At 42.1% G+C, this 288,358-nt stretch overlaps 1 protein-coding gene across 8 annotated transcripts; it reads right to left on the minus strand.

The window, feature by feature from the left end:
* Window positions 1-77,633: 77,633 nt before the first annotated feature.
* Window positions 77,634-200,830, minus strand: RAD18 (RAD18 E3 ubiquitin protein ligase). Of its 8 annotated transcripts, none has more exons than XR_012159772.1 (15): window positions 200,682-200,830; window positions 199,572-199,653; window positions 194,856-194,917; window positions 193,049-193,119; window positions 174,665-175,023; window positions 172,369-172,468; window positions 164,316-164,500; window positions 153,254-153,330; window positions 152,275-152,335; window positions 141,187-141,321; window positions 139,198-139,360; window positions 115,315-115,377; window positions 101,871-102,030; window positions 98,312-98,418; window positions 80,491-80,579 (listed from the first exon to the last, which is right to left on the minus strand). XR_012159772.1 is itself a non-coding variant. In XM_073351211.1 (13 exons), exons 1-13 carry the CDS (start codon window positions 200,727-200,729, stop codon window positions 80,480-80,482), a joined length of 1,503 nt encoding a protein of 500 aa, XP_073207312.1. In that variant the 5' UTR covers window positions 200,730-200,830; the 3' UTR covers window positions 77,634-80,479. The 8 variants fall into 8 exon arrangements, 4 of the variants coding, with proteins under 4 accessions (XP_073207312.1, XP_073207311.1, XP_073207310.1 ...); XR_012159773.1 differs by lacking the exon at window positions 80,491-80,579 and adding an exon at window positions 95,365-96,133; XR_012159775.1 differs by lacking the exon at window positions 101,871-102,030.
* Window positions 200,831-288,358: the final 87,528 nt, after the last annotated feature.

A 288,358-nucleotide genomic window follows, 5' to 3' on the forward strand; every position in this document is an offset into this window, starting at 1 on the left:
GACTGAGGAGTCCAGAGTCATCTCTGAACCTGAGGATCATTCATGGAGTTTGTGAGTGCACCATCTTTTAGTCAGTCAAGGAAATCATTTTGGGGACCTCCTACTCCCTGAACTGTGTCCTTAAGCCAGGGAGTAAGAGTTTGGGGATTTTATCACCTGCTGCGTATTACGAGTGGGAGAAGGTGGTAAGTCCCTCCACAGGTTTGAGTCCTTTGGGCTGTACTGAACCCAGTCAGCCACCCTGCTAAACCACTGTAGAGTAGATATTGTGGTCATAGGTCATCAAGGGCCCCAACAAAGTATGCGTACCAATGGGACGCTGACCTTACATTTGCTACATCAGGTCACGTGACTGTGGAAAGTCATGGGTATTATCAGCATGGGCACCAGTGACCCTAAGAATAGTGTTTTACCCTGTTACGTTATATTTATCTCCCGTTTAATATAATTACTGTGTTGAATATATTGTATGTGTCTGTGTTTATTTCTTAGGAGTCTCCAACTATCTGGCAAGTAAGTGGGGGTTACCCTGTGGTTAGAATTTTCCTCCCAAGCGGCCCTGGTGACCCTGCCAGGAAGGAGCAACGGGGGTGGAGGCACCGCCAAATAAATTCATAGGGAAAAATAAAGAAGATACACCCTGCTGAGTGGGTGGCGGGATCCAGAAGAACCCAGACCTGTCCATCAAAACCTGTAAGCAGATTGGCATTAAGGAAGGTAACTGGGTGGAGAAGGGGCGCTATATTGAATTAAAAGAGTTTTCTTGTCAAGGCTAAATTCTACCTTCCTATCAGAGGGAACTGATCAAATTAATATTCCATAATGTCTCTTTACTATAATATTCATCAGAAGTCAAAGACTTGCCTGATTCTCAGGGGCACTGGAGCAGCACACCTAAAGGCACAAATCAGGCTTTCCACCACTTTTCCATACGCCCCCCAATGCACCTGCTCTAAGCTCTGACACATTGTAACAGTGGCCCTTTTAGCTATTTAGGTACTTAGATGGCCCCCATCACCATGATATCTGAGCATCTCACAGTCTTCAAGGTGTTTGTCCTCTCCACATGCTTTGTGAGGTGGAAGTACCATTACTATCTTTGCATAAAGAGACTTAGGCCTGGTCTACACTGTGGAGGGGGAATCTATCTAAGTTACGCAACTGCAGCTACGTGAATAACCTAGCTGAAGTTGACGTACTTACGTCTACTTACCGCGGTGTCTTCACTGCGCTCGGTGATCGTGGTAGAGGGCGCTCGGTGAGAGAGCGCTCGGTGGTCGTTTTATCACGTCTTCACTAGACGCGACAAATCGACCCTCACTGGATCGATCGCTCCGGAGGTAAGTGTAGACATGTCCTAAGGCCCAAATCCTCTCAGGTAACTAGGTGGCTAATTGTGGGCCTAAGTGATTTGCCCAGGAAATCTCTCGTTTCTCAAGTCCCCAGCCACCGAACCATCCTCCCTCTCCTTTAATATCAAAAGCAATAACAGATGGTGTAAAATGGCTCAGCCTGCAAGACATCCTTATTGCACTGATAACATTTTCTTAGTGAGGAATTTGCATGCTGTGGCTGCTTTATGTATCATAGAATCATAAAATATCAGGGTTGGAAGGGACCTCAGGAGGTCATCTAGTCCAACCCCCTATTCAAAGCAGGACCGATCCCCAATTAAATCATCCCAGCCAGGGCTTTGTCAAGCCTGACCTTAAAAACGTCTAAGGAAGGAGATTCCACCACCTCCCTAGGTAACGCATTCCAGTGTTTCACCACCCTCTTAGTGAAAAAGTTTTTCCTAATATCCACCCTAAACCTCCCCCACTGCAACTTGAGACCATTACTCCTTGTCCTGTCATCCTCTACCACTGAGAATAGTCTAAATCCATCCTCTTTGGAACCAACTTTCAGGTAGTTGAAAGCAGCTATCAAATCCCCCCTCATTCTTCTCTTCCATAGACTAAACAATCCCAGTTCCCTCAGCCTCTCCTTGTAAGTCATGTGTTCCAGTCCCCTAATCATTTTTGTTGCCCTCCGCTGGACTCTTTCCAATTTTTCCACATCCTTCTTGTAGTGTGGGGCCCAAAACTGGACACAGTACTCCAGATGAGGCCTCATCAATGTTGAATAGAGGGAACGATCACGTCCCTCGATCTGCTGGCAATGCCCCTACTTATACATCCCAAAATGCCATTGGCCTTCTTGGCAACAAGGGCACACTGTTGATTCATATCCAGCTTCTCGTCCACTGTAACCCCTAGATCCTTTTCTGCAGAACTGCTGCCGAGCCATTCGGTCCCTAGTCTGTAGCGGTGCATTGGATTCTTCCGTCCTAAGTGCAGGACTCTGCACTTGTCCTTGTTGAACCGCATCAGATTTCTTTTGGCCCAATCCTCCAATTTGTCTAGGTCCCTCTGTATCCTATCCCTACCCTCCAGCATATCTACCACTCCTCCCAGTTTAGTGTCGTCTGCAAACTTGCTGAGGATGCAATCCACACCATCCTCCAGATCATTAATGAAGATATTGAACAAAACCAGCCCCAGGACCTACCCTTGGGGCACTCCACTTGATACTGGCTGCCAGCTAGACATGGAGCCATTGATCGCTACCCGTTGAGCCCGACAATCTAGCCAATTTTCTACCCACCTTATAGTGCATTCATCCAGCCCATACTTCCTTAACTTGCTGACAAGAATACTGTGGGAGACAGTGTCAAAAGCTTTGCTAAAATCAAGGAACACCACGTCCACTGCTTTCCCTTCATCCACAGAACCAGTTATCTCGTCATAGAAGGCAATTAGATTAGTCAGGCATGACTTGCCCTTGGTGAATCCATGCTGACTGTTCCTGATCACTTTCCTCTCATCTAAGTGCTTCAGAATTGATTCCTTGAGGACCTGCTCCATGATTTTTCCGGGGACTGAGGTGAGGCTGACTGGCCTGTATTTCCCAGGATCCTCCTTCTTCCCTTTTTTAAAGATGGGCACTACATTAGCGTTTTTCCAGTCGTCCGGGACTTCCCCAGATCACCATGAATTTTCAAAGATAATGGACAATGGCTCTGCAATCACATCCACCAACTCCTTTAGCACTCTCGGATGCAACGCATCTGGCCCCATGGACTTGTGCACGTCCAGCTTTTCTAAATAGTCCCGAACCACTTCTTTCTCCACAGAGGGCTGGTCACCTCCTCCCCTTGCTGTGCTGCCCGGTGCAGTAGTCTGGGAGCTGACCTTGTTCGTGAAGACAGAGGCAAAAAAAGCATTGAGTACATTAGCTTTTTCCACATCCTCTGTCACTAGGTTGCTTCCCTCATTCAGTAAGGGGCCCACACTTTCCTTGACTTTCTTCTTGTTGCCAACATACCTGAAGAAACCCTTCTTGTTACTCTTAACATCTAGGTTTTTCTTTTCTCCTGGTGGTTCAAAAATCAAGTTTGTTAACAGTTTTGATCAATGTATAATGCAGATTTCTGAATATTGGTACTGATAATTCATTGATTTTTTTGGTGAGTGTTTGGTTTGTATCCTGGATTTCAGTTTAAAATCCTGGTGTATTTTATCATATGTTAAAATCTACCCAAATCAGTAGCTCCATTGGCATTTTTACTTCGGGCTGACTGAAGCCTATATAATTTGATCACATGTGGATGTTTTAGTCAGGTCAGAGGAGGGAGAGGCCGTATTTCCTTTTGTGGAATTTCTGTTCCCTTTGTATGTACGGCTAGTCCACTTCCCTCTGGAAGGATATTGCTTTTGTTTCATTGCTGCTTTCAGGAAAGATCCCTCCCTTCCCAAGACAACAGCTGAGTGTTTTGAATTTTTATCCCTGAATCTAATTGGTATAGTTAATAGAAGAACCCTGCGTTCCATCCAGGACTCAACCCTGAGCCAATGGAATGAAGAATTAAAAACATTAATTGGCTGATTGTTTAGTAAAAGCATGAAAACGTACCAGAAAGTGAGGTTCACAATTGCTGCAAAGTTGGAAATGGGATGATAAGGATGACAAAATGTCCATCACATTATGTAGCAGTACATTGTGTATATAATAATAGTTCATATTCTCCTCTTGGCTGGCTTTTCCCATATAAGAAGTTAAGTTTCAACTTGCAAAATGTCCAACTTACTGGCCCACCAGAGCCCCAAAGCAGCAGAACTCATGAGATCTACATATGTTTTCACATAGCCACCCTGCTTCACTACCTTCCTGCTGCACCCTCCCCTTGTGGCTACAGAGTAGCCTTTGTGGAGAGGACACAGGGGAATTAATGCTCTTTAAAGAGCATTGTTACCCAACTACATATCTGGTCAGAAAGCCCCAAGGCGTAGTAAGTGGCTGAGCCCCATTCTACCATTTCTCATGTTGGTCATGACCCCCTGAAGCCCAAAAGGCCAAGTTCCAGCAGATGGATTCTAAGGAGGGAGAGCTCCATTCTTTCCTACTTCCATGCTGCTAGGCTGAGTGTCACTGGATTTTTTTACCCTCAGGAAGACTATTGCCCAGTGAATTTATGAACCAGAGTGAGGAGCCAATCATAGAGCAAGAACATTAAGAAGCAAGTCCTATAGCTTGTTGGCCATGCTGCACATTGTATGTGAAACATCTGGATTCCAGAATGACCCCACATGCACAAAAGAGGAACTAAATACAAACACCCTTGTATACATAGGGTAGTATCCTGCCAAGAGATTCATTTAGACCAACAAGACAATATCATCAGAGGTGTGAAGGGAGGTGTAAAGAATGAATATATGTGATCTCAACCAGCCCTAAGGAAGGTTGTGAATGTGACTAGCCATGCAGCCGCACTTAACGGTAAAAAGAAAGAATCCAATGAAGACTGAAAATTTTAATATTATCAGGTGAGCCTTGTGTGATGTGATTTCACCTCCACTGTGTTGTTATTGGTCTGATTGACACTGAGAGCTATTTAGGAAAAAAGTAGCAGCAGCAGAATAATTTTTACAAATGGAATATTGTTCAAAACCATGCAAACTCAAATTACATTTCTTGAGAAATACATGTACCGCCAGACACTTTATCATGAAAGAAACAGCTCAATCAGATGCACTCTTTGAGAAACTCAAGGAACAAAGCTGAAGCCTACTATAACAAGAAAGTAACATACCACCCAGCAGTTACATACCACTTTTATTCTTGGCTCTCAAAGCACTTCACAAAAGAGGGGAAGCCTTCCACAGATGAGGAAAGATAGGCACAGACAGGTGAAGTGACGTGACCAAGGGCCAGTTTCAAAGGCAAAGATGGGAACAGAACTCAAGTCTCCTGACTCCCCGCCCACTGCCCCAACTACTGCAGCACGCTGCCTCCAGGACTAGATTACACTCTTGCATCGGTGGTTTTTTTGCTTCTTTTCCCAGTCCTTGTGATTTAATTAGGCTGTAAGTGAAATAAACTTCAGAAGCTCTCTCTAACTAATTGAGAATGATCCTACAACTGGCAGAACTAAATGATATTGTCGTGCCAGGATTCCAAAATTTGGTAATATCAAATATCAAAATGTGCAATAACTTGTGATGCTCTCATTGCCCCCTGGCAGCTGCTGCTCTTGTTATTACTGCTCTAGGAGAAGTTCTTCATTCAAAAAATGTTCTACCACTCCCAAGACCACACCCTCAAGGTTGTATGAAATCCTAAAGACAGCCTTGCATTCTTCTTCCTTCCCAAGATAGCGAAGCAATAATGCAAAAGGCCAACAAAAAACTGTTTCTGGGAAGAGAGCTTTGAAAAGGCACTTTCCAGACCAGGGACACGAAGAGCCCAACCCTGATCTGGTCCTAGTGCAACTCCATTGATTTTCATGAGACCCTTGGAATTTAGCATGGCTCTTAATTGGTCATCTTTCCCAGTCCCATTTGTATCCTTCCTTCCATGTCATGCACATTTAGTGCAGTAGCCAAAAGTCTCATATTCTTTACACCTATAGATGTAGCTCTGTAATGTGCATAAAGTTCTCAGGTAAGAGTAACAGAGTTCCCATCCAGACTAAGTTCCCCTTCTTTACTGATCTTACAGGAGACGTGGATTGCCCAGACATTAGGCAGCAAATGTCTTCTCTCATCCTCTAAATTCATTTTTCTGTGAATCATTCCTAATCAGATCCCTCCTGCAACAATCTCACCAAACCCTACCCTGTGTTCAAAGGTCAAATCCGAGCTGAGACCATGGGCTCAATCCTGTTCCTTCTAAAATTAATGGGAGCTTTGCCATTAACTCCAGTGGGAGCAGGAATGGGCCCCACATCATATCCTATGTTTTTGAAAGTACACTGAATATTTACAGTGCTTTACAAATGCTTAACAATTTATCATGATTATACTTGATTGAATGATATTCCAACACTTTGAGGGAGAAAGCAACATAGATTTGACTGTACATTCTCCTATCAAAAGAAACCCCCTATTATTGATAGTGTCATGCAATACTTCTCTCTCAGGAGTCCTTGTTCACACTCCTACTAGAAGGCCATTCCTGATAGGCTCAAGATACTGGAATGGTCTTTAGCTACCACAATCTATTGTACTGGGAAGATGAAGGGTGAAATCCTGGTCCCATTGACTTCAGGGGAGCAAAGTTTTCACCCAGAGTGCCTTTTTTTGGACTAATTTTACATTACACCTTTGTGTTGCTAACATATGTTGCATTCTAACATGCCAAAACCTTAGGGCTTGATTCTGCATCACTGAGGTCAGTGGGAGTTTTACAATTGACTTCAACACATTAGAATCTGACCTTTGGATCTTCCAACATTTCTAGGCAGTCAAAAACCAAACCTGATGCAGCCACTGTTTTTACTAGCTTTAAAGTGATTCTTCATTCTGAGCAATATTAGCCTAACATGAAAATCAAGTACCTTTTTAACCAATGCATAGTCTACATTTCATCTGAAGACTGCTCCGAGGGGTATCACTCACCACAGCTGAACTCCCTTTATCAGGTCAGAGCATTCTATTCTAATGTGTTTTCTGCTATTCTGACTCCTTCTTTCTGTCTGCATTAGAAAAAGATCATGCTAGAGGTGCAAAAATGCACCTGGTAGCATGAAATTATCTATGAAATTTGGGAGAAAATACTCAGTGCTATAAAAGAGATTATAGGGTAGGATTCATGGCAATCCCGGTACCTCTGTGCATTAAACAACACATAAGTGATATCTGGAGCTTTCTCTACAATCTGGAATTAAAGCAGCATTAATGACAGCTAAAAATATACGAAGACATTGGAACAATGAGAAAAATCCCTCTATTACAGAATGGATATTTCCCCATAAATATGTCAGCACCACAAGCATTTAAGAAGGTATCTTACCAGTTTGAGACTAGGATGGGCCACATCCTCACAAAACTGGTTGAAGTGGGATCCTGATCTGGTGTCTGTCTGAGAATAGGGGTCAACTAACTCCTGGATAGCAAGTGGCAAGGCAAGATGCTGTGGGATTGCACACAGCAAAAACCCTGACTGAAGTCTCCCAAAACCTGGCCTCAGATACTGATTATGTGAAAAGACACCTAGTTTTGGCACAGATTGCAATTCAGCCTCATATCAAAGTTGTGTTAGGATGTGATTTATATTGAGGCCCATTAGAGCTCATCAGAGGGGTTTTTTCCCACAGAATATGTTGACTTTTGGTTAAAAAAATAATGTAAACCACCAAAAATTGAATTTTTGGCCAGTTGAAAATTCTTGGGTTTCCAGTTACAAGTCAAACTTTTTTTTGAGAAAAGCATACACTTCCATTAACATTTTCATTTAGTCAAAACCCCAATTTTCTGTCAAAAAAAATTTGATTGAAATTTTCAATCCGCCTTACCATACACCGATTTTCTGAAAATTTGAGGAAATTAAACCATTTTCAGCCGTTCAAAATCTGAACCAACCATGAAACATGACTGCTATTGTATAGCACTGGTTTAAGGTTCCATTGTTCCACTGCGGGAATGTTTTAGTAGAACATCAAAACAAAAACAACAATTTGATAGTCAATGAGGTTCCATTTCAAAAAGAAACCCTTTAGAAAAATAAACTTCAATCCAGCTATTCAACTGCAAACACACCTTCCTCCCTGTTGGAAAAATAGCTAACTGTGGCAAAATAAAAGCGAATTCCTGATTATTTCTTTCAAAACACTAACATTTATAAAGGTCAAAAACAAGATTAAAATGATAGCAGGCAACTCTCATCAGTCTTTTAATCACACAAAGTACATCTACTACATTGTATGATCCCCATATCAGATGGCTTTAGAATAAAACCTACTTTCTTGGGATGACCGGTTCTCTCACTGAGGACCTGTTGTCCAAATGGAACCTCACAAAAGGTACAGAAACAAGCTAATGGTGGCATTTGCTATTGCTTCCAATTAGATGCCTTTGCCTTTTGACGAAGACTCTAACAGAAGTTCCCTCCAACACTTTTATACAAATCTCTGGAAGCTGCATTTCAACAAACATGATATTGTTATGGGAAGAAGTACAAACTGTTTGCCCCATCCTGCATTATTTCTATTATTCCTGTTCCACTACTCCCAGGACAGTATCTCCTTTCTTCTCACATGGCACCAGCCTAGGGTCTTGGGAATTTGTTTTTGTATTTTGTTTATAATTGCTCATTTCGTTTTAATTTATGCCTCCAAGCCCTTGCCTGCTGGGCCATTCCATGGCTAAATTAATTATGGCATGACAAGATTTTTCTTCCTGCAGATGGATAAAAAGGAAATAATTTAAAGTAGGCCTGAGGCAGGTGTATAAAGATTATAGAAGACAAAGGGCACAAAGCTGGAGGCAGCTGATGGAAGGTCATTGCGCTAAGACATAGGGCCCCAGGTAGGACCTAAGTCCATTTATGTTAAAAGAGCTATGGAAAAGAATTTGCAACTTGCCTTATAGAAGCAAGCCATGTGAGTGTAAATCAGGAGTAACTCCACTGAAGTCAGAGCAGTTATACTGGTATAAATGAGAAAACAAGGCATCCCATTTTGCAGCCAAGTAACATCACTCGCAAAAGACCACTTTGTGCTTTGTATATCTCTACAAACCTCTAGAGGGTAATTCTAATACTCTAATACTAACACTCTTCCTCATGCTTAGTAGTAGCTCTTCTCAAGTAGTCCCACTGATATCAATGGGCTATTCATGAAGAAAGATACTTCTCAGATCTCAGTGAAAGTAAGGGAATTGCAGTCTGGCCCTAGAAGAGCACTTTTAAGAGCTGTCTTTGCTTTTGGTTTGTTCCAAGCCCAGCTGGGAATATCTGACACTTTTTAGGTGGGGGGCAGGCGGTTTCCTTCTTTCTTGCTACCCTAATTATTTCTCAAATTACATATTGACTCAGTCGTGACGGAATGGAGCTCACCAGTCAGCTCCAAGCATGTTCTAGAGGAATTGTCTCTAGGAGTGAATAGTTAAGTGAGTCTCTATTCTCACCGATTCATTGGTGTCCTACTGGGCTTGCCAATAAGGCAGATATTGCCAGCTGGAGCTAATGGGGGTGATAGTTTTTGTAATAAAAATACTATCTTAGAAACAGGAACGAGGTCCACCAACTCATTTTACATCTGCCATCAAAACCACACAGCCTTTTTCTAAGCCTTTGTCCTTCTAGGACCAGATGCTCAGCAGAGCTGAGGAGTGGGGATGAGGGAAAATGGCACTAAGTCACCTTGGGCTGCTGAAGGCCTAAACAGCCCGATGTTATTCATAGCAGCCTAAGGGGTGCTCTAGATTCTGCTGTTGAAACAATCCCACAGGGACCTTTGTGCTGGCAAAGTATCAGCTATCTAGCTGTGCCCTACCTCTTACCTGCCCCTAGCATAGCCCCTATGCCAGAGAGGGTTTCTGTGGTGTAAAATTGATTGCAGCTCTATCTCAGCTGAAAATTCCACTCCCTGGGAGAAACCTTCAGCAACACTGTCACTGATTTAAGGTTCTATGGATCCATTCCAGGGCCACACAGGAAACCACAGTAAGGGACAAGGATCAAGCCCCAGTTTTAACACATTAATGTTCCTGATACTTGGAATCATAGAATATCAGGGTTAGAAGGGACCTTAGGAGGTCATCTAGTCCAACCCCCTGCTCAAAGCAAGGCCAAGCTCCCAATTTTTGCCCCAGATCCCTAAATGGCCCCCTCAGGGATTGAACTCACAACCCTGGGTTTAGCAGGCCAATGCTCAAACCACTGTGCTATCTGTCCCCTATATGCAGTGGGCTCCAATTCAAATCCTGTCCCATTCATTCACGTTCAAGCTAAATTGCTCTAGCTCTGATTCACTGCCCTTAGGAGAAAAAAAATCTGGTACTAAATCTTAGTAAGTAGAAGCCCTGGTATGTTTATCTGTGCTCATTAAACTCACTTATGGCTCAGAATAGTCAGCCCCCAGTGTCCCATTTTAAATGTAGCTCTCACTCCAACACACACCACATGTTTCAGTCATGCTTAAAACACGAATTCTGAATGTCTTCAATAGTTTTCCACTGTATTTTAAGCCATTATGAATGGGAGGAGGTGACATCTATCAATCTCAAGCCTTCACAAGACATCTGAAGCGAGCACAGACCTGTTAAATATGAGCAGCCACCTAACACTACTAGATGAGTAATTTCATAATTATTAGAACAAACACCCATTAACACCTGTGGCAGGGCAGGGGTAAAACCCCTTGAATGCCCTGCTAAAATGTAGGCTAAAACCCCACTTTCTGGCAGAGGGGCCAGGTGCAGTGGTTCAAAGCAGTCAGCAAGGTGCCCAGCTGTGGGCCGTGACGAAGGCTGGCTCACTGCAATAGGCTGAGCTGGGCTGAAGACTGGGAGGGCTATAAAAGCCCTGAACAAAACTCAGTTAGGAGGCTACAGGAGCTCTGTCTCCTCACCACAGGAAGGGAGCCTCACAGGCCAGGAGACCCTGGAATGGGTTGGAAAGGAGATAACTGTTGGGGGATAAAGGGGACTACACTGTGGCACTGTAAATAAAAGTACAAGGGTGAAACACTGGAAGAAGGCATGAGGACTCTTATTTTGCCAGCCTAATCACAGGGGAGACAAGGAGGAAACCTGTGCAGACCCTGTGACAACACCCCAAAGTGCTTTTTTAACACAGTGCTTCGTAGATATGAGAGAGGCAGCTCATAGCAGATGAGCTGAATTAATGCACAGTCTTCATCGCCAATAAAGATAACAATATTTTGGGCTTTGAACTGTGATTTCACGAATATGCAGTGTGAAAAATGAACCTACTGAGCATGTCCACAAAGCACATTGATTTATGTCTCTATTTAATGTTGTATAGTTGGTCCTGTCTCTGTTCTATTACACTGAGTAATCACTTTATGCTCCAATCACGGCATTAACATGGCTCTTGAGCTTGTTTTCATCTAAATTTTAATTCTCCATAACCAAGCAGACTCCTCCCAATCAGAGATGTTAGAGAATGGATATCCTAACTTCATTTTTTCATGCAAATTTGTTTCTGGGACCACCAAACATTAGCAATCTGACGTATTTGCCTTTGGAATATAATTGATTTTCTGAAACAAAAGGCTCAAGAGCTTGTTTCATGATGTATGTCGGCATTATAATGTTTGAGTTTTCATTAAAAGGTCATTCATAACATACTGGCAGCTGAAGAATGCCAGGCTTGATTTGTACAGTTGAATGCACAAGGCGTGTTGTACAGTAGGGAGGAGCTCTCCAAGGGGGAAGCTTCCTTCTCTGGAAGAGTTGTTACTCACTGGCCCTGGGTACATCCTATTAGATACCATGCAACTCCTGGGAGCCAAGGTTGCTCAGCTCTTTGCAGGTCTGGATCCAATTTGAATGGCAGCTATGATAATGTGCAATGCATTTGCCCCATAGTCACTGAGTCCCTGGTGAAATGGGGCAATGCCAATTGGCAAGATCCACTCAGGCTCTGATCACCACCAATCAGAGGGCACAAGGCCAACTACTTAGCTTTGCCCCAGACTGAATAACAAATAAAATACAATATTTTTAGCCTTTGATGCAAATATATCCCCTCTTGACTACAAATCCAGGAACCAGGTTGACAGGACACTTCTCAAGGTTGTTGCAATGTTCATGGTTCAGCTATCTATGAAGCCATGTGTCCAAAAGGCAGTGCTTGTTTGGGATAAAAGCAAGAATCATGACCACGTGCTTGTACCACAGTTACTAGACATTGCAAAATGCCAGGTTGATGTACCAAATGACAGTAACACAACAGACTCTTGGTAAATTGTTTCAATAATAAATACTTAGATAGATACTTCTCATTCCAGGATTCAAAGCATTTTGAAAAGCTGGTTAAGTATTTGCATTTCATAGATGAGGACACTAGGCATGGAGGGTGAAATTCTGTGCTGTACCTCTGATAGATCCTGAACTTTGTCTCCATGCAAAGACATTTTTACATCCATAGATAAGACCTGGACTTCATGCAGGAAGAGGCAAGACCTCTGGTTTCCTATGACTATTTGAACTCTGCTTGCAGCCTAGGTAGATGAACTCATCAACGCTCTTCATGGTACTTGATCCTACCTGCACTAGGGGCTCTGGTGGTCCAGTTCCAAAGTTCTGGACCTTGGTCTTCTGCCATGAGATATTCAAGCCCATAGTACAGGAGACCTCTTGGAGACCTTCTGAAGGGGGAGGGCTGAAATTCTCTGACTTCTCCACAAGTAAGGTGGTATGATCAGCAAACACTTCTTGACCAACCCCGGTTCTGGCATGTGGAGCATCTATTGGATAGCTCAACAGACCAGTGCCAGGGCAAGAATGCATCCCTACGGCACACCTGAGGTTGTGCAGAATCCATCCCGGAGACAGGAAATGGCTTTTCAAATGTCACACAGTGAGACAGTGTCAGAGAAAGGAATAGAATCCATGATACCTGCTTCCCAATCCTCTGTTCTAACCACCAGACCATGCGTCCTTAAATGCCTCATTATTCTCTGCTGCCTCCTGTATACTGAAAATCTGTGATCATTCGTGGTGATGGGTAAACAGAAAAGAGTTGGGAGCTTAGTTAGATATTTCTCTGAACTTCCCTCATCTGAAAGACAGCTAAATCTCAAACCTCAGAGATGAGAAATTCTTCCATGTAAAGAACACCCATCACAAACAGGCTGATCAGCTCAGCCTAAAAGGTGCCCAGCCCTCATACTCACATGTAGATGCTCCTTAGGGGAATGGAAACTTGAAGGGCACTAATTTAAAAAATGAATGTGAAGAAACACCCTGTGACTAGCTCAATGAATAGTGCAAGTTCTAAACTCGATGGCTTGGTGGATGTGACTCAGCATCACCTCTACTTATGGGATAAAGTAGTGTCATGGATTAGAAACTAGCTAAAAGATAGACAGTAAAAAGTAGGAATAAGTGCCAAATTTTCTGCAATGTAACAGCTCAACTATGGTGCCTTAAATTTCTGTACCCAGTCCTAGAGTAGGATATGAACTGATAGTCTTCTCAGCTTAGAGGCAGGATTGCTAAGTACCAACCCTTGCCGATACTACCGTTTTATAATGGCTGACTGTAGCATCTATAGCTATGTAACCATTGTGATTTTATTTCATACACTGCAATTTTATATTACTAGAGGTTAGTTGTTTGGCTGGAAGCAGCTGCCATTTTGCAATCAGCTCCATGAAGACTGTTGAAGGCACGCACATTGCGTGTGCTCTCTCAGAGGTCCCCTTCTACCTTGTTTTGCTGTTGTCAGTCTCAAACAGAAGTTGTTAAGGCTGAAAGGTATTGGCTTGCTATTTGCCTACAGAGTGCTGAAGCAAAAAGTGAATTTAAAGTGATCGGTAGGCCAATCCTATCAAGGGACTACAGAGCTTGTTTGCCATTACATAATTCACCTCATTGCGCCATATGAACAAATAATCTTTAAAGCCAACACAGAAGCTGCCATAAATCCATGGTAGAGAGCTGGCAATATTTATTCAAACAGGAGAACATAATGGCACAGATAAGGCAGCCAGTTCCTGCCCCTAAGGCTTCTGATTTGTCCCCATATCTGCAATCAGCTCGAGCCAGCTGATAGAAACGGTATGCCTTCAAAAGCGACATCTCAGCAACGTGTCTACTGGGTTTACGAAGAGCCAGCCAAGGAGTGCTCTGAGGTGGAGCAGCGAGAGAAAAAAAAAACCAGAAGGCCTTGCTTATGCATCAGGGCAAAGAGTGCTCCCTTGGGAGTTGAGAAGTAGGGAATGTCCTGTTCACTTCCTTTCTGCTCATAATGCACTGAGCGGGAGCTACAGTGGGGCGGCAGAGTGAGGGACAGCAGTGGGCAGGCTGAACTGCTTCACAGCCACTCTTATAAATGTTTTCCCCCTTCTATTCCATTCTACCTAGGTTCTTACACTGTCCTCATCACGACAGTACCAGAGCACCTTTGTGTCGTGCATTAAAAAGCAATGTGACTAGCAGCTGTTCCATGTAGACCTAGACAAAAGATTGATTTTTCAGTTTGGTGGCTGTCCCAAATAATTGCAAAAAGAATTTGGTTTGGGTCAAACTGAATCTGAATTTTTTCAGAATTTTCAGGGACTCGAAAAAGTCGATTTCGGGTCTATCCTAGAGTGGAGATTTGAACCTCGGTCCACTTCCTCCCAAGTGAATGCCATAATCACTGGGGAAACGGGGGAGGAGGAAGCAGCAGGAGTGCCATCTCCTCCTCTTCTGGCCATTTTATGAATGATCAAAAGTAATCGTGTCAATTTCGGGAACAGTCTGAGGTTGACCCAAACTGCATTTTTCATCAGATAAACAATTAGTCCAAAAAATGTCCCCCAGCTCTAGTTACATGTGGTTCATTCTCTCTCATCCCGGGGGACAGAATCAGAGAGTGAATACCACATGTGAGTGACAGTGGCAGGACAGTCACATGTCATATTGGGGCCCAATCCTAAAAGGTACTGAACAATTCCTGGGTGATGGAAGGGGCTTGCCACCTCAACTATGCACCGCGGGTTTCAGACAGGTTTATACACATGGACTAGCCTGTCCCACCATTTATGTCGCCGCAGCTACGCTTCTGCTTTTAGCTCCCTAACTCAACTGGAGCTAGCATGTGGATGGCTGCCTGAGCTGAAAGTTAGACATACCTGCTGAGTATACGCTGCTGCAGCATGGGGCAGATCTTTCCTAAACTCTCTTGTTACCCTCCTGAGTATGTGTGTATTGATAAACTTCCCCAATCCCGCAGCCACACCACAGCCCATAATTCAACAGGCTACCAGCCCATCTGTAACCGAAAGAATTCAAGGGCATGTCAAGAAATTTAACGTGGGCTTTTGGGATAAAACCTATTTCATTTGCTTAAATCCTTACGGCCTGACACTCAGTCACTCTGCTGGCCACGTGGAAGTGATCTTGTTGGAAAATGCAGAGTAAACTGTATAGATCCTTCTCTGAAGATAAGTCCAGAGATGGATAAATCCAGTGAAGGAGCCCTGGATAGATTATTCTCATTCCACTGAAATCCAGACCTCTCCCAAGGCTGGCAGTACATCCACCCCAAACACTGTTCATCTCCAACATTCCCAAACCCAGCTTGCTAAAGCTCCCGCACGCTTCCCTCTTTCACAATCCTCCTCTTCTTCAAAACCCCTTCCTTCTGCACAGTCCCCACCATCCTCTCCTGCCCATAGGCTTCCTCCTTTTCCTTACTTACACGCACGGTGGTCATCAAGATGCCAAGTTACCAAATGCAAGTCTAGAACTACTCGGAACCAAAAGAGCATTAGGAAGGCAATAGCAGATCTAGCCCCTGGTGAAACCCCTTCAGAAAGGGATTTACTGGACATTGTTTTATAAAAATCTGAGAAATTCTTACAGTTAAATTGTTAATGGTATCCTGGGAAATGGAAATCTGAAATAAACTGCTCAGGACAAGATGTGAGCTGTGATAATCTATAAACCAAACAGGAGATCTGAAGATGAGCTCTCTAGGCCTAACTCACTGCTAATAGAGTGGAATACATTGGCAACATGGTTTTAAAACTTTTCTTACAGAAATGATTTATTGAAGCTACACCAGCTGCCAGGTTTACAATATATACATTCGGTCCTTCCCCAATCTCTTTAATTGACTAGATATTTAAACAAGAGAGGAGAAAACAGGCAATTGGAAAGTTCCCCTCTGTGTTCTTGATCATGGTTTTGCCATGAACAAAATGAAACCCACATGCTAAAGAACAGGTTTTACATAAGATTTCGTTCAGGTCAGGATTGATACTTTAGTGGGGTTGAGTCAGTACTATGCAGCTATCCAGACAGTCAGGATTCAGCCAATAAATCTCTGAATGATTTCACTTATACCATGCCAGGCTCTTTGTGCCCCATTAAAACTGCCAGGGGAAGTGTTATGAAAAAATGAAATGTTTTGATAACATCAACAATTTTTCACCCAAAAAATTACTTTACAAAAAGGCCATTATTTTTGCCAAATAAACCAACAAACGATGTCCTGCGAAACACGTCTATCTGCTCTACTTTTGAAGATCTAGCCTTGATTGTGGGTGGTGAGCACTGGAGCTCGTTTGAAAATCTTACCGTATCTTTGTAAGCCTTTTGTCTGGCTGAGATTTTGATGGCTCAAATATTGAGACTTCCACCGCTTCTCCTAGAAGACTATGATGTGGCATTCGCTGTTGAAAGGATAGCAGAATAGCTACTCCTCAGAGGAATAAATATTGCACTGATAGAGACTGATGATCTCAATGAGGTATACTAAAGAGGTTGGAGGTGGGGAAATCAGCAAATGTCAGGGTCTCAGTGAGCTTAGCTAATGGGTTTAAGCGTATGCTGGGGAAGAACCAAATGAGTTGTTTTTAAATTAATAAATAACACCTAGCTCTTTTATAGTCCTTGTTATCCATAGCTCTCAAAGCACTTTGCAAAAGAAGGGGGTATCCTTATCCCCATTTTACAGATGGGGAAACTGAGTCACTGAGGGAGAAACTGACTTACCCAAGGCCATTTGGCAGCAGAGCCAGGAATGGAACCCATATCTCCTGAGTCCCAGACCAGTGGTCTATGTATTGGAACACATTGCCTCCCCAAAATTCTACCAGCAGTTAGGTGAACTATGACTCAAAACCATATCCCTCTAATAAACTTGCCCCGGCATTATTTTGGAGGGGAAGGGATGAACATGAGTTTGCCAGCCATGTTGAAAATGTTGCTGATGTGGTTTACAAACATCCCTGCTTGCCATTTCCCCTTCATGCAGAGTCAGCTACAGCAAAGCGCAGTCCTCTGTTTGCAGGATTCCATTGTGTTGTATGGCTAAATCACCAGGATTATGATTAGCACAAAAGGAAGTGGAAGAGAATAGAAGGAAACTTTATAAGAGGTAAAAAAGAGGTTGTTGGTCCTTGATGTTCTAAGAAGCTCCCTGCTATAGAGTCCAACCAACCTGTTTTGGTTTTCCTAAATTAGAGGATCACTGGAAATCTTTTTTCCCCTCTTATTCTTTTCAAAAACATAATCCTTCTGCTAGGTGCCAATGATCACAACCAGGGCAGGGGGCAAAATTTCTAGGACTGCCTCTTGAAAATGAATAAAATGATGACTCAAGCCCCCACCCAGAGCCGTGCTCCTATTTGTGCCTCTGGGGCACTTCTCTGGTCCCACTTAGAAGCCTCAGGTCCTTTGGGAACATGGGGCACAGGAAAACTTCTATTTGGGGAAAAAGGGGAACACGGGCAAAGGAAACATGAAAATCCCCTATCTAAATATATATTCATATTCAAACTGGAGCAACCCAAAATTAACACATTAGGAGTTTGATCAATCCTTCCCTCTCTGCAGCAATAAATATTGAGATGATGGAGAAGCCCGTGTTACCAGAAACTCCACCCACCAAAAACCCCACTCACAGGTCAAGTCATGCTGAGTGGCATCTATGTGACATCCAGGAGGGGTTCTCCTCTGCTAGTCTGCTCTGGTCCTGAGAAAACTGCTCAGCCACATCCCACTCTGGGATGCAGCCGTCTGCTCCGATGTGCAGTTCAGTGGTTCAACTCTGCTTGCACTAGCTGCGTGAATCGGGGCACTGTGAAATCAGCGCAAACTCCACCAATGACAGATCAATTGATCTTCACCAGGAAGTCAGCTCTGCTCTTTCATTACTGATCTAATCCGGTCTCTGTGAAGTCATCTCTGCTCCATTGCCGGTCCAGTCAGGCCTCTCCATAGAGTCATTGCTGCTTTACTGTTACGGCTGGTTTGGTCTTGGAGAAAACTATATCACTACTGGCACCTCCTCTCTCAGATTCCTCCACATAGGAATGTGGATCTCCATACTGGGAACTCCAGGACAAGAACAGAACAGAGTACTTTCTGCCTCCCTCTTTCTGCTGGATCCAAGCTTCATTACCCACCTAAATGCCATTTCTAGTCCACCCATGGTGACCCCTTACCAAGGCAAATCCTGCACAGTTCTTGTGCCCTTTCATTAGACCAGTGGTTCTCAACCCTGGTCCACCGCTTGTGCAGGGAAAGCCCCTGGCGGGCCGGGCCAGTTTGTTTACCTGCCGTGTCCGCAGGTTCGGCCAATCGCAGCTCCCCTTGGCCGCGGTTCACCGCTCCAGGCCAATGGGGGCTGCGGGAAGCAGCATTGGCCAAGGGATGTGCTGGCTGCCCTTCCCGCAGCCCCCATTGGCCTGGAGTGGCGAACCACAGCCAGTGGGAGCCATGATCAGCCAAACCTGTGGACGTGGCAGGTAAACAAACCGGCCCGGCCCGCCAGGGGCTTTCCCTGAACAAGCGATGGACCAGAGTTGAGAACCACTGTATTAGACAGTAAGAATAATTATTTATTATCTACTTTACAAATCAAAACTTAAGCAAACACCAACCAAAACAACCAAACTTAGAAGGTGGAATTGTGAGTAAACAAGATGTAAATGAAGCTGGCTGAGCTGGCTTTTTCCCTAATAGAGGGAACAGAGTTCCGTTCTTCAGCTCCTCTGGGCATGGGTCTTACAAGAACATGGAAGCGAATTTAGTGGTCATGAAAGTGGAAAACAAACAGCCCCACTTGTAGCATAGTCCAAGCTGTGTAAGCATCACACACACAGTTTAGCTTTACTCCTGACCTGCTTTACTCCTGACCTTTACTCCTGACCCTTGAGTCCAAGCAGCATAGAGATCCCAAGTTCTTTTTTGTTTGGGGTTTTTATCCTCCTCCTGCCATGTGCTCTGATCTGCAAACTCAGCTGATGGGAGGAATTCACTTGCATGACTCATCTTCATGGGTGAGTGAGGGGGAGAGCAGAATAAACAAGCTTTTTTGTCTTCTTTAACATCCCACAATAGTCCATCTGGTGTCCTATTGGGAAAAGCATAACATTTTCTGCTGGAGATCAGCCCTTCACACTAGTTAATGTCTCTCTCCTGTCTGGCGATTTACAGTCACAGAAGTTCACAATATAACTGCTCAAATATTACCTTGCAATATGGGATATAGATGTTATGATATTAATGCATGCAGCAACCCACAAGCATTCAACAAAGTCTAAATACTAATACTTCTTTTTAACAATACTAACACACAGGTGAGCCCAACTGATTCCAGCTATGTATTTATCAATGTTCAAATGACACATGGGGACCTTGGCAAGAGCTGGCACCTGGTCTGCCAGCTTCACACAGGCATCTGTGTCCAGAAGTCAGCTGAAGCAAGCCCAGAAATTCCATCAAGAGGGTGCTGGTAACAAATCACTTGTGGTTTTCGAAACAGCAGAACATAAGGAAGGAGTTTTGCTCTTTATTGTAAATTGACCCTTTGGTGCAACAGAAATAACACATTCTTCACAGGACTGCAGAATGGGAAACTTGCTGCTTTATTTAACTGCCTCACAGCAAACTGAGTGGAGGAAAATTCACCCTAACAAAACAGCAAGTAAGGGAGGGTTAGAACATGGCTCTGTCCACTAGTACTCTGGTAACCCTGGTAACTCCATGACTGGTAACTACAGTCTTGAATTATATAAACATACGTTTTCAATTACATGGTTGCTTATAGGGGAGGAAGGATGATTGTGCTTAAGACACATGACTAGGGTGTCAGGGATTGTCTAATTATTCCTGCCTTGGACTGTCTATGTAAGTCACTTAGGCCAAGATTTAGAAAGTTGGGTGCCTAAATTTAGGCATCCAAATTCCTGTTTAGATACCTCATGTAATGGTCTGATTTAATGGGAGCCAGATGCTCAGAACCTCTGAAGATGAGGGTAATAATATTTCCCAACCATTCAAGGGCATTGTGAGCTCTAAATTCATGAATGTTTACAAAGAACTTTAAGAGCCATGTTTGGAAGGCTGAACAGAAATGCAAAGCATGGCTATAGTTTCGTCAGTTTAGAATACTACATATTGTGCATTGTCATAGTGACATGAATGTTGGCTATAAATATTGGATAACCATAATTATAGAGAGAGAGATGTGCTCCTACTGGTCTCCAGAGATGTTAACCAAGCTCTGTCACTGCATTACCTCTCTGGTCTAGAGGAAATTTTGTATCTACCCTGCCTCAATTTCCCTATCTGTAAAATGAGGTTCATAATTAATAATGTTGCAAGGATTAGTTAACGTTACTACAGCACTTCATTGATTAAAAGAGTTGTGAGAGTATTCTGATTATTCCATTTATTCTACACACTTATCAGATCCATAATAGATAGAAATGAAACATTTACAAGCAGTCTTTGGAAAATACGTGCCTACCAAGTTAGAGGACATGTTGAATACGAGTTAATGCTGAACTCTGCACCATTCTTTTACTCCAGGGGTGGCCAACCTGTGGCTCCGGAGCCACATGTGGCTCTTCAGAAGTTAACATGCGGCTCCTTGTATAGACACCAACTCCAGGGCTGGAGCTAGAGGCACCAACTTTCCAGCGTGCCGGGGGGTGCTCATTGCTCAACCCCTGCATTTGCCACAGGCCCTGCCCCCACTACACCCCTTCCCACCCCCTCCCTTGAGCCTGTCATGCCCTCGCTCCGCCCAGAGCCTCCTGCATGCCACGAAACAGCTGATGGGGAAGGAGGGGGAGGCACTGGTTGGCAGGGCTGCTGGTGGTGGGTGGGAGGTGCTGGGAGCTGATGGGGGGGCTGCTGATGTATTACTGTGGCTCTTCGGCAATGTACATTGGTAAATTCTGGCTCCTTCTCAGGCTCCAGTTGGCCGCCCCTGTTCTAGTCCTACAGGCCATGAAAGGCAGGTTCTAAATCACATGCTGCAACCTCAGGTAATGTGGCCAGATGCAGGAATCTAATAAAACCTGCAGGAGAAAAGAAGCCGTTCTTTGGGGACACACCTTCAAGGATGGTGGGTTTGCCATTGCGGAGGCATCCTTAGTAACAACCTGCAGAAATTTTCACTTTAAAGTGTAATTCCGGGGTGAGACCCAAGGTCATAAACTACAAACTGGCCTCTTTCCAGCTCTCCTCTTTCTTCCTTCTGTAGAGCCAAATCCCCATGCCAGTACATACAGTGAGTAACCAGGCTGTAAGCAGAGGAGTTTTGTGAGGGAAAGCAATCCTACACCTTGCTTGTAGAGCTACTCTGGGCCCTCTACTTAGAAGATTTCATCCTGCAACTCAGTACCACGCCTCCCATCACAGCAGATATCCACCTTTCTCCCGTAGTGGATTTACCCCATCTCCCTGGGTAAAGCATGCCCTGCCCCTAAAATCCCCCACCCTGCTGAAGGGGTGTAAGAGGGGAAAAGAAAAAGAGAGAGAATGTGGACTCCCTGAACATGCTCCCTAAACCTTTTCCCCTTGCACAGAGCAAACCATGCAGAAGTTGAAGCAGCTGGAGTTTTCTATCCCTGAGCTGTCTATCCCAACTGCTGCTGTTTTGCTTTGCACAGGCACAGAGCAAGAAAGCACAGTAATTAGCCATTTGTTCCAAAATGCTGATTTCTTTTGATACAGTCTCTTACTAGATGAAAGCAAAGGTGCCAGGCACTTTCTTGCAACTCAGGGTCTGTGCATCTGCTGGGCAATGCTGCAAACAGCATCCCCCAAAGCCAAAGATGGAAGCTTCACGCCATGCAGAAGTCCCAGCGTGGCACTCAAGCTAAGGTTCAAAGTGATAAGGCTGCTGTGAGAAGGCCCATTTAATTAACACATAAGCCTCAAAGGAATTCTCTGTCCAGGACAAGATGGTTCTCAAGATTAGAAGAGCCAAAGGGAAAGCCAAGGATGGAATTATTTTGCTGTTCCAAATGAGAGGAATACAGAGAGAGTTGTTTCAGAGTAACAGCCGTGTTAGTCTGTATTCGCAAAAAGAAAAGGAGGACTTGTGGCACCTTAGAGACTAACCAATTTATTAGAGCATAAGCTTTCGTGAGCTACAGCATCTGAGGAAGTGAGCTGTAGCTCACGAAAGCTTATGCTCTAATAGAGAGAGTTGTGAAAGTTAAAGACAAAACATGAGATACCCAGCAAACCCGCTGTTCTACCCCCAATCCTGCAAGAATTTTGAAGTAACTCATCCCACCCCAATCAAATCGAAGTTTTTCATTTATTCAGTAAATAATAATCACTGTAAAGGGAAAGAGGAAGGTGGCTTTATCATTGCTAAGATTATAAATTCCTATAGGATATGTGCTGCCATGTCAACATGAACAAATACACAGATACCAAATGACAGGTTTCAGAGGAACAGCCGTGTTAGTCTGTATTCGCAAAAAGAAAAGGAGTACTTGTGGCACCTTAGAGACTAACCAATTTATTTGAGCATGAGCTTTCGTGAGCTACAGCTCACTTCATCAGATGTTTACCGTGGAAACTGCAGCAGACTTTATATACACACAGAAATCATGAAACAATACCTCCTCCCACCCCACTGTCCTGCTGGTAATAGCTTATCTAAAGTGATCAACAGGTGGGCCATTTCCAGCACAAATCCAGGTTTTCTCACCCTCCACCCCCCCACACAAATTCACTCTCCTGCTGGTGCTAGCCCATCCAAAGTGACAACTCTTTACATAATCAAGTCGGGCTATTTCCTGCATAGATCAAGGTTTTCTCACATCCCCCCCACCCCCATACACACACAAACTCACTCTCCTGCTGGTAATAGCTCATCTAAACTGACCATTCTCCAGGTTTAAATCCAAGTTAAACCAGAACATCTGGGGGGGGGTAGGAAAAAACAAGAGGAAACAGGCTACCTTGCAACTCCACCCCCACGAACATGATACAGTTCTGTGGTGACCTAGAATCCTATTTTCGACGTCTCCGTCTCAAGGAATATTTCCAAAATACCTCTGAACAACATACTAATCCACAGAGGTCTCCCTGCCAACACTACAGAAAGAGGGATTCTAGATGGACTCCTCCTGAAGGTCGAAACAGCAGACTGGACTTCTACATAGAGTGCTTCCGCCGACGTGCACGGGCTGAAATTGTGGAAAAGCAGCATCACTTGCCCCATAACCTCAGCCATGCGGAACGCAATGCCATCCACAGCCTCAGAAACAACTCTGACATCATAATCAAAAAGGCTGACAAAGGAGGTGCTGTTGTCATCATGAATAGGTCGGAATATGAACAAGAGGCTGCTCGGCAGCTCTCCAACACGAGTTTCTACAAGCCATTACCCTATGATCCCACTGAGAGTTACCAAAAGCAACTACAGCATTTGCTCAAGAAACTTCCTGAAAAAGCACAAGATCAAATCCGCACAGACACACCCCTGGAACCCCGACCTGGGATATTCTATCTACTACCCAAGATCCATAAACCTGGAAATCCTGGGCGCCCCATCATCTCAGGCATTGGCACCCTGACAGCAGGATTGTCTGGCTATGTAGACTCCCTCCTCAGGCCCTACGCTACCAGCACTCCCAGCTACCTTCGAGACACCACTGACTTCCTGAGGAAACTTCAATCCATCGGTGATCTTCCTGATAACACCATCCTGGCTACTATGGATGTAGAAGCCCTCTACACCAACATTCCACACAAAGATGGACTACAAGCCGTCAAGAACACTATCCCCGATAATGTCACGGCTAACCTGGTGGCTGAACTTTGTGACTTTGTCCTTACCCATAACTATTTCACATTTGGGGACAATGTATACCTTCAGATCAGCGGCACTGCTATGGGTACCCGCATGGCCCCACAGTATGCCAACATTTTTATGGCTGATTTAGAACAACGCTTCCTCAGCTCTCGTCCCCTAAAGCCCCTACTCTACTTGCGCTATATTGATGACATCTTCATCATCTGGACCCATGGAAAAGAAGCCCTTGAGGAATTCCACCATGATTTCAACAATTTCCATCCCACCACCAACCTCAGCCTGGTCCAGTCCACACAAGAGATCCACTTCCTGGACACTACAGTGCTAATAAACAATGGCCACATAAACACCACCCTATACCGTAAACCTACTGACCGCTATTCCTACCTGCATGCCTCCAGCTTTCACCCTGACCACACCACACGATCCATCGTCTACAGCCAAGCTCTGCGATACAACCGCATTTGCTCCAACCCCTCAGACAGAGACAAACACCTACAAGATCTCTGTCAAGCTTTCTTACAACTACAATACCCACCTGCAGAAGTAAAGAAACAGATTGATAGAGCCAGAAGAGTTCCCAGAAGTTACCTACTACAGGACAGGCCTAACAAAGAAAATAACAGAACGCCACTAGCCGTCACCTTCAGCCCCCAACTAAAACCCCTCCAACGCATTATTAAGGATCTACAACCTATCCTAAAGGATGACCCAACACTCTCACAAGTCTTGGGAGACAGGCCAGTCCTTGCCTACAGACAGCCCCGCAACCTGAAGCAAATACTCACCAACAACCACATACCACACAACAGAACCACTAACCCAGGAACTTATCCTTGCAACAAAGCCCGTTGCCAATTGTGCCCACATATCTATTCAGGGGACACCATCACAGGGCCTAATAACATCAGCCACACTATCAGAGGCTCGTTCACCTGCACATCCACCAATGTGATCTATGCCATCATGTGCCAGCAATGCCCCTCTGCCATGTACATTGGTCAAACTGGACAGTCTCTACGTAAAAGAATAAATGGACACAAATCAGATGTCAAGAATTATAACATTCATAAACCAGTCGGAGAACACTTCAATCTCTCTGGTCACGCAATCACAGACATGAAGGTCGCTATCTTAAAACAAAAAAACTTCAAATCCAGACTCCAGCGAGAAACTGCTGAATTGGAATTCATTTGCAAATTGGATACTATTAATTTAGGCTTAAATAGAGACTGGGAGTGGCTAAGTCATTATGCAAGGTAGCCTGTTTCCTCTTGTTTTTTCCTACCCCCCCCCCCCAGATGTTCTGGTTTAACTTGGATTTAAACCTGGAGAATGGTCAGTTTAGATGAGCTATTACCAGCAGGAGAGTGAGTTTGTGTGTGTATGGGGGTGGGGGGGATGTGAGAAAACCTTGATCTATGCAGGAAATAGCCCGACTTGATTATGTAAAGAGTTGTCACTTTGGATGGGCTAGCACCAGCAGGAGAGTGAATTTGTGTGGGGGGGTGGAGGGTGAGAAAACCTGGATTTGTGCTGGAAATGGCCCACCTGTTGATCACTTTAGATAAGCTATTACCAGCAGGACAGTGGGGTGGGAGGAGGTATTGTTTCATGATTTCTGTGTGTATATAAAGTCTGCTGCAGTTTCCACGGTAAACATCTGATGAAGTGAGCTGTAGCTCACGAAAGCTCATGCTCAAATAAATTGGTTAGTCTCTAAGGTGCCACAAGTACTCCTTTTCTTTTTACAGATACCAAAGTGAGACTCTTTAACTGGTGGAATTGAGCAATGCCTAGTATGTAATCCACTGTTCTATTATTATTGATTATTTTATTCATGTTACCTTCCTTTGCTCTTCACCACCAATGTTTTTGGTTTTCTAATAGCCATCGTTACCAAATGGGAGGTTGTGATAACCTTAGAAATACTGCAATACAAAGAGTCAGGAAAGAATCTTAAGGTTCGTTACTATCTGCCCATACATATGCAGAAGAAACATGTTACCTTTAATCTTGACAATATAATTCACAGCATACACCTAAGTGATTGTCAAGTATCAGGGGGTAGCCGTGTTAGCTGTATCCACAAAAACAACAAGGAGTCCGGAGGCACCTTAAAGACTAACACATTTATTTGAGCATAATCTTCATGGGTAAAAACCTCACTCCTTCAGATGCATGGAGTGAAAGTTACAGATGCAGACATAAATATACTGACCCATGAAGAGAAGGGAGTTACCTCACAAGTGGAGAGCCAGTGCTGACAGGGCCAATTTGATCAGGGTGGATGTAGTCCACTCCCAACAATAGATGAGGAAGTATCAATTCCAGGAGAGGCAAAGCTGCTTCTGTAATGAGCCAGCCACTTCCAGTCCCTATTCAAGCCCAAATTAATGGTGTTAAATTTGCAAATGAATTTTAGTTCTGCTGTTTGTCTTTGAAGTCTGTTTCTAAAGTTTTTTTGTTTAAGTAGAGCTACTTTCAAATCTGTTACAGAATGTCCAGGAAGATTGAAGTGTACTCTTACTGGCTGTTGTGTGTTACCGTTCCTGGTGTCCGATTTGTATTTTCCAGCAGTGTTTCCCTGATTCCACTTGAAGTGGCCTGACTCTACATAAATCATTTTCTTGGGTCATGTTGAGAGATTAGTCTGTAGTACAACCATCTTTGATGCAAAGAAATGCAGGGTGATTTGCTTATACACAAGTATCTTCAGTACAGGACTGCTTTTAAAAAAAATAGATCTACTCCCAAAAGACAAATGTCCAGAACTGTTTTTATTTAAACTATATAGAACTTCTACAGCTAATCTCGGATTATCATTTTTACAGCACTTTGCAAATATAAAGGGTTATGTCTGTGCTAAGTCACACTATTAATCTTGATTCATAATTCATACCCACACAACACAAATCATTTTCATTGCTTTTCTCTGTACTTTTGTAGTCTCCTTACAATGGTGGTGGGAATTCTGCTAATTCAAATAAGTAGATAAAGCAACTGCATGTGGATCATGAGGATCCACTTTGTTACTGTACCAAATGTACACCGGGAAGTGCGAGATTGTTGCACTGCATTGCAGCTTTGAGCAGAGTCTATGCATCAGTGGAAGAAAGGATAAGGGCCTTAGCACCAGGCTGTCCTAAGTCTGACACCTCTCGCATATTCACTCCCCTACTCTCAAAAGCTCAAGATAAAAATCAGTCAGGTTGGGGTGGCAAATGAAGACCCATTGATTTATGTGCTATCCTCAACGTTCAGATGAGCTGCTTGGTTACATGCTCCTTTCCTTGAGTTTATTGCTGTTATTAGGCAGACATACATTAGTAGCCCAGTCTCAGCTCTCATTAATGCAGGATGGGATTCCCTGTGGTCCTTGCTTTCTGCTCAGTCCTTTTTGCTTATGTGAGTCACACTCCATGTCTGCACTATGCAGGATAAAGCCCAGCGAACGTGCTGTATCACTGCAGAAAATTTATTTCTGCCCTGCTCATTTCAAAACCTTACTTTGCCGTCTGTTCTTAAGCAGAAAGTACTTGCTTACAAAGTAGTGCTAATAGGGTGTATCGTGTCAAACAGCATTGCCATGAGTCATGGCTATGTGCAAGCAATTAAAGTGTGTGTGGGGGGGGGGCGGGGTCTGGGCCTGGGCCTGGGTCCCTGGGATACTGTTAGCTATTTCTAAGCACACTGACTCCACCAAGTATTTGTAAAAGAGCCCAATTGTAATTCTGAACATTCTTTGCCCAAGAAAAGGAGAAGAGAGGCAAGAAATCGGCTTTCCATAAAGTTCCCTGAAGGGCTAAGTGGAGTTATCTGTTGTTGACGGAGAGAATAAAAATGTAGCTGCCTCCCTGAGGAGCAATTTACTGTCAAGAGAAGCAATCCAGGTGCTGTTCAAATGAATTATGTCAGGTTGGAATATCTCAGACACACTGAGAGCATGTCATAGACTATGTCAACCGGGGTGGGGGGGCTGGAAGGGGAGGAAGGTGTGTTTTTAACTCAGGTTAGCTATCCCCCATTAGCTAATTTGGGTTAAAATAGCAGTGAAGGCCAGCAATTCAGCTTTTAATCTGGGTTAGCGGCTTCAATTAAAGCCCACAGAGGAGCCTGGGGCTGAACTCAGGCAGCTAACCTGCATTGAAAGCGGAGTTGCTGCATCTTCACAGCTATTTTAACTCAGTTCGCTAACAGACATTAGCCAAACTGAATTAAGAACATGCTTCTCTTTGCAGTGGGTTTGCCCCTCACACAATGGAAGCTCAGGAGAGGAAACTGAAAACAAGAATTTGAATTATGAGCAAGCCCTTTGCCAACAGAAAGAGTCCCAACAATCCCTTTGCTGCGTTTAATGATAGAATTGCCAGTATTTATCTAAAAGAAGCTGAAGTTAGAAAGGCCCAGCCTACAGATCTGTCTGCAGCATCACGCCAAGTTACAGCAGCAAAGGTGTCTTTCTGCTAGCAAGAAACTATGAAATCCCTGTTTATCCCATGGTAGAGTCCATGGGTCTTCAAAACAGAGATGACTCAGAAGGCTGATTTTAGAAGGGGTGAACCAGACACAACTTGGATGGAAATATCCAAATTGGGGAAAAAGTTACATACATAATGGGACCCCAACTGTCCTATTCCCAAGCAACAGCTCCTGCAGGTGAAATGAGACATTCAGAGGGTTGAGCTATCTAACATTCTCTTTCCACTAGTCTCTTCGTTTACTTCTAATCAGTCTCTTTCCTGCCACATTTTTTCATCTCGTTTCCTCCCCATCCACCCACCTTTGGTTCTTTTCAAAGTGTGAAAGTAGAATGAATTATATTGAAATTATAATTCATTAAAGAAATGCTGCTTGAAGAGTTTGTTGAAATATAGTTGTCAGGAAGAGAAACATTAAGGAGTGTGAGACAATGGGTCCTCAAAATAATTAACTTAGAGCTCCTACTGAGCTAGGAGATTGGTAAACGTTAGTATGCAAATAAGATATGTATGTATATTTATCAGTTTCTGCTTCCTTTTGTCTCCTATGTTAAATTGGCTTTGGCTTCTGTATAAATAAGTTAGCTTGAGCTTTCGCAGGGGGCTCACATATATCTGGGTGCATTGGCAAAGCGCTTTGCTAATAAACGGAGTGGTCTGACAAATTATGTGAGTCCTGAATCTGACTTTGACACAAGTATGGTGATATAAGCACAGAGCCAAAAACTACAGGGCTCTTATCCAGGCTCTGACACTAACTCCTTTCAGTAACTTTGGCCAAGTCACTGAACTCTCTGTCTCATTCTATAAAATATTTTTATAGTACCTCACAAGGCACTCAGATACCTTGAAGACACTCAGCTATCACAGTGATCGACATAGTGCGAAAAGCTGCATGGAACAGAACAGACAGGTATGTTGAAAGAAAAATGGTTGCAAGATACTTTGAAAATCAAAAGTGCTATATGCAGTTAGTGAGCGGTACTATTATTAGCAATAACCAATAATGAGGGCTAAATAGTGTCTCTAGCCCAAACAAAATGAAGTCAAGGAGGATGGCCAAATGTAATTTATGTAGTTGGTCTAGATATCATCAATGTTTATCACTGCCACAGAATTATAATCTCCTACAACCCTTGGTTAGGGTTATACCAAATTGCAAGGCAATTAAGAATACAGATTTCACTGATTTGAGAATTCTACTTATGAAGATACTCTGTGTAGCATAGAGTAACACTTTGAGACAGAAGGAGGTCACATGGCTCATCTAGTTCATCCATTTACCACACCATCTAAGAAAACTTTAAAACAGTTTATTCACCAACATGCAAAACTGTATTGATGTAGCTGCTATAATTCTGGATTACAGATGCTTCACTGGAACCACTCCTACCACTGATTGGCAGATGAGCCTGACAACTGAAGGTGCTCTCTGCATCAGAAGGCTGTGGAATTTAATTAAAATTAGGCTTGAATTTGAATCCAGTTCTGATAGCATATTCCAATGGCAATGGAGGATTAAATAACTTATGGTCTGAACAATCAAACCCAAGAGCAATCTCCCCTTATCTACTGATTACTTCAGATATGAAAGATGATCTCATGGATGCTTTTCAGAAGAGGGTACAACATGTCTCTAGCATCTTAGCTAACTCATTTCTTACATTTAATAATTTTATTAAGATGATTTTAAAATAAAAGAAATGGTACAGAGTTTAAGCATAGACGTTTCTGGTTATCAGGGAATAAGGTACAGATTATCAAGGGGGGAAAAGTTTGGTTTAGGAACGGGTGGCATAAGGAATACATAATCTGCAATATCCCTGATTGGGGGTAAAAGATTAACGGGTCAAAGTACATTGAGATATGAGGGTATGTTGTTCATATAATGGTTATGTTCAGGTTTAGAGTATAATGAATGGATACGATGATGAGGATGGATTTACCCTCATTTGGTGAGATTTAATGTTCAGTGAGTTTATGGTTCCAGTTCATATGGTCCAATGGAAAAAGTCTCTCGGTCCCTTTCTCATAGTTGGTGCATGATGTCGTTCTGGCTCACATCTCCTGGTACTGTCGGTGGCTGGTGACGTGTTCGATGTAGATGTCCCTGGACCATCGGATGGTGTCTGAGACCATGAGGCACCGTATGAGCCATGCGTAGCATCGACCGATCCCACATGTCTGCAGCACACGCTCGTTGCAGGGGTCCCAGGAGCCCAGGACTCCGACGATTAGGGCATCCATCTGCACCTCATAGCCCTTCGCTCTCATACTACTACAAGCTCTCTGATAACACCAGTCTTTACACGGGATCTCAGCAGGAAGTATGCAGGTATTCAGGCCTGTATTCAAAATGTTGCTCAGCCAGTAGGTATGAGTTGCCTACCTAACATTAGTGCACAGATAAGTACATTTAGTCTTCTGGGAAACAGTCCTATAATAATACAATGAAATACAGTTTCACTTTTGGTAATTGTGCTTCGACACAACATGTTGCTGTGAGACAACTGCGTTTGTTTAGACTAGTACAGTTCCGAACTTATGCTACATAAATCATCTGTGTTTTGTAAGGCAATGTCCAACAGGAATTGCAAACAACTCCTAGACTGAAGGGCTACTTTGGCTAGGGATTTAGGAACAACATACATCACAGTCTTCTACTAGAGATTGTAACGTGATAGTCAAATTGATTTTGATTAAGACTAGCAAAGAATGACTATTTTCCTTTCTGGGAAACAAAGTTTCCCCAAATGCTGGTAGTTAAAGGGAACTCACAAGAAGAGAGGGACTCAAATGGTAGTCCATTTATCTATAATAAAGAAAAAAGAACTGATGTATTTAGCAAGGATGATGAAACTTAGGAGTTTCACAAGAAACATGGCAGAGAAAAACCTCATACAGAGCATACAAGATTCCTTATTTGGCAATGACATTAGGGACACTTTGCAACAATTTCTCACCATTGCTAACATGGGTTCACTCCATCTGCTTTTAGCAACGCTGGGATCCCTAGTGGAGGGGCTCTGCCATAGGCAGGCAGCAACCAATCTCTACTCCCCACGTTGCTGTTGCTGACACCAGTAGAGCCAAACTAGGTTTAGTACAGTGGAAAATTTTTCCCTAGTGCAGATAAGGCTTTTGAGGTTGAGTATCTCTACTGTATTCAACATAGCCCATACTAGCTACAATTTTTCTGGAACATGAAGAAAAATAAGGTTGCACCAGTCTCATGAAGCTGATTTCTATTATAATGTTTATTAAGATAAATGCCTAGGCAAGGTCAGATTCCAAGAGGCCGATCAGGATTCAAAAGGCTAGATTCGCCTACATGTGTAACAAAACCAAACTGCTGCCAGACCAAATCAGCAGCTGTTTAAGCCTCCCCAAACCACTAGGTTTAACCCCTTCCCTAACCCAAACCAAAACAAAAAACAAATCGGAATAAACATTCATTATTCCCCTGCAGGCAGGTAGGGTTTTCAGGGATAAAAGTCACAATTAGCGCCTGGAGAATCCAAGTGCCCTGATATACCTTAGTCTACAATTGGCTTTTTCAAACCACTTATGGGAGATAAGGGTGATGCCCAGTGCATACTGAAATCCACTAATTGCAAGGCTGAATGATTTTCATGCTTAATTCAGAGGTAACAAGCCTGTGTTCACATATTCATCTTAATGTCAGGTTTGCAGAGAGCTTTAAAGGTCACTCCATCATTGTCAATACCTATCTCCCTGGGCTATGTAGAAAAGAAATGGAATTCACTGCACTTTTAATGAGGTACTTAAGTATTTACATGGGAAGATTCACCTTGAGTTTTAGCAGTTCTCTTCTCATTCATGTGCAGGGTTATGCTTCAGTGGGGGGGAAAAAAATCACAAAAGGGATTTTCCTATTTACAAACTTTATGATGCTTCATTTAGCACCATAAACAAAGCTCTTAGCTGTCACCTGGGCAAAGGAACAAGATAGGAGCTTATATAAAAACAAGGTGAAGAATACAGAACAGAACAGAAGTGCAAAAGAACACAACTCTGCATTAATGAAAATGTTGCTATATGCACACCAAATTACTCCTTGCCCAGTAGCAGGGGTAAGGTCAAAGACAGAAGCAAATAGCTAGGTGTTTCACTGAGGATCACACTTCAATCCATGAGAACTCAGACAGGCCTATTCACTAATCACAACTTTTGTTTTTTAACCTGAAGCTCTTGAGAGTAAAAAAGAGTGGACCTACAATACGCTTGAGAATTATTGCTGCCCAGGGTGAGGAAGTACACCTAGCACTCAGTGCTACAAGCACCATGCACACGTACACCATTGTGCATGTCCCAGAGAACTGCAGGATGCAGGCCATTGTCCAAGGCAACATGGTGCAGAACATAAATCCCAGGATTTATGCATTAGGTGATCTGGGATTCATTCCCAATAACCAGGGCTCAATTACCCAATAACCAGACTAAGCACATGCTTAGGGCACCAGGAAAGCAGGGGGCACCAAAAAAAGACATTTTTTTTTTGAAAAAATTTGATATTTGATATTTCAAAAAAAGCATCGAAATAGTCATCACGGGAAAAATCAGAACTTAGTTAGACTTCCTTACATTCCCCATTTTTCTGTTCTCTTTTTATTACTTATCCCCACCTAAACCAAGGGGGACATCCTACTAACATAGATCAAAATAATGCGAGGAAATCAGATCCTGTCATGTATTGCAATACATTTATGTTTTATTATTGATATATTCTTCTGAGTTATACGTACTTGATTCATTTTTTTTCTTTCTTTTATATATATATATATATATATATATATATTATAGATACATAAAAATAATGTTCATTCTGTAATTTGTTTTTTTTTAAGGGGCAGGATGAAATTTAACCAACTGAGTGGAGCACAGAAACGTAAACTGGCAGAAGAAAAGAAACTAGTGAAATTTTCCAAAATCTTCCAAAGCTGACATCATTTTTCAAAGCGAATCCATCAGAAGCAACATCTTCTCTCAGTAGCACAGACATCGTTCCAAAACCTGTAGGTGTTTCAGAGACTGACCCTTCTTCTATTGATGAAACAAACACCATTCCAGAACATGTGGATGTGTCAGAGACTGTAACTGATCATCCTACTCCTGGTGGTAAAACAGATATTGTTCTAGAAGGTGTGGATGTGTCAGAGGCTGAACCTGCTCATGCTGTAAATATTAGGAGAAAAGATCCTGGTATGTGGGTTGATTTCAGTACTGATGATGTAGCCTACTGGATAGATCGTGGACCAAATAACTGTCGTCACCACACTGAGCCATTTGAGAAATCACATCAGACTTTTACCAATGGCAAACAAACAAGATATTGTCCACAAAAAATATTTTTTGGCATGAAAGCGAATGGTGAGAAATACACTTGAGAATGGCTACTGTATTCACCATCAGCAGGGTCTGTGTACTGTTTTGTTTGCAAACTTTTTGCATAGAAACCTTCAACATCCCGGTTTGCTGCAGATGGATGTAGTGACTGGTGGAATACTGTTTTAATTGAACAACATGAAAATGGCACTACTCAAAGAGATTCAATGTTGACATATTTAAATCGAAGACAGGGCTTTGGATTGACACAAAAATTGGAAGAACAAATTAAAGGGGAGTGTGAATACTGGCAACATATCTTGCAGCGTGTTATAGCTGTTATTCAAACATTAGCTGAACGTGGTCTGCCTTTCCGGGGATCAAATGACACATTTGGATCATTGCAGAATGGAAATTTCTTGGGATTGTTGGAGCTTGTGGCTCAATTTGACCCATTTTTAGCAGGCCATATCTCAAAATATGGGAATGCTGGCAAAGGTAACCCATCATACTTATCCAAGGCAATATGTGATGAACTCATTGGTTTAATGAGTGACAAAGTTCGTTCAGCTATTGTGGATGAAATAAGTACTGCTGGGTACTTCAGTTTATCTGTCAACTCTACACCTGATATTTCTCATATTGATCAATTGAGTATTGTACTAAGATATGTGTCTCCCACAGATGGAAAACCAGTTGAACGTTTTATAACATTCCTCAATTTGAAAAGCCACACTGGTGAAGAAATGGCAAATCAAGTACTGCATTATCTGTGCCAACTTTGCAAAATAGATTTCTCAAAGTGCAGAGGTCAATCTTATGACAACGCTGCCAACATGTCAGGGCATTATCAAGGAATGCAGAAGAAGCTTTTAGAATAGAACAAATATGCCATATTCATATCATGTGCTGCACACTCTCTCAATCTTGTTGGCCACAGTGCTGTTGATTGTTGTCCGGTGGCAGTGTTTTTTCTCAACAGTCCAGTTACTTTATACATTTTTCTCTGCCTCAACACACTGATGGGCAGTTCTTAAAACATATTTGGGCAATGATCATGTGTTGAAATCTCTTTCTAATACTTGCTGGGAGGCACATGCAGTGGCAACAAGTGCAATTCTGGAGTCCTACTCAAAGATTGTGGTTGCACTAGAAAGTATAGCTGAAGACCAATCACAAAAGGGAGAAACTATATGAGAGGCAGAAAACATTGCAAACAAGATGCGAGAACTAGAGTTTGTATTCATGTTGACCACGTGGAATGAAATTTTACAACACTTTTACCACACAAGTCGAGCTCTCCAAGAAAAAGAATTTGATTTGAAAACTTGTGCAGACCTCTGTCAATCATTAGCAGACCACTTACACACTTTGAGGAATGATTTAGAAAGATTTGAAGACATATCAAAAGATATCTTGCCTGATACTAACTACAGAGAAGCCCAGTCCCGCAAGTGAATCAGGAAAAAACAAGCAAATGATAGCAGTGCAACAGAAACAGCATTGAATCCTAGAGGCAAATTTCGTGTATCTACTTACTATGCTATAATTGATACACTTGAAGCTCCTATGAAGAGGAGAGGTGAAGTGTACAAGTGGATTTTGTTTTCTAAACAATATGGATTTATCTGATGAACAATATTCACAAGGTTCCCAAAAGCTAGTTGACTCATACCCTGTTGACTTGAACATGAATCTCTGTGGAGAAGTACAGCAGTTCCACTCTTATATGCGCACAAAGTTTAATGAAACAGGAAAAATGAAATTCAGTCACATTGATCTTCATGACACAAAATTGAAAGACAGAATGCAATGTGTATTTCCAAATGTAGAGATCACACGACCTATTTTTCTAACACTGATGATTACTAACTGCTCCGCAGAACACTCTTTTTCTCAGCTGAAAAGAATAAAAAACCCTCAGAGAACAACAATGCATCAGAACAGACTTGATTCACTTTCCCTATTGTGTATGGAAGCAGACATGCTTTGTCAAGTCAGCTTTGATGAACTTATCCAGAATTTTGCAATCAGATTTTGCAAACAGAAAATCTAGAAAGAAACTATTTTAATTTCAGCATACATGTAAGTTTTGTGTCATTTCAAAAAATAAAATTGTATTTTACGGTATAGTATTGTTTTTATTTTGAATTACATATGCGGGGCACCATAATCTTTTCAGTGTTTAGGGCCGCTAAAGGTCTTAATCCGGCCCTGTTAATAACCCACTGTTTGCTCTTGGATAAATTGCTTATTTCCTCAGTTCTTTAGATGTCCCATCTAGAAAAATGAGTTAATGATATTTATCGATCTTTGTGAAGCACATTGAGAACCGTAGATGAAAAGTACCACTCTGGTCAGATTAAACACAGAGCTGATCACCAGAGTCTAAAATGTCCTTTACCATTTTTTTCCTTTGGGAGAGGGGAAGGGAGGGGAGCAGAGTGGCACTTTGTACCCAAAAAAATCAGAATGGAAAGAGAGAGAACTCAAGGGCAAGGAACCAAAATGAATTGGCCAGGAACTTCACAATGGCATACCAGCTCTCGCAAGCTATTTCTGTCTCGTTGGGAGCCCCACAGACAAAGCTGATGATGTAACCTGAGGCCACAATACTGCCAAATGAAAGCTAATTGTGAATGATGACCGCTGGCCAAGCACTTGATATTTTCCCCCAGCCACTATATTTCATCACACAATTTTTAATATCCCGGTATCCTGCTAACACAGATGTTGACATTTTCCTTAGGTGCAATTAAATTCTCCTGGAAAGAGCAAATCTACCATGCAGACAGCAATTTGAACTGGAGCTTTGAGCTGGTACAGGTGAAGTATTTTTCTTTAACAGCAAAATTTGCTTGCTTTAAGTTTCATTGCTTTTGTATCAAACAATAGTAGCCCTCCCACACACACACACACACACACACACACACACACACACACCTTGACTGTGTGACATGGCATGCCGAATGCAGTTCCTGTTTTTAACTTAAAGCCATACATCGTATTTATCCTTTCCCCTTTCATTTGAATAAATAAGAATTTAGACACCCAACCAGATTTTGGATATTTATCATACAAAATTGAAGGGAAAGGATATGAAACCGCATGCTTTAGGCCAATCCCTGACAAGTAGAGATCAAGATGAGACCTGCATAGGGGCCAGATTATCCCACATCTGCATACTGTGGGGTTTCCTGAATCTTTTTTGAAGCATCCAGGATGCTGGCCACTAGCAGAAGCAGGTGACTGGACTGGATGGACCTTGGGACTGATCTAATATAACAATTTTTATGCTTCTTTGGAGGTAGTGGGTGTATGAAGCCAATTTAATACAAAGAAAATAAAGTACCATTTCCCTAATACATCACAGCTAGACTACTAGTTATTGTGAGTGAAGCGTTAAACCAGGCACAGTTCAGAATTAGGACCTGGGAAACAAAGCAACACCTCCTGAGCACAACACTGGGCCTGGATTTAGAGCCTTATAAGCCATCCCGAACCCAATGGGACCTAACTACAAGTGTCAAGTTCGGGTCTGGTCTGAAAACAACCCAAGCCCTCAGGCATGGGTCGGGTCTGGTCAGCTCTGATCACCTCCTCCTGCTCACAGGGTCAGCAGGGCAGTGGCTGCATGCCCCGTTCCTGCCAGCTGCTGCCCCCTCGCTGCGCTTGGTGCACTCTGGCGTGAATGTGCCAATGAGTCGCAGCACCTCTCATCCTGCAGCCCACACCGTGCAGCAAGGCAGCAGTGCCCAGCGGGAGCGGGACATGCAGCTGCTGCCATGCCAACCCCAAAGGCAGGAGGTGGCTGGAGATGGATCCCGGGCACAGGATGTGGGAAGCGGGAAGGCCCCCGGCAGGCTGAGCCCCAAAGACAAGGCAGTAGCACTGACATAGGTTCAAGGGGAAGGTCAGGTCTGAAAACAACTCAGCACTCTTGGGTCAGGGTCATGTCTGGGTCCCGCTTTAAAATTAGGCCCGAGCAGACCTCTGCCTGTGAGCGTGTGCAATGGTCTGAGAAGCGGACATAGACGGAGCACTTTCCATGAAGCTGACTTTTACAGAGGGAATTGCAGCGCAAAGCGTGAAATCGGCAGGAAGCCACTTGCTCAGAGCAGCCTCTCCAGTGACAACCAGCCCTTTGAGGTGGAGCGAACTATAAAAAGGGCCATGTAACGCTGATAAACTTTGTTCCAACAAAGGATCCGACTGCTGAAAGACATGAGTTGCAATATCCGAGTTCCCTACGTTTTCAAGACATACGGCCGCACCGATAGCAGGTGTTTTGTGCATTCCTGCTTCACTCTCATTCGCACTCCTCACCAGCCATGGCTTGAGGTCAAGGTTCATCACTCTGCAGTAAGAGTCCGATGAGCCAAAGACCCTCTCTAGGCAGTGCAAAACCCCTGCTCTGGCACCCCAGGTCACTGGATGCAGAGGTGGGTACATCATGGTCTCTGACTGCTGCGTCTTCCTCTTCATGTTGGAGTACCACTTTTTAGCCCAGTGTGGTAGGAGCTGTACAATGCCACAGTGAGAGACAGGTGCCATCGCAAACAAACAGTCTAAATAGACAAAACAGTCGAAGGATGGGAGGAGAAACAGGTTGAGAGAGGCAAAGTGACTTGTCCAAGGTCACACAGCAGGTCAGTGGCAGAGACAGGAGACTCCTGACTATAACTAGGCAATTTGTTTTGTTTTTTTTTTGTAAAACCTTTTTTCACTGAAAAATGTAGGATTTGTGCTGGTTGAAACATTCTGAAAATTTGGCTAATTGTTTTGCTTGGGGGAAAAAAATGGAAATGTCAAAATGATTCATTTCAGCATTTCCAAGACTGAATATTTTGACATTTCCTTTTAGAAAGATGTTTCATTGCAGAATTTCCCCTTTATTTTATTACCTCAAACTCTAAATGAAGCGTTTGGTTTCAGGGCCACCAAAAATGTATCAGTGAACCTGAATTGACACTTTTTTGGGGGTTCACCAAAATTTTAAAAACATTTTCATTTTGGATTGACCCAAAACTACTTTTATTTATTCATTTTATTTTGGACATGCCCAGGAACCAAATATGCAGTTATTTGCATTGCCCTACTCATGACTTGACCGGTGCCCTCCCAACTGGACCATTTCGCTTCCAATTCAGGCTTGCTACCTTGCCAGAACCATACAGAGGAGGAAAGCAAGGAATAAACAGGGCCAAGGAGAAGAGGCAGATCTCAACCTTTCTTTGATCTACTTTGCAATAGTCTAGGTGACTCTTTTCTAGCCCAGGCTGAGCAGACCAGACAAAGAAGTCAGGACTCAGGGCACCTGAGTGTCATACAAACCCCAAATTATGCTGCTAAAAAAAGTGTCTTGATTTGTTATTTTGAAAATAAAATCATGCTGGGGCGAAGGGGTAAATTGGGCCTTAGAACGTGAACACCTTCTCAGTCTGTAGCTGCCTGGTCAGTGTTGAGAAACATTGACAGAGGGCAGTGGAGGAAAGCTTGCATTTGCCATAGCTCCTCTTGTATGCAGACTCCCCAGCTGGTACTTCTGATTACTGCAGGGGAAAAAAAGATCAGTGCACATATCAACTTTAGGGCACAGTTCTGTAGGCTGCTGAGTCCCTCCCAGGAGATCCGTGGGAGGTGAGAGCACTCTCAGGAATGCTCAGAACCTTGCAGGATCAGGTTCACAAGGTGCAATACTTAGGGCCTGAGATCAAAAATGTTTGGTCAATTTTATGAGCTGATTCCCACGCTAATCCTTCTCTTTGTCTCTTCAGAGCCAAGATGCCAACCACTTCCCAGACCAGAATAGCAAGCCAGAGGCCTAATGAGTCTCTGCTATATGTGTTCAAGTCAAGTTTTGTTTGTTTATTCTAACTGAAATGTAACACAAGATGGAGAATACGTCTGAAAACCAAACTTCCTGGGGCTTTGATTATGTTTGTTCACGATGCATTAAAAATTGAAAAGAGGGGCCACCCAGAGGCTCTTGTACTCTTTGCAGCTCTATGTAGGTAATTCAAAAGTGGATATAGAAGAAGTGGATATGTACCCGTTCATACAAACATGCAAAGCTCGAGATGCACAGCAATGCCTGAAGAAAGGATTACAACATACTTAGAACTGTTTATAAAATGTCCCCTTCTCCTCTCATCCCACATGTGGAATAAACTTAGAACTCCACCGATCTCCTTTTGTGGGATTTGGGCATGTAGTTTTTGTATGATATTCACTATATCAGTTTAGAAACCCAACCTAAGTAAATAGACTGACATTGAGTCTCATGTCTAGAGAAATAATGAACCTATTTAAGAAATCCTGATCTTCACCTGGTGATAAGCAACAGAGCCCCACTGAAGTCACCAAGCTACACTGACACCAGCTGAGGAACTGCTCTATTGTCTTTTGAAAGCACACCTCCTACAAGGTGAGTCTTCACAGCCCGGGTCTGCACTTAAAAATGACATTGGCCTGGCTACATCAGTTAGGGCTGTGAAAAATGTTGTGCCCTGAGCACTGTAGTTATGTCATCCTAATTCTTCCTTCAGCCTGGCTGCCACCTCTTGGCAAGGTGGATTAACTACATCAGGGATCGGCAACCTTTGGCACGCGGCCCGTCAGAGAAATCCGCTGGCGGGCCAGGCCAGTTTGTTTACCTGCAGCGACCGCAGGTTCGGCCGATCGCAGCTCCCACTAGCCGCAGTTCGCCATTCCAGGCCAATGGGGGCTGCGGGAAGCGGTGCGGGCTGAGGGATGTGCTGGCCGCCGCTTCCCGCAGCCCCCATTGGCGTGCAACGGCGAAGCGCAGCCAGTGGGAGCTGCGATCTGCCAAACCTACAGATGCTGCAGGTAAACAAACCAGCCCGGGCCACCAGCAGATTTCCCTGACGGACCACGGGCCAAAGTTTGCCGATCCCCGAGCTACATCAACAGAACAAAACCATCTGTCGACGTAGGAAGAGCATATGCCACAGCGGCAGCACTGTAGCTGCACCGCTGTCGTGGAGGCCTGGCCTCAGCTGTCTTTACCGAGTTTCTTCCTGGCTTTTCAGGCCTTTCAGTTTTAGTCAACTTTCATTTGTCCGTTTGTTTGTTTTTTCACCCAGCTTCATTTTGCTTCACTTCATTTGGTCCATTTGCATGCATAGTTTCATATGTGGGGTCTTTTCAGATACTTTTGTTCTTGCTTTTGGAAGTAACCAGTCATTTACATTACACTCCCTATTGTTTCCTTTTGCTGTGTTAGTTGTCTGTATTCCTGGATGAGACGTAAAAAGGGGTTCTGACATATTGCTGTTATCTTTGAAGTTCCCACAGCACTTTATGCAAGAGTTAACCCTGGTGTCCTTGCCAAATTCTAGCTTGGGTAATTGCAGTCTGCCAAACTAAATTCTGTTTGTAGTTTCAACTGTATAGGGTTCAACTTCACTTCCCATCAAACTGTAACATAGCAATGATGCAAGCTATTGAATAGCTGCCAATCTGCACCCAAGAAGTGGCTGCATTTCATTTGCAGGTGAAGGGGCTGAAGTCAAAATGGGTTGTACTACTTATGCAAGAGCTGAACTTGACCCAAGCTTTGTAAAGCACTTTGTGAGGAAAGGTTACATATAGAGCTAAGATTATGATTAAATCACTTTTTATTTTCCATTTCTTTGCATTTTTTTCAGGAGAGAGACTGCCTCCAGAGCAAACACCACAGACCTGCTGTGAAGAATTCTAGTCTATGCCTGTAGACATCCTGCGTCAGTAAAAGTTTAATTTTTATAACACCTGAACTAAATTTGACTTGACAGTGTCCCTTTCATATATGGTAATACTTATTATCAATTATTATATTATAATCTCAAAAAGTGTGGTAGGCTTTTGATATTAAATATGTCAAGAGGCATTTTTCAAGCAGAAATGGCATGTTTAGACTTCTGTTAAGCCTGTCAAAGCAAGCTCTGGTTTGCATAAAATGAGCTCTTCCAAACAACAATTAAAAACCAGAAACAGTCACTTTTTTCAAAACAGACCAACTGTTAATGGCGCACTCACCTCACACCAGCACCCCTTGGTCACATGTGTGCATACCTGCAGTTTTTTTCTTCTCACAGTGCCCCCCGCTGGGTGCTGTGTTTGTCAGGTAGGTCTTTGGTGACTCAGCCCTCCAGCCGATTTACACACAGTCCCTGTGAGAAACAAAACAAACCCCTTCCAGGGCATACAGCCCAACCAGGCCTATCTCAACAGTCCTTGTGGTAGGACCACAAGGCTTCCAGCAGGAAGCCTCGGGGCCTAATACACCCCATCACAGAGTCCCCAAAACTTAAAAAATGCCCAGGATATTTATTATTGGGGGTGGGATAAGGGAAGGGAATGTCACATTTCATATTTATTTTTCTATTTAATAGATTATCATAATCTGCAGTGGGAGTGGCACTATGACATGGAAACATTTATTCTGAGAAAGATCATTGATTTCTTTATTACTCCAATTCCCCTCCTCTGTCAATAAACTTTCCGGCTTTTTTCCAAAGTTAAATTAGTGCAGATGTGGTTACTGAACCAACCACTCATTTAAATCATAATTAGGTCAGATCATTAGCTGGTGTAAATCAGCATAGTTCCACTGATGTCAATGGAGTTACTTTAGATCAAATAAGAATTCTGGCCGGTTCATCTGAATTCAAGAGATGCCCTCATCTCTTACTAGCTACTATTGCAGCATTTCTAAATGGGGCACGCATGGGTTCCAGAATCAGATCCATTACTTGAAAGCTTTAATTTCTTGCAGCTAATGTAAGTCAGTTCTGTAATGTTTCTTTTTTATCAGTATCATTTCCAAAAATCCACCATTAGGCTTTCAGGAGATTTTGTCAAGTCATTGCCTAGGCAGCCATCTCAGTGAGCTAGAACATACAAAGTCAGAGACAGAAAACAGGAATTTAGCTAAAGGGATTAAAATGGTAGTAAACAACTTAATGACAATGTTATGAGTTCTTGATTGCCCATCTCTAGCATCAAATATTAATAAGCCACCACTACCATCAGGTGGTAAGTTACCAAAAGTATAAATAAGAGCAATTTGTAACTGTGATTGATTTATCAAAAGGTTTGGAATAAGCTATTTCAAATTTACCAAATGTCTACCATAAAGATCAAGAACCTGATGCAGCTCTCATAGAAATCAATGGGAATTTTGCTACTGATTTCAGCTGGAATAAAACCAGGGCCTCTCATGGTGATAAACTGGTGGTTATGCTTTTAGGGTGAAATTAATTCCTATGCAGACTGCTTGCACAAAGAGAAACCACCTCCATCCCACTTAAACCCTCATAAAATGAGTTGTTTAGCAGAGCTCACTAGAATAGACAGCTTACGGGACTTGAGTGGTATATCGGCAACATGTGGGTCTTTTGCATGGCGGTGAATTTCACAGTTAAAGAATCTTTCTGTTAAATGGTAAAGCACAATGATGACTATGGCAAAGACATTTCAATGGAAAAAAACTCTAAGCATTAAAATAATGAGTAAATATTGTGCATTTAGCTTTACTTCTATTCAAACAGCAGTAAAATTACTTGTAATTTGTTTCCCTTCTAATCAGCGGGAGCTATACTCAAATATCTTTATTTCAGCTATTCCTGTGAATGGTAGCAAATAAGCACTCAGCAACATTATTTCCCACTAGAGTTCCCAAAATAATGTAAACCACCAGAAACGCAGCAAATTGGTGTTGAGTATAGACTAGCTTCCCCTATAAATAATAAAGATATAAAACATGAATCCATATCTCAACCCCCAGAACGGGTCAGAGATAACAATGAACAAATATTATATAAGAACATAAGAATGGCCCTACTGGGTCAGAGCAAAGGTCTATCTAGCCCCGTATCCTGTCTTCCGACTGTGCCCAGTGCCAGGTGCCCCAGAGGTAATCATCAAGTGATCCATCCCCTGTCTTTCATTCACAGCTTCTGGCAAACAGAGGCTAGGGACACCATTCCTGCCCCTCCTGGCTAATAGCCATTGATGGACCTATCCTCCATGAATTTATCTAGTTCTTTTTTGAACCCTGTTATGGTCTTGGCCTTCACAACATCCTCAGATTATTAATGATAATGCATTTTAATATACAATCAAGGCATCTAGGAACCTTAACAAAAATCTGAACTCAGTCACCAACCGACAATTTGTCCAAATAGCACCCACTAACACAACACTAACACTGCAGTAAGCATCAGAGCCTAGAAAGGATATTTTTTTAAAACAATCTTTAGCTGTGCTCAGAAGAATGCGATAGATTTATTCCAGTGAATAATTAGTGTGAGAGCATTCCAGATTCCTGGGCTATCAATGGAGAAAACCCCAACTGAGAGCCTCCGCTGGACCTAAGGACAGTCAGTCATTTTGTTAGTCATTTGGTTGTTGCTGTAGCAGAGCATAGAAGAAAGACTTATGTCACACAGCATGAAATGTCACCCTGTGAAAGGTCCCATCTTGTGAGCCTAACCTGGCTAAGATACTGTAATCAATCAGGCCTTTGATGAAGGGTTACCTAACTCTCAATTATGTGGAAGGAAAATTCATGAGTTATCAATGAGAAAACAGACTCTGTGGGCAATGGATCTAATTCTCCACTGCACCTTGGGTCTCCATTTAGACTACACAGTGAGTACAGAATGGACATCAAATGCAACCATATGATTTTATAACAATTTACACCCATTTTGCACAGGTGTAATGACTACATGAGGTGCCAGGCAAAAGAGACTCAGGCCCAGTATGATTACATCCTTCATGTTCATGGGTAAGTCCAGATGGTTTCCTCCATGTTTAAATAACCTGATTCTCATGGCACACAACTATTCTTGAAACTCAAATGTCAGGATGTCACCAACTGGGAAAGATGGTGTGTTCCCTGATGTCAACCAGTGAGGGATTGTGCTTTTAAAATTTTAATGCATCTTGATTAACATTTCAGATAACAGTTCCATTTAAACACGTACAGTTATGGCATTTTTTTTTAATGAGAATCCGATTTAGTGGGCCTTAGTCCAATTCTCAGTGGACAGCTGTTCACATCACAAACACCCCCACTGATGTCATTTGGCATACTCAGAGGTTAAAAGCCTGCTATTAATATTTAAGCCTCAATGACTCAGTCCCCACTTATTTGCAGAGTTTTTGATTGTGTATATACCTCCGTGCCTAGCTGAACTTCACCCTTTCGTGCAGGCTCAGCACAAGGTCTATGTACCCAAAAAAGTCCCCTGGATGCCCTCAAAATAAGGCCTAAGTGGGTTATCCGTGGTACACCTTCTCCTGCAGGAGTGAAAGCAGCACTGCCAGTTCCCTTGGTTATTCCAAATCCTGATTTACTGCAAAATGCTTTTATCCTCATTATATTTTTCTTTCTGTAGAGCTGTTCTGTTATCAGCTGATAGGTGCACCACTATGCTGCTGGTGTGGACATTGGAAAGCCCATAGATACATGTTAAAGGTGTTCTACAAAATAAATCAAGGACAATTCATCAGAATTCCCACAGACGTAGCTAAACCAAAGTGTGTACCAAGTTCAGCACATGCTTTCCGGTGGTCACAAAAGAGGATAGAAAATGCCTTATTAAAGAAATGTCACTGGCACCAAGACAACAGTGCCATTTTGCTAATGCAGTGACAAAGCCAAATGGGGCATTTTTAAAGCAATGGACAGAGTTCCTCTGCCAACCCTCTCTTCCACTGATGTTTTCATTATGTTGAATGTCTGATACTTAATGAAATCATTTTGTCCCAGGAATGCTGGTAGAGTGCAACAACTTCCCCATTCGAATTCTTATTTATATTACCATAGCATGTAGAAGCATTAGTCATAGATCAAGACCTCATTGTGCTAGGCAGGGACTGTTCTTTTGCTCTAACTATAAGAAAAGTCACAACAGATGAGCACAGACAGGCAGGAGAGTACAAAGAAACAAGAAGAGAATATTGGTCCTCATGACAGGCTGTGGTCTCAGTACACCAGCAGCCTGTCACGTTTTGTGTGGGCTTCACTGCAAAACAGGGATTTGAAAGGGGATAATGAGTTAGTTTTGTAGATTTTTACAGGGAGCTTCTCCCAAGTGTGAATGGCAGCATGAGAGAAAGCATAAAAGTGCTTGCTTGAAAATGGAGGCTGGCATCATGGGCCAGTTGGAGGTGGGAGTTGACCTCTCAATAGTGGATGAGAGATAGGCTGGGGATTGACTGTGAAAGGCCTTGGAGACAAGTAGCTTATGTCTGATGTGATAAATAAAGGGAAGGCAGGGGAGGTTATTGTGATTGCTTTAGTTCTAAATATGAAAGCAATGTATCGCGATAAAACCCAGCCAAGGATCCTTTATGCCATAACTTCTAAAATGAGTCATAGCAACAAATTAATATCACAGCAGAGCCAGAGCAGTCAGAGTGAATGTGAGTTGGCTGGTGTGACTAGTGATCTGAAGCAATGCTAAGAGGGAGGAAGGGAGCAAGAGGATGTTTGATCACTTGAAGGCCTTAAAAATGCAGAGTGAAAGGGTATGTTCTTGCCAAGATCCAGACTTTGGAATCTGTGCTAGTCACACTTCATGCAAAGCACTGTTCCTCATATGCTTCGGGGGGACGTCTTCAGCTCTTGTAGAGTATGTACAAATAGCCTGTTCCTTTGCAGAGTACCTGCAAGCAGCGTTCACCAAGCTCATGGCCCTAAACTCAGATCCTACCAGAGCAGAGGTGGGCAAACTACGGCCTCTGGCCCCTCCCACACTGTCCCCCCTCTCCTGCAACCACGCCGCCGTGCGGGCAGCGCGGCTTGCGCCCGCCCACCTCCCAGGCTTTCCAATAAGCCTGTCCTGCCGCTCTGAGCGGCATGGTAAGGGGGTGTGGGGGGGTGGATAAGGGGCAGGAAGTCCTGGGGTGCAGTCAGGGGACAGGAGGAGGTTGGATGAGGTGGAGATTCGGGGCGGGGGGTCGGTCAGGAGACAGGGAGCGGGGGGGTTGGATAGGGGTAGAGTCCTGAGGGGGCGGTTAGGGATGGGGATCCCGGGAGGGGGCGGTCAGGGGACAAAGAGTAGGGGGGCTCAGATGGGTCGGGGGTCCCGGGAGCCTTTCAGGGGATGGGGGTGTGGATAGGGGTCAGGGCAGTCGGGGATGGGGGTGGGGTCCCGGGAGGGGTGGTCAGGGGACGAGGAGCAGGGAGGGTTGGATGGGTCAGGGTTTCTGAGGAGGGCAGTCAGGCAGTGGGAAGTGGGAGGGGGCAGATAGGGGGCAGGGGCCAGGCTGTTTGGAGAGGCACAACCTTCCCTACCTGGCCCTCCATACAGTTTTGCAACCCCGATGTGGGCCCTCAGGCCAAAAAGTTTGCCCACCCCTGTATCAGAGAAACTAAGGAACAACTAGCTTTCAAATATTTTGTTTAAATTTATCTGCAGATAAATTTAGTCTACCCATCTATTTGGTAACGCCATATGAAACTCAGTTTCCATTTGCAAGGGTGTATTCTAATTGAACATACTAGGTACATTTAGGAGAATTATCAGGTGCCTTCAATCTGAGTGTACAGCAGCTCAACAGATGCACTCTACCTGGAGAATGTGAGTTTTCACCAAGGGTTTTCTACCTGCCCGGACCTGGAACATTTGCAGCAGAGCACGCGCATTCTATCTGAGGGGACCACCTGGAACATTCCGCATCAGTCATGCAGGGGGAATGGATCACAAGCTTTGATTCCTGGGATGTAAATGTGAGGGAAAATTGAAGAGGAGAAAGGTCTGCACAATAACCTGTGCACTGAAAACTAGTGCAAACAAACACCAAAAAAAATTAGCACATACCATTTCCAGTTCCCAAAACTCGCCAGAGTTTTGCTGGTTACCTCTCTGTGCATCATAGAAAGGAAGCCAGACAGTCCCCAAAGGAACCCAATGTGACAAGAAATGCAATGTCAACATTTAAAATATACCTTTTTTTACATACAACAGGTTGAGATCCAATGCTTCTTTGTATATTGCATTAGGAAGGGATGTGTTCGTTACACTTTAGTTGTATTGTTTGCAAGCATATATGGTTATTAGAAGGAGCTGTTCTTCCTCTTTTGGCTGCTTGTAGGTTGATGCTGTGGCTATGGTGAGGGACCAAGCCTGGGAAGGTTTTCCTGTAAGACTGGTCTTTTGACTGTAGTCCGAAATGTGCATACTGCCACCACTGCAGTACCTGTGTGCCAGTGGTGTTTCACCTGGCATTTCTTTGCATGTTGTACTGTTGTGAAACTAAGTACGGCCAGGGGATTAACAACTACCCCAAAGACTGCAGCAGCGATAAATTCTAAGGGCCTGAGGCTCAGAGATGTTAAGCAGCTGTCACCCCATTAACTTCAGCTGGAACCATGTGCACGCCATACCTCTAGAAATCAGGCCCCAGGGACCTAAACCAAATCCTATTGAATTCAGCAGAAAGACTCCCACTGATTTCACTGAGTTTTGAATCAAACCCCAAATCAGGTCCTTGGAGTGTTAAGTACCTGTTCTCAGTTATTAATCAAACAAGTGGAACTTATTAAGTAGGGGGAAGTTTCTGAAAAAAATCCAGATTTTAAGGAAAGTGGGAAATTCTTCCTTCTTTCCCCATGGTGAATCCACAGCTGTGCCATATCCTTCACTCTCTTCTGAGGGCAGGCTTGGCACAATGCACTGTAGCCCTGAGGCACTGGGTGGGTCTGTGCACACTTCAGAGGCACGGGATCCTTCTCTTCTGCCACACGATCCTGATTGAGAGAAATATCCCAGCCATGGCTATTGCAATGTGCCTGCCATACCAGAGAGATGTTTCCCTCTGCTCCCCAAAAGTCAGGCCCATGGTTCTGCCTAAGGCCTAGCCCACCCAAGACCTAGTTCTGCCATGACGACAGATTTTTCTCTGTATAAAAACATCATCAGTGCAAAGTCTGACAGCTCATGACCCCGCAGTGTGAGAAATCAGCAAATTATACCGTTTGAGGGGGAAGATTCTCAGAGTGACCCAACCCTTGAGTCTAACTCTGGAATCCTGAGAAAGGAGACTTTAAAGTGGTGACATTTTGAAGTACAGAAGAGCTATTTTAGGTGTTTTTAGAGGCTTTAATGTTTCCCTCTGAGTTCTGTACTTTTGGACTTGGGGCAACTAAGACCCTGGCTGTACAGTTGGAAGGATACTAAAATGGACCTAGTATGACTTATATTCCTACAGTACATAAGGCTATCCATGATCCACACTACATGATCAAGAACTCATTTGGGATGATTTGCAAAACTCCCTGTTCCACCCAGGAGCCAAACTCATGTCAATAAAGCTTTACGTCACAACACCACACCATCATGTACACTCTTGTATATTTATACACACAAACACACATAACACAAGCACACACTATATGAATGCACAGTATATTTGTTAGCTTTTCCCTGGATTTTTAAAGCAATACCATAGCTTCCACCCTGCAATTTGACTGGTGATTTTAAATCTTCCCTTCAGATCACTCTCTGCCATCTTGTGGTACTGCTTTAGGCCAACAGCTAGCAAATTTGATGTTGTTTCTACATCAGCCATGCTGCTGGCATCTCATGTTACTTTGTTTATCCCCTAAAAGGGTTTATTTTCTTCACCTATGCAAGCTTATTCTTATTTGCAGCTATTGTACTTGTTCTACTCTAAAATGGACATTTCCTGGAAGATTCTGAATCTCTTCATGGCTTTGTTTTTTTAGAGGTGTTAGAACTCCACGGGACTTTAGCTTTACATACTAACTATAATATAGACAGACGGATGTTGATGGATGCCATCAGGCATCAGTCTTTAATCCAAAGTTAATCACAGACCCAGTTAAGTCAGAGAGAGAGAGAGAGAAACACTCTTTCAGACTCAGTGGAAAGAACTATTAAACCCCTTTTGGTAGGGGATAGAGTTATAGACAATCGGAGGGTCTGCCCAAGGCACATGGTAGGTTAGAGCGAAGCTGTATGTGTTGAGGGGTTCCCCTGACTGCAAACACCAGGGGCAGGGATATTAGGTTTGCTGCCTGTGTGTATTTAGAGGCCGAAAAGCCAGCGGAAAACCTGGAGAAGCAGTTGCGAGTGAGACCCTGAGAGGAAGCAGAAAGACAGAGCTTCTTGGGCACAGAACTCACTTGAATGGAATAGCTGGGGGACTTTTGATGAAGAAAACTGACTGTTGCTGGTTGTTTTTACTATGTTCAGGGAAACAGGACTTTGTGTACATATTTTACGAATAAACACAATTACACCAGACAATAGACACCTGGATTCATATAATCCATTTCTCACCCTAACAAAAACAACCCTGCAAGGTCCCAAATATTGGCTAACTGCTCAGGTCAGAGGGGCAACAATACATGTGCATGCACACCCACCCTTCATTTGCTCTCTCTCTCTCTCTCGAACACACACACAGAGAGAGAGAGAGAGAGGTTGGACTGAATCTAGGATCAAAACTTCATGATTATTTCTCACGTGCTGAACCACCAGTCAGAGCCGACACTATTCAAGCCCTTTCGCATTCACAAAACTGGTCAGAGCGCCAGCAGCAGACACATATTCAACACTGCCTGCCTTTGTTAGACCCACCAGGGATTTTGGTGACCACATTTGAATCTCCAGCACCTATGCCCACATCCTGAAAGGAAGGGAGAAACAAATCCTGTCCAGATGCCAGCACCACAAGAGCCAGACATGCAGCTACTCAGCCACAAGGTCAAGCAGCCCACCCCATGCTCCCCTGAAGAACTCTGCTCGGAATGGCTGGCATTTAGTTCTGAAGGGGAAAGATGCCAATTCAATCCTAGCTTTGTGGCCATTTCACTTCATTTTAATTTCCTACTGTGGCAGCCTATCCAGAGAAGACTGACAGAAAGCAGTAAAAGTTAACTGAACATTGCAAGACTTTTAATCTTCTACCTAAACATAGGTTTCAGAGTAACAGCCGTGTTAGTCTGTATTCGCAAAAAGAAAAGGAGTACTTGTGGCACCTTAGAGACTAACCAATTTATTTGAGCATGAGCTTTCATGAGCTACAGCTCACTTCATCGGATTCATCGGATGTAGCTCACGAAAGCTCATGCTCAAATAAATTGGTTAGTCTCTAAGGTGCCACAAGTACTCCTTTTCTTTTTACCTAAACATACAGATTTGGGAATTAGAAGAGCTTGCTGCAGAGAGCTTGGAAGAAATGTTAATGCAAAAGGGCCTCTGGTCTATTATCCAATCTCTTAAAAAAAAAAAAAAACCACTAGCTACAGGAGCACACAGATACCCTGGCAGATAGAAGATGAGTGAATTCATCCATTTAAATCGGCCATCTATGGACACAAGAGCAGATTTCACTCAGAGGGAAAGTTATGCTTTGATGGCTTCATAAAATCCATAACATCTACTGCAGTGGGAAAAAACTAATAATTCTGTCTACATATGCAGTTTTGACTTTGGAGATAACAAAATGCAGCCCACTTCTCCAATCACAAAATAATTTAATCTTGGCACAAGCTGCAAACCTGAAAGGATCCAGATACATAGATTATTCTGATCTCACGTAGATGGGAACTCTTGTATCCATGGAGTTAATCAGGAACAGCTGTTGCAGAATAACTCCCTGTTAGACCTGCCCTTCGCACTTCTGTAGAGGGTTTTCTTCCCTAGATCTCAAAGCTCTTTATAAAGAAGTTAAGTATCAATATCCCCATTTTACAGAGAGATGAAGGGACTTGCCCAGGGTCACAAAGAACAGGCCTATGGGAGAGCCCAGAATAGAACTAAGGTCTCCTGAGTCCTGGTCCAGGGTTCCATCCACTGAGTTGCACAGCGCAGTACAGGGTCAGATCTCACACTACGGCAGGGGCGGGCAAACATTTTGGCCTGAGGGCCACATCGGGTTTCCAAAATTGTATGGAGGACCAGTTAGGGGAGGCTGTATCTCCCCAAACAGCCAGGGGTGGCCCTTCCCTATCTGACCCCCTGCTTCTCGCCCCCGCCCCCCGGGACTCCTGCCCCATCCACCACCCCCTGCTCCCTGTCCCCTGACTGCTCCCTACCGCCCCATCTAACCCCTCCTCCCTTCCTGACTGCCCTCCTGGGACCCCTGCCCCCATTTAACACCCCTGTTTCCCACCCTCTGACCGCCCCAACCTCTATCCACAGCGGCCCCTGACCACCTCCTTGAACTCCCCTGCTCTCTCTCCAACCCCCCCGCTCCCTGCCCCCTTACCGCGCTGCCTGGAGCACCACTGGCTGGGGGTGCTACAGCTGCCCCCCCGCCCAGAGCACTGCACCGGGTCAGGCTGGGCTCTGCAGCTGTGCTGCCCTGGGAGCTCGCAGCCCCCCCACCCGGAGCACTGCACCAGCAACGCAGTGAGCTTAGGCTGCAGGGGAGGGGGAACAGCAGGGGAGGGGCCATGGGTGAGCCTCCTGGGCCAGGAGTTCAGGGCCGGGCCAGAGGGTCCCACGGGCCGCATGTGGCCCGTGGGCCGTAGTTTGCCCACCTCTGACCTGCAGTCTAGTCCACAAAGAGCTCAAAGACTTTCTGCTCGTAAAACACTTCATGCAGTTTATTTACAGTGTTCTTTTCCACCACCTTTACCAACTGCGCCCCCTCATCTCAACCATAGCAGGGAGCCCTCAACTCCGGAGCCCAGCAAGGAAGGGCTCTCTCGTGGTTCTGACTCCCTCTCTCTTCCCCTCTTTTTGGGCTTCCTTCCTGTGCCTTCTGGGCTAATGAGTTAATTAGCCTTTCAACTCTCTCCAGCCCAGCCCAATCTAACAAGTGGGCACTATCCCCAGAGTGAGGTGTGCTCTGGGGCAACTGACTGGAGTTCGGTGATCAGGGCTAGCTCAGCTACCACTGCCCAGCCCTCAGTCACTGCAAGAGAAGAATCAGGTCCACTGTATGATGGTTGAGCACCTGCCGCTCCCATCGAGAGGAGGACCAGAGCATTATTTCATATTTAAAATCATTAAATAAAATAAATAATACTATAGAAAAAGCAGAAAAAAAGCAGATTCTCCTGGGATCAGAGCTGTTTTTATTGCCAAACCTCTAGCTCGAGATGCAAGGTCTGTAGCAGATAATTTCTACCATTATTCTCTGTTGCACTGCAGTGAATCGGAGCTGCTGAATAGGCTTTAATGGGAAAGGGATCTTTCTTTATGAAAAAAATACAATGGTCCAGATCTGTATAATTTGCCCATATAATTACATAATTACCCCGATGGCACATGCTACCATGCCAGCTTTGAGCACATTTTTGTGTCCATAGGCCCCAATCCTAGAAAGACATATGTACCTTTATAACAATTGTAAATAGTCCCATTAACTTCAAAGGGACTACACACCATGCATAAAGTTAAGCATGCGGGCGCAAGTCTTTGCAAGATTGGGTCCCTGTTCAGCAAAATGCGGGCCATAGTCTAATACTTTGATAGTCTCTCTATGTGGGATGTAAAAACTTGTAAATGTTTGGGCAAAACATTTACTGGTTTTTATATCCCCAATAATAATTTCACAAAGCATTAGAGTAAAATATCCATCAGTTCCACATATGGCAGATGAGTGTACAACTGGGCATACTTCACACCCATTAGAAGGATATACTTGATCCAAAACAATTAATTCTAAGATAATAAAAAAGATGATTCAACAGCTGTTTTCATTCACTATAGGAAGACTCACTTGAAAGCGGCAAAGAGTCCTGTGGCACTTTATAGCCTAACAGACGTATTGGAGCATACGCTTTCGTGGGTGAATACCCACTTCGTCAGATGCACGTGACATGCATCTGACGAAGTGGGTATTCACCCACGAAAGCTTATGCTCCAATATGTCTGTTAGTCTATAAGGTGCCACAGGACTCTTTGCTGCTTTTGCAGATCCAGACTAACATGGCTACCCCTCTGATATAGGATTCCTTGAACTTTCAAAAATTATGGTATTATAGTTAGGTGCTCTTCAAAATCATGAAGTTGTCACATTTCACCAAACAGAATATAAAACTGCATCACAAATGTTTCCAGCTCCAGCTTTATTTGATGATACCCCTGAGGCATTTGAAAGGGACTGTTTGAATATTCATTTTGCTGATGGTTAAACTTGAAAAGGTGCCATTCAGATAAACATCCAGAAATGTGGATGTTGTTTCCAAAAGCCTTTGGTTTTAAGCATGCATGAATGGCATCTCTCTGTCTAGCTTTCTAGGGATTCCTGCTTTGCGCCAAGTCTGAAATAGACTAAGCCTCTCTCCTGAGCTACAGGTATTTTATTTACTGTAATAGCCTACACTAGGAAGTGCAAGAGAACATTTAAAAGAAATTAATAGAACTGGATTGTTTTGGGATTCCCAAGCTGAATTCCAGAATAAAGGCTCTGTGCAAACATTAGCATTTTCACTGATGTGATTCTCCCATTCCCACTGTACATATGATATTAACATGTGATGTGTTTGTAATTGAAGATGCTAATAAATTACTAATGCAAAACAATAGCAGAGTTGAGCTGAGCAAAACCTACAACTCATTTTCTGTGTGTTTCCTCTCAGATTTCACTCTCATATTTAATTACATGTACTTAGGCTATAAGTCATGTCCTATCATGCTCTTTCTGAGAATATGCAGGGACCCTGTTTTACTGACATGATGCTATATTATGTACTATGGTTACTATTAGTATGTTGTGAAATAGTGTAAGAAAATATAAAAATGAAAAAAAATTGAAATGAAAATTCCATTTCAAAATTTTTTCCAAAAAAAAAAAAAGAAAGCATTTAGAAAATACTTGTTTTCGTGGGAAATTTCGTGAAAATCGATATGATTTTGGAAAGAATTGTTCTGTCTGAGCAGCTCTTTTTTTTTTTTTTGGATGGAAAATTGTTCTGACAAAAATGATCCAACCAGCTCTAATTGTGATTTGTTTGCTCAGTTATAATCAGAAATTATGCTGCATATTGAATAATGCAAAAATACCTTTGGGGAAGTATATTTTCAGCTACCAATGATCCCAGCAGTTAAAGAACAAGGTGGACAGCTACCGTAACAGCACAGTCCTCTCTACTGTCATTTTCATGGGAACATTATTTTTAATGGAGTTCCCTTCTTATTGCAGAGTCTCCATTATATTCATTACGTGGGGATTCTTAGTCCACTCATGAAAAAATCCCAGGGAAAGGGAAAGATTTTCTTTTATTTCTAGAGTTCATGACCTGGGAAATGACATCCAAACCAGCCCTGTGGAGATGATCTCGTTGTACGACTAGGAGCTGGGGGTCTTAATGATTCTCAAATGAGCATGCTTGGGATTTCCTGCAGACCTTTATCCAACCAGTAGAATATTACACAAGTTGTAATCTCCATTTAGAAACCACCCCTCCGTTTATTACAATGGAAAAGGCTCACCACATGCTAATACTCCCCAACAGTACAGCTGGATGATGAGCGTTACATACATATGGTCTTACAAGAGCCCCAGAGAGTCAGCACTTCTGATTGGGGGGGGGGGACTTCCTTTGGGAGTCAGAACTAGGCTGTTGCTAATGCAATAGCACTCTGTCGCCCAGCAGCGTGAGAGGGAGGAACAGGCACATCAGGGTGGGCTGATGTCGCAGAATACGTAGACAGACGGGGAGCGAGGGGTACATTGCCCAACTCAGTAAAGTACTTCTAAGGAACCACCTGCAGTGTCAGGTGCTTCATTCCTTGAGGTCTGCCGCCTTGGTGCTCAGCTATGCTGTCTGGACCCACCCCACATGGGTGGAGGTGTGGAGCAGCGCCGCCATAAGGCAATCTGCTGCTGCGGCTCCTAGTGTGCCAGTGGTGGGTGCCCACTGATATCCTCCTTCTGGGTATGCATTATGGCCTCCACCCCCATGCAAGGCCTCTGCTGGATAGTGCAAGGGCATGGTGGAACAATGGTCCTGATTCCTTCATGCCCATTAACACTTTCGGGGGCCATGTGTACAGTGGAAGTGAATGGAGGGATAAGTCCTTGTTTTTGCTAAACATAAGGACTCTTGACAGGCCTTGGCAATGGCCATGCAAAGGGTCAGGGGAGGCTTCTTTCAAATCCTCTTGCACTCCCACCTGCAGGCCAGGGAGAATCTGGACCTTTGCAGAGGCAGAGCATAGGTGCAACCATTGCAGGGGACATGTCCCCCCAGTCTTTTAATCTCCTGCTGATAATCCCCTTTATTTGCAGGGCACTTGCCAGGTTCATCTGGCAGATGTAATCAATTCCCTACCATTGCAGGGACCTCAGGTGCAGGGGGACGTCAGTCCCTCCTCTCCTCTGCCCATGGCACATACTAGTCTGTTCTCCTGTAGGCTGCAGTACTTAGGTTTAATTTCAGTTGTTGGGTATATTGTGTTGGGGGCTTGTGATATATAGAAGGTCAGATTAGCTGATGAAGTGGTTCCTTCTGGCCTTAAACACTAGGACTCTAAGAAAGTTACAGGTCTTGGGCATTTTCATTCCATTTTATTCACGTGGTTAAACCTCCTTATTCTCATTTCCGGAAACCCTCCCTTAATGTAGGGAAACCCTCACTAATGGGGAAAAACCTGTCACCATGCAACAAATTAGGGAGCAGTCAAAAATTAACAAGCAAGCGCAGGATTTCTAAATTAATTCATTTTATGAATTTTCCTGTCTCCTGCTACTTAGCCACATTTAATTCTAACTGGTTGGAGGTCACATCAGCTATTGGGGTCACCGATGCCATTTCACAGCTGAGGACACAGTACTTCTGTTCTGGAATATGGCACTCTACAGTCTGCAATAGAATTCATGTGGGAAGACACAGATGAACATATCTTATGTTGTAATCTTTTAGATAAGGATGTTAAGTTCATGTCTGATATAGCTCGATTGACTACAGTGGACTTGCACCAACCTGGCCTCATATGTTCTATCAAAACCCACTTTCATAAATCCAGAAAATACAAAACCAATGTTAATTTATTTTCCAAAGACGTGACCAGGTCCCTTGAATTTGTTTCCACAACTTACTTCCATTGCTGACTTTGGCAATATTTACTGCATATCTCCATAAGGATTTCAGTGTTGAAATGCTCAGATCTCCCACCTCAAAGCCAGCATTTGATTCTTTATGCTGGATTAGTCACAATTTCAGATGGGGAAACTTGTTAGTGGAAGTTTGCTGCATTGCTAATGCACGCAGAACACTCAGAAGATGGTTTGGCAACTGAGAGGGAGAGAAAAGAAATAAAAAGAAAGACAGTCAGGGGCACCACACAGAAAAGAACAATTGTTCAGCTGTCGGCCAAGAAACATCTTGGAACAACCACATGGAAATGTCCTGAGAGCTGGCATTCATAAAGGGCTTTTTATTTATTACGACTTATTACAGAGCATGTAGTAATCTACCTGGTTAAAAAAGGGTGCGAATTTCACGAGCATTGAGTGTTGGTCTAACTAAAATTAATAGGCATTTTGTCTTTGACTTCAGTGGGAGTAGCGTTAACTTGACACCAACAAATTATTTCCTTTTAAGCCTCCCACATAGGTTTACAAAAACCCAATAGACTATTTTTAAGTAGCTAACCTTTCCTCAGAGCTTCTACCATAAAGAAAGTGTCTGGGACCACTTGCAAAAAACAAGAGAATTTTTTTTTCAGATGTAGCTCAACATATAGCCAGTCCATCACTACTACAAAAATGAGTTACGAGAAAAACAGGATCATCTACGAGATAAAGAAAATTACTTGCACAAAAAGAAAATTGTCAAGCTAAATTAATCCCTGATTCAGTTCCATTGAGTCACACCAATGATGAATTTTGGCTGAACTCAATCGTCATATATAATAGAAACAGTTCAAATGTCTTAGCAAGACTCTGTGGAAATGCATCTGCCCTTCATGTAGAACACTGAACATGAATTACACATCCTGTCAGTACACTTGGATCACTCCAAATCCATTTAGTGGGTATAGTTTTCAGTGATGTTCATTAGTATACATGTGAGAGTATCCATAAGAATACAATTGGGAATGTCTCTAAACTCCTGCTGTATTCATTTTGATGGAATAAATAGGCCCAAAGACTCCAAGGTGTTAACATGACCCTGTCACTACCCAACATTAAAGAGTTTTAAGCAAGGTTCAGGATTTGGTATACATCAACCTCCATGATATACATGTACCTTAGTACTATGGCAAACACCCCATTCAAAATATTTTAAACTTTTTATTAAAGATACAGAAAAGAAGGAAAAACAATTAAAGCATTCGTCATGTAAAGTATTAAGTAAGGCTTTTATTTTACCAGCAACCTTTGTTCTTTTTCTTCGTAGCTGGAGAGAGTTTTTAGAAGGGAACCTCCCCTATTTGGCAACGTTTTAGGTTGTAAAAAACTGGCCTTTGCAGGGAAAAGAGACATTAGTTGAGATGAGTTGGAGTGGTCTTTGCTACTACTGTTGTCAAAGTCTGGTCCTATTTCCTAAAAGACAAAACAAAGCAAACACACACGAGGGGAGAGAAAAGAACAGCAAAGGAAGAAATTGCAGCTTCTGTCTCTGGTGTTGACTCTCACTGCTGGAAAAACACAGGCACAGCACACAGTAATATCAGCCACTCCAAGACCTGGCAAACTTGTACCAGCATCAGGCTGTTCAGGGCACTGCTTTTCGTTGCCTCTTTCGGATCACAGGCTTACAACAATGGTGCAAAATATACAGTTCTGGTTGGCTTAGCCAACAGACACTTTTTTTTAAACAGAAGGCAAAGAGAAAGGAACAGGAAAGAGAAGAAATAAGGTAGGGAAGGAAAATGAAACACAGCGGGAGAAAAGGGTGACAAAGTCTCACATGCCATTCAGAGGGTATTTGGGACTTAGCCAAACCCGGTGCTGGTGGTGATGTCATCTGGGTCCCTCTCTCTCTGGCCTGGTTAGGACATTTTTTTGGGTTCAGGACCAGGATGGCCCAATGGTATCACAGTACATCGTGGGGTCCCAGGAGATGGTGTGGGTGACGCTCATGATGATGAGGCTTGCTTCATCCTATTCTCCCATCTTTCAAGCAGCCAGCATTTTTTATTTGTTTTTGTGTCCCCCACCCCCACCCCAAAAATTATTTTATTTAAGGATCCCCAAAAGGTGAGTGATGGGTGGAATAGCCCATCCCCTCATTATTTGGCCCACCAATTAGACCTAATTTTCAACACATCAATTTTGGTCCACTGATTTCCAGTCCTACACTTCTCTTGTTTATCAGGCATGTTTTTAACACAGCCCTTGATTTATATCAAGAGGCCTTTTTCGTTTGGATTCATTCAGTCTGTCTGCCTTTTGCACCTTTTCCCATTAACATTTGTAGTTATAGGTTATTGTGACATTTTATGAACTTTCACTCACTTCTTAAAACTGAGCTCACATTTAGGGTAAATTTGCAGGCCTGGTTATTACAACTGTCCCTAGCCCATAAAGTACAGCTTTAGAATATCATAATTAGTTGGTAAATTGTGGAGTGAGTCAAATGACACAATCTGGTGTGCTCCAAGGACAGAAAGAAGCCCACACGACATGACATTCTATTACCATAAGACTGTGTATCAGTTAATTAGCATGGTTTCAAAAATTATCCTAGTACCTATTTATGTCACATATTCCAATGCATCAGAAGAGCTAGTACCATCTGTCATCTATCTAGGTACTTACATGGCTCTCATTTTCAATAATATGTCTAGGCACATGTATATTAGTCAGACTTGAAAACTTTTCAGAATTGCTTTAATAGCTAAATAAGCTACTTATCTCGGTATTGCTGCACTTCCCCACACTTGATAAATTGGAAGCTCTAGGGGATACTGCAACTGCCGGCAGGCAGCCTTATATAGCTATCTAATTTAAAACTGGAATGATTTGAAAGCTAAACAGTAGAGCTGGCCACAATATTTTCGACAAAATGTATATTCATCAAAATATGCTGCTTTGTGGAGATGTATCACTTTCAATGGAAAAGTTTCTGAGCTCTGGGTCAACTCTGTGGTAACTGCACTAGAGAGAGATAGATGGAACCAAATCGAAAGCTTGACCCTTTTGATCTGAAAACAGATGTTCCACCACAATTCCATTTCATGAAAAAGCCTGAAGGGTTGTTTGTGAGGTTTTTTCCCATTCCCTTGTGGATCAAAAACAAATTTCGGTCAAAAGTTATGCAATGGAATAGTCCTCCTTTGGCCAGCTCTAGGAAGCACCGTGCAAATGGAGGCCCTGATTTGGCAATGCAGTCCTCCTAGCACTGCTACCTCCAGACTTCTTCAGAGTCCTGCGGATTTCAAGGGCACTTTTACAAATGTTCTCAAATAAACAGGTCTTTATGGTTTTTAAGGAAATTTCAAAGCACTCATTATGACTCCACACCTCTGAAGAAAGTCATTAGTATTATTTAAGTCTGTCTCTGGTAGCAGAAACTGAAATAATGAGAAGTTTAGTGACTTATCCAACCTCATGTAGCTAGGAACAGTTGAAAATGTTCTTTTGAAACTGTTTTCCTATGTAAACTTATGTTTTGGACTAAACTTTTGATTATTCATCAAAAAATGGAATGCTTGAAAACTGAAAGATTTCAACACTGAAAATGTGCCACAGCCCCTCTCAGATGCCTCGTGTTCCCATCTCCAATCTGTGGGCCGGATTCCACAGCCAGACTTCGCCTCCCAGGATGAACTGCGTCATGTGACTTCCACAATGAACTGACGACAAGAGGCGAAACGACAGACGTGAATGATGAAAGAGTTAGACTGACGAGGGAGCCCAACCCCCAGAGGATCAGGGAAGCATGAAGCATCTGGTGGCATTTTAGAATCAAACGGCTATGGTTTTGGGGTGAGGTTTTGGATTTTGATTTTTTACCGAAAACTTGACATTTCCCCATTTTCTGATGAGCTGTAGACAGCAAATCACTGACCCAGCTAGAAATAAAACTTAGGCATTCTAACTCCCGGTTCCTTGCAATTACTACTTTAAAAAGCACTCTGTTGGCTGGGAAAAGGATTTATTAACCAATGGACAAGCATGATATATGAACGATGTAATGATGATACAACAGGGATTTTGAAAAGGGGCATTTGCGCAGAGCTGCTTCATTTGGATTCCAACATTTCTATCAACAACTGAAATGGATCCAGCTATTCTGTAGTCTGCTCCTTGCAAACACAAAAACCTGCTTATTTACATTTTTAAGTGCTCTGACCAACATTCTCCCAGCGCATGCACAAAATATTAAAATAGTGATTAAAGAAAAAATTCACAGAATTTGCTCATTTGCTAATAGGCATTTTCCCAAGGAGCCCTAATCATGCTGGCACTCCTTGAAAAATATAGCAAATTCGGAAAGAATTTGATGACACTTTTAATTTTAGATCAGCTCTGGTGACTGCTGATTGTACACAGGGTGCCTAGAAGAATGTCAGGGACTGCAAACTGCTTCGCCCCTTCAAATGCAGGGAATATGTGATGTAAATTTATTCGGAGACACTGCAGAATTGCACATCTTTGAGGCTTGCATTCATGATAATTGAGATAAATATGAATTGCTCTTTACACTGTTCTATTTAAAGCAATATTTTCTCCATATTTCCTTTTAAAAACTCTCTCATCTCCTATTTCACAACCTAAATCATCTCAATCAGTAATAAACTCCCTGGATTAGCAACAGAGAACAAAAGAAAACGCTTGAAGCGTCTTGTAAGTGCATTTTAGGTGCATAGACAGACCCGGCCACCCATTACTGTGTTGCTCTTCTAAGCTCATCAAATACGCCCAGCATGTTCTCTTTTACATATTGTTGCCATTAAATCTTGCCTGGTCATTAGTTAAAGCAGCAGAGATTAGTGAGTCAGATGTGGCCCATCATCAGGGCTTGCTGGGATAACGCTTGTCAAACAAAGTCATTCAAATTAATCTGGCTTCTTGAAATAATACAGCCAAAACAACTAATGCAGCTTTCAAGGGGAACGCAATATAATTAAAGAACCATACATGTGAAGCATCCAGGCCTGCTGCCATTGTCCTCAATTATGGACCAGGACCCCATTGTACTAAGTGCTGAATAAAAATATCTTGACCTATATTATCTTAATATGCTTCAGGTCTGATCTGCCTCCAGTGGGTTCCGAATTGGGTCCTTAATATAATTATTTTCCCTTTTCTCTATTTTGCACAGCTCTTCCGTTTTAATTTGAACTCTCTTTGGACTTCATTCCAAGAAGCGCTGAGAAACCTGCAAGTCCCACTGAGTTCAATGGACATTTCATCCTTTCTTCCTTGACCTATTAAAAGGTAGATTTTGTTTTATTTCCCGGAAAATGGCACTGACTATATAGCAAACAGAATCCCCCTCTTCCCTTGTTAAGGAAACATGCTTACCTATGTATGAAAGAAACATTTATCTTGCTATGTTTGTAGGTAGCCATATTTTGCTGCTTTTAGGATTATAATCAACTATTGTCTGCACATGTTGCCAGTGGTTAAAATTCAGAAGTAGAGAGATGAAATAATAGCACAGTGAAAAAGGTCAAATTTCAATATTCATAGAGAATGATCACATAAATAGATAGGAGAGCCACTCCATATTCATGAAGTACTGACTGATTTTTCTATTAAAATAGATATTTGACTAGCACACCTCCTCTTTAACATTGAAACTTAGATGTTATTAAATGAAATTACATCTAAAAATCAAAATTTGAAAAAGTTACTTCCTTATGTCTTTGATTAACTGCACAAGTGATGCAGTGTTAACTCAGTAAACTCATCAGATTGTAATAGCCACATGTCCTCAACAGTGTATCTGTCCTTAAGATTTATTTCCTGTCTGAACTTAGTTGTCATGAATATGCCTCTTTTCATTTTTATAGATGTATTTCTATTGCTCCATGACATTGCTATGGGTCTCAGAATTTGTGGTGCAATTATTCCCTTCACTCATATCATCATTATTAAAGTCTTTATTATCTGTGTTCTGACTTATGCCACACTGTGCAGTAGATGGGTCAATATCTCCAGTAGGTGGACTTTGCTCATCTTTAGGCTGGTGGAAAATTTTCCACTGAAACTATTTTTTGGATATAAAATTGGGGTTTTGCCTAACCAAATTTTTGTGTGTGAAAAGTGGCTGTTTTTATATTAAAAATTTTGGTTTTTCATTAAAAAAACCCATAATGCCTAAAAAACAAAATATTTTGGCCAAAGCACAAAATATTTAGATTTAGACATGCTGCGGTGCCTCATGGGAGTTGTAGTTTGGGTGCCTCATTCTCCTACGTTCCTTTAGAGGCTCCAGAAGTGGACTTCATCTGCCATGGATGCACTACAGCCATGGGACTCCCATGGTGCATCGCTCCCCCCACCCTTGTAGAAAGGGAAGATTGTGCACAAGAATGTTCAGTGCCAATAGAAAATAAGCCCTATTTTCATCCATCAACTTGGAACAGAAAATTACTTTGAGCCTCCATTTTTGTGTGTGATGATTCTAATGATATAGAAGGTGTTTGGTTTTTTTTTGACTATTTACAGTAAATTGGTCACACTATATTTTAATAATAAAGCCTTAAAGAAAACCCTTCTGGAAGGAGAATTTTGATTATCTCACCTTTTCTTTGTCTTGTTTTCCTATAACTTGAAAATTTATATTTATTAAAACCTCTACAACTTGCTTTCTGCACTTTAAAACTTTCGGAAGCCTCCACAAAATCTCTTGTAAAGGGCTCACAGAAAAAAATGAAATCAAAGTTGTTAGCGGTCTTTGTCAGTGATACATTATTATCCGCTCCTGATATCAACATTTAATATTTTCAGCGATAGAAGTTCGGCATTTGAATTTTTTTTATGATAAATCTTTGGCATCTGACAGTTACATTGATAAATCTTGGTGTCACAGAAATTTAGATATGAACGCCTTTGCCAGGGAAACATTTTAACAAACATTTAAGTGCTTTCAGTGACAAAACTTTTTCTAGGACAATCCATCCGTGTGAATAGATTAGGGTGGAGAATGCTATCAATGTAAGCAGGAAAAAAAAATTCTGTTATGGTTATAAACATCCATCTATTCAGGAGCTTTTATGGCCTTATCCCTGTAGTATCTGAGCACTTCACAGTCATTATTAATGAATTTTATCCTCAAACTGCCCCTGCGGGGTAGGGAGGCATTATCCCCATTTTACAAATGAGGAACTGAAGCACAGGGTAGATTACAAGATTTACTCAAGGACATATAGGAAGCCTGGGTTGGAATTAATTCCAAATCTTGTGAATCCCAGTTCAGACTATCCCTTCCCTAGTCCTGTATCATCACCCATCCCACATAGAGCATGTCATGGCATGATGAGAACTTTACAGACTTTTCACAGAAGCTACAACCATGCTATACTGTAAATCTGGAAGTGTCTTAAAAATAACAATCACGTCCATTTGGGATACTTAGTCAACAAAATTCACCATCGCTCAGTGGTGTCAAAACTCAGATAAACTCTTCGTAATGTTTTGGGGTCTAGCATCAACTGAAAAAGATAGTTACCTTTTCCGTAACTGGTATTCTTCGAGATGTGTTGTTCATATCTATTCCACAATAGGTGTGCGCGCTCGCCATGTGCACCGGTGCTGGAAGTTTTTCCCCTTGCAGTACCCATAGGAGGGAGCACCCCCCTCCCCGCGACCTCTGGAGTGGCGCCTGCCTGGTGCAGTATAAGGGGAGCTGCGCGCTTCCCCCACCCTCAGTTCCTTCTTGCCAGACAACTCCGACAGAGGGAAAGGAAGGTGGGATGTGGAAGAGACATGAGCAACACATGTCGAAGAACACCAGTTGCGGAAAAAGTAACTGTCATCCGATGAAGTGAGCTGTAGCTCACGAAAGTTCATGCTCAAATAAATTGGTTAGTCTCTAAGGTGCCACAAGTACTCCTTTTCTTTTTGTCTTCTTTGAGTGATTGATCACATGTATTCCACAATAGGTGATTCCAAGCTGTATCTGTTGGAGGTGGGTAGGAGTTCACAAGTTCCCAGGATGGAGGACAGCCCTGCCAAACCCAGCATCATCCCTGGTTTGGGGGACAATCACATAGTGCGAGGTGAACATGTGAACCAAAGACCACGTGGCAGCCCTACAAATGTCCTGGAGGGGGACATGGGCCATGAAGGCAGCCGACGAGTCTTGCGCCCAAGTCAAGTGTGCCCCCACAATCGGTGGCGGGGGGACACCCGCCAGCTCATAACAGGAACGGATGCACGAAGTGATCCGATTGGAAAGTCGCTGAGTGGAAATCAGCTGGCCCCTTGCACGCTCAGCCGAGGCTACGAACAGTTGCGAGGACTTCCTGAATGGCTTGGTCCGCTCAAGGTAGAAAGCCAGAGCCTGCTGCACATTGAGCACATGGAAATGGCGCTCCTCACTGGATGCATGAGGCTTGGGGCAGAGGACCGGTAGAAAAATGTCCTGACCCATGTGGTAGGCGGAGACCGCCTTTGGGAGGAACGCGGGGTGTGGGCAGAGCTGGACCATGTCCTTATGAAAGACCATGTATGGCGGCTCGGAGGTCAGAGCCCTGAGCTCTGAGATGGCTGACATGATTGCAACCAGGAAAGCCACCTTCCACGAGAGGTGAAACCAGGAGCACGTGGGCAGTGGTTCAAATGGGGGCTCCATGAGACTAGCCACTGCGGGACCGGGGGGTCTAGAATATGGAAAAAGATGGTCCAAAACCTTAAGGGACCGGCCAGTCATAGCATGGGAAAATACTGTGTACCCTTGCACCGGCGGATGGAAGGCCGATATGGCTGCCAGGTGCACCTTGACTGATGAGGGCGCCAGGCCCTGGGCCCTCAGATGGAGGAGGTAATCAAGGATAAGCTGGATGGGGGTGGTCACTGGGGGGACACCCTGGTCTGCCACCCACCTAGAAAACTGGGACCACTTTGCCAAATAAGCGCAGCGAGTGGAGGGCTGTCTACTTTTGAGGAGGACATGCTGAACCTGCTCTGAGCACGTCCTTTCCTCTCCACTTAACCACTGAGCAGCCACACCGTGAGGTGAAGAGGTGCCAGGTTGGGGTGGAGGAGGCGGCCCTGGTCCTGAGAGAGCAGGTCTGGGTGGAGTGGCAACGGCCATGGCGGAGCTACAGCCAGGCCCTTACCATTGCTGCCTGGGCCACGCCGGGGCAATCAGGAGGACCCGGGCCTTGTCCATCTTTATCTTCTCCAGGACCCTGCTGATTAGAGGGAATGGGGGAAAGGCGTAGAGAAGCCGGCCTGACCAGGACAGGAGAAAGGCATTGGAGATAGCGCCCCTCCCCAGACCTCCCTGGAGCAGCACTGGGGGCACTGTCAGTTCTGCTGAGTCACGAACAGGTCCACCTGGGGAGTTCCCCACCTTCAGAAGAGCCGGTGGGCCACTTCTGGGTGGAGGGACCACTCGTGTTGTGAGGAAAAGTCCCTGCTCAAGCGATCAGCTCTCTCATTCCGGGCACCAAATAGGTGGAAGGCCTTCAGGTGGATGTTGTGGGCTATACAGAAGTCCCACAGCCTGAGGGCTTCGCGGCAGAGGGCAAAGGATCAGACCCCGCCTTGCCTGTTGATATAGAACATTGAGGCCATGTTGTCTGTGAGGACCCTGACTACCTTGCCCTCCAGGTGCGAGCGGAGGACGAAATACACCAGCCGCACCGCCCTAAGCTCCTTGACATTTATATGTTAGGTCAGGTCTTGAGCCAACCACAGGCCTTGAGTCTGAAAGTTCCCCACATGGGCCCCCAACCCAGGTCCCACGCATCGGACACCAGCTCCAACAACGGGGCCCTGTCCCTGAACGGGACTCCTTGGAGCATGTTGTTTGGGGTGGACCACCACCATAGGGAGGTGATCACAGAGTCTGGCATGGTGAGGACCTTGTCCATCCTGTCCATGGCCTAGGAGAACTTTGAGGCCAACCAGAGCTGGAGGGGCCTCATCCTGAGTCTAGCGTAATGGACCACGTTCGTGCACGCTGACATGTGACCCAAGAGTTGTAGGCAAACCCTGACTACTGTCACTGGGAACCTTGTGACAGAGTCAATGAGACTTTTCAGGGTCTCAAATCTCTCTGGCAGGAGAGACACCCTGGCCGACACCCAGGAGTATCCCGATAAACTCCATGCGTTGGACCGGGACTAACGTGGACTTGGTGTTATTTACCAACAGGCTCAAGGCAGTGCACATGAACAGGAGGAGCACCACGTGATCCCTCACCTGCGACCGGGAGGCGCCCTTGACAAGTCAATCGTCCAGATAGGGAAATATCTGGACCCCACGCGTCTGAGGTAGGCTGCTACCACCGAGATGCATTTTGTAAACACCCTGGGGACAGTGGACAGACCAAACGGGAGGACCGTGATGTTAATGATTCTGTCCCGCCACGAAACAGAGGAAGCGCCTGTGTACCTCGAATATGTGGATGTGGAAGTACACGTCCTGTAGATTGAGGGCAGCGTATCAGTCCCTGAGATCCAGGGAAGGGATGATGGAGGTCCGGGAGACCATGCGGAACTTGAGCTTCACCATGTACTGGTTCAGACCTCGGAGGTCCAGGATGGGCCTGAGCCCTCCTTTGGCCTTCGGGATAAGGAAATAATGGGAGTAATACCCCTTGCCCATGAACTCCTCGGGCACCGCCTCTATTGCTCCCAGAGCCAGGAGCCGCCCCACCTCCTGCTCAAGCAGAGCTTCGTGCAAGGGGTCCCCCAAGGGGGATGGGACCGGGGGTGGTTGGCGGGGAGGAAGTAAACTGGAGGGTGTAACCCCAGGAGATGGTGTTGAGGACCCATCTGTCTGAGGTTAGCCGCGACCATTCCAGGAGGAAGCACACAACCGGTTGGAGAAGGGAAGCTTTATTGGGGGTGGATCCCTGATGAGGACTGGTGGGGTGTCCCCGAGCGTCCCATCAAAAATGCCTTTTCCCCGCCTGCTTGCCCTTGGAGGACCCAGGCTTGCAGGCAGGCCGAGATTGCCTCTGAGGGCATCTCTTATAGTCCCGCTGCTTCTTATGCGCGGCCTTGTACTTGGGGAGGGCGGCCTACATGGGAGTCTGTTGCGGCTTGAACTTAGGTTTTACCAGAGCCGGGACATAGAGGCCCAGAGTCTGGAGGGTCGTGTGGGAGTCTTTCATGCCACGCAGCGTTGTATCTGTTTCCTCCGCAAACAGAGCTTTCCCGTCAAATGGGAGATCCGGCATGGAAGACTGCGCCTCACTGGACAGCCCAGAGAGCAGGAGCCATGACACCTGTCTCATGGATACCACAGAGGCCATTGATCGTGTGGCCGTGTCCACAGCATCCAAGGCTGCCTGCAGGGATGCCTTAGCAGCCATCAGCCCTTCCTCCACTAGCACCTTGAACTCCTTCCTATCGCGCTCCTGGAGGGAGTCCTCAAACTTGGGCAGGGAGCCCCACAGAGTGAATTCATACCAGCCCAGGAGAGCCTGATGGTTTGCCAGTCGTAACTGGAAGCTCAAAGACAAATAAACTTTCCTTCCGAAAGAGTCCAGTCTCCGAGAGTCTTCGTTCTTTGGGGTAGGGGTTGGCTGACCCTGCCATTCCCTGTGGTTGACCAACTCGACCACCAGGGAGTTGGGCACCGGGTGGGTATACAAGTACTCATGCCCTTAGCGGGTACAAAGTACTTGTGTTCCGCCTTTTTAGAGATGGGGGCCAACGAGGCCAGTGTTTGCCACAGGGTATTTGAAATCTTAGCCACTCCTTCATGGAGAGGCAAGGCCACCCTACCCAGTGCCGATGGGGACAACATGTTAAACAGGGAGTCTGAGGGCTCCTTGATCTCCTCTGCCTGGAGGTGGAGGCTTGCTGCCACCCTCTTTAAGAGTTCTTGGTGAGCCCTGAAGTCCTCCTGCGGGACGGAGGGGGGCGGGGCTGCAATCGCCTCCTCCGGGAGGGGCGAAAAGGCCGGTGTGGTGCTCTGGGTGTCGGCCGGCCCTGGAGGGTCCACCACCTAGTCGGACTCTGAGCACCGTGCTGAGGACACACATCCCACTGCCTCCTTTCTCAGGGGTCTGGAGAGAGAGGCTGATGGTGCCTCCGAAGCTCTGGCCACCGAGTGAGCTCCCACCAGGGGCTCACCAGAGGCCACGGTGCCCACTGGTACCATTGGGCCGGCCAGGATGCTCGGTGCCACTGCATCTGCTGTGGCACTGGTGGGGCCGGCTGTTCGGGTTGGCTGGCCTGGCCCATCGAAGGATGGCTACGAATGGTTTCCAGGCTGGCATAAGATCTGCTGCTGTCTCTGGACTGGGAGGAGCAGCAGTGCTGGGATCTACGATGGCCACAGGACCGGTACCGGTGGTAACAGCAGCTCTGCGAACAGCCTCGTCGGTGGACCCATGACAGCGATTGACGCCCGGGGCTGCGATGTCTTGGTGGAGACTTGGAGCGTGAAAGGCGTCGACAACTGTGCCGCGATCGACTGTGGTACCCTCTCTGAGATGAGGACTGATGGCAACGCCCACCGCGGTCCCGCCGATATTCGCTCCTTGAGGACGAGTGATGCTGCGAGTCCCGGCCGGCCGGAACCTAGACAGACAGTCTGGTCAGCGTCAAGGGCGATCCACCTGGACTCTGCCCGAGCGATCGCTGGGCAGTGATCAACGTTGGGAACGTTCCCTCAACCGAGACCAGTACCAGGACGGAGGCAACTGCAGAGATCCCAGTGGCAGCATTCCTCTGGAGTTCGGGGCTGACATCGGCAGCGATCCGGGCACAGGCATGGACATAGTGTTCAGGGCCGTCTGGAGGGCTTCAGTCATGGACAGCATCAGGATATCCAGAGAGGCCTGTTCCGAAGGGGCCGGGCTACTCTGCTCAACATGAGTCCGAGGCCTGGGGCCCGGTGGGGATCGAGGACTGCCTGACATGGGCCTAGCCTCTGTCCCAGACTTCCCTTCATGCCGCTGTGAAGAGGGAGTCTTCCTGGCACTCTTGGTGTGCCCCATGGATGGGGAGCGGTGCCGACTGCTCTATGGCACCGGAGGGTCACCACGTACTGACACCGCGGTGCCAGGCACCGGTTCAGAGAAGCATGCCGGGGTCGGGGTCAGGGTCAGCGCCGACTCCATCAGGATGGCCTGGAGCCTAATGTTCCTTTCTCTTTTGGTCCGAGGCTTAAACGACTTGCAAATCTTGCACCTTTCATTGATATGGGTTTCTCCCAAGCAGCGCAAACAGCCTGTATGCGGGTCACTTCTTGGCACAGAACGCCTACAAGAGCCGCACAACTTAAACCCCAGGGCACGGGGCATGCCCTAGCCCGGGCTCACTGACTAACTAAACAGCTAACTAACTACAGGTACTAACGCTGAACTAACAAACAGTTCTGGGGACAAGCTGCAGGAAAGCTGGAGTAGAGCAGTTCCAACGCACCTTCACTAGCGGCAAGAAGGAACTGAGGGTGAGGGGAGCACAGCTCCCCTTATACCGCGCCAGGCAGGCGCCACTCCAGGGGTCGCGGGGGGTGCTTCCCCTTATGGGTACTGCTCGGGGAAAAACTTCCGGCACCAGTGCACATGGCAAGCACGGACACCTGTTGTGGAATACACATGAGCAATCACACGAAGAATATAATATTGTCTATTTTAAATAGATTAGACAAAGACCTAATGAGAAATACCTGTTTGCAAGTGGAAACTTTGCATGGTTCATGGCAGTGAGCTGAAAAACTTTCTTATCAATGAGTAAAGAAGTTCCCAAAAGCTTCTAAATACACATTGGAAAATCATTTTGTTATGCCAAAAGTGAGCAGAGTTTTGGAAGTTATTTTCTCCTGCCTAAAGTGTGCTTTTCATAATGTATGTTTGATGGGAGAGATATAGAGATATGAAGACTGAAAACACTTTTGGCAGCAAAGATGAGGAGTCCAAAAATCCACCTATTGGTCAAAAATATATAATTTCAAAGATTGCTGTTCCTAATGACAGGAATCTAGGAATTTAGCAGCCTCTACGCAACAGCCAATGGTAAGCTATCATGCTACCCCTAGTCTTAGCCATTATTAAATAAAATGTGAGAGTATTATGTAACTTCCCTTTAAGATACACATAGATCACAACTCTGATTCTTTAATATTCTCTCCCTAAAAGACAGTATTGTTTCAGTTCCATTAAAACAGTCTTGTATAACTGTCTCCGTTTCAGAGTAATATAACTTGTGTTTGTAAAGACTGATGACAATACAGCGACAACCGATACAATACATTAACTAAGTAGCATCTCCATCCTCAAATCTGCAAGTAATTAGTCTATTACCAAAACGCACCACAGCATTTCTACCCGTGCATTTATTTTACAAGTGCAGCATTTGAAATACCTCCAAAGCACGAGGAATAGGTTTAGACAGCATCAACAGATATACATACAACTGAGACAATGCTCTTAATGTCATATTTGTCATGCTGGTGGTTGGAAATACATTGTACGCACAGCTCCAGACAAGCTGCCAATATCTGAGTGGAAGAACTTTCCCACATAGCATGAGGAGATCATTGTTTTCAGGACATCAGGAATAAAGCCTTTTCCATACTTACCACAAATCCCTCATAAATAGATGGTATTGCCAGCATTCCAACACAACACGCAAAGGCAGCTTCAATGGAAAGAAGTTAACATATTCAAACAATATACAGGTTTGAGAGTAGCAGCTGTGCTAGTCTGTATCCGCAAAAAGAAAAGGAGTACTTGTGGCACCTTAGAGACTAACACATTTATTAGAGCATAAGCTTTTGTGAGCTACAGCTCACTTCACTGGATGCATTCAGTGGAAAATATAGTGGGGAGATTTTATGTACACAGAGAACATGAAACAATGGGTGTTACCATACAGACCCTAACAAGAGTGACCAGGAAAGGTGAGCTATTACCAGCAGGAGAGTGGGGAGGGGCGGGGGGGGGAGAGAATCTTTTGTAGTGATAATCAAGGTGGGCCATTTCCAGCACTTTACAAGAACAGTAGGAGAGGAAACAAACAAGGAGAAATAGTTTTACTTTGTGTAATGACACATCCACTCCCAGTCTTTTTTCAAGCCTAAGTTAATTGTATCCAGTTTGCAAACTAATTCCAATTCAGCAGTCTCTCGTTGCAGTCTGTTTTTGAAGTTTTTTTTGTTGAAGAATTGCCACTTTTAGGTCTGTAATCGAGTGACCGAAGAGATTGAAGTGTTCTCCGACTGGTTTCAGTAGCTTTATCCCTCTACACCAATTACTAAGCATTAACAACTACTTATGGTCACCCAACAGTGGCATTAAAGCTGTAGGCTGTCTCCCAGTGCTGACTAAAAGCAGCTAATATGTTTTAAAGAGACCCAACTAACTATACTAGTTTTCAAAAACACTAGCTAATACATATTAGTGGAAACCTGTTAGCTATCATGTTCTTAAACATTAGCTGTTTTCCTAGTCTAGACATGACCTTAGGAAAAATCTCTCCATTGTACAGAGTATTTAATTATTCATTTCGTTTAAGCAGTACTCACTATTGTGTACAACACTCATAACAGATGTTCTCCCGCTGTTCTCTGCAATATTTTCTTTGAAGGCTGCAGTATTTAGTCACCCAAAACCACCAGCGTTTGTTCAGACAGGTCATGCTTTCAGAATATTTTTGAAGAAGGATCTTCTTTCTAACATACTGTATAGTATCTTCTTCCAAAATACCTTTCAAATTGGCGTGAGGGAGGCAGGGCTTCTTCTCAGGGTTTCTTATTTCTGAGCTGTACTCATTTTAGTAATGATGAAAAATTGTTACAAGGAATTCCAGTGAAAAAGCTACTGGGATTTTTTTCTAATAGATGAATGAAAGGATCACCTTTTAATCAGTAAGGCTACATCTACACTGCAATTAGACACCCACAGCTGGTCCATGCCAGTGGACTTCGGCTTGCACTATGGGGCTGTTTAATTGCAGTGTAGATGTTTGGGCTCGGGCTCTGGGACCCTCCCACTTCATAGGGTCCTAGAACCCAGGCTCCAGCCCGAGCCCAAAAGTCTACACTGCAATTAAACAGCCCCTTAGCCCAAAACCCATGAGCCCCAGTCAGCTGGCACAGGCCAGCCACAGAGTTTTAATTGCAGTGTAGACACACCCTAAGATGTGTAGTAGAATGTGGTTCTAAGCATTTTAAATCACGCAGCTTAGGCAGTGTTTTTTTTCAAATCCTAGTTTGACAATAGAGGCTTTCTGGGAACAGAACACTACATACCAACATCTCCCAACACATGGATTCACCAGTAAATGTACCAACAAATGAGTTTCGCACCATGCCAGTGGACGTTTTTGGCACATTCTATCACAGCAGTAAAAAAAGGCCAAACTTTGGAAAGTGGCTCTGGCATCACAATGGTTTACCAATTATTTTAGCGTTTTCTTCAAACTATTTTTATACTGCACCAAGACAATATAATGGCAACATTACTGTAATATTATACAATGGGTATAAGTATTTTGCTTAATTTTCTTCCACTTGCTATTGGATATTTTAATGAAGGATCTACTTAGATTGGTATAGTTACAGTAGGCCTCACTGGATGTTCTCTAGACAACAGAGGGTGTTGAGGCAGCTTTTAAAATGAATGGAAGGACCACCGAAATTTGAATTAATTGAAATTACAGTTGATTTGCCCTTTATTGCAGGCAAAAAGTAAGATTAATGTGTTCCAGAAAATTTATTAAATCTTACTGCTCTCTGGCCTGTCCTACCCAGGGACCAGTAGAGGTTGGGACCCACCTGATACTCAAGGATCTTCCTGCTCCCATTTTTGAACAATTATAGCGAATTACAATAATCACCACAAACACTCCATTGGAAGATGTAGGGTTGGATTTTCAAAAGCACAGAACACAGGCCTAATGCAGCTGCCACTAAAGTCAATATTAAAACTCCAATTGACTTTCCTGGCAGCAGCATTAGGCCAATGCGCAGGGCTTTTAAAAATCCCACACAATCTATGGGGCCATTATCGTATCAGACTGCTTTAAAAAAAAAAAAAAGGCCAGTGCATATTCTGAGTTGATGGAAAGGGGCATGGAGAGAATGTGCTAACTCCTTCACACATTGTTTTACACTAGCTTGTTCCCTCTGTGTTCTTTTGCACAACAGGGGAACATATGGATCTGTCCCACCCAACGTTAAAGCATTCTGAAAGATATACAATGTAGACAAGAGAATGCTGCACTTACCAGTAGGCAAGGATGCAAGTAGCATTGCTACAAATGTTATACAATACCAGTGACAGTTAATCATAAAGTAATAACTGGCCCCCAGAACGAAAACAAACTAAAGAGAGGTTTCAGATTAGCAGCCATGTTAGTCTGTATCCGCAAAAAGAAAAGGAGGACTTGTGGCACCTTAGAGACTAACCAATTTATTTGAGCATAAGCTTTCGTGAGCTACAGCCCACCTCATCGGATGCATGCAGTGGAAAATACAGTGGGGAGATTTATATACACAGAGAACATGAAACAATGGATGTTACCATACACACTGTAACAAGAGTGATCAGGTAAGGTGAGCTAATACCAGCAGGAGAGCAGGGGGGGGGAACCTTTTATAGTGGTAAGTGAGGTGGGCCACTTCCAGCAGTTGACAAGAACGTGTGAGGAACAGTATGGGGGGAAATAAACATGGGGAAATAGTTTTAGTTTGTATAATGACCCATCCACTCCCAGTCTCTATTCAAGCTTAAGTTAATTGTATCCAGTTTGCAAATTGATTCCAATTCAGCAGTCTCTCGTTGGAGTCTGTTTTTGAAGTTTTTTTGTTAAAGAATTGAAACTTTTCGGTCTGTAATCGAGGGACCAAAGAGATTGAAGTGTTCTCCGACTAGTTTTTGAATGTTATAATTCTTGACGTCTGATTTGTGTCCATTTATTCTTTTACGTAAAGACTGTCCAGTTTGACCAATGTACATGGCAGAGGGGCCTTGCTGGCACATGATGGCCTATATCACATTGGTAGATGTGCAGGTGAACGAGCCTCTGATAGTGTGAGTGATGTGATTAGGCCCTATGATGGTGTCCCCTGAATAGATATGTGGACACAGTTGGCAATGGGCTTTGTTGCAAGGATAGGTTCCTGGATTAGTGGTTTTGTTATGTGGTTGCTGGTGAATATTTGCTTCAGGTTGGGGGGCTGTCTGTAAACAAGGACTGGCCTTTCTCCCAAGATCTGTGAGAGCGATGGGTCACCCTCCAGGATAGGTTGTAGATCCTTGATAGTGCGTTGGAGAGGTTTTAGTTGGGGGTTGAAGGTGATTGCTAGTGGCGTTCTGTTATTTTCTTTGTTGGGCCTGTAGTAGGTAACTTCTGGGTACTCTTCTGGCTCTGTTAATCTGTTTCTTCACTTCAGCAGGTGGGTATTGTAGCTGTAAGAATGCTTGATAGAGATCTTGTAGGTGTTTGTCTGAGGGATTGGAGCAAATGCGGTTGTATCGTAGAGCTTGGCTGTAGACAATGGATCGTGTGGTGTGGTCTGGATGAAAGCTGGAGGCATGTAAGTAGATATAGCGGTCAGTAGGTTTCCGGTATAGGGTGGTGTTTATGTGACCATCGCTTATTCGCACCGTAGTGTCCAGGAAGTGGATCTCGTGTGGACTGGTCCAGGCTGAGGTTGATGGTGGGATGGAAACTGTTGAAATCATGGTGGAATTCCTCAAGGGCTTCTTTTCCATGGGTCCAGATGATGAAGATGTCATCAATGTAGCGCAAGTAGAGTAGGGCATTAGGGGATGAGAACTGAGGAAGCGTTGTTCTAAGTCAGCCATAAAAATGTTGGCATACTGTGGGGCCATGCAGATACCCATAGCAGTGCCGCTGATTTAAAGGTATACATTGTCCCCAAATATGAAATAGTTATGGGTGAGGACAAAGTCACAAAGTTCAGCCACCAGGTTTGTCATGACATTATCAGGGACTATTCCTGACTGCTTGTAGTCCATCTTCGCGTGGAATGTTGGTGTAGAGGGCTTCTACATCCATAGTGGCTAGGATGGTGTTTTCAGGAAGATCCCCGATGGATTGTAGTTTCCTCAGAAAGTCAGTGGTGTCTCGAAGATAGCTGGGAGTGCTGGTGGCTTAGAGCCTGAGGAGGGAGTCTACATAGCCAGACAATCCTGCTGTGAGGGTGCCAATGCCTGAGATGATGGGGCATCCAGGATTTTCAGGTTTATGGATCTTGGGTAGCAGATAGAATTCCCTTGGTCGGAGTTCTACGGGTGTGTCTGTGCAGATTTGTTCTTGTGCTTTTTCAAGGAGTTTCTTGAGCAGATGGTGTAGTTTCTTTTGGTAACCCTCAGTGGGATCAGAGGGTAACGGCTTGTAGAAAGTGGTGTTGGAGAGCTGCCTAGCAGCCTCTTGTTCATATTCCGACCTATTCACGATGACGACAGCACCTCCTTTGTCAGCCTTTTTGATTACGATGTCAGAGTTGTTTCTGAGGCTGTGGATGGCATTGTGTTCTGCACAGCTGAGGTTATGGGGCAAGTGATGCTGCTTTTCCACAATTTCAGCCCGTGCACCTCGGTGGAAGCACTCTATGTAGAAGTCCAGTCTGTTGTTTCAACCTTCAGGAGGAGTCCACCCAGAATCCTTCTTTTTGTAGTCTTGGTAGGAACGTGTCTGTGGGTTAGTATGTTGTTCAGAGGTATGTTGGAAATATTCCTTGAGTCGGAGACGTTGAAAATCGGATTCTAGGTCACCACAGAACTGTATCATGTTCGTGGGGTTGGAGGGGCAGAAGGAGAGGCTCCGAGACAGGACAGATTCTTCTGCTGGGTGAAGAGTATAGTTGGATAGATTAACAATATTGCTGGGTGGGTTAAGGAAACAACTGTTGTGGCCCTTGTGGCATGTAGTAATTTAGATAGTTTAGTGTCCTTTTTCTTTTGTAGAGAAGCAAAGTATGTGTTGTAAATGGCTTGTCTAGTTTTTGTAAAGTCCAGCCACGAGGAAGTTTGTGTGGAAGGTTGGTAAACACGGACTTTATCATTTTTGTTCCCTAAATCATAGCGTCTACATATACTTCAGTTTCAATTAGGACTGGAATGTGATCTTATTTTGGAAATAGGATTCAGTAATAATGGATACCCTCTATTCTGTTGCTGCTTTGGGGAGACAAGATGGGCGAGGAAAAATTTTGGAGCAACTTCTGTTAGTGAAAGATAAAAGCTTTCAAGCAACACAGAGCTCTTCCTCAGGTCTTGGATGGTCCAATAAAAGATATTACATCACCTACCTTGTCTTTCTAATACCCTGGAACCAACATGGCTACAAAGCTACTGCAAACAACATTGCTACTTTGGTCAGGTCTATAATGAAAATGATCTATTAGGGCATGGCAGCAAATAAGCTGAGGCCAAGGAGCTAAACTTTGTTCCGTGACTACAGATTCTTGCCTTTATTTACTGCTCAGTCTAATTCTTTCATGATTTCCTAAAAGAATTTAAGAACCACCTCTCAATGCCCCATGTGGCTACTTCATGTCTGTCTTTGCCAGTGTTTTCTCCAGTAAAAAGTCAATAATAATTAAATTAGTGGTGGTCACCAAAATTGGTGCAAACATATAAAAAGGGTATAACCAAAATGTTAAATGACTAGAGACGTGACAGATGTAGGCAAGGAAGGGAAATGAAGTACCCATAAAGTCTTACAATGGGGAAAGAAGAAATAAATGGGTCTCACAGCAGAAGCATTTGTAGTTTTATTAGAAAGAGACATTAGCAGACAGTATCACAAAATAAAAAAAAATTAAAACAATCAGCAATGAAAACAAATTCAAAAACATATAAAAACACTAACCAGCAGATTTCTTCTTTTAATTATTTCATGTCTATCTATCTTACTATATTGCTTGCAATGACATCACTCTAGTTTAATGATTTCTAATTTTCCATCATGTATGGAAAGACATAGGGCCATTTTGATGCTCAGGGAACACAGTGTACTGAGAGAATAGATCTCTGGAACAGAACCTTCAATCATTCACATGATTTTCCTAGAATATCCTGAACTTTGCCATGTATTTAACTTTCACAAAATATTATGTCTTAAACATTTCACTGTTTCAGGGCGACTGCTTCCAAAACTGGCTGCAGAGTATACAGAAATAACCTCGTGTACTAGTGATATCCGGAGCACACACCATGAACAGGAAATCTAACAGATCCAATTCCACCAAGATACAGTGGTTTTTATAAAGGAAGTTTTTTGGTTTACATCCTCATGTGTTCAACTTTGCAAATGCATAACTTTAAAAACAAGTTGACAATTTATAATCTTAAACAATTGCCTTTTGTACCAACATTAACAAACTAAAGATATTCACTACTTTAAAAGAGCTATAATACTCTGACATTTCATCAGATTCAGAGCCTCCTGTTAGCACAACTAGTGGCAGATTAACAAGCAATGCAAAGGCCCAGATGTTGTTACTCCTCAAATTTTATTCACACTTGTCTCTGTGGTTAAATTCCATGTATGTGCCAGTGTTGGTTACACTTTCCTTGATGCAGTTGTCCATGCCTAGCAGTGAGTAAAATCATATTGACTTTTTTTTAAAAAGTACCTTATTAACCCCAACATGTTGTAAAAATGGGGCTATAAAAAAAACCCAAGGATCATGTCTGCAAACCCACTGAGGACATCCTCAGCCGGTGTAAACTGTCATAGCTCCATTTAAGTCAAGAGATGTTGACCTACATACAAGTTTTATCTTTCTCTATATAATTGTGTGGATTTTACATCCTGCTTCTGTAAATTGACATGAACCACAATGCAATGACCTAATAAGTGGAGTTAGTAGCTACCTTCTCCAAAGTGATTGCTTTAATTGAAAAATGTAACATCCAATCTTATATGTGCTACGACAGATTGCACTAACTGCAAATATGCCCATTGGACCAGGTTTATTGTTTAATACCATGGGTTGAATGGGAATACCCGATAGTAAGCAATATGCCCAGTAGAAGCATGTGTAATCTCAGACCTCAAAACTGTATTTTAAAATATAAATTCACAGAACCCTCCACCTTAACTAGTTTTTGGATTTTGTGTGTCACACAAAACACAAAGACAAGTCATGACCAGTGCAGACTTTGCTTTCTAAGACTAAATTTGATTATTTTTAAGTTCACAGAGGATGTGTTTTCTCTGTGTTCATCCTATTTAAAGGAATAAGGCCCTTTAATTTTCTTGTATTTCTTTAAACTAGGAAAACTCCTAACTTTATTAAAAATAAGAGTATATACATTTTAATATTAATTTCACAGCTAGAATAATTAAAGTCTGAGAACCATAGAATCTCCAATTTTAACTTAACGGTTAAGTTGAAATAATGAAAGATTACTAAGGAATAAGAATAACCTTACAAATATACATTCTCACACAGCATATTGCTTGGGGACTGAAATGGTTTGAAATATGAAATATTTATACCACCTGCAAAATCAAATTATTTCAAAGCGACCAAATATACTAATCCCCCTGCTGTATCATCTGCCTTATGATTTCAAAAAGGCAAGGATTTTGGTTAATGCCAATGCAAATAGAGCCCAAGTGCCATATACATTTAAGATAAAATGCTGACAATACAAAAGGTCACTGGATTTATATTATTCTTCAGTATGGTTTGTTTCCTGGTGGCATGTTGAACATTGTACAGTAATTCCTAAGAAATGTAGACATTTTAAATGCAGGCTTCTGTTTATTTATGCAATGGTTAAGGGACAGATTCTGATTCCTTTATTCACACTGGTCCCAACTGTGAGCTGGCCTATGTATCCCCTACCACCCCATACAGAGGAGTCACCATCAGGCAGCTACATCCTCTCTCCTACACCAGTAGATAGGGAGTCAATCTTTTGTCTCTGCCTCCCACAGTGCACCAGCCAGCCAACTGAGCCAGCACAGTGGAAGTAAGCAGTGCAAGAAAATGAACGAGCAAAGCCTGCTTCCCCACTTTCAGAAAGGGGAAAGTAGGGATTCAACTGGGACTGCATTACAATTTGGTCTGCGCTCTACTCTTGACGCAGTGTAACAACACACTGTCCTTTGTAAGGTGCCAGTCTTGTCCATTAAGCAACAGCTTACTCCACAACTAGTCACACTGATCTCAAGAGGGCTATTAGTGGAGTAAACTGCTCTTCAGTGTGAAAAAAGCTGTCAAAATTGGGTCCTAAATGATAAAAACCATTTTTCCCACAATACACTACATCTGCCATGCTAAAAATATGGGCAGAAGAGTTAAATGTTTATAGAAAGATACTGATACTGTATGTCCACTCTTAAAGTGAAATGGCCTCTGGTATTGTAAGCAAACACATCTAATGCAAAGCACAAAGTAAATCCATTATTTCAAGGCCGTTTAAATGATATGAATACACAGAATTTCAGTGCTTTAAATTCTTAAGTGCTCCAAATCTGCTGGGAACAAATAAGGAGTCTGTATGGAAATGTCGTACGGCATCCAGTTGACTGCATAGGCTTAGAGGTAAGGTGACCGTATTGCTAGTTTTTCCGCCGCTTACTCCTGGGAAGTACTTGACCACTTTCCGGTGTTTTGGGGTGACATGATTTCCGTTTGCTAACTTTCACATCTGGAAAGCTGCTGTGAAAAAAAAAAACAGAAAAGAAAATGTGTTTTGTAATCTGTTCTAAATGTAATTAAAAACTGAATATTTCTACTAAGAATTATAAGCACCCGGTGCACACCCTTCCTCTATATTCTTTGGGAGGATAAAACACAATATTGCTTTAACTTATTTGATCTGCTTCATAGCCATCAGTTCATGAAAATAAGGTGGAAAATGGAGCTCTTGGTATCAGGTTCCTCTCTACAAATAATATCAACCCAAAAGAACAGTTGTCAGCACAGAATGTCTCTTCCGCACCTAAGGGGGCAAATCCCAACCAGCCAGAGATTATGAACATTTATTGTCATGGAGTAAGGAGAACACCATACACTGTTAAAATGTGGAGTGGTTGCTCTTCAAAAAACATTTCAGTGAATTGACTTCTTCAGACTTCAGTGCAGTAAGCCACTCTTCAGGATGCCATCATCATGTTTCAAGCAAAGTATCAATTCTCTTAGGTACACAGACACTCACCATAAAAGTGACAGGCCTGATCATACAGAATTAATAAAAAGACTAAGCTGTTTAATCCTTCAAATAATACTTTCCTGGGTCTCTAAAATTGTTCTCTAACTAGTAGCACATGGTTCTTTCTTTACTGCTCATAACTTTCATTAAAATAGACATAAAAACTTTGGAATCACAGCCACCAAATGTGGTAAACCCATGAGTCTGAAGTCTGAGAGAATTTGAATGTGACTTTATTATAACATTTCCTATGAGGGCCCAACACTTTCAAAATAAAATTGCTACTTTTTAGGAAAATGGTAATCACATAGCTCTCTAGGGCTCTGACTCAAAAAAAGGTACTAAAGTATATAAGAACCCCACTGAAGTCAGTGGGCCAGTTCCTAAACTAGTGCAAATGGGCATAGCCAATTTTCAGCAGCTGAAGATCTGGCCCAATGGTAACATATAACTGCTTAAAGTTAAGCACTTATTTAAATGCCTTATTGGATTGGATTCAGTACCTTGCAGAAGCAAGACTTTAAATTTGTGAATCACTTAGCTTTTTTACCTCAGTTTTCCTATCAGTAAAATGAGAATATTTACTTCATAGGAATGTTGCAAAGATTGATCAGTTCTATTTTAGGTATTTCTAAGGCTCGTATCTCCATAGTACCTTGTTTACATGGGGAAATTAGTGTGCAGTAAGCTAAAGTGTGAATTAAAAACACACTAGCTACTTCGCACTAACTCCCCATGTAAACACTCCTATTGCACTTTAGGGGTGTCCTTGAGTGGTTTAGCCTAGTACATTTCCGAAGTGCATTAAGCTAATACGCACAAAGGCACTCAGTGTGTATTAAGAGTGTCCACACAGGGAGTTAGTGGGGAGTAGCTGGTGCACACCAGCACTTGCAGACTTTTTCCTTGTGTAGATAAGCCCTAAATGCTGTTGTCCTTACTTGAATTACACTTTGCAGGGGGAAAAAAAAACTTAAGCTTTGGAGGTTTGTTTGACAGGCAAAAGAAACCTTTTCTCTGTGAAAAAGGGGCTCCATTATTCTTATTCCAATACTGTAAACTTCCTAGCTGATAAAACGACCGTGTGTGCATGTGTGTTTAAACTGGTAACGAAAGGCCAATCTACTCAGTTTCTCCCAAGCATCCACACCCACCAGTGTGTATTCCGGCAGAGTCATGGAGTTGGAACACCTATACTAAATCTTGTTGCTTCCTGTTGATGTTCATTTTCCTCCCTCTAATCCTATTCCTGGTTCATTTTCTCACTGGTGGTATAGTCAGTTAAACCAACAAAAATGTGGTTGTTGCCCTGGGTATGCTAGAGGGAGAAGGCTACACAGAGAGAAAGTGAGTGGCTGCTGTCGTGAGAAAGTGTCCTCCACACTTTTGGGGGTGACTAGACAGTTTCTCCACCACCTGACCACCTCTCTTTCACCCTCCCTCCCATCCCCCCAAAATATTCCGTCTTGATAAAAGAATGGGTGCACAGCAAGGGGAATATTTTATATTCTGCCTTTTATTAAATATTTTTTTACAAAAATACATGGATTTGATTTTACAATAAATAACTTCTCATGTGCCATGTTTTGATGGTAGCTGCATCATTTTGGGGCTCTAACCACAGTAAATGTTAAATTCCCTTATTTTAACTCCCAGTTAACTTCCCACCCCTGAAAAAGATCTCTAGCCTGTTAGCATCAGTAAAAATTTCCTATGGCTCACAAATAAAGAAAAAGATTATAGAACAGAGACTAAAGCATGATATTCATCTTTAACCTGCAGTACAAAGCAATTTTGTTAACGATAGAACAAGATATTTATGAAGAGTTTACAAAAGGAAAATTTCACTGAAGCAGGATGTCAGCTATGGAGATATGTTTTAGAAAAGTTATTTAAAACTATAAACTGAACTCTGTTTTCTAGGTCAGTTAGCTGACATTCTTGCCTCACAAGGCTCTGCTGCAGCTGAAATTAAATGTTTATTGCTTATTGAAAACACAACCATCAGGCACTTTCTTGGTGTTACAAAGTATTGGAAGAGTAATACAGTTGCTCCCTTCGGTGTTTCTGAACGAAAAGAATAAAATTCTCTTCATTTTTATTTTCAAAGATAACCCTCCAGTATCACGGCTAACGTTGACAAAGCAGTATAAGTAAGTTATTGAAAGAAGTCTACTTAAAATGGAACTCTTCCTGGCAATAAAGAGCTTGAGAGAAGTTACAAGTGATATTTGCCATAGCTCCCTATTAAAAAAGGAACTTGTGGGGAGTTTTCTTGAGACAGTCCCCATTTGCCAGAGGATCTTCACACTTAGTACCAATGAATTTTCCATCACCAACTCAAAGAAATAGGGGGGTTTTCCTTATTCGCAGAGTTAATTAAAACTGAGCAGAGTGTTGCAGTAGTAGGTACATTTAAATTAGGCAGCTAAATTGCATATCTCAGACTAGCAGCTTGGAATCCCATGTAGTGATGACATGAGTGACATAATGTTCACCAGTCCATAGCTATTACAGTACCAGAATTCTCCACAAAAATACATTCTGTTTTTTACCATTTGCCAAAATTTGTACAGGAAAAATCATCTGGCTAAACTGGGAATTTGCAACTGAAAGTAAAAATGGAAAAATCTGAAGTGCCAAAATTACTGCCTCCAACAACTGGAGCAACTCGTATTTCAGACCCCAGTCCTGCATTGAAATGAGAGCGGAAGGGCCCCAGCACCTGCATGAAGCCCCTGCAAAGTCACTGACTGTGTCCCTGAACATCAGGGTCAACACTAGAATGCTCCTTTGGTGGTTTGTGTGATCCTAAGAGCTCCTGAATGCCCACAGGCAAATGTATGTAACTGGACCTGATCCTCAGCTGACCTAAACAAGCTGGTGTGTGCATCCCAATCTCTGAGTTCCCTTGAAGCATTCCCCTACAGAGTCCAGCCTTTAGCCATTGGACAATCTCAGAAACATTCATAACAGATCTAGGTTGCTGCAGCTTTTTTATAAGTTTGCCAAATACCAAAACGTCATTTTTCAAACATCAGCAACAGAGCTATTTTCAAAGTATTCATAACACAAAACAGGCTGGAGTGGTTTCCTTTGGTATCTATTTACCGGATTCTTGCAAATTAACCTGTTTCAGTCAAAGTTCTCTGGGCACGTGACATGCATGCAAAGGAAAGGGATATAAACCTTCATGCTTTAGAGCATTAGTCAACCTCTAATTACATGGACCCTGGATGGTATTCAGAGCACTTGCTGGTGCTCAAATGGTGCTGGTTTCACGACCTTTTTTCCAGATACTAAATTATATTACATACATTAAATACTTTCTTAATGTTACTTTTCCTATAAACAATTGCCATAGTTGCCACAGGATGTTATTTGATTGTAAACGAGAGGTAGTGATTTATGCAGACATGATGGATAGAGGAGATTTTCCAGGAAACACTTTCTATTCGGAGGTGATCTGCACCATAGAAAAGTTAGGGAACAATTGTCCTTCCAATGCAGGATTGTTTCCTGAAGTACATTTATTAGTACTTTGCTGGGTCCAGATTGAAGTGTCATTTCCTAAGCTCAAGCAGATGGATCACACCGGTGTGAAGTATTTTCTGATATTTACCTCACTATTTCTATCAAAACCCTGCTCTTGTACTACCCAAAGTAATCTCTCTCCACCCATAAAATTTATACCTTTGATGTTTTTGTAGACCATTATTTGGTCTTCAGTTAGTCACTGCTTAGCCAGGCAATTATCGTGGCAAATTAACTTAATACTTCCTCTAGTCCATTGATAATTTTTGTTATTCCCTTCTGATAATCTCTCTGATTTCTTAACATCTCTCATCCAGAAATCAATTTAATATTCCAGATCATACCAGAACCGATTAGACACTGATTATTGCCTCCCTAATCCATTACACGTCTCTGCCAAGCAGTATGGCAGCACAGGTGGCCAAAATAATTTTGCTGTTCAGTATATATACTCTTGTCTAATATGCTCTTCACTATCACACCCAAGTCTCTTTCAATTTTACTTGTTTCGAGCTTCCTCCCACTTAATCTGAAATGCATACACAGTATCATTAGTTTTCATTTTCTAAGAAGAAGCTAACTTTGTTATTTTCCGCTCTCTAGGACTCCTTATACACTGTTGCCCAAGAAAGAACTCAGTGTTCCAAAATATGGCCCTCAAAACTGTAACAGAAGCCATTCCATGACGCAGCAGCCACGCATATAGTCATCCATTTGCTGAAATGTATAAACAGTTAGGAGGAAGGGGATACGCCATGAAAAGTGCAAATATAGCTGTTTTTAGGGATATGGGATAAGCACTAGACTGGGCAGGAAGCAGAGTCATTGGTTTAAGGGAGCACAGTATGTCAGCAAGAAGCAGAAACAGCCCGAGGACAATTATAGGCCAAGTGCATCAATCTGTAATGAATTTGCATTCCACAAATCTGGAGACACTGGCTACCTGAGGATTACATAAATTCAAAACATACAACTCTCTGCTCTCATACCAGCTTCATTTTGTTCTGTTTAATAAAAACTTGAGCTTAATTATCTATTTAAATCTGAAGGCTATTATAAATTATTCCCCACCAAATATCCCTTCATCTTAGTGCATAAAGTAAAACCCTAATCCCTCTCTGCTATTTTTTTATCTCTTCCAAAAAATACATTGGAAAACAATTTATGTTTACTTGGGTTTCAAGAAGTTTTAGAAATACCAATTTTATTTCTATAGGAATGAATATTTCATATAACCCTCCCTCTATCCCCGTATATTTAAGCAAATTTAAAAAAGATTTTTCTAAAGTCATCCAAAAAGTATTGCTATACTACTTAAAAATAAATTGTTCATTAAAAAATCCCACACTTAAAAATTGACTTAATATTGCTTTTGTTCTCAGAAGCAGTATACAATTAATTTATATTTACTTTGCAGAAATACCCTAAGAGTATTTTGACAAAATGTTCGTAAAATATTAAGCCACAATATAAAGGTTCACTATCAGGTCAAGTTTTGTTCAAAATGTAGAGTTTATAAAAGAAAAATATTATTTAAAAAAAAGTTTACAAAACCAGAGCCCCATACAAGCCTCGTTTATTGAAACTGTAATTTCATTTTAAAAGCAAACATCCCTTACAATATTTACAACCCAAATATAGCAGAATTTAATTTATGCATGAGAATCAGTGAAATTCCCTAGAAACAAAAATTAAACCCACTAAGTTTATTTTCTTTGTTTAAAGAAAGGTTAAAGAAAACAGCAAAAATAGTGAAAAGTTAGATTATTAAAATTTAAAGACCTAAAAAAATTAAGCCTGGTTGTGCTGTTCATTTACTTTTTTCTTCGTTTTTGAAGTGTTATTAATCACATAGTTAAGGAAGTTTACATTTTAAAGTTTTAACTGTACTGTACTTTTAAAATGAACCTTTATTCTGCAAACTATGTGGCGATCATTACACATGACAGGCAATCAATTGGCACAGTAATGAAAAGCTGATGTAAACACTTAAAGTCCAAACCAAAGTACTTACTTCAGTATATAAAAAGAAAGCAACAGCATGAGGCCTCGATGCAGGAAGTGCACTTAAGCATATGTTTAACTTTACACATATGATCAGCTTTCACAGAAGTAAGCCAAGCCCACGCTTAACATGCACAGGCAGGTGACTTTCTGAATAAGTAACACTGAAACTTTATAATTATTACTGAACAGAACAGATGTGTGTTACACAAACCTTTTTTTTCATCCAATAGAGATTAAAAACAACGCAAGGGCCCTCTCGGCAAACCTTCATTCACATGGTCTTTGTCTTTACTGGGGCTGTTCACTTGAGTTAGGATTTGCAGGATCAGGACCAAAATGTGGGGCTCTTGTGTCACAGAAGCTTATTTAGAAACAGGCTTGTAGTTAGATTACAATCACACAAAGACAGTGGCATCGATCAGATCCCTAGTGGATTTTTGTTCATATCAAAAAAACACCATCCCATGGAAAGATGCTGTACTAGAACTGTTGAGACTGTTACAAGTCAGTTACTGAGATGTATACGCATAGCTGCCTTGGAATCTGCAACACCACTCACATGCTGAACACTTAAGTTCAGTCTCTGCAAAACATCGATACATCATCATTAAACATTCATTATATTCATGAAACCTTTCAAAAATCAAATTACTTAAGAACCAAGTATTCAGGAGTAATGTTTTAAGTCAGTCAGGAAACTAGACTTGGAAACTAGACTTTGAAACCACTATTTGAGGTTTTGTGATCCCACAATACCAAATACCCAGTTCAAGGTGACAAATATCTCACTGATTTGTAAACAATGCAAATACACTGAAAATAAAAGGTCACTAATCCAGATGTCCTGCCTGGCGCAACTCCTGTTGAAAATCCCCCTCTTGACCACTCACCAGACCACTGAGGGAATCCAGCCATTGGATCCTGTGAGTTTTAAGACTCTGAACTGGGCACTGTTGCTGTCTTAGGGGCTCTGCACATGCTCTCAGGGTGCAGTTCCACCTGGCACTGCCTAAGAGTTCCATACACAAGGCTCTCTGTCCAGCCCCTAGAACTAGTGCTGACTCAGCCAGACTTCCCACATAGCTTAAACACACCCTCTCCCAGAACTTGAGCACAAAGTATGAGCCTTCTGATTTCTCTCTCGAAGGGGGCACATGGTAGCTGTAACATATGAAATGCACAGACACTGCACAGAATTCTCTGTCTTTAAGAAATACACAGATCAATACAAAAAAACTTTACATGTATTTATTTCCCTTTCTCAGTTTCCTCATCATTCCAGAGCGCTCTTTGGGTTGGGGTCAGAGTCACCTGGAGCCATCCAAGCCATCCATTCTGCAGTACATGGCCTGTGTTCTGAAACATGGAACCTTCTCCCTCAGCTATCACGGACCTTGGCTGGAATGTGCCCTTCCTCCCTCTCCTGCCAAGAACCTCCCATCTCTCTCAACCCTGTGAATTCATTTTAAAGGCTAGCATCACTACCTTGATGCCTTTATTCCACTGCTGGTAACTTTCCACTCTCAAAGCCCCCAGCACTTGTTGAAGGAAGTTGGAAAAAAATAGTTTCTCCACTCAGGCAACCTCTTCAGCATACCTATTGTCCAGTCATTAAATTCTAATGAACATTGTCACTGGTCTGGCAGAGACATGATACAGCCCCCTGCCAGCCCATGGCGGATACCACATTTACACAGAGACATTCAATGACAGAACCATCTTCTCGGTCACAACTTTATAGTATCAACCCGAATTTATAAATTGTATAGATAGATCACCCAAATCATCACACTGCTTCATTGCTAGAGCTGAAATTGGATAATCTGCCAGTAATATAGAATTCATTAGGTCAGAACATTTATAGTATGCATGCCACAAAATGTGAAACACTAGATTGATGAGCTTTACAACGTCTGAGAAATAGAAAACTCAATATAAACTGTTTACCGTATCTATTACACGGTACATAGTAATGTTCATGCTGTCTTTAAAGTGAAAGTACATGTTGCAGAAACCCCAAAATCTCATCGTGTGATGGCTTTTTATAAAAAAGTATTTTTCTATATTGTTCCTATATTAGAAGTGCTACTAGATTTCCAAACTCTTTACCGCCTATTAAATGGATAAGATGGAAACAGCAGATGTCTTTAAACTGTGCTTGTGAAGAAATCCATTTATATTCACTTTGAACAAAAAAAGTAGGAGAAACACAGACTGAGCTCTTGTAGCATTTCACTGTTATCAGACAGCATTCGGAGACAAAGTTTCAGCATCTAATAAATCTCTTAAAATCAAATTATTTTAATTCTGAATGTCAATATCAGTTTGACAAGGTACAACGTCTGCAAAATTCAATTAACTTAATAATTCATGCTAAATTCTTATCCGAGGGGTTACTGTAGGTGGCACAGTAGGTTAATGCACAAGCCTCTAACCCTCTGTCACCGTAGGTTCAAAGAGTTTAGATATAGGAACAATTTCAACAAGTTTGGAAGGGCTCAGGGCACAATTATACTCAGAGACCAGCACACAAATGACAGTTTTTGTGAGATTACAGGCCCCAATTCAGAACAGCATCCCTATTCAGGACAGGACTGACACACACATGTGCATTTGAAGTCAATGGGAGCTAAGCACATCCTTCAGTGCTTTCCTGGTGCAAGGCCAAACTTAGGAGTGATGTAAAGTCCTGCTCCTGCAAAGACTTAAGCATATCCTAGCTTTACGTACTGTGAGTAGTCCCATTAAAAATCAATGAAGATATTCACAGTATGTAAAGTTACACACATGCATAAGTATTTGTAGGATCAGAGCCTAAATCAGTAATGGAGTACACTGATTAAAAAAGAGTTTACAAGGTAAAATGTTGATATATACCTGTCCCCCACTTTCACGAATACTAAATTTTATCCTTTAAAAAAAGTTAAATCATATTCAAGATCACAGAGTAAAAACAGATTTAAACACAGATAACAGATCCTTTTTTTGTCAAGCTGGCATTGATTTGATAATGGTACTTTATTATAATAATGGAATTGTTATAATAAAATATAAAACTAGTGATATCTTCACCTCTAATAAGCCCATCACTGATTGACTTAGCTCATAAAGACCGCTTGCAATGGATCTGCATGGCTTTATTTAAAAATATCTTGTTACATTAGTCAAAACAAAGGTCTGACCATAAAGATATAGAAATAAACGTAAGGTTGTTATTAATTTTACAACTATTCATCGGAGGTGTTTTATTATTAGCACTTTGTACAAAGCATTCCACAAACCACAGCTACATTTTTTTATTTAAAGAAACAGTCGCTGTGTGAAAGTGAACCATAAGGGTGCTGAGCAAGTTTGTAGAAGTTGTTCATTCTAAGCATCCATTTTCATTGCACTAGGCTTTCCATTGGTGATATGCATGCCAAGGCTTTTAATAATGACAGGTTTCAGAGTAACAGCTGTGTTAGTCTGTATCCGCAGAAAGAAAAGCAGTACAACCGATGAAGTGAGCTGTAGCTCACGAAAGCTTATGCTCAGATACATCTGTTAGTCTCTAAGGTGCCACAAGTCCTCCTTTTCTTTTTAAGGCTTTTAATAGTTATTCTAAGTACATCAAATTGTTCCATCACTGCCAGCTTTAGAAGATACAGTTACTTACCCTATCCTACCCTTACCCTGCAGTTCTTTGAGATGTATTGTCCACACAGATACCACTCTTGGTGCCCATGTGCCCCACACATACAAGATCAAATTATTTTCAAAAGCAGTGTCCATTGGGGCTATTCACACATTCTCTGTGCCTCTCACACATTCTCTTTGCCTGTAGTGGGGGATATAAGGGATAGGGCATCCTCCACCCATGCTCAGTTCCTTTGCCAATAAAAATCCCAGGTATAAGATTCTGATGAGCATGGACGGAGGACAGGACGTGGAATCTGTGTGGACAACACATCTTGAAGAACTACTATTAGTGTTGGATAAGTAACTGTATTTCCTTCTTTGACTGATTGTCCACACAGATTGTATTTTGTGATCAACAAGTAGCCCTCTGAAAGCCAGGAGGCAAGTGAGTGAAGGTCTACTTGAAGAGTGATCATAGGAGCGCCCCCTGAAATCTATATCCTACCTCAAGGCTTGCACCAAGGAATAACGGAAAATAAATGTGTGGACAGAACTCCATGTTGCCGCTCTGTGTATTTCAGAAATGGGGACATCTGCAAAGCAGGCTGTAGAAGCACAGGTAGAGTGATCCCTAACTGCACTGGTGGGTCTTTATTGGCTAGAGTAACACAGTCTGAGATCCACCTGGATTGTCTCTGTGATGATACTGATTGACCCCTAACCCTCTCAGCAAATGCCACAAAGACTGAGCATGCATGTAGTTTGGTTCTGTCCAAAGAAAAAATATAAATAAATAAAAATAAATAAAGCCCAGACATCATCGAGCATATGAAGTCTCTCTTCACCTGGGGACGAATGATGTTTCAGAAAGAAATCTGGATTGTGAGTGCATTGATTGATATGAAATTTGGATACCAACATAGGCTGATATTTGGCATTAGATCTATGGGTGACTGTGTCCTTGTGAAAAAACATGTATAGCAGATCCTCCTTGAGATCTTGCATCTCCCCTATCCTTCTAGCCAAGATGACAAGCAACAAAGAGAATACTTGGCCATTGGGTGAAAAGAGGGGCCCTATCAAGGAATAATGCATACTGAAAATTGAACTTCGAAGTCTCAATACAGCAACTCCTACACAAGTGGACCCCAGAGCGAAATACTGTAGCTTTCAGAATCAGAGCATTTTCTCCACAAAATGGAGTGCAGTTCCAGTGACAAGTTCACTTTCTAGTAAAGCAAAAAGGTGTTCACCATACTGCTACAGTAGTCTCCAGGGATCAGATTTTCAAAGGTAATTTAAGGGCCTAGTGGGATTTTCAAAAGCACGTAAACAGGTTATAGGCTTAACTCTAATTGATTTCAATGAGACATGGGTGCCTAATCTGCTTATAGACGCTTCTGAAAATCTCTCCAAGCAACTGTCTGTATCTTCAGACTCTTAAATATGTTTGGAAATCTGGCCCCAAGACCCTATTCAACAAACTGAGGAAGTTCCAGTTTCAGAACCTGGGCCCCTAGGAAGTATTTCCATATACAATGTATGAAAGAAATTGAAAACCTCAGACGAACCCATAGAAGATGAGTGAATAAACAAAGTCTTATCTGACATTCTGAACATTTAAAATTAAAGGGATACTGTTTCAGTGTGAAATTTTTTTTTAACCTACTGCAGTTACAAGGAACAGGGAAGATAATTACAGCTAAAAGAAGTTAGAGAAAAGAATACTTTAATGTTTTCAGTTTGTTCATTTGACAGCACTGTACATTTGTCTTGACTAGGATTTAAAGATGCATAACTAGAAAGTGTTGGCTAACACACATGCACTGACTAACACATCCTAAAAGTGTAGTGTAGACAACACTGTGTAATGCTGCCAACTCTAAGTGCTTAAAAATCATGAGTCAGGCTCCAAGAAACAATGAGAATTAAAAAACGTGTATCAATTTGGTTATCTTTTTGTCTTCTAGTTTTTTAACCTTTTTTAACATTTCTGCTTACAATCAGGAACCGTTTTCGTATGTGAGATCAAAAAAATATACACTCTTCCTACGCTTTAAATTAAGAACTACATCTGCCAGTAAAGCTATGGAAGTTTAAATTTCTACAGACTAGTATGCATCTGATTCAGAGTTCCATTAATAGCGGATCAGATCTGGGAAAGAATTATGGGTTTTATGATAAAAGCATGAAATTTGCCAGTCTTAGGGCATGACCTAGAAGATTTTCATGTATGGGTCAATCACCAATTCATGCCATACTAGCTGTGGCAGACATTTTAAAATCTGAATGCATTTTCCTAATGTTTTTCTGATAGATTTTGTTTATGATATGAAAACATCCCAGTGGGTTTTCATTTTTGTACATTTATATTCATATGGTCTCTGGTATCCTAAAAACTAAAGCAATGAATTGCAAAGGCTTGAAATTATATGAAAATATTAATTAACATGTTCTGTATCATGTCACCAGGGAGTATTTACTGAAATACTATATAGAAAAAATACCATAGTAAGTTTGTAGGTTTCTACTCATGAACAAAGTTACATTTTTCTTTGATAATAACATTTCAGATTGATATATGCATAACAGGATATTGCTGTGTCTCAAAAAGATCGAAAAGGCAGCTTATGTAAACACACAGCCTAAAATGCGTTAAGGAACAAAAAAGTCTTTCACGGTCTTCAATATACTGAAATATTGGTGTCCCAAACATTTTTTAGGGAGAGCCGCAATTTGGTCTTGGAGATCTCCCTTGTAGGAGGTCAGCTAAACAAAGGGAGATTATTTCCCATTATTATTATTTCACTTGATAGGCTCTGTTAATGGCTTGGCTTTGTCCTCCAACCTCTGTTACAAATGTGGTGTACTGCTGCTGCCCGATCTTCTTAACCTCCCTAACAGACAATCACAGCAGGTTCTCTAATGCCTTTGGTGTCCAGTTTAAGTCAACACACTCTTCTCAGAAAGGGTTACCCATGTCTTCTGACCTCAACAAATATTTTGACATGTCGTGCAAAAGAAGCCAGAACACCTTTCATCTGCACAGGTTGCTTGGTGTTAGACCCATTTCAGGTGGTTCCTGTCTCTGGTGTGGCTTCAAATGCTATCAATCTGACCACCTCTGGTCACTCTATCATCCAGTGCCAAAGGACCTCTGGACTCTGCGTGAGACCAACAGCTCCACCATCCCCTTTGATTATGGCCTCATGAGCTTGGTTAAGTGTGATTACAGAGAAAACATGCTGTATCTTGTGAATGGTGAAGTTCCCCTTCAGAAACTCTCTAGCTGTGTCTGGATGCATGTGTGAAGGCTTACCATATCTAGGAGGTGAACAGGAATCCAACAAGCATAATTAGTATGAGCCAGCACAAAGAACCAGGATGACATCTTTCCAATGCATTCAATGTAGACAGCAAAGTTTGCCTGGTGGACTGACAGCACATAGGTCTATACAAGAAGTTCCAGGTGAAGTGTGGGATGACAGAAGTGGAACACTGGACTTTCTAGTTTTTGCTTGTCACACAATTTATCATACCCCATGGAAACCTCATCTTCCCTGAGAGCTTGGGTATACTGGGTATATGCATTTTGGAGGAAGATGTATAGATTGCTGGCAGTTACTTTGAGAGTATGCCTAGTACATGTAACTTGAGACACTTTCAAGGAGGAGTCAACCATTCCTGGGGAGGCCACTTTGGCTAGAAGTTAGATGGACAGAAGCCCTTGTTCAGGCCAATCTCCATTCTGCTTTAGACTTGCCATTTCCAGATGTATACCACCCAGCATAATGACAAATTTGTCTTCTGCATACCCAGCAAGCTAGGTTCCCTTTATATGTTTGATTATGGTGAAAAGGGGCTGATAGACAGTGATCACTGACACTTGGCATGACTTTAGGTGGTGTGCAGAATTCCTTATAACACCCATGGTGTGACATATCATTGCCACAGACTTGGAGTCATTTAGAAAGAGTGAAAGAAGCACCGTGATTTCTGGGGATTAAGTCTGGCACTGGTGGTCTGCTGGCATGATAAGCTACTTAAGAAACATCTTGATCTCTGTTGAAGGTATTCAGACTTGCTGCCTGCCTTACTTGTTCAAGTCACCAGCATTCTTCTTGCAGGGCTTGTGTAACCAGCTGGTAATCATTCTTGATATCAATATTTGCAGCAGGGATAGAACCACTGGTTTTCTTCAGGATCAATGAAGTCTTCTTCATTGATGCTGCAGTCTCACAATCTTGGGTGAGAATTCCATAGACAACTCCCCCGTCTTGAGTACTGGGATCCTGAAAAAGTGATATCCCAGTTCCATGGAAGGAATCTGTCGCTGTGGTTGAGCTAGGATTATTCTCTATGTTGTCTATGGACTTAGTAGTGAACAGCCCACCATGAAGCTTTAGAGGACCGACTACATTCTCATCCTTGAACTGTTGTCATGCACTGTTTGCTATGCTGGTAGAGATGGCCAGCACTGTCATAGAAGATGGACAATCCAAGTTTAAAGATAGTATCTATTAGCTCACTTTTTCATGTCCATGCATGAAGTGTCAAACCAATGTAGATTAGTAAAAGTGTTTCCTCGAGCTCTGCTGTGGTACAAACTTTCTGTTCCTTCATGGAGAGGGATGATGATGTACTGCAACTCAAAAGTAAGGGTAGCAGGATAAATGGAAACTTGTTCTGACTGAGTTTTAATGTTTGGACCATCCAATGTCATGGCATCAGTGCCAATATTGACTTAGGCACAGATTTTGCTTGGCATCCTGGATCAAATGATCCAGTAAACTCAGTTTTCATTTGAAACATGTGACTTCATATAATTTTTGCTGTTTGGGACAGGTGAAGTGCTGCTTCGTCACAGTCTTCCTCACATACTTTTTGGAAGGCAGGTCCAAAATTCTGATTGAAGGCAAGGAACATATGTCCTTCTCTGTGTGCTTGGAGATCTGGAATGCATGAAAGGATACAGGATTTTAATTCAGTGCTGTGAATGTGCCCAGCCAGTGTCACCCCCAACTGTTCTAGCCTAGCAGTAGAAAGCCTTTTGAGGTCTTCTAGTTTAAAGGCTGGAGCCACGTCTTCATTCAGTCTTGTCTCTTCAACGTATACTATCAGTTCAGCAAAAGCAATCCCATTGGACATCATCTGTGTTGCTTTGTTCAGTTTTCCTCTCCTGGACTTCGTTGTAGGGAAACACCAAACATCTTGCATGATCATGATACTCTGCCTCTTGTGCCACGATTAGTTTTGCAAATAAGTGCTGATTTTGCACCTGGCATGCACACCTGCAGACTCCATTATCAATGTCAAGCTTCATGGAGGTCTTTTGATGGTATGTGCAATTCACAAATAAAGCACACTTCTTTTCTGGAGGCTCTTCGTGTCAGTCACTTAAATGTGTGCATTTCCTCTGCAGTTTATCAGGGCGATCCATAGCTTTCTCAGATTTTTTTTTTCCCTTCAGCCCTTTTAAGTTTGGTCCTGTTAAACATAATGTCGCAAGATTTGTGCCACTGTCCACTGTTCTTGTTCAACATTTTTTCAATACCATCACCATCATTTAATCTATGTATTTCAGTGGATATGGCAAATCCATTCAGTTTATGAACACATCTGAAATTTTCTGCTAGAGTCTGATAGATCCAATCTGCTCTCTTTTTGATTCTGCTGGATTAATCAACTCTGCACTGTTGTCTTCCCGATAAAACACACGCTGCTCCAATCAGTAGGTGAAAGGGATGTCTCCGTTGACAGCCCTGGCTCTCAAACAAGCTTGAATCTTTCTGACATATTTGAAGTACTATTAATAGCCAATAGTCATCTAACATCTTTCACTATTGTGTACAGTTAATATTACCCAAATCACCAAACATCTTTCACACAACAAAAGTAGCATCTGAAAGAAAAAAAGAGAAATGTGACTAAATTGTGCCACGACCACAATGACAATCAAAATATGTCCTTACACCAATGTTAAGGTCAGGCTGAAGCAAAACCAAGAACATATCCCTTGTATGTTCAACTGTAAAATGTTATTTGCCGATTATGACAAAATTATTAAAAGTGCTGCCATAGCCACATGGGATGAGTTGGCGATGGCCCCATATCTGAAAATCTTTATTAGGTCATGCACTAAGACTGTGGCAAATTTCATTCTTTTACCATAAAACCCACAATTCCACCTTTTTTGGTATAATAGGCATGGAATGTTACAGATGGTCTTTAGCAATACAGAACATTCACTGAAAGAAGGCATGGGTTCAGGTATTTCTAATCCATCTGGGGAATAAGAGGTGGAGATTGTAGGATAAAAATGACTGCTGAAATATCTGAAGCAGTTAGTCTGAGAAATACTATATGTTTGTGGAACCCAGACAGTCATTAAGTAAATGTATTAATCTGAAACAATTATTCAGTTGTTATGACTACAGATCAAATGATTCTCTGAAACGAACCCAGTTAATCAACAGCATTTATGTGAAGTGGGACAAAATCCTATAGATTATCCTATCATTAACAAAGATGTATTTTAAACTCAGTATGTTCTTTGTTTTAAGAAAAAAGGAGAGGATATATTTTGATAAATGTAACAACAAAAGTGCAGATTTGCCTATAATTGTCCTAAAATCTGAAGCAGAGTTATTTTTAAATGGTGGGGAAGAAAAATCTCTCTCTCCACCAGACTTTGGAAGAGAGACGGATTAATCTGAAACAAAGACTAGAATGTACTCTTTGAGATACTGTTTTTCAAGGAAGAGTTCTATAGGAATTCAGGTGATGTTCATAAATTTTTCAGAGTAATTATGCATTGTATTCAGACAGATTTTCAGAAGTGCTCACCACCTACAATTAAGGCCAGACTTTCAAAAGATGGTCCGCATTCTGTAATTTCCTCTGAGAACGACAGGAACTACCACATACTGAGTACTTTTTGAATGCATACGTGAGAACTGCTGGTCACCGAGATATTTTGGAGAAAAAAATCAAGCCTATAACATCAATTACTTCTATAGTTTCTAGTGAACTAGTCCTTTTACAATAGGCATTTTATTATTCAGCCCCTATTCCCACAGTGTGCTCTGCATGAGCAAACCCCTCAGCCTCTGATTTGATCCACAGAAATCAATGGGGCTTCTTGTGGGCCAAGTAGTCAACCTACTTGGAAACACCTTGTATAATCGGAGTCCAAGACTTCAATTACTGTAGATTATTATTTTAAAATAGACTCAAGTACACTAATACATTCATTTTAATTACAATAATGTGTTTGTTCACTTAAAAAGAAAAGGAGGACTTGTGGCACCTTAGAGACTGACCAATTTATTTGAGCATGAGCTTTCGTGAGCTACAGCTCACTTCATCGGATGCATAAAGCTGTAGCTCACGAAAGCTCATGCTCAAATACATTGGTTAGTCTCTAAGGTGCCACAAGTCCTCCTTTTCTTTTTGCGAAACCAGACTAACACGGCTGCTACTCTGACACCTTTGTTTACCTAGGCGCACAGAACTGTAGATAAACTGGCACTCCATTGAAGTCCAATCCAAAACAAGTACACTTGCCCCTCTGCTAACAAATGAAGATTTTAATTTTTTTAGAGAAGGAGATGAGGGAAAGAATCTGTATATTTAAAAAAAAAAACATTTACTTGATTGATTACTTAATGGAAGAAGGGGAAGAAAAACAGAAAAAAAACCACAAAAAACCCCCAGAAACAAAACAAAACAAAAAACCAACAACCCAAACCCATAATCCCAGAGTACATAGCTGCTCATCTCCATCTCAGGAGAAGTGAAGTCTAGGTAAACTAATAAAGGTTACTAACAGAATCAAGTAAAATGAATGGTCATTTAGCCATGAAATAATAGTTTCATCAATATAGCAAAATACACTTAACTGGTGCACCCTGATGGCATCTAAAATTGCCAATTAAGCTATGATCTCATTAAGCAAATGTCTACTGAAACCTAGCATGCTTTGCAGTGATGCCAGACTACACATGAATTTACATGTACCCATCACTTTAATTGATTAAAGACAAAGTAAGCTAAAATGAATATAATGAATTTAACTTACAGGATTGTAGGTTAGTTAAGACGACAGTCCGAAAAACTCATTTGGATACCAGAATGGGACAACAAGCAACGAGCAGTCACTTTGGGGGATTTTTATGGAACAAGAGCCTTTAAGGAACCAAAAAGCAATTAGCAGCTGTAAGATGCAATAAAATCCTTGAAGAAGAGTATATTAAAATAGACTCTAAGTAAATAAAAGTGCTAGTAAGCCATTGTGAAGCACCAAATAAATACAACTGGAGAAATATCAGATCCTAGGCAGGGACCCAATTTAGATGGCCATGAAAATCATCTATCAATTAAATGTATTCTATTACAAGGGTAATAAAAGTCACCCTGGTTTAAATCTCATCAGTGCTGATCAAAATCTGTTGTATATTTACCAAAATACAGATATACTCAGAATGCTGATTATGTAAAATTGGCTCCTTACTCTACAGATCTTCCCTGTATGTCACAGTCTTATCTGCTTAATCACCAAGGCTATTCGTTAGACAATGAGTTTACATCCCAATCCCAAACTCCCTTTATCTCGACTGAGCAAATGTGGGTATAGAAAGGTGAAGCTGGATTCTCCATTTTGTTTCATAACTGCCTCCAACAAAATTTGACAGGTATGTTCTAACTGCAGGACCTTTACTCTTGGAGAAGAGGACAGGTTGATTTTCAGATCCCAAGTCAAGCTGACAGTGCAGAGTTAAAAAAAACCCACTTTTTTTTTTTTTTTTAACTTGTACACTTAGCAAATAGGATCTGCAAATCATCTACAATAAATAAAGAAGCCCTGGTCATGTTTTTATAGTTACTGTAATAGAAAGAGAGCCTAAAATGTACACCCGTGTATCAACAGGCTGGCATGAGGCCTCAGCTAAAGCAGTGAGCCGGCTTTGCTGATATAAAGCAACGTTAGCAAAAGTCAGGCTCAGAGGAAACATCACAAGCTCACAGAACCTGGCAAGAGCAGGGCTGACCATGCAGAAACACACACTCCAAAGAAGGGCTGGTCACAAAATACTCGTGCAAACACAGCCCAATATCAAGGATGGTACAAAAGCACTCCGCAAGGAGAACGGGAACACACTGACCCCTCCTAAAAGATAAGGTCAGGATGACAGTATGTAATAGAGATGTTTTAATCAAACCAAGATGTACAAGGTGATGGGTGATACCTAGCCATGTCAGGGGGCAGTAACTAACTATGTCAGAGGGGCACTACTAACTTGTTTATATCTGGATATAAAGATGTATCTCAAAGGGAGCATCTTTGTCTAGCCTAGGGAGGAACAGAAAATCCCATCATTCACTAAGATGGTCCATTGTTATGGGCATACATATATTAGTGGTCTGGTAGAGTCTGCGAAACACTAGTACGTCCTTTGTCAACAATAAAGCTGGCTGGGTGCCTTCATCCTTTAACGGATCTTGTGGTCATTGGGTGGTTCGCTCAAGGTTTGCCAGGCCAGCTGTCTGTGCAGGATTGGGGCAGCACACCGATGAAACACGCACACACAGCCAAACATTACATCAACATCTTACCACAGTCACCTTTAAGAATAAAACATTTCCTGGCGAACTGTATAGGTCATGTATTGGGAAGTAGAGATTTTCATTTGTCTGAAGCTATTCCAGGTTGCATCTGATTATACCTGGTACAAAATGTACATGGTATACAGTGTGCAAAATGAAGTTGTGTTCTAATGTCAGTTTTCAGTGCCATCATCCCAAAACTACTGCAACTGCCATGCAAGTTGGCTGAATGAAAACAAGCACTGAATGGGCATGCAAATTGAATTACTCTGTCACCCTTAGAAGTGGCCCCACTGTGCTGAAGCACAGTGAAAGGTGAGGTCTGGGGTAGTTTGCATTTCCAGTGGTCACGGCATACCAGTTCTGTGGATAAAGATACACTTTCAGACTGCATGGCTGTCCACCTGATACCCTTCACATCCCATTCAGGGGCTCCACCTCCTCCTGGGAGGTCAAACAGACTGGTACCTTCCACCAGCACCAAATTTCACTTTGTTCTCAAAATTAAAAAGGAGAATAAGCGATGGAGGAATTTCCTATATCAGAAATATATTTATAACAAAATTTACCTCTGCTCCCCCCCTCAAAGGATACAATAGAAGTATACACAGATTTTTTCTGAAGTTTCATTAATATCGCAATGGAAAAACTACAATAGCATATCCGGGTTTCATTCAGAGTTCTAGTGAAACTGAATGGGGCGTTGGGCAGGACAGGATCCACCACTGCTAGGTGAGCTTGCTCTCTAACATCCACCCAAACCCCACAGACCTGCCCCTCCACACTGGGCCACGAGACGCATGTTTGCCTATGCCAGGACCCAGTGATGGGCATGACAAACCATCTAGAACCTTGCCAGGACCCACCATTTGAGAAACACTGCCTTAAATGATGTCTGAAGATGTCGGAAAGATTCAGATTCATGTCTTGAGCCTATATCTTGTGTATAGATGAACCCAACATAAAGTTATCACCATGAAGATTTCCAGTAGAATCTACAGAGTTCAGTACTGAGCACCTGCTATGTCGCCTCAATTTAATTAGATTTGGGTGATCTGCACGTACATTCCAATTAACTTTGTTTGCAAGCCTCCTCAGCATATCTGAAAAGATAGCAGCTTGATTTGTTACTTCTCCAGAGGATGAGGGAAGCAATAAAAAACAAAAAAAACTTTCTGAAAGCAAAGATTGTGCTTAAATACATTTCAGGAATGAGCCCAAGATTTAGGTAAAAAAAGTGGCCAAAAGGCCAGTAAAAAGGAGTAAGATGTTACTAAGCTGCCCATTTCCACACTTTTCATTAATAACTATTAAGTGCAATAAATAAAAACTAATATTTGGATTTACTGCTTCAATATTAACTTTTAACTGGCGTGTGTCAATGTAGACTGATTAGTGCAAATAAAAGGGGATTCCAGAAGATTAAATGTAACATCTCTATGGTGCTCATTAAAAGCTTTATGAGAGTAGGCAATTTATTAACTACATCATATGAATACTAAATTATCCTTTATTAGCTCTACCACTTAAATTAATATGTACAAAACATCATCCTGTTGCAATCAATAAAACCGTCAATACAGCTTTCATTTTCAAACTGTTGTGTCTGAACAAAGGTAATGCACTGGAGAAGTTGGTAAGATCAGACCAACTTTAAGCTACTGGAAAATAAAAGGTCTAGAATTCAATTAAAATCCAAAAACTACAGTCTCAATTATGCTCTTTCTTGATCTGCCTCAGGCAAGGAATAACCAGATTAGATACCTGTTAACAGAAGTTTATAGATTGCTATCTGGTTTCTGATTTTCTTTCAGAGGACCCTATTTGTTTTGAAATTTGTAACATACCTGTCACCCTCATACTAGGTGTACTGTCAAACACTAAACACAAAACTGTCGCCATCAAATGATCAAAAGAAAGACGCTTTTCTGCCACTGCCACTCTCCACCTTTTACCCTCAGATACCCTCAAATTCTCTTGTAGCCACTAACCCTGAAAAGAAAAAGAAAAGTTACAAGGCATCGGCATCATACCCTAAAGGCTGACATACTGTGCTGTCGTATATCATGCCGAAGTCAAGGACTCCCCATTGAAAGCACTCTGTCATCTGGCTTCAGGAGTTCAACAAAAGGATCCTAGCTGACTGTTCCAACTCTGAGTGGAGACTGAAAGGAGTGTGTAGCAAAAAGTGATCTGTGGAGAAGTATCCAAAGCTGATTTCCCATTCATAGAAATACATTCCCCTGCACCACCACCACCCTAGGCAAATTAAATTACTGAGCTATCCTTTTGCTACTCAACACAGAGCAGCTAGTTGACCTATTCTCCACACAAGTTTTAACATGTCTTCATTGTAATCCATTCAGACCCAAGGGAAACCTTAATTCACAATAGAATAAAAATCATTAGGGTGGAAAACAAAAAACACATTAAGTAAAAAGTTAGAGGAGTGTTAAATGTTCTGAATCAGACTTGACAGAAAGAACGGTCATTTAGCTGAGGAATAATCATTTCTCTATTAAAGTTAAAAAAATCGTCCTGCTTTAAAGACCATAACAATGAACAATGTTAGCTGTCCCTTACAACATAAAATTGCCTAGGTAGTAATATTTACTAGCCTCTTCATCACAGAAAGGAAATGTGGTTTTAGAGTAATAAGTATTTTTAAAAGGTGGTGTTCAAAAGGGGACTCTCAAGTTAAAGTTTTGTGTTTTTTTGGATAAAAACATATTTCTTGTACCTACGTTACCAACAAGCAAGGTAGATAAGGTTCCTAATCAGTTGTACTCTGTAGGTTCTCATGCTCTAGCACAATACTGTAATGCTGGATTTGCAAATACTAAGTGGGTAAACATTGCTATTTGGATACATATTTAAGAATCTTTCCTCCCATCATAAAACCTGAATTTTGATCATAGAAATGTAGGATTGGAAGGGAACTTGAGAGGTCATCCAGTGCGGTCACCTGCACTGAGGCAGGACTAAGTATTATCTAGACCACCTCTGGTGGGTGTTTGTCTAACCTGTTCTCAAAAATCTCCAGTGATGGAGATTCCACAGCCTCCCTAGGTAATTTGTTCCACTGCTTAACTACCCTTACAGTTAGGAAGTTTTTTCCTAATGTGTAACAACCTAAATCTCCCTTGCTGCAATTTAAACCAATTACTTCTTATCCTCAGTGATTAAGGAAAACATTTTATCACCCTCCTCTTTATAACAACCTTTTACGTGCATTACTGTGCCGCCCACCCCTCCCGTCTTCTTTTCTCCAGACTAAACAAACGGTTTTTTCAGTCTTTCCTTGTAGGTCAACGTTTTCTAGGCTTTTAATCATTTTTGTTGCTCTTCTCTGGACATTCTCCAATTTATCCACATCCTTCCCAAGGTCTGGTGATCAGAACTGGACACAATACTCCAGTTGAGGCCTTATCAGTGATGAGCAGAGTGGAAGAATTACATCTCATGACATGCTTACAACACTCCTGCTAATGACTCCCAAAATTATGTTCACTTTTTTTGCAATGGTATTACATTAGTTTGTGTTCTAGTATAACCTCCAATCCTGTAGTACTCCTACTTAGGTAGTCATTTACCACTTTGTATTTGTGCAATTGATTATTTCTTCCTAAGTATAGTTCTTTGCATTTTTTAAATTTCATCCAACTTATTTCAGACCATTTCTTCAGTTTGTTCTGATCATTTTCAGTTCTAGTTCTGCCTTCCAAAGTGTTTGCAACCCCTCCTAGGTTGGTATCATCCACAATCTTTATGAGTGTCCTCTCTATGCCATTATCCAAATCTTCTATGAAGATACTAAATAGAACTGGATCCAGAACAGATCCCTGCTCAATATGCCTTTCCACCTTCACTGTGAACCACTCCTGTAAACTACTCTACGTAAGCTTTTCCCAGTTGTGCACCCACCTCACAGTCAGCTTGTCCAGGCTACATTTATCTAGTTTGCTCTTGTGAGACAGTATCAAAAGCCTTAGGGCTTATCTACACTGGCACTTTACATTGCTAACTTCACAGGTGCCAGGGTGGACAGTGCACCAGCGCCAGTAGTCGTGCTCCCAGTGCTGGCAGCGATGCCCCTCATGGAGGTGGGGTTTTTAGAGCGTTGGGAGGGCTCTCTTCCAGCGCTATGCCACGACTACACAAGCCACGTTAAAGCGTTGCCGCGGCAGTGCTTTAATGTTGCCAGTGAAGACGTGCCCCTAGTAAAGTTGAGATATATCACACCGACTGCTTATCCCCTATCCACAAGGCTTGTTACCCTGTCAAAGAAGGATATTAGGTTGGTCTGACATGATTTGTTCTTGACAAATCCATGTTGACTGTTACTTATCACCTTATTTTCTTCTAGGTTATTTGGTCCAGTATCTTTCCAGGTACCAAAGATAAGATGACTGGCCTATAATACCTTGGGTTGTCTTCATTCCCCTTTCTGTAGACAGGTACTATATTTGCACTTTTCCAACACTCTGGATCTCTCCCATCCTTTACAAGTTCTAAAAGATGATTATGAATAGCTCAGAGATCTCTTCAGCTAGCTCCTTAAGTATTCTAGGATGCATTTCATCAGGCCCTACAGTCTTGAGGACATCTAACTTGTCTAAGTAATTCTTAACTTGTTCTTTTCTTGTTTTAGCCTCAGATCCTACCCCATTTACACTGATGTTCACTGTTAGTCATCCAATCATTGCTAACTTTATACATGAAAATTGAAACAAAAAAGGCATTTAACACTTTGGCCAATGCTGTGTTTTCTGTGATTGTCTTTCCTTCACTGAGTAATGGGCCTACCTGTCCTTGGTCTTCCTCTGGCTTCTCATTTGGATTTGTAAAATGTTTTCTTGTTACACTTTATGTCCCTAGCTAGATGAATCTTATTTTTTGCCTTGGCCATTCAATTTTGTCCCTACATGCTTGTGGGTTTTTATTTATATTAATCCTCCATAATTTGACTTAGTTTGCACTTTTTTAATGACTCTTTTTAGAGTTTTGGGTTGTTGAAGATCTCCTGGTTAAGCCAGGGTGGTCTCTTATCATACTTCCTATCTTTCCTATGCACTGGGATAGTTTGCTCTTGTGCCCTTAATAAAGTTTCTTTGAAAAAACACAAACTCTCCGGAACCCTTTTTCCCCCTTCAGACTTGCTTCCCATGGGATCTTACCTACCAATTCTAGGAGTTTGCTAAAGTTTGCGTTCTTGAAGTCCATTGTCTTCATTCTGCTGTTTTCCCTCTTACCATTCCTTTGAATCATGAACTATCATTTCATGATCATTTTCTAAGATGCCTTTCACCTGCAAATTCTCAACCAGTTCCTCCAGTTTGTCAGAATCAAATCTAGAATCGCCTCTCCCCTAGTGGCTTTCTCCATCTTCATTCCAAAAACTTCATTTCAAAAGCTTATTAGATGATCACTGCCCTGCTGTATTTTCCCAAAAGATGTCTGGGTAGTGGTGATAGGGGATTTCAACTAAGTCCTGTGTTTTGGATGATTTTGTCAGTTGTTTAAAAAAGCCCCATCCACCTCTTTTTTTTGGTTAGGTGGTCTATGGTAGACACTTACCATGACATCACCCTGGGTATTTTTTACCCCTTTACCCAGAGACTTTCAACACGTCTGCCTCCCACTTCTACTTTATCCTCAGTGCAAGTGTATGTATCTTTGATATACAGGGCACCACCACCTCCCTTTTTCCCTGTCTGTCCTTCCAGAACAAGCTGTACACATCTATACAAATATTCCAATCCCACCAAGTTTCTGTGATGCCAATGATGTCATAATTGTGATTAATCACCAGTATTTTTAGTTGTATATTCCCCATATTTCTTGCATTAGTAAACAAACATCTAAGATGTTCATTAGGTTTCCCCTCTATATTCCTTCTAGTCTTTCCTTTGTCCCTGCTGTGACTGCCCGTTTTCTGCCCAGATTCCAACCTTTCACCCAGGTCTCTCTGTTTTGGACTTGCCTGTTAGCTTTTGTCTCCTACCATAAAACCTAGTTTAAAGCCCACCTCAGTAGGTTAGCCCATCTATATACAAATATACTCTTCCACTTTCTTGAAGGTATCACTTTGAACATTCTTTACCTTTCAAAGTTGATCTAAGTGCCTTATGCTGCTTTGGAAAAAAAGGCAAAATTTATATAAACGTTCAGTATTAACTTTTATTTTTGTACCATATGTTGAAAAGCCTTCTTCCTATACTTATTAGATTTTTCTGTTGTGTAAACTCTAGATATAAGATGACAATATATTTCACAAATGTTGGCATTTGTTTTACAGTGAGGCTAAACTATCGTACAGTATATGGCTAAGAAACACGGATCAAAACTATCTGCTGTGTCCGTTGTATCACATTACAAAGTGCAGCTGCCAGTTGCTTCTATTTTTGTCTTAGCAGCATATGACTATCCTTGCAAGAACAGATTACTCAAGTCACAGAATAAAGTTGAAATCTCATTCTATGCAGATATTATACTACATTTTACTATTCTAGCTTTACTGCTTGACTTCTTCCAAAGTAGGAGACTATTCACCACTATGACAGACTGTACCCCTTGTGACGGGTTCCCCCCAGGGTGCCACCTGGAACTGGGGTACCAATGAGCCCCTTAACCTACCAGGCGGTGCTCCCTCTCACACTGTACTGCTGTGACAAGCTACAAAGCCCTCCAGCCTGCACTTTCAGCAACATGCGTACAGGCAGGGACACACTCAGCTGCAGTTACAAGCAGGGTCTCTGACCAGCCCCTGCACGGAAAGCTACTCCCAGCTCCTCAGGTAAGTCCCCACTCTGGAGTATAAACCCAAAATTATACGGTCTTGCACTGCACAGAGAACTGTGCAGCATAAGCTCATAATATTTTCCCCCTCCCTCAATGTGTAGAGGAATATGCAACAGACTTCTGCCCCTGAGTTATGATTCCCACATACCTCAGTCCAATTCACTGGTTTAGATAAAGCAAAAACAAGTTTATTAACTACAAAAGATAAAGTGACAGCAAACAGATCAAAGCAGATTACCTAGCAAATAAACAAAAACTGCAAACTAAACTTAACATACTAAATAGATTGGCTATGAATAGCAGATTCTCCTCTTAAGAGATTATACAAGCAGGCTGCAGATTCTTAAGGGGCAAACTGCACTTGCTTTACAGTTTGGAATCCAGAGGTGTTTCACTCGCATGCTAAAAATCCCTTTAGCCTGGGTCCAGCACTTTCCCCAGTTCAGTCTGTGGTCCTCAGGTGTTTCCAGGAGTCCTTTTGTGTGAGGAGCAAAGAACCCCAGATGATGTCACTCCTTCCCTTATATAGCTTTTGCATATGGCGGAAACCCTTTGTTTCAAAACTTGGTTCCCAGACCAGTCTGTGGAAAAATACTGATATCCCAAGACAGAGTCTGGAGACATGTGGTCTCATCACATGTCCTTGTAGCAGCCATCACTCACAAGCTATTTGGAGTGTTCACAGGAAGGCTTGCCAGGAGGGAGATAAGCTTCTCCTAAGGCCTATTGTTTTTTCCTACTGGCCCATTGCCCTGGATAGGCCCTTTCCCACCCACTATCTAGACTGAAAGCATCTTGTCTAGTGGGCGTTACACAGACGTAACTACATTTGAAAAAACATATACACAGTCAATATTAATAACTTCAGATACAAAAATGATATATGCATACAAATAGAATAATCATATTCAGCTAATCATAACTTTTCCAATGACACCTCACATGACTTATCTTGCATAAAATACATTATAATTATGTCAGAATAATATCACTATGAAGACTATGGGGTGCAGTGTCACACCCCTATATTCACAAACTTTTACAGGACTGACAAATTTTGTACAAAATATGCTTTGTGAGGTATCATTTGAAAACTCAGTTTGCTGATCACCTAGATAAGTAGCCATTTTTTGGCAAGAAAAAGGATGTGAGCGAGAAATGTACATTTTGACAGTAACAGTTGGAGGTTCTCACGTAAACAGACTGGCAGTTGCCTGAACCCCAGCTGGAGAGGATTCTCAAAGAGAAGAAAAAGATACAAAAATGAGGAAGAGAAGAAACCACCTCTCTCCCTTATCACTACTCACAGCATCAAGAATGTCTGAAAGACAAAGGAAGTATCATTTAACTAGGGAAGTGGTCCTGGCTGAAGGAATCCAGCCAGACTGCTGTGAGCATATGAGGAGAGAAATCTTTTGCTTTAAATTCACTTAGCTTGTTAAGTTTGTTGCTAGTTGGCATTTTACCTTTTATTTCTTTGTAACCAATTCTGACTTATGCCTCATTACTTGTAATCAGTTAAAATCTATCTTTCTGTACTTAATAAACTTGTTTTATTTTATCTAAACCACTGTGTGTTTGGATTGAAGAGGTTGGAAACCACCCATTTGAGATAACAGGTTTGAGATAACATTATTTTCTATTAATGAAATGACAGACTTTCTATGAGCTTGTACTGCACAAAAGGAAAGAGCTGGGAAGTACAAGATGTATATTTCTGGGGACAAGTCTGGGACTGGGTATTTGCTAGTGTCACCCCAGAACAATTCAGGAGTGGTTGGCTGGAAGTACTGACATAACTCAGCTGGGAGTAATTTACACGCTAGAGGAAGTGTGTGAGCAAGGCCAGTGGTTGCTCTCACAGCGAAGCAGTGTAATAGACGTCCCAGATTGGAGAATTGAGTTCAGCAATCCAGACTAACCTGGGGAATGTTACTAATGTCTTCTTCACTCATATATATATATATATTTATTTTAAGTGAAGTTATAAAACATACAGCCAAAATCTGTGGCCTATCTATCTACCATTTGACTTAGTATCCCCCTCTTGCAAATATTTATAGAAAAGTATGCGATAACAACGGTCTGTATCTGGCTTGACTAATTTTAAATGAACTCAGTTCCACACGTCATTCTGACTGTTCCACAATTTACCTGTGTGACATTATTGACTTGAACTGGGACCGTATTGTTGCAACCAAGGTCCTGTAGTGGCATCAAATCTTGTATAAAGGGGGTCAAATAAGGTGTCTAAAACAAGATTACGGTTTGGTGGTTATGATTATGCTATCTGTTTGCATGTATCATTTTTGTATTTAAAGATATAAGTATTGGCTCTATACTGTCTGTATTTCAAACTTATGCTATGCTTCTGGATGACACCCCAGACAAGTTTGTGTCAGTTCTGCCTAGCCTGCTTGATGGCCCATTAAGGGCCATCAGCTATACAACTGACCCACTGAGAGAAGGCAGATACGCCTTGTGACTCAGCAAGGTATGCAGGGACATGCGTATGGACAGAACTCTGAGGTTTTTCCATGCCCTGTGATGGAATGCTTGTCTTTGGAACAAAGAAAGACAGACCACATGGCAAAAGAATATAAAAAGCTGCTGCAGCTCCTCCATCTTGTCTTCAAACCTGCTTCATAACTCTGGAGGAACTTTGTTACACTGAAACTTTGAACCAAGGACTGAAAGACCCATCCCAGCTGTGGATGTACTCCAGAGACTTGATTTGAACCTGCAGTTTATTCTATCACTGCAGAAGGAAATCAAGCCTGAACCAAGAATTTTGCCATTACACTGTATGTAACTGATTCCATTTAACCAATTCTAGCTCTCATCTATATCTTTTTCCTTTTATGAATAAATCTAGATTTTAGATTCTAAAGGATTGGCAACAGCGTGATTTGTGCGTAAGGTCCGATTTGTATATTGACCTGGGTCTGGGGCTTGGTCCTTTGGGATCGAGAGAACCTTTTTTCTTTTACTGGGGTATTGGTTTTCATAACCATCTGTCCCCATAATGAGTGGCACTGGTGGTGATACTGGGAAATTGGAGTGTCTAAGGGAATTGCTTGTGTGACTTGTGGTTAGCCAGTGGGGAAAACCAAAGTCTTCTCTGTCTGGCTGGTTTGGTTTGCCTTAGAGGTGGAAAAACCCCAGTCTTGGGCTGTAACTGCCCTGCTTTAAGCAATTTGTCCTGAATTAGCACTCCCAGTTGGATCCTGCCAGAACCAGCATCGTTACAACCTGCTTGTAATTTTATATAATAAACTCTTCAGGGTAAGGCACTTGTTTGATACAGTTACCTATTGTACAGCTCAGTGTCCACTTGCTGAAGTATAAATAATGTTCTATAATTAACCTGAAGAACATGAAGCATAATCAAAGTTGTAGTTTACCTTCTGCTCTAGATTCTTGAGCACAAATCAACCTGTCCACATCTTATTACAACTTGTCTTAAACAAACCCATCAAATGACTAGATTCTCTGGTTTAGAAAATTACCAAGGGCAAGAAATGATTTTTCTATGAACAAGTCATCTTGCTAATATTAATTTCCCACACTGCTGTGCAGAAATATTTTGCATAGGAGAATAGAAACTCTGCAAGTTTCAACTCTCTCTTCCACTACAGAACATGGTCTGCAAACCCACAAAGAAGCTAATGGTTCCACTCCCTTAGCCTGTGGATTTCTGCTCATACCAAATCAATCATTGGCATTCTCTGGATCACAGTTTCAGTGGCACAAAAGGGAGCACAGGATTTTTATTCTGTAGTCACTGGGAAAACTAGCTGCATGTCACTGCCTGGTAGTTTAAAAATGGTGGCCTTCCATCTATGACCCAGAAGATAATGATGATGTGGAGGGACTCTTATTTTCCCAACTAGGGAGAGACATTTTAGCTGCCCCATTAACCTTGGCATGACGTTCTCAAAATACATGGCAATGACAGACTGGATAATACTAAATAATCAAGAATGGAGTAAGAAAGAAAAATAATTCACTAAGAAATAATTATTTCCAACTGCCAAAATATTTAAACAATGGGTTCTAAATGTGGCACCAGATGGAAAAAAGTTACAATAGGATCCATAAATAAGCTGCAACTTTGGAAAGTTATGGACAAATAAAAAAATCCCCAGAATGTACACTGAAATATCCTCACATGGAAAGCATATATCAAATACCAGTAGTTTACTCAACATAAAACGGGGATGATATTAAGTCTTATAGTAAAATATTGAAAATAAATATGCTGTATCGTGTGATATAAGGTGCTTCTATTAGGTCGTGAGCTAAAAAATGGAAAAAAGGAAGATATCCATCTAGCTGATGAGAAGAGATAAAAATATTGTATAAAGGAATGAAAGATATATGCATTACTGCAGTTTGCTTTATTCATGCATATGGCCACATTACTTCACATGGTCACTGTGAAAGACTCCAGCTGTGGTCTGAGAAGCAAGAAACCAGTCTATCTTTCTTGGGAGCGTATAATGAGACCTCTCTACAGTACAGGACCAAATCCTGTCTGCATCTTGCAGCCCTCAGCAAGTGAGCTGTGCTCTGGGCAGATTCTGGGCATCTAAGGGAGAAGGATTCCTTCTCCTCCTCTAAGTAGAGTGACCAGTCTGCAGTTGCTGATGCAGCAGAGCCCTCTAGCTCCCCCCTTTTGTTTGATCCTGCTCCCATTTCAAGCCAATGGAAATTTTGCCACTCATTTCAACGATAGCAACATCCAGTTCCATTGTGTCAGAAACTGTTAGTTGACTTTGTTTCTTGGATATTATGGATTAAGCAAGTTGATAGAGATGCATTTTCTAAAATATGGAAACTACATTTGAACTGAATACATTTAGCTTATAACAAGCTCCCAGTTCATTATGGATAATGTGTGAAGTCTGCAGCATAAGAAATGCAAATATACGCCCTGCAAATATATATGCTTTTTTGGTTTGCTTTTATAAGTTTAATCTAATTTGTATTATGCTTTCAGTGGACATAAGAGAAATTATCATAGATATATTTTAAGAAATTGTAACCCAATAGGAAACATTCCGAGCAATGGAGGTCAAATGGTATCCTTCAACATAACCATTTAGGACAAATCTAAAGACCTTTTCAATTTCCTTCTTTCATCAGATATGGTCAGATGATTATTATGTTTGTCATCTGCAATAACCTCTCACCTAATTCATATCTGAAACCATGAGCTGTCATTTTTTGACAAAGTAAGTTTCAGTAAATAAGCAATCACTTTTATATGGTGCATCAAAATGCAATTTGTTGATCTGGACGTATCATTTTGTAGAAACATTTACAAGAGTATGGATCTGTTCTGCAAAGGTGTGTTATTGTGATGCGGGGGAGGGGGAGGAGTTCTTGCCACATTTGCCCTTTCTCCTCAAAAAAAGGCAAATATGTAAACATGTACCCTGATTTATATGCTGATCAAAAATGGGAGACTAAAAAGAGACATAGGTAGCTTCCTAACAACCCATCAAGATGGAATATTTTATATACCTCTCTTCCCTCCTTAACCACAAGAACTGCAAACAAATAAATATTCTCATTTTTGTAGCTTCTTAGCAGTATAAATCTGTTCCATAGCCACTTCTATTTGTTACTTTTCCAGCCTAATAGTTGCCTTTGAAACCAGCTATTAGTATCTGGCAGGAAACAAACCCAGCAACACTTCTTCAGTACCTTGCAGCAATGTTACCTGAATTCAACCAAGAAAGTGACGTTTTTAGGGAAATGACAGAATGTCCCAGATAAGTCTTTATGGACATTCCAATTGTCTAAAGAACAGGTGCAAGATATATACATATATATACATATTTTGCCAACAGAAGGTATAAAAAAATCATTGCAAATCACATTTCTGCTGGGGTTTGAGGAAAACAACACGTAAAATATTTCATATTTTAGCCTTGAGTTATTTTCATCCCATTTTCCACTGCACTTGACAGAATAAAAAGGTGCAATCTATCCTACCACCTTCAAGCCCAATCCTAAAATAAATTGCTGCCCCAATAAACTTCAAAAACAGGATCTCTTAGATTTATTTCCGAGTAGCAGCTGTGTTAGTCTGTATTCGCAAAAAGAAAAGGAGTGCTAGTGACACCTTAGAGACTAATAAATTTATTTGAGCATAAGCTTTCATGAGCTACGGCTCACTTCATGGGATGCATTCAGTGGAAAATACAGTGGGGAGATTTATATACATAGAGAACATGAAACAATGGGTGTTACCAGACACACTGTAAGGAAAGTGATCAGGTAAGGTGAGCTATTACCAGCGGGGGGGAAGGCGGGAGAGGGTGCAGAATGGCCCACCTTGGTTATCACTACAAAGGGTTTTCTTCCCCCCGCTCTCCTGCTGGTATTAGCTCATCTTAAGTGATCACTCTCCTTACAGTGTGTATGGTAACACCCATTGTTTCATGTTGTCTGTGTATATAAATCTCCCCACTGTATTTTCCACTGAATGCATCCGATGAAGTGAGCCGTAGCTCACGAAAGCTTATGCTCAAATAAATTTGTTAGTCTCGAAGGTGCCACAAGTACTCCTTTTCTTAAATTTATGTTCAAATCACATTCAAAATTATTTTAGATAAGCGAAGGGGAGCTGTAACCAACTCTGTATCATTTCACGCTCGATAATATGTTATGGTTCAAATGTAATAACTCATTTGAAGGAGTTTGCATCTCTTACTAGGTTACCAACACCTGCATACCAATCATACTCGCATGTGTCTTTTCAGAAAGCGGGTGTTTGAGGAAGGAGTCAAGTGGTTCATGCATGAGTATACCCTAACTATTAGGAGTTCTAACTCCTGCCTGCTGCAAAGAGAGCTACAGCTGCTTGCCTTCTGGGTTAATTTTCTAGACCAGCAGTTCTCAAACTTTAGCAACCCGAGGACCACCATTTTGTTTTTACAATGTTCATGGACCCCCAAGCCCACCTGTCAGCCCCAGGCCCTGCCCCTACTCCACCCCTTCCCCCAAGGCCCCACCCCTGCCCTACCTCTTTCTACCCCCTCCCCGAGCACACCCCATCCGCGCTCCTCCTCCTCCCTCCCAGTGCCTCCTGCATGCTGCCGAACAGCTGTTCCCCAGCATGCAGGAGGCACTGGAAGGGATGGCAAGGGGTTAATCAGCAGGGTCAGTGGCCCTGGGCATGATTCCATCCCCTCCCCCTCCCTTCCAGAGCCTCCTGCACACTGCTGAACAGCTGTTCCCTGGCATGCAGGATGCGCTGGGAGGAAATAGGAGGAGTTGATCAGCAGGGCCTGCGGATCCCCTGGAGTACCCTCTGTGGACTCCAGTTTGATAAACGCTGTTCTAGACAATGGAAACAGCAGCAGAAGGAAATCATGAGGAAAATGTTACAATGCAGACTACAGCACTGGAAAATAGGTACAACTGAATATTTTATGCTGGTCTTAGTAAATCACTTTTAGGTGCTGTCAGAAATTGTGCTGTCAGAAATTGTGCTTATGAACGTTCTTCTTCTAAACATCACCCATTTCTCTCCTAACCAAGGGCTGTTTTTACACTAAACTTCTAATGATTTGATGCTTTCCTACTAATTAACATTCCCACTGATTTCTGGCACCATTATAATCAAGTTAGTGTTTCCATTATAATTTGTTATTATCCAGTACAGCACCATACTTTATTGAGTAAATAATATACACACTTTTAAGAGTTCCTAATTTCATTTCAGTTATGGACTATGGGGTTTATGAAGAGCTGCACCAATCTACTGAACACACATTTTCTTGGGATAATTCCCCAATTAAGTATTCTAAGGACTTCCTTAAAAAATGTAATTCACAATTAAGGCGGATACGATTCCTCTAATATCACCCTCTTATGCCCAACTACTGCAGCTGGCATGATATTCAAGCAGGGATTCCAGCACCAGCGGAGGGACTTTACATGCAAAATTAGTTCAGTCCTCTGGGCATACTGGACTTTTCAGAAATACGAACTAGTCCAATCATATGACTTTAAAAAAGGTCACAATCTCATATGACAAACTGCAGTATTGTTGCAGAATCCTTCCAGATCTTGATTTCTATTTTCTCTTCCAAGGATTTTAGAAATTTACTGGGGATAAGGCACCTGACTGGGACTCTGAACACCTTGATTCTAGTTCTAGCTCTGCCAGTGTTGTGTGATCTTGGGCAAAACCATCTATCATTCTGTGCCTCTATTTCCCCTCCCACCCTTTGTGTGTCCTGATCAATTTACACTGTAAGCTTCTGGGCACGGTCCATTTCTCACTATGTGTTTATACAATGCCTAGTACAATTAAGCTTGATCTCAGTTGGGACCACAAGACACTATCATAACACAAATAATAATTAAAACATTATTTTCTGTTCTAAAAAATGGTGAGCTTTTAAATGCAGAGGAGTGGACTTCTCCCTCCACACAAAAGGAATCCAAAATGAATGCCTGGAATAAAGCGTGCTTGATTTGTAAAATCTGTGATGCAAGATCTTCCAACATTTCTAACTCCATCGTGTCAGCCCTAACTACAAAGTTTTCTGTTACTTATTTATTTAAACCAAGCCTTTTTATTTATGCAGAGGAAACCATCAAATGGCCTAGAATAGTCTCAACCAATTACGTCATTCATCCGTGTACTGTACTCACTTATCTGATGACTCTGAAACCATCTCAACTTCTTGCAGATCTCTCAAAATATCCGAACTGGAGCTGAAAGGATAATATAAAAAAACCTTTTAGACTATATAAGCAATCCTTGACTATTATCCAGCACTCCACTTTCAATAATAAATTCATTCTCATGGAACTTATTATAGATCCCCAATTCTCAGGGTGATTCTTAGCTGACTGAGGCTCCAGCATAGGTTAGTGAAGTTAAAGGACCACACACCAGCTGAGCATAGCCAGAATGCAGTATGTTCTGGCCACTTCCCCTTCCCACTTCCTGAACCAGAGATCAGTGTGCAAGCAGGGACGAAGAATCAGCCACATTGGTGGAATTCTCAGCTGGCCAGATCCAACTGCTTTCCCTCTTCCTTGCACCAATCACATAGTACAATGGGGAGGGGCACATATTAGAATAGAGAAACTGGCCCTTTAGTTGTCATTTAGGTTAGCATCAATGAAATAAAGACTCACATGTATTCTGTGAGCACTACCATGGAGGCGGTTAAACATGACAGCCACAAGATTAACGAGTCTCTGAAGATGAGCATAGTAATCCTTGTCTATTTACAGTGACCATCGTGCATGAACAGTTTGACCAGGCAGATTTTAATATAAAGAGATTGTGTCTAGTTTGTTTTCAAAGATAAATATTTTCCTGTCAATTTTTCTGTCAAACTTTTGATAGCAGAATACCAAAATGTCAATTTCTTTATAAAATGTATCACCTCTGTTGAAGAACTACAAATTAAGCGTAAAAAACCCTATCATACTGAACTGCCATATACCAAACAATAAACCAATGTACTGTCATTTTGGCTTAACTCCACTCCTTGTCCAGCTCTCTTAATCATTTCACAGGATTTTTTCAAGGGTAGGGAACCTGTTCGTGTTATAGTGAACAAACTCTCCAAGCACCAAAATCATGTAACATCATTAAAGAGAAAAGCTTTTAAAAAAAATAATTTCAATATATTGGATCAAAAATATAAAAGCACAAGTAAGAGAAAAAATGAAAAAAACCTGTTCAGACTAACAGATGATAAATGTCAGAGTGTCGTACAATTAATCACATCATGGCCACTGTGAAAGCAAAAACATGCTGCTTTTGTGGAGCATCACAAATTTTATTTCCCAGTGACTCCCATCTGAACCTCGTCTTTCCAATCTCCAGCTGATTCCTTCATTCCCAACGTTCATATTGCCACTGCATCTGCTCCTTCTGGCCAAACAAATAATCCACTTTATATTTCCTCCTGCCTGCCAACTGCTGCTCCAACACCTCCTCTTGCTCCGTTTCCAACCCTCTCCAGGTTTCCCAATGCGCCTAATCTAAGCCAGTTCTCCCCTGCCTTCTACAACCTCTTACACTCCACACAGCACCAGGATGGAATCTCAATGAGATAGAGTGTCATATTTTTAAAAATAATTAGAATGACTGTGCTAGTGTGCGGCCTGTATATGTGGCTGGGAATCTGTATCAGAAGTTCCTAAATCCCAGTGCAATGCTTAATATACTAGGCAACCCTGTCCCAGTCAGTGCTCGAATCAAACATATATCCTTTTCTGACTTCCCTTTTAAAAATTACAATAAAAGGCAAGAGACATGTACGTAAAATTAGAATCTGTTCATCCATTACCAATTCTTTTCTTCTTGCTGCTTATTCCTCCGCTGAAAGTACAATCCTTGATTGCAAAGATTACGATTAGTTGCTGTAGAGATAATTGTGAAATCACTAAAAGGATTAGGATTTCAGAGGAGAAATAAACTACCAAAATAAGATTAAGTGCTATGGAGCAGTGAGACTTCTTATGCAAATATGCCTGCCGTGTTATCGTAGAAAGCTTGGGATATTACCTTACCCACTTTGTGTGTCTGTGCAAACGTGCTCAGTCATAATGATAAAAAGGGAAGATAAAAAGCAGAACCAATGGAGGTATACAGACAAAATGATTTCAAAGCAGAATGGGTTTTCAAAGTTTCCTGCGAAGCATTAGACTTTTTCCAGTGGTTCCTTTGGATCATTTGTGAACCACTGAATAAAGAATCTGTAATTAACAAATAATATAAAACATATAGACATACCATTATCTGAAATTAAGAGCAGTGATTGTGATTATGGGGTAAATTTCTCCCTCATGCACCAATGCTGGGTCATAGGGCTCGGCACAAGAGGGCTCCATTGGGGCCAGTGGGAAGGAATTCTGTTTCCCCCACAGGATGCAGAATGGGAAAAGAGCTGCTCCATGACTACCTGGGATCTCCACTTGAGTTGCATCTGGCTTACAAATGGACACTTGCCTGGTGGGCTCAGTAACTCTCCATGCATCTGACAAAGTGGGTTCTAGCCCACGAAAGTTTATGCCCAAATAAATTTGTTAGTCTCTAAGGTGCCACAAGGACTCCGCGTTGTTTTTACTGATACAGACTAACATGGCTACTACTCTGAAACCTGTCTCCAGATTAAGCTTCAGCATTCTAAACAAGCTCCAAAGGCTGTTGTGTGAGTTCAAATGTATACAATCAGTAACATGGCTACATAAACATAAACCACGCAACTGATAGCCGTGAATGACCAAGACTCTTCCCTCCCCAAAACAAACAAATGTCTGACACCGCCTCCAATTCCATCCTTCCCACAAGTGGGAAAGTTAAGAGGAGAGGAATGATTTAACGTGACCTATGTAGAATTCACTTGTGTTACTCTAAGTTCCAATTCAGCAAAGCACTTAAGCACATGCTTAACTGTAAGCACGAGCAATCCCTGAATTCTGAATGTGACTACTCATGCTTAAACACTCTGTTGAATCGGGTATTGAAACATCAGCCCTGCCACAGAGCACCAGCATATTGTACCAGCTAAGAGCTGCAGAAACAAATGGACTATGATTTTATAAAAAGAAAAGGAGGACTTGTGGCACCTTAGAGACTAACCAATTTATTTGAGCATAAGCTTTCGTGAGCTACAGCTCACGAAAGCTTATGCTCAAATAAATTGGTTAGTCTCTAAGGTGCCACAAGTCCTCCTTTTCTTTTTGCGAATACAGACTAATACGGCTGTTACTCTGAAACCTATGATTTTATAGTGAATTCAACACTCAGGGGCTGGGGAGATGGGGAGGAAATAATTGGTTTCTTACTGTGCAATAATTAAACTAATCTGAGCAAGTTAACTAAAGTAAAAAGATACATCAGAGCTCCTAAAAAAAAAGAAAAAGTTAATTTGCCATGTCCTTTAGCCCCATAACAAATAAGCATACTTAAACAAAAAAAATGAACAACAAAGTAATTGTTGCCTGTCATATATTCACTTCACTGTGCATAGGTAATTTAAGGATCTCAGAACATTCTGGGTATGTGGGATCTTAAATGCTGTAAATGTCCAGGCACAACAGAGCTCATTAAGAATGGAGTAGCAGGACTGCCTAGTGGTCTAATGAGAGCAAATTCTGTTATCACTGAAGGGACCACTGTCTGAGTGCACACCCTGGCACGGCAGAGATTATGTGTTCATCTTGTGGCTATGTACATGCTGATCTTAAACCAATGCTACACTGTTGACTTCAGTGGTGCTACTGTAGTTTTGCACTGGTTTAAGTGATAACCAGCCCACGTCCTATATGGGTAAGCAGAAGTGTAACGAGGTACACAGACATAATGAATGCTCACACATTTTGGATGCACAGTGATGCACACAGCCAGACAACAGGTTTCTGGGTATCTAATATATTGATGTTGTGAAGTGAATTATCGCTTTAAATAAAGGTTATGCTATGATAGAAAATCAATAGCTGATTAAAAAGGCAATATAAAGGACAGAAAAATAGTTCTTATTTCAAAATAAGATTTTTCACTGATAGAACGTTTATTTCCAGGAAAACAGAACAGCAGCAGAGGCGGCTGGCCTCTTGTGTATTTCACACGTTGAGACTGAAGGCTTCAAATTTCGTATTTCCAACATACTCTTCATATCTCTACCACGTTGCCTTTTAATCGCATTACCACTATGTTATCATCTAGCGGATCACTTCTGAACAAAACCGCACCATGATTTAAACAAAAGAAAATGGAAATAAGGTGGTGGAACAAATATTGGCTATCAATACATTGCTCGTGCCCCTATTTTTAGTCTGTCTTGTCTATTTAGACAGTAAGATCTTTGACGTAAGGAGTGTCTCTACTTCCAGTACATAGCACAAAGGGACCCTGTACTTGGCTGGCCCATTGGCACTACTATAATGAACACTATTAATAAGAGCAATTTTAAATGGTAAATAGAGTCCAAAATATGGAGTAGGGATTATTGCTGTTTTTCCTTCTTTCATTGGCAAAGTAAATTACCCAATAATGAATAGCTATACAAGTGCTAGTTATCTATTATTATAGATGATGTACAAGCTTTGCACCAATATTAAATACTCACATGGCAGAAATTTTGCCAACCAAACGCCTTCTTTTTTAAAAAGGACAAATCTAGTGCACTTTCATTATAACACAAGGATAGTAAAACATTTTTGACAGCTGGAAGACTAAGAACTTCTAGAATACATTTGGGAGTAGATTTAGAACTCAATGGCTTATGCCTCAGGTCAGTTAAAAGTTAATTATTCTACAAAAGAAACACGATTGACCTCCGGGGAAGGATATAAACTTGATTTATAGAGCAGATACACAACTGGCTTCACATAGCTGTACTGTCATCACCTCACTGGGATCCACTCTCCCAATGAGGTCTCCATACAGAACTGTATGTGGAAGTTGAGCACCCAAAAACTGTCAGTGATTTACAGTAAAAAAGATAAAAGCCATTAACTAATCTGTCTGATTATCTTTCCTACTGGATTTAGTCATTAGTCCTAAGGGCTTATCAAAAGTTCATCACAGATATTTGCACAATCGTAATCTCTCTTTGGTGAGACAAGAAGTTTTATGGTTTTGGCCTGAAATTGGCAATGGAACACTACAGATAAGTTTAACAGTACTATGGACACACACAAAAGAATGACAATTTATGAGAAATCTGTGCATGTGTACTGCTTTCAATTGCTTTGTTTGCTCTCAGCAACAAAGTGAGTTTGGATGGCGTGAGAAAGTCTGCTGTAATTGGGTTTTTTCACAGATCTTAATTTCATTTGATTTTTTAAAATTCTACAGCTATTTTCTATATATAGCTAACTAAAGGATAAGTCTCATTAAAATTCTGCAACACCCACACACAAAAAGCAGGAATCCTTATTGTAACTCTATGCAATGGAAACTAATGCTGGAAATGTTGTTTCAAATTAGTTTTCTCCTGTTTTAGAACAATAGCGGACACTATTGGCTTGATTTTGATCTCACAATAGAGTAAATCCAGAGTAACTCCACTGAAGTCAGGCATTACACCAGAGTAAAAGCAGTGGGAGATTGGAAACAGGCCCTCTCTATTGCAGGCTAGCTGGAATGATAGCTGGAGGTCTAAGAAATGAGTAGTTATTTTAAAATCCTACCCTATTGTCCCAAATACATTAAAAAAATACTTAAAGAAGTCCTTCCCTCCGGACTGCACTTTGACATGATGGGAAGGTTTGTGTGTTCCAATGACTGAGAGCTATGCCAGTGTGAGTTTTAACTCCTTGTATGGCCACACAAGCTGGACAGGTCAAAATGGTATGGCCCAGATGAAAAGCAGTCTACTGGACCTCCAGGCTGGGGGTTGAGCAATAGGCCAACAACCCATCTTCATAAAAAAATTAAGTTATCCAAACAGCATGATAGACAGGGATGGCGAGGCCTTCTTTGCGTCCTAAGTGATATCTGATTGTACGGAAAAGATTCAGATTTTAAAAGTCACCCCCTGACAGAGCAAGAGGCAGGTTAGTGCCTGGATAAGATATACTTTATTTACAGGAAAGATTTTTAAAGATGTGGTTTTGTTACCAATTAGGGCAGACTGCGGCCACTGTCACAAGCAAAGCAGTAAGAAAATGAAAAAAAATTGGGCAACACTCAAGAGCAATAACAAATTCATAATATTTGTGCACATTTTACACATGGTTTTGAAATAGTTTTTGACTGAAGTAAAGCTGAGCACATAATGCACTATGTAGTTACTTACTGTCCTAGGGAACATTAGCCACTGAAACTCACAAAAAGCTATCAATCCAAATAGTAACCAGAGCTCTGGAGGGAGGGAAAAAAAATTGAAATTGTGGATTTTTTCAACCCAATACTCAAATCAACCCTTACACTGTGTTAAATATGTTGTACTGAGAGATTGAGGATATATGCACACACATCCACCCCTGCCTGCCTCTGTGTTCCTAGTGAGAGACAGCAGGAACATTTCATGTTAATGATTTGCTCTTTGTTTCCCGAAGCAGAGCAGCACATCACGCTGGCTGTCAGAAAGGGGCTTTGAAAGAGGAAGGGCGCATGCCTGCTGCTGAGGGCTGCTGAGTTAAAAAAAAAAAAAAAAAAAAAAAGTAGAGCGGTCACTGCAGGCATTGCGGGACGCCTCTGGAGGCCAATTACCAGCAATAAAAGCAAGGAAGGTGTTTACATTAGGGTATGTCTACACTGCCCACATTACAGTGCGGCCACGGTAGTGCTGTTATGTGGGCAGTGTAGTCACGCTTTATCACCGGGGAGAGCTCTCCTGGTGTAAAAAATAACCACCCCAAACAAGGGGTGATAGCTTTATCACCAGGAGCATGGCTCCCATCGATAAAGCCCTGTCTATACTGCCACTTTGTCACTCGGGGGCGTGGAGGGGGTGTTTTCACACCACTGAACAACTAAAGGTTTAGCGCTGAAAGTGGCAGTGTAGACACAGCCTACACTGGCACTTTGGCGATAAAACCTTTGCGCAAAAAGCCTTACCACTCTCGTCAAGGTGGTTTTATTACAGCGCTGCAACTGAGGAGTTTCTTTGCAAAAAGTGGCTTTGCAGTGTGTACACCTCTGCTGTTTCATCCTTTGCTGCCTTTTGGTGACAAAACTCGGCAGTGTTGATCAGCCTTAGTTTGCTAGATAGAATACCTTTTTCCTATAACCTTTTATAGATGCTGATCATTCACACTCAAATCAGGCTGAAATTTTGGGCCCAACTTTTCACTGCCTTAGTGAAAATGATAACCTAGTGTTATCATTTACACCTCTACAGAGTGTCAAAACACTTCTATTCTGATTAATAGCTGTTTATGCTCACTTTGCATTTACTTTGTACAAGTGTCAATAACTACACAAGGTGCCAGGCAGCAGGGATTCAAGCCCTAATAATTAATTTCACATATACCACAAAAGAGCCATCAGAGAGTAATGACTTTTGATCACTAAAACCTGTAATGGATTTGAACTAGCAACTAACAAGGAAAAACTATGTTATCTCATTCCCAATCTGCTGAGCCAGTCAGTCACCACATTATTTTAATTTCCACTGTATGGTATAGTGCTAACAATTAACAAAGATGCAGCCTTTATTTCACAAAATAATTACTCACGTAACTAAACTGAGACCAACAGCAAACACAAAAATTATAGTCATGATTTTGTTCTCAGTTAACTGACATCAGATTTAACTGTATCACCTTGTGATCAGAATCCAGCCCATGATTCATTACTTGGTCTTCTGTTAATACAGAGAGTTACAGGAGACTGAACATGGCAATTTCATGTCCACTCCCTGTGTTAGCCAAACTTTTCAAGCACTTATTGTCCTTACGGAAGAGCTTATAGTGCCATTTTGCCAATTCACTCACTGGAAAGCAGTGTTTTTACTTCACATCATAATTCTCTCCTTTGCCTAAAAAATAAGAAAATAGTCATCCGCTTCACTATGAGTTAAGTTGTGGCTTTCCCACAGCTCTGACCAAAGGTCCGTGCGTAGTTGCTGCTCCAGGAGCATATTAAGAATCAGATGGTGACTTCTTGGTTCCCCACTTCCTCTAAGTGGGGAAATAAACTACACCAGCCATATATACCAGGTACAGATTACTTCCCCCAGCAAGCAAGCCTTTTGAATATGATTTAAATGTGCACCTAACTTAACCGAACATCATGAGCCAAACTTCTGAGATCTCATTCAGCTTCCAAAACCACAGACAACTTTTTTGCACAACTGTTTTCTGTTTTGTCTTTATTAAAAACCATTGCTCTTAAGACTTTGCATATTAAGTTTCAACTGAGTGAATTTTAATAGCAGAACTATAAAGACCTGAAACTCAAGTGCTTTGTAATGGAAAAGTTGAGAACTACAGCAATATGGGTCTGAACTCTCATTTGTTGGAGTTGCTCTCAAGTTGTGTTAAGTGCAGATCACATCAGTCTGAAGCACTTTCCAAGTCTGGCTCAGTTTATTCATGGCTGGCTACTACAATGGAATAATAGGCATTCTGCCAGCAGTAACGCATTCTTTTATTGACTAGAGTTTGGATTTGACTATAAAAAAATTTAAAGAAAACCAACTGTCCTGAAAAAAGAAAAAGCTAAAATAAAAAAAAAGAGCTAGTCTCCTTACGTTTATTTATTTTAAAGGGGGACTCCGTTTTTCTTAGCTTCAGAGGGAATGGCCAATGTCTTTAATCAGTCCATCTTTCTGGGTATTAGGTACTTAGCAGCGTAGATGTCATCCATCTCTAATACCCAAGCTCAACACGCACACACTGAAATATGAGTTCACGTGTACAATACTTGTTAAAAAAATGTTAAGTTCTTGACACACTCTCTCAGTCAGATAAAAGATGACCAGACAGTTTACTGTATGGAAACAGTGTTTGATGTGCCTAAAGAAGAAGTCCTCAGCTTTGTAAAGAGGAAGAATCAGCACAGGTTTGATGAAAATGATGCAGAGATAAAGCAATTCTTGACATCCATGCATTTTCTTCCGGCATTTTGGATAAATAACTCATCTATTAAAAAGATGGCTTATTTATGTACAAAGCTAAAGCTTCACCAAATGAACAACAGCTTGTGGAAAATAAAAGCTGAGCAATTTCAATCAGTGGCTGACCAAAAAGGCTCCAAATGGTGGGTTGTTTTTTTTGACGAGCTGAAGATCAAGTATGGCCCGCAATCTGGTATCACCCCATCTGCAATGTAGATAAGTCACTACTCCTCACCGATCATGGACAAACTCAGAAAAGATAGGCTGAACACTTTAATTAGGTTCTGAACTGCCCGTCCACTACGTCAGCATCAGCACTTCATGATCATGAACAACGTCCAATTCAAGACCAACTCTCAATTTCACCGAACACCTCTGAAGCATGAAAAGCTGTCATGCAAATGTCACAACGGCAAAGCAGCAGGTCCACCTGGTATTCCTGTAGAGATCTTTAGATGTGGGGGCCATGAGCCGATCAGGAAGCTCACTGGCCTCAACTTAAGATTTTGGGAACAGGAGGCTGTACCACAGGAACTTAAAGAAGCCAACATTATTCACCTCAAAAAAAAAAAACAAATCACATTTCTTGCAATAACCATCATGACATCTTGCTCCTTGCCACTGCAGGAAAAAATACTCGAGTCATGTTAAACCTAACTGCTAACTGCTCAATTTGCAGAGGAGATAATGCCTGAAATCCAATGTGGCTTCTGTTCTGGACTTGGTACTTCAGACATGATCCTTGCACCCCAGTAAATTCAGGAGGAATGCCATGAGCAGAATCAAGACCTATACGTAGTTTTTGTCAATCTTATTAAAAACTTACTCTGTAAATCAAGATGGCCTGTGGACAGTCCTCAGCACATTTGGTTCCTCAATAAGTTGGTCAACATTATCAAATATTTTCATTCTGGAATTCAGATTTATGTCCTTGACTGAGACTGATTCTCAGCTCCCTGTTGTCATAACCAATGGAGTAAAAGAAGTTTGTGTTCTTGCCCCAATTTCATTATCATCATGTTTGCAGCTGTTCTAATAGATGCATTCAGAGACATTGAGTATGGCATTTATATGCTCTACAGTATGGATGGAGGTGTCTTGAAGCTGCATCTCTTGTGTGCAAAGACAGAAAGGTATGAAGACAATTATTCAGTTGCTCACTGACTGCTTTGTATGTGCTGCAAACTGTTTTGGATTAACTATCAACTCAAAGATGACAGAAGTCATGGGCCAGCTTCAACCGAGAAGTACTGCAACTACTCCAGGTGCATCCATCGATGATGTACCATGGAAGCTCACTGGAAAATTTTGCTACCTATGCAGTTTTGTTTCATGTAATGCAATGACTGATGACAACATTATGAAATGCGTTGGGGCAGCCAGAGATGCCTTCAGAAAACTTCACCATAGTGTTTGAAGCAAACACGGTATCAGAACTGCAAACAAAAATTGATGTTACCGTGCTGTTGTCATACCACACTCTTCTATGGCTGAGATACATGGACTATTTATTAATGCCACATAAAATACTTGGACTAATTGCACATACAATGTCTATGGTAGTTAATGGGTATTAAATAGCAAGATTCCAAACACCGAGGTCCTTGAGTCCTGAAACAGCATAAGCGGTGACACCTTTATAGTGAGAGCACAGCTGAGATGGTGCAGTCATGCAGTCTGCATGTCCAACAATAAAATACCAAAGGCTCTCTTCTATGGAGCATTGCAGACTGGAACTTTTGGGGGTGGGGGGTGGAGAGCAGGCCAAGACGACAACATAATGACACTCTAAAGGTCAACCTTGCAATGTTGACCTCAACACCTGGTAGCTCCTAGTTCATAACAAGTCCTCTGTACTTTGGACTGGAAGACTTCAAGCTCTCATAGATTGCTGCAATCAAGGAGAGCTGTGCAAGGCATAAAGCTAAAAGCAGTGCACATTTATCTAAACCTGTGTTCACCTGTGGCACTTGGGGACAGGGCTGCAGGTCCAAAATTGGTCTTCGGTCTCATCTCAGGATCCACAATGAGTGACTGTAGCTCATTTGTCCAATTCAGCAAGAGACTTGATCATATCATTATTTTTTTAAACTGAGTGTCCCTTTAACCAGACATTTTGATTACAGGCTAGTAGAACTGTTTATATCTGGTAAACTTCATATTTTCTAAATGAAAAGGGGCCTCCTACACTCCCTATATCTGCTTCTTAAATTGGCAGACAAAAGCCCCAGTTCAGCAAAGTACTTCAGCACATGCTTAAGTGCTTTGCAAAATCTGTACATTGGAGCCTCATTTAAAGCACAAAAAGTTAATGCCAAGACTCCAGCTGACTTCAACGGGCTTTGGATGAGGCCTTAATACCAGGGATCAGAAGCTCAGAACTTTAAATTGGCACGGCTACACTGACTCCAATGAAGCCTCCTGCTTGCTGTGCGGAGGGGAGGGGGAAGAAGAAGGGTGTTAATGTCAGGGTGTCCCCCTCCCCCTGCTCCTGAAAACTATCTCCACAAAGCACGGGGGAGGGGGCACACAACAGAGCTCAGGATGGAGGGAGTTTGCGGGCAGCAACTGCTGTCTCAACTTGCTGATCTACTTAAAAAGGCAAAAAGAAAAGGAGTACTTTTGGCACCTTAGAGACTAACCAATTTTTGCGAATACAGACTAACACGGCTGTTACTCTGAAACCTTAAAAAGGCAGTGTACTTAGAGTGGAGTCAGCTTACTTAAAGGGGCAATGCGCATCTCTCTCACACACACACACGGTGTGTCTGTGTGTGTCTCTCTCTCTCTCACACACACACACACGGTGTGTATCTCTGTGTCTCTCTGCCATCCCGTGCCTCCTCCATCCATTCCTGCTGCCTTGTAAAGTGTGAGGCTACATTAACAACAATGTGTTAACCCTGGAGGGTTCAGCCGAGTGCTACTTCATCATTTAGCAGTAAGGCATTCCCTGGGAAATATCCTACCCTCTAACTCCAACACCTCAAAAAATATAGTCTTTTGTCAGGTGAAAAAAAATTCCCTGGAACCGAACCGAACCTAACCTAACCCTCCCCCGCTTTACATTAATTCTTATGTGGAAATTGGAATCACTTAACATCGTTTTACTTAAAGTAGCGCTTTTCAGGAACATACCTACAACATTAAGCAAGGAGTTACTGTACCACAACTATTTATACAGAACACAGCAGTTCGTGAAAGCTATATACACGACTTCATTTAAACCTGTTGGAAAAATTATCCTTTAAAAGTCATGCATTTTTGTAGTTTTGTTCATTTAGCATCTTATATTTTGTTCTTTGGGTGGGTTTAGCAATTGACGAAAAAAAGACTGAACACGTCTGAATTACTGTCATACTCCATAGTTACATACTTTATTAAAAATCTTTAGACATATATCATCAAGTGCCCTTTACTCTCATTTCCTCAATTAAAAACATTAGTATGCAGATCTAGAATAATATCAGCAGATCAGTACTAGTTAAACTCAAGGACTAGTATTAATCATTTAGTTAAACACAAGTTTTTATGAACATAACAATATAGGGGTAATTAAATTATGTAGAGTACAGTGCTTCATTACAAAAAAGGCAGAAACCATACATTCTTTTAAACTTTAAGGGTCATTTGCTCAAAAATCCTTCTCTATATTACTCTCCTATAAATATTTAGCATGCAGGTTTGGACTTTTAAATGTACTGTACTGACTATTGCTAGATGATATCCTGTTATCAAAAAAAGTGCAAAACTCAAAAAATCATGGTCTTCCACAAAATATTTAATGCTATTTAAATCAAAGAGCTAAATTATTCTTTTTTTCTTAAAGCCCTGCTCCATTTACTCTTATATGATTATATAATAACCAGAACTATTATATAATAGTTTCAAGAATCAGACGAGATACTTTAATTTCATGCTAACTACATTACCATAGGTTTCAGAGTAGCAGCCATGTTAGTCTGTATTCGCAAAAAGAAAAGGAGTACTTGTGGCACCTTACAGACTAACAAATTTATTTGAGCATAAGCTTTCGTGAGCTACATCCGATGAAGTGAGCTGTAGGTCACGAAAGCTTATGCTCAAATAAATTTGTTAGTCTCTAAGGTGCCACAAGTACTTCTTTTCTTTTTACATTACCATACTATTACATTCCACCATGCATTACCAACATCTTGCACAGAAGGACAGAAGGGTATAAAGAATCTGCCCTGCATCTTCCTTCCAATGTGATTAAGAGTTTAATTCATATGAAGCATAAATGAACAGTAATAAGAGGTACAAATCATGGTCGAGCAAAGTTTTCCTAACATCGTACCTATCTAAATTCCAGGTATCAATTAGAAAATGCTATACTATGTTGAATCTAATGCACTGCATGTATTCTGGTAAATAAGACTTCCAATGTCAATAGCCTTTTTTTACTTTAAAAAGAAAGCTTTGGGGCAGCCAGTTAAGCTTACAGTATATGTAACAGTAAATACAGAGGTGACTATTCAAAAAAATGCCCGTTTTCCCTAAAATGAATTGAGGAGCTCCTTCCCAATATCTACTACAGAAAATACCTTGAACACTACAAACACTGAAGCTGCCCAAATGTAAATATTTGTTTAGGGCTAGATCAGGGGAGGGCAAACTAGCGCCCACGGGTTGTGTCTGGCCCATCATATGTTTTAATCTGGCCCTTGAGCTGCAGCCGCGGAGCAGGGTTGGGGGCTTGACCCATTCCATGCACACTGTGGCTCCACATGGCTCCCGGAAGCAGTGGCATGTCCCCCGCCCTGACTCCTACACATAGGGGCAGCCAGGGGGCTCCACACGCTGCTTCCGTCCCCAAGCGCCACCCCTGCAACTATCACCGGCTGGGAACGGAGGCCAATGGGAGCTGCAGGGGCGGCACCTACAGACAGGGCAGCGTGCAGAGCCACCTGGCCGGTGCCGCGTCTCCGCGTAGGAGCCAGAGGGGGGACATACCACTGCTTCTGGGAACTGCTTGGAGGTAAGCACCGCCCGGAGCCTGCACCCCATACCTCCTCCTGTGCCCCAACCCCCTGCCCCAGCCCTGATCCCCCTCCCGCCCTCCGAACCCCTTGGTCCCAGCCTGGAGCACCTTCCTGTATCCCAGCCCCACCCCAGAGCCTGCACCCGCAGCTGGAGCCCTCACCCAGCCCCTGCACCCCAAGCTCCCTCCCGCACCTTGAACTTCTCATTTCTGGCCCCACCCCAGAGCTCGCACCCTCACCCCCTCCCACTCCCCAACCCCCAATTTAATGTGCATTCACGGCCCACCATACAATTTCCATATCCAGATGTAGCCCTCAGGCCAAAACGTTTGCCCATCCCTGGGCTAGATCATCCCTAGCCCAGATGCAACTGAGCAGGAAGAGTATCCTTACTCTTCCCCCACACAGCTGGATGAGGGCTGCCTGGATCGCTGTTCTGGATGTAGGGAAGAGAGTAATCCAAAGCTCCCTATTGCTAGCAGGTAGGCAGAACAAACCACAAGAGAGGAACAGTGACAATTCCTTACTGATGCTCCTCCTGGGGTGACACTGCTAGGTGCTAACTCATAATCAGGCTTGAGTCTAAATGTTCAAACTAGTCCTCATTTACTTAAAGGTCCACAACTGTAAAGAGCAAGCAAAAGGCAGCAAAGCACACTGAGAAACTGCTCCAGACACTGACCGAAGAAAGACTGGCACAAAAAGCAGTCTCCTGAGGTGCAAGAACTCTGTAGTTCAGGCCTAAAACCAAGGGAAGGCTGTAAACACAGCTGCAGCATTATCCTCCTCAAGGGGCAAAAAGAACAGACAGGCTTGGGTTTAGCACTAGTATTTGTTTTAGATTATCTCTTAGAGCGATAGAGAAAGAGCAAGGGTGAAGGGAGCCCAAGTGAGATGGCTACTTTTTGCATCTTTGGCTGCTATATTTTTCCTAACAGTCTCTACGAGCTAGGTCAGGGGAGATGGGAGGGAGGGAGTTGTTTTAAATCACCAACATTTATGATGTGTGTTTTCTTGCAAGGGAAAGTGCTGGTCTGTACAGTCTTTGTGGCTCTCTCAGAAAAACATATTTGGTAGCTTTTCAAACAAAATGAAGCTTGGAGAGAGGAACGCACAGCTGGCAATGGGCAGTTGCCTTGCACATATCTACAGTCATTTCTGCACTTCATTTCAACCTTTTGTGTTAGCATTAGTCTTGCTCCATGTTTGCTGAAAAGACAAAGAAATTACGACGTGTGGTACTCTAAGGGCACTCCAGACACTGTCTAATTGACTGAATTTGTGTGTATTGCTTTAACATACAACCTGGCCAAATTTTTTAAGATCTTTTTGAACCACTCCAGTACCTGATTGTTAAGGTTCATGATTTTAAGTCGCACACTAACCTGAACTAAAAAACAAACAAGGAATATCCCCAAAGCAGGAAAGAGTCTGAAAAACACAGTTCTTTGGAGCCTCTAGTTTCTCTGAGGCAACTCAACATGGAGCTGGATCAAAGAGTAAATCACTGACAACTACGAAAAATTTATTTTTGTAAAGAAGGTCCAGATAATTGCAATGGATACCTCCTGCTGTTCGCATCTGTGAGATTATGGGTACAATTCAAGAATTCATGGATATTTTTCATTGTGTTTTTGCACTTGAGAGTAAATTTTGTTCCCATACAAGGGAGGGACAAAAACACTGTCTTTGGCTAGGCATAATGCATCCAGATACTCGCCAGATTGGGACTATAAAGTACATTCAGATTATTAGTAACAGCAACATTAATATCCTTTACAAGACTTTCTTACAGCAAGTACTGAAGTTTATACATTTAAAACTTAAAACATACAACTTCAAATGTGCCAAACAGCTCTGCAGAAGAACTTCAGAAAAACTGAGGAATCATCTGCTACACCTCAAATATTCCAGAAGGGACCATCTCAAACAAGAAATCACCACATACCAAACAAACAAGGACACTCCACCAGCGAAGTAGATCGCATCATGGAATGGGATACTCAAATACCCCAACGAAACCTGCTTCAATACAGAAAAAAGCCCTCTGACCACACTACCCTAGCTGTCACCCACAACCCCATGCTAGAACCCATTTGGGGTATCATTAAACAACTACAACCTATACTCAACGGGGACCATACCGCAAAAGAAATCTTTTCAGAACCCCCTCTTCTGGCCTTCAAACAACACACCTCATGCTCATCATCAGAAGCAAAATCCCCACACACCAGAGCCCAACAACTCAAAGTGGCACCAGACCCCACCAGAAAAACAGATGCAAAACCTGCTACCATATGTCCACTGCTACAATGACAAATACTCCCCACAACACACCTTTCAAGATCCAGGGTCCTATACATGCCTATCACAAAATGTGGTATACCTCATCCAGTGCACTAAATGGTGTGTGTGATACCAGACAATCATTATGCTTTCGAATGACCTCACACAGAAAAAAGTACAAAAACACCATACCACCTGTGGGCAAACACTTTTCACAAAATGATCACTCCATATCTGACCTCTCAGTCCTCGTCCTCAAAGGAAATCTGCACAACACCTCAAAGGATGAGCCTGGAAGCTGCAAATTTATAACTTCATTAGACACTAAAAATCAAGGTCTTAATAAAGACACTATAATTATGGCTTATTACAACAATCTGTAACCTGCTAATGTCCCCTTTTTTGTCCTGTGATTGCAGGGGTGTTAACATGCAACTTAACCTTAGAATATGTTGACTATTTATACTAAACAATTTGTTCCATCTTGTATTTAATCTAATGTTGAGAATACATTTCCCAGAGCTGAAGAAGTTGGTCCAATACAAAATATTACCTCACTCATCCTTTCTCTCTATTTAAAATTTAAGACAGAAAGAGGAATACAGAAAATGGTTTGGCAGGAGAGAAAACAAGGAGATCTTGAAATATCAGGTACTCACAAAAACAACGAGGAGTCCAGTAGCACCTTAAACACCAACAGATTTATTTGGGCATAAACTTCTTCAGATCGAAGTGGATTTTTTACCCACGAAAGCTTATGCCCAAATAAATCTGTTAGTCTTTATGGTGCCACCAGACTCCTCGTTATTTTTGTGAATACAGACTAACACGGATACCCTCTGATACTTGACATCAGGTACTCAACCATTCTATGCCCAATTACCAGTTTAAATTTAATACACTTTTCCTATCAACCCTGGGAAATGTTCAAACTTTACAACATTTGAGAATTAAGAAACAAACAAATGGAGAAAGTAATTTTGCATAGCACTTTCTGAAAAGGGTGAAAAGTCAAAACAGTGTAGACAAGATCCCTGTTTAAATACTTACGCTGAAATGCTTGTATAGTTTATTTTATTTTTGAATATATTTTGTCTATTATAAAAATAGCACAATAAAAGCAGATAAATTTGTCTTCACTACACAGTGACTTTAACAGAAGGTACCCACTCTGTAAACAGACAATATTAATAAATCTGTCTGTAAATGGATTTACACACAGTAGCTAATGCATTTTTTTAAAAAAGTTGTCTGTAATTTGGCAGTCTCATTATTAAAAATCCTGTTGAGCATGCAAGTACAGTGATGCAATTAAACACATGCAAAGTTCACATTAAACTCTAAAGCTATTTTCAACGTTACATACATACAAGATGAGGTTAAACAAACTTTCATGGCAGCCATTTAAACTGGTGAGTTTTCTCTCTCTATTTTATCTTCAACCATTGTTACTATATGTGGAATGTTATATACTCCAAAGAGGTTTTGATTTTGAAATAGCTACTTATCTGCAAATCATCTCTATGATCTTAGAAGGCATGAAAAGATCCAAAGATAATTTTCAGAATGGACAATAGGAAATAATAAGAAACTAAATGAGATTAAAAATGACAGTAATCAACATTATTCTGAGTTTTTAATAGGTCTATGTCATTAATATCTCCTCTATTAATCTGCAAATACTAAATTTCTTGGCTTAAGCTGCATTAACTTCATTAAGCTTCATTTTTCCATTACCCTGTCAAGGTATATAAGCTAAAGTATGATTCCATTTTGGATTTTTAAAAGTAAAAAAGTAAAATAAAATGTACTTTCCTTGATCAGAACATTTGAATATCTGTATGTTCAGTTATCCAAACAAAGGCAGATCAGTTGAATAAATTATTTCTCTAAACATAGGTTAACAGAAGTTCTAAGAGTGAATAGAAGACAGCACATTTCACTTGAGAGGCAAGAATGATTGCAATCTATTCATTCCCAACCATCTGTTTATAGAAAACATGTTTGGTTTTTAAAGTGTAGGCATGCAGAATTATCTTACAGTTCTCCAGAGAAGACTTCATACTTCAGAGTTACAATGATCTTACTAATCAGCAATAAAAATCACACCTACATAAATTATTGACAAAAACAGTTTAACATAAGCATCATTCTTAGGGATTAACAATCTTCTAAAGATAGTGAAAGAAACATCTGTTCCTCAACTATTCTGCAAATTTACACTGAAAAAACGTTTTTTAAAGATAGCCAAATTCCTCCCCCTTACCCCTCCCAAAAAATCTTCTACATATTTCACATTCTCGTGTATTTGTATTTATAATGATTTTTTCCGTGTGTCTCCAAAAATCAAACCAACAAAAGAAGTGGAGGTCACAAACAAAGCTTGAATGAAAGTGCTGACTACATATATGCATGTGAGGATAAAGGCTACAGACTAAGATCACCTGCATATAGAGTTTATGCTAAACTAATTCAAAATATGAAAGATACGCTGTCATAGGTGGGCTGGCCCTTTAAGAGGTGTGACAGATCAGCTACCACCCCACTTCGCTACAAGCTGATCAATGTAGCCATTACACTCATCTAGGGAAGATCTGGGTGATTTCCATAAAAGGGCTTGGACAGCTCAGTTGAGGAGGATATCAGCAGGATGGAGCTTAACTCTGCGATTGGCCCAAAAGGAGGCTCTTATGGCAAGCTCTGGAAAAGACTAACCCCCAGGAACACAGCCTGGAGATGACCAGACTGGGGGGAAAGGACTTCAGAGAAGAAGCCCTGCAGGATCAGCACTCAGAGAAGCAGAGCAGACCAGGATGGGCAGAAGATTTTTTTGTTTCATGCTTTTTGGACTTCACTAGACACTGCTACCTGACAGGCCCTCCCTGAGAGAAGGCAGGTCTGTCGCAGAACTATTGTTGGGACAAAGTGAGAAAGAGAGGCAGAGCCACTGTCACAGGGGACACAAGGGGGTGCAGAGTGGGCATACTGCCCAATATGCAAATCAAATTGTAAAGGCCTCTTCCAACAAATCCTACAATACTTTGCCAGCTCAGATTTGTGTGCAGGTCAGATCAGCTACTCCATTCAAATTTCAAGTACAGATGGCAATTTTACTGGATATTTCACAATGCATGGCTACCTACATACCAGTCTACCAACATGAGCTACTTTTAATAGTGCTTCATCTTGTAGGTAGCCGCAATGACTAGAAAAGGACTACTTGTGGAGTAAGGTATTACTCAGCATGAGTAAGGGTGACAAAACTAGACCCTATGCAATTAGAGCAGAAAGATGGCAGAACAGACTTATAATTGAACTTATAATAATCACTACTTCAGCTTGGCAGGCGGACCAACACTTTTTAAAAGACTTAGGTACCTGATATTGCTAGACCATATCATGGTCAGAATTCACCCAAAGAGCATACTGTATATAGAGGGTCCCCGGTACACATCTCCCCCTTCTCCGTTGTTTCACGTATCCATCGCTCATCAATAGGGGAAAGTGTTCCGATTCACGTTGGTCCCGATCCACATATCCGTCACTTCCCCTTTCGCATGGCTTTTCTTTGGGTGCTTTCCCCGGAGCCCAGGAGACACTGGGACGGAGTGGGAGGAGCGAAGATGGGGCGTGCTTGGAGGTGGGGGTGGTGGGGGGGGTAGGAAGAAGCAGGATGGACATTATTTCTTATGGAGAAAAATTCCCCGGTATCCATTCTTTTCAGAAACACAACCCCGATGTATACCACGGACCCCCTGTAACAGCCCACTACACATGGAGAAAAGACAAACACAACAACTCTACAGTTTTTGCTACTACACGTTCTACAATTCCTTATTTTCAATATTTTCTTTGATTAAATAAAGTTGAAGAACTGAGATTTATTTTTTTTGCTGCTGAATGCTCAGCACTTTTAAGCAATGAAAGAGAACAAAGCAGCCATGTTTCCAATTAAGGTCTGAAAGCACACGTAAAATGTAAACAGAAAGGTAACTTTGCTGAAGGCAAGATCCTCAAATTCCTACATGAAGTAAAGTCCCCATTGACATAAAAGGCTGCAGGAGAGGGCCCTAAGGCCTAGGGCATATCTTAACACTAAACTTGCAATAAAACAGAAATTTTATGATACAGAAAATTAATGAGCCACTACATGCTATTCCTGCCTCTCAAAAAAAGCCTTTTCATTTAAAAAAGATTAAAATTCCAGATTTGCTGAGGATATTAAAGCCAAACAGTTAGCTTGAAATCAAGAAAATAAAATGAGTAATACAGATGAGAATTAGGCACTATTTTTTCCATTCATTAGTCTGATTTCCTTTCTATCTACTGTCTACTTTGTGGAACTAAAACAGCAAGAGGAAGTCCTGGGGCAGCTATAGTAGTAGTAATGTTCAGGGCAGGGGATCCCCCTTTGAGATGTGTGCTTGTAAAACCTGACCCTCAACGTGAACTTCATAGAGTTGAACCACCACCAATCCTTGTGAACAGACTTCCAATTTGCAAACTGTACACAAACTGAACCTGTGTGGTTCATGCTGCCAAACATGTTTACCCGAAACCCTTTGTTAACTAAAGCTCGGTCATGTCCCCAGGGTTATACTGGGCTGCAGGTTTGAAACACAAAGCTTCAGGAAAGAAGGAGACAGATGACGCCAAAAAAAACAACACACAAAAAATGCCAATAAAGCAGGGCTGATTCCAGCTGCAGAGAGTCCAGCAAAGGCAAGAGAAAAAGCTGGTGAGAGGAAAAACAGGTGAGCCGGATCATTTGTAGGTCACAGAAGTAAGACATTCCTACTGGCAGATGGAATGGGAGGGACCACCCCTCAGCCAGTGCCAGTGGCAACAAAACCTCCGATGACAAGGAGAAGAAACAAAAGACAAATGATACAATTAAAAGTCATGCTCATTATTCACCCAAAGCAAGGCTTTCCTTGAAAATGTAAAAGAAAGGTCAGAGCTTGAACCTCCCTTAGCTATGCATCACTGCATAACTTGCAAATAGGCTACCGATCTTGTGCATGCACGTACAAAAGCTAATTTAAAAGCTACATGGCAATGTGCAACAGCTCATCTGAAGGCAAAAATGAATCCTTTCAATTCATCTCAGTTGTCTTTAGTCAGCCAGTGGTGAAGGAAAGATAAAGTATTCCCTCAATGAGTTTGCATAATGTCAATGCAGATCCAGCTAAACTATTGTATAAATTTTTTTGCTAATCGGAAAGTCAATGCTGCAGGCCAAGAATTCCATATACCCACTAAAGATGAACTCATTACCTGTGCAACCATGCTTCCAAAATGCAAAAGAGCATTGATCCACCTTTCTTGCAGATCCCATGACATAGTTACATTGTTGAAAGACTTTTGAGATTGTGGTGTTGGATTTATTTCATAGCAAGATATAATTACGGTCATTGTCTCATATGTATCGCTGATAAAAAATTAAAGCCACATGTAACAGTATACTTAGCAAGATATGAAAATGACCCTTTTACTCTGACTAGCATCTCCAGGTACACTAATTGTGAATACAAGTCTCCAGTATTCATGATTCATTTTAAAAAAGCTCTGAAAATGCTTAATGGGTTTGTTTCAATAAAGTAATCAAGAAAATATGTTTAAAACAGTTTCAAGGTGCTCCTAGACCATATTAAGCTACAGGTTCATAGGAATGTTCCTTATAAAGTCAGAACTTCATAACCATCTAGGGTGAGCTTCAGAGAAGGCCACTTTATATGAAAAAAATGCAATTAAAACAATTATATACAGATGTAATGAGACAGCAAAACAGAGGTAATGAGCAGTTCTTTTAAATTACTTTCACTCACAAGGGAGACTCACAATTCACAGGCTCTGTTCAGGGATTTACAGTTCATTCTCTTATTGTTATAGAACATGTCTGTCTATCAGGTGTATTGGCCTCAGGACATTAGAGAGACACAAGGAGAGTGAGGTAATATCTTTTATTGGACCAACTTCTGTCGGTGAGAGAAACAAGCTTAAGCTTACTATAAAAATAATAAATGAAACAATGAATTCACACTACTGTGGCTCTTTAGGGTAACGCTGATCACTAATTTGGCTCCTGAATCACTGAGGTCTGACAGGTTTCAGAGTAGCAGCCGTGTTAGTCTGTATTCGCAAAAAGAAAAGGAGTACTAGTGGCACCTTAGAGACTAACCAATTTATTTGAGCATAAGCTTCCGTGAGCTACAGCTACAGCTCACGAAAGCTTATGCTCAAATAAATTGGTTAGTCTCTAAGGTGCCACTAGTCCTCCTTTTCTTTTCACTGAGGTCTGAGTATCACTGCCCTAGTGTCTTTTCATATGGATCCCATTTGACTAGTCATTTAACAAATAGCACAATTTTTTTTAATCACCTTTTATGGCAGAAACTCTATTTCCCCTGATATTTCTTCCTCTTCTTCTGGGAAACATGTTCTATTGCTAGCATCTCTCCCATATTCTCCTTTTTACACAGTAAGATAAAGAATGTAATTCTCCTTGCATAAATTAAAATGTTTGACTTCAATTTTCTTTTCCATCATTAAATTGCTTGTCATCCCTTGGAAGACCTACTGTCTCCATATCCCTAACTACACTGTTCCTTAAGTGACTGAATGTCTCATTGCTTAAGAGGGTAAGACCAACAATCTTGCTTTTATTCTCCATGTTTGTGTTGAGGGTTTTTGTTTTATTTTTAGTCACAATACACATAAACTTGCTAATTCTCCATTGTGCCAGATATTTTATATCACTGGATTAGTTTTTTCAAAACCTTTATTGTCTATACACAGTTGCGTTATTAAAACCCCACCGATATTTCTAGATGGCAGTAATATGGGAAAGCAGCATGGTCTTGTGAGGGTTAGGAGCTGTGTGGCCTAATTGTCAGCTTCCATTGACCTCAACAGGGCTTGAGAACGCATAGCACCTTTGAAAGCCATGCCAACTGAATTTTTTGCCAATGTTTCCACAGACAAGTTCTTGAACAACCATGGGCAAGTCACTTAAACTCTGTGCCTTTTAGTTTCTTTATCTGTAAAAGAGAGATGATATTTCCCTACTTAACATGGAGGGGAAATTATTGTTTGCATGGTACTTTGAGACACTCAGATAAAAGGTATGATAAAAAGGCACATTTAAAATGTCTGCTATACGTTACAATTAAATTGCTAATATAACTATTTCCTTTGAGAGCATGTCTTCACTTACAAAAACGACCTGGCCAGACAGTATACTGCAGTTTATAAATGATTACTTAACACACACTCCCAGATAGTTCTAGAAGATCATAGAGACATCAAAAACTAATCAGAAAGACACACAGTTCTGACACAGGAATGGATGGCAGATTAACTGTTAGACAGTAAACATCCTAAACAAGCACTAAACATCAAACAATGGAAAGGACTTGTCAGCAAAACTGGTTTCACGTTAGCAAAGTAATTCATTGTCAATAAAAAACAACCGAGTCTCTTCTCAAAAATATATCACTATTGGAAAATGCACAAGTTTGTTACATTACTTGTAATTAATTGAGACCCCCAACTTAATGATACAAAAAGGGACTCATTGCCAAGAAGCTGAAATAAAAACACAGGGAAAGGCAGCATTTTGATGCTATCACAAGTCTTCCCACCTTTGTTGTCAGGGCTATCATGAGATACATAAGAAAGAAAAGATTGACGTAAATCGGTATGCCACTAACCTCCTTGCTGATCCTGATGACTCTGAGAATGCAGGAGAAAGAGATTCTGAGCCCTCAGCCAAATTATAGGATTTGCTTGTGTCAGAACCAGGTATTTCGGCTTTAGGTAACTGGTCTATTACAAAGGTCTGGTCTGTGCATTGTTTTTTAATATTCTGTTCTCCTGGCAGAAATAATACAAGACAGAGATTAATACCTAGCAGATAGTTTAGTTTCCCTTTTGTGTCTTTTTCAGTTTGTTATTCTCTAGCTTGGAAAAGCCAAACTTTTTTTTTTAAAATCATATTTCAAACATATTTCCTCCCCTCCTTTGACTACCTGTGCAAGATTTCTATCAGAATCACTGTTTCAATAAAGTGCCTAAGTTTTTCCCCATCATAGTAAACACTCACCATGAACCAGAGATAACAGCAACATTTGTCCAATATCTATTTTAAGCGAGGGTGAGAGAAATTGCCACGGGTGTGTATGTGCACTTGTCTCCAATCACCATATTTTAAAAATTAGCAAATACTCAAAAATGTGGCAGCTCTGTTTCCTGGTGCTCAGTATGAATTCACTTTATATCATTACACGCCACAGTTTTAGAACACGGAAGTTTGACAGCTCAAGGTAATAAGGTGGCTGTAAATAAAACTAAGCTGATGCTTTGCCAATGCCTCTGGAAAGACAGAAATGTCAATATATTGACTTTTTGGGTTTTTTTAAGTTAAGGAAGCATGTCTAGGAAATACTATTCTAAAACAATTCTATTATTTTATATTTGACAAATGTTTTTATCAGTTGTTACCCCCAAGTGATTCCCTTTGCCATTCCAGAGGGACAGAGATATCGGTTATTCCCTAGACAATATTATAAAGAAACTAAATTGTTTTTATACCTTGTCTACACTCATTTTCCAATGTAGTTATTCCCATATTAAAAGCATGCTTAGATACAATGCTCAAAACCTGATAAGCATTAGTCCCTACTATGGTAATTTGCAATAACAAGTGTCCTGCAAATACTGGAGATGTAAACCATGATTGCTTAGAAGAAAAAATTTCAAGAACGACTGTCAACCATGACTTTGCCTATCACTGCAGAACTGATCTTGACAAAATGCCAAATACTTTTGTAGCTACAGTGTGGATAAAGGCTTCAAGGCATTTAGTTTTAGGCACCGTTTCCCTCGACTCAGAATGAAATATCAAGAGGATTCATCATATCAGTTGTGAATGTACTGCAGAATTCAGTGAGCTAGACTGTCAATAAATCAGCATAGCTCCATTGAAATTAATGGATTAGAAATAGGAAAGATCTATTAGGTCGGAATACAATTCCCCAAAGGAAGACGTATCCAAAATTAAAGCTTTTTTTAAACATGGTTGTAATCAAAAACCAATTCAAACAATATTTAAAGAATACAAAAATATTATGAAGATTCGAAATTTAAGACACAAAGCCCGTCAAGAGCAAGTGAGATAGTCCTGATCATCTTTCCTCAGATGCAGTAAGAGAACAGTGATTCAAGCATCATCAAAAACATGGTAGGAATTTGGACGATTTGCAGAGGTCATTAAATAGAACCTGCCCACTGACAGATATTGCAACCACATGTTTAAATTCCACAAGGCTTAGACTTAGAAGTACCCTCCTAGATCATCCCCAAAACATGACCAAAGATATACCCACATTGCCACAACAAGCAATTTCTTAAAACAAATAAGATTGAAAACTAGTGTGAGAACTAACAGTACCCATGGGTATTTTTTTGTCTCTGCAGGTAATAAAGACAGAATATCTATGCTGGATGTGGTTCCTAGAGACTGGACTACTCATACACTTAAGGTTAAGCATGTAAATATTTACCTTGTTAAATCATGACCTACATGAACACTGGGTAGTTGACGTAGTTTAATTGGTGGCTTTGGGGTATGCGTGCATGCATCATTTCTTAGGGAAACGCAAAAATTATTTTTATTTTCAGATGTATTAAACATTACTCACCTGTGTCCATAGCCTGGTCTTCAGCAGTGGGTGCTTCTCTCTCTTGTAAGCTCTTGATTCTCCTTTTACCAGTTTTCTTCCATCGGTTATTTACCTGATCCACTAAAAGCTGAAATTCACCTTTATGTTTATTCCCTGAAACACAAAATTACATTCTTCTATGAAAAACAAATTGCTCAGAGAACTGGCAGCATCATGAGTGTGCAAGGGGAGAGTGAAAAGGACATGAACAGAAACACAAATGCATAATAATGAAAACATTTCTCAATTCAAAAAATCACCAACTGACTCACTGTTGCAACATTTTAAGTGTTCTATTTAAGGGCTCAATTTTGAAAAGTGCTCACTGAAGTCAGAGGGAGTTTTGCCATTAATTTCAAAGGAGCTAGGATTTTGGTATCTCTCTAGTTAATTTTTTTTTTTAATTAACTTGGTTAAAACCTCTGGAACCACATATCTTTTTGTATTCAAAAAATGATTTCCACCATTTATTCTGGTTACTTTAGGCAGTTATTTTATATCACCAACTACTAGGTATAGAATTATGCAAAAGATTTTTTTTAAAAAGTCAAAAATGTAAAGAAGAGACTCAGGATTTTCCCCCCCCCTTTAAGAAAATGGAAGGGTTTTTGTTTGTTTGTTTTGTTTTTTACTTTTACAAAAATGTTGTCCATAAAACAGCATCACACATGCAAGGTAGGACAAGAGAACATGCAAAAAGAAACATTACTAGTCCGTTCGCATTTTCCTAAAATTCATTTTAAACTTTTTTTTAAAGCAAGATGAGCTATAGAATAAAAACATCTGTTCATTCAAAAGCCAGGTTAAGTGTGCAAGCACATTGGAATTAAATAGTGTTTGTTTTTCCCTGATACCATTGTCTGCCAATTTAAAAAAAAATCTGCTAAATAATTCAGTTACTCTTGCCATAATATTAGATAATGTTGTTGAAGAATTCTAGTTCCCTTGGGATTTGCTGGAGTACCGGTTGCTCATTAGGGTCCAGATGGCTCAGTGAATTGATCAGTAAGGGGACAGCAAGCTTTTCACCTCTGTCACTTGTCTTAATTCACAGTGGGACAATAGTTAATGAAAGTCATCACAACAGATCTGTTCAGAGGCCTATGTAGAAGGTGCTAGAGATTTCAGTCCATTACACAGTGGAAAGCTATCTCCATTCCAAACAACCACCGTGGCTGGCACTACCTGACAGAAAAAAGAATGGTCATGGAGACTGGACTGCCTCTCTTACTCCTAGCAGTGGTGCCCTCTACTTCCATAGGAAAGAGGTAGATCATTGTGTAGGAAAAATGTGCACGGCTGCTGCTCTGCCCTGTTCCATGCACAGAGGGATTCAGTCCTCAGGACAATCAATATAACTCAAACACTCATATATATTACAGGGGGCCTTTCAAAACTTAACAGAGAGAGATGCCAGACAACTCTCAGTGAGCCACTGCTGATCCAGACCACAATTTGGAACTCTGTTTTTCTTGTAAGAAAAGAAATCAAAAACAAATGTTAAGGCATTTTGTGCCACTAGGAAAGGCTAAAAACACCTAAAGGAGAACTTAAGGCCTTAAATCACTGATTTTCTCTCTTCGCTGCAGAAGTCCACAGAACTTGCAGAACTGCCTTTTCTGCACACACACAATCATGGCTTCCAGGTAGCTGAAATAATGAGGAAGCTCCACTAATCTTAGAATTTTGTATTTCCTAATTTCACTTCTTGCCTCACCTTCCCCAATCTAACACAGATAAGGACTGCCACTATACATTACATCAATATTTCTGGAAAATAAAGCACTAGCTTTGAATAGCCTACTACCTTTTTCTGAATGAAAATGTGAATTCAGAAAGACAGGCATAAGTGGCTTTGCAAAGAAAATGCCAAGTGTCACGAAGAGCAGACATCTAGTTTTTTAAAAAAAAAATACACCAACACTATAAAAGGTCGCAAAGTCAAGTATTCAAAAGTTATGAAATGCTAGAATGCCTATGCAGCCTTAATTCAGCTCCCCTGAAAACGCAGCCTGTGTGTTATATAAAAGGAAGCATTGATTGTGCTTAGGGAAGCATTGTTCTAGGCTAGCTATCCTCAATTTTTTCAATACCAAAACACTCTACCCATCACTGTCTTATCTGGGTTCCACTGTTGTCAACCTCCCAGCATTCCATTTCAGCTTCTAGACTCAATGGAAACAAAAAGATTTAATAAGGAAAGTTCAGACTTCGCATAATTTTCCTTACCTTCCCTATAACTTAATGTTTCTGGAAAGGGATAGTGAAACATATCTGCCTATTGTTTTAGGGAAAAGCATGGTCAACAGGCTATACATACATTCTGTAAAGCAATCTTAAAAATGCTATGCGTAGAATGGTAATCTTCATTCTGCACTAATGTAACTTCCAATTGTAATTCAAAATCCATGCACTCTGGTTTTTGAGCAACTTTGCCAAATGAATTTTATAGGCAACAGATTTTTTGTCAAATAGCATCACATTTTAATAAATATTACTACAGAGAGCGAAATTTTACGACTACATCTGTTATTTCACGTTTGAAGAAAAAAGTCTCTCTGTTCCAAGATTATGACAATTTTTTCAATAAAGGAAATTTTAATACACATCTGTGTGTTTACTTATGATACCTCAATGATTCAGCACAGTTCAATGCTGCCCTTTAGTTATGTACTCATTGCATTTTCGATGATTTAGTATGTTTATGACCAGTTTCTGGCAGTCAATGCAGTGCTTATTATTTGGACACTCAAAATTCTCTTACTAAAAGGCTGGCAAAATGAGAAGTTTGCTCAGACAGAAGATTATGTAGATTACACACTACCTATAGGGTGAGAACATACTGTTTATTTTTTTAAAATGACATTTACCAAAGATTAGTTATTTGACTGTAATTACCAGTAGTAAGGAAAGCCATGCAAATGTATTGGTACCTGTAGTTAGTTTTAGATTATTGTATTGCAATCTAAGGGCAGAGTTAGGCTACAAATTTCTTTCCACTGAAAAGTCCCAAAGTTTAGAGTTGTCTTGAAAAATAGATGATTTTTTTTTGGCCTTTCAGAATAATTAATATTTGGACTATCTAACCTGGTGGAAGAAGCAGCTGTTTGTTTTCCATTGTTTTGTTTTGAATTAAATAAACCCCAATCCCAATATATTTCTGAAATTTTCATACAACAACGAAGATCTGTTTTTACTGACACAAAAAATTAATCTCGACATTCTCCAGGACTCCACATAAATATACCTAAAGAGCCTGTCCACAGAGATTTTAGACAGACAAATCACCTAAAAAAAAAACAAAACATGAACAGATGTACGAGTTAAATGACTCTATGACTATCCCAAAATCAAAGAAACTGAAATATTGAAACATGGTACGTGCTGCTGTTCCCATTGAATTCAATGACAGAAGGACAGGGCCTTTTTTTTTTAATCGCCTTCTAATCTGTGATAACCTCAGGGACGGAGATGATAGGGGGAGTGTGGAAACATTCTATGCTCTACGACTCTGGGGGGACTGCATGGTCACCTGTGCTACTGAGTTCACCACGCTGACCAAACAAGAAATGAAATTCTAAACTTCCCGAGGCTTTTCCTATGTACCTGGCTAGTGCATCGGAGTTCAAAGTGCTGTCCAGAGCGGTCACAATGAAGCACTCTGGGATAGCTCCCAGAGGCCAATACCGTTGATTTGTGTCCACACTACCCCAAATTCGACCTAGCAAGGTCAATTTTAGCACTACTCCCCTCGTCACGGAGGAGTAGCAAAGTTGATTTTAAGAGCCCTTTAGGTCGACAGAACGGGGTTGGTTGTGTGGACGCAGTCATTTTTAAACTGACCTAACATGGCTAAATTCGATCTAACCCCATAGTGTAGACCAGGCCTGAAAGAATTAGTCCTATCAGTGTAATTTTGGAGAGCTCTGGAAACATCCAAAGTGTGTTGCTTCTTCTCCCCATGCATGGAATGCAGTTTTGGTAAGACCCCAAGATAAGACAATAGATTGGTTTACGTGGAACTGAGAAAGCACCTTAAGAATATCTTTAACACCATGAAAAACAACGAGGAGTCCTTGTGGCACCTTAGAGACTAACAAATTTATTTGGGTATAGGCTTTCGTGGGCTAAAACCCACTTCATCAGATGCATCTCTCTGATGAAGTGGGTTTTAGCCCACGAAAGCCTATGGGATGAAGAAGTTTTTCTTGTGAATAGCTTCCTGCCTTATATTACAAAGGTGCAAAAGCAGTCTCTTCCCATAGTACTCAGCCAGCCAGCATCCAGATTAGCAACTACAGCATCATTGGGTCTGGATAGAACGCTTGACCATGATCTTTCAACAGAAGGTGTTGACAGTTTGATAGCCTGATCCGGGGGGTTTCAAGAACATTCTGAGCAGGTCCATCAGCCAGAATGTCTTGGCCCACAGGGAGATATAATGATGCACTTGGCCTGGTCTCTGGGTTTGGCAATCACCTTGGATATCAGTAGGATTGGCAGAAAAGCATAAAAACTTCCCTGATTCTAGTGCAGAAGGAAGGTTTATGTCTCCTCTGGAGCAGAGGTTGGGACATTTGGTGCTGCCCCCAGAAGTGAACAGGTTATCACCAGATTTCCCCCATTGGTGGAATATCAACTGGACGGACTTGACCACTTGTGGTTGGTGGCAGTTTCTCTACTTAGGAAATCTGCCAAGTTGTTGCTCGACCCCAGAGGATGAAGGGCTATCGGGGCTATACTGTGTAGGCAGTAGCAATCCATAGTTCAATCACCTCTTTACTGGGTCAGGGAAGGAGGTCTGGCCCCATTCTTGTTTATGTAGCACATCACTGGCTTCTGATCTGACAGTATCTGTCAGGGCCATAGGACTGGGAGGAACACCATACACACCAGTATGATGGATATCAGTTCCAAGACATTTATATGTAATCTCCTGTCTCTTAGGGACCATGTCCCTTTTACCTGCAGTAGGATACCCAGGCCGACCAAACCCCCCCACACACCAAGCCTGTTCCAGACACATCCATAGCCAATGCTCTGGAAGGGGATGGGATTTTGAGTGGTTCCCCTTTCTGGACACTGTTAAGATGTAGCCCCCAAGTCAGTGCCTTGAAGACAAAAGCCAGAATTATTACTTTCTTCCTCAGCCTATGCCTGGTGGGGGAGCAGATGGACCTGAGCCAAAGTTGTAGAGGCCTCAAGTGAAGTCTATCAAGTGCTGTCACAGATGCACCCACTGATACGTGGCCTAATAATTTAAGCAGGTCCGTAACATCATAATAGGACATGCTATCACCCTGTTTATTAATTACCTTAGTGAGACAAACCTGTCCTGAGGTAAGTACACTCTCGCTGTTTTGGACTCTACCCTGGCTCCTGTGAATTCTGTCATCGGGAATGGAAAGAAAGACAATTTCTCATAGTTCACCAGGAGGCCCAGTTGGGTAAACAGAGAAAGACTACTGCCACAGTTTCAGAGTTAACGGCACCTTTGGAATTCCCCCCCCCCCCCCCCCAACACACACACACACACACACACACACCATCTTCCTTGAGGGCACCCACTTAAGGTTTTAGGCTTCCCAGCTGCCATCTCTCTTGGGGCAGAGACCCGTGTCTATCTCCCTTCAGACTGGATTTAGGTTTGCAGTCTCGCTACACCTCACTGTTCTTTCCACCAGTTCTAACCAGGGTCCAGCACCTGTGATTAACTCTTTCTCCAGGAGTTACAGCAGTGTATACCAACCTTCATAAAGCAAATGGGCATTTAATTCTTAATGCAAAAGCATTACAGAGAAAACAAAAATAATAAAAATTTACATGCATACTAAAAGCTTACCAGAGGTCACCCTTAACCCCAACCCCAGTATTTCAGACCCCAGAAATGGGGTTTTTCCTCCCTTTGGTTACAAGCTCATGTCAGTTTTTAGGTCACGTACCAGACCCCAACTAGAAAGTTCGGCTGATTCTTTATACAGCAAGGGCTTTTACTATCCAGTCTCTGGGAACAAATAATCACCAGTATCCTCAGAGTGCAGGTTCAAAAGGCGAGGGTTTTTAATAACCAGGGTTGCAGAATTTGCATTAGCTATTCCCCAGAAAACCCACTTAACACATTGTCCCAAAAGTCCATGCCTATCTGGTACTTTAAATATAGTAATTTAAACACCTTACACTTCCAAGGTCTCATAAATGTCAATTTGCCAGTGTTTTGTGACAGGATTTGCCTATGATCAATCAGTCAACTAAATACAGATAGGCCTGGATGCCTATCCTCCTTTGGGGTGCTGCCACTACAGCAAGGCACTTTGTGAAGTCTCTTGATAAGGTAGAGAATCCAAATGTACTGGTAATGATTCTGTCTCCCTGTAAATCTGAGGTACTTCCTGTGGGCTGGGTGGATGGTGATGTGGAAGTACATACCTGCAAGTCTACAGACACAAACCAGTCGTGCGTCTGAAGAGCTGGAATGATGGAGGCAAGTGATACCATTCTGAAGCTGAGGCAGCATATGTATGTATTCAGTCTCCTCAGGTCTAGGACAGGACAAAGACCTCTCCCCTTTTCTTCTTCATAATGTGGAAAGATCAGGAGTAGAAATATCTGCACCTGTAATCTCACAAAACTTTCTCTACGGCTCCTAAACAGAGCAATGAAGCCACTTTTTTTTTTTTTTTTCAACTGGCTCTTGTGCGAAGATACCCGAGACAATGAAGAGGGCAGGTAGGAAGTAAAGAGAAGAATTGGATGGGGTAGCCATAAGTGACGACGTCTATCACCCATATGTCAGCTGTGATCCCTGGTCAACGGAAGAGGATGAGGCAATTTCCGAAGATTGGCTACAGAATCTTGGTTTCAGTGTGGCTCACAACCGTCTCTTCAAACCTGCTGCCTCTGGGAATCAGGCTGAAGTGCAATGTTCTGGCTACTACTTGCCCTTCTTTGATGGGGTTTTAAGTTCTTCCCAGCAGTCTTGTGGGAGCCTCAACAGGAAGAGAGGGTCACCCACTCCGATATCAGGAAGCTCTATTTTGCAAAACAGAGCTTGGTAATGAGTGGTTCTAACTTGCAGGGAAGCTGAGTCGACCTTCCCTCCCCTCCCCCCCGAAAAAGATCCAGCCTCTTGAGATCCTTATTCTTTGGGGTCCCTTTAGTTCAGTGGTTCTGAAACTTTTGTACTGGTGACCCCTTTCACATAGCAAGCCTCTGAGCGCAACCCCCCTTATAAATTTAGAACATTTTAAAAATATATTTAACACCATTATAAATGCTGGATGCAAAGCAGGGTTTCAGATGGAGGCTGACAGCTCGCAACCCCCCCCCCCACCATATAATAACCTCACGACCCCCTGAGGAGTCCCGACCCCCAGTTTGAGAACCCCTGCTTTAGTTGATCTTTGGTTTTGTTTTCTGCCCTGAATCACTGAGAGGACGAGAAATCCTGGTGTGGGATGTGAGAACTGTTCAAAGCCCTCAGGCAGGACTTGGTAATGTTTCTGTAGTTGCTTCAAAATCAGAAGTAAGGCCAGCATGTGCCAGTGATCCTTCAGTCTCCAATTTGCCCTCGTTAACTGGTAGAGCAATCCTTGTGGGCACTGAGGAGCTCAAGATGTTGAACATCTTGTGTATGTTCTCTTGGATTACTCTCATCTCAATTTCCAAGGTGTCTGCTGTCCTGGTGAAGCTCCTGGAAGGCTCTAAAGTATTCCAGAGGAAGGTTAGGATTGGTGCAACTGCCTCACTCAGAGAAAAAGATGAGTCTTCGCATGGAGACGGCAGCTGGAACATCTTCTGGGCTTGCTTTGCCCCTACTAATGCCAGGGCAAGAAGTGCAGCTGGAGCCTCGTGTCCCTCAATTTCTGGGGTGCAAGGAGGAGTGGCAAATGGAGTTTGCCGAGAATTTGCCGCCCTGATAGACACAGCTATTCAAAAGATTCTAAGGCCTTGGCTACACTTGCACGTTATACCACAATAAAGCCGCCCAGAGCGCTCTAACTCACTCCCCATCCACACTGGCAAGGCACGCAGAGCGCTCTGACTCCCTGGCTAGAGCTCTGCTGGTACTCCACCTCCCCGAGAGGGATAAGGTTTGCTGCATATTGGGTGAGACGCTACAGCGTCAGTGTGAACGAGGAGTTACGTTACAGCGCTCTGCTTGCCTCCCCAAAACGTCCCATAATCCCATTAACTGAAGTGGCCCTTCTTGTCTTTCTTGTGAACTCCGGCAGGAATGCGGAAGTTGCCCTTTCAAAGCTCTATTTTGGAGTGCCGGCTGCTTACCAGCTCCGAGAAAAAAAACAAATGGCTAATGTTTGCTTTGAGTGAGTGAGAGAGGGGCGGGGGGTCTGTACTTACAAGACAGCGTGCTGACACATTCTCAGTAACCCCAAAAGCCCAATCTCTCCCACCACATACACACAACACACTCCACCCCACCCTCTCCCCATTTGGGAAGCACACTGCAACCACTTGAATGCTGAGAGAGCTGCCCATAATGCACCACTCCCAACGCAGCTGCAAGTGCAGCAACGCCAGTGCGCTTTCAGCTGTCAGTGTGGACAGACTGGAGTGCTTTCCCTCCTGCGCTGTACGAAGGCTGGTTTAGTGCAAATCACGCTACATCTGCAATTGTAGCTAAGCCCTAAGGTTGTGTACATGAGGCGCAGGTACACTTACAGTGGGATCCACTCTGACACACACTCAAAAAAATCACCTTTATTTTTTTTTTATTTTTAAAGGTACAGATTCTCGTAGCAGCTCAAGTGGCCTTCAGCAGCACGCATACAAACCCGCATTCAGATTACTGAGACAAAAAATATTCATTTGTCATTCAAAAACACTTCACATACACCTGAAGAGGAAATTGCGTACTTCACCATTTGCCGAAAGTATGGCAAACTGTACTCAACAGAAGAAAATGGGTCTTGCTTCTGGCTACTTTGAGCCTTTTAAAAAGGTTGTCGCAAGTTTCACACTGAAGAATACAACAAAAGAAATAATACCGCATATGGAATATTTTAGAATGTTATGGAACTCATGCCAGCAGGAAGCCAAAGAATGAACATGAATTCAGCTATGAATTTGGAACCTTTGGAGGCAAATGTACTAAATTAAAAGGACGAAAGTGTTCCATGCTATATATTAAAACCCTGAAGCACCTCCATATTACAGACAAAACATACCTAATGAAAGTCTTTTAAATTCTGAAATGTCCTCTAACTTTGCAGGATTGGAGTCTAAGTCTGGGTACATTTTGAGACTTGTCCTCAGCAGCCTATGATACTTTGTTCAAATACATTACTTAAATGGATTTTGGATCAGTCCCTTAAAGAGCTACTAGACACTTGTCAGAATTAGGAAAGCATACCCTTTAAAGGCCTTTAAGCTTAAAAATCAGAATTTCTGCATTTCTGTTCCCCTAAATTGTATTAGTAGAGATTTTTGCATGGAAGCAGAAGTATTATTAATGAATTGCTTTGACTTAAATGAAACTGCTTAAGATCTAAAACCAACAACAAAGTGTATGCAGTGATATAAATATACCTGAAATAAAACTGTTAAAAGTAAAAGAGAAGAAGGTTTGCCTACGATTTAAGCCCAAATTCAGGGTTGGCATAAGTGGTTGCAACCTTACAAACGTCGTCAGAATTGTATCTAGTAAATGCAGAGTTGTATTATTCTAGACTAGAGATTAGTTTGGCCCTAAGGCATTGGAGGAAAGATAGGTTGAAACAGGAAATATAGCCAGTTTTAAATGGATATACAGTTTTAAATGGATCCTTAACCAGGACAAACTGTCCCTTCATTGCATAGCTTCTCCATGCTTAAAATGGGAGACATTAAAATGTAATGCTCCTGTAAAATGTGGAAAATTGTATTGGTGGGATATGGCTCACTGTTGAGATTGCTTTAGTTTCCAAGCAGACTGCCGATGAAGTGAAATGACTGGGGTAGATAGAGGAAAAAATCCAAGAACAGCAAAGTTAAAATTCAAGAGCTAAGGACTGTGAATGTTCTACTTATATACATATAACCCAGCAAATACACAAAGAGTAACAGGAAAATCAATATAGTGAATGCAATTTCTGCAGCAAGTTATTGGAAAACAGGATGCAGGTCCAGCTATCTGAATGCAAGGATGCAACCCAACCAATAAGGGTGAATCCCAAATGGTACCAAGAGCTCCAAATTCCCTCTTAGGAGATGCTAGGAACTTGCAGGATCAGATCATACAAGGAATAAAATGTACACTACATAATAAATTTTTAAATAGCAAGAAACCCATCCTCTTGCTTGAAAAATCTAGTCAATCATTGGTCTTGTTAATGGAATTGAACATTTCCCTTCTGGAAGGACAGGTTCATAGATTCCCAGGGCAGAAGGGACTATTGTCATAATCTAGTGTGACCTCCTGTGTAACAAAGGCCATAAGAACATCCCCCCCAAAATTCCTTGAACATCTCTTTTAGAAAAAACATTCAATCTTGATTTAAAAATGGCCAGTGAAGGAGAATCCACCAGGACCCTTGGTAAATTGTTCCAATAGTTACTTACCCTTTATTTAGGTGCCAGGGTCTCAAAGAAAAGATTTTTCAACACACCAACTTGCTCAACACACCAACTGCTGCTGGGGACAAACTGTCTAATTACTACATACTGAATCTTCCCTTTTTGAAGTAGGTTATTGGAAATGTAGTACTAAGATAACTGCAACAGAATCCTTCAATTTCAAGAATTCTTGAGCCCTGTCAGTTTGGGTTTAGGCCTGGCTATGGTACAGAAACTGTACTGGATGCATTAGTTAATTATCTTCTTAGGTGAGGGAGGAAGATCATGCTCTGCCTATCTAAGGTATATAGCCTCCACCCACACTATCTGAGAGCCTCACAATATCGAATGTATATTAATGCCTCAACACCCCTACAAATACAGAGAAATATTACTGTCCTCATTGTTTTTTAACAGATGGGGAACTGAGGCACAGAGAGGCTATTTTTATATTTGCATGTACGCCTACAGCAAAGGAGTTTTGAAAATGCAAAATGCGTACGTTGTATTACTTACGATAATAAGTGTGAATCTCATCCATTTCCTTTTCTGTCTGGTCCTTCGTAAATGTCATGCTCTGCAAAGTGATACAAAATGTTCATTTGAAGAAGAAAATGAAGATAGTCACATTTTAAAAACACGAGCTTTAATGTCAGAACATGCAGGAAACTTATCTTTGAAACAGAGGAAATATCATTCCTTTTTACCCCCACTCTTTAGACACCAAAACAATCAGTACTACACTTTAATAAGGACTATGTCAACCCTATATGGGAGGAGATCATTTGTTCAGCTCTTTCCCACCACCTCTGCTCAGCCCTACCTGTTAACATTTAACATATACCTGGGCTGTCTATAAAGTGCCCCCTTTGCTCTACTTTCACAAGAGCAGCAGGAGAACGCCAAGCTGCCAAGGAGACTAAACAGAACAAAAACAGACCTTCCTTAAAACCTCCCTCCAGTCTTCTGATTGGTTCAAGGCCAGGTCAGTATCTTTATCTCACTTTATAAAACCCCCTGGGTATTTTTACTGCAATCATAAAATGCTCAAATGTAGGTGGTTCAACCACAGAAACATCAGTACCATACAAACTAGTATTCCCCTTAACAATAAGTGATATCACATTTTAATTGTAAGTTCTTTTACACTAGTTATTTAAAATACACCCACACAAATATCTTGAATATGCTACTAATGGTTGATTTAAATTTAAAGGCATCGTAGCGTCTTGGCACCATGCATTCTGCTCAGCCTCTCCCTCCCCCAAGCCATCCTGCCATGTACCAACAACAGCACTCTCCTGTTAGAAGTATCACCATCACCATGATTCCCTCTCCCTGCTCAGAAGGATTGAGTTGGGTCGGATTTAGCCCCAGATATAAAGGGTTTTCCAGTTGAATATTTTAGCACACTGAAAGGAACCAGCAATTCTTTTAATGAAGAAATATGTAAAAATGCTTCATAACTCTTTTGGTACAGAGATAATAAACTTACATTTTCACCAGCTTTATTAAATTCAAGTTGAGTCCGAGTTTTCTCATTGTTTTCAAGCTCTTTCACTATTTCTGCAACTGTTAATATCAATAAGCATTATAAATGGCAGAACCACAATATGGCTGTTAAGATAAAGAATAAAACAGCACTGAAAAGAACTGTCCTAGAGCTAAATGACATTCAGGCCTATATGCATTAATCTTTCACCTCAGGACACTCGGTCTGAAATCCAGACTTGAGTCACAAGTGAAAACAAAATATAATAGGCCTATCCCAGTAGTCTAGTGGACATTTGTTAACACTGCAAAACCAAAATTTGCAATAGTTCAGTAGTATTGGTAGTCTGCACACAAGGTCAAGAGCTATGGGCCCTGGCAGAGCTGCCTTGAAGGTTACACAGTGCTTGCTTTCAGATGGCTCCTAGCCAGTCCCAGGCCATTAATCTCTCACTTTCTCCCGGTATGAAATTCATTTTCAATCTCTCTCTCAATATGTACCAACATATTCAATTTTCTATGCTATCTAGACATATATTTGTAGAAAGTCTCCATTTTATAGCACATATTTAACTGAAAGTTTAAATTATGAAACATGCTGTTTATATTCTTTTTAGCTCCAAGGATTACATCCAAATGCAAAAGAAAACTACCTGTGGGTGTCAGTGCAAAACCCATCGTCCAAAGAAAGATCACATATTACTGTAAGAATTAAATAAGGCACATCTATAGATTATGATTAAGCACAATTGGGCTCATTAACACTGTAGACATAACTAGAGCTATATAGTACTTTGTGTAATTTATTGTGCCATATGCATTACTAATTTATCTCTATGCCCAAATATATCTGCAGAGCCACCAGAAAACTATGTGCATTTATAAAAACAGATACTTTTATGAGACAATTAAGCGTTCAGGGTTTGGTCAGAGAATAAAAAACCTTAAATTACATAGGAATAAAAATTGGAAAGAACCTGGCTTAAGCCAAAATCCAGGAATTTGGCATACAGTAGTTCAGCTTTCCTTATTTCACAATGCCCCAGCAGCATTGCTATAGTTGAGGATGATTTAATGCTTCCTGGGATTTAATATTCCAGCTTTATAAGCAGCACACTAAGTCAAAACTTGGTAAAGGTAGCACTGTATCATTTATGGGCTGCTACTTAAAGTACATGTGGAAGTATTCGTTACTACTACGGGAATCTATATGTGAAAATCACCCCTAGAACAGAAAGAACAGGAGTACTTGTGGCACCTTAGAGACTAACAAATTTATTAGAGCATAAGCTTTTGCCCAGAACCCTGGAACTGTAATACAGAACCGTGTGTACTGCAGCACCTACGTTTAGTGGGTCTTATGTAAACATGCTACCAAAGCCTGATCAGAACTGGTTTCTTTTTATGTTGTTTTTGCCACAACAAACCCTACACCAGTAAAAACCCCACTTCCATGAACCCATCCCTCCACTCCTGTGCTCCTCCTTGTCCTCTCTGAATTCTCTGTCTTAACCTTAGATACTGCATCCTTCTTCCACCTGCCACCATTTTCTGTCAGTTCAAGGGGGATCATTTTTAATATTTCTTTAAAAAAAGTTAGTAAAAATTATTATAATACATACAATTGTCCTCTGAGGAGTTCTGTTAAATCTGGAGACTAAAATTCAATAATGAAATTGTCAATTGGGAGTTTTAATCCTAATTTAAGGGCAAATCTCACACACCTTAAAGATGGAGTCACTACTGAGCCTCCATAATTAAAGGAAGCTTGCTGTAATCAAACTCAGTTTTAAAATTAGGATGAAGTTTACAAGTCCCATTTTTAAAATGGATTTAGCAATTCATATGCTTATATTCAACTGCAAGTCAGTGGGACTTAGGCTCCTAAATCATTTACAAGCTTTAAAATATTTTACTCTTAGTCAATAATTTCATAAAATAATGAACAAAATGAAAAACCCCCATGAGTGCTGGATATGTCAAACTGAGTTCTCTCCATTACTGTTCTGTAAAGAGCCCTGTATGTACTTGTTTCTGTGAGGTACCTCATACATTTTGGTGCATACATCAAATACTAGGTTATATAATCCTGAGAGTGTTTTATGAACTGGGAAGTAAGGCCAAGATTTTCAAAATCAGGAATCTAAAGTTAGACTTCCAATTCCTTAGACTCCTAAATAAGTTACCTAATTTTGAAAAGCACAGTTCCAACCTGGATGACTAACTTTAGGCTCCTGTTTATGAAAATGCTGGCCTAAAACTAGGCTTGGAAGGAGTAGATTTTTAATAGATAAATATCGGAAAATATCAATTTCACCATATACACACAAACCAATGAAAAAACATTTCGATAGATGATAATTAAACTTTACAGACAGGCAAAGAAAGAAAAACTCTGCCTGAGAATTTATCAGAGTCAAAATTCAGTTATTTTTTACTTAGATTTTGAATTAGGCTGGTTACAAATGGACTAGCGAATGAATAGCAAAAATAGGACTGGTTTGTTGATGAAATGATATTTACTTTGTATGTTTTGACATGTGATGTTGACCATGTGTGCTTTAAATGGTTATGAAACCTTAAACTTTTCAACTTCAAGATCTTCTGTCATTAAATAATTGTGACCCGCCTCATAGTTTCCTGCAACTGTAAACATTCAAATCAATAGAAAAAAATGCTTAAACCCCATAATTTTGTGCAATTGTGAAAATTTAATATTGATAAAAATGTTTTAAGATACTTAATAAAATATTGATATTATCCATCAGAATTATAGAAAAATTGAATTCTGCCAAGCCTACCTAGAACTTTTTGGTGTTTGACATTATTCAGACACAAAAGTATATTTTTTTACACTATACACTGAATAAAAATTACCATGTTTATTAGAATACTGGTAATTATATTCTCAAACACAGTATAGTCAAGTGGTTACAGAAGAAGAGTCAGGGCTTCAGGGTTCTATTTTCATTTCTGCCACTGCCTCTTTGTGTGATCTTAAACAAGTGACTTAACCTGTCTGCGTCTAAGGACTTGTCTACACTACAAAATTAGATCAACTTAATTTAGGTAGACCTACAGCTGGGTGGGGGGTCTGTATGGAGAGATGGAGTTCAGCAGAGGGGGTCTGGGTGTGGGGGGCTTACCGGGAGGGGTCCAGGTGCACAGGGGGCAGGACTTGTCAGGGTGGGGGTTCAAGTGTGTGCGGCTCTGGGGGGGGAGCCCTGGGGGCATCCGGATGCATGGGGCTTGGGTAGGTGGGGGAGCAGCTCCCCATATAGTGACCCCTCTCCCCCATGGCTGAGGGGCAGGAAGCAGGGTGGGGAGTGAGGACCTGGGGGAGGTTTCTGGGGTGGTCTTACCCGGCCCTGGCTGCTCTGTGCAGAAGAAGTGCACTCCCCCTCCACCCCCACCCATCGGGACTCGTAGCGGTGTGTGAGGCTCAGCCGGGAGGGGAAAGGGAGTGTCCGGGTTTGAGGGGTCCAGATGCACGGGGGTTGGGTGGATAGGGGGACGGGGGGTCTGGCCCAATACCGACCAGGCATCCCCAACCCCGCCACAGTGATTTACCTCTCCACCAGCCACTCTGGGTGCCCAAAACCACATGCCTGTGCTGCTGGGGAGGGGCACGTGACCACTTTTTGGCTTCCCCTTGCATCCGCATCAGAAAGTCATTTTTCTGTGGGGAAGCAAAGAAATCTGTGAATTCTGTACACGTGCAGTGATGCAGAATTCTCCCAGGAGTAGAAATTGAGTCCTGTGCCAAGCTCACACCTCAGGCTGTAACCCAGGAGTATGGGGGTGGGGTGAGTGGGGCCAGCTGTGAGCCCCACACAAAGCTCAGTTTCACAACAGGGAACCTAAGGGAAATAGACATTCTTGTCTATTTCACAGCTCCAGCTGTGAGCCCTGTTGCTGACAAAGTGACAGTAAACAGCCGATGTAAGTAAGGCAGTGTCTACAGGGACACTGCATCACCATAGCTACACCAACATAAGCGCTAGGCTTTTCATAGAGGTGGAATTATGATATCACTGTAGCAGGCCACTTACTTCGGTAGAAGCAGCATTCTAGTGTAGAGACTGACATAATTAGGTCGACTTATGATGGCTTATGTCAACTTAACTTTGTAGTGTAGACCAAGCCTAAGGGCTTGTCTACAATGGCACACTACAACGCTGCAAACTTCTCGTTCAGGGGTGTGAAAAAACACCCCTCTCAGCGCAGCAGGTTTCAGCGCTGCAAAGCGCCTGTGCAGACAGTGCACCAGCGCTGGGAGCTACGTCCCTCGTGGAGGTGGGTTTTTTTAAAGCGCTGGGAGAGTTCTCTCCCAGCATTCTGTCGCGACTACACAAGCCACATTAAACATTGCCAGTGTAGACTAGCCCTTAGTTTGCCTACATTTAAAACAAACGATAACACTAGCAGCTTACCACATAAGCATACTGTACAACAGTGATGAGTGGAGATCAAGTGAAAGCACTCAAATGCTAAGACACTTGAAAGTTAATATGCTGAATGCAAAACGTTAACTCTTTGCCATCTTCAAGAGGGAAATTCACTTCCTGAGTAATCTTAACTTCATGTGGATGAGGTGCATGGAAACTAAACCAAGCAGTACTACTCTTCAGTAAGGACAGTGTTTCAGACTTCATCCATTTTTATGTAGCTGCCTTCATGAAAACCTGGGTCACCATTTTTATTAAAATGAGGAAATAATGATCTGTTTCCAATAACTCAAATAAACCCCAGTTGGTGGGATTTTGCTCAAACTTTAAAAAAAGTCACCATCAAGAAAAGGCCAAAGCATTTAAAAAAACAAAAACAAAAAACCACCTCTCTCTCTCTCACCCACCCGCTTCCCGGGGAAAGTTTCTGAAAATTATGAGCTTGTGACAATGGAGGTTATAATGGAAAGTAATTTTCAAACTTTACCATATCAGTTGTACCACTAACTAGAGACTAGGAGTGGGGGAAAAAGCCACAATGCTGGTTTGCAAAGCAAATGGAAAATAATTTGATGCATCCAAAAAACACAATCAAACCTTACAGTACTCATCTGGTTATTAGATCTCAGTTGTTTTGTAGCAATATAGCAGTCTAGGCTAAAACATGAAATTCTGAAAGAGAAAGTTTATGTATTGTAACTGAATATATATTTGTTTAGATTTCTTATAAAAATTACTACCTACAAATATTTATTCTTGATGTACAGTATGACAATTAAAGTTAAAGTAATAAAAAGGATTTGTACAGTGCAGTTGGCAGAGCCAACTGTAAATGGCGCTTTTTTTTTTATAGAAAGTGCTTGTGTTATTCATTACTGGTTAACATTATCCAGAAGACACTACGTAGCTTGGAATTCTGTTTATGTAGATTTATTTTGGGGGACAAGGAAATGGCCAGTAATAATGCAAAACACACAACTATTTAATACACTATTACAAAACAAAAATTTCATGGCATTCGCAAAGGGCAGTGGTTTTTTGTTTTGTTTTTTAATATTTTCTTGTTTTAAAGCAAATCTACGGTGATAAAAGATTATAGAAAGACTCAGCCATTCCCCAGTACATGCATTCTTCAAATAGGAAAACAAAAACCATACTTCATTTCACCAGGAAACTTCTACAATGTAAAAGTTACTACGTAAAATCAAGGTCCAAGAAATTTAAGTTTAGTTTTGTTCCTTTAGTAAATAAGCTACACGACAGCATCTATATTTCTTTAATGGAACGAATCTACAATTGACTAAACTTACTAAACAAATTTTCAAATGAAGTGTGAAAATAATTGCAAACCATAAATAACTTAATTGCAAATAATAATTAATTATTAATTATTGCAAACCATAAAATATTGCATAAGTTTTATACAATATTTTAAAACACGCATGCACAAAACCATGTGGTGCATAAACACAAGATGATCCTGTTTGAAAATACAGGTGGACATGTGTGAAATTTAAGGAGAAAATAAATATTTCCAGCACATGGGTTTCCCCAAAATGCTTACCTCCCCCTCTCTCTGGAGCTTATACTTTGCTTTTCCTGTTCTTCCTCCCCTAGTAACCAACACAGATCTGCCCTCTAAGATGATAAACAACAGAACCTAAACAGGATCCATAAAGGGGGAAGTTTAAAAGCCTTACTTCACAGTTTAAGAGAAGGCCATAACCTTCTGCACTTATATCTCTTCCCAACATTCTATTCACCGTCGACCCTTCAAGGAAACTTGTAGAACTATTTCGCTCATGACCTACTCTCTAAAAACCCTAATGCTAATCCAGTCCCCATACAGAGTCTCATCTACTTTAATAGGCAGGATCTTCCCTTACTTCCATAGATCTCTGTGTAGGCATATGAATCCATGTTGGTGGATCTCTTTGCAGGACTAAACACTGAATATGAAAAATTCCAGTCACCAGTGAGGTTCTACTGGGGTATGATGGTTTTTTTGTTTGTTTGTTTTCATTTTACAGATTGAAATTACATTTATTACATGGGGGTGCTAAGCACAATGCTAACCCACTACCCAAATCTAAAGTTATTGTAAGCATTACATCTAAAAAGATTATACATACAAAACACTTTCCTCTGTGATTAATAGCATAGGGAAGAGAGTGCTTTAAAATATAACAGGGGAATGATAACCCAAGTACAAATGTTCTTAAGTAACACATTTTGTAAACTATTCAGGGCAGGTATGTGTTCATATAATGCCTTACTACACTGGTGTGCCAATTCTGCTTTGGGCTTCTAGCAATTATGGCAACATAAAATATTAAATAATAACAACAACTACTGCTCCCAAATCTAACGTGTGTATTCCTTCTATAGGATCACTAGCCAGCGTTTTGTAGAATTAAAGCACACCATTCATTTGTTGCTACCAGCGACATATGGCTTCTAAATATACATATACATATATATAGTTACCTTCACTAGGTGACCTAGATTAAAAAATTTGTGACTACATACAAAAGATAGAAACCTGCTATGGCTCATGATTTCCTGATAAACATGCTGAGTAATCTAGTATAGCTGTTCAGGAGGAAAAAGCATATGCTTTTTAATAGGCTACTTTGTAGGTGTACATATCAGTGACTAGGAATTTTTACATGTGTATATATCTCTACCTACTTTCCCTTTAAAACTGTTTGCATTTTGTTATGTATACATAACAGTAACCTTAAACTGAAGGCAAAGCTGTCTCTCAATATGTAAAATATGGTATATGCAGCTCAGGAATACACAAACTTCCTCTTGAGTAACAGGGATTACAGTTTCTTCCGAGCAATATCATATTCCTAGAAAGTCATTTCATAGTCCCTTAAAATAATTATTCAAAAGCAATTCAAAAAACTGCGTTTTTAAAAACTTTGCATACTGGAATTACATTACACAAAAAAATAATATATATGCCACAGTTAAATAAAGAGCCATAATTCTGTTGTGGATTTATGGCAGACAGATAAAGGATTTTCACCTTCACATTTGTTGTTTTGTAAACAAACCAATTTATAATTGTGTTTTCTTTAAGGAATGACTACCTCTTTACCGCCATTGTCTGCTCCTCTCTCCTAAGCACATTACCGTACACTGAGAATCTGTTCCCCCACAGCATCATGCAAAAGACTTTTCCTTCGGGTTTTCACTTACCATTTTTGTGTGTGTTTGTTTCAAATGAAAGCTGACTGTCTCTAAGGTGCCACAAGTACTCCTGTTCTTTTTGCAGATACAGGGTAAGGGTCAGTCTGAATTAAAAGTATGCATGAAAATAGAAGTTTTGCTATGTGTTGTGTTGCCCTGAACTGTCAGCAAGACAAGATATTAGGCCACATTGAGTATTGTTCCCACTTCAGAGCGAGTTGTAACCCACTACCACCAATAATAAATTTGGTCATTAAATTAAAGCTGGTTTAAACTACACTGATAACCATTATAAATCAATTCTAAAAAGCAGCAATAAAAAAGTAGCCTCTCTTCCATTTAAGCTATTACAGGGATTAACACAGCTGCCAACATCATTCATCTCTAACTATATCAAACTGTCTCCAATCATTGTACTGGCTTCCCTTTTTAATTCCACAATATGTTAAAGCTTCTCCTCACTTTCAGAAACTTTAATTCCAACCCCTTTTCTTTATCTCTGTCTACTCCCTAACCCACCTAAGTTACTTCCCGATCTCATTTATCCGTTCCCATCCATGCCCACCTTCTTCCAAGCAGCCCATTCATCTTAGAACAGTCTCCCTATTGTGCGTGAACTTTCCCTGTCCTACTAAAAGCATAGCTTACCTACCACCACTGTAGCCCCAACTATATAGATTCAAATTGCTATGGGCTTGTCTATACTAAGCAGCTGTTAGCGACAAGGCTGTGTCGACACAGCCTTGTCGCTAAAAGTCAGCATGTGTAAACGCTCTCTGTAGGTATTTTGTCAGCGCTTATGTTGACAAAATACTTCCAGCCCACAAGTGGTGTTAGCTTAGTAGGAGAGTGCTCCTGCTGACAAAGCCACATTCACACTGCCACTTGCATCCACAAAACTTTTGTCTTTCGCGGGGTGGGGTCAGCTCTTTTAAGAACCCATGTGTCAAGGTCCCTTCCCCACTCTGAACTCTAGGGTACAGATGTGGGGACCTACATGAAAGACCCCCTAAGCTTATTCTTACCAACTTAGGTTAAAAACTTCCCCAAGGTACAAACTTTGTCTTGTCTTTGAGCAGTATGCTGCCACCACCAAGCATGTTAAACAAAGAACAAGGAAAGAGCAAAACGAAAATGAAATCCAACGCATTTCTAGCTAGATTACTTACTAATTTAAGGAGTTATGAGGCTGCATTCCTGATCTGTTCCTGGCAACAGCATCACACAGACAGACTAACCCTTTATTCCCCCCCTGCAGCTTTGAAAGTATCTTGTCTCCTCATTGGTCATTTTGGTCAGGTGCCAGTGAGGTTATCTTAGCTTCTTAACCCTTTACAGGTGAAAGGGTTTTGCCTCTGGCCAGGAGGGATTTTATAGCACTGTATGCAGAAAGGTGGTTACCCTTCCCTCTATATTTATGACACCGTGAAAGACAAAATTTCGTCAACGTCACAGTGTAGACAAGCCCTATGTTGCATCTATTGTTATCTTCAGACTGCAAGCAAGCCCTTCAAGGCTTACCTATCATTCTTTGCATTTAGTTATAGCTACTTAGCTACTGGAAATTGCTATGCACATTTATGGAGATATGTAAACAGTCATATCAGACAAATGAAGTTGTATTCTTTGGTATAATATTTTGTTTCCCCATGCTCAATAGTTTGTCCCATAATTGTGTTTCCACAACGAGACAGAAGAAGGCATAATGGTATTACCCCTACTTGTTTTATTTTAAAAAATATAAGAATTATTTCTGGTTTTCTGACTGGTCCCACCATCAGAATATTCCAACTATGCAATCTGGATACTCATTCACAAATGTAACAAACATATTGCTGCAAAGAGTTTTACATCAGTTTCTATTCTGGTGCACATTATATCTCTGCACGAGAACTTAGGTTGGAGTTCAACATTTTTTCCAGGTATTTAGGTGGTATGGGATACAGGTATTCGCTGATTAAAAGGCAGACATTTCTAATAGATCAGATTATAAATTAACCATCAGTCCTTTCCTCACTACAGATTTGGGACAATCCAGACAGGCTGCCGCTGTGCCACTTGAGAGCCACACTCAGCTTTGGTAATTATCGAGGATTGGGGGTGTTTTACTAACCTGTTGCGGACATATGTAAGTGCTTGGGACTAAGTAAAGTTTAGCTTTAAGTGAAAACACTCGTGTTGCCCTGTTTATGCTAGCCATCTATCGGTCGGACGGCCGTGTCTCCCCCGATTTGTTTCCTGACACAACCTGGCACAGAGTAAGTTACCAAGAGCTTTGGGTTGAAAGAACCCCGGGGAACACAAATATAATAATAAAAACAGAAATTAAATGTGTGACAGCAAACAGTCGGTCTTGGAAAAGACATAACTTTTTATAAATTATATCAAGATATTATTTTTGACAGTTACCTTTGGGGCTTGAACTACACTAAATTCTTTCTATACCATTGTGCCAATTGTTTTGTATATGTAACAGATACAGTTGCTTCCCTCTAACTCACATGCACTACACAGAAACAACAAGGGTCATGCTGCCTATAAAGCGAGAAGAAATCCAAGAGAGCCAACACGCCCTTGTAGAGATTGGAAGGCTTGGCTGCATTTCATTCATGTCCCACACATGGCACTATTTAAGGAGAATGCAACCCACACCAGACAAACAGTGGTTTGTTGCTTAAAGAATAAATTTACCCTGTAATTTCATTAGATGTTAGAACGAATTCCATTTCCGAACAAAGCAAAGGAAACTGTTTAGAGAGATCTATGGTTACAGTTAATTATACTGCAGCAAAGCCACATATCTATATTGATGGAAAAATTCTCCATAGCAATGCACTTTCTTACTCAGTAATTTCACACACTCCACATCATCTCCTCTTTATAAGTCTAAAATTGAAATTAAACCCAACAATATATACAGAATGCCCCACTGAACAAGATGAGAGAAATTCAACACAGAAATAATTATTAATCCTTTCCCACTGGCATTCTTAAAACCCTCTGATATTTCCTAGCTTGCTAGTGATGACCCAAAGAGTTAATCTGGAGACACCCCAACATCATTATTCATGTGCAGTACCAGTAGTGCCACAAAACATTTTGGAATTCATTGCGCAAACTAGGAAGTGTCAGTGGAAAAGAGGCGGCATTTTTTTAATAAAGTTAAGTTACAAATTGTTTGTGCTGGATGCTCTCCCAGTATGTGTGTCAAATAATTTTGCAATGTTAGCTTCATAGGTCACTTTTTATATGATTAATGCAAATTCTCCAAATCCCCATGTTATTCCACAAGGACCCAAACGGTCTTGCTCCTACTCTGAAAGCTAATTCAGTTTCTCACAGGATAGAGAAAGAGAGAGAATTTCTTAAAATGTATTAGGAACTCTAGGTGAAATCATCATAGCTTTGCCATCCTACCTGATTTGGGATTTAAAGAATCACATTGAGCATTATGCATATGCACAAATTCTTGATGTCTTTTAATAAGCTGTTGCCTCGTTCCTTGGCTAGACAGCCCATATTCCTTTAGCTTCTTCTTCAGATCACGGTCAGAAAGTAAGTTGTAAACGACTTTAGGCAGGCACTTCCTTTTGTGACCAGAACTGCAGGAGAAAAAGTAAACCAATGAAAAACCAAGAAATTCTGTCTTGTATAGCAGGAAACCAAGCAATGACTTACAGTTCTATAGTGCTTTTCATCCAGAAGGATCTCAAAGCACTTTACATGTAACACGTATAAGAATCATATGACCCACTATTGAAATATTGCTACCTCTAGGGTGCAATGCAGTACCGACAGTAACATCCCTACGAAGTGAGAACACCTTACCCATCTAAAGCTGGGGGGGGGGGGGGGCAGAGGGGGGATTTTAAATATACAGAATGCACTTACTCTAGTTTAAATTTACTCAGGAAATTGGGGTGAACACCTCCATCTCTTGTAACAAGCACCACAGAATCTTTAATAGCTATAATGGGTGAAGACTTCAAATTCATATCAGCTGCTACCCTGAGGCCTAAGTTCAGCATGGACTTAGAGGGAATTCAGCTCCTAGGTATTCCATCCAAATGCTAGCTGCGCCTTAATTGCATAGTTACTGAGATTTTAAAAGGTCACAACATAGATTTGTGTTAGAAAACTTTCCAGTTTCCTGAAAGAAATACTCCAAGGAAAAAACCATCAAATAACTATCCTGAAAGCAAATTTGTAGGTGCCAAATTATATTAAGAAAATTAATAGTGTTATCCCAATTAATTACCTCCTACAAAGAACTCCACTTCCTGACATTGCTTAGTGTGAAATAAGAATGTGAAGACATCCATTCTGCTGTAGCACAGGGGAAATGGCTTAATTACAGGAAATAGTAGAAATTGGAAGGCTCAGTGAAACATTTACATTTTTGAATGAGCGTAACATTCTCTCTACTCGTAATCTTGGAGACAGAGAATGCATAAAACTGCAAATGTATGCTCAGGTCACCTTAATGGTGAAATTTGTATCTGAGCGGACTAGATTTGGCTAGTGACCCATACTAATTCCTAGCTAATCTTCAATTTAAATAATCTTGTGCTAGTGATACAAGAAAAGAACAAAAAAGACGAGGAGGACTTGTGGCACCTTAGAGACTAACAAATTTATTTGGGCAAAGCTTTCATGGGCTAAATCCCACTTCATCAGTGCAGTGGAAAATACAGTAGGAAGATATAGATACACAGAGAACATGAAAAAAAATGGGTGTTGCCACACCAACTGTAACAAGACCAATCAGTTAAGGTGGGCTATTATCAGCAGGGGAAAAAAAAACTTTTGTAGTGATAATCAGGATGGCCCATTTCCAACAGTTGACAAGAAAGGTGTGAGTAACAGCAGGGGGAAAAAATTAGCATGGGGAAATAGGTTTCAGAGTAACAGCCGTGTTAGTCTGTATTCGCAAAAAGAAAAGGAGTACTTGTGGCACCTTAGAGACTAACCAATTTATTTGAGCATAAGCTTTCGTGAGCTACAGCTCACTTCATTGGATGCATACTGTGGAAAGTGTAGAAGATCTTATTATATACACACAAAGCATGAAAAAATACCTCCTCCCACCCCACTCTCCTGCTGGTAATAGCTTATCTAAAGTGATCACTCTCCTTACAATGTGTATGATAATCAAGCTGGGCCGTTTCCAACACAAATCCAGGTTTCGACATCTCCGACTCAAGGAATATTTCCAACATACCTCTGAACAACATACTAATCCACAGAGACCTCCCTACCAACACTACAAAAAGAAGGATTCTACGTGGACTCCTCCTGAAGGTTGAAACAGCAGACTGGACTTCTACATAGAGTGCTTCCACCGACGTGCACGGGCTGAAATTGTGGAAAAGCAGCATCACTTGCCCCATAACCTCAGCCGTGCGGAACACAATACCATCCACAGCCTCAGAAACAACTCTGACATCATAATCAAAAAGGCTGACAAAGGAGGTGCTGTTGTCATCATGAATAGGTCGGAATATGAACAAGAGGCTGCTCGGCAGCTCTCCAACACCACTTTCTACAAGCCATTACCCTCTGATCCCACTGAGAGTTACCAAAAGCAACTACAGCATTTGCTCAAGAAACTCCCTGAAAAAGCACAAGATCAAATCCGCACAGACACACCCCTGGAACCCCGACCTGGGATATTCTATCTGCTACCCAAGATCCATAAACCTGGAAATCCTGGGCACCCCATCATCTCAGGCATTGGCACCCTGACAGCAGAATTGTCTGGCTATGTAGACTCCCTCCTCAGGCCCTACGCTACCAGCACTCCCAGCTACCTTCGAGATACCACTGACTTCCTGAGGAAACTACAATCCATCAGTGATCTTCCTGATAACACCATCCTGGCCACTATGGATGTAGAAGCCCTCTACACCAACATTCCACACAAAGATGGACTACAAGCCGTCAAGAACACTATCCCCGATAATGTCACGGCTAACCTGGTGGCTGAATTTTGTGACTTTGTCCTTACCCATAACTATTTTACACTTGGGGACAATGTATACCTTCAGATCAGCAGCACTGCTAGGGGTACCCGCATGGCCCCACAGTATGCCAACATTTTTATGGCTGATTTAGAACAACGCTTCCTCAGCTCTCGTCCCCTAACGCCCCTACTCTACTTGCGCTATATTGATGACATCTTCATCATCTGGATCCATGGAAAAGAAGTCCTTGAGGAATTCCACCATGATTTCAACGATTTCCATCCCACCATCAACCTCAGCCTGGTCCAGTCCACAAAAGAGATCCACTTCCTGGACACTACAGTGCTAATAAACAATGGTCACATAAACACCACCCTATACCGGAAACCTACTGACCGCTATTCCTACCTACATGCCTCCAGCTTTCACCCCGACCACACCACGTGATCCATCGTCTACAGCCAAGCTCTGCGATACAACCACATTTGCTCCAACCCCTCAGACAGAGACAGACACCTACAAGATCTCTATCAAGCATTCTTACAACTACAATACCCACCTGCGGAAGTGAAGAAACAGATTGATAGAGCCAGAAGAGTTCCCAGAAGTTACCTACTACAGGACAGGCCTAACAAAGAAAATAACAGAACGCCACTAGCCGTCACCTTCAGCCCCCAACTAAAACCCCTCCAACGCATTACTAAGGATCTACCACCTATCCTGAAGGATGACCCAACACTCTCACAAATCTTGGGAGACAGGCCAGTCCTTGCCTACAGACAACCCCACAACCTGAAGCAAATACTCACCAACAACCACATACCACACAACAGAACCACTAACCCAGGAACTTATCCTTGCAACAAAGCCCGTTGCCAATTGTGCCCACATATCTATTCAGGGGACACCATCACAGGGCCTAATAACATCAGCCACACTATCAGAGGCTCGTTCACCTGCACATCCACCAATGTGATATATGCCATCATGTGCCAGCAATGCCCCTCTGCCATGTACATTGGTCAAACTGGACAGTCTCTACGTAAAAGAATAAATGGACACAAATCAGATGTCAAGAATTATAACATTCATAAACCAGTTGGAGAACACTTCAATCTCTCTGGTCACGTGATTACAGACATGAAAGTCGCTATTTTACAACAAAAAAACTTCAAATCCAGACTCCAGCGAGAAACTGCTGAATTGGAATTCATTTACAAATTGGATACAATTAACTTAGGCTTGAAGAGAGACTAGGAGTGGCTTAGTCATTATGCAAGGTAGCCTATTTCACCTTGTTTTTTCCTTCCCCCACCTCCCCCCAGACGTTCTTGTTAAACCCTGGATTTGTGCTGGAAATGGCCCACCTTGATTATCATACACAATGTAAGGAGAGTGGTCACTTTGGATAAGCTATTACCAGCAGGAGAGTGAGTTTGGGGGGGGGGGGGGAAGGGGAGAAAACCTGGATTTGTGTTGGAAATGGCCCAGCTTGATTATCATACACATTGTAAGGAGAGTGATCACTTTAGATAAGCTATTACCAGCAGGAGAGTGGGGTGGGAGGAGGTATTTTTTCATGCTTTGTGTGTATATAATAAGATCTTCTACACTTTCCACAGTATGCATCCGATGAAGTGAGCTGTAGCTCACGAAAGCTTATGCTCAAATAAATTGGTTAGTCTAAGGTGCCACAAGTACTCCTTTTCTTCATGGGGAAATAGTTTTTACTTTGTGTAATGACCCTTTCACTTCCAGTCTTTATTCAAGCCTAAGTTAATGGTGTCCAGTTTGCAAATTAATTCCAATTCTGCAGTTTCTCGGAGTCTGTTTTGAAGTTCTTTTGTTGGAGAATTGCGACTTTTCAGTCTGAAATTGAGTGACCAGGGAGGTTGAAGTGTTCTCCGACTGGTTTTTCAATGTTATAATTCTTGAGGTCTGATTTGTGTCCATTTATTCTTTTTCAGAGATTGTCCGGTTTGGCCAATGTACGTGGCAGAACGCGCTATCTCAGGTATCACACATTGGTAGATGTGCAGGTGAACGAGCCTCTGATAGTGTGGCTGATGTGATTAGGTCCTGTATGGTGTCCCTTGAATAGATATGTGGACAGAGTTGGCAACGGGCTTTGTTGCAAGGATAGGTTCCTGCGTTAGTGTTTTTGTTGCGTCGTTGCTGATGAGTATTTGCTTCAGGTTGGGGGGCTGTCTGTAAGTGGGTTTTAGCCCACGAAAGCTTATGCCCAAATAAATTTGTTAGTCTCTAAGGTGCCACAAGTACGCCTCGGGTTTTTTTTTTGCAGATACAGACTAACACAGCTACCACTCTGGGGAAAAAAAACAACAGTTGCAGATACTTTTCTTTTCTGAAGCAGAATACAACCCCCTTGCAGAAATTTAAGTATGGCTCTCTACATTAGACATAATATAACAGCTTTCTACTTTATTTTAATCTCTTGTAATCACTGTAGCACATCTGGCAAAAAGATGCATTTCCTCCCAATTACTTTCAAGAAAAGAGAGCTGTTTAAGTTTCTATTGGGGAACAAACTTTTTATTGAATTAAAACTTTTCAAAGCTCTGCAAAAGTTTAACACCTATTGTAACGTACAGGCTGCATGGGGCCAAAGACAGCTGCCTGATAATGCCAGCTATTCCACTGGAATGTTGGATCTCTACAGATGTTTTGTTTAAAAAAAATTCTAAATTTCTAAAGTCATACTTATCTATAATTATTGATCTCCTGTGTGCAATTTGGAACTAAATAACTAGCCTCACTGAAATATGAGACACTTCTTAATACAGCATTCAATATGCCCTTAAATTAAGTACAAGCAGAAACTGAGCAAATTTCTCAGAGAGGAACTAAAAACATACGAAGTGCTACAGAAATCTAAAAAAGTGTTATGGCAAAAAATAAAAATATTTCAAAATTCATGCTTAATTCCACAGGAACTAATCCATCATGACAAATACCTTCTTGGACACCTTTTTAAACTCTGAGAAGTCTAGATGAAAATAAACCAAATTATACAAAAAAGTGTAAATTCTTTATATTCTAAAGGGAAAGTGTGTTTCAACCATGTACTTGCCATGAGCACTTAACAACTGCAACTAATAAAGAATTAGCTAAAGGTCAACAACCTGTCAAAACAATAAGATGTTAGCACCTGTTTGGAGCTGCACAGTACACTCCTGTGGCAATAAGACTGGTTACGATTGTTTGTCATTGTCTTCTTGACAGCAATGGCCACACTAACGCACACAATTAGCTGTTCTCTTGAAAACCACAAGAGTTCTGTATTTAAAATCTTGGATCTAGCAAACAAAACGAAAATTTAGCCCATTTTCTCATTTGTCAAAGAAGGCACGAGAAAACAGCGATAATCTCACTGAGCAGCAGAATAGAGCACAAAGTCTTTCAACTCAATTCCAACGTTTTAATGCCATTATTCACTTGCAAACACTTCAGCTTGCAGATTTTGCTATAGAAAGCATGAGAATGCAGAAAACAAGTTTAAACCTGCACTGAATAAAGCAGACATAAAATCACTTTCAGTACTGGCACAACAGCATGTGTCAGAGATCCAGTGTTCGATCCTGGGCCAGCAAGGTCTAGAAACAGTGCTCAGAAATTGGATGGGAGAAAGCACTTGTCTTGTCCTCTAGCAACTTGCTTCTGGCAAAAACAAGGCACTGTTTGAAGATGTCTCTGGAGGGAGCCATATGTTAGGGGCTTATTCCTTCACCCGCTTACTTCCCTGGTCCTTCTCGCATGAACAGAGAGCAACAATACCCGAAGTCCAAAGGTGCAAGCAATTCGATGTTTATTGGGATGAACTTCCAGCAAGCATGATTCCAGTTTCCTTCCTTAGTGTCCCCCTTCCCAGCTCTGACACCACAGAGCCTTACACCTGTGTCCCTGTTCCCATTCCTGCCCTTAGCCAAACATGATTCCAATTTCCCCACCCCTGTTCATTTCCCCACTCCTCACCCACCCACCCACTCCCTGATTGACTGCAGACTATATAGTAAAACTTGAGTTCTGCTTAGCTATACCTTAACCAATCATTTTCCTGAAATTTAACTAACCAATCCTAACATATTGTAACATGATTATGTAACCAATTATATCCCACCACCTTAATTAGTTTACACCAGCAAAATTAATTATACAGCAGACAGAAACAATCACAGAACCAGACAGAGATTATACAGACAAACAATAGCAAAGTGGGAACTATAATGACAAAACAATACAGAAGTGAGGATTTCACATCCCAGCTTTTGATAAGTGAGTTCTTGCCAGACAGGATGCTATCAAACTAAGTTTCCTTCTTCCCTTTCTCTGGAGGTGACAGGCATTATCAGGACAGGAGTGTATTCCTAACAGCCCAAAAGCACCTTCTTTCAATGTGACTAGTTTGGAATGTGAGGATGTGACCGGTTGCTTCCCAGCTTATGGCTGCCTCTGTTGCTTAGCCAAAGGCCTTAGCCTAAGAACAGGGCCTCAGACTATCACAGTAAGAGAAGGACCTTACACTGGCAGACAGTGATTTTGATTCTTTCTTTTATACCTCTAACTAGCCAAGTGATAAGAATACACCTAAATTCTTAAAGTACAGGCCTTTGCAGACAGGCCTGAATATCTATATCCTAACACCATACATAGCATTCTATGGTTGGAAAACTGTCACAGCACAGGACTCAGCAAGAGGAAGTGGAGAAGGGTCAGAGGACTCTGGAAATACAATTGGAATGTCAGAGGTGCATGCAGAGAAATTTCTGCATGGCTCAATGATCTGTAACAGTGGAAGATAATATTCCTGCTCAGTTTAGATAATTGACAACAATGAGGGAGAAGACTCCACATCACTGATGTGAAGAGGGCAAAAGTGGGACATCGTTAGGAGGGTACTTGTAACAGAACACTGGCCCTGGGATGCATGCATAAAATCAAGCATGTACACAAGTCTTTGCAGTATCAGGACTTTAAAGAGCAAGCTGCGCCCAATCCAGTTGAGACCCCTCCCCTGAAAGCAGGAGATTGTACATTTTACCTTTTAACTTGAGAGCTTGTGGAACACCTGCTTTTTGGCTCAATAACAGAGCTTTAAAGAGGAAAATTTGAAGTAAGGGCCCCTTCTCATCCATTGAAAAATGAAAAGAAAACCCATCTAGATAGAATTTCAATGACCAGAACTACAGAGACACTAACGTACAGGACTAAACTCAACATAAAACCTATAAAATTTAACCAAATTTCCTACCAGTATAAAAGTTTGACTCAATTACAAGAAAAGAAATAAGACTGGTGCTGAATGTATCATGTTGAGAGAAGAAAACCACCACCATCGTTATTTACATAGCAACTTCGATGTCCATAGCACGTAACAGAGAAGCAAGAAGACAGTTCACTATTATAATATATCACTGCAAGCTTCTCACTCCAAAAGTAGCAGCAACTGGTCAAATTCACATACCAGTTCTTAGATTTAAGTTTCTTACCTTCTGAGGCCGTCCTTCTTCTCATCTCTTGTCAAACAACTATCTAAGTGTCTGTTTATATACTGCTCTGGAATAGCAACCTCACACACAGGACAATCTACTGAAAATAAAATAAAGGGCAACTTGATGTGTTTTTAAAAGCTTGTTCATTACTTACAGCAAAGCCAAATATTTTCATATGAAAAATACAATTGTTATTTACGAAAAAAGAAAAGGAGGACTTGTAGCACCTTAGAGACTAACCAATTTATTTGAGCATAAGCTTTCGTGAGAATCAAACACAGAATTCTAGTTTTTCTTCTTAGAAATTTGGCACATCCACCCAGACAAATACTAAAAAAGTAATCACTTCCATTTCTAAAACATTTATTCCTACCTTTTTCAATATTTTGAGCAGAATCTTCTACCCTGGCAGAGCTTATATGTTTCGTTTGTTTGCTATAAGGTACTAGCTAATGAACGCTGCAAATATAGGAGTAACAATATTTGGGCTTCTATGCCACTGGAATTGTGCATAACTGTGAGTTTACTTAGTTTGAATTATTTCAACTCCCAGTAAGGAAATTGTTCTTAAATTCTGATTAATAATAAATTATGCTAATACTTCATACTCATGTAGCACTTCCTTAATCCAAGGATTTCAAAAGGACTACTTTCACATATTCATTCATTAACTGTGCCTTACAGGAGCCCTGCGACGAAGACAAGTATTAACCTCATTTTTCATAGGGGTAACTGAGGCAGAGAGAGGTTGTGTGACTTAGCCATAGCATAACCCAGAACTGATCCAAAATCTCCTGCTCTGCCAGTAAGACATGCTCCCCCCTCCACCTACAGCAGAGATCATCTTAAATGAACTCATGTGTTTATGTTCCCCCAAGCATATATTTGTAAAAAGTTACCGTGAGATCCACAAAGATATTGCTAAATCCTTTTATTCTTTTAATATGCTTGCCCTTATGTGGTCAATCACTTTGTATAAAACCCCACTACTCAGTAATTTTTAAGGCATAATTTGAGAGTGAGATTCTTCAATCATCGTCACTGTGCTAATACGAAAAGGGTCAGTTTTAAACAAGAAAAATTAATTCTTGATGTCCCTGTAATACTGTTTCTTGTAAAGAAATTTGATGCTGTATGAGACTTCAACTAACACATTTGCAAAAACCTTGTGAAACTCAAAGATAATTGTAAAAAGAACGAGGAGTACTTGTGGCACCTTAGAGACTAACAAATTTATTTGGGCATAAGCTTTTGTGGGTTTTAGCCCACAAAAGCTTATGCCCAAATAAATTTGTTGTGGCACCTTAGAGACTAACAAATTTATTTGGGCATAAGCTTTCGTGGGCTAAAACCCACAAAAGCTTATGCCCAAATAAATTTGTTAGTCTCTAAGGTGCCACAAGTATTCCTCCTTTTTGCTGATACAGACTAACAAAGCTCACTCTAAAAGATAGTTGTGTGATCACACTTTTGGTAGTACCCACTGGCTCCTGAATCGGTATTTCAAATCAAAAATACCTTAGCCAAGACAGAAGTACAATAAACTAATTCTACACAGCATATTATTGTATCTGAGATTTATGGTTCAACTCCCAACACGGCATCAGAAATAATAGTCTCCTTTGTAACAACTTTAGGCTCAGTAGATGCTGGCGAGAGAAAAAAGCCTTTGTTTTTACTAATAACTTTCTCAGAGTTGAATTACATTGTAATCATTTGGTGCTGGGCCAAGTCCCCCCATGAAGTATGTTTTTAATGCAACATCATCCTGATTAAGCAGCAGCCACCAATACCATTCAGTACCCTCAAAGGGTATGTTCACACTGCAGTTATACACCCGGAGCTGTCCTGTGCCAGCTGACTTGGACTCATGGGGTTCAGACTAACAGCATGTTTAATTGTGGCATAGATGTTTGGGTTCTGGCTGCAGAGCCCAGACTCCTGTCTAAGCCTGAATGTGTACAGTGCAATTAAGCAGCCCCTTAGCCCAAGTCCTACAAGCCTGAGTCAGCTGGCATGGGCCAGCCATAGGTTTTTACTTGCAATGTAAACAAACCCAAAGATGTCCCCATAATGCAGCCCTCTGGATGAAGCACATCCAGTTAAATATAGCAGAATGTAAATGTACCTTTCATCTCAAAGTAATACAGAAAGATTAATTAAGCATTTTAATTAATAAAAATTAATTAAGGCATGCAGCATATATCTGATATTGGCAACAAACAGGGTAGAAGATTTTGGTGAATACAGCAAACTGAAGCATGGAATGAGAAAGACAACACAGGCAACTCACCTTTTGTAATTACTTTCATTACAGATGTAGAGGGTTTCTCAAGATTTCTCATGCCTTCGGGACTTGTGGCTGCCATCCCTTCACTGACCACATCATGAGTCTCTGCAGAACTACAACGTCTATTATCTCTTTCTTGTTCGTTGTTGCAACCTTTATATTCTACCTCAGCAGCTACAGATCTCCTTTTAGGGGTCTGAGTGTTTTCCTTTATCAAGAAATGGTCTATAAGTTGTTTGTCTTGTTTTAATACTGAACCCACCACGGAACCCGCAGCATGACCTTTGCCAGCAGAATATTTGGTATAGTTTGTTGAAGGAGAAACTGGTGGTGAATCCAAGACCAACTCGAACAGTTGCTGCCTAGAAATATCCAAAAGGGAAACATATAATTAGATAAACATAATATTGTGTCCCGCTGATAGGCTTCACTCTACCCTTCTTTGGGAAAAAAACAGGGAGTGAAGAGAATAGGGCAAGCTTCCTAAGCTCTAGTTCCAATTCTTTGTCATTCACCTGCCTGTTAACAAGGCACAGCTTGAGAAATGCACCTCCTCACGTAAAATAGGAAGCATTCAAGGGTTCTGAAGAATCAAAGAATTCATTACAAATAAGAAGTGTCTATCTCTTCCAGCAAAGAGAACTTACTAAACATTAATCAAGTGTAACCACAGTGCTACCTTCCTAAATCTACAGACAGAGCTAGTGCCTCTGTGGCAGCTCAGAACTCCCTGTGGCAGCTAAAGCACAATGAAAAGGCTTAAGTGAAAACTGTTAAAGAACCCTGGGAAAGACTCTCCTTGCTAGTATAGGGCTTTCATGCTGCTGAAGAAACCTAAAATGTCCATTACAGCTCCAGAGCTGGCCTTGGGAAACTTCTTCCTGGCACAGGTCTGCACAAGGCAGCTTGTATTGCCCAATGAGGCCACCGCACTTCAAGCCCCAACACAGGGGGTTGAGGGACATGTTAGGAGTGTGTCTACAACACACAGCACTGCTGGAATTCTGAGTGGCACTCTGAGCATAGGAAGTTGCGAACAGGCTGCGGTAATCCACAGGGCTGTTTTACGTTATATCAAGGGTCTCACTGGCCCCTACCGCCATCTCAGAGCTGCTTGTTTTTGTGCTGCACTTCTTAGAGAGGGGCAATATAAAAATTACCCCCTAAAGGCAACAGTGAAACTAACAGGAATCAGGTCAATTTCATTCTGTTCAAGATTGGGAAAGCTTTGAATAGTAGCAGAGGCAGGCACTGGTGCTACTTGTACACAATGACTCATCAATTGAGGCTAAAGAAATTCAGAGTAGTGGACACAAGTATATATTTTGCAATTGAAGGAAGACAAGGTGCAGTGCAGACACATACCTACCCCCCTACACCAGGGGTGGGCAAACTTTTTGGCCCAAGGGCCACATCGGGATGAGAAACTGTATGGAGGGCCGGGTAGGGAAGGCTGTGCCCCCAAAACAGCCTGGCCCCTGCCCCCTATTTGCCCCCTCCCACTTCCTGCCCCTTGAATGCCCCCCCTCAGAACCCCCCACCTGCTCCTTGTCCCCTGACTGCCCCTCCTGGGAACCCCCCCAAAACCACCACCCCCCCAGATCCCACCCCCATCCAACCCCCCCCACTCCCCTAACTGCCCCGACCTATCCACACCCCCGCCCCTGACAGGCCCCCCAGGACTCCCATGCCCTATCCAACCCACCCTGTTCCCCGACCCCTGACTGCCCCAGAACCTCCACCCCATCCAACCACCCCCTGCCCCAACTGCCTCCCCAGACCCACTGCCCCTAACTGCTCCCTGGACCTCCTACCCAACCTCCCCGCTGCCGCACGCGTGCTGCCACCGCCCCCCCCTTTACCATGCCGCTCAGAGCAGCAGGAGTTCGCAGCGGCTTAACTACGGGGGAGGGGAAACAACGGGGGAGGGGCCAGGGGCAAGCCTCCCGGGCCAGGAGCTCAGGGGCCGGGCAGGACGGTCCAGCGGGCCGTAGTTTGATCACCTCTGCCCTACACCTACACCCACACCCTCTTACCTTCTTGGTTGCCAAGAAGTTAGGAGGTGGGAATATGGATGTGAAGAGAGATGGAATGATCATTCTTTTCCAGAAGGAGAATGGCTTGGGAGTGCTTCTAATTTATCAGCTGCCTCATAGCTGAAGAACGATGCAAAACATTAAGCTCCGCACCTACGTTCCCTGTAAGGTGTGTGCCTGTGTGGCCACGCAGGAGGCCACAAAGGGCAGCACACTTAATTAGCAGAGCCACGCAGGTGTGCACATTGCACTCAGGGAAGTGGCCACAGGTGGGCCTGGAAGAGGACAGTGGGACGAGGTGGTACTTGGGGACAGTGGGGTGAGGTGGGGGGTGGTGATGAGGGAGATTGGGGCATGCAGGGCTGCTGCGGCAGGGCGAAGCACCTCTTCCCCGGCCCCAGCCCCGGGGCTGTGGGGAAAAAGAGCTGGGGGGAGTCCTCTCTCCCCACCGCAGCCCCAGGGCAGCCTGCACCCCAAGCTAGAGCCCTCATCCCCCAGCCCCTAACACTCTGCCTCAGCCCTGAGGTCGTCCCCCCAAACACACACTTCGAACCCTTCAGCCCGACCCCCACCACAGATCACCTCCATATTGGTGTTCATAACAAAATTCCTTCTGCACATAGATGGGAAAAATAAGAGGGAACAACCCCTCTCCTACCACCCACTGCAGAGTCCAGGAGCAACATCCTGGTAAGAATCCCAAAATCCTCCTCTTCTCCAACACCTGCGTGGGGGAGAGGAACTGTTGGCTTCCCAATGGAATGTTGTCTCTGAAAAATGGGTTTCCATCCTTCATCTACTGTAGACGGCTAGAAGATTTAGGCAATGGCAACATTCCCAAGCTCAAGGCATGTGGTGACTGGCTAAGTTAGAAAAAAGTGTGAATGCAACAGATTTTCTGGGTGGCATAGAAAAGGAGAAATAAAATATAATGGAATAGGTAGAGAATACAAGGTAGGAAAGAAAGAATAGGATAAAAGAAGAAGAATGTCACTAGAGATAACACAGATGCACCATAATCTATTAATAAAAATAAAGAGAGAAAATGGTAAGTCTGGAAGGAAAAAGATTGTTTGGTTTGGGTTTTTTGCAACAACAAGAGGAAAGCAAGTAAGTTACATTTTTAAATGTATCAAACTGACTGGCAATATGTTACGTTATATCAAAGTAAACAGCATACAATTGTTCCAATCCTTTAAACAGAAGGGAACGGAAGTATAAGGTATTTTTTTAATCCTTACTTGAAATTACAGGATTAGAATCATAGAAAATCAGGGTCAGAAGGGACCTCAGGAGGTCATCTAGTCCAACCCCCTGCTCAAAGCAGGACCAATCCCCAATTAAATCATCCCAGCCAGGGCTTTGTCAAGCCTGATCTTAAAAACTTCTAAGGAAGGAGATTCTACCACCTCCCTAGGTAACGCATTCCAGTGTTTCACCACCCTCTTAGTGAAAAAGTTTTTCCTAATATCCAACCTAAACCTCCCCCACTGCAACTTGAGACCATTACTCCTTGTCCTGTCCTCGTCTACCACTGAGAATAGTCTAGAACCATCCTCTCTGGAACCATCTCTCAGGTAGTTGAAAGCAGCTATCAAATCCCCCCTCATTCTTCTCTTCTGCAGACTAAACAATCCCAGTTCCCTCAGCCTCTCCTCATAAGTCATGTGTTCCAGACCCCTCATCATTTTTGTTGCCCTTCGCTGGACTCTCTCCAATTTATCCACATCCTTCTTGTAGTGTGGGGCCCAAAACTGGACACAGTACTCCAGATGAGGCCTCACCAATGTCGAATAGAGGGGGACGATCACGTCTCTCGATCTGCTGGCTATGCCCCTACTTATACATCCCAAAATGCCACTGGCCTTCTTGGCAACAAGGGCACACTGCTGACTCATATCCAGCTTCTCGTCCACTGTCACCCCTAGGTCCTTTTCCGCAGAACTGCTGCCTAGCCATTCGGTCCCTAGTCTGTAGCTGTGCATTGGGTTCTTCCGTCCTAAGTGCAGGACCCTGCACTTATCCTTATTGAACCTCATCAGATTTCTTTTGGCCCAATCCTCCAATTTGTCTAGGTCCTTCTGTATCCTATCCCTCCCCTCCAGCGTATCTACCACTCCTCCCAGTTTAGTATCATCCGCAAATTTGCTGAGAGTGCAATCCACACCATCCTCCAGATCATTTATGAAGATATTGAACAAAACCAGCCCCAGGACCGACCCCTGGGGCACTCCACTTGACACTGGCTGCCAACTAGACATGGAGCCATTGATCACTACCCGTTGAGCCCGACAATTTAGCCAACTTTCTACCCACCTTATAGTGCATTCATCCAGCCCATACTTCTTTAACTTGCTGACAAGAATACTGTGGGAGACCGTGTCAAAAGCTTTGCTAAAGTCAAGAAACAATACATCCACTGCTTTCCCTTCATCCACAGAACCAGTAATCTCATCATAGAAGGCGATTAGATTAGTCATGACCTTCCCTTGGTGAATCCATGCTGACTGTTCCTGATCACTTTCCTCTCATCTAAGTGCTTCAGGATTGATTCTTTGAGGACCTGCTCCATGATTTTTCCGGAGACTGAGGTGAGGCTGACTGGCCTGTAGTTCCCAGGATCCTCCTTCTTCCCTTTTTTAAAGATTGGCACTACATTAGCCTTTTTCCAGTCATCCGGGACTTCCCCCGTTCGCCACGAGTTTTCAAAGATAATGGCCAATGGCTCTGCAATCACAGCCGCCAATTCCTTTAGCACTCTCGGATGCAACTCGTCCAGCCCCATGGACTTGCGCATGTCCAGCTTTTCTAAATAGTCCCTAACCACCTCTTTCTCCACAGAGGGCTGGTTACCTCCTCCCCATGCTGTGATGCCCAGCGCAGCAGTCTGGGAGCTGACCTTGTTCGTGAAGACAGAGGCAAAAAAAGCATTGAGTACATTAGCTTTTTCCACATCCTCTGTCACTAGGTTGCCTCCCTCATTCATTAAGGGGCCTACACTTTCCTTGGCTTTCTTCTTGTTGCCAACATACCTGAAGAAACCCTTCTTGTTACTCTTGACATCTCTCGCTAGCTGCAGCTCCAGGTGCGATTTGGCCCTCCTGATTTCATTCGTACATGCCCGAGCAATATTTTTATACTCTTCCCTGGTCATATGTCCAAACTTCCACTTCTTGTAAGCTTCTTTTTTATGTTTAAGATCCGCTACGATTTCACCGTTAAGCCAAGCTGGTCGCCTGCTATATTTACTATTCTTTCGACACATCGGGATGGTTTGTCCCTGTAACCTCAACAGGGATTCCTTGAAATACAGCCAGCTCTCCTGGACTCCTTTCCCCTTCATGTTAGTCCCCCAGGGGATCCTACCCATCTGTTCCCTGAGGGAGTCGAAGCCTGCTTTCCTGAAGTCCAGGGTCCATATCCTGCTGCTTACCTTTCTTCCCTGTGTCAGGATTAGTATTTTCAAGCTACAGATATAAGCCTATGACTACTGGCATTCCAAATCAGTAATTCAAGAAACTGTCAGGGACCTTCTCAAAAACAATGTCATTACACCATTTGTACTAGTGTAGTCTTTTCTCTGTATTCATCCTCTGCATTACCTGAGGATTACTCCTCCTTGGTAAAGATTATTACTGTCTACTCAACAGAAAGATCCCATTAAAAAGAACAAGTAACAATGTCCAATTCAAGACATTCTTATACTAGGCCAACTAGTGAGACTATTTTTATTAGTGGTTTAAGGTGCAGATTTGTTGCATTCAGACACAGCAACTGCACAAGATCTTTTGGTTGGTTGGTTGGTTTTTTTTTAATCCAGACTTCTGCCACTAGGTGAATCTGCAATACTACTAGTTAATGGCTCTTAAATTAATGGAAGGATCACAATTACCACTCACACTGAACCTGTTAGCCCATGTACCATTGGCATAATTGCAACAGCTATTTAAGACACACACAGAGAACCCAGAGCTCTTATCCTGATTTTTCTACATTACAAAAATCAACCTTACACTTGCAAATTTACATTTATAATAGTAGCATGGCAAAGGGAACTTCTACAGCACAAACAAGAGAGAGTCAAGAGCAATTAAGTGTGGCAGCAACAACAAATGCTTTGATGTCTGCTCTCAAACAGATGTGGACTGTAAGTTTCTATTTGTGATAGGGTTGTTATTCCACGACAGACCTGCAATTACAGAAAACTCTAGCTGTCACAGAACTAAATTCAGGAAAAATAAGAGCTAGCTGGTTCAGAACATAAAGAGTGAAATTCATCTTATGCAGAGTGTCTTTATGACTCACTTATGCTCCCTGTTAGAAGCTTACATGGGGGGGTTAATTTCATCCTAAAAGATCAGAAAACTATGAGACAGCATATCCGTTTAAAGCCTTAACCATCAACAAAAGAACATTATAATTCATATATGGGAGAACAGGACAAGACAAGTTGTCACGGTTCCTCCCCCACTCTGAACTCTAGGGTACAGATGTGGGGACCTGCATGAAAGACCCCCTAAGCTTATTCTTACCAGCTTAGGTTAAAAGCTGCTACCAACAAAGAACAGGAAAAGAGCCCACTTGGAAACGTCTTTCCACCAAAAATCCCCCCAAGCCCTACCCCCCTTTCCTGGGGAAGGCTTGATAAAAATCCTCACCAGTTTGCATAGGTGAACACAGACCCAAACCCTTGGATCTTAAAAACAATGAAAAAGCAATCCGGTTCTTAAAAGAAGAATTTTAATTAAAGAAAAAGTAAAAGAATCATCTCTGTAAAATCAGGATGGTAAATACCTTACAGGGTAATCAGATTCAAAACAGAGAGAATCCCTCTAGGCAAAACCTTAACTTACAAAAAGATACAAAAACAGGAATATACATTCCATTCAGCACAACTTATTTTATCAGCCATTTAAACAAAACAGAATCTAACGCATATCTAACTAGATTGCTTACTAACTCTTTACAGGAGTTCTGACCTGCATTCCTGCTCTGGTCCCGGCAAAAGCATCACACAGACAGAGAGGACCTTTTGTCCCCCGCACCCTACCCTCCAGCTTTGAAAGTATCTTGTCTCCTCATTGGTCATTTTGGTCAGGTGCCAGCGAGGTTATCTTAGCTTCTTAACCCTTTACAGGTGAAAGGGTTTTGCCTCTGGCCAGGAGGGATTTAAAGGTGGTTAGCCTTCCCTTTATATTTATGACACAAGTACAGATCACTGTACAGTAATCTTCAAATTAAGATTAATATGATGAAATTTTAGAAGATTTGTCACATGGTGGACTGCTGCATCCTACATCAAAGATACAAAAAAATTAAACACCTATTATTCATAAATATTTAGGCACAACTCACTTCTAACAAGGGTTGCATCAGTGTGTCTTGCCAATGGCATAATTTTGGGGGAGGGGATGAGCAGAACAGGGAGAGAGAGAGAATGTGGTCAGGGCAAGGTGTTTGTCTTACTGTCACATAAAATGCACATATCTTCAGAATCAGGTATTCACAGTCAGCAAACAGTCTTTTCAAATTGTTCTTTTATACAGAAATCAAGCAGGTACCATTCCCTCCCCTGCAGCAAACTGAACTACGCGCAGTTCAGATAACATAAAACAGATCAGAAAAGATAATCATTTGGCTTTGATACACAGCAGCTCTCACATGTTATTGCTGATGATAAAAAACTTCTAATACGTTCTTATTGGTGAAATAGCTAAAAGATTACCTAGTGGCCCATAACTCGGTTTTCTTACATGACAGAGCTGAATCTCTCTCTCTTATCTTTTCAGCTTATCGTCTCATGTATTCAGCTCATGTTATAGATGTCACATTCCCTCAATAAAACAACGTGGTTTACTATTTAAAAAAATAATTGGGACAGAATTATATTTCTTTAAGCTTGGAGAGGTACCAGTCCATGGTTGACAGATGTCTGAATTAAATTCATTCTTCTGATCAGCTTACCTACTCACCAAACTTTAGACTGATAAATATTAGGAAAAGAGTAAAATATCTTTCCAGGGAAAGATCATTATACCTGCCTACAGCTTGTAGTCATCTTAGTAACATTATAAACTCTTCTGGGAAGGAATCATCTTGTATCTCAGTGTACAGTGGCTAGAACAATAGCTCCATGATCCTACATAAATACAAATAAAAGAGATACTAATGTACAGACAACTATCCTGTATGCAGTTTTTGTAACTCCAATTCTCATACTAAAAATATGTTCTGGTATAAAGTAGGCATCAATGCCAGGGACAACGATTGAGGCAGGGCTTCTAAAAAGTAAATACAAAAACCTAGTTTCTCTATAAATAAAATGGGTTAATCGTTCTATGTTAACTATAAAACCTGCCTAAGAGAACCACATATTTTCTTAAGGAAGATAGAAAAAGAAGCTTGTACAAACTCTTTTGCTCTACTGACTAACATCACTCCACAAATCATATGGGATAAAAAAAAAAATGTATCCTTCAAAATTAACTTGCAAGATTCTCTCTCTCAAAATCAATTACCCAAACTGAACTGTGAACAACAATCAAGTATATTCTCATTCATGTTGAGTTAGATAATCAAGACTGAAAACAGACTTTCTGAAGACATCAGTAACCAAACTTTGGACTACACACAATAGAAAGAACTTTAACACCTTCACAATTCAGACATCCATACTGTGACTACTGTATTTTAACTCGTCTACCAAAACACAAACAGATCAGGTCAGTCTGCTTTTTATTTTGTGGGAGAATCAAAATACTATTACTAAATTCGAGAAAGGAGACAAAAGTCACACAATGGGATTTTCTGAGTCGAATGGTTTTTGACAACATACCACAGCTACATTTAGCTGTGTGGTGACATCTAGTGGCTATACTGTGTGTGTGATAAACCAAACATCCCCAACACAATGCCAAAATCTAATGAAAAGTCACTAGTATGTTTGGTTGTAAATACAATATAGCCCCATTTACCTGAACCAACACTACTTGAAGCTGTATTATTAACTGCCACCACCTTCTCTTCCCATCTATTGAATCCCAGTTATCCCAACTTCAAATTATCCCTAGTGGTTCTGACAATTGCTGCTCTAAGTGGTTTTGACAACTAGGATTATACTGCAGTTCCGTTTGTCCCTCCATATCCAGAAGGCAGAAAGGCCAGAGACAAGGCTACCATATAACTCACTTTCTGTCACACCCAGATTTGTAAATTTCACCTAGAAATGTATTCAAGTGGTAAGTACTGGTTTGATGCAGTAAGATTGCACATTTGGAACTGCAAACATAATGCAAAGTGTATATAACTATAGATTAAGAATGACTTATACCTTCAGCTAAATTATCTATGAGATATTTTATAATTTTAACACAGCAGCATATTATCCTATCTGAAAGGTTACAGCCTCATAACTGGGAAACCTTAGTTTGAGAATGTGTATGCTCTTTAGTTTTAAAGGTATAAAGAGGAGCCAACAAGATCTGTAAATAATCAACATCTCACAACCTTTCATTGTTTTAACCCTCACAACTGCACCCCTCCTACTCTTTGTTTATTGCCATCTTCCTGTGTTATGTCTAATTTAGATTGTAAATTCTTTAGGGCAGTGAATTTCTCTTTTGTCTGTAAATTGGCATATACACCTAGATGAGCTCAAGTGAAGTAACTTTACAGTACTAACTTGAGCTAAATGTTGTAGTGAAGACAAACTCTGGCAGATGAGCTTTTTTTAACCACATCAGCCCAAGTTTATATTTCTGATTAGTTTGGAAACCATTGTTCTTACTGCCAGTGATGCAGCTCAGCACTGTTAACACATATGGGCAGCATCAACAGCAGTCCATTCTACCCTCCAAGATCCACAATTCACTTTCATGCCCCATTCAAAGAGTGGTAAATGTTGTCCTTAGAGCCTGACCCAAATAACCATGCTGTGAGCTGGTGAAATCCAAGGCGGCTGGGGAAAGGCTGTTTTTCAGCTACAACAATAGCCTCAGGGCTGCAACTGCCCCCAAAGGGGGGCACTCCCTTGCTCCAAAAAATGTCCAGTGAATTGGCATGTAGCCTGCCCCTCCCCCCAAAACTCCCTCTCCTCCAGTCAGTTGCAGGGAGATCATGTGGAACACAGTTCTATGGGATGCAGTCCCCAAAAAGACCCCCCACCCAAAGCATCTTCTTAGGGCTTGTCTACACTACTGCTTAAGTCAGTGTAACTTATGCCTCTCAGAAGCGTGAAAAACCACCCCCCTGTGTGACGTAAGTTACACTGACTTAAAGTGGTATCTACACCACTCTATGTCAGCGGAGACGCTCTCCTGCTGACATAGCTTCCGCCTCTCGCTGAGATGGAGTAATTATGTTGACAGGAGCGCACTCTCCCATCGACATAGCGCGTCTTCACCAGATGTAGTGTGCTAATGAAGACAAGCCCTCAGAATCCTTCCCATACACCTGTGCTGTGGAACTATACCAATTCAGAGCCCACTACATCCACCTGGTGGGGCAGGAGTCACTACACACAGTGGGCAGTTCACAAACATTCAGAGGTCCACATCATCCTTATTAGGTTCCCCATCCTGCAAACACACATGGGCTTGAAGATAATCACAAACATAATTTGCAGGATCAGGGCCTAAGACTGTTTAAAATTATTTTGGTTATTCCTTTCCAGGCCCATGCACACTTTGACCTTGGAGCATATGCTTTTACTCAGCATTGATCAAAATGTGCTTGCAACGTTAGCATTTTTCTTTCATAAAGGCTTGTTTAATAGAAATATTGCCATTTTGTGGCACACAAAATATTTATTTATTTAAGGCCTAAAAATGCTGAGCACCTGGGCTCTAACTGAAATCAATAAGCTGCAGGTGCTTGGCACTTTTGAAAGTCAGGCACTTGAGAGAGGTTTTCTGAGAGGACAGGAGGGAGGAGTAGAAAAGGGAATGAGTATCTTGCACAAGTCACTGCAGGACAGAAACCAGCTCTGTGTATTACAAAATGGGGCCGTAAGACCTGGATGCGCACAGTCCACATGCAGGCAATATTCCTACTGGAGTCACCTTTGGCTGCAAAGGAACTGCCATGTCAGGCTATAAATGACTAACTACTGCAGATACTTTTGTTTTTGCAACTGCAGTAACCTCACAAGCAGTCTCCCAGCTCCTGCATGTGATTTCAGGATCACATACAGCTGATTAAGAGATTACTTACAGAATTGTAGCCCAGTCTCAAAAATATGTATATGTAAATGTAAACTTTGTATCCCAGTGATGTGTTCATTCTCTTGCATGCCCCCCTCTGCCATGTACATTGGTCAAACTGGACAGTCTCAACGTAAAAGAATAAATGGACACAAATCAGATGTCAAGAATTATAACATTCATAAACCAGTCGGAGAACACTTCAATCTCTCTGGTCACGCAATCACAGACATGAAGGTCGCTATCTTAAAACAAAAAAACTTCAAATCCAGACTCCAGCGAGAAACTGCTGAATTGGAATTCATTTGCAAATTGGATACTATTAATTTAGGCTTAAATAGAGACTGGGAGTGGCTAAGTCATTATGCAAGGTAGCCTGTTTCCTCTTGCTTTTTCCTACCCCCCCCCCCCCCCAGATGTTCTGGTTTAACTTGGATTTAAACCTGGAGAATGGTCAGTTTAGATGAGCTATTACCAGCAAGAGAGTGAGTTTGTGTGTGTATGGGGGTGGGGGGAATGTGAGAAAACCTTGATCTATGCAGGAAATAGCCCGACTTGATTATGTAAAGAGTTGTCACTTTGGATGGGCTAGCACCAGCAGGAGAGTGAATTTGTGTGGGGGGGTGGAGGGTGAGAAAACCTGGATTTGTGCTGGAAATGGCCCACCTGTTGATCACTTTAGATAAGCTATTACCAGCAGGACAGTGGGGTGGGAGGAGGTATTGTTTCATGATTTCTGTGTGTATATAAAGTCTGCTGCAGTTTCCACGGTAAACATCTGATGAAGTGAGCTGTAGCTCACGAAAGCTCATGCTCAAATAAATTGGTTAGTCTCTAAGGTGCCACAAGTACTCCTTTTCTTTTTGCGAATACAGACTAACACGGCTGTTCCTCTGAAACCTGCCATAGAGGAGACTGGTAATCTTGAAGCAAATGAGGTGGTTTCTGTTCTTGCAAACATCAGCTGAGAGCTTTTTTTGGCAAGTATCATACACAAGAACACCACATTATAATTAAGCAAGACTCCCTGCTAAAAAACAGATTTTTGGCTTAAGAACACCACTGCCCTGAGGAGCCACAATTGCTTTGCCATATGTATAAGTACTCCTGTTCTTTTTGCGGATACAGACTAACACGGTTGCTACTCTGAAATTTGCCATATGGTTCTCATATCTCATTCAGAAGGCCTCCAAGGCTCCCATTTTCTGTCCTTTCTGATGAACTGCCCTGTCCACAGTTAGCACTAAACATGTGCACAGCTTAATGACACTGCTCTTTATACATCAGGACAGAGCCAATCAGTCCCCAGCCCCTTACAGCTATATGCACATCCCTTCCACACATCAAGGGTGAATAACCATCCTTTCTGCTTACTACACATGGGGGTGAGAGAAACAATCACAGTTCTGCACAGTAAGAACACTGCATCTTTCACCAAGCCATTACAGCCCATCATCATCATCTCACACAAAAAGCTCTCTCCAGCTAGGCTTTTCTATGGCCTGATCATAGCACTTAGGCTCCTTCAGCAGTCTACCCACACATGGAGGTGTTTGGGGAAACACCCTCACCCCTCTTTGTTTCCCTATTGCCTCCAAACACTCATTAGGTGTCCAAAATCAATTACCAGTAGTTATTGCAGTGTATCTCAGACCAGATGTTCCTCTGCTTTCTAGCAATTGTATTTCCATGAAGGAAGGCTACTCTCCTTTTAGCCACTGTCTAGCCAAAGCACAGTAAGGGCTTGTCTTCATTGCCACGTTAACTTGAGTTATAAGTCCAGTGTTACCTTTAATTCAGCCCCATCCACACACAAAACCCCTTAACTCATGACTGTGGTGCTTTTCGCTTGAATTGGCTGGCCCACACAGGGGCATAGGCTAGAACTCGAGCGAGCACAACTTGTCAGCTGCTAACATGGCCACTCTGTAGTATAAACGCAATCACCTCAGTGCTGCTAGTCCTCCAATACCTTTCTACGATACCCCCTTCTACTCTGTGTGCCCAGAAAAGACAGACAAGTTCTCCCATAATTCACTAGGAAGAGTTCATAGAGCAGTTCAGCTTCTTGAGGCTCTACAAATCATGGGATATATCCCAGGAAGCCTTAGCACCACACGAGTGAGTACAAAATGGGCCTGGCATATTTCCCCACCCTCACACTTCTTGTACTCAGTAAACAGCTAAATATTTCTGCACATACTTTCAAAAATAAAATAAATAAATAACGCTGGAAAACTTTAGCTTAAAAAGGTGAATTGGAAAATTACAAGAGTCTCAAAACGGGTTTTAGAAAAGAGCTTAGGAATAGTCAACTATAGCTGTCCTTCTGTGCACACACAATAGAAAGAAGACAGAGCACTAACTATTCATTAAAATTGGGAAAATGGAAAACAATACACTTTTCCCTTTAATGAATCTGATGCAATTACACTGCAGAGACTTGCAAACAGAGGTATTACCGAGGACTTGTCTACACAGTGCATTAATCTGCACTAGAGGGGTGGAAATTCTACTGTGCACCAATATGACACTAATTGGCCTACATAGACCCTGCGGGCACACCTTAAAGTTCTCTAGTGCACACGGATATAATCCTGTTTCACACTAGAATCTCTCTGGCATGGACTAATGCATCACGTAGACAAGCCCTTACATAATCTTCCAAATATAACATTGGCTCAAAATTCAGTAATTGCACTAATGCAATGCATTTGAGGTCACCTTTCCAATTTCACCAATTTCCAATTTAAAATATTTTATGACGCATATTCTATTCTATGCCTCAAACACTTCCTGCAACCTGACAGTCATCACAGAAAAATATTCATATTAGAAAGTGATTTTGGGAATTCACAGTAACCACAAAGGTCAGTAAGGAATAGTATTGATGCACTACAAGTACTCCTTTCCCCTCTGTGAAACATTTTTTTCAAGGCTGTTTTACATGCTTCCCAGGTTAGTGGAGGACACTATTGTTTTAGGTCTATTGATCCAGCTCTATGTTGAGAAATTTCAAGTCACAAGGGGGAAGACTATTAAACCACTGTGAACTGTCAGATTTATATTGATTCATCAAAGCAGTCAAAAGAAATTAAGGTTTAAGATTCAATATAATAATGGATCCAAGTCAGCACTGCTTGTTCCCTGAAAAGTTAAATCCTAATTAAAAAAAAATCCATTTGTCACTAGAGAGAAAGTGCAAGCTAAAATATTGGAATTGTTTAATTTAAAATCTTTTTTAAAAAATTCAATTAAACCTAACTGCATCCATGGACCTTTCGCAAGACAGACACACAACATGAACAATATATCCTGCCATCATTTATGAAGTCAAACTCCTCATTGACTTTCAAGCAGAGGGTCAGCTTTAAAAAAAAAAACCAATGGCCTATAGCCACGTTTGCTTCCCATAATGAAGCATAATTAAAAAGAGGAGCAAAGAACAAAAACAATCACTCACTATCTTACTCCTTTTACCAGTCTCTCCATTTCCCTTTTGTGAGCACAAGAAATCTCACACAGCCAAATGCACCGACACTGTGGTAAATTCTATACCAACTTGTGCTTCTTTCACTGTTCCCACTATTCAGGGCTACAAAATAAATCCCTAAGGCGAACCAAGAGCAAAGCAGGAAATAAGGAAGACAACAACATCCAAGTGAAGGCACAATATTCCTGCAAACCTATTAACTAACTAGAAAAATTCAGATTTTAGGCTCCTTGGACAACTTTACATTTCTTCTGCCCCTTAAGTTTAAGTGAGAATTATCTTCTGAGTAAATAATCATCAGAACTGTCAAAATATTTTTGTCAAAACATTTTTTCAACCAAAAAGAAAACTTTGCTGAAAATGTTCATTATTGTTGAAATTTTCTATTTTGTTTCCTATGAAAACCTTGAAACCAAAAATATTTTCTGATTGGGCGGGGGGGGAAGGTTTTCAGTGGGTCATAAAAAAGAAAAATTTTCATGGGAAATTTGGGGATTTTTTTTTTTTTTAATTTCTCACACAAAACTAGTACTTTTCTATGAGCCCTTTTAAATCAAAAATCTGAAGCCGGATTGAAATTACATGATTTAACTCCCTTTTTCTTTTACAAAATTATAGCGTGAGCTCAGTTAAAAATAAATAAAAATTTTCACCCAGACAAGTTTTGGGGGGTTTTTTTTGTTTGTTTTTGTTTTAAATCCATGGCTAAAAAGTATTGTTCAAATACTCTTCTTTCAATTATGCGTATTTGTAATACAATACTGTCGCAAAGGTGTATTTTCTCTTTTCCTACCCTCACCGTACCAGAATAATGTCACTAACTCTACGAGTGGACTTTCCAATTCATCTCTGGATCACAAATTCTCCCACAAGAATGAGTGAAAGAAATAAAATCTAAATTCAGTGAGGTCTGTGTGTGCCCTTCATAGGCATCACTAATGCAAGCTGGAACTTCATTAAGACCAGTAAGTAAAGCAGCTGCTCCCATAGGATGTGGCAATCTAGGTCTTCCCAGTACATCATCTTCTCTTGGCATGTTAGACCTTTCTTTCCTTCCATTATCGTCTCAGGCATCTAATAAATACCCCTCTCGTAGTTTCCATTATATCATCTCTGCTACAGAAGGATTCTTTTTCTGTTCAGAAACGCAACTGCTTCCATAGAATATCAGCAACATCACTCAAGTCTTCTCCAAAATATTTTTATTTTATTTTTTTTTTTACAGTTGCCTTTCACCTATGAAAGTGACTTTTCTGAGCTAGTTCCAGGTTTTAGGATTTTCTAGATTGGAATACATGTCCTTTTGAATCTGTATCACTGTAACATTTCTCCATTCTGTGGTTCACCTTTGTGTCCTCATTTCTTTAAGAAACATAGCAATGATATAAATCTCCATGTCCAAAATTAACTCCTTACATTTAAGAAAAGCATTACTATTACAGAGAAAACCCAGAGTACTGCCCTGTACAAATCTCAGTATTCAATCCCTTTCCCCAGGGCAATTGCCCTGATCTTAGAAGGAAATGGGCATATGTATATTAGCCTATTAATAAAGTTAACCTGTTTTGTTGAGGTAAAAAAAGTAACAAGAGGCTTAACGCCTCCTATATATGAGTTAGTAATGTATTTAAAAGAACAGTTTACGCTGTACAGGGAGGTCAGAAGTTCAGTGGAACCATTCAGGCAAATAAGCATGAAACACCCACTAAAGAAATTACATTTAGGAATTGGAAGACAAGCAGATCAATGCTAACACAGTTCATTCTCACAACTAGCAAAGAAGTTGTCCAACTTTCATCAGCACCTTTTAATAAAACAATAGTCACTCTAACCCTAAAATGGATTTGGCAACATCTCTTTCACAGAGGAAGTACCTTGTGCACTCTGACACTGCTTTTCCCTTTGTCCCTGTAAGCTGGCTCCCAACATGAGTTTATGACTCTGAAGGGTCTTATGGGAAATCAGTAGCAACAGGAGCTTAAAGGCCTTCCAAGGTGGCAGACTATGCTGGCTGGCAACAGCAGCAGGACTAGTGAGTTACAGGAAATTTTCCAGAACCTGCTCTGCCTCACTGCCAGGTTCTCTATTACATTTTCTTTGTTAATGGCTGGCTGTAAGGAATCTCAGTATTGCACGGTTATTTATGGCTTTGGCTTTCTCCTCTTTCATTTAGCAGATCACTAGCTGTTAGGAAAAGCCTGAGGTTCAAGATTTATAATGCAATTGAAAAGGATTAACTCATTTATTAACGTTTCCAAACGAATCTGAAATAATATTCTGTTTATTCCACTGAACTTACCTTAGTAGATAAAGACTAGTACAGCATCCAATAGGAAAATGGACTTCACTCTCAGATTTTCATAGGCTTGTGTCATGTTTACAATTTTACAGATAATCATCATTTTAGAATCACACTAACAAACTTTATACTGTAACTCTAGCACACAACATATCTAGTTTAGTATTTCTACTGCAGTTATGACTTTCTTCCAGTCATTTTCAGCTAAAGACCATTCATTTACATAAACAGAGGCGCTTTTCTAGTATAGTACATGCTACAGAGTATGTCTGTTTGCAGGTCTCACTATTTAACAGAAATTCCAGGCATACCCAACACTCAATTTGTTATTGTCCAATGCAATATGTGGAGGATACAATTATCAGTTCTGACTTCCAGTAATTACAGTACTGCTATCGGCTTCAAGCAAACCTGACTAGGAGGGAGGTCACAGGTCAGAGTAAACTTGAGTATAAAATTAATTACAAACATCTTTGAAGCACCATAATGCAGCTGTAACACTGCTACCAACTATCTTACTTACTTGTATAGAGGGCACCACTACGAAGTACGAAGGGCCAGGTCCAAAGCCTACTGAAATCCATGCAAAGGCTCCCATAGACTTCAGTAGACACTGGATCAGGCAATAGAAGTGCAAAGAATACAGGTACAAAAAGGTAGAAGTAAATGTATCTCTATTTATATTAATTTATTTGTATTGGTGCACTACAATGTAAACACATTCCAGCACCTAGTATCTTTCACAAAGATTATCACACAGCCCAGGAGTGTGATTTTTTCCAGTATTTCTTCATAAACGGCGAACAAGTTCTCAAAATGGTCACCTGCCTCAAGTAAGAATGACAAAGCTGGTCTATTTGGCTGAACAGAATGAAGCTACATAATTTGTAAAAATGGAAGAGCTAAACACCCCTTCCTCCCGACTTTTATTTTTTTTAAAACCAGATTATGTGCACAGCTATCACAATGATGGGTTCCTTATAAAAACCTGTAATAAACCATTAGAGACATCTTCTGCCCATATAAGATTCCATTGACTTCATCTATAATTAAGTATGCAAAATGCACTTTACAATCAGGCCCTTTTTTCCTAAAATTAGTCCATCCTTGTGGCATTTAGGTTACAAATTAAACATGAATCTGCCCACATACACCCATTAATCAATTCCTCTACTATATGAGACACAGATGTGAAAATTTTCACTAGTTTATTCTTTTTGGTTGCATTATGACACATGGGCCTGGGTTTCTAACTCAAACCACACACACTATGGCGTGCAATCTGAACTAAAGGAGTCAAGTGATATCTATATTTCTAACCATGGAAACATGCATAATATTTGTAAAATTTTGTTGTACCTTGCAGAATTAAAGTTTTTTACCAGCTCATCTAATATCCGGTTATTTTTCAGGTCAGGTTCCGTGACTGCCTACAAAAGAACAGAAGTAAACAGACAGTGTTCAAGCACACATAATTTACTTCTCAGATGTGTGTTTCAGACACCACCCATAAAACCATTACCCCTCAAAATTGTTATGTCAAAAAAGTTCCATAAAAATTAAGTACAAATATCTTCTACTGAAAACCATCTAAGACCGTGAAATAAGTGAGTCTTGAAAATGTTAGGTAATATCCAGAAGTATAGATTAAAAAAACAATACTTTGTTTTAAGACCAACCCATTAACACTAGTTTCCAACAATGCTTTATTGTACCCTAGCTCCAATTATTTTGGAAGACAAAAGTAGGCTCCTAAGAATGAGATGCAAACATTAAGCAAGAAGGAGTAAACAAAGGACAATGTCATAGTCTGAATAATGGTGGAATAAAAGATACAGATTATTGGGTAGTTTTCTGCATACATATTCTTTTAAAAGAACCTTCCTCTCTATTTTAATTTTTCTCCTGTGTTACCATTCCAGAGCTTCCTTTGCTCTTACTCATATCAATTTTTAAGAAGGTAGAAGGATGGATATAAAATGTGCAGTCCAGAAATATATACCGAGAAGTCTGCACTTTTTTAAACATCAAAAAACTGATAATATATTACAAACAGACCTTTCTGAATTCTGGCCTTGAACAGACTTATGCTTTAGGAATATGCAAGGAAAATCACCTATATTTTGCCAGTACTTTTGAAACATTGTTTGTTGTGTTTAAGCAGCCTACCATTTAAAAACATCCAGTAAAACCCAACTGGCTGAAAGCCAAAGATGAATGGTCTTCCATGCACTTTATTAAGTGAAAGTCTTTCAGATAAGATCTTAATAAGTCAGTCTTGCCTGTACTGCAGGGGTATTGCTGGTCCTCACAGCGTTTTTCAGAAGAGAAGGGATTTACTCCATTATCCATGGCCAACATCAATCACCCCTCTTCTGTATAGTCTACTGCCATCTCCCACCCCAGAAGAGCTGCACTACATATCTGATGTGTTGTATGGAACACATTTTACAATATGAGTAGCAAATATATTAAACTACGTATTCTACACAATAGACACATAGGAGGACACTTAATCTCCACTATGCAAAGTGGAGCAGCAGCATCGACAGGACTTACTTAATCAGAACTGTAAATGTTAGAAAATGCTCTCATTGAGTATACTCAGAAGTGATTTTTGTATCTAAACATTCCATCACCAGCCACCCCCAAATAACATGTACTCCTCAATTTAAAATATGGGATGGGGGGAGGGAAGAATCAATCAAAAGCCATTTCTATTGGCTATAGTTTTTATAAAAGCTTATTTTTACTAATCCTAAATTCTGGATCAAATTCAACCTGACAGCGTCTCTTTAAAAGACCAATAACGTGCACCATGGAATGATCAAAGGTTGATGAAAATTAAGGTGCCTACGAGTGCCTAAATCTGTATTAGACCACTTATTTAGGTGCCAAAGATTTAAATGACTTCAATTAATATTCAGCACCTCTGAAAAAAATCATGACACTTATTTATGGTAGCTGCCTAGATATGGATTTTATGTGCTCAACTTGAGGACCTCACGTTTGAAAATACCAGCAGAGGTGAACACTATAAGAAGCAGTTCTGTATATCTTAAAATGACATATTTGATTAGACCCAAAGATGAAAAGGTCTTAATACTGAAGATTTGCCCAAAACAATATATAAAAAAAAAGAACAAAACAAAACAAAAACACTTACCACACAACATGTTGGACACTGATTTTTGTAAGACAGAAATTTTCGTATACAAAGGGAACAATCTGAAAAAAACAAGTTACATACCATATAATCAGAGTGTACTAAGCTAAGATGAACACACATTGTTGAGTAACTATATTATTTTTTTTTAAAAAAACCTAGCAAAATGTGAACTAAAGTAAGTATAGTCATACATAAAAAGAGAAACATTCAATAAAGAATACTATTCTATTTTAATGGAACGTTTACCAACATATTTCAGCATTTGATCTCAGTCTGTGTGTCCATTTAAAAAAAAAATATTTAGCAAATATACCCCAAAGAAATATCAACTACTATTGTTAAAATAGCAAGGTTTACTGAGCTAACCTTCAAGTTTGAAATAACTACACTTCCTAGAACCACAAAATTCAACTCCAATCCAGTATATGGAGTAAAATCACGGGGAAGATTTAACACAGGTTGCATGCTCCTATCTTTTAGGACCTTGTCCAAAGCTAGCTGAAGTCAATTCAGTAACTCCCATTAACTTAAGAGAGCCTTCAATTAGCCATTATTTTTATCCTCCTGCTAAGAAATGATTAAAGGGGGTAAGGGCTTGATCCTGCAATGTGCTTAGTGCCCTCAACCAAAGTTGAAAGCTTACTTCAGTGGGAGTTGAGGATGCTCAGCATCTTGCACAATTGAGCCTTCCAGAAGGGCTTCTCCAGACTAACGGAGTAAGAAGAGCCTAGGAATTCCTAAATTCCAATCCCAGTTCTGACAATGACTCAGTGAGTGGATATAGGCAAGGCACTTCACTTCTCTGCCTCAATTTCTCCATTCAGTAAAATGGAGATAAGACCTCCCTCACAGGGGTGTTTTTAAGTGCTTTGAGAATGTAAAGCTCCATAAGCATATGAGTGTTACTGTTCTGTAAATTAATAGATTTGATTAAGTTCTCTGCTGATAGGTTTTTATTCCCTACTAGTCTACTTCAAGTAAATGTTCTGTCCTAGTTTTAACTCATGGATATGGCTTTCATTACACCTAAGTAGAGTTGATTAAACTTTCCAATAATATTATAATTGCACTTCCTCTTGGAACAACTTTATTTTTAAGGAAAAGTCTGTCAGAAGCATCACGCTCTGCATCCCAAGTTATTCACAGATTGCTTTGGGCATTCAGCTGTCTAATAACAGCTGGAAGAACACATCAAGCAATAACAAACAATTATTAAAGATAATTTTAGCATGCATTTTCTTATCATTCCAATTACATTTCCTGTACCTCTGTCTCCAGCAGTCACAAGCACACCTACGTCAAACTGCTTCTGCAATATACCTTCCTAAGGGCTAGTCTACACTAAAGCTGTAAGTCAACCTAAGTTATGCTGCTGTTGTTCCTGTATGCCCTGGGACAGAGTGGAGAGATGCATGGAAAATTTAATACAGCTCTAGGCAATAAATCCTATAAGGCCAAAGAGGGGTGGCAGGAAAGGAATCTGCATAACTTTAGCCTCCATCTGTTGACGTACCACACAGGGGTTCACTCACATAGGGCCTGATTCTGCAGTCACTCCACATGTAGAACTCCTGTTAATTCAAGTGAATAGAACTCCTGTACAGAGCATGGCTACAGAATCAAGTTCTGTAACTGCTCATTGTAATCGCTGAGTCTGTCTTTTATATGACCTTTACTAACCTAGAATGTTAGTCACAGGACAGTAGGCATAAGCTTGTCGTAAAAAGCAAAAGAAGTAAAAAGGTTCACCTATATGCACACAAACACTAAGGGCATGTCTAACCAGCAATGTAAGCCCAGGGTTAGTGGGACTCAAGTCAGCTAAACTGTGTCAGAGAACGCTGGGCTTGCATGTTTATACTGCATTTTAACCCTAGGTTAAGGATTTTCTGACCCGTGCTCAAACCTATAACTCTGGCGTCCACACTGCAGTGCACAGACCTGAGTCAAAGTAACCCTGTCCCAGAGTGCCTAGTGCCTCTTCTCCCCCGCAAACCAGCATTGATGCTCTAGCCCTACGAACGTGTTGCAAAGTGAGAAAGCTCTACTGCCCACCCAGTTTCCTAACTCTGATGGTGCTCCTTATGGGCACGTGAGTCCCTTCAGTAACACAAACTGCACAATGAGCTCCTTTGGTAGGTAGTTTGAGAAAGCTTTATACTGAACTACCATCTAGTTTGAGAATGGGGCTCTCCACCTCTAAGCTGAGTCACACTGGCAGAAAAATCCCCATGTGCACCTGTTCTGAGGATAATTAGGACATCCCTGTCCAGGGCTGAGAAACTATTAAAATGAAACTTTGTGATTCTTAATTTTTAAAATAGGATGTTCAATGAAGGTGTTTTTGTTTGGTTGGTTATTTATTTATTGTTGTCTGTTTGTTTTGAAGGTTGACAAAGTGTAGGTTTCAGAAGAAAAACCACACACCACACACAGCGTGGCTGCTGCAAGCTGTGAAGTGCATCCCCAGGTCTTGGGGTGCAACGTACTCCAATTCACACACCCTGGGAATCCGTTATCCCTGCTATACTGCTGGAGGCAGGGATAAGGGGTCCCCGGGAGCATGTGGTGAAGTTTTGGGACTGGCTCCCATTCACTGCCCTCACAGTGCATGCTGCCCAGGCATCTCTGCACACGCAGTCCCAGGAAGGGCAGGGGAGCCCCAGAAGCAAGGGACAAAGGGCAGAGTGGGACAAAGAGGCTGCCCTGAATGGAGGCAGAGTTGCAGAGGTCCTGGATCAGTACAGCCAGGGGAGAGATAACCCCCAACATCCTGGCAGCTGGGAGCCACCTCCCACCTGTCAGCTTTGCTCTCTGCTCTGGGCAAGCTCTGAGGAGTAGCCAGAGTCACTGCCACAGGAGGCTACGAGGTGGTTTTGGGGCTGGCTCCCCTCGCTAGAGCCCTGCGCAGATAGAAAATCTTTATCCGCATCAGATCCACAAACATGGTCCACGGATATCTGCAGCGATGAATATAAAGCAGATTTACAGCGTTCTACCACTTGCCGCCCTGACAGTGTGCGCTGCCCAGATGCCCCTGCCCACACAGCCCCAGGGAGGGCAGGAGTGGATCAGAGAGTAGAGCGGGGACCAAGCAGCTGCCCTGCAAGAAGGAGGTGTGGCCACGGTGTTGTGGGGTCATCCCTTCCCCCAGCCTAGCTGAGCCAGGAGCTCTGATGCTCCCTCTTCCTGCAGGGCAGCCACTTGGTCCACACTCTGCTCTCTGGCCTCTCCTGCCCTCCCTGAGGCTGCGTGTGCAGGGGCACCTGGGCAGCGTGCACTAAAATCTGGCTGACCAGCTCCCTCTGCGAAAAGCTTCTTCTGATCAGTCTCCCCTAAAAACCCTGCAGGCTCTCTGATAGTGTGCTTGCAGACCAGTGTTCAAGAAACAACAAGTTAAAGCTTATCTGAGCTGCTGCCCTTTGCAAAGGGAAGCGTGGCTTCCATTTGCAATACAGTCCAATAGACTGCATCACAGACTGTCCGCATAGAGAAAACTAAGGAAGTTGCCCCAATGAACTCTGGGATACATCCAGAGGACTTCTGGGACCCAAGTCAAACCGGGGCCACATGCAAACAGGAAAGTGACAAGGCTCAGATCCTAGAATCATAGGACTGGAAGGGACTTCAAGAGGTCTTCTAGTCCAGCCCCCTACACTCAAAGCAGGACTACGTATTATCTTCTAGATCATTCCTGACAGGTGTTTGTCTAACTGACCCTTACAAATCTCCAATGACAGAGATTCTACAACCTCTATAGGCAATTTATTCCCGTGCTTAACCACCCTGACAGTTAGGAAGTTTTTCCTAATGTCCAACCTAAACTGCCCTTGCTGCAATTTAAGCCCATTGCTTCTTGTCCTACCATCAAAGGTTAAAGACAACAATTTACCTCCCTCCTCCTTTTAACAACCTATTAAGTACTTGAAAACTGTTATATCACCCCACCGTTTCTCCTCTCCAGACTAAACTAATGCAATTCTTTTTTTCCAGACTGTTATCATTTTTGTTGCTCATCTCTGGACTTTCTCCAATTTGTACACATCTTTCCTAAAATGTGGTGCCCAGAACTGGACACAATACACAGTTGAGGCCTAATCAGCACGAAGTAGAGCGGAAGAATTACTACTTGTGTCTTGCTTACAACCCTCCTGCTAATACATCCCAAAACGATGTTTGCTTTTTTTGCAACAGTATTACTCTGTTGACTCATATTTAGCTTGCGATCCACTATGACCCCCAAATCCCTTTCCACAATACTCCTTCCTAGGCAGTCATTTCCCATTTTGTATGTGTCCAATTGATAGTTCCTTCCTAAGTGGAGAACTTTGCATTTGTCCTTATTGAATTTCATCCTATTTTCTTCAGACCATTTCTCCAGCTTGTCCAGATCATTTTGAATTTTAATCCTATCCTCCAAAGCTCTTGCAACCCCTTCAAAGCTTGCTATCAGCCAAAAACTTTATAAGTGTACTCTCTATGCCATTATGTAGGTGTCAGCTTAACACGGGCCTGGACCCTCCAGCCCTGCAGGGTCCTGAGACTGTAGGTTCAAGCCCTAGGTTAACATAATTCGTGTGTGGATGCAAGAGGGGGTTAGGCTCGAGCCTGGGCTTACCCTAAGATCTAATAGAAGAGATGACTGGATGGAATGAGAGTCAGACACTAGTAAGGGATATATACACAGACCCATAAAAATACTCCTGTACTTACAGGTATGTGAACACTGTGGTATGATCATTGCAATATCGAAGTAATCAAAGCATATCCCACAACGCAACAAATCATCCACTGCCTGAAATGGGAAAAATAAAGTTAATGTCATTTGAAGACACCCTTCAAGAGCTCTTCGTCTGACTATATGTATGATATAAGAAATATCTACACGCTTTCAATCTCAGAAATTCTTGTCCAGCAGTTTCCTAAACCCCATAGATGAAAACCAAAAATCCCTCACGTCTCTTGGGGATGCGTTTAACAGTTGCTTTACATCAAGAGCTGTTACACTAAATGTAAACACAAATGCAAACGGTCACATAGCTATTCGGCTTGCTGAACACAAATTCAATAAACAAACTGAACATAGAACAGCTTCCAAAATCAGTTCCAGTGTGTATATTTAATCTTTGGCACTCCTGCTAGAGCTCAAGAGTGAAAAGGGGGAAGGGAAAGGCAGTTCTTGCGGAAGACCCTTCCCAAATGGGAGCTTTACTAGTAATTCAATATTATCGGATATTCCTCCTGACAAACTCTTCCCATCCAGCTCCCTCCCTCGGAAAAATAGGGACATGGGTCTTGTTGAAAGCAAAGGGCCTGCTCTGCCACCTAAAAGTTTTTGGGGGGTGGGAACGGTAAATTCCACTCTAAGGCCAGCTACAATCCTCTATACTTCAGAGACCCCCAACGTCACTCTTGGGAGCCCCCCATGAATCAAAATGCCAGCCCTGACGCTTGGCCAGCTCTGGAGAACCACTCTCTTCCCTCAGGATTTTAAGGACTCCACTCTGACTTATAAGGCTCTTTGGACCATAAGTCTATTACCACCCCCCAATAAGCATCAACGGGCGCCCCCCTGAGTGCCTTTCCCCCAGGCCCCGCCCCCCAGCTCTCACTGGGCAGGCCCCGCCCCCCAGCTCTCACTGGGCAGGCCCCAGGCCTCCCCCCGCTCTCACTGTCCCTCTACCCCCATGTCGGGGGGGGGGGAAGAGGAGGGGGGAGTGCAGGGGCTCGGTCCCAGCCCACACAGCTGGGATCCGCGGCTCCAGCGAGCTCCCCCAGCGCAGCGCCGGGACTGAAGCCCCGGGGAGCCTCCCTCCCACTTACTTTCAGCAGGGAGAGGTTCTCCGGCCAGCGCGGCTCGGCCAGCGCCATGGTGCCCGCCACAGGCAGGGCCCGCTCCCGAGCCGCCCGCAGCCGGCCCCAAATCACCCGCGCTCGGCTCCCGGCACAGCAACCGGCGCGCCCGCGCGCGCGCGCCAGCAGACTTCCGGCCCCCCGCCCCGGAGGTTGCTGGGAGATGTAGTTCGTGCTGCGGCTGCGCTCTGCTCCCCTGGCAGGGCTGTGGCGGGGCCCGACCAGGGTGGGGCCGGCGATTGTGGGAGAAGGGGGATACCTCCCTGTCACAGAGGCCCAGCCAGTTTAAACCACAGGGGTCAGCAGGGGCAACGGGACCCTCCCCTTGCATCCACAGGGACCCCACCGCTGGCCCTCCCGTGAATCCATCACCACGCTCCACTATAGTCGTCCCAAGCGCTCGGAAATCCCGCCAGACACCACCCCTCCGTCCAACGCCTGAGCCTGGCATAACTGTTGTAGTAGGAAGAGCGCCTGACACATAAGCCCTTGTAGCAGAGGCCTGAACTAAAGTGGTCGAAACTTTGCTGATATAAAGCAAAGTCAGGTTGTGAGCAAGAGGCAGGCCCTGCTCACAGAATTTGGCACAGAGCACAGGGCTGATATTGCAAAAACACATACCCCTAAGAGGTGCGAGGCACAAGCATAGTGCAGAAGGGTGGTACCAGAACACCCCGCTAAACACATTCCCCCATGATAACAAGAACACGCTGACCCATCTTAAGGATAAGGTCGGGATGACAGCATGATGAATAGAGATGTTTTGATTGAACCTTCAGGTACAAGGCAGTGGGTGGCACCCTGATACGTCAGAGGGCGATACGTAACTTGTTTGTATTGGTGTGTAAAGATGTATCTCAGAGGAAGCGTCCTTGTCCAGCCAAGAGGGCAGTGGAAAGTCCCGCCCCTGACTGTCACGGGCATACATGTGCTTGTGTAACTGTAGACACAGATCCGGGGAGCTAGGACCGTGCTTTGCTGACAATATACCTGACCAAACGCCTTCGCACCTTAACGGATTTTGTGATCATTGGGCAGCTCACTCAAGATCTGCTGTGCCAGCTATCTGCGCAGAGCTGGGACAGCACACAAGGAGAACGCACACGCAGCCAAACATCTGATGACAAATATCACAAGATTTTATTTTAAAAAATAAGTTTGGGCAGCTTTTTATTTGCCTCTAAGGTTCACGTTTTCAATCTTTTCTTCACAAACACAAGGGCCAGAAACTTGCTTTAAAAAAAAAAAAAAAAAAGTGGAGATCTACACATAATCTGATGATTACGGCAGCAGAGGCTTCAAGAAAAATGCCAAATATTGCAAGACTAGCACTACTATGGTAAGCACGAGCAACAGCATAGTCTTCAGAACATGCTACAAGACCATTAGTTTGTCCATAATTTTGCCGGAGGAGAAGCAGCTGGAGATCACTGATGACTTTTAGAGCCACAGAATTTAAGGCTAGAAGGGACCGCCAGATCATCTAGTCTGACCTTGCTACCACCCCCACCCAGCACCCACACATTAAACTGAAATTATACGAAGTATTATAGATAATTTTATACTATATTATACATATAGTATTATAGACTATATGTGCCACAGCCAGAGAACAGGAGAGACCATGGTGCACCGGTGCCCAAGGCAACAGCAATGGCAGCGAAATGATCCACACTCACACGCTGCAGAGGAAGGCCAGTCTGACCTGGGGGAAAATTCCTTCTCCACCCCATATATGGCAATCAGTTAGACCCTGAACACATGAGCGAGAACCAACCAGCCAAGTACTAGAGAGAGAGAATGCTCGGTGTCCCCTCAGAGGCCTAGTCCTCCCTGTCCAATGTCCCTTCTCCAGCTATGACCATCCCCGATGCTTCATAGAAAGGAGATGAAAAACAAACTGGGAGCTCAGATACTAAAGTGATGAGGATTTCATTGATCCCTATCAATTTCACAAGAGACCTGTAAACACTACAAGCCAAAAAAAACCAAAAAAACATCTGCAAGTTGTCATGCCAATTTGATCCTGATAACAAGCCACTGAGGAAAGGGCAAGAAAGGAAAGTAATTAATCTGGAGGAAGAGAAAAGTCTTTAAGAGGAAAAGGAAGATGAAGAAACAAAAAAAATAATAGTGAGCATTAGAGCCTGGAGTTGGATGCTTAATTCCCCTTGAGGATCAGGGTATAGGCCAGGGCCTTCTCCTTGGAATTTTCTACTGTCTAGCTTAGGCAGCAACCTGCTCAGCTTGCTAGCTGGCTGGCTTCTGTGAATCTGTGAGTAGGAGCAGAGAGGTTATTTACCTCTGTATTTGGCACTGATCTGACCACTGCTGGAATACTGTATCCAGTTCTGTGATGTCCACAATTCAAAAGGGATGTTGATAAATTGGAGAAGGTTCAGAGAGAACCACAAGAATGATTAAAGGATTAGAAAACATGCCTTATCGAGAGAGACTCAAGGAGCTCAATTTGCTTAATGAAGAGAAGGTTAAGGGATAGCTTGAACACAGTCTGTATTATAAGTACCTACATGGGGAACAAATATTTGATAATGGGCTCTTCAATTTAGGAGACAAAGATCTAACAAGATCCAATGGCAGGAAGTTGAAGCTAGACAAATTCTGACTAGAAATGAGGCATCCTTTTTTACAGTGAGAGTAATTAACCATTGGACAGTTCACCAAGGATCCTGGTGGATTCTCCATCACTGGCAATTTTTAAATCAAGACTGGAAGTCTTTTTAAAACATGCTCTAGTTCAAAATAAATTATCTGGGGGAAGTTCTATGGCCTTTGTTATACAGCAATCAGACTAGATAATCACAAAAAGAAAAGGAGTACTTGTGGAACCTTAGAGACTAACCAATTTATTTGAGCATAAGCTTTCATGAGCTATAGCTCACTTCATCGGATGCATAAAGTGGAAAGTACAGTGAGGAGATTTTATATACACACAGACAGATGTGCAGGTGAACGAACCTCTACCAATGTGATATATGCCATCATGTGCCAGCAATGCCCCTCTGCCATGTACATTGGGCAAACTGGACAGTCTCTACGTAAAAGAATAAATGGACACAGGTCAGATGTCAAGAATTATAACTTTCATAAACCAGTCGGAGAACACTTCAATCTCTCTGGTCACTCGATTTCTGATCTCAAAGTGACTATCCTTCAACAAAAAAACTTCAAAAACAGACTCCAACAAGAGACTGCTGAACTGGAATTAATTTGCAAATTGGATACAATTAACTTAGGCTTGAATAGAGACTGGGAGTGGTTGAGTTATTATACTAAGTAAAACTATTTCCCCTTGTTTATTCCTCCCCCCTCCCCCCACTGTTCCTCAGACATTCTTGTTAACTCCTGGAAATGGCCCACCTTGATTATCGCTTCAAAAGGTTTTCTCTCCCCCCACCCCACTCTCCTGCTAGTAATAGCTCATCTTAAGTGATCACTCTCCTTACAATGTGTATTTTTTCATGGTCTGTGTGTATATAAAATCTCCTCACTGTACTTTCCACTTTATGCATCCGATGAAGTGAGCTGTAGCTCACGAAAGCTTATGCTCAAATAAATTGGTTAGTCTCTAAGGTGCCACAAGTACTCCTTTTCTTTTTGCGAATACAGACTAACACGGCTGCTACTCTGAAACTAGATAATCACAGTGGTCCTTGCTGGTGGAATCTATGAATCTATGAAATAGGAAATAAGTATGGTTAGACTTTTGTCACCAATATTTTTAGTAAAAGTCATTTTTAGTACAGGTCACAGGCAATAAACAAAAATCCGTGGAAGCCCATGCCCACTCCCTGACTTTCACTAAAAATATCCCTGACAAAATGGTGAGGTGGGTTCAGCACTCACTGCTGCTGGGGCTCCGGGGCCTCCTGCCAATGCAATGAGTGGGAGCTCTGGGATCCCCCCCAGCATGGGGGCTGAGCAGCTCTAGGGGTGCACGACCCACCTCGGCAGCAGGGAGTTCTGGGGAGTTCCCCACCATCTGCAGCGAGTGAGAGCTCCAGGGTCCCCACTGCCCATGGCGGCTGGGAGCTCGGGGGGGTCCCCCCATCTGCAGCTAAGCAGCTGCAAGAGTCCCCCCACCGCCTGCCACTTGCTGGGCAGCTGCAGGGTCCCCCCACCAGGGTGGGGACTGGGAGCTGCGGGGGAAGGCCGGCTGGGAGCTCAAGCCCCCCAGGGCAGAAATGTCACAGAGGTCAATGGAAGTTACTGATTCTGTGACTTCCATGACCTCTGAGACATAAACGTAATCTTAATTATGGTATCTGTTGATAAGCAGTAATTATGTCAAAATAGAACAGCTCATCAATTAGAAAACTTCTTTACCAGCTCTGACTACGCTTACTAAGGCTTGCTGTCACCTGCCAGCTTCCTGTAGTTTAGTAAACTAATGACCTTGGAAACATATTGTCCTTTTGGATAGCAGCTACAAGATCGGAATGTACTCCCTAGGACAGAGCAAGTCTTCACAGTATTCAGAATGCAATTTCTAAGCTGTCTTGTAAAACCTCACCGGATGAAAGGACTGCCTGGTGGACCTCCCTCCTCCAGCTGCCTTAGCTGAACATTAATAATACAAGACAAAGTTTGATACGATGAAAATTCACCTTCTTGTGCCTGTGGCAATGTAACTCCTCAATGCTTTTTCCGGGTTCTCTGTTTCTGAATGGTAAGGAAGCTATTATCACCATTTTGGTGCCACCCAAATTTGCCTCTCTGAAACACATAGCTCATTCAGTGTCCTATACCAAGGTCACACTAGCTTCCACCCAAACATCATCATAAATCATCTTAGACTTACTGGAGATTCACAGAAGGCAGCTCCTTTGCAGTTGCTCCTGCACACTACCCTGTAATGGTATCACAAAGGTGAAAATTTTGATAAGTGTGCCATCAGTTTGGAGTCTGACCTGCAGCCCTATGGACAAAATGTTCTTTATGTGCTTCATTGCAATAATTGTTATAGACCATTTGACTCCAAACAGATACCTGGTCTTAATCTTCATGCTATTAAACCTACAAGCTTCAACACTGTTAGGCTTTTAAAATAGTTTACTATAATTAAATTTGTACTAGAGCTGTTCATTGCTTACACAGAGATGTAATTTATTTGCGTCATATTTAGCCTGAAATAAAACAGTGTCCCACTATTTGATTAGTCAAGCCCACAGCTTTAAATCAGTGTACATTAGTTGTTCAGAGTTCTGCAGCTGCCCTCCACTTAAGCTGGTTACGCTTTTAGCTGAAAACTGTGCAGATGCCTATGATTCTCTTCCTCACACAAGCTTTACAATAGCATAACTTCAGATGATTTTCTCCCTGATCCACAATGGGGTGATTTTTGGTAAAATGAAAAAGTCAAGCTCTGTGGACCAATATTCAAATAATTATTTATTGAATAAAATGTGTGACCCATGTTATGTAGGAAGTCAGATTAGATTATCATTATGGTCGCTTCTGGCCTTAAAATGTATGACTCTATGAACTTATATATCTGAGAAGAAGCTAATTACTTGCAGAGACTCACTGATCTGTAGTGAGAGCTTACAGGATAATTTTCATGGCAATCTAACTGCCCAGTATTAATATTTCCTCCAGTTAATGTTTTCACTTTCTTCTTTGGCTCTGACAAATTCATCTCAATTTCCTTTGTTTGTTTTTTTAAACTTTCTGTCCTTGGGCTCTCTCTCCCACATTGTGACTATCTTCCTCTGATTTCATACACTATATGACATAAGCCATTGGTTTGTAATTAAATGATACCACCCAAGAATGACACAATGGTTCCATTGCCATGGGAACACATCTGCATCTCTTTTTGGTAGGCTAATCAACATCAAAGGGCAGACTGTGTATTCCAAATTCTTGTTGAGACTCCTGGAGCTGTTGCCATATAAACTGCTGTTGAGTAAGACTGAATTCCCAATATTTCCATGTTTAAAGCACCCAGCCAAGCAACCGAGATGCTGCTTTCTTCTGAAACTTTGTTCATCATATCAAAACAATCTCTTCATAGCAGATTCCAAAGAGCATCCATCTTCCTAGGCAGTCTAGCCAAATTATCCGCATAGCCCCTTACAATGTAACATCATTATGGGGGCTGATTCTATTCTTCACCCTGGCCCCAGTATGTCACTCAGGCAGTGTAAAGGGGCCATCAATGCAATGCATCTGGCTTGTGGTGGGAGGTAGCGATTCCCCTGAGACCGGCACAGCATACAGCTGATTTATTTACCTATCTTTCAAACTCCAGTGTAGGGTGTGTGTCAAGAGCAGGGAGCATGAGGATTGTGCCAGAGGTCATAGGGGTGGGGTCCATAGCACATGGCACTACAGGGATTTTGAGCTGCAGTGGGTTTTAATCTCCTTTGTTTGCTTCCTTACATTTATATCAGTGTTGATGGGAGAGATGGGACCAAATCAAAACCTGAGATCCAAACACCCTGAACTTTGAGGAAGCTGAATCTGTACCTAAACTTTACACCTCAGGTCTATTTGATAGAAAAATAGACTCCTGCTGGCAAAGGGTGTGGTTTGCCCTGGACAGTTTTTTTCTACCAGTTAGATGCCCATATTTTTATGTTGAAATTTGGAAGTAATTAGCAGGCAGGGCACTCTTAGGGTGGACAACTAAAATCCCTGGAGGTCATCTTACCAAAATGCAGTATGTATAAGTTACAGGGGTTAGCATGTGGTTTATGGATAAAGAGTCCCATAAAACTGCCTGTAACTCCCTTCATAGTCAGGTTTCTTGTCTGTTTTTTAATTTCTCCTACCAGGGTGTAGGAAGCATGCCACAAAGGCTCACCTGAGCCACTGAATGGGTGGACCCCACACCAACACTGGGTAGCCAGTCCACCCATCAATTGGTGCTTCCCACCACAGATTGGTGGGTGATGAGGAGTCAGTGAGGCCACCAGGATGGTGAAACACATGCAGCCGAGGGGCAGGAGGCCACAGGGTAAGCAAGGAGCCTGTGGGATAGGGCTATTGGGGCCTGGGAGGAATTCACCTCTGCAAGACAGGAGGCCACCAGGAAGCTTGGGTGTTCTCAGCCATGGAGCAGATACCAATGAGCAGGTGTGGATTGGCCACCGTGCAGTATTCCCCTGGGGTTTAGAACCCATCCACGCTTGGGCCCATAACAGTTTTCAAGCACACCTAGAGCCAAACATGCTTGTAACCTGTGTTGTGTCCCACAAACCATGTTTTGGATCCTTGCTATACAGCAGTAGGAGCAGGGCGTGTATAGCAGGGATTCTGCAAGCACTCTTATCCAAGTGCTTAAAAAAAAACTCATAGGACAGGAAACTGTGCTGGAGATGTGCTGGAGATGTGCTGGCAGCAGATTTGGGCCTGGGTTTAGTTGGCACTGCATGGACAGTGATGGGATTCTCTGGGTTTGTTCCCTTTATTTCCCTGTAACATCCTTCCCTCTGTCCCAGCCTTGCCCACAGAATCAAATTGTCCTTAATTTCACCCACTTCTCCTTACATCACACTAACTAATCCCCCTTCCTCTCCTTGCAGTTTAAACCCTTCTGGTGTCGATAGTTAGTTCTCCCATCCCATCCCTGTCGTCCCATAGCTGGGCTGAACTTTCCCCCTAAATTTATCCCTTCAGCCCCCTGGTCATTCCTGCTGCTTTGTCTGGAGCTGGCAGTACCCCCAAAGGAGGGCAGGCCTTGAGTGGCACCATAGGCCCCCTTACCACATTTCCCAATAGCTTTAAGTTCCATCTTGTGCTCTGTAGAAGCTTTGCTGTCACAGGCTCCCTAAGAGATACACTGAATCAGAATATCCTCTAGCTCAGTAGTTCTCAGACTTTTGTACTGGTGACCCCTTTCACATAGCAAGCCTCTGAGTGCAACCTCCTTTATAAATTAAAAACACTTTTTAATATACTTAACACCATTATAAATGCTGGCTGGTTTAGGGTGGTGGTTGATAGCTCGTGATCCCCCCATGTAATAACCTCACGACCCCCTGAGGGGTCCCAACCCCCAGTTTGAGAACCCCTGCTCTAGCTGGCCTGATCCTGGACCCTCACACCTCCAGCCAGACTCCACCCTGCGACCCGGGGACCGCTCAGGGCCAACTCGCAGAAGGAACAGGAGTGCATAAGAGTTACAGGGATCCCCTAGGTATCTACATACTGGTTCACCAAAGAGTGTCCGGTCAGGTCTCTACTGAAAGCCCATGTCACACTGCTCATCATAATCATTGTGAAACGTATGCACAGATAATATGCATCTCATAATGGACTTATGTATCTCTACTGAAAATCATGTTCTGAAGATCTGTGACATGAAGCTGGTCACCAAAAGGTGTTAAACAAGTTTCCTTTGGGCAGGAGACACTTCTCTACCTGTCTGGCTATACGTAGATGGAGCATTGTATACTTCACAATGAAAGCCTATTTACAGTCTGAGCAAAATACAAATCAGCGGCAGGGTTTACCTTTTTTTTTTACAAGTGAAGACAATGGATGGCTGGAACAATATCTGGGCATGAAGAATAAACCCAGTTATCCTTCACTGAGAGGACAAACAGCCAGCTGGCTTGGATTATGAAAAAAGGATCACAGCCAGTCTATCATTTTGGCAGTGGTAGAGAAACTTTGGGTGAGCTAACTTTTATGAGACAGGAAAATGTCTTGCTAGTTACATTTAGACTCTAGAAAGCATGCTATGATCTTATCTTGCATGTAACCATTTTTTCCCATTAATTCTACTTGCTTGTTCTCAAATCTTCGCTCTGTGTTAAATAATCGGCCTGGTTTTGCTACGCGCTCTGTGTTGCGTGGAGCGGTGATCCTGAAGTGGAACTGGTAAGTTGGTGTGCACTACTCTTTGGGAGTGGCAGATCTGTTAATTCTGTCAGCGTCCAGTGGATATGCTGATCATTAACCTGTACGGGGGGGGGGGGGGGGCCTGCGGAGGCCTCGAAAGCAGGGCTTGTGTTGCCAGAGGCTGGAGGTGTTGGGTTGCTGACCCACAGCAGGCACAGAGAAGGCTTCCTTATGCTAAGGGCAGGTGGTAGTGGGGTGCCACACAACCCTGGGTACACCCAGGGAGTCTCACACATCACAACTGGGAGCCTTTACAGCTCAGGCTCTGATAAGAGAACCCAGGTGAATCTGGCCCATAGTCTGGTCCCAATCCATCTCCCCTTTCCCTCCTTTCCTAGGTTTTCTGTTCTGGCAGTTACAGACAATCGTGCTGCCCTCAGATGCAGAAGAATTTCACAGCTTTATCCTGGTGCAGGGGAATCTGGTGAGTGATTGGAGGATTTGAGTCTGGTCCCCTCTGCAGCCAGCTCATTGTGCAAAGTCCTTCTGCACCTGAGCATGACTCTGTCATGTTGCCAACGCCAGTCAGTAAGTTTGCCACAAAGTGGCAAATTACTGCGCGGCAGCGAGGAGAGGGTGCTTATGCATGGTGGGAGGCCAGGAGTTATTGTTAAGCATATGATGGTTACTGTTTACAACAGGGGCGGGCAAACTTTTTGGCCTGAGGGCCACATCGGGTTTCCAAAATTGTACAGAGGGCCAGTTACGAGAGGCTGTGTCTCCCCAGACAGCCAGGCATGGCCCGGCCCACGCCTCCTATCCAACCCCTCCACTTCTCACCCCCTGACGGCTTCCCCAGGACTCCTGCTGCATCCAACCCCCTCAGTTCCCTGTCCCCTGACGGCCCCCCCAGGACTCCTACCCCATCCACCATCCCCTGCTCCCTGTCCCCTGAACATCCCCGAACCCCGCCACCCCTGACTGCCCCCTGCTGCCCCATCCAAACCTCCCTCTCATTCCTGACTTGCCTCCCAGGACCCCTGCCCCATCCAACCACCCCTTCTCCCTGTCCCCTGACCGCCCCCGGAACCCCTGCCCCTGACTGCCCCATCCAACCCCCCCTCTTTCCTGACTGCCCCCCCAGGACCCTTGCCCCTTCCTACCCCCCTGTTCCCCACCCTCTGACCGCCCCGACCCCACCCACACCCCCACCCCCTGACCACTTCCCCCAACTCCCCTGCCCTCTATCCAACCCCCCCTGCTCTCTGCCCCCTCACCGCGCTGCCTGGAGCTCCAGTGGCTGGGGGTGCTACAGCTGCCCCGCCCAGAGCACCAGGTCAGGCCGCGGCTCCACAACTGCGCTGCCTGGCCGCCCAGAGCATTGCGCCGGCCGTGCAGCACACTGAGGCTGCGAAAGAGGGGAGACAGCAGGGGAGGGGCCGGGGGCTAGCTTCCCGGGCCAGGAGCTCAGGGGCCAGACAGGAGGGTCCCACGGGCCGGATGTGGCCCATGGGCTGTAGTTTGCCCACCTCTGGTTTACAATGTATAGTGCCTACCCCCATAGCAGATACATGGGCAAAGGTGCACCCACCATACAGAAGTGTCTTGGGAAAAGCACTGCAAGGTCCCCGGAGGTGAGGCATGTGAGGTACTGCAGGAATGGTTATGTAGATAGGACATGTGGGGATGGGTGCCACACCTACAGCTGCTCCTTGAATTGTAGGGAGAAGGAGAGGAAAGAAAAGCAAGCAAGGCCCTGCAAAACTCTAAGATTATCTGCAGTCCACTGAGAGCAGAGATGGGCATTTCCAGTCCATCAAGGGCTGCTCCATGAGAACCTGCAGGCACCTGCAATCCACTGAGAGCAGAGATGGGCATTTCCAGTCCATCAAGGGCTGCTCCATGAGAACTTGCAGGCATCTGCAATCCACTGAGGGTGGCTGCATGAGAACCTGGGACAATGAGAAGTCTTCAGCCTATTGACAGCTGCTCCCTGAGAGCAAATCCTAATGCCTGAGCCTCAGATTTTGTGGCTTGGAGTGGTGGATGTTCTGTCAACCTGACATTTTTGGTAATAACACGATTTTAAGCACTGAATTGTTCACATGCTGGGCTCTGATAAGAAGCGCATCAAGTGCTTTGGATCACACCTTCAACAAGTCTAATAGATGGTCTGAAGTGAGTCACTTGTAATTCCACAAACATGAATAAAGGTGTTTAAACTTGTTTATCTTCACTGCATTCCACACAACCTCTCATTAAAAGGCATGCAATCACATCCATTGTACTATTTTAGAACAACACCTTGCTAGATTTCCTGCTCCATGAGCCAGCTCATTCTCTGTATAGCTTTAAGTCTTTTATTTTGCTCAGACTTAGGATGGGGGGGAGGGCAGTGTGTTAACATCCTGGGCTTATCCTTTCTGGAGTCAGGAGGACCCAAGTAGTTGCTTGTGGTTAAGGAAGGTCCTGAAATTTGTCTGTTTCCTTGTTACCTTCCGCTGCAAGTGGGGACAGGTTGAAGCCAGATAATACAAGCAGTCTGACATCCTTACAGCCCCTGTGTTTCACAAGGAACAGCCCTCTGGGAAACCTAACACCATGGGCTCATTACTTGGCAAGTACAATTCACTCCACTTACATGTGGAGCTAGTGGCAATGCCTGTAATTACAGTTTCCTAAAACTTTACATTATAAGAAACTGTTTTCAGTCACTTATAAGTTTGCCAAACTAACTGTTTCCCATGCTGGGGGGTCTGCCTCAGGCTGAATTTTTTTGAGAAGTTTTAGCAAAAAAATGACCAGAAAAATACTTTGCTTGCACATGTTAATTTTATTTAAATGATCATCCAACCACAATTGGACCCTAGTGCTTGGTACTTACAAAGGCACTTTGCATCTTCAACATCTGGCATACTAATCTTTTAAATGATTTCTGATTTTGAGTTTTCAAACCTTTGCAACAAACTATTGTTTTCTTATGTCTGTTTTGGATGGATGGATTCTGTAGAGAGGCCAAGAACTGACCATGCACTTACCCCTTGGAGCGGTTGTTGTACACCAGGATTGAGGTGGGGAAGCTTGCGCTGTCACTGCCCAGACTAGATTCTGATCTCCATTACATGGATGTAGATCAGACATAGCTGATCTATCGATAGAGGACTTTAGTCTCTAGCGATGTCAGTACAGCTCCTGTTATTTTACACAAATAAAAACATTTTGAAAAGTTAGGCATCATGGGAGATGCAAAACAATAAAATATGTGGTGTAGGTGACTTTTTAAAGGTGCACTTGCGGTGAACATAGAGCCACCAATAAACCAAGCAATTCACCCAGTTTCTTTATGAATTAAATTATTCTTACTTCAGAATTATGTGTCATTTTGTGAGAATGTAAATTAGAATAATTTATACAAATAGAGTCTGCATAAAGGCTAATATCTAGGATCATGAAAAAAAAACAAATTCTACTATTCTGAATTAAATTAACTAAGTATAGGTTCTTCTTTGCATTGTTAATAGTGCTCCTCCCACATTAAAACCATGTGTACAGAACAGATGATTGCAATAGAAGTTCACCCAATTGGGTTACCTACTGGTAGTTCATTCAATACCCTCCTCTAGTGATCATTCTTATCTAAATTCTATATGGTCATCTCTTCGCCAAACTTTAATAATATTCTGTCATGAAAGATGTGTTCGTGCAGGAGGTGGAAAGAAGGGAGGTTAAATGAATGTAGGGGGAGGTAATGCTCCGTACATCAGTTTCAGTTACTGGAGTCTGGCACAGAAAGTATACACTGTGTTATCATAGATAATAGTTACAATTTTCAAATTCCGTTGTCAAAAATGTCTAAGACTTAAGCGCTTTTGAAAAGGTTACACCAGAGCTGAGATTTCCAAAGGAGCTTAGGTGAACCCAGTGTAACTTTGTTGGTCCAAACGCCATTAAAGAGATTTTACATGTGCAAACTTTTCCTATATATCTGAAAATGGTATTAACCTTTAAAAGGCTGGGAGTAATTATTTCACAACTGTGTCATGCCTTTCAGCCCAAACCACCAGGCTAGGGTGGTGGGGACTCTCCCTCCCAGAATATGGAGCACAAGGGTGCTGGAACAATTTGTATAGTGGGGGTGCTGAGAGCCATTGAACCAAACTGTAAACCCTGGATATGATGAAAAGCATTTCAAGCCAGGGGGTGCAGCAGCACCCCTAGTTCCAGCACCTATAATGGAACAGAAATGAAGTCACTTCAGAGCCACCACTTCAGCCACAGGAATGATGGAAGCCGTGTCCATCACTGCTCCCCTGGCTCTGTCCCAGAATTACCTTCCACACTTGGATGCAGGGAGCTCCTATGGTGTTGTGCTCCCTGTCATGACAGTGAGAACACCCTTGGGCATAACATCCCTGTGACAATTAGTGCAACTAGTTACATGGAAAAGCAATACTGAGAATAGCAACATTAGGAAAGCACTAATATATTTTCCATCATCTTTCACTGTGATTTAGCAGCTAGAAACAAGGAGGAGGAGTTAAGACCATGTGACCAACCAGCTCTCTGTGGTCCATACATCATAGATTGAGAATCACTGCGCTTTATAATTAGATAAATTGGTATCTTATGTGCATTGCATTTGTTAAATGAGTGAAAATACAGGAGCAGAGGACATAAAAAGTTAGGGAAAAGTATGAAAACCAGAGTGATGTCTGAATTTCATGCCAGGGCTTTGTGAGTCCCTCAAAGCTCCCTGTGCTGTCTCAGCATCACTAAAACATCTATCACTTTCTTCATTGTGACTACACAGTGGCTAATGATTTTATTCAAAGAGCTTAATTTGTGTGTTGCACTTCGAAGTGGAAATCCTGCAGACAAGGCAGCAGAGACCTCTACTGTCACAGATAGCTACACAGAAGAGAAACAGGGAGGAGAAGAAATAAATCCGTCACCCTGCTTATGAATTTCCTCCAGTGACAGATATATCCCTGTTCTGCACAAACCCAGACAAGGGATACTGTATGATTTGCCCGACTATAGCTGTGTGCCCCTGAGGGGTTTACCTGACAGATTGATTTGTTATTTAGGACCAAACAAGAGATTGGTAGTTTACTTAGAACCCAGTCCAAAACAGACTTAGAAATATTGTCTTTTAAAATACAGAGCATATTTTTCACCATTTGTTTCTTGGAGCTCAATGCTACATGTCTCCCTATGCAGCGCTTGCCTTGTGACCCATGAGAGTTCTATGCACTGAGCCCTTGTAGGATAAGGCCCCGTGGAGCAATTCTCATCTCTCCATGATCTGTGTAAGAGGGTCACTAGAATCAGACAACTGTGGATAACCCAGAACCAAGGCCAATCAGTAAATATAACCAGATAATTGATTTCTAGACAAAGAAAATGCAGTAGGTCTATATCTATCTGGATTTCAGTAAAGCATTTGATGCAGTTTCATGGGAAATTATTAGTTAAATTGAAGAAGATGGGGGATAAATACAAGAATTGAAAGGTGAGTAAGGAACTAGTTAAAGGGGAGATTACAATGGGTCATGCTGAAAGGTGAACTCTCAGGCTGGAGTTCCTCAAGGATTGGTCTTGGGACCAATCTTATTTAACATTTCATTAATGACCTTGGCACAAAAAGTTGGAATTAGTAATAAAATTTGCAGATGACACATAGTTTGGAGGTATTGCCAATACAGAGGAGGACCAGAATATCATACAAGAGTATTTGGATGACCTTGGAAACTAGAGTAATAAAAATGGGATGAAATTTAATAGTACAAAGTGCAAGATCATGCACTTTGGGACTAACAACAAGAATTTTTGCTATAAGCTGGGGACACATCAGTTGGAAGTGACCATGGTCAATCATAGGTTGACTACGAGCTGCCAATGTGATGTTGCTGTGAAAATGGCTAATACAATTCGAGGATGCATCAGGCAAGATATTTCCAGTAGAGATAGGGAAGTGTTATTGCCATTACACAAGGCACTAGCAAAACATCATCTGGAATACTGTGTGCAATTCTGGTCTCCCATGTTTAAGAAAGATGCATTCAAACTGGAACATGTGCAGAGAAGGGCTACTAGGATGATCAGAGGAACGGAGAGCCTACCTTACAACAGGAGACTTAAGGAGCTTAGCCTAACAAAATGAAGTATTAGGGGAGATATGATTGCTCTCTATAAATACATCAGAGAGATAAATCCCGGAGAGGGAGAGGAGATATTTACGTTAAGGCTAATGCTGTTACAAGAACAAATGGCTATAAACTGGCCATCAGTAAGGTTAGGCTTGACATTAGATGAAGGTTTCTAAGCATCAGAGGAGTAAAGTGCTGGAACAGCCTCCCAAAGGGAGCAGTGGGGGCAAAAACGTAACTTGTTTTAAGACTGAGCTTGATAAGTTTATGGAGGAGATGGTATGATAAAGTTGCCTACAATGGCATATGGCCACTGCACGACTGCTATTAGCAAATATCTCCAGTTGCCAGAGATGGGTCATTGGATTGGGTGGGCTTTGAGTTACTACAGGGAAGCTTTCCCACGTGTCTGGCTGGTAGGTCTCACCCACATGCTCAGGGTCTAATTGATCACCATATTTGGGGTCAGGAAGGAATTTCCCCCCAGGTCAGATTAGCAGAGTCCCTGAGGCAAGAGGGGCAGGGTTTCACCTTCCTCTGCAACATGGGGCACGTATCATTTGCTGGTTTGAACTAGAGTAAATGGTGGATTCTCTGTTACTTGTAATCTTTAAATTAAAATTTGAGAACTTCAGTAACTCAGCCAGAGGTTATGGGCCTACTGCAGGAGTGGGTGGGTTTTGTGGCCTGCAATGTGCAAGGTCACACTAGATGATGGTGATGGTCCCTTCAGCCCTTAAAAAGTCTATAAATCTGTGAGTCCACAACTATCGAAATATCTCCTGACTATAAAAAAAACAGACTTTAGATAAGGAAGTATCCGTGATTTATATTCCGCATTGTTCCCACTTGCAAAGCTCTGTAAGCAATTGATATTGTTGTATCAACTAAGCAAGGTACTAACAAGCTTCAACAGGACTTTATTTTTTAAAGTGGAAACCTCTTTTCCAAGCTGCTGCTGCACCCTCTGTAGCTCTCCCTCAGCCTCTTCAACTCTTCCCCCCTCCTTCCTGTTTCCTGTCCTTTCAGACTCCCAACAGCCAGTGCTCCCAATTCTAATAATTACAAGCAACATCTAAACACCACATTCTCTCCTCTCTTAAGAAACTCTCCCAATTATAATAAACGTTGTTCTAACCACAGGAACAAATAGGAAACAAGGCACTACATTGTAACTCTGCGGGTGATCTTTGCATTGTGGCATGTTGTGTAGCCCAGTATGCTTGCAAGAAATCAGTAGTGAAGGTTACGCACAATTGCCCTTCCAGTTTAGCCGTTTGCAAACTCTCTTTCAAACTTCTGTTAAACAGTTTAATTTCCCCATTGGCTTGAGGGTAGTATAGGGATGACCTTCTGTGTAAAATGTTCCTCTGTGCTAGAGAAGTTTCAAACTTCAGGGAAGTAAATTGACTACCATTATCTGAAACCAGTTCTTTGGGGTTACCTTCCCTACTAAAAACTGAACAGAGGAACTTAATTACTGTAGCAGAAGAGATTTGCAATGTAAACGCTACCTCAGGCCATTTACTGAAATAGTCTATTAAGGTGATGGCATAACAACAGTCAATTGGAGCAGTATCAAAAGGTCGTACAATGTCAATCGCCACTTTTTCCCATGAAGATTCAGGAAAAGGAACAGGCTGTAATGGAGGGGTACATGTTACTGCTGTCTTATCATGCATTTGGCAAGTGACACAGGATTTTATGAGTGCTTCAGTTTGAGAGTCCATCCCTTGGTGGTCAGGGATGGACTCTCAAACTGAAGCACTCATCAGATCCCGTAGTCGTCTTTTGGTTCCGACAATTCCTTGATGAGTATCGTGTGCCAGGTGTATGAGTTTTGACTGTAATTCTTCTGGCACAAGTAGCCAGTGTGTACCTCGTAGCACACAGCCATCGAGCAAAGAAAGTTCATCCCGAACTCTAAAATAAGGCAGCAAAACTGGATCAAGCTTTTTAGAGTTACTGGGCCATCTCTTTGTCAGAAATTCCCATAGTTTTTGTTGAATTGGACACGCTGAATAAGCAGCTTGAAATTGTTCTCTTGTAACTGCAGTAAGAGTGCTTGTAATAAGCACAACTACTACATCCTCATCCTCCGGTGGGCCATCTGGTGAAGGCAAAGGCAGGCAAGAAAGGCAATCAGCGACCACATTTTGGTTTCTAGGCTTATATTCCAGTTCATAATTGAAAGAGAGTAGTCTTGCAGACCATCAAGCAATACGATATCCTGCTCTTCCCAGTCCTTTCATGGTGAGCAACGTCGTGGCCTGTGCGTAACTTGAACATGCGGCCCCACAGGTAAGTTCTCCATTTTTCAGGAGCCCAGACACAAGCAAGTGCTTCTTTTTTGACTGTAGAATGCAACAGTCCTTGAAGCAAATGCAACAGTCCTCTCTGTGTGGTCCTCATGCAGTTGTGTGAGGACAGCCCCAAGTCCATAATCAGAAGCATCAGTAGTTACAATTGTGGGCAACACAGGACTGAATAGTGCTAGTACTGGACTATGTACAATCAAGTCTTTCACCGTTTCGAAACTAGCTTGTGCATCCGTTGTCCACACTAAGGTAGAACTTCCCTGTAGTAATTCTCGTAACGGTTCAATGACAGAAGCGTAACTGGGAATGAACTTTGCATACCAGGAGGTAAGAACCAAGAAGGAACGTAAGGTTTGCAAATCTGTTGGAGGAGGAGCATTTGAAATTGCCAGGATATGAGCCGGATCAGGTTTTAGTCCAGCCTGTGAAATTGTATGCCCCAGAAAGGAGAGTTCAGTTTGTCTAAATTTGCATTTGGACCTCTTGAGCATGAGGCCTGCTTTGCTGATGCAGTTTAGTACAGACTGCAGGTTATTGTCATGCTCCTGCAAAGTATTTCCAAACATGATAATATCATCCAAATAGCACTGAACTCCATGTTATTCTTCAAAATCAATGACATCATTTTTGGAAGGCACTTGGGGCTGATGCAAGACCATATGGAACACGTTTAAAATGGAATAGTCCCTCATGCGCAATAAATGCTGCGAGGTCTCTGCTGTCTTCATGCAACATAACCTGGTGGTATGCACTCTGCAAATCAAAAGTAGAAAACATCTTTTCTCCACGGAGTTCTGCAAATACTTCTTCTATGTGAGGAAGAGGATGGCTGTCAATCACAATAGCTTTATTTGGCTCCCTTAAGTCCACAAAAAGGCGTCCACCCTTCTTCTGCGTCACTACTATAGGTGAAACCCATTCCAAGGAGTTAATCTCTTCAATGATGTCCTCTTGAACAAGTTTTCTAAGTTCCTCTGAAACAGCTTCCCTGACTGAAAATGGTAAGCGCCATAATTTCTGTCGTACAGGCATCACATTATTCCACATTTTAACTTTATGCAGAAAGCCATAAGCACAGCCAAGTTTCTCCTCAACCTGGTGTTGGGTCCCAGCTGAAACTGGTGTGTGTACCGCAAGAGTGCTTTGCTGAGGAAGATCGATTAGTCCATTAACTACCCTGAGATTTAAAGCACCCAATGAATCTCTGCCAAGGATAGGAGTGCCTTTGTGGACAATGTAGAACTTTGCAGTTATACAGCAATCATCAAAAGTAACTATTGCTGGCAGGCAGCCACGTACTGGAATATAGGTTTTCAAATAGCGCACCAAGTGAAGCTTGGGTTCAGTCAGAGGCACATTTAAAGTAACGTAAAGAGATGGAATCAGGTAGTATAGATACCGGTGAGCCAGTATGCAACATTAGCTGAATAGAGTTTGGTTTGCCTGAGAGTATGGCAGAAATGTTTACCGTGCACTTTATCTGTTCTGGAATATGTGCAGTAGTGATTTTGTCCACGCTCAGCACAGTAACATCTGGTATTGTAACTGCATGCACCTGTTGATTGAACTGGCTGCTGCGACATACTTTAGCAAAATGTCCAATCTTTTTGCAATGATTGCACTGAGCTACTTTTGCTGGACATCCTATGTAGCTTGCAAGGTGGGGATCCTGGACATCCTATGTAGCTTGTGGGGATCCACAGGGAAAACATGCTTTTACTGTATTTTGAATTTGCTGATTCAGTGGTTTTTCATTAGTTTTCCTCTTGCAATTGTGTGTCTGCAGTGGTAGTGAACTTTTCGGCAAAGGAGTCACAGCCCGGACTTTTCCTCCTGTATCCATGCTCATTATTTTGGCTTCAGCTGTAGCTGACTCAATCTGAGTAGCAATGGTTATTGCTTTTTCTAGTGTACATTGTGGTTCTAGAAGTAAGCATTCTCTTACATGAAGCATGGTTGTTTTCTCAATGAGCTGGTCTCTAATCATCTCATCTGCCATATTCCCAAAGTCACAAATTACAATCAGACTCCTCAAGGAAGCAATATATTGCATTATAGTCTCCCCTGGTTTCAGCTTATGCTGGTGAAATCTGTAGCAATTAGCTACTTCATTCACTTTTGGCACAAAAAAATTCTTTAATGCAGTGAGTGCAGTCTCATATATATCATCTGCAAGGGGAAAAGTGTAAAATATACGCTGCCCTTCTGCTCCAAGGCAGTGGATTAGCAGAGCACGCTTTCTTACTTCAGTAATCTCTGTAGCACTGATTGTAAGTAGATAAGTCTCAAACATATGGATCCAGGTAGTAAAAGCAATTGGAGGCTCACCTGGGCTTTGCAGAAAGGGTGCAGGTGGGTTCAGAGGCAGAAGATCCATCCTTTTCACCAAAATGTTGTATCAACCAGGCAAGGTACTAACAAGCTTCAACAGGACTTTATTTTCAAAGTGGAAACCTCTTTACCAAGCTGCTGCTGCACCCTCTGTAGCTTTCTTCCAGCCTCTCAACTCTTCCCCACTCCTTCCTGTTTCCTATCCTTTCAGACTCCCAACAGCCAGTGTTCCCAATTCTAATAATTACAAGCAACATCTAAACACCACAAAACTGTAAAAAAATCAATAAATATAACCTGGCTGTCACTGTCACTCACTGAATCCCAAGAAAACATTGGGGTTGAATACAAATACTTCATTTCATACCAACTGCTGTAGTTATATGGATGTATTTTTAAACACTGAACAGAATAGTTATACTGTAGTTCCATACTTCTTCAGTAAAATGTAATCTTACAGAGACACCTGCAGCATTATCAGCAGCCAATACCACATTCAAAGATAGAAGAGATTTATTTTACTACATGGGTCTGATTGCAATGTATTTCACATATAATTCAGGTTTTAGGAGGGCAAAGGGGGGGGAAAGGAAATCATAGCAAAACAATTTCCAATTCATTGTTAGCAATTTTTTTTTTTTTTTTTTTTTTTTTAGGCAAGAAGACAAGAGATTACATTTTAGAAAATTGGACTGGAATTACAGATTAAAATTCACTGTGGTATCTGTGAGGATATGTGTTTTGTTTCTTTAAATCTTTACCAGGAAGCCAGACAAGAAGGGTATGAGGAAGATTGTAGACAGAAGCGCTATAATGAAGCAAAAGAACGAGACAGAGCAGCTTTAGGGTTCAGATTATTTTTCTCATGCCAATAAATCCTTGTTCAATGTTGGGAGAAAGTGATGCATGAGGCTCTATTCTGCCAACTCACTCAAACTAACTCAATTCTAAATTAATGGGACTACTTGCATAGTGAAGGAGATTCAATAAATCATGAATAAAGGCAGCAAAAGCAAGTCTTTTGTGATTCTTCACAGTTATCATATGACAGCATTTACTAGCTAACATCTTCCATTGGGGACTAAACTGTGCTTTACAAGAGACCTTTTCCATTGCTAGCTGCTATGATCCTCTGACACATATAGCTGCTATAGTTCTACATCCACTTTCAACAGCTAATTCTTCACAGATAGTTTTGGGGGTCAAAAAGGACCTCCACCAGGTTTTGTAATTTTTGAGACAGAGGGCATTATAAGAAGCATGAATGTGAAGAATACTTTCATCCTTCATTTCCTTCCGAGACTTACTCTGAGACGTGATCCTAAATGTCTCGTTAGGGAAATAACTGCATGAGTCAAACCAAATTCACTAAAAACTGATTATCCTACAGTTTCCATTCATAGCCTCTGCAGAGAAACAAGGCATTGAGGGGTTTTAACATTTCTGCCTAATGGAATTTTCACTGCAGTGAAATTATGGCTTTTTGGACACTTGCCTGACTCTATTTCACCAAGTAGATTTTGTCAGTCACCCTGCAATGCTGAGTGCCAGTCAGTTAGTAGCACCTCACAACATCTGGCTCAATTTATGGGGCCACTTTACACCCACACAACCCCAATGAAAGCAGGACGGTTGCCAGGGTATACATCATGACCTGGGCTTGATCCAGGGAATTTGGTTTGCCAGATATGATAATAAGAGGCTTCACTCTCCACTGACTGTTCCATTCAATTATTTCATATTTTAGTTGAGCTCGGCATGAGAGAAGGGCATGCTTGCATTAGAATAAAAGATCCTGCTAAATAGAAACACTGTTATTAATAAAAGGTTACAGCGAGTAAGTGTCACATTTAAATGAATTTATGCAGCTAGGCCAAAAGTGAAGCTGTTTCAATGAAAATTTGGAGTTCTTTATCCTTTGCAAACACAAAATAACTTTATGGAGTGTTTTTCCTCCAAAGACAGAATATTGATTTCTAGCACAGCTAACATTTCCTGGCAATTTTAACTTTGTTATTTATCCCTTCGGGTGTCTCAATGCTTTTATAAAGTTTAACATTTTTTTTTAAATTAAGTTATAAATGTTAAATATAAATTAGTGAATGAAAATAAGAACTAAAAGGCAGGGGGCAAAACCAGGTTAGTGGGGAAAGACCCTGAACTGCATTTTCTTAATAAAGCAACAGCTAAAAGATCTGCAAAAATTAATAGTAATAATATGTATTATATGTATAATATATCATTATATTAACATGGGTAATATAATATTTTAGCAAATAAAAATAAAATTATGAAAGGGGTGTGCATTCCTTATAAAACATGCAGTGTATACAGTTGAAAGGATTAAAAATTGTAAACAAAACATTCTACTTAATTAAAATCCTATAAGGGCTCCAAAGAGGACCTACAATAGTTTTTCAAACGGCTGTGTGATTTTTAAAGCAAAAACCAACCCAGAACCAAAGACAAATCAGTAAATATAGACAGTAAAATCCAACCACCGAAATCCTGTTCAAAAGTTCTGTTTAAATGTAGTGTAAAATAAAAGTTTCTAAGGAAGTAAAAACAAAAACATTTGAAATCTTGTAAATTAAAAAAATAAAATGTCCTAAACTAAAAATAGATCCTAATTGTTTAAAATTCATCCTTATTAAAATATTGTACAAAAATGTTCAATTTATTTATGTCAGTGTTACTAAATTTTACCAATCTGCAGTTATCTAAAAAATTGTTCCTATTAAAATTTGGTAAAATATCATTAAACACTATTAAAAAAAACTTTCTAAACAAAAATATATACTATAAAATGCATAATACTGCCGAAGTGGGGGGCAAATACACCAAAAAACTTAACGGAATTAGTGCAACATCTAAACTGTTTAAAATCAGCATGTTATTCTAAAAACAAGAGAACATAAATATTCTGTAAAAACATATCCAATATTTCAACAAAAAATAGCAGCAAAAGTACTGCATCCATTAAATAAGCAAAACCAAAAACTCATTAATAAAGCTTTGTTAACTTTATGTAATACGCATAATGTAAAGTTGTAACTGCTTTTCAAAATACAGTATTAAGTCAATATGTTTTAATAGTATGTGTAGTATGTATAAGCTATATGAAGTAAAAGTGGTCATCAGCAATATAAAGCAAAAAGCTTTCCCTTTTTTATCACCACAAAAAAGTTAAACATTTAATACCAAAAAAAGAAATAGTTGGTGCAAACTAAAAATAAATTAACATGGGTCCAACACCCTTAAGATAAATGTAAAACCAGTGCAGCCCATAGGTATAAAAAAAGTTTGGTTTCCCTCCTCAAATACTGTTGCAAGACAATGCAAGGTCTGACAAGTCCTAGACTTGTGCTGCTGTTCGTATGTGAAAAACACTTATGTGTAGGTATAATATCTTACAAAGTTGCCAGCATGTGGGTTCACTCTGATGAAACAATCTCCATATTACACAATACAGCTGAAACACTAAAATGCTGGTAAAGTACAAACTGCTTATGCTGGTAATAACAAGTATTGTGTGGTAGCCAAAAAAAGACCACTTCTACTATGGACTCAAGGAATGTTATTTAAATTGACCTATGTTCTGTTTCATACCTAAATTTCCTTTAGTAATACATTAAAATATACATATATTATACTAATTTTTTATAATGTAATGAAAATAAACGCAAAATTAAAACGACCATAAAAAGTAAGCTTGCACCCTCTGGTTCATGCTTTAAGTCTAATATTTATATTAGTTCAAATAATTACAACTACTGTAGTCTTCAAAATGTATTGCTAGATAATAAACTTTAAAAAGGCACAAAAATATAAGAAAGAAAGAAAGAAAGAAAGAAAGAAAGAAAGAAAGAAAGAAAGAAAGAAAGAAAGAAAGAAAGAAAGAAAGAAAGAAAGAAAGAAAGAAAGAAAGAAAGAAAGAAAGACCCGAGTTGACATGAGTAATTAAATATGGGAAAGGCTGGATTAGGGAGATAACTAGATCAACAGACTGCAGATAGAATGTTTGTGCTAAGGTAAGTAAACGGGTCAGTAAGCTAAAAGATAGAATGTCTGAGCTAGCTAAAATAAGAGGGGAAACACACAGTGAACCACTTACTAAGTACAAAATAACAATGGACAAGACAAGTTGGGAGCACAAAAATGAAGTAAAAAGTAAAGTCGAACCAAATATGCTGTACAGAGATTGGTTCCTGTGAATTAACCAAGCCAATCCCAAAATATATGATGCAATGTATAGCAAATGTAACATATTGTGTAAATGTATGTAAAGGAAGGGGGGTTTTCTGTGTAACTTTGGATGTGGGGTATGACCTGTACCTACCACTACATTTGAGTCTAACCAACTCAGCATAGCTTTGTGTTGTAGTAGCCAGGCAAGGTACTAATGAAATTCAACAGGACTTTATTTTTTAAAGTGGAAACCTCTTTTCCAAGTTGCTGCTGCACCCTCTGTAGCTCTCCCTCAGCCTCTTCAAATCCTCCCCGCTCCTTCCTGTTTCCAGTCCTTTCAGACTCCCAACAGCCAGTTCTCCCAATTCTAATAATTACAAGCAACATCTAAACACCACATTCCCTCCTCTCTTAAGAGACTCTCCCAATTACAATAAACATTGTTGTTCTAACCACAGGAACAAATAGGAAACAAGGCACTATACTTTTGACAGAATTATTACACTAAAAACAATATAGATACTACATAACATAGTCTCTAGTCCAGACAGGTGGTCGTCTGGGTCTGACAGGCTGTCTCTCAAGCCTCGGTTCCAGTGCAATGTCTTGTTATATTGACACTACGGTGAAGTCATCCAATGCAGACTGGGTGTTGGCATAATTTCATCTTGGTGCATAGATAGGCGCAAGTTAAGAAGCATTCCATACCCACCCATCAGAAAGTCAATAGGTGTAAGGTCCCTTTTTCTCTATGATTTTAAGAGGAGCTGTGAATTTATGGTCCCCTTTGTGTAAAATTCCAGATTTTTGTATTCTAACAAAGGAACCACACTGAGACTTTGAACAACACTGAAACACCACCGCTTGTCTGTGAAAGCCTTATACTTTGCTTGGTTCTGTTCAACTCTTTTTTCTCACATCATCCTCAGCTGGGGCCTCAGGACGTGCCTTTAACAATCCAGCAATGTTCAGTTTAGTATTCATCTGTTTCCCATGCAGTAACTCTGCGGGTGATCTTTGCGTTGTGGCATGTCATGTAGCCTGGTATGCTTACAAGAAATCAGTAGTGAAGGTTATCCACAATCGCCCTTCCAGTTTAGCCGTTTGCAAACTCTCTTTCAAACTTCTGTTAAACCATTTGATTTCCCCATTGGCTTGAGGGTAATACTGGGATGACCTGTGTAAAATGTTCCTCTGTGCTAGAAAAGTTTCCAACTCCAGGGAAGTAAATTGACTACCATTATCTGAAACCAGTTCTTTGGGGTTACCTTCCCTACGAAAAACTGAACAGAGGAACTTAATTACTGTAGCAGAAGAGATTTGCGATGTAAACCCTACCTCAGGCCATTTATTGAAATAGTCTATTAAGGTGATGGCATAACGACAGTCAATTGGAGCAGTATCAAAAGGTCCTACAGTGTCAATCGCCACTTTTTCCCATGCAGATTCAGGAAGAGGAACAGGCTGTAATGGAGGGGTACATGTTACTGCTGTCTTATCATGCATTTGACAAGTGACACAGGATTTTATGAAAAAAGAAAAGGAGTACTTGTGGCACCTTAGAGACTAACAAATTTGTTAGTTACAAATTTGTTAGTCTCTAAGGTGCCACAAGTACTCCTTTTCTTTTTGTGAATACAGACTAACATGGCTGCTACTCTGAAACCTGTCATTATGCAAGGATTTTATGAGTGCTTCAGTTTGAGAGTCCATCCCTGACCACCAATACAGATCCCATAGTAGTAGTTTGGTTCTGACAATTCCTTGATGAGTATCATGCGCCAGGTGTATGAGTTTTGACTGTAATTCTTCTGGCACAAATAGCCAGTGTGTACCTCGTAGCACACAGCCATCAAGCAAAGAAAGTTCATCCCGAACTCTAAAATAAGGCAGCAAAACTGGGTCAAGGTTTTTAGGGTTTGTCATAAATATAAAGGGAAGGGTAACCACCTTTCTGTATACAATGCTATAAAATCCTTCCTGGCCAGAGGCAACATCCTGTTACCTGTAGAGGGTTAAGAAGCTCAGCTAACCTGGCTGGCACCTGACCCAAAGGACTAATAAGGGAACAAGATACTATCAAATCTTGGGGGGGAAAGGCTTTTGTTTGTGCTATTTTTTTACGTTTGTTCTCTCTTGAGACTGAGAGAGGCCAGACAGAAATCCATCTTCTCCAACCCATCCTAATCCAAGTCGCCAATATTGCAACCAGTATAGGTAAGCCAGGCAAGGAGGATTAGTTTATCTTTTGTTTTATGTGAATTTTCCCTGTGTTAAGAGGGAGGTTTATTCCTGTTTTCTGTAACTCTAAGGTTTTGCCCAGAGGGGGATCCTCTGTGTTTTGAATCTGAATACTGTGTAAAGTATTTTCCATCCTGATTTTACAGAGGTGATTCTTTTACCTTTTCTTTAATTAAAATTCTTCTTTTAAGAACCTGATTGATTTTTCATTGTTCTTAAGATACAAGGGTTTGGGTCTTGTGTAAAGAGTGACAACTCTTTACACAATGTGCATGACAATCAAGTTGGGCTATTTCCTGCACAAATCCAGGTTTTCTCACATCCCCCCCACCCCCATACACACACAAACTCACTCTCCTGCTGGTAATAGCTCATCCAAACTGACCACTCTTCAAGTTTAAATCCAAGTTAAACCAGAACATCTGGGGGGGGGGGGGGGTAGGAAAAAACAAGAGGAAACAGGCTACCCTGCATACTGACTTAGCCACTCCAAGTCTCTATTTAAGCCTAAATTAATAGTATCCAATTTGCAAATGAATTCCAATTCAGCAGTTTCTCGCTGGAGTCTGGATTTGAAGTTTTTTTGTTTTAAGATAGCGACCTTCATGTCTGTGATTGCGTGACCAGAGAGATTGAAGTGTTCTCCGACTGGTTTATGAATGTTATAATTCTTGACATCTGATTTGTGTCCATTTATTCTTTTACGTAGAGACTGTCCAGTTTGACCAATGTACATGGCAGAGGGGCATTGCTGGCACATGATGGCATATATCACATTGGTGGATGTGCAGGTGAACGAGCCTCTGATAGTGTGGCTGATGTTATTAGGCCCTGTGATGGTGTCCCCTGAATAGATATGTGGGCACAATTGGCAACGGGCTTTGTTGCAAGGATAAGTTCCTGGGTTAATGGTTCTGTTGTGTGGTATGTGATTGTTGGTGAGTATTTGCTTCAGGTTGCGGGTCTGTCTGTAGGCAAGGACTGGCCTGTCTCCCAAGATTTGTGAGAGTGTTGGGTCATCCTTTAGGATAGGTTGTAGATCCTTAATAATGCGTTGGAGGGGTTTTAGTTGGGGGCTGAAGGACAATGTATACCTTCAGATCAGCGGCACTGCTATGGGTACCCGCATGGCCCCACAGTATGCCAACATTTTTATGGCTGATTTAGAACAACGCTTCCTCAGCTCTCGTCCCCTAAAGCCCCTACTCTACTTGCGCTATATTGATGACATCTTCATCATCTGGACCCATGGAAAAGAAGCCCTTGAGGAATTCCACCATGATTTCAACAATTTCCATCCCACCACCAACCTCAGCCTGGTCCAGTCCACACAAGAGATCCACTTCCTGGACACTACAGTGCTAATAAACAATGGTCACATAAACACCACCCTATACCGGAAACCTACTGACCGCTATTCCTACCTGCATGCCTCCAGCTTTCACCCTGACCACACCACACGATCCATCGTCTACAGCCAAGCTCTGCAATACAACCGCATTTACTCCAACCCCTCAGACAGAGAAAAACACCTACAAGATCTCTGTCAAGCTTTCTTACAACTACAATACCCACCTGCAGAAGTGAAGAAACAGATTGATAGAGCCAGAAGAGTTCCCAGAAGTTACCTACTACAGGACAGGCCTAACAAAGAAAATAACAGAACGCCACTAGCCGTCACCTTCAGCCCCCAACTAAAACCCCTCCAACGCATTATTAAGGATCTACAACCTATCCTAAAGGATGACCCAACACTCTCACAAATCTTGGGAGACAGGCCAGTCCTTGCCTACAGACAGCCCCGCAACCTGAAGCAAATACTCACCAACAACCACATACCACACAACAGAACCACTAACCCAGGAACTTATCCTTGCAACAAAGCCCGTTGCCAATTGTGCCCACATATCTATTCAGGGGACACCATCACAGGGCCTAATAACATCAGCCACACTATCAGAGGCTCGTTCACCTGCACATCCACCAATGTGATATATGCCATCATGTGCCAGCAATGCCCCTCTGCCATGTACATTGGTCAAACTGGACAGTCTCTACGTAAAAGAATAAATGGACACAAATCAGATGTCAAGAATTATAACATTCATAAACCAGTCGGAGAACACTTCAATCTCTCTGGTCACGCAATCACAGACATGAAGGTCGCTATCTTAAAACAAAAAAACTTCAAATCCAGACTCCAGCGAGAAACTGCTGAATTGGAATTCATTTGCAAATTGGATACTATTAATTTAGGCTTAAATAGAGACTTGGAGTGGCTAAGTCATTATGCAGGGTAGCCTGTTTCCTCTTGTTTTTTCCTACCCCCCGCCCCCAGATGTTCTGGTTTAACTTGGATTTAAACTTGAAGAGTGGTCAGTTTGGATGAGCTATTACCAGCAGGAGAGTGAGTTTGTGTGTGTATGGGGGTGGGGGGGATGTGAGAAAACCTGGATTTGTGCAGGAAATAGCCCAACTTGATTGTCATGCACATTGTGTAAAGAGTTGTCACTTTGGATGGGCTATCACCAGCAGGAGAGTGAATTTGTGTGGGGGGGTGGAGGGTGAGAAAACCTGGATTTGTGCTGGAAATGGCCCACCTGATGATCACTTTAGATAAGCTATTACCAGCAGGACAGTGGGGTGGGAGGAGGTATTGGTTCATATTCTCTCTGTATATATAAAGTCTGCTGCAGTTTCCACGATATGCATCTGATGAAGTGAGCTGTAGCTCACGAAAGCTTATGCTCTAATAAATTGGTTAGTCTCTAAGGTGCCACAAGTACTCCTTTTCTTTTTGCGAATACAGACTAACACGGCTGTTACTCTGAAACCTGTAATAAGCGCAACTACTACATCCTCATCCTCCAGTGGACCATCTGGTGAAGGCAAAGGCAGGCGAGAAAGGCCATCAGCGACCACATTTTGGTTTCTAGGCTTATATTCCAGTTCATAATTGAAAGAGAGTAGTCTTGCCGTACTCTTGGTCTTGCTAGACCATCTAGCAATACGATATCAGGTTTTAGTCCAGCCTGTGAAATTGTATGCCCCAGAAAGGAGAGTTCAGTTTGTCTAAATTTGCATTTGGACCTCTTGAGCATGAGGCCTGCTTTGCTGATGCAGTTTAGTACAGACTGCAAGTTATTGTCATGCTCCTCCAAAGTATTTCCAAACACGATAATATCATCCAAATAGCACTGAACTCCATGTTATTCTTCAAAATCAATTACATCATTTTTTGGAAGGCACTTGTGGCTGATGCAAGACCATATGGAATACGTTTAAAATGGAATAGTCCCTCATGTGTAATAAATGCTGTGACGTCCCTACTATCTTCATGCAACATAACCTGGTGGTATGCGCTCTGCAAATCATAGAATCATAGAATATCAGGGTTGGAAGGGACCTCAGGAGGTCATCTAGTCCAACCCCCTGCTCAAAGCAGGACCAATCCCCAATTTTTGACCCAAATGGCCCCCTCAAGGATTGAACTCACAACCCTGGGTTTAGCAGGCCAATGCTCAAACCACTGAGCTATACCTCCCCCCAAATCAAGAGTAGAAAGCATCTTTTCTCCACAGAGTTCTGCAAATACTTCTTCTATGCGAGGAAGAGGATGGCTGTCAATCACAATAGCTTTATTTGGCTCCCTTAATTCCACACAAAGGCGAATGCCTCCACCCTTCTTCTGCGACACTACTATAGGTGAAACCCATTCCAAGGAGTTAATCTCTTTAACAATGTCCTCTTGAACAAGTTTTCTAAGTTCCTCTGAAACAGCTTCCATGACTGAAAATGGTAAGCGCCATAATTTCTGTCGTACAGGCACCACATTATTCCGCATTTTAACTTTATGCAGAAACCCATAAGCACAGCCGAGTTTCTCCTCAACCTGGTGTTGGGTCCCAGCTGAAACTGGTGTGTGTACCGCAAGAGTGCTTTGCTGAGGAAGATCGATTAGTCCATTAACTAACCTGAGATTTAAAGCAGCCAATAAATCTCTGCCAAGGATAGGAGTGCCTTTGTGGACAATGTAGAACTCTGCAGTTACACAGCAATCACCAAAAGTAACTATTGCTGGCAGGCAGCCACGTACTGGAATATGGGTTTTCAAATAGCGCACCAAGAGGAGCTTGGGTTCAGTAAGAGGCACATCTTTAAAGGTGGGTAGAAAGCTGGCTAAATTGTCGGGCTCAACGGGTAGTGATCAATGGCTCCATGTCTAGTTGGCAGCCGGTATCAAGTGGAGTGCCCCAAGGGTCGGTCCTGGGGCCGGTTTTATTCAATATCTTCATAAATGATCTGGAGGATGGTGTGGATTGCACTCTCAGCAAATTTGCGGATGATACTAAACTGGGAGGAGTGGTAGATACGCTGGAGGGGAGGGATAGGATACAGAAGGACCTAGACCAATTGGAAGATTGGGCCAAAAGGAATCTGATGAGGTTCAATAAGGATAAGTGCAGGGTCCTGCACTTAGGACGGAAGAACCCAATGCACAGCTACAGACTAGGGACCAAATGGCTAGGCAGCAGTTCTGCGGAAAAGGACCTAGGGGTGACAGTGGACGAGAAGCTGGATATGAGTCAGCAGTGTGCCCTTGTTGCCAAGAAGGCCAATGGCATTTTGGGATGTATAAGTAGGGGCATAGCCAGCAGATCGAGGGACGTGATCGTTCCCCTCTATTCGACATTGGTGAGGCCTCATCTGGAGTACTGTGTCCAGTTTTGGGCCCCACACTTCAAGAAGGATGTGGATAAATTGGAGAGAGTCCAGCGAAGGGCAACAAAAATGATTAGGGGACTGGAACACATGAGTTATGAGGAGAGGCTGAGGGAGCTGGGATTGTTTAGCCTGCAGAAGAGAAGAATGAGGGGGGATTTGATAGCTGCTTTCAACTACCTGAAAGGGGGTTCCAAAGAGGATGGCTCTAGACTGTTCTCAATGGTAGCAGATGACAGAACGAGGAGTAATGGTCTCAAGTTGCAGTGGGGGAGGTTTAGACTGGATATTAGGAAAAACTTTTTCGCTAAGAGGGTGGTGAAACACTGGAATGCGTTACCTAGGGAGGTGGTAGAATCTCCTTCCTTAGAGGTTTTTAAGGTCCGGCTTGACAAAGCCCTGGCTGGGATGATTTAACTGGGAATTGGTCCTGCTTTGAGCAGGGGGTTGGACTAGATGACCTTCTGGGGTCCCTTCCAACCCTGATATTCTATGATTCTATGATTCTATGAAAGTAACGTAAAGAGATGGAATCAGGTAGTATAGATACTGCTGAGCCAGTGTCCAACGTTAGCTGAATAGAGTTTGGTTTGCCTGAAGGTACGGCGGAAACGTTTACCGTGCACTTTATTTGTTCTGGAATATGTGCAGTAGTGATTTTGTCCACGCTCAGCACAGTAACATCTGGTATTGTAACTGCATGCACCTGTTGATTGAACTGGCTGCTGCGACATACTTTAGCAAAATGTCCAATCTTTTTGCAATGATTGCACTGAGCTACTTTTGCTGGACATCCTATGTAGCTTGCAAGGTGTTGTGAAGATCCACAGCAAAAGAATTTTGAATTTGCTGATTCGGTGGTTTTTCATTAGTTTGTGACCCAGGAACCTCTTGGTGCCCATTGGCAGAGGGCACCTCCCGCCTCCCCACCCTCCCACATTAGCTAGAGGGCTTGTATTGAGATGATATTTCGGACATGAACATTATAGATTTTGCAATATGAATTGCCATGCCCAGCAACAAGTGATTTAATATTCAGACTATCCCTGTAATCACAGGCTGGGGAAAAGAGACGGCAGACCATGCATTCTGCTCACTATAGAATAGATGACGACTGGAAATAGTCTGCTGGGTAAACTGCTATTTATTCTTCAATCAAAATGACACCAGAACTTCTCCTGTTATTGATCTGATGTCAGCTCAATGGCGTAGGCAAGCTGTTGAGTAATGGATCAGGATGGAAAATTGAATTTCAATCATATTTGTTTGTTTCCTTGCTATGTCTGTCATATTCCCACATCTTTGCACTGCCGACTGCAAGAAGTCTATTATGCTTAGTATACTAATGGGCATATATATGTCAATGACCACTGAGTACTGTGTTTTGGATTTGGTGCCGTTTCCCAGCGGTACACAGGGTGGTGAGGCACCATGCTACCACCTCCCTTAGCACAAGGAAGCCTTGTTTGTGCCTGCCAGTCAGTCAGCTCCCTGACTCCACCAACCTCAGGCAACACAAGAACTGCCCTCTCACCCATTACAGGCTCTGCTGTCCCTCTGGAGGTAAGCAATTGGCACACTCGAACCCCCGAGCCCACCGACTGTCCCCCTGGAGTCTCCAGCCCCTATTCCATTGGACACTCATTGAATTCCCAGATCTGCTATTCCCTAAGGAAGAGTGCACCTCAACTGACCAGTTGCACTCCGCTCAACTCACAACACAGAGTTATTTGTAGTGAAAACGAGTAAAAGTTTAACAAAGAACAGAGATTTGAGAACAAGCAAGTAGCATTAATGGAGGTTACATGTACATAAATGGTTACATGTAAAAAAAAATCATAACCTGCTTCCTAGAGCCAAAACTTAACTACTGAGACAGTCCCCTGCCACAGAAAAATTAGCTTACCCAAAGTTCCTCCATTCGTAAGACAAGCCAGCTGGGAGCTTGTTCCCTAGGTGAAGGATAACTGGGTATACCTTTGCATACCTAGATATACTTCCAGCCAGCCATTGTCTTCACTTGTAAACAGACTACTCCCTGTGCTTGTTTTTTCCTGTATAAAATCTTCCCTGAGAACTTTGCAATCACTTGATTAGCATTTTGCTCAGACAGTAAATAGGTGTTCATTGTGAAGTATATAATACTCAGTTTACATATAGCCAGACAGGTAGATAAGTATCTCCTGCTTGAAAGAAACCTTATCACCTTTTGGTCACCAGCCCCAACTCATAGACCTTGAGAGCATAATTTTCCAGCATAATTCCTTACATATCATCCGTACATACACTTCATAAGGATTATGATGATTAGTGTGATACAGGCTTTTGGCAGAGACCTTACATGACACCCTTTGATGGACTATTTTGTAGGGACCAGACCCAGGAGATCCCTGTAAAGCTATGCACCCCTGTGGCCTCTGCCAATGGGCACCAAGAGTTTCCTGGGCCACAAATACCTCAAGGACAGCACGTTCCATACTGTGCAACAAAGTGAGGCCTGGCCATCATTGCTGCCAGAGAATGTTGCCCTGTGCTTAGAGCAGCAGACTAGGAGCCAGGAGTTCTGGGTTTCACTAGTGCATAGTCTGAATGAGAGAATCTGAGCTGATTTTGACCACAGCAGCCTTTTCATTTTGTCAGAAGACAAACTGGCCTGTTAGAGTAGAACAAAATGCGGTGTTGTCATCAAAAGGTTGATATGTCATCATCATTTCCTTGGAGGGCTATAAAGTGGACAAATTAGAGGGTATCATAATGATTGTAGTCATACAACCCTCCCTACAAATATACTTTATCAGTAAGATATCAAATATACTTCATCAATAAGATGTGTGCATGGTAGGGCATTTTATGTCCAATTTGAAGTGCAATGTATCTTTAGAGACACTTTCACAAATCAGGGTATAGCACTTAAAACAGGAGAACGTGTCAAGGTCCCCCTGACATTTGGGACCTTTAAGAAACTTTGGAACTTCACAGCCTCTTAGAATTTCTCCTTAACTGTTTCTGCTGCTGCACCAGATAGGAATCCCTCCGCACCTGGCTCTTGGCCTCAGACTCTGCACGGTGGCTGAATATTCCGGCAGGTGTTAACATTCTGAGGGCACTTCTAAGAAGTAACCAATGTAGGGGGCAGTGCTGGAGGTGCGTTTTGCCCCAGTTCGGTACTCCAGCAGCTAAAAGCATCTTGCCTGATACTTTACACTTCTAAGTATTATTTCAGCGCATTTTGACAACAAAACTGAAGTATAAATCTGGTGAATGGCAGTCCCATTTGTCACAATTTCAGGGTAACTACGTCTATCTTCCCCCCACTCCATGGTCCATTCCAGAAGTGCGCAGTCAGGTCTCAGGTCTCCAGCCACCACCAGTCTCTGGGTAGGAACCTACGTCCCACTCCCCTCTGACTGGGAGGTTTTAAAGGTGCACAGGTCCTTGCCTTACACTGTGATATCCGCAACAAGCCAGTCTGAAATAAAGGCCAGTGCCTGTATGTTGCTCTCTCTCTCTCTGTCCAAGGACAACAAATAATGTATTGCCAGTAATCACAAGTTACCACACAGCTCCTTCTAAGCAAGCACTTTTATTCTTAAGGTAAAAGCATTATGGAGAAAACAGAATAAAAACAATAAACCGATTTAAACACACACTAAACATACCAGGAGTCACCCATCAGTCTTATGGAGCCCTCATAGGCCAAAGTCTATCCAACCCTTCCTCAAGGGCTGGGGCCCCCTGCTTGGACAGAAGGTCCTATCCATTTTCTGTGTCAGCTCAAGCTCATCCTTTTACACCAAAAGCCCCTTCTTTGTCTTTTAGTCTCAGGAAAATCCAGCTTGAACTAGTATATGCGAACCATGCCATGGGTAGAACTTCTTTGTGTGTAGTATCAGGGGTAATCGCCCCATACTGGTTTAGATCCTGTAGATGTTGTGCTAACCCTTCTCCATGAAGTAGAACACAACCAAATATAAACCATTCATATATGTAATACAGTGTCTCCAAAGATATCACATGAGGTTGCAAACTCTGTCACACTATGCACAGCTGAAATACTGTTGTCCAGCTGTTCTTTCAGGGAACAGATAAGACTCGACAGACATAGCTGGTCTTCTCATTAAGATTCTGCATAGGATCTCGGGAGACTTGGGTTCTACTTTCACTCTGTAATATACCTTGTGTCACCTTGGGCAAACCACTTATCCTCTCTATACCTCAGTTTCCCCATCGGTATTAAAGGGATCAAGGAACTTGCTTGCTTCACAGGAGGATTGTGAAGCTTCATTCATTTGTGACTGCAAATAAAAGATTATTTTATTACCTATTAGTTGTGATAATACTATTTTTGTGCCCATTTAGTTATGATTATATGTCATGATGTGGCATGCAACCAAGAGCAACAAATGGGGTACGATATTATATTTTATTTATTCCACCTCAATATGAACTTAACATGATTTATATTTCCTTCTCTCCAAAAGGAGATGATAATTCTAGGAGAAAGTAGTGAGAAATAATTAGAGAAAATTGTTGAGTAAATCCCAGGAGGGTCTTGCCATGACCCCTTAAACGTGCTGGAAATATGATTTTAAAGATCAGCTGCTAAAAGAGAAAGCTGTGTAATTTGATCATCATCAATCCATGCTCCTAACAGGCCAAACTCCCAAAGAATTCAGTCATTTTCCCTGTGTAAGAAATATGGGCACAGGCTTTAACAAAGCTTCTTTTAACTACACCATGCCTTTCCTTTGAAAGCCAAAGCAGATTAAATAAACATACAACAATAAATTTACCTTCTTTTAGTATTCATTGAACTAGAATGGGCAATGAGTTCTGACTTACCTAATCTAGCTAGCCTTGGGAAATCAAGGGAGGAAAACAGACATTTGTGATATGATTCTGAAAGACTCATGACACAGACAAATCAATATATCTACTGGAGGTCCCAATCCTGTTGCCTCTGAAGTTTCTGCAATAACTTCAACGGGAGTAGGATCGGCTCATTAGATAAGTAGACTTCTTGGCTACTATAAATAAAAATATTACCCTTCCTTAAATGAGCTATTAAAAATAAATGTGTTTATGATAAGGTCATTTTCACTGCTGAAAAACACAGTGCTGTGATTTGGATTTATTTTATTTTTTATGTAGAAAAAAAGAAAGTTGAAGTCTTGCTAATGGACAGCCTGAGATAAAGAAACCTCTTAAATCTGAATTCATTGTAGAGCCACATTAAAAGAACAGCACTGCATTTCTGATTATTCCATCCACTCATCTGGATTCCGGCTACCTTCTTTCTCACCGCCTCTTCCATCTAACCTGAACAAAGCTGATCGGGTCATTCATCTCTCCCCTGCTTGAAATATGTCACCTGCCTCTTCAAATCTTACCACTAGCTTCCAGTCTTGTACTGCATCAAACTCAAGCTCCTCATCTATCCAAATCTATATAACCTTGCCTTAATTTTGCATTTCTGCTATTACTTCTTGTAATGGAACGCTGAACTATATTATATTGTTCAGCCACTAGGTGGCACTGTGTATAATATACCTTATTTAAACGAATCTCAGCGATACCTGGCAGAGCATTAAAGGATCTTATGATGAATGCATCTGGTGTGTATAAGCAAGCTCTGTGACCAGTCCATATCTGGCAAAGAAGTACATGACACTTCCCCCTGCCTCCTCTGCTGTGCCCTTTCCCACTTTCAGCAGTGTACCTCACTCCATCTCCCTATGCGTACAACAATCTCTTTCCTTATCCACCAAGTAGTGTTCTCCTTCCATTCCATTATAAAAGCCACATCTTCTGGTAATCCCTCCTCCTTCTCCTCAGTATCCTTAACACCACCCTCACTTCTGTTATTATCTTGTATCTTGCCATAAGAGGATTTTAAGATCTTCAGGGCAGGGAACATGCTTTAATCTGTATCATAGATGCTAATGCCAGAAAGGACCATTATGATCGTCTAGTCTGACCTCCCACACTAGCACAGGCTATCATAAATTGGCTACCTACATGACCATCATTTAATAATAAATAAAGCTAAATAATAAAATATTTGTCTGGAGAATGGCAGCAACTGTAGGAATTCAGTCCTCCTCTGGTTACCAAAAGCTTGGGTGATCTCTTCCCTTAGAAGTATCAGTTTGTACTGGGTTTTGTGATGGGACCTTTGACAAGAAATGGTGATTGGACATCGTTACCAGTGAATGAGTCAGAACAGCCAATCTGCTGTAGGCTAGAAGTAAAACAAACACACCGAGCCTCAACTGAATTTCATAACAACAATCCTAGAGTCTCATTAGCCAGGAGCTGTACTTTGCTCCCTTGGGACCTTTCCTCATGCTTCTGGAGATACCAGATAATTGAGGTGCCCTGAAAGATGAGAAATGGAACTGAATTTGATGGTGTGTAGAAAGGCCACGCAGCGTAGCGAGGAGAGCAACAGTCTGACAGGTAAGTTTATACCCTATGAATAGTAGAAAGACACCAGTTACAACTGTGTCAAAGCTTAGGACTTTATCCAAACCCCATGAAATAAATGGGAGACTTTCCACTGGCTTCAATGGACTTTAGATCAGACCCTTAATGGACAGAGGGAACATGGATCATGATGCAGAGTAAAGCATCCAAAGAAATGTGGAAGTGCCACAAGATCTTTTATTTCCCCCTTGGAAAGATATCTAGTGTAGAGAGGCTTTTACATGTTGGATGAAATCCTGGCTCCACTGAAGTCAATGACAAGATTCCCACAGAATTCAATGGGGCCTGGATTTCCCATGGGATGTTTGTCTTCTCCACAGGACATGACATGTGAAAGCACATCACCCTTCCCTAATCCTGCTGCAGCACCAATATTAGTTCTGGGGGACCTGAGGATGTGCAAACAGAACCTAGGACCTCCTTTAGCTGCTGGGAATAAGCACTATCTTCAAGCCGCACTTCAGTACAGCCAGCAATGAAAGCAGCCCATTTGCTATCCTCACTGCTTTGTGGAGAGGGAAAGGCCAGCAACATCCTGCTTCCAGCTCCCCCTTACCTCAAGAGACCCTTTTCAATTGCAGAACATTGGCCCCTGGGAAGTCTACTGTGGGGTAGGGGCCATCCAGCACTCTCTGAAAACCAGGTAGGATGTCATTCAGGGAGAAGGCCAATCCACTGGACCCCAAAGACATAAGAGGTAGGAAGAGGTGTAAGGGGAAGAAGGCAGGTGTTGAGGGAAAGCAAGAGGACTACCTAGGGGGGAAGAGAACTGTGCAAAGGTGGACATGAGCTTCCATTCATATCAGGAATATTGCATGATGCTTGTGAACACATTGAGCTTTGAAAGCTAGGTTAAGTTGGAATGGGTTCAAGGCTCATTTTGAAAAGTTCATGCTAGAATAATAGAAATTAGAGAGAGTGTGCACATCTATCTCTCCCGAGAATCTCAAAGTACTTTACAAACCTTGACAGCCTTACAATATCCCTTCTTAGCCCCACTTCACTAACAGGGTGAAACTGAGTCTTCATCATTCTGTCGTTCAGAGGAAAGTATCTGCTCCCAAGCAGACTCCGCCCTAACATGCCCTGTGTCTGCTCTGGCACGTCAGTATTATCCCAGTACAGTGAGGCGCTCAAGCAGCAACATTTAAATACAGATTTTGAACATCCAAAGTTTGGGGTGTTTGGGTCTGGGGCTTTGATTGGCCCTGTTAGAAAGCCAGGGGCCATTTGCAAAAACTAAGAATCACATTCAGATTTCAATCCCCCACCGCCTCAGATTCGGAGGTAATTAGATCTAAGTCACTGGCTCACAGCCATGTCGTTCATAATATGTTTCTAAGGGCATGTCTACGCTGCAGGCAGGGTATGTGATTACAACACAGGTAGACATACCTGAGCTAGCTTTAATCTAGCTAGCTCAGGTACCAAAGCAGCAAAGCCTGTACAAGCCTGCCTGGAGCCCTGGATAGTTATTCAGGCAGCTAGCGCCCACTGAAGTCCATTCTGCCACGGCTTCATTTCTATCAGCACGTGAGCTAGCTGGATTAAAGCTAGCTCAGGTATATCTATAAGTGCTGCAATTACACCTCCCAGTTGCAGTGTAGACATAGCCTAAGAAGCATGAAAGATCTGAGAGTCTTCAGTTCACTAAAAGTCCCCTTTTCAGGATTACATTAGAGTTAAAAAATGCAGAGCAAGCTATCCAAGTCTTGGTGCTGCAGGATTTAAATAATGATGAAGAGTGAGAGGAGAATATATAAATCACAAGGAAGTCCCAGGACAGATTTTTCAGTAGGAAACACTATTTAATCTGGTTTCAGAGTAGCAGCCGTGTTAGTCTGTGTCCGCATAAAGAAAAGGAAGACTTGTGGCACCTTAATCTGGGCCTTCTTTAGGCAATAGGAGACTTCCACTCTCTCTCTCTCTCGCTAAATATATATATCTGACCCCACTGAGCCTAAGTATTACTGCAACTAACTAGGGTATGTTTTATACCCTATGGTAGGTATGCAACGGATTAAGTATGAAGTAGAATTGACTCCAGTTCTCTCAGGTTTTTTGGGTTAAACCACATCCTTACCATTATTATAACAGTTTTATAGGTTTTTAAAAAATAATGAGTATCTTTACCAAGCTGACAGACCGATGGACAGAGATGCTTGAGTAAGGGAGCCATGAAATTGGGTACCGATGCTGGAGGCTGATGCACTCTGCACTCCTATCACGCTGATGGAGTAAATCTCCCTGGATAGGAATTGATCTATTTGTTCGGACGCTTCCTGATGAGGTATCAGTTTCTCACACACCCTGCTGGCACCTTGGAGATTAGGCATCTTATTTATTTTCCATCTCAAGACTCTTCATCTTGGCAGAGGGAGAAGTTCCTGTCTGAGTTTCAGTCCAAAACGATTTGTGGCGGCTGAGATATTAAACCTCTGGAAACATAGTTAAATACTAGGAGAGTCACCTCATCCTTCACAGCAGTGGCACTGGTACCATCCCCGACGCTCTGGGTCCCTTCCCATCACAACGCACTGAGCTGGGAACATTAACACTCTCACTGTTCCACTCTGCAATCTTAGTACTCATGGAATGCAGCAGCTTCCTCCGAAGTGGGCACATTGGGTGCTTCAGCAGCAGTGGAGCTGTGTTTTGCCCACCCAGTACACAAGCATCACTCAAGGCCAACGTTTTTTGAAAGTGGTGAGTGGTTTTGGGAACCCAAAAACCGAAGCACCCAACTTGAGACACCATCAGAGAGCCTGGTTTTCAGAAAATGCGAAGTGCCTGACCTCGAAAATCAGACCTCTTTCAAGTTCCTCGGGTTCAGCACCCAAAAATGAGGCATCAAACATTTATAAAAGTATTGGCCCAATACTGGTTCCCTCAGCTCCAAGAGATTCAGCCTCACCCTTCCGCTGCAGACTGACTAGATTTTCAAAATGAGAAGCTAGGACACAGGACCATGGGGAAGGGTTTTGGTGGGGGACAAGTGAAAGGGTTGGGAAGTGGGGAGGAATGAGCCACCTTTCTCCCTCTTTCAGAATTAAAAAACTGGGACATATTTTAGTAAAAGGGCAGGATGTGTGGAAACTATTCATCACCCTGTGACCCCGTCACTGTTTGCTCCTTGTCCTTCTCCCTCCCCACCCCCAGTGATATAGTTCTTAGCTTCTTATTTCCCCTCTATGCCTTATTCTCACACACCAATTCATCCCCTCCCTCATCCCTTTCCACCCACATCTCACTCAACCCTGCTCATCTAAACCATCTTCCTCAATGCTCAGAACTCCCCAGTTCCCCTTATCTCTTTAATTCCAACCCAGCCCACTCCTGCTCAGAACCTTCTCCCCTCCAGACTCAACCCTCCACCCCTTTTCTATCCCTCAGACTCAGAAAATTTGCTCTACTTTAACTCAAAACTCCCAACTCCCAGGCCAAGAACCTTCCTACCCCACCTCCACACAGGTCAGAACCCTTCCCACCCGACCCTCCTATTAGTTCAAAACCACTTCCAGTTCCACTTGATTCTTCAGACTCTCAGACTCTCCAACCCCAACTCCAGGTTCTGCGTACAGACACAGAGCAAAAAGATGGCTCCAACCCCAAAAAAGCTTACAATCTAAGACAAGAGACAACAGATGGACAGACAGACAGGGGAGTACAAGGCAACAATGAGAGAATATTGGTCAGCATGATAGCTCTCTGCACACCAACAGTCTATATCCATGGTCAAGTTCTTTGTAGACATCACAGCAAAGGAGACTTTTAAGGAGGGAGTGGAAGGAGGACAGTGAGGTGGCTTTGGGGATGTTTATGAGGAGCTCTCCTCACACATGAAGGACATCATGGGGAAAGCATAAAGGTGCTTGATAATTTAACAAGTGGGTGATGAAGGCTGGCATCACTGGCAGAGTGGAGGCTCCATCCCGACCTCTGGGCTTAAAACTACCCTCACCCACCCCCATTGCTGTATCTGAAAAGCCAGAGACAGAGGCAGCAGAAAGTCTATGGTTGCAGTCAGCGGCAATCATATGCAGGGCAACCCATAAATTGTCTGAAGAGCTAATCTATGAGCCTCTCAGAGACCTTTAATGCTTGTTCTCCACCTGCTCCCTTTGCTACATGCATCCAATGTGCTACTGGGATTTCTGATGGGATGGGAGCAGTTTTTAGGCATGCAATTCTATGACATTATATGATTATGACTAACTATACAAAGAAACAGACCCTCTTGTATTCTGGAAGAGTAGATCTGCCCCTGGTAGGGCTACACATTGATTGGGGTTTGATCCCACATCCAGTTGTTGTTACTCTCCATTTCTGACCTGGTGGCAGATTGCTACACAGAGCAATGCCACACCTATATTTGTTGTTTTCCTTGAGGCATAACTGGTTATTTAATCATTTTACTAAACAAAACTGATGTTCTCATCTCAACAAGGGACCTTCCATCAGGTACAAAATAGAATGAAACAAGACAGTACTTTCTACTCCATGTAGCTGAATATCGTAAAATGGTTTGGCACATTATTAGAAACCACAAAATGAAAACAAATATGATCCACCAAAAGAGTTGAACTCACAACAGTCTTCAAGTGATAAGGGCACAAACAGCCACCCCTCAAAATCCAACACACAAAAGTATGTTTTCAATTAACTCTACCATTTATCCCAAAAGATAATCACATTCTCTCCAATCAGGAATATTTTCTGACATTGTGAGCATCATACTGTACCACCCGCTATCCCAGAAACCAAAGCCATCGACCAAAATTCCTTTTCAATATCTAGTTTCTGTTCATCACACTTACTTGAAGATGCTACATTATTAAAATAAGCTTGGGCTTTTGAGGATCTCACTATCCCAAGCAACCTCATAAGGTACCTACTTGTCTCCCACTGACAATGAGACTAAATGAAGAGGAAATTTCTCACCACCCAGCCTGATCCTCCTGCCTGCAGTAGCATCAGACAAGCAGGGAACCCCTTTTCTCCCCTGATCCTTTTCTCCAGCATCTTAGGGGCCCTATAAATAAGACCAGTCCATGGAAGCACACTGTAAAATTTGCCTGTATTTCATCAGGCCAAATCCCTCTCAGCTAATGAAACTTCAGACTGTTTTATTAATTAAATCATGCTCTTCGTGATATACTATTAACTTCGCTTTAATGAAGAGAGTGAAGCACGCAGCTGTTTTAGAGCTAAAACAGTGACAATTCAAAGTCAGCGCTATTTTTATAGCATTCAGGTCAATTTAGATGATGGCACTCAACAGCCATAGAAATGACCTTCCATTTGAAAGAAACTTTCATTAGAAAAATGGCACCTTCCTGTTTAAAGCCTGGATTTAACTTTTATGTCTTTATTTAATCTACTTTGACAGCTACATTAATGCTGCTGTGAACAGAGATACTGTAGACTCAGTTGGCAGCGAGAGTGGTATGTAAAGTACAGAAGGTCCAATACTATGGAATGCAAAACTGTGGCAGATCCATGGTCATGCTCTTTGGTGTTTGAAAGATGGCTTTGTATTTCGTGGCCAAGAGAAGGGGTCAGGAGATCTGGGTTCTGGTTTTGGCTCTATCACTACCTCACTATGTGACCATGGGCAAGTCAGTCAGGGCAACATTTTCAAAAGTGCCTAAGTGCTTTAGGAGCCTACATCCCACTGACATTCAATGAGATGCAGGCTCCCAAAGCCCTGAGCCTCAAAGGTATTTAGGCATCTAATTCCCATTGAAATCAATACCTTTGAAGATCTGGACGCAACTCTAAGTGACTTTAGAAAATGGGACTTAGGCTTCTAAATCAATTAGGAACTTTTGAAAATTTCATCCTTATCCTGTTTGTACCCCAGTTTCTACCTCTATATAATGAGGACTGTATAATACTTTCCTACTTCTCAGGGTGTTGTGAAGCTTAATTAATTAACTTTTATAAAATGCTTTGAGAGCTGAACATGGAAGGTGCTATATAAGTGCAAAGCATTATTAAAAGGTGAGGAAAGCAGTATTTAAAAGTGTTTTCTTCTAAATGTCATTCTTGTTGGCCAAAAGCCTCTGTTATAATGAAAATTCCCTTCCTCTGCTTTTATTTTCTTGAGGTGCACCAGGCTGATGTGCAGCAGTGCACGGAGTGTAATACCATCAATTTTCAGGTCCTTAATTTCAACAGGGAAATGTTAATACCTTTTCATCTTTAAGAATGTTTACAGCCCCTTGTGCTGAAAAATTAGTTCCAACTTTTTTCACCGGAGGTCACCCTGGGATACAGCTGAACGCAGAATGATTTATTTTTCAGCTCACTTGTCGCTACTATTTCTCTGTGCCAAGGGTTCCTGAATATCTAATAATATCAAGAAAAAAATAGTGCCTTGAAAATGCAAACAAAATCCCCCTTTTAAAAAAAAATATACTCCGGTGACTTTAGGCCCATATAAACCAGTAAAAAAATCATACTGCTCTACTCAGCAGTATGGAAACTTAGACTGAAAATGGGGCTGGAGTCAGCATCTAAAAGACCTTTTCTGAAACTGCCAGGAACAATATTTAATCTTTCTATGTAACTGCAGTGCATGAGAGAGAGACAGTAGGGAAAACCACACTGTGCATTTCATAACAAACAAAGCCTGATCTACATGGATATGATCAAAGAACAGCAAATATCAGAAAGACAGCAGTAGATTAATGCACCACCTTTGTGCCTCCAAAGACAGGAGTTCAAATCCTAGTCATTTGACCACATGTAAAAATGTCTTGCTGATCTTGATCTTGCTCCCTAGTAGATGATGTTAGGAAATTGTCAGTTCAGCACAAATGGCAGCTTCCTAGGGCCTGCTTCTGATCTCACTAGTAACCCCTCTTAAATCACCAGAATTATACTGGGTAAAGCTTGTGCATGATGCGAAGAAAAGCACATAGCAAAACCCATGGTTAAGGCTGCAGAATTGTTTCCCTTCTAAGGGAACATTTTCAAATGCTGGTAACTCTGTCAATCTTTTTCCTTTTGGGCCAAGGTGTGTTCTCAGCCTGGGAGCAATTTATTTATTTATTTATTTTTGCACAGATTTAACGAAATCAGTTCAGCTGGTTTTGTGAAGGGGAAAATTGCATGGTTAAAGAAACAGTCATGGAACCAACCCCTAACTCACTCTCCATACACCAAAGATGACAGGATGCTTGCTCACGCCACTAACTTTGCCGTTCCCTGTCTTTTGAGTGCTTCACTTTCCAGTGTTAACTTTCCGTTCATGTCTTTGTATGGAAACAATTATTTGAGGTTTGTTCTGTGGTGGTGCCTAGAGGCCTCGATCCAAACAGAGATCCCATTGTGCTTGGTGCTGTACAAATAAAGAAATGGTCCCTGCCTTAAAGAGTTTACAGTCTTAAAAGACAAGTAACATATGAAAGGGGTGATACAAATAAATGCATGTACACTTGATTTATTTTCTATGTACATTTTTCATTATTATATATAGACAAAGTAACAATCAACAACTTTTCCCATATGCTTCTCCATCTAGCCATCATTAATTGGCTGATTTCTTATAGGGAGAAGTGACACTGGAGTAAGAGATTGTAATCAGGTTCTGTGTACTGGAATAGCAGGGGATGAGGTGACAAGTCAGGACTGAGTGTGTTGGCCAAGTTGTGCGAAGTAGCTGAATCGGGTTTAGGTAAGAACCCCTCCATATTCCAGACCAGAACATTCACTGGTATTTGTCAATACAGAACTCAACCTCACACGGTTTGTTACTTGAATAAGGATATGGCAAGACTAAGGTTGGATTAGTCAACATAAAATAACTCTTAAATCTTTACCCAAAACTTCAACAGACACAGAGTGCAATCTTTTCTCTGGTTTGAACAAGTATAAGTATATTTTTTCCTCCTGTAATTTTCACTTTCACTACATCTCAGCATTTTCTGGTTCTGGCTGGGACAAGAAACACTGAAATACCAACCCAAAAGCTATTCTTCTGGGACTTCTAGCCTGTCACAGAACAGGAGTGGCCACATCAACTGCTCTAAGGAGCAATCTCTCTGGACATCCCAACTTCCTCCTAACTGATCTCTATTCATCTCAAATTAGCCCCGTCTATTAACTTAACCTGAGATGAGTCAATCAGCCCTCAAACTCCAGAGCATGCAGTCTTCATTCCTCTCCCCATCAGATTCTTAGCAGCAGCCTGGCATGGAGCTATTGCCCCTCTGCTATCTCTAGCCTTTCTGCTTGCTCATTGCTGGGCTTGTTTTCCTTATTGGTCCCAGCTGTGGATACGTACCTCCATGATTGGTGGTTCTGGTAGCTGCATAGGATGTAGTCAGCCTGGTTGCTGATAAGCAGGGAAGACTCTCCTCTCCCTTCTGCCTATGCTCAGTGTGGGATTTGTAAATCTCCTGAAAATGTGCTAAGATTTCTAGCCCAGTTTGCCAGGCCCAAGAAGCGTGGATGAGCTTGTACATGTTTGGCAACTTATCCAAACTGAACTGGCCAGACAAACATTCTGAGATCTATGCATCATGTTTGTAAGTTCATAATCTTACTTTAATCAGAAGCAATACTGAAAGGAGTAAAACTAACATTTCCTTTTCATACCACCAGCCTTTGCTTATGGCTAGGTAACCACTACTCTCCTGGATATCCCCTCGCCTCTATCTTATAGCTAAAGCATTGCTACCTGTCTGTGTGGTATTTATACTTCATTCTATGAGAGTCCCCCTATTTCAGCTTTCACCACTGAATACTACATACACTGCAGAACCACTGCGTGCTCCCCTATCACTGAGCTACATTTGATCAGCTACTACCAACCCTGGACTACATGTCCTGGTAGTTGCTTATTCTGGTATTAGCTTTGCTGAACCAGAATGTATTTGTGACCTCCAGTTCCAAAAATGGTGCTCTGGGTCATTTATCAGGCATGTTGTGATGCTCTATGTCCACCTACATCTGCAGGTGCACTAGTGATAAATAGACTGGTGTACAGACAGAGCAGACAAAGTGTAACATATCCATCAAGAACTGCTACACTAAATCACTCTGGTATAAATAAATGCCATGGCTGACTGATATTTCAGTCCTCCGTGGCACATCTAGCTTTTTCTGGCTGCTGGTTTTAATCGCTTTGGCACAACTAGATCAGAAATGTACTTTTGCTAAATTAAAGGGAAACCCAAACATACCAACACAACACTGGACTTAGGTACCTTCATTCCAGCCTGGTTGACTGGCTGGCTGTTGCGTCTCTTCTCTCTCTATCCTTTCTAGTGAATTGTACATGTTCCTTTCCTCTTGTCTGAGCCTTTTCTACCTGCTCAGAATTATCTGAAACAACAAATGCAATGGACAGGAATTGCTTTACAAGCTACCTTCACAGCCGCCCCTGAACTATTATTAGTTCTATTACTGTTATCACCTAGAAAGCCCCAGCCATGGACCAGGACCCCATTGTGCTGGGCGCTGTAAAACAGAGAACAAAAAAGAGTCCCTGCCCCAAAGAGTTTACAATACAAGTATAAAACAAGAGACAGTGGATAGAGACGGACAGATGAGGGGAACACATGGAAACAATACTGATCAGCACGCCAGGCAGCAGTCTCAGCACACCAACTGCCTAGCCATTGTCAAGATATTTTTATAGGCATCATGGCAAAGAAGAGTTTTAAGAAGGAATTGGAAGGAGGACAGAGGTGGCTTAGCAGATGTTTATGAAATATTTAGTACGCTGCTCTCATGGAAGAATCCCCATTGCTAACCACATTGACAGCACTCCCCCCCTCCCCAATGGATATGTTAGGTCATAGAGACAGGGCGGGTGAGGGAATATCTTTTATTGAACCAACTTCTGTTGGTGAGAGAGAGAAGCTTTCAAGCTTACACAGGTCTGGGAAAGGTACTCAGTGTCACAGCTAACTGTAAGGCGAAACAGATTGTTTAGCAAAAGTAGTTAACGTATTTCAAGGGCCATTCAAGGTGCAGTGGCCCATTAACACCCTTCCAGTCATAGGGGAGAAAGGAAGGGGAAGCAGGAAGGCAGCTACTCGTGTTAAATAATCTGTTCCACCTTGCATTTAGCTGCGACGCTCCGAGTATGTTTCCCAGATCTGACAAAGAGCTTTGGGCAAGCTCGAAAGCTTGTCTCTCTCACCAACAGAAGTTGGTCCAATAAAAGATATTACCTCACCCACCTTGTCTCTCATATCCTGGGACCGAGACGGCTACAACAACACTGCAAACAACATATTATGTCATATGCATTTCTGGGATAGCTATTAAAATAGCTATTAAAATTCAGATGGAAGAGGGCAGTGGGGGTGAAATCCTAGACCCATTAACATCAATAGAAAAATTCCCATTGACTTCAGTGGGGCCAAGAGAGGATTATATATCTGCAATGATTCTGAACAAGGGGTATGTTCTTTTAAAAAATGAATTGGACATAAGGATCAGAATGCAGTTCAAAACTAAACAGATTACATGTGGGCCTGGTTTCTTCCCACATTAAGAGCCAGAATAATCCAATTATTTGCTGCTTGTCATCTCTGATGTCTTTGATTTGCCATTTAAAATGCTAATTATTTGGAATCTGTCTCTTTTTATGAAAGATAATATTAGACTCTGCACAGCCTGGCTCTATATACATCATTTTATGGGCACTTTCTACTGGAAATGACTTAAGTGATTTTCAGCATTTTAGCATAACAGTTTTGCAAATGAGGGTTAATGCTATTCCTTCTGATGTTAAATGAGTATCTCTGTGCTATAGTCCACATTCGTTCCACACATGGAATCCCCCCACTTATGTCAAGGAGAGCGCCACAGAGAATAAGTACAGAATAGTCAACAGCAGGCTGCCCTGAAAGTCTGGGAGGAGATCTGTGCTCTGTGGGCAATCCACAGAGACCTGGTTTAGTGACATTTCCATATGCTCCGAATGTAAATGTTGAGTGGGCCCAGCCTCAGGTCCCAGCAGTCAGTTGGAGCTTGCGTAAGTCAAGGACCTCAGGATCTGACCCTATCATTCTAGTTTATGTTTCACCTGGAAACGAACCCTTCACATTTAGTTATAATTGTAGGATAACTGCATTTATCATGGGAAGACTCAAAAGGTCTTGTGACATTTACACCACACACACGTGTGCGCACTCACAGCACCCACCCACCGCCAAGGAATACAGGACGTGCCGTAACAGATCAGACCCAAAGTCCATCTAGTCCAGTATCCTGTCCAACAGCAGCCAGTACCAGATGCATCAGAAGAAGGTGTAAAAATCTCTGTTATGGACATTAATGGACAATCCAACCCACAGGGAAACTTTCTTCCCAATACTAGAGCTGAGCAAAATAAGAATTTCCATCCTGCTGACCATTCGGATATTTAAACATCTGATTTCCTCCTGAAATCAGCATGAAAAGCTGAAATATTTAAATATATAAATAAAAATGTCAGAACAGTAAGTTCGGAAAGTTGCCATTCGGAACTATGTAAACATTTCAACATTTTAAATCTAAAGGAAAAAGATTTCAATATTCATAAATCAAAATATTGAATTTTGGCTTGTTGAACTGGCCAAAAAATGTTTCATTTCAGTCAGTTCAACGTTAAAGGTCATTTCCCTATTGTTGCAACCTGTCTCATGGGGTTTGTGGTTCAGGTACCTGATACCCAGCCCCCATTCTCTCCAGTGGATCAGGCTCCCTGGCTGACCTACATCTCCCATGATGCACCCACAGCCACGTGACTCTCATTATGCCCCACACCACTTTGACAGAAGGGTGACTTTATTATATTATTGGAGATGTACTCCAACCAGGGAGCCCAGAAAACTCAAAACATTTATGCAAAAATCAAAGTTTTCCCATGGAACATGTCAATTTTGCGGACACTGCATTTTCTGTTGAAAGATCATCCCGTCAGAAAAATCCTGACTAGCCTACATTAGTGGTTGGCTTACACCCTGAAACAAAAGGTTTTATATTCCATATATTCTATCCTACTGTGGATGCAAGGAGAAAAGATGTATAAATTCCTGGCTGGGAATCATTTGGCCCCAACAGTAAAGGCCTTTTATTAGCTTGAACGTAGGACATCTTGAGACGGGTATCCAAAGTACATTCAACAAGGTTTAATACATGTTCAATGCAAAATGGATGGGAAACCTAAGAGGCAGCAAACAAGGGGCACAGAATACTGTCAGCCTGCGGCAACATGGCATGTTACAACACACTGGAGGGGAAGAGATGGCTGCTTTCCCTCCTCCAATTTCAATGAACTTCTGTTTGCAGTACTAAAAAGGCTTGGAGTCTTCGCCCAGAAATATGGCAAATATTTGCTCAGCACACATCTCAGAAATTTTTGGGCAAAAGACCTAGGCCAGCTTCTCAACTGGTGTAAATCAACATCTCTCCATTGACTCCACTGGAGCCATTTATTCCAGGCACTGACATTTTCTATGTTGTTTTTGGAATAAGAGATGCAGTATTGTCTAAGTGTGAGAGCAGGAAACTTGGACTGGGAAGATCCAATTCACAACTTTGCCACTGACTTCCTGAGAGACCTTGGAGGAGTTATGTCATTTCTGTCCCTCAGTTACCCCATGGGCACATCAGGGATAAAGCCTAACTTTGTCCATCTCCTACAGATAGACAGAAACAAGGCAAGAGTAAAATATTTTTATTTCTTTGAAGCTTTGAAATTAAATACATGCTAACCTCTAGTCACAATCATTTCTTCTTGGAAATGGATTGCAGAATTAAGACAAAGCTTAAGTCATCTGGAAACAATTTTTTCAAAAGGCAACGCTTTGCATTTTATCCATCCAGATTATTTGACCACAGTAGCATTTAAACAGCATGCTTTATTATGGATCAACATGATATGAAACATTGGTTCTTTTGCCATTCACCCAACTGAGCCAGAAATAAAAGTTACTCACCTTCTCGTAACTGCTGTTCTTCAAGATGTGTTGCTCATATCCATTCCAATTAGATGTGTACATGCCACGTGCACAGTCGTCGGACAGTTTTTCCCCAAGCAGCAGCTGTCAGGTCGGTTGTGGAGCGCCCTGGAGTGGCACCTTCATGGCACTCAATAAAAGACTCTGCCAAACCAGAACCTCCTCAGTTCCTTCTTGCTGGTTACTCCAACAGAGGGGAAGGCGGGTGGGTTTGGAATGGATATGAGCAACACATCTCGAAGAACACAGTTATGAGAAGGTGAGTAACCGTTTTTTCTTCTTTGAGTGATTGCTTATATCGATTCCAATTAGGTGACTCCCAAGCCTTACCTAGGTGGTGGACTTGGAGTTATGGAATCGCTGATTGGAGCACTGCTCTTCCAAAAGCGACATCATCTCTGGCATGACAGATGATGGCATAATGAGAGGTGAACGTATGTACTGAGGACCAAGTTGCTGCCCTGTAGATTTCTTGTATCGGGACCTGGGCCAGGAACACCACTGATGAAGCCTGGGCCCCCGTGGAGTTTGCCGTAAAAGCCAGGGCTGGTATTTTGGCCAGCTCATAGCCCGTGCGGATGCATGATGTGATCCAGGAGGATATTCACTGAGATGAGACCAGGAATCCTTTCTATGAACAACTGGTTCAACTTCCTGAACAGCTTAGTGCACTTGATGTAGAAAGCTAGTGCTCACCAAACATCGAGAGAGTGCAGCCCCTGCTCACGGCTACTGGCATGAGGCTTAGGGTAAAAAACAGGCAGGAAATTGTCCTGACTAGTGTGGAAGTGTGACACAATCTTAGGAAGAAAGGCCGGGTGAGGTCTGAGTTGCACCTTATCCCTGTGAAAAACTGTATAAGGTGGGTCTGAGGTAAGGACCTTTAACTCAGACACTCTCCTTGCAGATGTAATGGCTACCAGAAAGGCTACCTTCCATGACAGATATAGAAGGGAACAAGTCACCAGCAGTTCAAATGTGGGCCCAGTTAGCCTGGAGAGGACAACCAAGTGGAAGGCGATGAGGTCCCTCGCAGCTTCAAAGGTGTCCGGGGTGGATGGCAATTCCACCTCCTCAATGATCTCACCCAGGGAGTCCAATGACACCGGACTCGATGGTCCCCCTTGTGGGGCCGAAGTCGACAGTGCCGGCTCCAAAGACTTCAGCACTGGGTGCTCCTCTCTGGGATGTGCCCCACTGGCCAGCTCCAAAGGGGTGGGTCTCTGAGGCAGAGATCCACTCCTCCCCTGCTTCCAGCACTGCTTCTGCGCTGGGGAATAGCACCGGTGCTGGGTTGATCCCGCCAGTTTCAGCACCAGGGAGCAGCAGTGCTCCCAGAGTGTTTCCGTGGTGCCACTTCTACCACAGCTGCTGGGGCATTGCGCACTGATAAGCTCGATGCCAGGTCTCGCCGCGCTGATGTAGGTTGCGGTCTGTTAATGCCCCGGTGTGGGCATGTATTTTTTTTGCAAACCATCCTTGCATAATGTGGTGGGGACAATAGCTTTCGGTCACTGAAATATGATTCCATCTTGCACACTCAGATCATCTTTCATTGGAAACACGGTTCTGCTCCTACTGGTACTTGGCTTTTGTGTTCTGGCCACCTTGCTCTCTTGAGTGCCTGGAGCTGGGTGCCCTTTCCTGCAGCCTCTTTGAGTCCCATCAGCTTTGCTGTTGATACTGGGAGATAGAGCAGCATGTTAATGGGTTCAGTGTCCTGATCCCCTGCCCCCAACTCACTGATGCTGGGTCTATATGCCCTGCTCTGTGTGTCAGCTAACACCAGTAATCGTCCTGGACAATAGCTGATCTTCACAGGCTAGCACTGGAGGCTACATGCGCTGCAATATCTTTGGAGCACTAAGAAGAGGCTTCGTCATGACTGTCTCTAGAGGTTTGACGTCTGATTGCACTACCACTAGGTGGCCAGAGGTGTACTGGTGGAACGGTTCCACTCCAAATACCACAGCCAGAGGCTCCTTTTCTGCTTGGGTGCACCCCTGTTCAGTCTCTGATAGGGCACTGCTGGCATAAGTGACTGGCTGCTCCTGCAAAAGAGCTACTCCCAATCGTTTCTCCAATGCGTCACACTAGAATGTCAGCGGCTCTCCTGGCAGCTGGCAGTTCAAGACAGGGGCATCCATTAGCATTTGTGCCAGTGTACCAAATGCTTGTGTGTCATCCTGCCTTGTGAGCTGATGTTCGGGTTCCACTATTACAGCCAGGTGTGGACAGAACATGACAGAAAATGTAGTGAAGTGCTGTATCTCTTTCACATCCACTGGAGCTGGCATGTCTCTGACTGACTTGACCGTGTTGGGATCTGCTTTCAGTCCCCCTGCCGTGAGCAGATGGCCAGCGAACGTCACCTCACACTGGGTGAGTCATATTTTCTGGGATGAGTTTTATGTTCCTGGTCCTGCATTGCTATAGAAAAGCTATTCGTTTTCTGTCACGGTCTTGTTCAGCTTCTGAGTCATTGTGCCTTTTTTCCTGCAATGAGGATATCACTTGCAGTTATTTTCACCCCAGTGCTTGGGCGTGTGTTCTCTGGAACATCTCCAATGGTCGGTTTATGCCTACTGGCACGTGCAGCCACCTGTAGAGACCAAACAGTGTTGCAAAGGTTCTCGGCATGCTGGACTCTTTATCCAGTTTTAAGTGCCAAAACCCATTCCTCAAATCACAAACTGTAAAGATTCTGGCTTTGGCGAGTTCTGGCAAGATGTCATCAACTGTGAGCAGTAGATAGTGGCGTCTTTTCAATGCCCAGTTCAGGGCCTTTGGGTCTGTGCTATTTATAATTTGCCTGATTGCTTATTTGCCACCACCAAGCTGCTTACCCAGGCTGTACTGTCCTCGACAGGTGTTAAGCCACCCCTGCTCCGCAGATTTTCAAGCTTCTTGTGTATTGGATTACATAGTGCCACTGGAATTTTCCTTTGTGGGAAGCACACAGATTCCACGGCAAGGTCTACTTCCAGTCCCAGCTTTCCTTCAAGGCACCCTTTGAAAACATCCCCACAGGATTTTACAATTGTCTCCATGGGACTCCCCGCTTTGCTTCTTGCACTGCAGCTATAAAAATCTGACGTTGCACTCTGATTAGATCCATGGCTTGTATTCCCCAAGGGATGACCAGGGTGCTTACCATCCACCATCACAAACTGCAGTTGGTACATTCTGTTATTTTGCAGGTTAGTTATGATGAGATCACATTTTTCTATGGGATGCATTATGCTCCCATTGTATATTATTAAGCTGTGCCTGCTCTTTGTAATGGGTGTGTTCAAGTCCAAATAACCCAAGAAATCACATAGCAAGAGGCCCCACTTTCCAGCTGAAATCACACAGAGCGTTTCCCTATTAACATTGTTTACAGGGAGGTTGGAATTGTCCCTTGTTGCTTTCCTGTCCTGACAGCTCAAATCGCATATGCTCTTCGACTCAAGGAGAGAGTCATGATGTCATCACTGTTGTCTGATGTGCCAGCCCCACCTTGTCCAAGTCTGAATGACTCTTTCTGGGACCATCCTCTGCTCTTGCTCTCACTGCTAAAATGGTTCTACTGCCACGTTCTGTGCAATGCTGCCCGAGTGTGGGACACTCCTCCCACAATAAATACAACTCACTGTGGGTATGAATGCCTGGCTGCCTGCTTTCCTTTGCTGTTGTCTCGCTGTATGTACTTCTGGAGGTGTGGTGCCTCTGAGGGCTTTCATCCTTTCTCTTGAAGCTTCAGCTGCACATCCAATGTCTAAGTAACTGTCTCATGTGAATCACCTTCCCAGAGCTGCTGCTCCTGCAGGTGGTGATCCCAAGGGTCACAGACTATTCAGTCCTGAATTAGAGAGTCTGTCAAGTACCCAGAATTGCATGTAGCAGACAGGCTGTAACATGGGGGTCTATTCCCTGCCCTTTCGGTTGGTCTCTAGTGAAAAACCTGTATCGCCCAACAGGTCTCCAGGTGCAGCTCCTAGGACGACTGCGTGGATTGAGGTAGTGGTGAGCATCAGAGTGCTGCAGACCTCTCTGCCTTGTTCCCCCAAAAGGTAAAATAATAGTTTCCTGCTGGTGTCATCCTTCTGCATGGCCAGGTCTGTGTCCAGATTAAACTGCCCAATTCACTAGGTCCACTGCAAGGCTCGGTTTCTGTTTGCAAAATCCAGGGCTCCTGGGGCTTCAGTGCAAGTCTCATGGCTCACATTGCCAGCTGACGGACTGCAGAGAACTCGCAGCTCAGAGGCTGCCACCATGTTCCTTTAGCAAGCTGAATGCAGGCTAAGCTGAACAAGTGAATCTTTATTAAACCCTGTGAACTGCTCCGTCCATGTGGCGGAGCTGCTTCCAGCCTAACTCTCCGCATTTCCTCTTCTACTCAAGTCCTATCAACAACAGTCCCAACAGGGAACATTGGTCCTGTGACTCCAGTTCCACCAATTATGATACAGATATTTGGAAAAGAAGATGATACAGATATTACGTATCTTCCTCCTGGTGTTGTTGCGGGGCTTATTTCACTATTTATTAAGCAGATTGGAATCCTTACAGGATATGATGCTATAAAATTGTAACATATTGCCATGAATTATAAACGATTGTATATCTTGTTCAGAACTCTCTTTATACACAAGCCCAGGTCCTCAGTGAAGGCCAAGAAGTGTGCAGCATAGCTCAAGAGCAGGGACAAAGGTGGTGCACCCCTAGTGTAACTAAGAGCAGCCTGCAGGCCATTCTAAGTGACACCAGCTGCCCACAGTTGCAAAGGGCCAATACAGCACCTGGGGATCACTGAATTGTAAGGAAACTTCAGCCACACCCATTTTGCTGGCGGCAGAGAGGGAGAGATGGGGTTGGTACATGAGTCACTACCCCATCCAGGACTCCCCTTACACAAGGGGGGCATACGGCAGGACAGAACAATATGGAAAGTTTTCCATGAGTCAACATCAGATGTTTATATAAATGACCAGCTGTTGCTTAGTAAATGAAGCCCTGGAACTGAGAAAGCTCCCCCAAAAGAGATGACCGCATTTTTTGAATTACAATACAGCTGCATGTACTATTATTAATATGTACTGTAATATTAACACTGTGTCACAGCCAGGGGCTCCAGGTCTGTGCTGTCCATCCGGGAGGAACAGCTATGAGGCACAGCCCAGGTGGGTGGGGTGGATGGAGGTAAATGTGGCTTTGCACTCCCTGAGTGTTAAGCTGCTGTAAACGCTGCCCCAAAATGGCCACTGGGGGAGTTTTAGGGAAGTCCCAGCTGTACTAATTTACAGCAGCCCATTCTGGGTTGTAGTACAGACTACAATCCCAGTAGTACCACATGCTACAGACCCACCCCGATCTGCCCTACTCCCTTCATTCCATCCATCCACCTGCTATGCCAGACCTTGCAAGGAGATCAACGTAGGGTCACTCAGGCAGCCCTTGGATGTTCCTGCACTGGAGTAATTGTCTCCCGGACGACTGTTGTCTATTAGGTTTCAGAGTAGCAGCCGTGTTAGTCTGTATTCACAAAAAGAAATGTAGCTCACGAAAGCTTACGCTCAAATAGATTGGTTAGTCTCTAAGGTGCCACAAGTCCTCCTTTTCTTGTTGTCTATTAATGATTCCTGTACATCTCACTTGAGTGGCATATAGAAGCCGGAAAAGGGGGGGACAGAATCTGTCTGCTGGAGTATTTTGATCATAATCTCTAAAGCCTATGCTGTTTGGTTTGTTCCCTTTTACTCGTCTACTTTGGTATGTTAATGGTTTCCTTTCCATTTTCTTTCGTTCTTTTTTTCTGCACATTGTAATCTGAAGAGATTTGTCCTTAAAGGACAAAAATCAAAATATATGTAGCCTTCACACTTCGTAAACTTTTAGCATAACGTACTCCAATTTGTGGATGGATGGATGGATGGATGGACAGATGGATATCTCCTATCAATCTGCCACTTTGTTTTTGGAATTTTATAAAAATAGCAAGTTAATTAGCATTCTTGTCTCTACTAGTTGTATCTTTTAATCTTCTTGTGAGGTATTAAGTGAAAGCTGCTTTCCATTACGTGCTATCCAGACAAATTTAAAAGCTGAAAGTCAAGCTGCATTTGGATCCAAGACACAGGAAGTCCAGATTGGAGAACTGCATCAGGACTTGTATAAAAAGGACCTGTGTATTAGTCACTTAGAACCTTCCTAGTGATCATGAAATAAGAAACACATCACCCATTAGCTAAGGGAAATTTTATAATTTGTGGATGAATGGTTAAATGCAAATTCCCTCTCCTTACTATTAGAGGTTGAAGGCTGTCTCATCTCTCACTTGAAAGGTAATTTCCCCTGCATTTGCCATAAAGTCTCAGATTTGATCTATTGTTTTAATGTTGGGTTCAAGCAGAGGTTGTTGGAAAAGGTCACTAAGTATTAATGATTTCCACATTGCTGTTTGGATTTGCTAGACTTTTATTTAAGACCACATCCTGGAGGAGATTAAGGTCCAAGGAAGGCACAGATACCGTATGCACTTAAACAAATGATCCCTGTATCCCCCCTCCTGCTCAAGTACAGCTGCGTCACTTTAGTGAGTCCTGAAAATGGACAGAAGTAGCGATAAAGTGGTAGCCATGCACCTGAGGTCAGGGCCCAGGATCCAGAGACCCCCACCCTGCTCCTGGAGTCATGTGAATACATGGAAATTTCAGCTTTCATTTGAAAAAACTAGAAGTGAGTTTCTAACCCTCCTGGTTGCAGAGGAAAGTTTGTAAATGTCACCCTAATGCACCCTAAAGGCTCAAACACCAGAAGGCAAATAAATATTTAAAATTGGGGAGTTCTTTTTCATCTCCTGACTTTTAAATCAATCTCCTGATTCTTGATGGCTTGGGCTTGGCAATAGTGGAACTACTATGGAACCTACTGGAACCTTCCCCCACTCCGTGTGCAGCAGCAGTCAAAAAAGCTAACAGAATGTTTGGAACCAGTAGGAAAGGGATAGATAATAAGACAGTAAAAAGCATAATGCCACTGTATAAATCCATGGCACGCCCACACCTTGAATACCGCGCGCAGTGCTGGTCACCCCATTTCAAAGAAGATATATTAGAATTGGAAAAGATACCATGAAGAAAAACAAAAATGATGAGGGGTACGGAACAGATTCCATAGGGGAAGAGATTAAAAGGACTGGGACTGTTCAAATTAGAAAAGAGATAACTAAGGGGGAGACATGACAGAGGTCTATAAAATTGTGAATAGTGCAGCGTAAATGAATAGGGAAGTGTTATTTACCCCTTCAAGAAACACAAGAACTAGGGATCACCCAATGAAATTAATAGGCAACAGATTTAAAACAAACATAAGGAAGTATTTCTTTATGCAACACACAGTCAACCTGTGGAACTCGTTGCCATGGGATGTTGTGAAGGCCAAAAATATAACTGGGTTCAAAAAAGAATTGGGTAATTTAATGGAGGATAGGTCCATCAATGGCTATTAGCCAAAACAGTGAGGGATGGAACCCCATGCTCCGGGTGTCCCTAAACCTCCAATTGCCAGAAGATGGGACTGGACAACAGGGAATGGATCACACAAAATTGTCCCATTCTGTTCATTCCCTCTGAAGTGTCTGGCACTGTCCACTGTCAGAAGACAGGACACTGGGCTACATGGTCCACTGGTCTGACCCAATATGGCTGTTCTTATGTACGTTCGGAGCCCCCTCTCCAAAGTTCCAACTGACTCAGTTTCACAGGCTTTTAGCTGGCGCTGTGAAGCTGCCTGCCCTTAATGGCAGCTCTTCTACTAACTTTAGACGGCAGCTTGGTATCCTCCCTATTATTTGCCTCCTGATGCTTAATACCGTGGCCAAAATTATCACCAGCAAAAATCCCTATTAATGATCAAGAAGAGAAACCAGGTTTATAACTTTTGTGAAAAGACAGAGAAAGAAGTGAGGGTAAGTGGGTAGGAGTTCACCTGTGGTTTAGAGGAAAGGCCCTGTAAACACCATCAGCCCAGGAGCACTCCATTATTACGATGATGGGAGACATGTAAAGTAACAAGATACGTAGATAGATTTGAGAATCTTTTCCAGGTTAAAGTTCATGAAAGGCAAAGCACATAAAGTCACCTGGATCTGGAGTGGGTTCTGGGTGAGCTATTTTATTTTGTAGATTGGTGGAGGCAGCCAGTGAGCAGTTAAACATACTGAAGGACTAGATAAGTCATCATCTTTCTTCTAATTCCACGTATGCACCAGACACATGTAGCAGGACTGATGAAATATATAGTAATATAAATCATAGGTAGGGCCCCACCAAATTCACGGCCATGAAAAACGCATCACAGACAGTGAAATCTGGTCTTGTGTGTGCTTTTACCCTCTACTATACAGATTTCATGGGCAAGACCAGCGTTTCTCAAATTGGGGGTTCTGACCCAAAAGGGAGTTGCAGGGGTGGTCGCAAGGCTATTTCAGGGGGAGAGCAGTATTGCCACCCTTATCTCTGCACTGCCTTCAGAGCTGGGTGGCCGGAGAGCAGAGGCTGGTGGCTGGAGAGCAGTGGCTGGTGGCCAGGTGCACAGCTCTGAAGGCGGTGCCCCACCAGCAGCGGCGTAGAAGGGTGGTAAAACCATACCGTGGCATCTTTACTTCTGCGGTGCTGCCTGCAGAGCTGGGTGGCCAGAGAGTGGCGGCTGCTGACTGAGGGCCCAGCTCTGCAGGCAGCAGCGCAGAACTAAGGGTGGCAACATTGTACCATGCCATCATTGCCTCTGTGCTCCTGCTGCTGGCTCTGCCTACAGAGCCGGGCTCCCGGCCAGCCGCCACCGCTTTCCAGCTGCCCCGCTCTGCAGACAGCAACGCCACCAGCCGCAGCGCAGAAGTAAGGGTAGCAATACTGTAACCCCCCCTACAATAACCTTGAGACCCCGCACAACTCCTTTTTGGGTCAGGATCCCTACAATTATAACACCATGAAATTTCAGATGTAAATAGCTGACATCAGGACATTTACAATTTTTAAAATCCTATGACTGTGAAATTGACCAAAATGGGTCGCGAATTTGGTAGGACCCTAATCATAGGCCACAGAAGCCAGGGAGCCACCCAGGCAATAGCCCATCCACTTTCTGGCCAGGCCAAACCTGACCAGCGTGGTGACCCTGTGCACCAGATTGCAATGCCCCTCCACCTTGATGGCGGAGCGGCTGGGCCGAATTTGAGTGAGAGGTGCTGCAACCTGGCCCTGCCCGGGTTTGGCCCAACTGCCTCTCTGCCATGATGTCTGGGTCGAACTTGAGTGAGTGGTGGTGCGACCTAGTGCATGGGCCCGCATGCCAGGTCGTACCATCATTCACTCTTGGGCTAAGGGGTCAGGCTGCTGACGGTGGGAGGGTGCACCTGAGAGGGAAATAGGAAGATAACGCAAATCTATGCCCCCATGCACTCTAAATGGTGCTCTGCAACCCCTGCAAATAATAATGATCACAGCAACTGAAGTGTTTTACAGGGTGGTTAAAAACCCACACACAAAAGGGTAAATCTAAACTAAAATACTATTTCAGTTGCCAAACTCCTCCCAAAACAGCCTCCAATGGAGAAGATTCCCTCGTCATCATGACAGCTTTTCCCTCAAATAGGGCATTGTTTCAGAAGCATTCTGTTCCCTGTTGTTATGTCTCCACAGTTAACCACTTAAGAGATGCTCCTCCAGATAAACATCTTTTTTTGCAGGGGCGTGGCACCTGAAGTACTTCCTGGTGTTAACTCAATTAAGAACAAAATGATTTAATCTACAAGACCTTGCAGCTCACTGTTGCCCGTCTGCCTGGAGAGCCTTAAGAGCATAATCAGAAGCATTCGTTCATGCGCCTCTTGATTGCCTCCATGATCTCTTGGGGAGCGCTTTCTCCCTGCTTCTCCAGTGAGCCTGCTTGTTATTCAGTTTGTACTCCAGCTTTCACCCACTCCCTTCTCCCTGCCCCTGAGCTGCCATCTGCCTGCATCCTGTCAGAGCACTGATGGTCTCCTACAGCTCGTGAAGACATATTTCAAGGTCCCATGATCTTTGTTTACTTTATCTTAGAGAAGACTCTCGCCACTCCTGGTGACTTGAAACACGTTTTTTCATGTTTTGTCCCATTTTAAAGTGTTAATGGCTGCTTTAGCAAGCGATACAAAAACAAGAGTGTAGTATTGTGATGGAAGCAAAGGACAGAGTCAGAAGTCCTGGGTTCCAGTTCTGTCATTAACATGACAATTTAGCCTCTCTAAGTCCTGATGAACCCATTTGTAAAATAAGGCCAGCACGAGTTACTGAAATAATGAAAGGAAGTGAGAGTTAATTAGGGCCAGAGTAGGGTTAGTTCTTACCTAGGTGAAGGGAATTCACGCGGCCGGGGGGGGGGGGGGGATGGAAATGAGCCCTTCCCCCTTACATCCCTCCACAAGAACTAGGGACAATCATAATCCTTGCACTCTGGGCAAGACAGAGACTGGTCCCTTCCTATATCCCCAGAGGTGCAGTCCACTCGAGTGTTGCATGGAGGTGCAAAGCCATCTCTGTACCAGTGCATGGTGCTGGCCAGATACAGGGACAGAGATGACAGTACACCATCCATTGAGATGGGGAAGCGCCTACACTCCCTACAAGGATTGTGCCTTCTGAAACACAACCCTTCCCATCTGGAGCTTCTGCTCAGGTGGGATAGCTCAGCATGACCCCCAAAGGGGATCAGTGACTTGATGCCACAGTCTAGCCTTTAATCTGGGCAAACACACTTAGAGTTCTAGAACATTAAATGTGCCATATAAAGCACAAAGTATTCTAATAGGACAAGCAAGGCTTTCATTATATCTTGGTTTTATTCATGCACTGTTCTATATGGAACAAACATCAGGCAGCCTAAAATTCAGCTTTAAATAAAACAGACTACAGTGCAGATCTGTTTACAAGGCTGGGATTTACAATTCAGGACTCCTGCATACTCCCCTCACCCTTGGCATTTTGTTATTATTTATTCATACTACCAAGGTTCCAACAAAGTGCTAAGTACTGAACACACAGTCAATATCCCAGAGAGCCTAGAATTTAACCTAACCAAAATTTGATTCTTCTTATGGGTATTCTTAATTCCAGGAGTAACCCATCCATTTTTAAGAGACATTTGCTTGGATGAGAAATATACACATAGAAAAACTCAAAGCACTTATTGTTGATCCTGAAGTATACAAACAAACATATTTGTGTGTGCATTATGCTAAGTAAGCATCTGCAACTACTGCTGGGCTGGAAACGGTTTTCCTATCCACAAACATTTGAGAGATGCAACAAAAAACTTTGCCCCAAAATTCCCAACTATATCTGCAACACCTTGTATCGTTCTCCTCTTCAGCCTTCTTTAATTTGCATTTAAATGATCTTATTATTCACAACAGGTTTGGTAAATTAGGGTGGTAAATTGCTAAATCAATTACGTAATCAAACAAGCACCAGCAAGTATTTTCAGAATCTCAAATATGACCTAGTTTTAAAGTGATATAAACTGATTCCTCTGGTTTCTAAGCGCTATATCAAAAAATTTTTAAAATCATCCTGTCTTCAAGAACTTATTAAATTAAATAATCACTGATCATGCATGTCCCTAATTTATTTTTCTTCCAATACACCAAAGGTAACCAACCAACCAGCAGAAGGAACACTAGTCAACCATCCACTGCTGTTCCCAGCACAATGCTGATGTGTATTTTAGATTAATGGTTGTGCTTTTGAGAGATGAAAAGCAAGTGATTAATTCCCTTGGTAGCCTGTGCTCCTTAGAAAATAAAAGTGTTTTAAAAAATGACAAACTGTAAGCTCAGAACTGTCAATCTTTTAAGAAAGAATTATAGACAAAAGAGAGGAGAAAACATTTTTCAGTGTTCCTTTAGAGTTGCTGAATCACCAATTAGAATACATTATTTAAAGTAATGTTTTTGTCTGTTTTTCTAAATATTTGCATGTGAATTTATTCTTCATGAATGTGAAGAAAGTACTTGAAAAATAAGGACCTGGATTTAGATCCATCTCTAGAAAATAGTTGTATAAAAAAAGACATTGTGAGACAGGATGCACACTAGAAGTCAGAGAAGGAGTTAGGCTTTTGGGCATCTTGTATTGGGTAAGTCACTCAGCCTCTCTGCCTCATTATCCCCATCTGTAAAATGAAGATAACATTTATTTATGTTTAGCTCATAAGTGCCTTGAGAGTCTCAGATGAAATGCACTTTAAAAGAGAATATTTACATTTAAATGTAAGCTATTTATCACCAACATTACAAATAATACAAAACATCATTGTCCACTTTCAAAGCAGTTTTAAGGGTTGTTGGAGGGGATTGGTTTGGTTTTTAAGCTGTGAACTAAAAAAAATCCTTTTAATAAGAAAGAAAACTTCAGAACTGTTCACTAAAACTTGGACTTACATGTGCAATTATTCACCTCTAAAAACCAAGAGTTCATTCTGAACTGTATTGAAGACAAAGTGTGCACAATGAGGAACACCATTTACCCATTTTGCTTTATGCGCTAAAGAACTAATATGAATGCAGTGGTGAGCTGGAGCCGGTTCGCGCGAACTGGTTGTTAAATTTTGAAGCTGGTGTAGAACCAGTTGTTAAAGGGGTGGGGAAGCTCAGGCAAGACAGACAGGATGTGGCCCGCTGGACCGTCCTGTCCGTCCCGCCTGAGCCCTTGGCTGGGGAGGCTCCCATGTGAATTCTTACTGACCCGGCGGCACTCCAAGCCTTAGGCGGCACTTTGGCTGTGGTTCCTTCACTCGCTCTGGGTCTTCGGCGGCAGATCCTTCAGCGCCACCGAAGACCCGGAGGGACTGAAGGATGTGCCACCGAAGACCCAGATTTCAGAGTAGCAGCCGTGTTAGTCTGTATTCGCAAAAAGAAAAGGAGGACTTGTGACACCTTAGAGACTAACAAATTTATTTGAGCATAAGCTTTCATGAGATGAGCATCCAATGAAGTGAGCTGTAGCTCACGAGAGCTTATGCTCAAATAAATTTGTTAGTCTCTAAGGCGCCACAAGTACCTTTTCTTTTTGCGAAGACCCAGAGTGAGTGAAGGAACCGGTTCTTGAGCTTCTGGCAGCTCATCACTGTATGAATGTGTTTATTCAAGAAAAGTTCAAATAAGACTTAGAGTCTCAGTGCAAATACTGGCAAATATTAAAATACAATTCAATTAAAATTTTTACTTCGCATGGCCCAGTGGTACTTTAAGAAAACATCCTGTGCTCTTGTCCTGCCTCTTGCTGAAAGATCAATTCTTCAAGGTGCTGAATAGTCTCAACTCCTATTACAGTCAGACAGCTGTCCACCATGGAACCCATTTGCTTAGGTGGCTGTAGAAAAGAGTGTGTTTTCATGCCTGTGCCTTCCCAGGGCTTGAAGGTAGTAGCAGTGGGGCCAACAATGTTTTTCAAAAGAGGTCAGGAAGTGCTTTTGTTTCCATGCAAAATTAACAAAAAAGAAAAAATGTTTTGTTTCTGTCAACATTGTTCTTCACATTTCTTTGTGGGTTTTCAGCCAAAAACACAAAGTTTGATCCAAAATTCTTCAGTTTTTGGTTGCTGAAAAGCCAAAAAAAATTGGCCTCAAATGTTTTGTTGAAAATGGATATTTCCCACAGAAATTTCAGTTTTGACCAAAAAAAAAAAAAAGGCAAAAAAAAAAAAGCCATTTTTTAATCAAAAACATGTTTTGAATAATTTTTTTACTACCTCTAGTGTGACAGGGTCGGGCCAGATGGCTATAGGAGAGTAATAGAAGGCAGATATATTAGCCCCAGGCTAAGTAGGTCCCTTTTCCCTGGGTAAGGTAACAGGGAAGGTTCCAGAACAATCAGGAACCTTCTAGAGACGATTAAGACACCTGATTAGAACACCTGCAGCCAATCAAGAAGCTACTAGAATCAATTAAGGCAGGCTAATCAGGGCACCTGGGTTTTAAAAAAGGAGCTCACTTCAGTTTGTGGTGTGCGTGTGAGGAGCTGGGAGCAAGAGGCACTAGGAGCTGAGAGTGAGAACGCGGACTGTTGGAGGACTGAGGTATACAAGTATCATCAGACACCAGGAGGAAGGTCCTATGGTGAGGATAAAGAAGGTGTTGGGAGGAGGCCATGGGGAAGTAGCACAGGGAGTTGTAGCTGTCGCACAGCAGTTCCAAGAGGCACTCGAGACAGCTGCATTCCACAGGGCCCTGGGCTGGAATCTGGAGTAGAGGGCGGGCCCGGGTTCCCCCCAAATCTTCCCAACTCCTGGTCAGACACAGGAGGAGTTGACCTGGACAGTGGGTTCAGAAAAACAGCCAAGCTGAAGGCTGCCATGAAGCTCCAAGATGAGCAAATCCACCAATAAGCGCAAGACCCACCAAGGTAGAGGAGAAACTTTGTCACACTAGTTTGTATGCAACTCCCTTGGGGAGTTAACATAATCCTTTTGGGAGCAGACCTATATTTTCTCTTAGACAAAACACTCCTCAAGGACTGCCAATACATTTGTGTGTCTGTTACGTGTTGTCCAGTAGATTGTACGCTTCTCAGGGCAGGGACTGTGTCTTCATCTGTGTCTTGTACCGAGTACAGTGTTAGCACTCAGATTCATAACACAGATTTAAAAACAGATAGAAGACAAGTCCCTACTCCGAGGGGAATCTCAAATCAAACACAAAACAAATTACAAAAGATCAAGTGCAAGCCATAGAGGAGGCATTATTTAAAAGGAGCCTAGTAGTGGGAAGCTAAGAAAAAGAAGTGGGTTTTAGCAGAAGGAGGGCGCCCAGGGCCTGGGAAGGCTGAGACTCTTCCAAGTGCCAGCTTAGAAAAAAGCCAAGTCTAGAAGGGGAAACGGAACATTGAGGAGGGAGCCTAGGTGGAGCACAATAGTGCCGGGAAATATGTGGAAGGAAGGAAGGAGCAGAAATCATTAATGCAACATATAAATGGAGCATCAAGTTATATACAGGAGTGAATTCACCCTTTGCTGCAGGCCTCTAAGTGCTGAAAAGTTCCCCTAAAGGGCAAGGGAGTAGCACTTGGGGGTCTCGGAGCTGGGCAGCACCGCCCACAAACTGTACCGGGGAAGGTCAATACTTCTCCACAGGCCAAAGGCCCAGAGGAGGGCAGTGACAGTAACACCAGCTGCTCTCCCAAACGGGGGCAAATCCCTACTCCAGGACAACTACCCTGGATGCTGGAGTGAATCTGGCCCATATAGCAGGAAGTGACTTGTACCATTATTCATGACAAAGGGACAGTCTTGGGGAGTCTTGGTTTATTATTGTATTGACTCTGGATCCATGCTGAGGGCATCCCCCTTTGTTAGACATTTGTTTAAGAAGTGCTCACCACATGCAACTTCCCTCTTGCACAGATCAATCCCATGTTACATTGTAGCACAAACTTCACCTAACACCTTTAACTATTTGGGTGCCCCAGAGCCTCTCAGACGTCCCCGGTCCAGCAGAAAATCCCTAAATATTGATATCTGAAAAAAAGAATCCAAAAGCCTAGTAACAGAAAGCATGCGGTTATACTGGGTTTTATCAGTCATTACAATAGTCTTTTACAATGCTGCACTCATTTCACCCTCTTCATAAAACTCAGCTTGAATAAGATGCTTTTATGGTCTAGTATAAACATAAGAGTTCATTGCTGCTGAACTGAGTGAAAAAAAACATTGCCGTGTTCAATGAAGGTGAAGAAAATAGAGAAAACCCTTTAAAAGTAATGGGCCACATCCTCTGCTGGTATAAATCAGCAGAGCTCTGTTGAAATCAATTGAGCCACAGCATTTTATGCCTGCTGGTGATCTGGCCACATACTTAACAGTGAAAGACCTGAGATTTATTCCTTTTGTTTTCAAGGCTTACAATGAGGGGCTGCATGGTCTGAAGTTGCTGTAAACAGGAGGCCAAATTCAATTCTATTCTAACCCCATGGTCTTCACGGGGTTATGCCAAGGAGAACCTGATCATAACTATAAACGGGGGTTGGACTAGATGGGGGTTGGACTAGATGACCTCCTGAGGTCCCTTCCAACCCTGATATTCTATGAAATGGTTTTAGAGAGACACCTTCCTGTTTTTATCTAGCTTCTTTTCATACATGTAAATTATCTCGGTCTTTACAGAGATACATTCTAAAAGGCCTAATATCTCATATTACTGGAGTTAATTGAAAAGAAAATAAGTTATTTGAATATAAATATATATGAAAAGTTCTCCAATGGAAACTTTATGTATATTTGGGTTACATTTATAGTACAGTGATTGTGGTTACACTTTGATAATTACAACCAATTCATATAACATGAAGTTTAACATTACAGAATTATTCGTCATCACCCCTTTGGTTTCATACTTAATTGGCATATTTTCAGCATTCTGGTCCATTAACTATCTTGTATTTGCACTGTAATTACCCTCAGTCATTTAGTTAACCTTCCAATTTTGTCATCATAGGAGTGATTAGAGTTATCAAGCACAACGTCAGTGTAATCGGTCACTATATTATAAAGAGTAAGCTATATTTTGTATAGATCTAGGGTGAAACCAAGCCCCTTTGAAGGCAATGGGGGTTTTGACATTGACTTCAATGGGCCCGAAATTTCATCTCTATAGTGTTTATTATCTGTTGGGGCCCAAGCTGTAGGATGAAATTATCGGTACCTTGCACCTCACAAGAGGTGCTCAGTGTGGGAAGCAGGACAGGCCTCAGAAGGCTGGTCTGGCTGCTAGACTCATGAAAGGAGGGGAGATGTCATGCTATAATACAGCTACCTATCTATGAGGCCTCAGTCTGTTTCTGGTAGAACTGCCAATGAGAGGAGCGGAGGGATAGCTCAGTGGTTTGAGCATTGGCCTGCTAAACCCAGGGTTGTGAGTTCAATCCTTGAGGGGGCCATTTAGGGATCTGGGGCAAACATTGGGGACTGGTCCTGCTTTGAGCAGGGGGTTGGACTAGATGACCTCCTGAGGTCCCTTCCAACTCTGATATTCTATGATTCTATGACTTCCAGGGAGCGTAAATGGCAGTGGAGACCTGTGAAGCTGCACTGTCTATGCGGTAAACTGAGGGCCCAATCCAGCAAGGATCTAAGCAGTTCCTGAAAGCTGCCAAGCGCCTTGAAATCCTATTGAGTCTGTGGGAAGGGACGTTGCTCATCACCTTACAGGATCAGTCTCTGAGCAAGGGAGAATAACCTGCTCTGTCTATTTCAAGTTTGTTAATTATATATGCTTTATCCTTCCATGGCATGGTCACCTTTCTGTACTCTATTTGCATGTATCCTCTTGGGCTCCAGACTTTGTTGAGAAATAAACATTCAAGTCTTTTAGATCTATGGAAATCCTTGATCTTCAAAGTCTCTGAGTAAATCAGACCTCGGGCAGGGTGACAGGTGCCCTGAGGCTTCCTTCTTTTGCATGATAGGATGTCTCATGCACAGCTTGTGGCTCTGGGTTCTTGGACTTTCAAGCAAAGACTAGGATTTCTATTTCAATGAGCTATAAATGAAACATTAAAAGACAAACTCAGCCCCATGTAAACTTATAAAAGCTCAGCACCTGTAAACAGATAAAATGTGATTTATAGTAACAACATCTGTTCTCCCTCCCTTGCTATAACTTTAAACAGAACTGTCCCAGTCACTAGAGAACACTCTAATGTACTTCTATGACACTAGATACCCTGCAGATACACAAGTGACATCTAGGACCGGAATGTTCTGCTAGTCGAGCATGCTGATCGCTGCTAAATGCCTTATAGCAACTGGGCTTTTGATTACTCACCTGCTGTGCTTTCAGGTTTGTAATTTCTTTAAAATACTGCATTCTCAAGATGGAAAGATGAGAGTAAACAAAATTAGTAAATGACTTTGCACTTACCTGTATGTTGCTCTTTTAGATCTGATCTCCTAGCACTGTGCAAACATCTTTATGGCCACAACACTTCTGTGGGTAAGTACTATTAGACTCATTTTACAGATGGTGAAACTGAGGCACTGGCAGGTTAAGTGATTTGCCCAAGGTTACATAGAAAGTCAGTGGCAGAATTAAGACTAGGCACTAGGTATTTACTTGCTGTGTGGTTTGGGGTAATTTTGACTGGGTCTCAGTTTCTCTATGGGTAAAACATGGTCAATAATATTTTCTGACCTCACAGGAGTATAAGGATGATTAATGTGCTTTAAAAAATGTAGTGCACCATATACATACATAGTTTAAAACAGTAGCAGAATCAAGAATAGGATCCAAACATGCAAATATCAGTCCCTTGCATTTATCAGTAGATTAACGCTTCCTCTGAGATATAATAAATAAATGCCAGAACCATAGGGTTAGTTAGTAATCCAATTCCTTCAATGGACATTTATTCGAAGGAGTTCCATTTTGTATCAATTTATAGTTTACACTGTGTAAATACTATTCTTTCAGAGAGTTCTATTCTAGTCACAGAATTTTGTTTAGACTACATCAGGCAGAATATAGACTCCAGTCTATGCAACAAAAGAGATGACTGAAATATTGCATATAGTTTTAGCAAACTCATGCGTTCAACATCTCACAATTTTAGGTAACAAAACTTTGGAGGCTCAGAAAGGACATTTTATTTTGTTCTAAACCCCAGTTTTGTGGACCCATTTTCCAATGATTATTTATATTGCAGGAGCACCCAGAGGTCCCAGTCAGAATACAGGCTGAAATTTGCAAAGCCACCCTGATGATTTAGACTCAATTACAATTAATTTCAGTGGGAATTGTGCATCTAAATCCCCTAAGCCACACTGAAAATCTCAGCCCAGAGCCTCACTGTGCTAGAAGACCCAGAAAGGAAGAGGTTTACCTTTTTCTAAAACTCCCTAATCTTGCCTACCTGCTCTCTCCAAAAGGCGCTAAGCCCCAATGTCTTCAGTAAGCCCTCCACCCAATTGCGGTCATAAGCCTTCTTTGGGTTCTCCTAGTGAAGAGCCACTGAATTCTTGATGCAGGACTGGGGTGTACAGAAGTGTATTGATCCAGATAGGAAACAGAATCAATTATATGTGATTTACATGACCACTTTCAACTAAATGATACAGATCAAATTTGTAATATTAGTCGCGGAAACACAAAGCAAACTGTTAATGACCATTTTTGTTTTGTTTTGGGTGTTTGTTTGTTTTTAATCTGCAAAAATTAGTCAAGTAAATTCAAAAAATGAAAAACTGTGATGAAACTGCACTCTGCAGACCAATACCACATGAACAGAAAGAGAGGCTGGGCTTGTCAAGCAAACTTATTTATGGGTTATTGTTTCATCTCTAAAATGTGTGTGTGTGTCTCTCTCTCTCTCTCTCTCTCTCACACACACACACACACCATTACTTGTAGTTCAGTAGGACCTAGGTGCCCCAGTCATGGGACAGGACCACGCTGTGCAAGGCGTTGTATAAGCACAAAACAAAATGTCCCTGGCCCCCCAAAAATTTACACAGACACACAATTTAATACAATGTTAATATTTTCCCCTCCACAACTGAGCTGCAATTATTGTCCCATTTTTTAGTTAAATGTTGTTTTAATCAGTTTATAGCATATTGCTTCCAGGCTGTTGTCCACTTTGGGAAAGCAACTCAAATTTGTTGAATTCTTGTGTTTATGCTGACAGACTATTTTACTATCAGGGCTACCATACCTCAGCTCCGTGTCATCACCACTTGATAAGAAGAGTTTTATATAGAGGACAGAATAGGAATCAAATAAACAAAATAGTGGAGGATCTGAAATGTAATTAAGAGCTAACACACTGGGAGAAAGTAAATTTTCCAAGCACCTATTTTAAAGCAGAGACACCGGGTTAAGTTTTCCATTGGTGTAGCCCCATTAAAGTCAGTGAGGTGAAACGTCTGTTTTCAATAATTGCATTTTACAGTTTTAGTTAAATAGTCCAAACATTGCTCATAAATTCCTTGAAATCTGCATAGACTGAAGAAGCAGATTTGAGACTTATGTTTACAAAATTTTTATTGGCCAGAATAAAATTCAAAGACAAACTAAATAAATTTAGAGATTGTGAAAAAAGACTAAGGAGAGGTAGTAAACATGTTCCACCCATCCACACACACCCACACACACACTGTAAACCCCAATTATAAGGTATACTCTGAATGATTTTTTAAAAATAACCTGTTTCTTCTAGTTTACCATATTCTTAGGTTCTAACCAAAGTGAGAAACAAAGGAAAACTCTTGAGGCTTTAATCCTTAAATCATTTAGTCAATGGAGTTGACTAGGCATGAATTTGACTCTTTACCTCAAATTAACCTTGAAAAACATTAAGAAAATGGAAATGCATCTTTTGACCTGCTCTATGATTACATAACCCTGGTGAAAAGAAAAGGAGGACTTGTGGCACCTTAGAGACTAACCAATTTATTTGAGCATGAGCTTTCGTGAGCAGCTCACTTCATCGGGCTCATGCTCAAATAAATTGGTTAGTCTCTAAGGTGCCACAAGTACTCCTTTTCTTTTTGCAAAGACAGACTAACACAGCTGTTACTCTGAAACCTGTCATTATGCAAGGCACTGCATTTAGCCGTATGGAGTAGAAATCTATCAACTGCATGAAATTTTTGCATCCGATGAAGTGAGCTGTAGCTCACAAAAGCTCATGCTCAAATAAATTGGTTAGTCTCTAAGGTGCCACAAGTCCTCCTTTTCTTTTTATAACCCTGGTGATAGGTCAGGCTAGCTAGAACCAGGAGTTCTCAACTGATTTACCGTTGTGGGCTGCATATGTGGCCCACAATGTGTCATGTGGGCCGCATCCAATTCTACCAGTATGGCCTTGAGGATGTCACATGGGTTGCAGCTCTGTGCTGATTGGGCAGCAAGCGGCCCGCGAGCTGCAGGTGGAGAACCAATGAGATAGACCAATATATATCTAGATGGCCATTTAGCAAAGAATATGATCCAATTACATTCAACATTATTGAATTAATATCAAGCTAGAAGCCTAACTTAAATGGAAAATGGCAAGGAAATTCAGAGAAGGCTGCCACTCTGCCTCCCCCATCAACCTGACACAGTACCATGATCTCCATTGCAATGCACAGGCACTATACGTGAATTCATGACCTCATTGTAGTCGACAGGAGTTTTACCGTTGGCTTTAATGGGGCCAGGATTTCACCCTGGGTATTAAGTAGATGAGTTAGAGGAAGCCTTAACATTGAATACTCTGGTTTTTGTCGATTCTAGTTTGAATGTGTTTCATTTCACCTGGATATTTTTGATGTTTATAATCTGACATTTAAAATACACTAATTGCAAGCTCAGTCCTTCCTAGAAATAATAAGTCTCTGCCCACTCATACATGCTCATCCCCTTTAATCACTGTTTATTCCATCCATCCTTGGATGTGTGCGTCCCCCCTCTGTTCTCCCCACTTCATGTTTAAACACTCGTATTTGTCAACATTTACAAATATGAACTTGCAGTGAGAGTTGGGCACTTACCTCCCTTAAACACCTTTGCAAATCCTGCCCTTAATGTTAGAAAGCAGACTGGGACACAGTTAATTAGGCCTAGTGCAGCGTATAGAAATTGGGGGGGGGGGCGGCGCATCCCTTTAAATTGTTTGTGAGCCCTCTAGTGAAACTCATTGTGTTCCATGTTTTGGAAGCCAACAGAAACCAGCTAGAGCAGCAGTCTGTATGTAGCAAGGCCTCGCGCATTTGTGTATATTTAGTAAAGACAGTTATCGTGATCCAGCTGTGCCCAGATGGTTTCTTCGTATTATTTTTGATGTGTGAAGAGCAAGAGACAGAACATCATCTACTTTGTTGTCCTTAAATTTAGATATCTTAACTAAAATTTCATTACCACTACACTATCATACATTTTTACCAATTTCTGTGCTATTTCAACACCTAGCCCATTATGAAGTTTTGACAAAATCAATCCGAATGGTCTAACAACATTCCCAACTTAAAATGAGCAAAAATGCTATCGAACAATGTAACAATTCCTGACAAGGTTGACATGCTATTTTAGACGAACTATCTATTTTTATTCATTCAGTCATTTGTTTCCTACTACTTTCTTCAACTCTAGGCATGCGGAGTCAGATAAGTTCATGCAAAGATTTTCGGTAATCATTGAGCATCTGTTTGCAGTTTGATACGCACCTTTCAAATGTATTGTTAAAATGGGAGGAAGGGGGAGGGGAACTAGTGAATTCAAAACTGAGAAGGCTGTGAAGATTAGCTTGATTTAGAAGGATGTTATCAAATACCCTGCCCACTTTCCAGAAGTTTCTAGATTCTAGCAAGTGAATCCCCCCAACAGTTCATAATTTAAATTACTCAACCTATCTTTAGCAATTTATTCCCCAGTCACTAGCCATGTCCCTCTCTCTACTCACCAATGACTCTACCCATTCCCCACTCCTCTAGACTTCCAGTTCTGAAGATTTCTTATTGCCTTCTAATCATACAAATCTTAATATTGTAAATCCCTTTCCTTTAGCGTTTTAGAAAGGAGAATCTGCCTAGTGTCAAAAAGCAAAAGTTTCCCACTTAACCCTGCTACTTGTATACATCGAGGTATCAATCTGTGTTTTGTCTTTAGCTTCACGAACCTGAACTTTAAGTTGTTAAAACCACGCTATTTGTTCACTTGCTCCATCTGAAAGAAAAATTAGAGGACAAATCTCAGTTTTGAAAAGGGGTCTTTTTTAACTGCTTTAATATTTTGAACAGATTTGTTTCCAACTGTCTCAAAAATGTCAGTCCTTATCCCAAGCTGACCTACCCAATAGGAGCAGAGCAGGCACACATGACCTACCCACAGAGCCCATGTTCACATAGACTGAGACAACTGCAAAGTTCATACCAAAACAAGTAGGTGTAATTCTGCTCCAGAATGCAGAGGAAGGCAGCAGCTTCCAAGGTTTAATCGTCTGTTCCCTATCCTGAGCCCCATTCTCTGCTTTCAAAGTTTGTAATGTCTTTTCAAGCACTTTCATTCCCATTGTTTATCCTGTTGCTAAAAGTCTTCTCACTGCCTGTCCACTGTGTACAGACCTTAGAGAAGAGAAAATTGCCAGTGAATTTAAATGCATTGCTCCCAAGAGGCCTGACTCAAAGCAAGCCACCAGCATCCTATTTCCTATCTTTGCCACTGCAGCGTTAACATTGGGCTACATTTCATCTTCCTTAGAACTGTGTCTTGAGAATGCATTTATGTCACACTTTCTCTTGCCAGATCTGGGTTGAGAACAGAATCGGGCATCAGGCTTTTATTGTCCATTAGATACTTTGAAAACGACTGTAAACTATTTAATGGCCTTAAACACACAGACATCTCCTCCCCACTCCGTTATGCATCTTCCAGATGCCGGGATGAACAACAGCCTTGGCCCCAACCACTGCTTCTCTAACACTAAATCCCAACAGACTTTTCAAATCCAGATGGGAACTGGCTATTCCCAGCTTCCCTTCAAGATCATCTGTTCCCTCACCCAGTCTGGTACCAGTGTTGTCTGTTCCTGGATTAACCATTTAACAACAAACATAGTTAGCAGTACACCAATGAAACAATCCAAATCTCAACAGCAGCAAATAACCCCAAGCAGGTGCTTTCCATTAGCTATGAAAGGAGGGCTTAAATCCAAAGTTAAAATGACAAGATAGATAGACCTGCTGCATAACCTAGTAAAAACCATTTAAAAGGGAAATAAAATAAGCAACATGCTCTGTGGTCTCTCCCAGTTTTACACTCTGCCTGCAAGTCTGGGGTTTTTCACTTGCATTAACATTTTTTTAAAGCTGTAGGGGCAGCCATGGATCGGAGACCTTGGTTGAATACTCCTGCTGACTCTCTGATGTGTGTGAGCTTGCATAAGCCTCTTTGTGTTCCAATCATCCTTTCTGCAAAATGGGGATGGATAATAGTGTTCTCTCACTTCTGAATGAATTCCAATGGATGAGAATGGTAGCATTATTAATAATATAATATCTGGATCATATATATTGCTTTTCCTCTATAGAGCTCATAGCACTTTACAAAGGAGGAAACTGAGGCATGAGGCAGTGAAGTGACTTCATCCAGCTCTGAAATGCAGCCATCTATGGGTTGAAACAGAGCAACTGTGTAAACAGCTCATAAGAACCCAACTGTTTACAATAGAAAGTGAATCATAGAATCATAGAATATCAGGGTTGGAAGGGACCCCAGAAGGTCATCTAGTCCAACCCCCTGCTCGAAGCAGGGCCAATTCCCAGTTAAATCATCCCAGCCAGGGCTTTGTCAAGCCTGACCTTAAAAACCTCTAAGGAAGGAGATTCTACCACCTCCCTAGGTAACGCATTCCAGTGTTTCACCACCCTCTTAGTGAAAAAGCTTTTCCTAATATCCAATCTAAACCTCCCCCACTGCAACTTGAGACCATTACTCCTCGTTCTGTCATCTGCTACCATTGAGAACAGTCTAGAGCCATCCTCTTTGGAACCCCCTTTCAGGTAGTTGAAAGCAGCTATCAAATCCCCCCTCATTCTTCTCTTCTGCAGGCTAAACAATCCCAGCTCCCTCAGCCTCTCCTCATAACTCATGTGTTCCAGTCCCCTAATCATTTTTGTTGCCCTTCGCTGGACTCTCTCCAATTTATCCACATCCTTCTTGAAGTGTGGGGCCCAAAACTGGACACAGTACTCCAGATGAGGCCTCACCAATGTCGAATAGAGGGGAACGATCACGTCCCTCGATCTGCTGGCTATGCCCCTACTTATACATCCCAAAATGCCATTGGCCTTCTTGGCAACAAGGGCACACTGCTGACTCATATCCAGCTTCTCGTCCACTGTCACCCCTAGGTCCTTTTCCGCAGAACTGCTGCCTAGCCATTCGGTCCCTAGTCTGTAGCTGTGCATTGGGTTCTTCCGTCCTAAGTGCAGGACCCTGCACTTATCCTTATTGAACCTCATCAGATTTCTTTTGGCCCAATCCTCCAATGAAGAAGAGTATCCTGTCTGTTTGAAACTACTACTTTAGAGGACCGGCTAACTAATTTAACCATTGGATCTATAGTAGGCCATGGGCCATTGCAGCCCACAAAGACCAAAGGCACACCTCTCCATCCTCAGCTTCAGTTAGGGTGACCAGATAGCAAGTGTGAAAAATCAGGAGGGAGTGGGGAGTAATAAGCACCTATATAAGAAAAAGCCCCAAATATCAAGACTGTCCCTATAAAATCGGGACATTTGGTCACCCTAGCTTCAGTAAAAGAGAGCTATTAATAGAATTTTGCAGAACTGTTAAATTTTTGCCCAATATTCTGCACAAATATTTTTTGTTGTTTCACTTTGAGCAATTCTGACCCCTCTGATTTAGCAATGAAATGGCCATTTGCACTTTGAGAACATACGCAAATTCAAATGCTGAACTTTCTGAAGCCAACGGGCTGATTTTTCCCACTGGAAAAAGAGCCAATTTTCCAGCACAAAAATGAACGCCACGTGGCAACATTTCATAATGGAAAAGGGCTCATTTTTGTGTTCACAACTAAACGTAAAGGGGTCACATTTTAAGCAGCGCAGGTTCTTTCCTGGTGGGTAATTTACATGCTTCTAGGTATGAATAAATTGTGTCTGCCTGAAAAACTCATTATTTATATGTGGAAAATGGCCAGCCATCCCACAACCTGAGGGGCTGGCACACACCTTCTGCTCTGTGTTACATACGATAGTTAATCAACCATACTACTGGAGCTTGGCTAGATGTTGTGTGAAGGAACAATATTAGTAAGAGAATTACGTTTTTTTATTGGGACCATTAGTCATTATGCTGGATGTCGATTCTAAATGACTGTCTTTTCATTTCACAGACTTCTTGGAAACCAAGTTTCTCTTTGCTAGCAATGCCGGATGACATTTTGTGTTCCCCATATAAACACAAAGAAGAGGCAGCATTCTCAATCCTTGGGTGCCATTTCATGAAAAACTTGGTCTATGCAAAGGCATTCGAGAAAGTGCTCAATCTGCTTTTTTTAATGCCTGGATCTACATCTGGCACTAGAGTGCCATAATTTGAACCATGCAGCTAAGCGATAGTAGATATATGAAGGTCAGCAGTTAGCGATTAGAAAACTTGAAATGTGTGTATGTCCTGTACTTCAGGGTATTTTAATGAGAACCAGAGAATTGTTCCAAACACCACAACCACCTCCAGAGAACACTATTAATTCACTGAGTTTTGCCAGGTTAATACAACGCTATGAAATTTATGGTTTCTTATGAAGTTTCCTTCCATTGTTAATATCTACAATTGAAAACACTGTTTATGAATAGGAGTTAGTAATTACAAACAGGCCATACACCATAAAACACATTGACAGTAGCCTACTGCCAAAATGTTGCTGATAATCATAACTTTTCGAATGATTGAAATAACTGCCTGGTTTTTACTTCTGAAACTTCATTTGAAGCACAGCATTTTCAAAATGCTGTGTTCCCTTTAGCAAAACTCTAGCTGCAGAAAGGAAAATGTAGGATCGAGGATATTCATTGCATCAAATGGAGAAAGAATAGATGAAGTTAGCAGTGGAAAAAAGTATTTTATTGCAAACAGATTTATGTTTCCATCATGATTTTTCTTGGAGGACAGGACACATCTGATGGGCCCATTTTGTGTCACACGAGAGGTCTGAGAATTACAAAGCCTGTAAACAGACTGATTTTTTTTTTAGCGTGCTGCGAGCAAGCCTTGCGTTTTCTGTCTGTTTTTATAGCTTTGCTAATCTGAAAAAGAGTTTAGAAAATAATCTTCACAATGCAGAGAGTAGCAATGCATTTCATCAGCTCAGCCTGATGAGGATTACATAAGAACGAACAGAACAATATGACATTTACCTTATAGATCAGAAAGGATGATCAGTAAAACTGAAAAAAAATTTCTCCTGTTTTTTCAATCTCCTTTCTCACAATATTTTTGACTGAATCCCAAACTCAGTCTGGCTTTCTCATAGCCATATAATAGAAACTGCTGCCCTCTGTGGAATGACCACCTACTTTCTGCTGATCTAAAGTTCTCTCTTATTCCTTGTTCTCCTTAATGCTACCACAGCCTTCTACACCGTAGAGAACTCTATCCTTATGTGGAGAGCTTCCATAGTTATGGATATGTCTCTATCTTCCACTCCTGCCTATCAATCTTTTCTCTTGCAGAGAGTCCTCCTCTGCACCAATAACCTTCTTATCAAGTTTCAGAGTAACAGCCGTGTTAGTCTGTATTCACAAAAAGAAAAGGAGTACTTGTGGCACCTTAGAGACTAACCAATTTATTTGAGCATGAGCTTTCGTGAGCTACAGCTCACTTCATCGGATGCATACCATGGAAACTGCAGCAGACTTTATATACACACAGAGAATATGAAACAATACCTCCTCCCACCCCACTGTCCTGCTGGTAATAGCTTATCTAAAGTGATCATCAAGTGTGCTGGAAATGGCCCAACTTGATGATCACTTTAGATAAGCTATTACCAGCAGGACAGTGGGGTTGGAGGAGGTATTGTTTCATATTCTCTGTGCGTATATAAAGTCTGCTGCAGTTTCCACGGTATGCATCCGATGAAGTGAGCTTTAGCTCAAGAAAGCTCATGCTCAAATAAATTGGTTAGTCTCTAAGGTGCCACAAGTACTCCTTTTCTTCTTATCAAGCGTGCAGTAAGGTTTAGTTCTTGGTGCCCTGACTCTTTGCTCTCTCATTCAGATAATACCTCTCCAGCCAAACAGGAAACCCTAATGATGCATAAAAGGTTCATGAGATTGTCTAAGGCTTGATCTACTCTTAAAAGTTAGGTCAACATAGCTACCTCAGTTGAGAGTGTGAAAAACCACACCTCACCCGACACAGATATGCTGACCTAACCTCTAGTGCAGACACAACTAAATTGACAGAAGAATGCTTCAGTCAATATAGCTAACTTCATGTGGGGAGGTGGTTTTCCTATCCTGATGGAAAAAACCCTTCCATTGCTGTAGACCGGGGGCGGGCAAACTTTTTGGCCCGAGGGCTGCATCCGGTTACTGATATTGTAGGGAGAGCCAGTTAGGAGAGGCTGAGCCTTCCCAAACAGCCAGGCATGGCCCCCCCATCCGATCCTCCCTGCTTCTCACCCCCTAACAGCCCCCCCAGGACTCCTGCCCCATCCAACCCCCCCTGTTCTCTGACAGCCCCCCGCCAGGACTCCTGCCCCATCCATCACCACCCCACTCCCTGTCCCCTGACAGCCCCCGGAACCCCCACCCCTGACAGCCCCATGCTGCCCATTCCAACCCCCCCTTCTTCACTGCCCCCGTCAGGACTCCTGTCCCATCCAACCACCCCTTCTCCCTGTTCCCTGACCACCACCCTGAACTCCCCTGCCCTCTATCCAACGCCCCCTGCTCCCTGCCCTCTTACTGCGCTGCGTGGAGCACTGGTGGCTGGGGGCGCTACAGCTGCCCCGCCCAGAGCACCAGGACAGGCAGCTGCGGCTCTGCAGCCCCACCGCCCAGAGCATTGCCGCGGCCGTGCAGTGAGTTGAGGCTGTGGGAGAGAGGCTGGGGGCGAGCCGCCTGGGTCAGGAGCTCAGGGGCCGGGCAGGAGGGTCCCATGGGCCGGATGTGGCCCGAGAGCCATAGTTTGCCCACCTCTGGTGAAGACTGTCTACACAATGGGGTTATGCCAGCATTGCTGTGCCAACCTACCTAGGCTGGTAAAGTCTCCACAGTGCAGACACAGCCTTAGCTAAAGAAGAGAGTTTCAGAAACCTGGAGAACTCTAGACCATGTCTACAGTATGCGGACAACAGCAACATAGCTACAGCTCTGTAGCTATGCTGGCATAACCCCATAGTGTGTAGCCACGCTGATAGCAACAGAAGGGGTTTTTCCATTCGTGTAGGAATGCCACCTCTCTGAGCAATGACAGTTAGGTCAACAGATGCATTCTTCTATCGACATAGCTGCATCTACATCAGGGGTTAGGTCAGCAAAGCTACAGCGCTCAGCGACCTAAATTTTAAGTGTAGACCAGGCCCCGGACAGTTGATGATTTATAAACAAATATAAAAATGCTGTTTTTCTACTGTTGATTCAAAGCATCACAAGGGAAAAGCACCTGTTGACTCCTAGCTAAATTAGTAAAAATATTTCCAGACACCTGTGGTACAATCTTCTCAGAGAAATTATTGAAATCAAGAAGGAAACTGAAGCAACAATTAACATGCAGCTTCCTGGCTGTACATTTTATCTTTTTTTTTTCCTGCCAGGGTTTTAGGGGGCTGGTTTGAGGCATGAGGTGATACTCGGTGAGTAAAGTTATTGGAATCTGGCCCTAATTTGAATTTTGGTAACGTTTTTGCCTTTTCACAAAGGCTCTATATAGTAATTCTAAAATTTTCATCTAGGATATTCAACCTTTCCAGCTTCCTTTGACTATCCCTACCCAAAAATATTACTCATTGTATTGATTTCATGATCCAGCTATTTAGGAATTACTCTGTATCTTTTGCTAAACAACTAGGATAAGAACTGGATAGAATTCCACTCCACACAACAATTCAAACCAGGTTAAAAAGTGAATCTGTGTTTTGGCTATTAATACCACAAAAACAAACAAAACAAGATATGATTAGCCAATAGTCTGGCAACTCAATCTGTCCCCTGGCTCTGGTGCTGACAAGGGAGCATCAATATGAAGAGAAGAAAATAAATATGGGGGGAAAAGTTGGTGCACAGATATGAGGATTTAAGGAACTTAAGAATCTAAAGCCAAAAGAAAAGAAGAATGATCGTGTTGAAAAGGTACTGGACTGGGACTCAAGAGACCTTGGTCCTTGGAAATATGCATCATGTACTCTTCCCTGCACTGGCTTATATCCATGACAGGACCATGACCCTCCCAACCCCTCCCTTCTACTGGCCTGGTTGGGAGATGAGTCCCTTGTGCTCTGCGACTGTAGCTCTGCCCCATTCTGCACACCCATACAGGTCCAGCCGCAATCTGGTACAACAAACTATTTGTGATCACACTTTTTTATATTAGGGATCCATTTATAAATACTTTCTCAAGGGTCAATATGATTAATTGATGGTTAACCAATTGCTACAGATTATTAGAGGAGCCAACAGGTCAATAGGATGCTTAGAATATCTATAATACCTTCTACTGATGGACTTGTAACTATCTAGGACACATAATATTCATGTCAGCTTCACGTTTATAACCTCTACTAATCATTATAAATCATGTATAAATGAAAATTTAATATAAAGTGAAATCCAATTAGCATTGTTCCCATAGGAATTCACAGCTTTTGTGTAGGATATCTCAAGAGGAATGCCTCCTGAGAAGGCCTATACAGATCACATGATAAGCCTGGTTAAGAAGTCCCTGGAAATGCTTACACAAAATCTGTTTGGTCCTTTGTCTTCTATGTTTCTAGCTGAACATCTCACAGCAGCAGTGGTTAGAAATGGATTTGTTCTCCCTCAGCTAGCCAGGTAACTACACTTGAATCCTCAGATACAGGATCAATTATGTGATCCACACATCTGCCACCTCTGAACCAGACTGTTGCAATACATGCTTTGTGGGGCTGGTGATGAAAATCACCAGGAAGCAACAGTTAATAAAACATGTAGTGGCTCGTCTTAGAGGTTGGGAAGATTGACACGAATACATCAGTACAATACGCTGCACGTTATATTGCCTTCCAGTTAAAGTTCAGGGTCCATAAAATCCGAGCCAATATTTTTAAAGCTATTATGATAATATATGAATATGAAACACAGATTCAAACTCACCAGGGGTAGAGTCTGGGCCAACAAATGTGGAACGTGCTTCTGACATAGACCAAGCTTGGGTCCTGATGCTGTTAGAAAACATTGCAATGCTCTCCTGTTTAGAGAGACGCTTCCAAGGTAACTGTGCAGAGATTCTCCGCAATAATGCTCTCTCTAAGACAACCATCAGGACTGGACCACTATAAATAAGAGGCTTCCATGAGTGAAGGAAGGAAAAGACCACTGATGTTTCTTGTAACTTTCTAAGGCACCCTGGATTGGATAGATATATTAAAATACTAGACTCATTACACCATGATTCAATTATAATACAAAATTTTGCCAATTCCCCTCAAATTAAACTGGCAAGGATTCATACTGGTAGCTCAATAATATTCTCTCTCCAGACGAGTTTAAATTTGTGGACTGCTGCGGCAGAGGGGTTCCATTGTCACTACTTGTATTCCTTGAACTCTCCAGTGCAATCTGATTTATAACTCTCAAATCCTGTTTGTCGTCATCCACCTTCAAATCAACCTTTCCAGTAGGCCTTACCTTTCCGTAATCAGCTGTCACACTCTTCATTAGATGAGTACTCAGTGTCCTCCATAAGTGTATTGGCAACTGTAAAGTATTCATAAAACAGGAAAAATTGTAATCCAGTTCAAGAACGCAGTAATACGCACGTGGGAATCTGAACAACCTATAACTCCTCCAAATGCACTACGTGTTGAATTTATCTCTAATTTTGTTTATCAGAATTCTGCTGAAGTATGCACTTTCGTAAAACTCAGCAGTCACAAGCATGGCTATTTCTGATCACCACTTATACTGAAATTCAAAGTGCTCCTTTTTATGAGTCAAGATCTCTGTGACCTAAATAAGAAATTTGCAATATTCGGTTTCATTCTCAATTCTTAACCCATTCCGGTGGTTCAGTCTTTTTGTGTAAACCTCTTTTGGATACCTCCAAGAGGAGTCATACTGATGTTTTACTGGTATAGTGCATCTTCCTTTTCCTGGCATTTCACCCCCGCATTCACTAGTCTTTTTCATTTCCATATAAAACAAAGATGAGGCTTTTGACATAAGCGTTAGCACATCCAGATCCTCCCAGGTATTTAGGTGCCTAACTCCCATTGATTTTAATAGGAGTTGGGTGCCTAAATACATTTGAGGATTGAGCCATAATTCATGGTAAATAATTTGATTTTGTCTTTTCTGCATGCACAAACAGGGTCATAAAATTTAGCTTTACTTTTTAGAAATGATTTGCAACTTTCGAACAGTTACAAATATTCCCAATCTTCTCCAGTAGACTGGGTAAGGACTAGAACCATTCTGCATCCCATGTTGACCACAACTAGTCATTTAACCAGTCTCCTGCTTCTCTTGACCATCACACTCCCAGTAGGGGTGGGCTCTGCTGCACCACTTGTCTAGTCTCTTCTTTGTATGTCATGAGCAGCCCCCTCCTCTTCTGTGTGTAAAAACCTTCCTTGCATCCTTATTGTTTCAGCTGCCCTGCATATTTGTATTGCTTTATCTAGTGTCCTTTCCTACACCTATAGCAATCACTCTGAAAGCAAATTTTAGGACTAGGACAGACCCTCCTACTCTGTGGTTTCTCCTGACCCCTGACATAACTTTAAAAAATATCGGGGTGGTCAGAGACAACTTTCCTTTTTGAAAATATCTCTCTCTCTTTCTCTCTCATTTCGTCATCTAGATACAAGTTCCAGAGTTTCATCGCTTACTAAGACCATTGTGTGTGATGTATGGAACGTTTCTTCCCCCAGCAAGTGCCAAATCCTTCAGAGCTCTGGCCAGTTCCCCATACAACCAATTCCCATTCAAGTCAGTAAGAATTCAAGTCAGGTTATTCAGACTCAGCTCTGCACTGGATCTGGTCCCAAATGTCAAGATAGAGATGCCTCAGAGCATAAAGTAATCTTGAACTTGGATCTAGAAGTATCCTCTACCCTGCCACCCTACATTAAACTCTCAGGTAGGTGTGTATCTTGTACTTGAGGATTGCTCTCATTGTCCATATAAATATTTACTCCTTTTTTGAATCATAATAAGCTCTTGACTTTGATGTTATTGTGTGGACACACACATTGTCTGTTGTATGAACACTTTATTTCCTGTGCTCCTTAATGGCCACAAGTGATCAGGCAGCAAGTTTTACATTTTATGTTCAAGATGGCACCTCCAGCAATACTGCACCTCATAGCAGCATCCTGGCATATGGATTTAATATTGACTCGGGGGGGAGAGTGACACTTACTAAAAATCATCAGCACTACTTCCTAGAATACTCCAATGTTACTTAGGACTATCTATCCAAGAACTGACCCAGACGAACCCGGCTTTCTGAGTGAGTTTTAAGAGTATCACAGTTCAAGATGGCATTGCTTAATCTCAAGGAGAAACTCCATTTGCAATGGGTAGGCAAAATTCCCCAGCTGTCATTGAGGTACTTCCAGCAGGAAAGGCAAAAAGAGCTCCTATTTTAAATCTAAATGCATGAATAAGAATGTACAATGTCTTATAGCAATAACATTTCCACTGGGAGAGTAGTGCCTTACATTTCGTTTTGCTGTGATTATCCTATGCCTATTGCAATCATGGGACTTGGCTAGAAGTTCTATCAATAGACTTTCTCCCAAGATTTTCCCTAATAAACCAACTCACGCTTAAAATGTGTTTTATCACTGACTAATCAGAGAATTGTTTAGCAGCTAATAGATTCCACTTACACCAAGCTGATGAGTGCATTGTCTCTGAGGTTTGATGCAGTTCCAAGTTTTGATGTGCACTTCATATAACATTAAACAAAACCAGACGGAGGCATTTTATTTGTATGCAAAGCCAGCTCTTAACTGATAAAAATCTCAAAAAGCTCTATTGTCATATGGGCATAACATTATTGTTTTAATATAAACATTGTTCATTTCTTTCTTCCCCGCTTTTGAATAGGACTGTCTCTCAATGCCAGAAACAAATGGCATAAACAAAGGAAATGAAAAAAGACTAAGCAGGTGTTCAAAGCAGGGTCTTGATCTGAGATTGTCCCTTATGTTAAGTGAAGAACTTTGTGAAGAGCTTGGCAGCTTTAATCCGGGGTATTACTAATTAAACAACCATTTTTCCCCACAGGCCTGAGTGTTTCTGCCTGTTGCTGTAGCTACAACGTATTGAATACTCCAGCCTTTTTGTCTAAAATAGTGTAACCTCCCCCCCTATTATCACCACCTTTGGCCTGATCCAAAATTCAATGAATGCCTTTTTAATGATGTAATCAAGCTTTGCATCAAGTCCTGATCTTAACAGAGTTTGGTTTAAAGTGAACCAATCACAACAACCGGCCTGTGTGAAATGAGCCAATAGCTTCAGTCTGGCTCCCAGGGACCAGCATCCACAGCATAAGACTTACCACCACCACCACCGAAAAACCTTTGTAAGCAGTCTCAGCAGAGAGTCTAGGGACCGAATGTGCCATGCAGATTGAATCACCTTCTCAGCCTCTACAGATAGGGTCTGCAGGTCACAGTGGTGGCATACTGGTGGGGGAACCGTGAGGAACTCTAAATTGCTAAAAGACAAGGAGTACTTGTGGCACTTGTACCCACGGCTGCTAATTAATCTATCCATCTATACTCTTAGCCCAGCAGAAGAATCTGTCCTATTTCAGGGCCTCTCCTTCTGCCCCTCCACCCCCACGAACAGGATACAGTTCTGTGGTGACCTAGAATCCTATTTTTGACTTCTCCAACTCAAGGAATATTTCCAACACACCTCTGAACAACATACTAACCCACAGAGACCTTTCTACCAAGACTACAAAAAGAAGGATTCTGGTTGGACTCCTCCTGAAGGTCGAAACAACAGACTGGACTTTTACATAGAGTGCTTCCGCCGACATGCATGGGCTGAAATTGTGGAAAAGCAGCATCACTTGCCCCATAACCTCAACCGTGCAGAACACAATGCCATCCACAGCCTCAGAAACAACTCTGACATCATAATCAAAAAGGCTGACAAAGGAGGTGCTGTTGTCATCGTGAATAGGTTGGAATATGAACAAGAGGCTGCTAGGCAGCTCTCCAACACCACTTTCTACAAGCCATTGCCCTCTGATCCCACTGAGGGTTACCAAAAGAAACTACACCATCTGTTCAAGAACAAATCCACACAGACACACCCCTAGAACCCCGACCAGGGGTATTCTATCTGCTACCCAAGATCCATAAACCTGGAAATCCTGGACGCCCCATCATCTCAGGCATTGGCACCCTGACAGCAGGATTGTCTGGCTATGTAGACTCCCTCCTTAGGCCCTACGCTACCAGCACTCCCAGCTATCTCCGAGACACCACTGACTTCCTGAGGAAACTACAATCCATCGGGGCTCTTCCTGAAAAAACCATCCTAGCCACTATGGATGTAGAAGCCCTCTACACCAACATTCCACGCAAAGATGGACTACAAGCCGTCAGGAACAGTCCCCAATAATGTCACGACAAACCTGGTGGCTGAACTTTGTGACTTTGTCCTCACCCATAACTATTACACATGTGGGGACAATGTATACCTTTAAATCAGCAGCACTGCTATGGGTATCTGCATGGCCCCACAGTATGCCAACATTTTTATAGCTGACTTAGAACAACGCTTCCTCAGCTCTCATCCCCTAATGCCCCTACTCTACTTGCGCTACATTGAGGACATCTTCATCATCTGGACCCATGGAAAAGAAGCCCTTGAGGAATTCCACCATGATTTCAACAATTTCCATCCTACCATCAACCTCAGCCTGGACCAGTCCACACAAGAGATCCACTTCCTGGACACCACGGTGCTAATAAGCGATGGTCACGTAAACATCACCCTGTACCAGAAACCTACTGACCGCTATACCTACCTATATGCCTCCAGCTTTCATGCAGACCACACCACACAATCCATGGTCTACAGCCAAGCTCTTCGATACAACTGCATTTGCTCCAACCCCTCAGACAGAGACAAATACCTACAAGATCTCTATCAAGCGTTCTTACAACTACATACCCACTTGCTGAAGTGAAGAAACAGACTGACAGAGCCAGAAGAATACCCAAAAGTTACCTACTATAGGACAGGCCCAACAAAGAAAATAACAGAAAGCCACTAGCTATCACCTTCAGCCCCCCAACTAAAACCTCTCCAACGCACTATCAAGGATCTACAACCTATTCTGAAGGACGACCCATCACTCTCACAGATCTTGGGAGACAGACCAGCCCTTGCTTACAGAAAGCCCCCCAACCTGAAGCAAATGCTCACCAGCAACCACATACCACACAACAGAACCACTAACCCAGCAACCTATCCTTGCAACAAAGCCCGCTGCCAACTGTGTCCACATATCTATTCAGGGGACACCATCATAGGGCCTAATCACATCAGCCTCACTAACAGAGGCTCGTTCACCTGCACATCCATCAATGTGATATGTGCCAGCAATGCCCCTCTGCCATGTACATTTGTCAAACTGGACAGTCTAAGTAAAAGAATAAATGGACACAAATCAGACGTCAAGAATTATAACATTAAAAAACCAGTCGGAGAACATTTCAATCTCTCTGGTCACTCAATTAGAGACCTAAAAGTGACAATTCTTCAACAAAAAAACTTCAAAAACAGACTCCAACAAGAGGCTGCTGAATTGGAATCAATTTGCAAACTGGATACAATTAACTTAGGCTTGAATAAAGACTGGGAGTGGAGGGTCATTACACAAAGTAAAACTATTTCCCCATGTTTATTTCTCCCCCCCCGCACCACCACCACCCACTGTTCCTCAGATGTTCTGGTCAACTGCTGGAAATGGCCCACCTTGATTATCACTACAAAAGCTCCCACCCCCTGCTCTCCTGCTGGTAATAGATCACCTTACCTGATCACTCTCATTACAGTGTGAATGGTAACACCCATTGTTTCATGTTCTCTATGTATATAAATCTTTCCACTGTATTTTCCACTGAATGCATCCGATGAAGTGAGCTGTAACTCTTGAAAGCTTATGCTTAAATAAATTTGTTAGTCTCTAAGGTGCCACAAGTCCTCCTTTTCTTTTTGCGGATACAGACTAACAGGGCTGCTAGTCTGAAATCTACATTGCTATTGTCCATGCTGTGCCTTTTCCGGGAGGAAAGGGCCTCAGCCTCCAGGATTGCCAGTCCAATACCTCTCATCAACCCTAAATTCACTCACAGGAGGCTGTTGGTTGCTTTTTCAGTAACCAGCTGTGTGTTGTATGTCCATTCCTCACCAAAAAGTCCATCCCATGCTTAACTACCTACAATTGTTTACATTTGAAAATGAGCTTCTGAGCATGGACAGATGTGCCACCGCTACTTACGACATGGGTTTCATGAGTATTACACCAGTGGTTGGCAGTTCTATGGATAGCAGAGATTTTGATAGCAATTATTTGAAGATCCCACTGACTTCAAAACCACTATTTCTCCTAATATTTGCATTGTGCTGAAAGTCAGTGGAAATGTTTTTAAAATGCACATTCCCTTGGGTTCC

Source organism: Lepidochelys kempii, chromosome 7, assembly GCF_965140265.1.
Source record: "Lepidochelys kempii isolate rLepKem1 chromosome 7, rLepKem1.hap2, whole genome shotgun sequence".
NCBI classification, from domain to species: Eukaryota; Metazoa; Chordata; order Testudines; family Cheloniidae; genus Lepidochelys; species Lepidochelys kempii.

What these genes read in the sequence shown, in the direction of transcription:
- RAD18 (XM_073351209.1), bottom strand. Translation starts at nt 200,729, where the DNA reads ATGGCGCTGGCCGAGCCGCGCTGGCCGGAGAACCTCTCCCTGCTGAAA. An exon ending in ACCACAGTGTTCACATACCT is followed by an intron (nt 194,918 to 199,571) that starts GTAAGTACAGGA and finishes TGTTTTTTTCAG; the next exon opens with ATTGTTCCCTTTGTATACGA. An exon ending in AAAAACTTTAATTCTGCAAG is followed by an intron (nt 175,024 to 193,048) that starts GTACAACAAAAT and finishes GGATATTTCTAG; the next exon opens with GCAGCAACTGTTCGAGTTGG.